At 39.2% G+C, this 288358-nt stretch overlaps 1 protein-coding gene, 3 long non-coding RNA genes and 1 pseudogene across 6 annotated transcripts; 4 read left to right on the top strand and 1 right to left on the bottom strand.

Annotated features, from left to right (window-relative positions):
* Positions 1 to 29462: 29462 nt before the first annotated feature.
* On the top strand, positions 29463 to 40950 carry LOC141583907 (uncharacterized). Its single transcript, XR_012516745.1, has 3 exons — positions 29463 to 29641; positions 31072 to 31129; positions 40841 to 40950. It is a non-coding gene; the product is annotated as an uncharacterized LOC141583907 (long non-coding RNA).
* A 72968-nt stretch (positions 40951 to 113918) lies between these two features.
* On the bottom strand, positions 113919 to 225421 carry PARM1 (prostate androgen-regulated mucin-like protein 1). The gene is made up of 4 exons (XM_003931975.4): positions 225093 to 225421; positions 146948 to 147673; positions 126615 to 126693; positions 113919 to 114086 (listed from the first exon to the last, which is right to left on the bottom strand). Exons 1-4 carry the CDS (start codon positions 225133 to 225135, stop codon positions 114002 to 114004), a joined length of 933 nt encoding a protein of 310 aa, XP_003932024.1. The 5' UTR covers positions 225136 to 225421; the 3' UTR covers positions 113919 to 114001.
* Positions 170701 to 171153, top strand: LOC120363640 (large ribosomal subunit protein eL37 pseudogene; annotated as a pseudogene).
* Positions 223511 to 237421, top strand: LOC141584006 (uncharacterized). 3 transcript variants are annotated; one of them, XR_012516850.1, is made up of 5 exons: positions 223511 to 224353; positions 224440 to 224601; positions 224697 to 224900; positions 225955 to 226005; positions 236967 to 237421. It is a non-coding gene; the product is annotated as an uncharacterized LOC141584006 (long non-coding RNA). The 3 variants fall into 3 exon arrangements; XR_012516848.1 differs by having other exon boundaries at positions 223511 to 224601; XR_012516849.1 differs by lacking the exon at positions 236967 to 237421 and adding an exon at positions 232137 to 232659 and having other exon boundaries at positions 223511 to 224601.
* Positions 237422 to 278751: 41330 nt separating this feature from the next.
* LOC141584005 (uncharacterized) lies at positions 278752 to 282694 on the top strand. The gene is made up of 2 exons (XR_012516847.1): positions 278752 to 278993; positions 279163 to 282694. It is a non-coding gene; the product is annotated as an uncharacterized LOC141584005 (long non-coding RNA).
* The last annotated feature ends 5664 nt before the right edge of the window (positions 282695 to 288358 follow it).

Raw genomic sequence — 288358 nt, 5'->3', positions numbered from 1 at the left:
CTGATGGACATGCGAGCCAAAGCACTTTGTAGTATGATAGCATTGAGATTTGTTCTTGTTCTTCCTTCTTCACACATGCAGCAGCAGCGGCAGTGGCAGTGTGGCAGGGTTCATGCTTGTTGTTTGTGGCAGGGTGGTAGCAGATGCCAGGCTACCAGCCTCTGTGCAGATGTTCACAGAAGCAGTGATGACAGTATGGCTCAGGGTGGCAAGGAGCCCCTGCAACTGTGCAGGGATTCATACTAGTGGTGCTCTTAGCAGGGGAGTGGGCCGCTGGTGGGTGCAGAACTGTGTGCACCCTTTGTGTGCATTCATGCTGGAGGCAGGGTCTGCTCAGGACTAGGGATGAATTTGCTGTTTTCTCTGCCTAGTTTCATTCTGGTAGCCATGGCACAGGGGCAGGGCACTGTGGGGGTGGGTCTGGTGGGCTCTGTGCCCACCAATGTACCAATGACCATGGTGGTTCAGCAGGGGAAGTTGGGGGTGGGGACATACAACCAGAAGAAGTGGCATGACAGGGTTCACTCACAAATGTGTACTGGCAGGGAAGAGAAGGCTAGGTCTACCCATACATACATACACTGGCAAAGTGATGGGGCGGGTGGCCATGGGGAAGTGTCTGAAGGCAAGGTGGCACAGGGAAGGCTGCAGCAGAGCATGGGAAGACTGGAGGATGTCCACAGGGGCTTCTCTGCTCGAGCACTCTATCAGTCAGGGTCAGTTTGCCAGTGCATGAGCTATGATGCAGTCCCCCAGGATGTACCTGGAGGCTGCTCTGCAAGCAGGTGCAGTGAGGCTAGGGCCCTGGGAAAGGCCAGCAGACCAGGGAATGCTCAGGTCAGACTGGCTGCATCTCATGGGCAAAATTACCCTTCAGAGTTCAGGTCCAACAGTTCCCCTCGGGTTAAAGTCTAAAGTCTCTTATGGAAGCAAGTGAAGCATAAGGGGATGAGCATTCCCGGCTATGGTCAACCACAGACACTTCCACACCAAACCCTCTGGCCTCTGCCCTGGCTGGAGTTCTGCCTCTACCAGTTCTCTTTCCCTGCCAATTCAAGCATCTGTGGTGGTAGAGGGCTCTCCTTCTGCCAGGTTTCTAGAGGTTCATGGCGAAAGTGGGTTACTCTTTGCCTGTTCAACACAGCCCCCTCTATAAAAGTCGTTGTGGATCAGGAATGAGTCCCAGTGCCTGGTAGCCCCATGCAGGGTTCCCAGGTTACTCCCCTTTTAGCTCATCCTCTGTGTCTTCCTTCTGTCTGCTCTCAATGCCTTCTCTCTGAAGATTTGGTAGGAATGTATCAGTCTTTGTGACGTCTCAGTCGCTTGGTGCCAGATGCTCCTCCTGGCTACATCTAGATGGCCATCTTGGAGCAGGAATCACATCTCATCTTTTCAATAGATCATGAGAATATTTTCCAGGTTTGATTGATATCTAGTCTTTACTTGGTATGTGTCCCAAAGAGGAAAGAAGATGAAATAAACACAGTAATTTGATTTCAGTTCTCTCTAGTGGTCCTAAGCTTCGGAGTCTCCTTGCTCCGTCTCCTTGGTGATTAGTCTCTAGGTGATGAGCCTCCTGCTTTGAATCCAGGTCTTTGCTTCCTACCTCTGTTATAGCATAATTCTTATATATTTTTATATCAGCAAAATGTTTCTCATTATTTTATCTTACTGAGGTCTTGCTCCACCAGAGGAATGCAAAAGAGAAGAAAAAAAGCCAGTACTTAGGGAATAAAAATCCTGTCTTGCTTCTCTAGGATATCTGGAATTTGTGTGTTTTCTCCTCAGCTATGGCCAGACAACCTAATGGAAAACAAAGTACTGGCAGGTAAGGGAGGCTGTGGAGGGAGTAGAAGAAGGAAGAAGAAGATTTTGTTTTAAGAGGTCTGTATGAGTTTGCTGGGGCAGTCATAACAAAATACCCCAGACTAGGCTGGGTGTGGTGGCTTATGCCTGTAATTCCAGCACTTTGGGAGGCCAAGGCGGGAGGATCATCTGAGGTCAGGAGTTTGAGATTAGCCTGGCCGACATGATGAAATCCCATCTCTACTAAAAGCACAAAAATTAGCCAGCCATGGTGGTGTGCACCTGTAGTCCCACCTACTCAGGAGGCTGAGGCATGAGAATCACTTGAAACAAGGAGGAGGAGGTTGCAGTGAACCAGGATCATGCAACTGCAGTCCAGCATGGGCAACACAGTGAGACTCAGTCTCAGAAAGAAAAAAAAAGAAGCAGCACCCCAGACTAGATGGTTTAAACAACAGAAATTTATTTCCTCACACTTGTGGAGGCTAGAGATCTAAGATTAAGGTGTTGGCAGGGTTAGTTTCATTCTAAGTCTCCTCCTTAGCTTGTGGATGGATTAGAACCCATCCATAGGAACTTAATTTATTTTAATTTCTTTAAAGTCTCTATCTGAAATACGTGCAGCCACATTCTCAGGTACTGGGGGTTAGGGCTTTAATCCTATATATAATTTTGGAAGGAAAAAGTTCAGCCCATACCAGGTACTGGGTTGGGGTTTGGGAGAAAGTAGGAAACTAGTAAAGCCATGCAGTTTCCTTTGCTTGCTGGGAAGAGAAGAGAAATCCACCTGTCCTAGGTCTGGGGAAATTTTATAACCTTAGGTCTAATAGCTTTACTCACCCCTCTACCAGTACAATTTAAGAGCCCAAGGCTACACATACATTGCATATACCTTTAAATATATATTTATAGGAGAGGGATGGGGAGAAGTAAATATACATTCATCAGAATGCCACCTCTTTAGAAGAAAAAGGGCTGAGCTGATAGGTCAGGTATGATTTATGGTGATGTGAATGCTATGATTTGTGGTGAGTGTTATTTTCCTACAGTGTTACAGAAAGAAATACATTTTTTTTCTAGTGTCTTTTAAAATAGAGATGCTATTGGAGAGCACAGTGACTTTTATATTTGAGATATGAGAAGAATTGACCATTTCAGTTATTTTAAATCAGTAGTTCTTCCTGGCTCTAGAGTCTGATTTAATTTTCTGGGGCCCCCCAGTACTGGCGTTTAAAAAAAATCTCCTCTGGAGAGTTTAATGTGTACCTAGAGTAGAGGGCCAGCAAGTATAGACCCTTGGAATCTCTGCTTCCAGATTAGTAGAGAGCAGCATGAAGCCGTGAAGTATTTGGAATGGGAGAAAATTCCTCCACTAGAATTCCTGCAAAGAGGGAGACCATCTATCCCTGGAGAAATTCCAGGTTCACTTTCCTTTATGATCCATCCATGACTCACTTAAGACTCGAGGGACACAAATTTTTGTCTTCTTCAGCCTAGTTGAGCAAAAATTAATGGTAAGTTTAATTGAAGTTTACAAGAATAAAACATGTTTTCTGTTGCTCTTATTAAAAAAGCAGAATGGCCACTTTCTCACGTAATACAAGTTTATAGAAAGTGTCTGATGCAAGTTTGCCCATTCCTTTGAGGTGGTCATTTTCTCCTGTTCCATATTTTCAGGCTGACGCCACTCTGGAGGAGAGAGGGCCTGGGGGCGAGTACTCCAGACGTGTGTTGAAGGAAGAAAAGAGGAAGCTCTTGCTCCCTAGACTTCATCCCCATTTCTATCTGGAAAGCACATTGTACATCTTCCTTCCAAGTTTCTATACAGAAGCTAGAGAGGTCGTAGGCTCTCTGGATCCACTGAGACACTGGATAAAACAGACAGCAGAGTTTGTGACAAGTGTGGAAAGGGGATGTGGTGGATTTTCTTTGGGGCAGGAATAGACTTGATGGGATTAGAAAACTATGTCACTTCTCTTCTTTTAGCAGTGCATGGACCTTTAATTTTAAGGGTTAGGAGAGTTGGGACCCTTCCTTGAGGAAGTAAGCAATTAAGCCCAACTAAAAATCTAAGACAAAAGACATGTTGCAATCTGATATTGATTTTGGAGGATTATGGCATTATCTGTTCTTATTATGAATAAGTAAAACAAAATCCTCACTGATATTTGTAGGGGTTGAGATGGGACAAAAACCTTCACCCAGGGTCTTCCTTCATTCTTTATCTAGCACAGGAACTTTCTTAAATGCAGAGAGGCAAATAAGCTTCACTTTAAGTCTTTTCTCCTAAAAATAATTTAGTTTCACATCCATTTTCCTTTATCACTAGTATTTTTCAAGATTGATATGTCCTAAATAGACTTTAAGTTTCAAAAGGCAGTTGTTTATAATGCTGGGAATAAATTTGCACTTTGAAATTAGAAGCCATGGTGTGCTGATTGTGACAAATCCTTGATGATCTCCAGCAGAGGCTCTGCAGAGCCCATTACTGCACAGCCTGGAGCGGGAGGAGCCTCTGTATGGCAAGGGAAGGAGCTTTGCACCAGCAGCTTCTGTCCATGAAATATTTCTGTCTAAAGGCCAGAGAGTTAGGATCCTTGAGAGAGTCTGAGTGTAAAATAGAGATTATACTTAATGTAACTTTGAAATTCTTAAACACTCTATAAGAATCCAACTCCCATTCAAAATATTTGAAATGATCCCTTTCTCCCTGAATCTGGATGTTGGAATGCTTCCCAGATAAATTTGTTGCTTATTTGGGGTTTGATGTTCTCTCTTGCTATCACTGCCAGAAATGTTTTCTGGGCTCAGGATCTGAGGTTTCACTCCAGTGATGCCTAGATTGTAAGACAGTAGGATTTTCTGCTCACAGGGCTTGGTAATGTCAGGGAGATTTTTTTTTCTCTCCAGGTTTTTGGTAGCAAAAATGCAGTGAAATTGTATTGCTGCTGCCTGCCCTTAATCCATAAAAGCAATCAACTCATTTTTTTGTATGGCCATTTTGACAAAGCTACCATAACCCATGGGAAATTCTGGTTTGGCCTAAAATGAAACCATGAAATGTTTAGAATTTTTTTTTCTCCGTCCCTCAATCCTATTCAAATCCTAGGTCTTTCACCTATTCACTTCATCCTATCACCTCTATAGTTTATCATGGAAAAAAATTGCATACAGTACTGGTTAATTTTTTTGAAAAAGAAATGTTTTAACTTTTTGACTTTAGTTGTATAGGAGCAAAATATCTGTCTTAAATGTTCTGTTTCCATTTTTGCTCCAAATAGCAGTCTCCCTCAGGTTTGTGCAGGGAAAGCTACCTGCCTTTAAAAAAAAAACTGTCATCGAAGCCAGAGTCTATCAGATGCTCAGCAAGAGCTGGAGCTTCCTAGCTTCCCACATGAGACCAGAACCCTCAGAGAAGGTGGGGTAATGTCAGGAGCAAGAAGTAGACAAATTTTGACTTTGGAGAGATAAGAAAGCTGTTCATCAGTGTTGGTAATGGGAATATGGGGGGAGGTGACAAGAGGAGTTTAGACTATTTCTTTTCTTCATCCTCATCATTCCTATGGATTTTGTTAAAAATGGTGCATAATATGACAAATAAAGCATTCTTTGTCTCCTCATTTGACAAGCCACCTCTGATTCCTGGACAGAAAAGGGGCCACAAAAAGTGGACCATTCATAGACCACATTTATGTTCTGGATTTGCTTTTGAAAGATGATCACAGTATTGTGAATCTTCAGAGAGGAAAGAGTTGAGAGACCTCTCCTTTCTTCAGTTGTGGGTAGCTCCCAAAAGGGTGGAGGCTGAGCTATACAGTGTGACATTTATATATATAATTCCATGGTGTGTGTGTGTGAGTATATATATACATATCACATTTCATATATATATATATATTTAAAATGTGATATATATGTACATATATGTATTTTATTTTATACATTTTAAATATATGTGTGTGTGTGTGTATATATATATATATATATATATATATATATATATATATACATACAGATACACCATGTGATATATGTCCACTTGTTGATTTATGGGCATTTGGGCTGGTTCAATATTTTTTGCAATTGTGAATTGTGCTGCTATAAACATGCATGTGCAAGTATCTTTTTGTTTGACTTCTTTACCGCTAGGTAAATAGCTAGTAGTGGACTGCTGGATCAAATGGTAGTTCTACTTTTCGTTCTTTAAGGAAGCGCCATACCGTTTTTCATAGTGGTTGTAGTAGTTTATATTCCCACCAGCAGTGTAAAAATGTTCCCTTTTTATGAGGTCCTCACCAGCAACTATTATCTTTTGAATTTTTTCTTTTTTTTGATTATGGCCATTCTTGCAGGAGTAAGGTGGTATCACATTGTGGTTTTGATTTGCATTTCTCTGATAATTACTGATGAGCATTTCTTTTGATATGTTTGGTGACCATTTGTTTATCTTCTTTTGATAATTGTCTATTCATGTCCTTAGCCCACTTTTTGATGGGATTGTTTGTTTTTTTCTTGCTGATTTGTTTGAGTTCCTTGTAGATTGTTGTTGTTAGTCCTTTGTTAGATGTATAGATTGCAAAATTTTTCTTCTACTCTGTCAGTTGTCTGTTCATTCTGTCAATTGTATCCTTTGCTGTACTGAAGGTTTTTAGCTTAATGTTGAATAATGTGATGCCTCCAGATTTGTTCTTTTTGTTTAGTCTTGCTTTGGCTCTGCAGGCTCTTTTTTGGTTCCATATGAATTTTAGGATTGATTTTTCTGGTTCTGTGAAGAATAATGGTAGTATTTTGATGGAAATTGCATTAAATTTGTAGATGGCTTTTGGCAGTATGGTCATTTTCACTTTATTGATACTACCCATCCATGAGCGTGGGATGTGTTTTCATTTGTTTGTGTCATCTATGATTTCTTCCAGCAGTTTTTGTAGTTTTCTTTGTAGAGTTGTTTTACCTCCTTGGTTAGGTATTTTATTTTATTTTTTGCAGCTATTGTAAAAGGAGTTGAGATCTTGATTTGAGTCTCAGTTTGGCCACTGTTGCTGTATAGCATAGCCACTGATTTGTGTACATTAATTTTGTATCCTAAAATTTTGCTGACTTTTAAAAAATCAGATCTAGGTGCTTTTTGAAGGAGTCTTTAGCGTTTTCTACATATATGATCATATCACCAGCAAACAGTGACAGTTTAAGTTCCTCTTTATCAATTTGGATGTCCTTTATTTCTTTCTCTTTTTTGATTGCTCCAAGTAGGACTTCCAGTACTATGTTGAATAGAGGTCGTGAGAGTGGGCATCCTTGTTTTGTTCCAGTTCTCAGGGGGAATGCTTTTAATTTTTTCCAATTTAGTACTGCGTTGGCTGTGGGTTTGTCATAGATGGCTTTTATTACATTAAGGTAGATCTTTTCTAAGTCAATTTTGCTGAGGGTTTTAATCAGAAACTGATGCTGGATTTTGTCAAATGATTTTTCTGTGTCTATTGAGATAATCATGTGATTTTTGTTTTAAATTCTGTTTATGTAGTATATCACATTTATTGACTTGCAGATGTTATAACATCCCTGCATCTCTGGTATGAAACCTACTTGATCATGGTGAATTATCTTATTGATATGCTGCTGGATTCTCTTACCTAGTATTTAAAAAAAATTTGTATCTATATTCATCAAGGATATGGCCTGTAGTTTTCTTTTATAATTATATCCTTTCCTGGTTTCGGTATTAGGGTGATACTGGCTTCATAGAATGATTTAGGGAGGATTCCCTCTTTCTTTATCTTGTGGAATAGTGTCAATAGGATTGGTACCAATTATTTTTTGAATGTTTGATAGAAATTTATCTGTAAATCTGTCTAGTCCTGGACTTTTTTTTTATTGGCAATTTTTAAATTACCATTTCAATCTCACTTCTTGTTATTGGTCTGTTCAGAGCATCTATTTCTTCCTGATTTAATCTAGGAGAGTCGTATATTTCCAGGAATTTATCCATCCTTTCTAGGTTTTCTAACTTATGCACATAAAGGTATTCATAGGAGCCTTGAATAATCTTTTGTGTTTCTGTGGAATCAATTGTAAAATCTCCCATTTTGTTTCTAATTAAGCTTATTTGGATCTTCTCTCTTTTTATTTTGGTGAATCTTGCTAATGGTCTATCAATTTTATTCAACTTTTCAAATAACCAGATTTTTGTTTCATTTACCTTTTGTATTTTTTGTTTGTTCAATTTTATTTAGTCCTGCTCTGACCTTTGTTATTTATTTTCTTCTGCTGGGCTTGGGTATGGTTTGTTCTTGTTTCTCTAGTTCCTTGTGGTGTGAACTTAGGTTGTCTGTCTGTGCTCTTTCAGACAGTTTTGATGGAGGCGTCTAATGCTATGAACTTTCCTCTTAGCACCAACTTTGCTATATCCCAGAGGTTTTGATAGGTTGTGTCACTATTATCATTCAATTCAAAGAATTTTAAAATTTCGACCTTGATATCATTGTTGACCCAACAATCATTTAGGAGCAGGTTGTTTAATTTCCACATATTGGCATGGTTCTGAGGGTTCCTTTTGGAGTTGATTTCCAATTTTATTCCACTGTGGTCTGAGTGAGTACTTGATATAATTTCAATTTTCTTAAATTTGTTGAGACTTGTTTTGTGGCCTATCATGTGGTTTATCTTGGAGAATGTTCCATGTGCTGATAAATAGAATGTATATTCTGTAGTTGCTGGGTAGAATGTTCTGTAAATACCTGTTAAGTACATTTTTTTGTAGGGTATATTTTAAATCCATTGTTTCTTTGTTTACTTTCTGTCTTGATGACCTGTCTAGTGCTGTCAGAGGAATATTGAAGTCCCACTATTATTGTACTGCTGTCTTATCTCATTTCCTAGGTCTACTAGCATTTGTTTTATTAATTTGGGAGCTCCAGTGTTAGATACATATATATTTAGGATTATGATATTTTCCTGTTGGACACATCTTTTTATTATTATATAACATCTGCCTTTGTCTTTTTAAACTACTGTTGTCTTAAAGTTTGTTTTTTTTTTTTTTTTCTGTAGAATAGCTACTCCTGCTTGCTTTTGGTGTCCATTTGCATGGAATATCTTTTTCCATCCCTTTACCTTAAGTTTATGTGAGTCCTTATGTGTTAGGTGAATCTCTTGAAGACAGCAGATATTTAGTTGGTGTATTCTTATCCATTCTGCCATTCTATATCTTTTAAGTGAAACATTTAGGACATTTATATTCAACATTAGTATTGAGATGGGAGGTACTATTCTATTCATCATGCTATTTGTTGCCTGAATACCTTTTTTTTTTTTTTTAAATTGGGTTTTTTATAGGTTCTGTGAGATTTATGCTTTAAGGAGGTTCTATCTTTGTGTATTTTGAGAACTTGTTTCAATATTTGAAACTCCTTTTAGCAGTTCTTATAGTTTTGGCTTGGTAGTGGTGAATTCTCTCAGCATTTGTTTATCTGAAAAATGCTATATTTTCTTCATTAATGAAGCTTAGTTTTGCTGCATACAAAATTCTTGTATGCAGCTGATAACTGTTTTGTTTAGGAAGCTGAAGAAGGGCCCCAATCCCTTCTAGCTTGTAGGATTTCTGCTGAGGAATCTGTTGTTAATCTGGTAGGTTTTCCTTTACAGGTTATCTAGTTAGTGCTTTTAACTCATGGCTGTTAAGATTCTTTCCTTTGTCTAGACTTTAGATAACCTGATCACTATCCCTAGGTGATGATCTTTTTGTGATAAATTTCCCAGGTGTTCTTTGAGCTTCTTGTACTTGTTAAAGATGTCTAGATCTTTAACAAGACCAGAGAAGTTTTCCTTGATTATTCCCTCAAATACGTTTTCCAAACTTTTAGATTTCTCTTTTTCCTCAGGAACACCCAGTATTCTTAGGTTTGGTCATTTAACATAATCCCAAACTTCTTGGAGGCCTTGTTCATTTTCTAAATTCTTTTTTTTTTTTTTTTTGTCTTTGTTGGATTGGGTTAATTGAAAACCTTGTCTTTGAGTCTTTGAGCTCTGATGGTCTTTCTTCTGCTTGTTTGATTCTATTAGGGAGACTTCCCAGTGCATTTTGCATTTCTCTAAGTATGTCCTTCACCTCCAGAATTTGTGACTGTTTTTTATTTATGCTATCTATTACAGTGAAGATTTTTCCCATCTTATCCTGTATTACTGTTTTAATTTCATTAAGTTAGACTTCACCTTTCTCTGATGCCTCCTTGATTAGCTTAATAATTGACCTTCTGAATTCTTTTTCTGGCAATTTAGGGATTTCACCTTCTTTTGGATCCATTGCTGGCAAGCTAGTGTGATCTTTTGGGGGTACCAAAGGACCTTGTTTTGTCATATGGCTAGAATTGTTTCTCTGGTTCTTTCTTTCTTTCTTTCTTTTTTTTTTTTTTGAGACGGAGTTTCGCTCTTGTTACCCAGGCTGGAGTGCAATGGCGCGATCTTGGCTCACGGTAACCTTCACCTCCTGGGTTCAGGCAATTCTCCTGCCTCAGCCTCCTGAGTAGCTGGGATTACAGGCACGTGCCACCATGCCCAGCTAATTTTTTGTATTTTTAGTAGAGACGGGGTTTCACCATGTTGACCAGGATGGTCTCGATCTTTTGACCTCATGATCCACCCGCCTTGGCCTCCCAAAGTGCTGGGATTACAGGCTTAAGCCACCGCGCCCAGCCTTCTCTGGTTCTTTCTCATTTGGGTAGACTATGTCAGAGGAAAGATTTGGAGCTCAAGGGATGCTGTTCAGATTCTTCTGTCCCATGGGGTGCTTCTTTGATGTAGTGCTCTCCACCTTTCCCTGGTGATGTGGCTTCCTGAGAGCCAAACTGGAATGATTGTTATTTCTGGATCTAGCCACTAGCAGAGTTACCAGGCTCTGGGCTGGTACTGGGATTGTCTACACAGAGTCATATGATGTGAACCATCTTTAGGTCTCTCAGCTGTAGATATCAGCACCTGCTCTGGTGGAAGTGGCAGAGGAGTGAAACAGACTCTGTGAGGGTCCTTAGTTGTACTTTTGTTTATTGCACTAGTTTTGTGTTGGATGGCCTCCAGTCAGGAGGTGGCATTTTCAAGACAGCATCAGCTGAGGTAGTATAGTGAGTATCCGGTGGTAGGTGGGGCCCTAGAGCTCCCAAGAGGTTCTGTTCTTTTTCTTGGGCTATCAGGGCAGGTAGAGAAAGACCATGAAGTGGGGGTAGGGTTAGGCATATCTAAGTTCAGACTCTCCTTGATGGTGGCAGGGGTCGGGGGTGTAGTTCTCAGACCAGTGGAGTTATGCTCCCAGGGGGATTCTGGCTGCCTCTGCTGTGTCATGCAAGTCACCAGGGAAGTGGGTAAAAGCTGGCAATTATAGGCCTCATGCAGCCCAAAAGGCTGGTTTCACTTTCACTTTGCTCCCTCAACGGCACCAAGTTTAGTTCCAGGCAGTGGGTGAGCAGGGCTAAGAAACTGCCCCAGAATACCAGCCTCCCAGCTGAGAAAGCAAGAAGGGCTTTTAGGTTTCACCTCTTCCCACCTGCCATGGCTACTGTGCTGTGTCTGCAGTCCTGATTCATCCCCTCCCCTAATTTCTGTTAGGGAAACTTTGCTTTTGGTCAAAATTATTGCAAAGTTTAGCTGGAATTTTCCTTCTCTGTGTGGTCTTTCCCCCGTTCCCCTGGCAGCCCTCCCCAAGGACTTCTGTGAGACAAAGTCAGAAATGACTTCCCTGGGGACTGATAGCCCACAGGGCTCTTCCCACTGCTTCTTCCACCCCTATATTTCACTCAGCTCTCTAAATTTGTCTCAGCTCCAGGTAAGGTTAAATCCTTCTCCCATGATCAGTCACTTCAGGTTTCCCAGTGAGAGTGTGTGTTTGGGGGCAGACAATCCCTCTTTCATATATTGGGAACTCACAGTTTTTCAGCTGCCTCCAGAGGGCCTGTAGGAGCAATGTGCTTCCTTCCAAGAGTCTGTGGGTTATCTTGGCTTTCCCGTTCTTCTTGATTCTTGAATATGTAGGGGTAACTCTAGAATTTTTCGCATCTTTGAATAGAGGATATGAAATTTGTCTCCATGGTCTAGGAAGAGTTATGGCTCTGGGGAAGAAGAGAAATGTATTCTATTTGCCACTTCTCTTCTATCTTGGCAGGAAGGCAGGAATTTCAGCCTGGGCAACAAGTCTGCAGTACATCAGATTTCTGAAGGTGAGTCACATAGAACATTGACTGGGTTGAACTCAGGTCTGGACAACCAATAAGTACTGTAAATCTCTTGGAGGACATAGGCTTATTTCTTAAGTTGTTATTACATATAAATGATGTATAAAAATAAAATATATCTTTTAACCTAAAATTGCAATATATACAGTTGACTCTTAAGCAACACAGGTTTGAACTTTACAGGTCCACCTATATGTGGATTTTTTTTGAAGATTTGACAATTAAAAAACACAAACTGCATGGCATAGAGATATAGAAGAAAAATCAAGAGAAAGTATGTCATAAATGTATAAAATGTATGTAGATAGTAGTAGTCTATTTTATTATTTACTACCACAAAATATACACAAATCTATTATAAAAGTTAACATTTATCAAAACTTACATACACACAGACTCTATATGGTGCCATTTGTAGTTGAAATGCAAACAAATAAGATGTAGAATTAAATCATAACTTCATAAAACTAACTGTAGTACATATTATACTACTGTAATGATTTTATAGCCACCTCTTGTTGCTATTCTGGTGAGCTCAAGTGTTACAAATATCCACTTAAAATGCTACCTGATGCTAATCATCTCTTGTAAACAGTTTGTCTCTCCAGTAAAGTGTGCATCACAGTAAAAAGTGATCTCTTGAGTTTCTTGTTTAATTTTCATCATGTTTAGTACAATACAGTACACCTTGAATAACACCATGGGACTCACATGAAGTATGACTAGTGATGCTGGAAGTGCTCCCAAGAAGCAGAGAAAAGTTACGACATTACAAGCAAAAGCTGAGTTGCTTGATAGGTGTCATAGATTGAGGACATCAGATGTAGTTGCCTACCATTTCAGATAGGCAATTCATCTTGTAAACAGATGACATACACTTACAGTATTGATAAATACAGTTCAGCACTGCAAATGTATTTTCTCTTCCTTAGGATTTTCTTAATAATGTTTAGTTTTCCCTATTTTATTTTATTGTAAAAACATACAAAATACGTGTTAATCAACTGTTTATGTTATCAGTAAGTCTTCCAGTCAACAGTAATCTATTAGTAGTTAAGTTTTGAGTGAGTCAAAAATTATATACACATTTTTGACTGCACAGGGGGTCAGTGACCCTAATCTCTCTGTCATTCAAGAGCCAACTGCATGTTTCTTTCTTTCTATTATCTCTGTATAGTGAAATGGCTTTTGGGGAGAAAATAAATATGTATATACACTGGGAAATGTATCTACACACATAGAGCTAAGTGTTTGACTGAGATATTCAGTAGTACCCAAGTTAAATCTCCATATACTGTTTCTTATAATTTTCCCTTGCTTTTTCTACTTCCAGATGTGTGGGATACATGATAGTTAAATAGAAATCCTTTCACTATAGTTCCTGCTTCCCCATCTTCAAAATGATTCCCTGAAGACTTCTACCTTGAAGGTCTAAAGCCTAAATTTATCCCTGGACAATGTAAAACGTATTAGTAGGACAACTGGTAAAATTTGCATATATAATTTGTCTACAACTTGGATAATAGTTTTGATGTTGGTAATGGTAATGATATATTAGTATTAATTTTCTGATTTTGGTAATTGTACTGTGATTATTGAAGAGAATATCATGGTTTTTAGAAACTACAAACTACATTATGTAAAGCTAAAGAAATATCCTGTCTGAAAGTTGCTATCTGGGACTATATTTTCTAATTTGGTGAAACAAATAGGAGAGGTAGGTAGGGAGGAATTTGTTTCAGGAAACAAATTGTATATCTTTATGAGAATGACAAAGCAAGTGTGATAAAATGATAATATGAGAGGAATATTTGAGATGTTGTACATGGACACTCTTTATATTATTATTACAACTTTCCTGGAAGTATGAAATTATTCCAAAATTAAAAGTTACCCCGTGTCTTATTCTGTTTTTGGTTGCTGTGGCAGAGTACCACAGACTGGGTAATTTACAAATAATAGAAGTTTATTTGGCTCATAGTTCTGGAGGGTGGAAAGTCCAAGATCAAGGGACAGCATCTGGTGAGGGCTTTCTTGCTGTGTCATAACATGGTGGAAAGCATCACATGGAGAGGAAGGGCAGGGGAGGGCTAAAATAGGCATAAGACAGAGAGAAAAGGGAGACAGAAATTCTGCAATAACTACCTCACTCCCACAATAGTAGCATAAATCCATTGAGGCCTTTACCCTCATGCCCTAATGACCTCCTAAAGATCCCACTTCCTAATGCCATTGCAATGGCAATTAAAGTTCAATAGGAGTTTTAAAGGGGACATTCAAATCATAGCACCCTATAAAGACTTTACAGAGGCAGGTTTAAAAGTATGTGTCAGCTTTGAGGTAAGATAGTTTTGCATGAGTTTGGTCAGGAGAACATTGGCACAGATCATGCTTTGGAGCTGTGCCTCCTGGAGAAAATTATATTATATTTATTTTATAATCAAAAGCCAAATGATTTTTTAAAAGAATAAAATTTAGTCTTCAAGTTTAACAACAATAATATCAGGTTTAACAGTGTGAATATAGGATAAAAATGATTTTGAAATGTAAAAACAGTTAGAAGGCATATCTATGTTCAAAGTGAGTTCTAGCTAACTAATACTAGAGACCAAATGTATGCATCCCCTTCCTGTCATTACTGTGGTGTTGTCTGAGGCCTGGAGAGTCAGACAGAGGAATACACAGAATTAAATCAAACATCATTTAAATATCTATAAGATTTGTCGTGGAAATCTAAGCAAGACTATGAAAGGTGTTTGAGTTGAACCAGGCAGTAACTGAATTGGTTAAATTTAGTAAAGCACTCAAATTGTCTCAGTGAGGATGTTGCAGGCTTAAATCAGTTTGAAGAAATAGAAAATGTGTAACTTGAATTCTGGGGGCCATAAAACTGACCTATTTGGAGGGCATGGGCTTGTATTCCCTAGTGGCAGAGTGACTCTATAGAAAGTTTTACCTATTAGTGGCTTATGGAGAGTCAGCCTGGCCAAAGCCTCTGGCTAATAAGAAATCGAAGTATGCCAAGATAGCTGCCACAATTCATTTGAGATGATAAACTTTAACTTGCTTTCTTTAGTAAGCAAAATTTGTTTTTTAAAAAAAGGGAAACATCGATTAATCTTAGAGATAATGACTTGAACCTGTAATAGTAATATTTTTTATTCATTTAACTATAATAGGTGCACATTTGGATTTAAAGAGAATTGGATGTATTATAAGCAAACATCCTTGTGGTTCCAAGTTAAAATATGTAGCTTAATAACTTATTTGATTTATGATTCTTTATTTATTTATTTATTATTATTTTTTTAATAAGAAAAAGAATGAAGAAGAGGAAGAAAGAGAAAGAGGGAGAGAGGATGGGGGTATTGCTTTATTGCCTGGGCTAGAATGCAGTCTAAATATGGGTATGCCTGTAATTGTCCTTAATAATGGAGACATGAAAGAAAATGAGGGAAGAGAATAACAAACAAGGAGCCAACCAACATTTCGTTTAAACTTCTAAGTTCATATGATGTGGTACTGATAAGAGTGTATATTTTGTGTATTTAAAGTGGAGAGTTCTATAAATGTTAATTACATTTACTTGTTCCAGATCTGAGTTCAAGTCCTGGATATCGTTGTTAATTTTCTGTCTCATTGATCTGTCTAATATTAATGTTGAAGTCTCCCACTATTATTATGTGGGAGTCTAAGTCTCTTTATAAGTCTTGTATGTCTGGGTATTCCTGTATTGGGTGTGTATATATTTAGGATCTTTAGCTCTTCTTGTTGTTGCATTGATCCTTTTATCATTATATAATGTCCTTCTTTGCTTCTTTTGATATTTGTTGCTTAATTGTAACTTCTGCTTTTTGTTTATTTATTTTAGCTCTCTGGTTGGTTGGTAAATCCTTCTCCATCCCTTGTTTTGAGTCTTTGTGTATCCTTGAATGTGAGATGGGTCTGGATGTAGCATACTGATGGGTTTTAGTTTTTTATTCAAATTGCCTGTCTTTGGATTAGGGGATTTAAATTTAAATTTAGAATTAATAATAATATAATTATAATAATAATATATGTGAGTTTAATACTGCCATTTAATATTAGCTGGCTATTTTGCCCATTAGTTTATGTAAATTCTTCATTATATTGATGCTCTTTTTGGTATTTTTTTAGAAAGGCTGATACTGTTTGTTCCTTTCTATGTGTAGCGGTTCTTTCAGAAGCTCTTGTAAAGCAGGCCTGGTGGTGATGAAATCTCTGAGTGCTTGCTTATTCACAAAAAAACTTTATTTTTCCTTCACTTGTGAAGCTTAGTTTGGCTGGATGTGAAATTCTTGGTTGAAAGTTCTTTTCTTTAAGGATGTTGAATATTGGTCCGCACTCTCTTCTGGCTTGTAGGGTTTCTGCTGAGAGATCTGCTGTAAGTCTAATAGGCTTCCCTTTGTGGGTAACCTGACCTTTCTCCCTGGCTGCCCTTAGTATTTTCTCCTTCATTTCAACCCTGGTGAATCTGACGATTATGTGCCTTGGAGTTGCTCTTCTTGAGGAATATCTCTGTGGTGTTCTCTGAATTACCTGGAGTTGAATATTATCCTGCCTTACTAGATTGAGAAAGTTTTCCTGAATAATGTCCTGAAGCATATTTTCATCTTGGATTCATTCTCTTCGTCACATTCAGGTATACCTATCAAGTGTAGATTAGGTCTTTTCACATAGTCCCATATTTCTTGGAGACTTTGCTCGTTCCTTTTTATCCCTTTTTCTCTAATCCTGTCTTCTTGTTTTATTTCATTGAGTTGGTCTTTGACTGCTGATATCCTTTCTTCTGCTTGATCAATTCGGCTGTTAAAACTTGTGCATACTTCACGAAGTTCTTGTATTGTGTTTTTCAGCTCCATCAATTCACTTATATTCCTCTCTAAATTGTGTATTCTTGTTAACATTTCGTCAAATCTTTTTTCAAAGTTCTTGGTTTCTTTGGATTGGGTTAAAACAAGTTCTTTTAATTCACAGAAGTTTCTCATTATCCACATTTTGAAGCCTGCTTCTGTAATTGGAACACACTCGCTCTCCATCAAGCCTTGTTCCATTGCTGATGAGGAACTGTGATCCCCTGCTGAGGGAGAGGCGTTCTGATCTTGGGTATTCTCAGCCTTTTTTGGCCGTTTTCTTCCCTTTGTTGTAGATTTATCCATCTGTGGTCTTTGTATTTACCGTCTTTTTAATTGGGTTTCTGAGTGGACGTCCAACTTATTGATTCTCAGCGCCGAAATCTGAGAAACCCACTGCACCGACTAAATCAGCGGCCTTAAGATTTATGGTGCTTTTCTGATTCTGCACCAAGAACCGACGCTCCGAGGCACTGGCCAAACCGCCTCGCAGGTCACAAGAGTCGCTCTGGCGACCTGTGGGGCTCCTCCGCTGGGAATCTCCTGGTGCGTGAGCAACAAGAATTCATATGAAGGTGTGGCGTCCTCTCGTTCTTTGCGCTTTCACTGGGAGCTACAATCTCGAGCTGCTAGTGATCAGCCATCTTGGATCTCTCCTGATTTATGATTCTTAATTCGAAATGCATAAGATATTTTACTAAGTTTATAGTGTTGCTTTTTAAAGAGACCTTAGAATTAACTGTATTTTAAGGTCGGTATATTGAATTCAGTTAAATATTTAAGTGCTTCAAAATATTTTGCTTGTAGTAACATTCAAAAATTCATTTAAAAGGACAGTTTAATTAAATATATAAATGTAGTAAAAATATCTAAGAGATCTTAAGTTTATAAAAGAAACCAAACAAATTGACTTGATCAAAGATTAATGAAATATTTGACTTGAGTTCTTGAGGTAATTGTTAGACTTTGCTATTTTAATAAATAGAATAAAACTTGTAAATTAAAATTAAAAGCTTAAGAAAAACAATGTCTTTGAGTTGATAATGTTTAATAAATGGGATATTAATTAGAAAAAAACACTGAATTAAAGCAGCAACTCAAAAGCACAAACAAAACATGTTGATACTTACAGTAAATCTTGGATAAATATCTGAGAAAATTTAACTTTGAAATGGAAAGTGAAATTACAGACAAACCATTAACAATAGTGAACCAAAATACCCACTAGGTTAGTTAAAGCTATATGCTGTGTACCAAATGCTCAAATGAAATTTGCTATTGGTGAAACAAGCTATATAATACATGGACAATGTATGTAAATGCATCTTTGCCTTTTCAAACCTAGGTTTTATCCCTAAGTAGTTATATTATTGGACATAAGCAAGGAAGAAATAGTAGTACAAAACAGATATAATACAGCTGATCATGGTATCCATATGTTTCGCACCTGTGGATTCAACCAACCATGAATCAAAAATATTTTTAAAAAACTAATAAAAATACAAATTAAAAAATAATATAGTGTAACAACTATTTTGTAACATTTACACTGTAGTTAGTATTTTAAGTAATCCAGAGATGATGTAAAGTGTATGAGAGGGTATGTGTAGGTTATATGCAAATTTATATACGGCACTTTATATAAGAGACTTGAGCATTCATGAATTTGGGGTCCAAGAACCTTGGAACCAATCTTCCATGCAGATGCCAAGGGATGACTACCTATCATCATCTTTCAGAGTTGCAGAATTTTGGCAATAGATAAGCTCTATGGAAATCAAGAAAATTGACACCAGGTAAAGACTGATAAAGTCCTATATGAAATTAGTGTAGAACATCTGGAGAAGAATTATTTTTCAGCATGAAGTCACTGCTTTTACATGAAGTAAAAAACACAGCCTTAAGGTAGAATGCATACACTTCTGAACATGCACTTTAAAAAGGAAAACAAAAAGAGAATAGAATGAAGGGAACATAAAATCTCTTGCATAAGACTAATCCTAAATTCATGACAGAATAAATATCTTTAAAAAGAATACAAAATTGGCAAGTGTGTTAGAAGGTAGATTCAGCTGTGTGTAAAAGAGACTTCAAATTATAGTAGATCAAACGTTTTATGTTATGTTGGACTTACATACAGTCCAGAGATAGAGGGGCCAGGGCTTGTTCAGTAGCTTTGCCTTTTAGATTCTCTGGGGACCCAGGCTTATTTTATTTTGTTGCTTCCATAGCTCAAGGATATTTCTCTCATCCTTATAGTGCAAGTTATCTTGCCACCATATCCACTTTTGAAGCAGTAGTTCAGAAGAGGGGAGAAAAGGGATACCCCTCCTTTTAATGACTCAACCTAGAAGTGGTATGTGTGCTTACATCCATTGGCCAGAACTTACTGCTTCACCAAGCTGGAAGAAAGGCTAAGAAATATAGTCTTTATTTTGGTGGCTGTGTGCCCTACCAAAATTCTATTGCAAAGGAAGAATATAGGAATGGTCATTGAGGAACAATTAGTAGTGTTTGTGGCAGTAAGAAAACTGAGATTGAAAAAGGAAGAAAAAAGCACACTTGAAGAGAAAAAGTCTCTTTGGCACACCCATCAAGACTACTGGACTCTGAGGTCAATACTGATACGTTTTCCTGTATTAGGCCCTAGATTGAGGGTGGGGAAGAGAAGGGGGTTTCTGAAGATTTTATGTTATTACACTAGCTGAATAAGTAAAAGACTCTTAGAGACAGAATTAGCTTGTGATTCAGCTGAGAAGTGGTATCTATTGTGAAAGTCATTTCTAGAAATATACAACCATCTCTGTCTACAGGGAGCTTGGCCTGCTATACCCACACCCTGAATGTGGGCTGGGATAAGGTCTGACAACCATGGTGTTGGCTTTGGGTGTGATTCTGAGGAAGAGAAAGAAGAAGCAGTAGGTGACGTATTTTACATGACTAGAATCTTCTGAATGAGACTGACAGGAAATAAGAATGTTTCAGCATAAAAGAGTCATTCCTCTGAAATTGAGGAAGGAGTGTCATTTGGAATAATAAAAACAGCAAACATTGAATGTATTTTAGGAATTGTTTAGAGATTTTACATGAACTCATTTAATTTTCATAACAACTATGAATTAGGTAATATTTCTGCTTTGCAGATGGATAACATAAAGCACAGAGTTATTAACTAATTTGCTCATGATCACACACATAATACACTATTGAAGCTGGGAATTTGAACCTAGGCATTTTAGCTCCAGTATCTGTGCATGTAACTGCCTGACTGCTATCTCAGTAACCTTTTCTTAAGAATGGAAATTACTTCATGTGCATTGTTCATTGTTGGGAAATATGGTTGTCACACTTAAAGCATAAGCTAGAATAAGAGTTAGCTGGAGGAGAACAAGAGTAAAGGAGTTTAGGAGGAAACAATAAAATATTCAGGGTTATAAATTGTATGTCCTATAGTGAGGAGCATCAAACTAGAGTTGAGGGATTCCAGACTAACCAGCATAATCAGATGTTTCTGTCATTTTCTATTTCAATAACAACTATGTACTTAATCTGAACAGGGCACTTTGCCAATCTCTAGAAAATTTTAGTTTTGTAATTTCTCTATGTCTTGACTTTTGCTTCTGTTAAATGGAAACACCTCTTCTTTCCACAAGCATGTTTCAGTGAAAGATTTTGGAGAATTTAATCACAGCATTTAAAGTAGTTATTTCAAGTAGTCACATTTGCTTAGTGATAAGAAAAGGATTGCTCATACAAGCACACCTGTGTTTGATAAATTCCAGAGGACCAGGCAGAAATGTGGCACAATGAAGAAGAGATGAATGGAGAAATGTAGAAAGACATACTTCGATAGAGACTGCCAGTTGTTTAATGATTGGTTGATGAGCCCAGAAAGTGAGCACAACCTGATTTCACACTTTCTAAGACTTAATTAATGTTGCTGATAAAACTTGCCAATTTTCATACTTAGATAACAAACATGAAGCTACCATGATTCCTACCCCATAAAGCTCTGAGTATGTTAGGGTCAACCACTTTAGTTTTCTTGAGACTATAGACATGGAAACATCTGGGAGGTGACTGGCTTGGGGTTGAGGCAGTAGTCCGTGATTTACGGTAGTTTTCCTCTGTGCATAGATACTGTCATCCTCAGTAGCCATTGGGGATTGGTTCTGGATTCCCCTTGGATACCAAATCCTCAGATGATCAAGTTCTTTATAAAGTGGTGTATTTGTATATAACTTACGCACATCCTCCCATATACTTTAAAGCATCTCTAGATTACTTATGCCTAATCCAATGTAAATACTATATAAACAGTGGTTATACTGTATTGTTTAGGAATAACAAGAAAAAAAAGTCTGTACATGTTCAGTACAGATGCAGCCATCCTTTTTTCCTCCAATATTTTAAGTCTGATTGAAGCTAATGAATGCAGAACCCACAGATATTCAGGGTGGAGTGTGTACAGTTATGTGTGGGAGGTGGCATTGCCAGGAGCTCTGGGATAATTTAGCTTGACTTTGATTTCTGGTTCCTCCTATCAGCCATATGACCTTGAGTAAAGATTATATCCTCTCTAACCTTCAGTTTCCCTGTCCATAAAATACAGGTAAAGAGCCCTTACCTCTTAAGATTATTGGAAGGGTTACAGGAGCATCCAAAGTCCTTAGCACAGTGATGGACATGAGTGTCCTAAAAATGATAGCTATTATTTCTAATATTACTCATAGGAACTAAAAGTTGATTTCATTGGCACTAGATTCTAACCAGCTACATTATCCGTTTGGAAATAAGACTGTTCTACATGTGAAGAGCAGATTTTTGTCATCTATTACCCACTCAGCTATTGAGTACAGTCGGTTTGTGGTGATACCAGATAGCTATGTGTCTTCCATGAGCTTTTGCAAAAGTATGATAAATTATCCAAACTATGGCAAAGTCTCCATACCTAATGCAAGACCTAGGGATAGGAATGATTTTGTTAAAGCCATCCATAACAATTCTGAAGTTGCTGGCTCATATTGAGGTATAATGTATCTTGATCCTTCTGAGAAAATTTTGCAAATGTTCTGCTATAATTGTATGTAAATCTGAGATTTGGCACAAGCATATTTCTTTTCCATAAATGTGTCTAAATAAATTGATCTGCCTTGTCTAAAGCAGCATGGGTATCTCCAATCATTAGTATTCTGCTGCCGCAGGGTAGATTTTTTTTCCCAGCCTGGTGTAATTCTAGGCAGCAGGCCATTGTCCCAAATGCATTTATGATTGATTTTCTGCCTAACAACTGACAACTAAACTTTTCAGCAGGAGGTCTGAGCTCAGGCCCCCTTTTTTAATACTTCAGAGTGTAATGTGATCTTGGTGGCTGGTTTTGAAGAACAACTGGCTTTTGTGATGGAAAAGAAAGTGTAGGACTTGGTTCCCAAACACACACTGACTTCTTCCATGTGGATTATATTACTGTAAATTGGAGAAGGGTAGGGGCAGGGGAGAGGATGTATGCTTTTATGGGAAAGGTCAGGATTTAATTCTATGATTGTCTTTTGTGTATAATTTAGAGAATTCTGCTCCCACTTGGATTTATTGACTTAAAGTTCTTAGTGAAAGTGGTGGCATGATCAACTTGATTCTTTGTGTAACTTTAAAACGGGCATTTAAAATTCGATTTTAAAACCTGACTATAACCAGGTAATCACAATCAAAAATTGTTTAGCGGTCAGTTTCAGTGCTTAATGACCAACTTATGTTTTGTTTTATATAGATTAGATTCTGGAAATTTGATTGTAATCTGATTGGCTCCTAAGGATTTCTCCAACAAGCAGTTGGAGTTTAGAATTTGCATCTGAATCATTCCTAAAGGATGGAAATGTCTTAGACAAACCTTCAAGTCAATCCAAGGGATTACCAGGATATTGATCCAAAATATCAAATCCTCAGCTGTTAGTAAAAATGTATGAACTATGGTTCCAAATTACCACAGCTGAATGACACTTGACTTTGATATTCACAGAGGCTCTTTTTAAGTGGCAGATGGAATTCCAGTTGGTTCCGCTATTTATAAGTTCACTGCAGTCTGAGTTCCACTTAGTAACAAACCTAGGAGAATCTATACAATGGCAAACTCACATTAATTGGTACTAATGAATGTGCATATCAAAGTCTAACATTCCATTTCCATGTCTTTCTTCAAGCTGCTTCCTTAAATGGAAATCTGATGGTTTTTTCCATATGTAAATATTTTCTGAATCCACATCAAATTTTACTGTGAAGTGCTCCCCAATTACTTTGATCCCCAATGATCTCTTCAATTTCTCACTTCCTAGTGCATTTGTTGGTCTGCACCATACAACTCAGTTTAAATTATATTATGTTTCATACAGTTCTCTTATTAATTTGTGTACATTGGCTTTTCCTCCCCCAACCACAGTTTCTTGAGGGGACAGATGTTATTTTGTATTGTCCTTATAACCACTCTCTATCTTGATAGTGTCTAACTCAGTGCCAAACATCTAGAAATTTACTAAACATTTTTATACAATTTGAAACATAACTATTGGAAGCTTCTGAAAAATGTCAGTAACTTGAGAGTTTATTTTTAAGGCATTATCCACAGAAAACTTAATTAAAGATTAACACTTTTGCTGGTTAACTTGCATGTTTACATAGAAAAAAAGATGGTACAGATAGGGAAATAGAGAAGGATAAAGAATGAATTTCACTTACTTTCATATTATTGCCTCCATTTCCCGTCTTTTAAAGCCTACGTTTGGATCACCATAAGCAGTCACATTATCAGTTTGGAAATAAGACTGCTTGACAAGTGAGGACTGTTGCCAGGGGTGAACCAAGGGGTTGGGATTTTGAACCTCTAAGTTTAGAGGAGAGGTCCATGAAACTGTACTTAGACCTCTGAAGTGAGGCACTCATGGGGCTTCTGGGGCTGCTATCTCTGAAGGGTTAAGGTGAGACTTGTCCTGAGGGTACCAAAAAAAGGAATTGGGATCCTGGAACCAGCAGCCTCTGCCAGAGTGAAAAGCCATGGCTAAGGAATGCTGACCGGAACAGCAAGCAAACCTGGAAGAACAAGACCTGCTTCTCTCCTCTGACCTTTCTCTCTAGAGCCTCTGTTTGGTGAACCTCTTAGGGAACAGCTGGCAAAAGAGAAAATTGTTTTCAGAGTGCCGGCCACAGTATCATAGCACAGAGCAGAGCAAAGTGGGTCTGGAATAGAGAGCTTAATAACTGGCACATACAGTTACAGCCTTCTTATCTCATGAGAGAGTGAGGAGGATGGTAAAGGTAGCAGAAACAAATTTGAAGCACAAATAGAAAGCAGACAGCCTCTTCAGCATTTGCTGGAAGTGAAAGGCAAGGAGGTGGGGATGGCAGTTACATGGTCTTTTGCTGAGGGGCCATCCTGGCCACAGCAGTCATTAGAGGGAACTTTGAGCTCTGGGTGATGAAATCAGATGTTAGCATTATCTGAATTTAGCTATTAAGGAGTCCTATTAATAACTACTCAGAATTGACTCCAACAGAGAGACCTAGTCATAGAGAAGTATGATTATTCCTTCATGATGATTCATCTACTTTATCTAGACCTCAGGCACCGTAATAAGAAGAAAAAGCTCATTTTACATGAAAATGAATCGACAGTGAAGAAAGCATCTATTGTGAATATATAAATAAAATCCAACATGCTACTTGAGTGTTTTGGTGGGAATTTTGCAATTACTGAGTTGGGGTCTGTGATTTTTATCACAGGGCCTTGTGCATGGTGAGTACAAAAATTAAAAGGGGTTAGGTGTGGTAACCTGTAATCCCAGCACTTTGGAAGGCTGAGGCAGGAGGATTGGTTGAGCATAAGAGTTTGAGACCAGCCTGAGCAAAGTGGCAAAACCCTGTCTTTACAAAAATTAAAAAATTAACTGGGTGTAATGGCACATGCCTCTGATTCCAGCTGCATGGGAGGCTGAGGCAGAAGAATGGCTTGAACCCAGAAGGTTCAAGTGAACCTTGAGGCTACAGTGAACCATTCATGTGCCATTGCACTCTAGTCTAGGCAACAGATCAAGACCTTGTCTCTCAAAAATAACAATGATAATAATAATAATAATAATAATGAATGTTCACAGATGGCTTGTGTCTCTACTGAGCATACTGCTGCCACCAAAGCTGTCTTTCCAGTTAACAAGCTGTAAGTAGAGTCACTTTCTGAAGGCTTCCTGGTGAAAATCCCTTATTAATGAAAGTATACTGCTCTATTGTGAAAAATCACCCTGAATCTCTCTGTTTTTTAGGGTTGAAATTTTAATATATTGGCCTTTACTCAATTGAGTGGTTGCCATGTATAAAACACTGTTTTTAATTCCTTTCATAGATGACATTATTTAATTTTCACAACCCTAAAAGAATTTTTTAAAAAATTTTTCTCCATTTCACAGATAAAAACCGAAGCAGTAAAGAACCAAGAAGCAGCTTCCAGGGTTGTAACATTTTCAAGAACAAGGAAAGAGATAGAGCCGGGACTTGAACTCAGGCAGCTCAACCTAGAGTCCACAGTCTCGTGTATTAGATCACACTGCCCCATGCAGCTCTTTACGTCACATTTCAGTTCTTACCAAGGAAACTGCTACTAAAAGACAGCACTTACGTTGGTGAAGTTTACCAGCTACTCTCGGAGGATTGTTCAATTTGTTCACATTTCGGAATATACTGGCACTCTTCAAGGTTATCTTATGTCTAAGAAAAAAGGGGAGGAAGAAGAAATGGAGCAACTGAGCACTTGAACACCTACTATGTAAGCAAGGCCGTGTTGGGGATTTTTACACATTCTGTAAGTTAGATTGCATCAGATCTATTTTTCAGACAAAAGACTTGGAGGCTTACAGACATTAAGTAACTTGGCCAAATCATTGGTTAGTAAGTTACAGAGCTGACTAAGTCTATAGATCTTTAATGCTCATGCTCTAACCTCTATTAACATAATACTTCAGACAACAAAGATCTTAGAGAATAAGCAAGAGGGGAATATTTTATTTCTATTTGGCTTTTAAACTTTGTTTATTATTCTTGGCATGAGCCATAACTACCACCCTTAACTATAGCCATAGCCCTGTCCTCTTTGGTATCTTATTCTAATTGGAATCCACAGAGATCATCATTCTTTTTTGCTGTACCTATTAACTGGTTTCATTTACAACACTGCCCTGTTAGAATTGTGGAGATTATTAACTTGGATTTTCAAATCAGATTTCCTGCAACTCTGCTCAAAGCAACCTTATTTTACTAGTAGGACAATCATGTCTTTGCAGCAATGGGTCATAAATATTGAAGAGTTAGTTCCTAGCTAATTTAAAACAATAAAGGATAGAGCATCCTTCAGATTTCATTCTGATCTAATTTTGGTTAAGTAAGCTGTTTGCAAAGGTCACAAATGAAAACAGTCATAAAAAACACCAAGAGGCATATACACAGGTTTGGCTGTGTGTTTGTTTGCGTGCATTTTCACATCTGAAAAAAAAAATTAAGCACAAGGGCATGAAAACAGCCAGAAAGAATAAGAGGCTGAGATATTTTTTCATAGAACTTTACAATGATTATTGATATTCCCATCAATCACCTGAAGCTCTGCAAGGCTTTGAGGATTTCTGAATTACCAAAGAAGGAATACATCTCTCTCTGCTTAATTTTATGGTCAGTCATGCTTTCTTATGGTCACAGGCTCTGCAAGTTAGAGATTATACAAGTTTTATAGGTTCAGTAACATTATTAACAAGAATTATTTTAAAACCTCGATGACTCTGTCCTACTACATTTTAAAAAATTAAATGGAGTTTATTAAGCCATGAATGATAGAATGTCATCTAACTTTAATGTCTTTATCATCTTGCTATGGGACAGATATTATCAATGCCAATTTAAATGTTTCTTCCATCTGAATTTTCCCCCATTTCACTGCTACCTACCTTGTCCAAACACGTCTTCATGCCTGTATATTTCTGTGTGTGTGTGTGTGTGTGTGTGTGTGTGTGTGTATTTTAATTACAAATATGCTAGCACATGCTTTCCTTTGCTATAATTAGAAAAAGATGCTCCTTCTGGATGGATAAATTAGATAAAGTTGCTCTTTCCTCCACTTCCTTTCTCAACTGAGCCCTTTTCTGTAAAACCTGTTAAACTGTGTGCACTTGATTATTCATTGTGAAATATTTATAAGCTCTTAAAATTTATGGCTGAATTGGTAAATTACCTCATAATTGGTCTCTCTGCCTTCAGCTTTTTGCCATTCCAGTGTTTCATATATGCTTCATTATCCTACATCTTTAAAGAGCGTTTGCCATCTCACCTCTTCATACAATGCTATCAGTGTCTCCCTAACACTGGCAGAAGGAAGTGTCAGTGTTCCCTTGATATTCAGGAACTTCCAGAGTCTGGCTCTGTGACTTCCTTTTGCAGTCTTAACTCCCACTCCTCTTCACTGTGGACCCTTCCCTCCTCAGACTGGCTGATTCAGCATTTTCCAAGCAGGTCTTGTCATACCTGCCCCTAAAATGCCATCCCCTCTATCTGAAACGCATCTCTGCATTGAGCAGTGTGATGTGGCATTCTAGCACCAACTTTCCATCAATGTACAAAAGTCATTTTTGTTTCCACTAAGTATATATGTGATTTTGACGATAATAAAAGATTCTGCTAACGCACAGTACATCATCAAGTTAACATCAACAAAAGGGGACAGATTTGGCAGAATGTTCAAGAACCTTATCTCATGAGAAGCTGATCAGGACAGTAACAAGTCTCTTCTGGCAGCAGTATCACCCTGAGGTATGAGGGAGGAATGAGGTGATAACTGTACAAGGTTTATTTTCTTTCCTTTTATGAAACTTGCTTTAAATAAAAAATGCTGTTTATTTTTTAAGCCCTTCAAGTTTCTTGGTGAAAAACTCTAGTATTAGAAATGGCACCATGAACACAAAAGAGGTTCACTACTTCTAATATTCAAAACCTTTGTATTTGGGTCAGGCTCAATGGTTTGTATCTGTAATACCAGTGCTTTGGGAGGTTGAGGCAGGATATACACTGTGGCAACATAGACAGACACTGTCTCTACAAAAAATACAAAATTAGCCAGGTGTGGTGAATGCCTGTAGTTCAGCTCCTTGGAAGGCTGAAATGAGAGGATCGCTTGAGCCCAAAAATTCGAGGCTGCAGTGAGTTGTGATCATGCCACTGCTCTCCAGCCTGGGCAATAGAGCAAGAGTATTTCCAATAATAATAACAATTAAAAAACTTTTGTGTCCTTAGAGGACCAGATGAAAGCTTGCCTTGATTTCCTTTGCTTACGACAGTGTCTCCCTCCCCTAAGCACTGATACCACGAGTCCTCTGCATCACTCTGGAGAAGACAGTGTCACTGCTCTACCCACGTCTCTTGACCTAGCTCTGGATTCACCTCCCTTGCAAATGGATTTCTTCCTGCAAATTTTTGTCTGAGGATGTCTCTCATCTGGGTGCCTTTCTAGTCCATACATGGTGGGTGGGGGGAAGGGGAGTTGGAAGAATATGGGGATTAATGTCCCAGGAGCTACCTGCAACATATGGGGCATAGGAGCTGATAAATAGTGCACTTGTTTAACCTGCAGTGAGATAATCTTTAGTTGTGTTCCACTGTCCCTCAGAGACTCTCCAGTAGATTGAGCTCATTACTCATTTTGGAGACTTGCTTAATAACATACCCTATTGGCTTTCCTCCCTTTCCCATCTTGTTATTCCACTTCTTCTTAGCACTTTCTGGAATCATCTAAATAAGCTATTTGCGCCAAGATTCTGGTCTCTGATACCTTCATTAGTATTATGCTCAATTCCTTTTTACTTTTTTCTTATGTGTTTTGTTTCCTTGAGGAGTATTCCATTCCCACCTCCACAACATTCACTTTTTTTTTTTTTTTGAGACAGAGTTTCACTCTTGTTGCCCAAGCTAGAGTGCAATGGCGTGATCTCGGCTCACTACAACCTCTGCCTCCTGGGTTCAAGCAATTCTCCTGCCTCAGCCTCCTGAATAGCTAGGATTACAGGTATGTGCCACCACGACTGGCTAATTTTGTATTTTTAGTAGAGATGAGGGTTTCTTCATGTTGGTCAGACTGGTCTTGAACTTCCGACCTTAGGTGGTCCACCCGTCTCAGCCTCCCAAAGTGCTGGGATTACAGGCATGAGCCACAACACCCGGCTAACATTCACTCTTACTATATAGCACCAGGGACACCAGTATTTGATTAAGGCAGATTTGTTGATCAAATAAATGCTGGGAATAAAGAAAGTCCTGGCAGACTTTTCTGGAAATTGATTCCATTACGATTTTGTAAAAGTGGAGTTTTATTTCTAGAGTACAGCAAAAATATCAAATGATTTGATAGATGCTTTTTCGTCATACCTGACTGTAACCTCCGCAGCTTATTATCCATTATCACTTTGATTCAGTGATGTTATTAACTCTTTTCCTATCTGTGTATTTCATCCTGCCTCCTGCCCCAGGCAGAAATCGGATCAGAATTAACGGGGCCAGTGCATGGTGGGAGGACTCCAGGTGTCCTCAGCCCTGTGGGCTGTAGCCTGACAGTCTCGAGAGCCCTCGGACCGGAGCCAGCAGTTTTATCTTCCAGAACATCATTATGCGCATTACATCACTACTGGTTCCTGGCAGCATCTAGAAAATCGGATTAGAAACTTATCCAAGGTGGGTATTTTTCCACTGAATTTCAAGTCCATCTCTTCTGTCATAGCAGAGATTTGACTGGGAGAGGGCTTAGGAGGACAAGTTGCTCAATTGTCCTTTTGCAGTGCAGAGGAGTGCAGTTGAGGAAAAAAAAAATACCTTGGAGCTGTTCTTCATTTGTTCTCTTATGACTATTAGATCTTTGGGTGATTCCAAAATTCGCATTTACTTACTTTGTTGTTCCTTTTATCAAACCTAATAAGGGAGTGAAATAGATAAGATTTCGTTATGACTCTTTGGCTAAGGCAGTGCCAATCAGTCCCATCAGTCTTCCAGAGGCAAACTACATGATGAATATTTGCTTTCATTTTAGTTTCTCTTGTGTTCATTACAGTGTCCTGTAGCCACCCTACCATTTTTAATGTGCTTATTGGTCAGAGTTCTCAAATATGAAATTGTGCAAAGAATAGTTCTCACCTGAGGTAGACTTTTCTTTCCACACTCCCTCTCTCTTCCCTCTCACTCTCAATCCATTTATCTTCTTTAGGATCAGTTTCTCTTACAGGAGGGTGGGTATCTGACTCACAGGAGTGAAACTTGAAATTTTTTTTTAATATATTGTTGATGAGATTGTTTCAAGTATCTAGCACAATGGTGTCTAGAATATAGAAGGCTCTCAACAAATGCCTGCTGAATAAATTAATCACTTGGGGAATGGATCCTGGCAACTAAGTGTTCAGATATATTTACATAAGTGTGTCTCTCAAGTACACCTATCCTTTGGATGCTATAATGCTACAATTTCATTTACTAGCAAAGATTGAGATGGTTACATATGAATTTGGAAATCTGAGACTGCAGATCTGAGTTTATAATCAGATATGAAGGACTTAGAGAAACTGCTTGCTTTCAGATATGCCCTAAGAAAAAAATTATACATTAGATAGAAGTCAGGAAAGCTGTGTTTTAGTTCTGGTTCTGCCACTCAAAGTCGATGATTGCCTATGCTCCAGGGAGCTTATTTTCCTCATTTATTAAATGATGTTAGTGTCAACAACCTGTACTGTACTGTTTTCCCTCAAAGAATCAATGACTTAATGATCTTCTCTAAAGAACGAGAGACATGCTTTTGAAATCCTCTTCATGAAAAATGTTCAATATTGTTTAAACAAAAGGAAGTTATTAATATGTGGCTGTTACGGTAGTTCTGCATTGTTCTTCCACTTGGCAATGCAGGCCTTTCCAACCACCTGCATTGAATGTGGTTTCTACTCTTGCACTGTTTTCCTATGATATTGAGAGGCTGAGAAAGAGAGAAGAGTAAAAATTCTGTTTCCTGAAGTATTTCTTGAGGGGAAACAGGAAATTAACTTGTTTTGATGTTTTGTTGTCAAGGAAACATTACTTAATGTCTTTGTCACACACCTGATTATTCGTATTTTTTTTTTCAGCTCCATAGTTCTGTTTCAGATACTCAAGTGGAATTTCCAGATAGTTGCCTTCTCTAAGGTATGATGCTTCTTTCCATAAGTAATCTTTATCTCCTTTCCTCCTACATTTAATATGTTTATTACATACTTGGCCTGCAAATTGTTTTCTTTTACATTTTAAATATAATAGCTGGTGATTTTGATTTGTGCTTTCACTAATAATTGACATTTGTGAAGGGTGCTTTATTTCTTTAACTCAAGTGCTGCCACTTTCTTGGTAGAAATCTGCTTCAGAAGATCAATGGGTTAATTTCATTAGCCGATGTTAGGTCAGTGCCAGTGATAAATCCACTATAATTTTTCTCAGTTTTTATTTAATTTTAATGCCACTGCATCCCTTGATCCATCCTTGTTTTGTGTAAATTGGGTTGAGGGGGAGACAACTATTGCTACTGAGCCATGCCAGAAAATAGGCATATTTTTTTTCCATTGACTGATGCTACTCTGAGCTGTAAAGCCAGGATATTTAATGTTTTCTTGAAGAATTAAAGGAAGGGATTTGCTCAACATGGTAGATGATGTTTATTGTAGTCCTCCAAAGAGCACCTGCCACTGAAATGAAGGTAGGAATTGGAATTAAATGTAATTGACCTCACATTATGAGGCAGTTTCCCAGCAAACTTATGCTCTCAAACCCTGATTTTTTCATAGAAAAATTTCATAGACCCATAGTCTACCATCACAGTAACAGCCATCTCTACCAATATCACAACTTCTATCATTTCAATTTGTCTCCCATCACCTTTGACATAATATAATAACCACCCACTCACCACTTTGCAATCCTGACATCACTTTAAGTATTTTTTTGGAGCATTATCACTAAAATTTTATAATGAAACTATTTTAAATGATAATATATATTAAATGATTGTGAGGTATCACACAGTTTTGTATATATATTAACACATTTAATCATTAAAACAATTTTATGAACTAAGTAATATTATTAACTCTATTTTACACATACAAAAATTGAAGGGAAGTGATATCACTAAGATGGCAGAATAGAAGGTAACCTGCTCATATTCCCTAAAAACGACAAGAATTCTGCACCCATCCACAGTGAAAAGTCTGCCTGTGGGAGCCTTAGGATTCAGGCAAGCCTGGAAATGGCAAAGTCTTCCAAGGGGCTTGGCTACTGCCCCCACTGGCTTCGAGTCTGCAATCAAAACCACCTGCCAAGGGGTCCAGAGAGAACTGTGCGCACTGGTGTATTGGTGGAAAGGCTTGTCTGCCCACTAACATTGGTTTTAAAGTGAACTTGAAAGTTGCCTTACTGCGCTGCTCCAGCCTTCCTCAGCTAAGGTCCCAGCTCATAACTTTTTGCACAAAGACCCAGAGAGAGATGTGCACACATCTCAGCCTGGCAGTCTGAGCCTCCCTGATGAGCTTGCTAACCTCCATCCCACAACAATCCTGAGGAAGCCCAGTCTCAGCTATGGTCCCTCTCACTGTGGTTGGGGAACTATCCCATCTGTACTGAGAACTGCTGGGAGATACATACCTGTCTGGGCCAATGAGATGGGCTCTTCAGCCTCTGTCCCACAGCAGATTCTGAAAGGGAGCAGTCTCAGCTCCAGCCCCTTCTGCTGCACTTATCCTATGTGTGCAGCATCTTCCTGGGTGACAGACACACCTTTGAGCCAACAGAGCCAATATATCAAGACTTCATCACACAGGAGATCCTGAGAGCACCCATTCTCAGCTGCAGCTCCTCTTGCTGCAGTCAGGGAACTATCTCAGCTGTGCAAGGTTCTCCTGAGAAATGCGTGTCCTCTGAGTCAGTAAGACTGGGCTCTCCAACTTCTGTCTCAGAGTAAATCCTGAGAGGACCCGGTCTCAGGTCCAGCCCCTCCTCTTGCAGTTGAAGAACTACCCTACTTGTGCAAGAATCTGATGGGTCATGCACGCCCATCTGATCTAATGAGAAAGGCCCACCAGCTTTCTTCTCACAGAAAATTCCAAAGGGGCCCAGTCTCAACTCAATCTACTGTCAGCGTAGTTGGGGACCCATATTACCTGTACAAAGATCTGCTAAGGGACATATCCATCTGGGCCACTGGGACATTTTTCTGGACTCAGTTCCTTTGTCAGCATTCCAACAAAACCCCAGTATACATAGTGGGCCTCCTCCAGGTCCGTCTAAACTAGAAAGCCATGTCAGCCTCAGAGCCCTTGCAGAAAGCCTGGACTTAGAACGTCCCCCAGTGCTGAGATGATTGCAGTGGTCACAGGCTCTGGGAACTTAATAGCCAGTTGACTTAGAATCCTTGGAAGGCCTTCTGAAGGACAGCTCAAAAAAGCCAGACTATGAAGACTAATCCTTCAATGTGCAGGCAATATCACACTTCTACAAGCATCAAGAATTGGATAAGATAAGGTACCAGAGACTGACTATAAAAGGGTGGAGATGTGTGATCTCTCAAAGAATTTAAAAAAGTGGCTTTCAAGAAGTTCAGTGAACTTCAGCCAGACATGGTGGCTCATGCCTGTAATCCCAGCACTTTGGGAGGCTGAGGTAGGCAGATCATGAGGTTAGGAGATTGAGACCATCCTGGCTAACACAGTGAAATACTATCTCTACTAAAAATACAGAAATAAATTAGCTGGATATGGTGGTGTGCACCTGTAGTCCCAGCTATTCAGGAGGCTGAGGCAGGAGAATCACTTGAACCCGGGAGGCAGAGGTTGCAGTGAGCCAGGATTGTACCATTGCACTCCAGCCTGGGAGACAGAGCGAGACTCCATCTCAAAAAAAAAAAAAAAAAAAAAAAAAAAGCAGCTTAATGAACTTCATTAAAACACAGAAATCAATTCATCAGTTCATAAATCTTTCAGAGAAATTTAACAGAGAGATTGAAATGATTCTAAAGAAAATCAAACAGAAATCCTGGACCTAAAAAATACAGTGAATAAAATGAAAAATGCCACAGAGGGTACCAACAGTAGACTCGATCAAACAGAAGCAAGAATCAGTGAATTCAAAGACAGAATATTTGAAATTACACAGACAGCAGGGGGAAAAAAGGATAAAAAGAAATGACAAAGTTTATGGGTTCTATGGGGCAACATACAAAGAGGAAGTATTTGGATTTTTGGAGTCAAATAGAGAATTGAGAACACAAAGGAGTAGAAAGATTACTCAGAGAAATAAAAACAGAAAATGTTCCAAACCTGGAAAAAAAAATATTTAGGTATAGGAAAGTAAATGTCTCCCATTAGATTCAACCTAAATAAGAATACTCCAATATATATTATAATTAAACTTGTGAAGTTCAAAGACAAAAAGAGGAACCTGAAAGCAGTGAGAGAAAAGAAGCAGGTAACTTATAAAGGAGATCTGATAGACCTTATAGATAGCAGATTTCTCAACAGAAACTTTAAAGGCCAAGAGTGAGCGGGACAATATATTCAGAATGCTGATGCAAAAACATTACCAAACCAGACTGCTGTACCCAGCAAATTTATCTTTCAAAGTAAAAATAAAATAGACTTTCCCAGACAAGCAAAAGCAGAAGAAATTTATTGCTACCGATATGTTCTATAAGAAATGCTAAAGGAAATTCTTCAAACTGAAAGAAAAGAGGGCTAACATAATTGTTATACTAATTTTATAATTGTAGTGTTGAAACAGCTTATGTATTTAGTAAGAAGATGAAAAGACAAAACTATTAAAATATTAACTACTCTGTCAAGAGATTGACAGTATAAAAATATAAATTGTGACATCAAAAATTCAAAATGTGTGGAGAAGGGGTGTTAATCTCTACAGGTTTTTATTTTGGCTTTTTTCTTTTTTTGTGTGAAAAAAGTTAAGTTGGTATCAGTTTTGAGTGTTTATTATAACTAAAGAATATTCTTGTAAGCCTCATGTAGCCACAAAGCAAAAACCTATAACAGATACACTAAAAATAAAAAGCAATGAATTAAAACATATTATCAGATAAAATCACTTAACTCAAAGGAAAACATTAAGAAAGAAAGGAGTTGTAAAACAACAAGTAAACAGGTAACAAAATGGCAGTAGTAAGACCTTATCTATTGATAATAACATTGAATGTAAACGTACTCAGTTCACCAGCTAAAGGATACAGAGTGGCTAAATGGATAAAGAACAGGACCCAACTATATACTAACTACATGAAACTCATTTCACCTATAAAGACACACGTTGCCTGAAAGTTAAAAAATGGAAAAAGATATTCTATGCAAATGGAAGCAAAAAAAAAAAAAAAAAAAGGAGCAGGAATAGCTATATTATATCACATAAAATAGACTTTAAGTAAAAACATTAAAAATAGATGAAGAAATTCATTATATTATGAGAAAGATGTTAATTCAGTAAAAGGATATAATAATAGTAAATATATAAATATCCAATGACAGAGCACCCAAATATGTAAAATCCGTATAAAGAGATCTAAAGGGAAAGAGCGGCAATACAATCATAGCAGGAGACATGAACATACCACTTTTGTAAAGCGCAAATCATACAGGCAGAAAACCAAGAAAGAAATATTGGAATTAAACTATAGACTAAATAGACCTGACAGACATTTATAGAACATTTTATGCAAGTACTACAAATATATTTTTTTATGAGCACATGGAATACTCTCCAGGATAGAACATATTTTGAGACACAAGTTTCAACAAACTAAAGAGTCAAAATTATATCAAGTGTCTTTCTGACCACAATGGAATAAAACTACAAATCTATGATAGAAACTGTACAAACGTGTGGAAATTAAACAACAAGCTCCTGAATGATTGATGAGTCAATGAAGAAATTAAAAAGATTAAAATATTTCTTGAAACAAATGAAAATGAAAACGCAAATGGAACACAGCAACAGTGCCACTAATAGGAATTTTATCATCGTAAAGGCCTACATAAAAAAATAGACTTCCAATAAATGTTCTAATCATGCGCTGAAGAAACTAGAAAGGCAGGAACAAACCAAACCATAAAGTATAAAACTAAATAAATAGTAAGGATCAGAATAGAAATCAATGAAATTGAGCCTCAAATAATACAGAAGGGCAATAAATTTAAAAGTTAGTTTTTTAAAGAGAGAAAATAAGAAAAAACAGAAGACAGATAGAAATAAAATCAGAGATGAAAAAGCAAACATACTGGATAGGGAAAATGTGGTACATATACACCATGGAATATTATGCAGCCATCAAAAACGATGAGTTCACGTCCTTTATAGGGACATGGATGAACCTGCAAACCATCATTCTCAGCAAACTGACACAAGAGCAGAAAATCAAACACTGTATATTCTCGCTCATAGGCGGGTGTTGAACAATGAGAACACATGGACACAGGGAGGGGAGCACTACACACTGGGGTCCGTTGGGGGGAAATGGGGGAGGGGCAGGGGGGGTGGGGAGGTGGGAAGAGAGAGCATGGGGAGAAATGACAGATACAGGTGAGGGGACGGAAGGCAGCAAAGCACACTGCCATGTGTGTACCTATGCAACAATCTTGCATGTTCATCACATGTACCCCAAAACCTAAAATGCAATAAAAAAAAAGAAGAAAAAAGAAATGAGTATTCAATTAGGAAAAGAAAAAAAAAAAAAAAGAAAAAGAAAAAGCAAACATTAGAACCGATACCACAGAAATGCAAAGGACTGCAACAGACTATTATGAATAACTATATGTCAACAAATTGGAAAACCTAGAAGAAATGAATAAATTATTGAACGCATACAACCTACCAAGACTGAACCATGAATAAAGAGAAAACTTAAACAGACCAATCATGAGTAATGAGATTAAAACAGTAAGAAAAAGTCTCTCATCAAAGAAAAGCCTAGGACCTGATGGTTTCACTGTTGAATTCTACATAACATAAGCTAATACTGATTCTACTCAAACGATTTCAGAAAATTGATGGGTACAGAATAGTTCCAAATTCATTATACAAGGCTAGCATTATTGCCCTGATACCAAAACTAGATAAAGACACAATAAAAAAAGAAGACTATTGGGCTATATTCTTGAAGAATATAGATGCAAAAATCCTCAAAAAGTACTAGCAAACCAAATTCAATAATACATTAAAAAGAGTATTCACCATGATCAAGCAGGATTTATTGTAGTGATATAAGGATGGTTTAGAATATAAAAATCAAGACTGGGGGTGGTGGCTCACACCTGTAATCCCAGCACTTTGAGAGGCTGAGGCAGGAGGATCATGAGGTCAAGAGATCGAAACCATCCTGGCCAGCATGGTGAAACCCCATCTCTACTAAAAAGAAAAAAAAAAATTAGCTGGGCATGGTGGCATGCATCTGTGGTCCCAGCTACTCAGGAAGCTGAGGCAGGAGATATGCTTGAACCAGGAGGTGGAGGTTGCAGTGAGCCGAGATCACACCACTGCACACCAGGCACCGCCACTGGACTCCAGCCTGGTGCCTGGTGACAGAGCAAATCTCTGTCTCAAAAAAAAAAAAAAGAAGAAGAAGGAGAATATAAATATCTATAAGCATATTGCATCACATAAGAATAATCAAGGACAAAAACAATATAATCATTTTAATAGATGGCAAAAAGCCATTTGATAAAATTTGTTATTTCTTTATGATTAGAAACCTTTAAAAAGTTGATTATAGAGGGAGCATAGCTCAACATGATAAAGGTCATAAATGACAAGCCCATAGCTAATATCATACTGAACAAGCAAAAATTGAAAGCTTTTCCTCTAAAACCTAGAACAAGGCAAGGATGCCCACATTCACCACTTTTATTTAATATGGCACTGGAAGTCCTAGCAGAACAATTATGCAAGAGAAAGAAGTAAAAGGCATCCAAATTGGGAAAGAAAAAGTCAAAATATCCTTGTTTGCAGATGACAAGATGTTACATTTAGAAAATAACTAAACACCAAAAACAAAAAGATGTCAGAACTGATAAACAAATTTAGTGAAGTTGAAGAACACAAAATCAACATACAAAAATAATTAGTGTTTCTACATACTCACAGCAATCAATCTAAAAAATGATCAAAATAATCAAGAAAACAATCCCATTTATAATAGCTACAAAAATGAAACACCTAGGAATAAATCTCTCTAAGTAAGTGAAAGATCTATAGAAGGAAAACTAAAAACACTGATGAAATAAATTGCAAGGGACACACAAAAAATGGAAGGATGGCCAATGCTCATGGATTGAAAGAATTAATATTTTCAAAATGTCTCTGCTTTTCAAAGTTATCTACAGATTCAATTCAAAATATCCATGACATTCTTGTCTGAAATAGAAAAAAAATACTAAAATTTATATGGATCCACAAAAGATCTTGAGTAGCTAAAGCACTACTAAACAAAAAGAATAAAGCTGGAGACTTTATACTATCTGATTTCAGATGAATGTACCAAAAACAGCATGGTACTGGCATAAAAACAGACACATAGAACAGTAGAACACAACGGACAACCCAGAAATAAATTTACTCCTGGCCAACTGAAGTTCCACGAGTTACCAAAAACATAAGGACAGTCTCTTGAATAAATGGTGCTGGGAAAACTGAATATACATGTGCAAAAAAAATGAAACTAAATCCCTATCTTTCACCGTATACAAAAATCAACTCAAAATGAATTACACATTTAAATATAAGACCTGAAACTATAAAAACACTAGAAGAAAACACTGGGCAAGCACTATAGGACATTTATGGTGGCAAAGATTTTTTTTGGGTAAGACTTCAAAAGCACAGACAACAAAAACAAAAATAGACAAATAGGATTATATCAAGCTAAAAAACTTCTAGATAGCAAATAAAACAGTTAAACTAAAGAGATAACCTACAGAATGGGGAAAAGCATTTGCAAACCATCTGTCTGACAAGAAATTAATAATCAGAATACATAAGAAACTCAGACAATTCAATAGCAAATAAATAGCATCTGATTTGAAAATGGGCCAAAGACTCAGACATTTATTGAAAGAAGACATACACATAACCAACAAATATATGAAAAAATGCTCAACATTACTAATCATCAGGGAAACGCAAATAAAAATCACAGTGAGATATAATCTCACCTCGTTAGAAAAGCTATTATTGAAAAGACCAAACAAAACAAAATAAAAATGCTGGTGAGGATGTAGAGAAAGGAGAGCACTCTTACACCATTGGTGGGAATGTAAAGTAGTATAGTCATTATGGAAAACAGAATAGAGATTCCTCAAAAAACTAAAAATAGAACTACCATATGATCCAGAAATCTTTTACTTATCTGAAAGTGTGGAAATCACTATATCAAAGAGGTATCTGCACTCCCATGTTTATTGCATAATTATTCACAATAGCCAAGATAAGGAATCAACCTAAGTTGAATGGAAAAGAAAATGTGGTGTATATACATAAGGAAACATTATTGAGCCATAAAAAAATAATGAAATCCTGTCATTTGCAGCAACATAGGTGGAGCTCAAGGTCATTATGTTAAATAAAACAGGCAAAGACTTATACAGAAAGACAGAAAGCCGAATATTGCATGTTCTCACTCATATATGGGAGCTAAAAAAGTAAATCTCATGGAGGTAGAGAGTAGAATGGTAGTTACCAGAGTCTGGGAAGGGAAGAAGGAGAGACACATGAAGAGTTGTTGGTTAATGGGTGCAAAAATATGGTTAGATAGAATGAATAAGCTCCAGTATTTGGTAGTAAAGTAGGGATATTATACTTAAAAATAATTCATTATGTATTTCAAAATAGCTAGAAGAATTGTGATGTTTCTAACACAAAGAAAAGATAAATGCTTGAGTGATAGATATCTCAATTACCCTGAGTTGATCAATACATATTGTATATATCTATCAAAATATTGCACGTATACCCAAAATATGTACAACTATGATATAGCAATAAAATAAAAAAATAAAAAATTGAGGCCCATGAAATTAAGTAACTTACCCAAAGTCAGACAGCTAGTAAGTGGCAGAACCTAAATTCTAACATAGACTAAGAATCTGAACTTTTAGCCACCATGCTAGAAAAAATTTTTCACTGGGAACACTTCAATTTGAAATGTAAATTAGTTTGTCATACACAAACACACAAAAATACTGCTTTAGACCATAACTACCAAACTTGTAAAATCTGTTTCCCTCTGAATTTGCCAGGAGTTTAGTGCAAATTGCCTGGCCCTTCAGGGTACCACTCCATCCTATAGTGACTCAAGAACCCAAACTCTCTCCAGGGTCACTGGTGCAAGAGAAACAGGGCATGAAAAACTCATTTTAAGAACCTCAAATGGAAACTGATACACTTCACATCTGTCCACATCTGTTTATGGCCACTAGCCAGAATCAGGTACAAGATCCTAAGCTAACAACAAGGAACCTGAGAAGTATAGGGATGGCAAGCACATGCAATAGTTGAGAGCCCTGCTGACATGATTTGGCTCTGTGTCCCCACTCAAATCTCATTTTGAATTCTACTCCCATAACTCCCATGTGTTGTGAGAGGGATCCAGTGGGAGATAATTTGAATCATGGGGGCAGTTTCCCCCATAATGTTCTCATGGTAGTAACTAAGTCTCATGAGATCTGATGGTTTTATCAGAGGTTATTTTCTTTTGCATCCTTCTCGTTTTCTCTTGCTGCTGCCATGTAAGAAGTGCCTTTAGCCTCTCACCATTATTTTGAGGCTTCCCCAGACATGTGGAATTGTAAGTCCAATTAAACCTCTTTTTCTTCCCAGTCTCAGGTATGTCTTCATCAGCAGCAGGAAAACAGACTAATACAATAAATTGCTACCGGTAGAATGGAGCACTGCTGAAAAGATACCTGAAAATGTGAAAGCAACTTTGGAACTGGGTAAGAAGCAGAGGTTGGACCAGTCTGGAGAGCTCTGAAGAAGACAGGAAAATATGGGAAAGTTTGGAACTTCCTAGAGACTTGTTGAATGGCTTTGACCAAAAGCCTGACAGTGATATAGACAATAGGGTCCAGACTGAGGTGATCTCAGATGGAGATAAGGAACTTGTTGGGAACTAGCACAAAGGTGACTCTTGTTATGTTTTAGCTCAGACTGTTGCTTCAGAGGGTGGAAGCCCCAAGCCTTGGCAGCTTCCATGTGGTGTTGAGACTGAAGGTACACAAAAGTCGAGAATTGAGGTTTGGGAATTTCCACTTAGATTTCAGAGTATGTATGGAAACATCTGGATTTCCAGACAAAAGTTTGCTTTGGAGTGGGGGTCCTCATGGAGAATCTTTGATAGGGCAGCACAGAAGGGAAATGTGGTGTTGGAGCCTCCATAGGGAGTTCCTACTGGGGCATTGTTTAATAGGGCTATGAGAAGAAGGCCACCATCCTTCAGACCCCAGAATGGTAGATCCATCAACAGCTTGCGCCATGTGGCTGGAAAAGCCACAGACACTCAACACCAGTCCATGAAAGCAGCCAGGTGTGGGGCTATACCCTGTAAGGCCACAGGGGCGAAGCTGCCCAAGACCGTGGGAACCCACCTCTTGCATGAGATCTGGAGTCAAAGGAGATCATTTTGGAGCTTTAAAATTTGACTGCTCTACTGGATTTTGAACTTGCATGGGCCCTGTAACCCCTTTGTTTTGGCCAATTTCTCCCCTTTAGAATGGTGATATTTACCAAATACCTGTACCCACATTGTATCTAGGAAGTAACTATGTTGCTTTTGATTTTTCAGGCTTATAGGCAGAAGGGATTTGCCTTGTCTCAGATGAGATTTTGGACTATGAACTTTGGGGCTAATGTTGAAATAAGACTTTGAGGGACTATTGGGAAGGCATGAGTGGTTTTGAAATGTGAGGATATAAAATTTGGAGGGACCAGGGGCAGAATGGTATGGTTTGGCTCTGTGTCCCCACCCAAATCTCATCTTGAATTGTATTCCCATAATTCCCACATGTTGTGGGAGGGACTCAGTGGGAGATAATTTGACTCATGGGGATAGTTTCCCCCATACTGTTCTTGTGGTAGTGAATAAGTCACATGAGATCTGATGGTTTTATCAGGGGGTTTGTTTTTGCATTCTTCTTATTTTTGCTTGCCACCACCATGTAAGAAGTGTCTTTCACCTCCCACCATGATTCTGAGGCATCCCCAGACATATGGAAATGGAAGTCCAATTAAAACTCTTTTTCTTGCCAGTCTCAGATATGTCTTTATCAGCAGAATGAAAATGAACTAATACACCCGCCATCTCTGTTGTATTGCAGGAAAAGCATAAAGCATAAAGCATTAAAATAATTTAATTCAGTCATAAATTAATGTATTTATAACTACAATACCAGGGGACCCTGGACAATTCTGTCCTGGAAATTCAAGTCTCTTGTTGAATTGTGAGAATCCCTCTTTCATCTGAAAAAATATCTGAACTTGGTAAACTCTCATGGGATAGCATAGTCCCCCAAGGGTTGGGCTGCTGAATTTCTAAGTTATTTAACAATAAAAATGAGGAAAGAAGGCATTAAGTCTTCTTCAGAGTCTTTTTATCTTATTCCATGTCATGTCACTTACTGGCCTTTAATATTTTTAGATATTCGAGAATAGAGGAAGTCCCACGTCTTGGGCTCTACATGAGAAAAGGTATGTTATAACTGGGCATGATCATTGCAAGTTGTGTTTGGTAAAAAAAAAAAAAAAAAAAAAGGCATGTCATCACCTAACTTAAAGGGAAGAAGAAACCAGCTATGTCCATAGGATTTGCAAAAGGACAAGCCTTTTTTGGTCCAACATTCCTGATATGATAGCATTGTTTTCACTATTCAACCTTTGGAAATAATTTAAGAAAGGAAATTTTTTCACCAGCAGAGGGCTGAAAAACTAGGACTGGTGATATTTGATTATTACTTGATATTATTTTGAATAAATAATAAAAAAGATTTTATTGTAAACTTTTATAGCTAATATTTGTCTCTTAGAGTTCTAAGTCTTTTATTCAGTGTCTTACAGTAGGGTCTGGCAAAGATAAAGGAAGTGATTATAATTTTGGGGTACATAAAAGGCACTGAACATTTTCCAATGTATAGTCCCAGTCTTTGTAGACAATACCATGGAAAACAGAGTTATTGTACTCACACACTAGCCAGCTCAGGGTCATGCTGCATGGATTTTGACCTACCGTTTGCAGCTTCTCCTACATTCATATATCCTACACCTGCTCACAGGTGCTGGCTAAATGAAGAAGGCAGGTGCCTCCTTGCTTTGCCTAGGACTGGAGCCACTTACTTTTGTTCAAATGCAGCAATTTTAAACAATGGCATTCTTTCAAGAAAAGATATGGCATGATTTTATACTAAAAGTGTACTGCCATCTCTCAAACAGAAAGGTCCCTAGTCCCAACATGTGTAGATTTTCTGCCATAGTTGCCACCTGTCATAGTTTCTTGTCTGGAGGTGGAGGTTTTGAGTGCACAGTTTCTCATTTTCTCTGTTTCTTGTGATCTTCTTCGTTTGGTACACTGGATAGACCAGAAAACTACTTTCTGCACTGCAAACACATCTCAGGGTACAAACCATTTTTAGAAAGCTAAGTCACGCGTGCATGGTCCTGTGCTTAAAGTAGCTTGCTATCTTTATCTTAAGGCTGTTCTCTGTAGCCACCACACTTTACATAGTCTTCTTTAGTTATTCCATAATAGCTTTATTTTGTATTTTACAATAAATCCCTTCTTGTAGAATTGTACAAAGGAGTCTTCAGTCCTCTGTCTTGTTTATTCCTGTCCCATCAAGTCAAATTTACTCTCAGAGAAGTGTTCTGACCACATCAAGCATTTCTCTTTGCAGAATCTGATCTCTCTCTCTCTCTCTCCCCCCCCCACCCCATGCGATTTGGTTGTTTAAAAATGTACACACACACACACACACACACACACACACACACACACACACACTGTAAGGAGTTCAGGAGACTTGAAACAGCTTGGGTACCTGAGAAAGAGAAGGCACCTGTAAGTGGGAAACTACGTAGATATTAAGTATTATTATCTAGAAATGAGTGGTTTAAGCTTGAAAGTAAGACCCCATGAACTGAAATAGGTATCCTTCCTTAGGTTCAGTGAAGCTTAAAGAGTAGTATAGTTTTAATTCGCTTTCAGAATAGGAGCATGGGAAGAACTGGTGATAAAAATTTGGAATATCCAAAGACCTGAGCTAAAAAAAAAAGCCGAATTAATATTGACAAAATAACAAACTAGTAAAGGCCTGATTTAAAAGGCCTGTCAAGCAAGTTTAACAAGACTGTTGATATGAGTTGGATGTTGATATTTGTCCCATCCAAATCTGATATTGGGATATACTCTCCAGTGTTGGAAATGGGGCCTCATGGGAGGTGAATCAAGGGGGAAGATTATTCATGAATGGCTCAGTGCCATCCCCTTGGTGATTAGCAAGTTTTCACTCTAAGTTCACATGAGATCTGGTTGATTAAAAGTGTGAGGGATCACCCCCTTTTTTGCTCCCACTCTCACCATGTGATGTACCTTCTCCCTGTTTGTCTTTCAGTGATTGTAAGCTTCCTGGGTCCTCATCAGAAACGGATGCTGGCACCATACTTCCTGTACAACCTGCAGAACTGTGAGTCAATTAAACTTCTTTTCTTTATAAGTTATTCAGTCTCAGATATTCCTTTATAGTAATGCAAATGACCTAATAAAAAAATTGGTACTGAGGAGTGGATGTTGCTATAAGGATACTTAAAAATGCAAAAGCAACTTTGGAACTGGGTAATAGAAGAGGTTGGAAGAGTTTAGAGGTCTCAGAAGAAGATAGGAAGATGACAGAAAGTTTGGAACTTCTCAGAGAATTTTTAAGTGATTATGACCAAAATGCTGATAGAAATATGGATAGTGAAAGCCATGCTGATGAGCTCTCAGATGGAAATAAAAATCTTATGGGGAACTGCAGTAAAGGTAACCCATGTTATACCCTAGCAAAGAACTTAGCTGCAATGTGTTCATGTCCCAGGAATCTGTGGAAGTTTGAACCTAAGAGTGATAACTTAGGATATCTGGTGAAAGAAATTTCTGAGCAGCAAAGCATTCAGAATGTGGTGTGGCTGCTTCTAAAAGCCCATGATCAGCTATAGGAGCAAAGAAATTACTTAAAGTTGGAACTTATATTTAAAAGGAAGCAGAGCATGAAAGTTTGGAAAATTTTCAATCTGGCCAGGTGGCAGAGAAAGAAAAAGCATTTTTAGAAGGGGAATACAAGCAGGCTTTAGAGAAACCACTTGCTAGAGAGATTAGCATGACTAAAAGGTAGCCAAATGCTAATATCCTAGACCTTAAGGAAGGTCTTACAGGCATTTCAGAGATCTTGGGGGCAGTCCTCCCATCAAAGTCCCAGAGGAAAAGAATGATTTTAGGGGCTAGGCCCAGGGTCCTGCTGCCTTGCACAACCTTGGAACACTACTCCCCACTTTCTGGCTGTTCTGGCTCCAGCCTCAACACAAAGTGGCCCAGGCACATAAAGCTCAAGCTGCTGCTCTTGAGGGTGCAATCTATAAGCCTTGGTGGCTTCCACTTGGTGTTAAGCCTGCAAGTGTGCAGCGTAAAACAGTGAAGGAAGTTTAGCAACTTCCACCTAGATTTCAGAAGATGTATAGAAAATTTGGGGTGCCTAGGCAGAATCTATGGCAATGGTGGGGATCCTCCACAGAAAAACTTTAATAAGGCAATACTAAGGGGAAATGTGGGATTGGAGCCCCCACACAGAGTTCCTACCAGGGCACTGCCTAGTGGAGCTGTGGGAAGGGGGCCACCACTCTCCAGAACCTAGCATGGTAGATCCACCAGTTGCTTGCATCCTCTGCTTGAAAAAGTTGGAAACACCCAACTGGAACTTGTGAGGCCATGGACTACATCCTGCAAAGCCACAGGGGCAGGGCTGCCCAATACCTTGGGAGCCTACTCCTCACACTAGGATGCAGAACACAAAAGCAGGGATTATCTTGGAGCTTGAAGATTTAATGCCTACTCTACTGGGTTTCAGACTTGCATGGGGCCTATTACTCCTTTCTTTTGGCTGATTTCTCCCTTTGGGAATGGGAACATTTATTTAATGCCTGTACCATCATTGTGTCTTATAAGTAAATAACTTGTTTTGATTTTAAAGGATCATAGGTAGAAGAATATGAGCCTCATATGAGATTTAAGACTTTAAACTTGATGCTAGAATGAGTTAGGGCTTTGGAGGACTGTTGGGAAGAGATGATTGTGTTTTGCAATGTGAGAAAGACATGAGATTTGGCAGCCAGAGGCAGAATATATGGTTTAGATATTTGTCCCCTCCAAATTTCATATCAAAATTTAATCCCTTGTGTTGGAAGTGGGGCCTGGTGTGAAGTGTCTGAATCATGGAGGTGAATCCTTCATAAATGGTTTGGCATCATCCCCTTGGTGAGTGGTTTCTGTGAATTCATGCTAGATCTGGTTTTTAAAAACTATTTGGCACCTCCTACCTGACCTCTCTTGTTCCATCTCTCACTGTGTGATGTTCCTGCTTCCCCTTCCCCTTCCATCATGATTATAAGCCTCCGTAGGTCTCACCAGAAGCAGATGCTGGCATCACACTTCCTGTACACCTTGCAGAAGCATGAGCCAATTAAACCTCTTTTCTTTATAAATTACCCAGTCTCAGGTATTCCTTTATTGTAATGAAGATGGCCTAATACAACTGCATACTCGATAGCGGGGTTTGGGTTTTTTTTGCATATAAGTTAAAGTTTTTATTCTGTCACTCTTTTTGCTATTTTTGCTATGCAGAACTTCCCTTGCCTGAAGGTTGAGGATCAAATTAAAACAAAGGCTCTCATAAACTTCAAAGTTGGCCTGAGAAAAAGTATTGAGCTTGTCTCTCACACATGACTCGGGCTGACCTGGTGCAGACAGAGCCACAACCACAACTACTTTATGGCCTCACTAGGGCCACTGGCATTCTTGGGTCTCAGCCAGTTACAAAGCCAAATAACTAAAGAGTAGATGATCCCAGTTCAGGAATTCTTTAATGACTGCCCTGCTACTGGGTATGTGTATGCAGCATAAGGAGAATAAAGCATGGTTATTTTATTATCATCACAAGTGCTTTTATGGTAGATCATTTCTCTAGATCTGGTTTTGTATTCTGATTGGTTTCAGGGATAGCCTTAAGTTTCTAAAATTATTCTGGTAAACTAGAAAGTTCTTCCTTTTTCTTTGTCATTTCATTTTTCTAAAACTGGAATCTCTTGGTTTACCAACTAGAGATTTTTTTTATGCAACAGGAAAATTAGTTAACTGACTCAGTCATATTTTCCCATAAATGGCAACATGAGCTGTCCTGTGATATATTTTTAGATACTGGATTAGTCTTAGAATGTGAGTTCTGCACTGTGGGAAGGAATGACATGACCCTACTAAGATTTGAACTCTGCTTTCTGTCACCATGGTTACCATTTGATCATCCTAACTAGCATACTTGGGAAAAAAAAGAGAATCAAAATAAAATCCTTTGTAGAAGACAGGGGTCAAAATATGACATACGTTGTCCTTTATATGAACAAACATGAATCATATATGGATTGTAGGACAAAAATGCCTGCAGAACAAAACAAAGCAGAGATACATTTTGCCAGAAAATTCAAAGTTTGAGTTGATCTTTACAATTAATTATTTAAGGAATGTAGGTTGCAGAACTGCTTAGCAAAAGTAAAAATGTGATAATGAATGCAGCAGTCCAAATGTTTCATGGAGTCGCCATATGGAGCATATTTTATCTGCACCTTGTTGCACTTTTAAAATTTTCTATAGCACCTAGGGTAACATTGTTTTCTCAGTGACTGCCTGCACTGGATCCTACTTCCTTAGCATGCTTTATTAAAACATAACCTTAAGCAGAATAAAAATAGGCTTTATTAAAAGCTACTAATCTGATCTAAAATATTCTTAATTCTAAAATATCTAAGGATGGCCACCATTTCATAAGCGTTCATCCAGCCCCAACCTTTTTGAGAACATGAGTCCATGGCACCAATAGTAAGATTTCTATTTTCTCAAAATGACTTTTCAGGGATTAAATTTCAGGAAAAGAAAAAAAAAACATTTTAATTAAAAAATCAACAAATAGCTATTGCAAAGAAGCAGTTATACTACATCCATGCAATTGTTAATGTTGAAGTATTCCTGGAAATTTTCATCTCACATTGTGAGATGAACTTACTACCCCTTATAACAACGTTACATATTTGAATATATTTTACAGTTTAGTGGGTTCTCCTTTTTGAACCTAGTGAATAGGGAAGAAGAAATGTTGAGAAAATGATTTCAGCTTTTTTGAAAGGATAAACTTTAAAATTCCTCCACATTTCAAGGATTACACAAGTTCTAGTTGATAAACAAGCTGAGTGGACCAGCCTCATTGTGTATCATTTTTTGACTGTGACATTAGTGGGTGTATTCATGTATGGGAGGTGGGTGAGGCTATGGCTCATTATGGAGTTTAGGTACGTAGAGAGTCTTGATTTCTTCTGAAGGACAGAGTTCAGCCCTAGAACACATGGTAGAGGTGGAGCCACGATTGTCTTTCCTTGGGCTTAAGGGCTTTTATTCAGAAAGCAGCAGTGCTGGATAGTTCTCTCCCAGATAAGCAAGAGGTGGCCAGAAGTGGGCTCAGGATTTTGGGGTCAGATTAAAAAATAAAAAATGCTGATGTTATTGTGATCTTGAATAACAGCTTTGTGCTCTGATCTGACCCTAACTTGTTTTTGTAATCTTGTTCAATAATAAAACATTTGAAATTTGGAAGTAGGGCTTTTGAATCAGTACCAGTAGTTTCAGGAGTGGTCAGAAAATAAGATTTCTCAATCCATGCTCAGGTTTCCCTAATGTACAAGACACTGAACACACTCAACAAATAAACATTGCTGACTTTTTCCAAGGCCTGTAATTCTACCACTCCTTTGGGTTAGGTATAGTTACTCCAGGACCAGTGTGTGTGCATGCACACATGCCTGCCCATGCAAGCATGTCTGTGTCGAGACAGCTAAATTTTAACAAGTATACCAGTGTTTTCAATACAGATAATAACTGAGAAACACCTACATCTAAAGAAAGAGTTTCTATTTTGCATTTGTCTGTTCTATCCAGGAGATTGTTCCAGTTACTATGGCTGTACAACAAACCATTCCAATATGTAGTGGCATAAAATAGCCATTTTGTTATGCTCAGGGATTCTGGGGTTTAGATATTTAAACAGAACACAGCAGGGAAAACATTTCCTTGTTCCACAAGGTCTGGGGCTTTGGCCAGTAAGATTTGAAGGCAACTGCTTTGGGATGAAACCATTTGGAGCTTTCTTCATTCACAAGCTTGGTAGTTGGTAAAATTGTTGGCTAAGCCCTCAGATTGACCTGTTGGCTGTAATTTCTGCACATAACCTCTCCATGTGTATTTTACTTATAGGATAGCTTGGGCTTCCTCACAATGTGGTGCCTGGATTCCAAGAGTGAGGTCTCAGGAGAGCAAGATGGGAATATATATTATTTTTGCAACCTAGTGTGGAAGTCACATAATGTCATTTCTATTGTACTCTGTTGGAGGAATTATAAAGATCTGTCTAGGTGTTTGGACTTCCAAGGTCACATTATATGAAAAGCATATAAGATGGAAGTATTGTGACTGTCTTTGGAAAATATGATCTGTATAGGAACCAATCGTGTAACTGAAAACTTCAAAAATTAGAAAGGACAACTGGAAGTTTATTATGGTTGAAAACATAATATAACACTATTTTTTGCTGTAAATGTTTTAAAACCTATTCACCCAGATGAATTACATTTTATGGTAGTAAGAAAACTCACAAATCCTATCACTGAGGTGCTTCAGCAATCATGAAGAAATATAAAAATGGGACACATTGGCATATGGGGAAATTGGTATGTATTGTTGTGTCTAAAGGAAAATTATGGACTCTCTCTTTTTTTTTAAAGATGAGATTTTACCATGTTGGTCAGGCTGGTCTTGAACTCCTGACCTCAGGTGATCCACCCACCTTGACCTCCAAAGTGCTTGGATTACAGGCGTGAGCCACCACGCCTGGCCTGAATTATGGACTCTCTAAATGGCAGGCTAGATAAGATTCTAGAGTCTAGCAAATTAAGGCCTAGATTTTAAAAATCCAGTTCAGGGATGACATATAAATATGTCACAAGTGCGCCACTATTTCCTATCTCATATATTTGTGGCAGGCATTGCTAAATAATCAGGTCATGGTGTTCTTGATGGCTATGTCTGAATAGGACCCAGAGTTATTGTCAAAACTGTGCTCCAGGTAGCCATGAGCAATTAATTGTTGTTGACATATGAGTTAAAATCTATTTCTCATCTATAAACAAAAAGTAGGGTACAGTGTATGCTATTTGAGTGGTAGTAATGTTAAAACTCAGATTTCATCATTATGCAATATATCCAAGTATCCAAACTGCATTTGTACCCCCTAAATTTATACAAACAAAAAAATAAAAAAGAAAGAAAATAAAACACAAGGAAAATAAATAACATAAGGTTGCTACAGGAGCAGTAACAAAAAGTACTTCCTGACAGCACAAGTACAATGGTGTATTTTAATTTAAAACAACAAATTAAAAATTATTTAATTTCAGTTTATATCTCCTATCTTAACTATGTCGGGTATTAAAGAACAAATAAAGATGAGATGATTTAAAAATAAGTAGTTTCCTATGTTCCAACATTATTTCAATAAAAACAAATTATGGCATACTAACTATGTTTTCTTTGTAAAAATTGGCAGACTGACAGAACAAGGTACTGCAATAGACGTGGTATAATTTGGCTTGTATCACGGAATCTGACACATTGTTGTTTACAAAATCTTTGTCAAAAAAACAAAAACAAAAACAAAAAACTGGAAAAGCACAGTTGAGTGTAAAAGCAATTGAAGAGACCAGCCACTGATATGGCAACCCCTAACAAAGGGTGATGACTTCAACTTGATTGGAAGTTCAACACTTTGTAAGATGAAAGGCTTGAAATGATTAAGGTATATTCATTATATTTAAGAATGGCGTGAAACTGGAGGAGAGTAGATAGGTTGCATGACATAATGAGAATCCCAAAATACCTTGATATGTCCTGTGTCCAACAAGATAAAATTCAACAGAATATATAGTCATACAACTTATTTTTAAAAGTATAAAACATATAAACCTGACTTTGCAACAGCATGTGTAAAGAATACTTCCGTATTTTAATTGAGTAAAATTAAATCAACCATGTGATGTAATTTCTAAAGCAAAACTGCTGTGATTTTAGCATTTGTAGAAGTTCTTACTAGAACAAGGAAGGTGGTAGTTCCAACCTACTCAGTAGGTAAGTACTCCAACCTACTACTTCCCTGCTCAGATCACAACTAGATAGTTCATTCAGTGATGACCATTCTAATTTAAAGGAATACATTTAAAAAAAAGGAGAGCATTATCCAGGATCTGTGTTCCCTAGCGAGTAGTCAGGGTATTTTACACAATTTTTTGTGATATGTGCTAAGCATTGTATTAAGAACTTTATTAATATAGCCTAAGTTAACTCTTACACTAATGCTGTAAGTTACACATTATTATGACAATTTTATATGTGGGAACACTGAATCACAGAGTTTAAATAATTTTTGTAGGTACATAGCTATAGAATGAAGAGCCAGGATTCTAACACAAGTCTGTTTTCCCCAAAGCCCCTGCTCTTAACATCTGTGATAGGGGTTCACAAAATTCTAGTGTGCATAGGTATCACATGAGAAACATGTTTAGAAATGCAGATTTTCAGGCCTAGATATTATGAATCAGCAGGTCTTGGGAAATTTACTTTAAAATACTTCAGCATAGATTATGTAATATGAACATGTGTGTGTGTGTGTGTTCGTTTTAATCTATACCATTACTGCGGTTAGTTGCTTTAATTAGAAATATACGCTCCCTGGAGGTTAGCTAGCATTTAATAAAAAGGCCACAACCCAGAAAAATTCCATTATATTTATCTCCAATTAACATAAAACGTTTTGGTAATTTCACTAATGAATGTTAGAACTGGGAATTTCTTGCCAAAATTAGTGGTTTTCATTTTTTGTGGATTCTCTGGAAATGCTAGAGAGAGTCTTGGTGTCTTTTCAGAGTACAGAGCAGCCAGCTTGGTGATCCCTATCCTTAGGAATGGCACCCAGAGCTTGAGCCTTCAATGGCCTGTGTTCAGCTGATGATTTGGAGACTTCTTGCTCTCCTGGCTCTGACTGGATAGAGGAATCCTGCAGCTAGAGTGTGGCTTTCTTTCCTTCCGATGAAATGTTTATGGAAGAGTCTATTAGAGCACCTAGAGGAATGGACAGCTGTAATTCCAAGGGGATTTGCCAAACTGGTGATAAGATTGTCAAATGTTTGCTAAGAAATGCTAGGGTGTGTACCAAGATTCAGTCTGAGATTTGCTTTGAGAGGGGTTGTGGAAAGGAAACCCATAACTTTCACCTACAACTGTGGGAGGCGCCTGATATTTATTTTTAAAACCCTGAAAATTGTGCATACCTAAGTTGGATTGGGTCAGGACTGAATTATAAGGAGCAGCTTAAGTGACTGTGATTTGAGACATACCATATTCACATATATTCTTCCCTGTTTAAATGGAGAATGAATGCACACTTGGCAGTGGGTTTTGGAGTGTTTCAAGCACTGGATAAATAGCCAGATCTTCCTTAAAAAATGAATTATTTCTAATCTTGAGTCAATCGATTTTAAAAAGAGATTTTATAAAAATCATTTGTTCTGGTTAATAAAAAGGAATAAAGTTTTGTGATCCTTAGGATATGTCTAAAGCCTCACAACCTATCAGATTTTCTGTGAGTCCTGCTCAGTGAACCACTGCAAATAGCCTCCATCTGTGATTCAAGATCTTTGCAAAGTAATTTTACAAGCAAACACAATTAAGTGAGTCATACACTTTAAAGAAGAGAAAACCTATATTAAAGGCATCAGGAAGCTACATGTATCTGTTGGAAAATAAAGGGTGTCATTAAAATGCTGGCTTAGAGTTCTATTATTATTGTTTATACCTAAAATTATGTTAAGAATGGCACTTTAAAGATTTTCTTTTTTTTTTTTTAATAAGCCAGGCACAGAATATTTTTTTCAACAGTTTAAGGATTTTATAGAAAAAAAAAAAAATCTTGCCTAACATTATTTTTGCAAAATTTCTAATGATGAAAAAGCATTGGAATGTTTTTGGGAATAAATCTTATAGCAATAAATAAACATCAGTTCTGAAAATATTTAAGTCTATTCCTTCATGCTTAGTAAGTGCAGTGAAAATAATGCATCTTGCACTTAATGGGAACAATATCAATGTTTGCTTCTTGACAAACTTTTTGATTGCTATGGAGCAAGTGAAGGAAGTATTAAATGTGATGAAAAGTTGAATAGGCACATAGGAAAGAGATTTAAAAACTGGTGTGTGAAACTTACAAATCTTGAGAAATTAATAAGGACAGTGAAGAAACTCTTAGCATAGAAGACAAAATCATTAAGGAAACATCTGTTCAGTCCTAGATGAAAAATGACAATTGCTGAATGCTGAGGAGGTCCTTGTTTTGCCTGGAAATTTGTATTGAAACAATAGGTGGATCTAATAAGTTGGTAGTGGGGATTCTTTAAAAATTTAAAGCAGCACCTTGTTTTTCACAAGATCTTGGTAGGTTCCTCTAATCTATAAAGCCTTTCAGCACTGTGCAGCATCAAATAGGTCATGCCTCTTCTTATCTGAGAGAGTGTAAATGCTATATGGCCATTCAGGTATCCAAAGAGAATTAATTATATTGCATGTAGTTTCAGTAGCTGTAATGATAATATATGTGAATTCTTTGGCTTTGACAATCAATACATGAGATCTAGTTCTGTCTTGATTGATTAACCTACCCCCACAACCCTGCCTCTGTTTCTTAAATACTGCTGATGATAGTGACTTTATACTGTTTTGTTACTGTTTGTTTGATGTGGCTTTCTTTAATAATACCCACTTCTTTTAGAATGAAGCACATTGAAAAATACCTACCTTTTACAGGAAAAAGTTTGCTAATTTGATGTAATAGACTACCCAGTTTGTTACTATTTTAACACTGATTATACTTCTGATGTTAAACTACTCAATTTAATCTATTGGTGACAAAAATAAACAGCAATTTGACTGTAATTTTCATTTCTTAATAAGGTGCTTGGGTTTTTCCCTTCTAAAATTGTAAGTTACATTAAAGGACTTCCTGTTTTGTACATTGCCACTCCCCAGAGGGTAAGGCATTAAGAACAAGAATAGTTTAACAATGAAAAGTGACTGGGGAATGAGGGGGTGATTTGGGTGTGTAATGTCAAGAAAATGGTATGTGGGAAACCTCTCATATAGGTACCGAGGATGGAGACCTAAGCAGAATCCTGATACAATTAAGGCCTGAAGATTTTCTCAGTTTATAGTGTTACTACTCAGTTATGTCTCTTTATATAATGCTCTCTCTATATAATCATATATTAGTTCATAGAATGAGTGCCTAAAGAATATCTTACCACTCAGTTATTCCCATGTATGTGTGTGTGTGTGTGTGTGTGTGTGTGTATCTTAGTTCATAATCGGATGAATGCCTAGACTAGACACGGTACAGAGCATGAATTAAGGAATAAGCAGCTTATAGTCAGAGGAATGTCTAGAGCAGACACAGTGCAGAGCATGATTTAAAAACAGTTATTCCAGGACAAGAATCCATGGCCCAGGTGGCAGCATTCAGTATTGTAAAGATACCCGCTGTATGGCAGGCTTGGGGCAAGAGCCACTCCTCCTGATAAAGGAGTTGTAGGACCTTGCTCCAGTTCTTGTGGAAGGCTGCCCTCAGACCGGCAATCCCTTGAGCATCTGAGGGCTCAAAACCCCTCCGGATAATCGCACCTTGGTGACTGTGAACTTTATCCGCTCTTGCTACTGTGCTAGTTCAAAAAGCATCCTCCTATAGAACTCACTGGAAGCTGCCGGCAGGTGGCAGTAGACCCTGACAGCTCTGTCACTGCTGTGTGACTTAAGCATCCTCCTATAGATCTTCTTAGGAGTAGTATGCCCATAGATAGATGTTTTGCACACTGCATCCTCTTCACTGTGCACGGCCCACCTCCATGCCTCGGTGACCTAATGGGGGTGGATCCCTTACTACACACAGCCCACTTCCTTGCCTTGATGACTCTAATGAGGGTGGACCCCTTGCTGTGCACTGTCCACCTCCTAGCCTAGGTGACCTAATGGGGGTGGACCCCTTGTTTTATTGCTCACGACCCTATCACTATCCTTAAAGATGACTTCACTCATTACCCTGCCCCCTAACTATACCCAATAAATATAGATGCTTCTGGACATTCAGGGCCTCGCCTGTCTCTGCTTATAGGTGGCTTGGCCCCCCCTGAGCCCAGTTACGTTTTCCTTGTACTTCTGTGTCCTGTCTCTTTATTTCTCAGATCCTGCACCTCAGCACAGCATAAAGGACATCCCACAACCCTGTGGGGCCCTTAGCCCTACATGGTAGAAATGCTGGTTTCCTGTCTTGGTATATAGTAAACAAAATACACTGTTTAATTATACTATTTTATAGAAGAGTTCTTGTTCATTAGTAGTCACAACCTTGATGATGAGGTAATATTTGTCTAAAGTTTTTCTTCTTTCAAATTGTTTCTTTGTTTATGCCATTGCATGTTATGTTTAAATAAACTATTTGTGTCTTTAAAAATGGTATTTATAGAGACTATTTAAGTACATTACCCACTCAGCCATGGTAGCTTGACTCTTCAGAGGGCCCCTCTGTTTCAAAGGCTGTTGTGAATCAAGAGCAGCTCTGATATTGCTCAGCTGTAGAACTACTCAGGATGCTGTGGATGAACTTGTCCAACTCCATTTCACAGATACTGAAATTGAGGATGAAAGAGGTTGAGTGTCTTGGCTCATGCTTGTTATGGGAAGGGCCTGAACTAGAACCTGGTCTTGTCAGTCTTAATCTAATGCTTTTTTTTAATTGAAGTTTTTATTTTGAGATTATTGTATATGCATTTGTAAGAAATAATACAGCAGTCCCTTGCATCTTTTACTCAGTTTCCCTGAGGGGCAACATCTTGAAAAACTATAGTGCAATATAGTACAACCAACATATTGACCTGCCTAATTCACTTTTTCACCACTGGCAACCACTCTAATTTGTTCTCCATGTTTTCATTTTATGTTGTACAAATGGAATCGTACAGTACGTAACCTATTAGATTGGCTTTTTAAACTCTGCATAATCTCTGGGGATTTGTTCTTCTTCTTCTTTTTTTTTTTTTTTTTTTTTTTTTTGAGAAAGGGCCTCACTCTGTTGCCCAGGCTGGAGTGCACTGGTATGATCATAGCTCACTGCATCTTCTAACCCCTGGGCTTAAGTGATCCTCCCACCCCAGCCTCCAGAGTAACTGGAACCACAGTTGCATGCCAAGATGACTGACTAGTCAGTATTACGTGTGTGTGTGTGTGTGTGTGTGTGTGTGTGTGTGTGTGTGTGTGTGTGTGTGTTTAGAGAAAGGGTCTTCGTATGTTGCCCAGGCTGGTCTCATACGCCTGGTTTCAAGCTGTCCTCCTGCCTTGGCCTCCCACAGTGCTGGGATTACAGGCATGAGCCACTGTTTCCAGCTTTAATTCTGGAGATGGGTCTCTGGATTATTGTGTATATCAATAGTTTATTCCTTTTTGTTGCTGGGTAGTATAGATATATCACATTAATGCTCTTTTCATGGTGATTTCTATTCTAATCTTGGGTGGCCATTTCTACTTTTAAGGTTAAGGAACATAATTATGAAGAAATAATTCGATTTTGACATTTCTCATTTTGTGTTAGAGAGACTTGGAAGAAGTAATTACAAAGATAGCAGAATTCCATGTATTATCAAGGGTGTTTTGGTGATGCCCCAGCCTCCTTTGTTTTGTGTTGAGGATGATATTGACTTTAGAGAGGACCTCCAGTATGTTTCCTGAGGGACATGATTAGAAGAGGGCTCTGCTAAATACCGGGTGTTTGTGTGAGGCACCCTTCCCGGGGAACCAATGTTGTAGTTATTACACAGGGCAAAATCATTTCAGATCTCATCTAGTGTCATAAAGGGGATTTGCAGGTGCCAGTTGTCATTACTGTAAGTGGAGTGCAGCCAGAAGACAGAAATTAGCACCTGTCCACCCTGTAACTGTGCCCTGGGTTTTTAATGACCTGAAATAGTTGAGGCTTGACATTAAACCTGCCTTAAACCCTAAAGATAGACTCATTAGAAAGAGAAAATGCTCCAAGGTGAAGAATGTATTTTAATTCTTAGATTAAATTTTAGTTTGCATCACAGTGGGCTGCATGGCACTTGCCCTGTGGCCATTTGTAGATCCACTCAGTGTCAAGAAAACTTCCATACTTTCAGGACAGTCAGTTAGGAGATGGGAAGTCACAAAGCCATACCTCCCACTGCATTTATGTGTTCTAACCATTTGAAGATGACTTGAAGAAACTATGATGAAAGGAGAAAGATGTGTCCTAGGGGTTGGAGTTGAAGTCTTGGGAGGATGGAGAGCAGTCATTTGAAGAACTATTAGATAACAAGATAAAGACTTTGGACACATAAAGCAAGTAGCAATATAACATAGTTTACGAAATCTGGTAAACAACCTTTAAGAAATGTCCCTTAATGTAAGTTGACATATGCACGTAGTATGAACCCTAGAATTCTTGGGAGGGAGAAAATGAAAATGTGGGGGTGTTGAAAAGGGGCTTATACAGGAGCATGAAGGACTCTTAAGGCTAAGTCAGATCAATCTCAGCCATTAGAAGGGACTAGAAGGAGCTAGAGGGAACGCAGTGATTCATCTAGGTTTTTATTTTCACACTAGCCTTTTTAATTTGAAGTTGCCTGTCTGAGACTCAGTAATGCTGGTAGATTTTCCTGCCAGTGCCGTGAAATCCATTGTGAAGCTGAGGGGTAATTAGATTAGTATTAAAAATGAACAGTCTAGAAAGTCATTTCTGTAACTTCTGAGGTCAGAAATGAACTGTCATTCTTTGGAAAGCCAGGCCAGTCTGCTTGTGTCTCTGATTTCAGCTTCCCTCCCTGCAGTGTGAGCTGGCTTTGGATTTTGCCCATAAATACTTAGACATAATTTTTAGATAACTTGTTCCCACATCTGGGGTCCCTCACTCCAAGTGGCCTGTTGTCAGAAAGACAATGCCAGCCTTTCTGAAGTACAAAGTCACAGCATAAAAAGTGATCAAAACATTTGGACTGCTGATAGTTTGGGTAAGCCAGGTATAATGTTGCTGGTCAGATCAGCACAAATTCTCTGGCACTTTCCACATTGCAAGCCTCGTGTCAAGGTGACTTGACTCCTCTCTTGGGGCCATATCCAAATCACTCTCTCCTTCTCCCATCTTAAGTCCAGAGGGCCACTCCAGAGCCTCCCAGCTGTCTGTTGTAGAATTGCTGCCAAGTATCCACACAAAAAATCAGGCTTCAGATTGTACAACAAAGTTTATTTCTTATTGCCATTTTGTTTTGCTTCTGTAGAGACAGGTCTGGGTATCTTGTCCAGGCTGGTTGTGAACTCCTAACCTCAAGTGATCCTCCTGCCTCAACCTCCCAATAAAATTCATGAATTTTTTAAAGCACCCTGGATAAATCAGTGTTCTCTCTAGGTATGTTCTGTGGTCATATGGGGTAGGAAAATCTAACCATGTGAAGGAGATGAGGCAGATGGCAACAGTGTGAAATGAATAGCTTCTCCAAGGCCACCTCCAGCACCAGCTCCTTGTATTGCAGATGTTGGAAAGAATTGGTGTGAGTTTCCCAGAGAGCTTGTTCTTGTCCAGTCTCCCATGTAGGGATGGGGTCTAATGACTAAAGCTGGTTTTGAATTGGTGGGTATGATCTGCTTGAAATAATGGTATTTCACTTGCTATGTACCCATATACATTAAAAATTTTTTATTAGACTTTAAGTTCTGGGGTACATATGCAGATCTTGCAGGATTGTTATGTAGGTATACACAGGCCATGGTGGTTTGCTGCCTCCATCTCCCTGTCACCTACATTAGGTATTTCTCCCAACGTTATCCTTCCCCAATATTCCCACCCTCTGCTATCTCTCCCCTAGTCCCCAGGACCCCAAAAGACCCCAGTGTGTGTTGTTCCCCTCCCTGTGTCCATGTTTTCTCATTGTTCAACACTCACCAATGAGTGAGAACATGCAGTGTTTGGTTTTCTGTTATTGTATCAGTTTGCTGAGAATGATGGTTTCCAGCTTCATTCATGTCCCTGCAAAGGACATGAACTCATCCCCTTTTATGGCTACATAGTATTCCATGGTGTATATGTGCAACGTTTTCTTTATCCACTCTATCATTGATGGGTATTTGGGTTGTTTCCAGGTCTTTGCTATTGTAAACACTGCTGCAGTGAACATACCTGTGCATGTGTCTTTATAATAGAACGATTTATAATCCTTTGGGTATATACCCAGTAATGGGATCACTGAAAAAGATGAGTATATTTCTTCTCCCTCCACCTCTTGGAACAATTTTTCACTTTTCCTTAATCTCAGTGTTTTTTCTTATAGGGAAGAGGCACATATAAGTAGCAGCCTAGAATAGAGGCTAAAGAGCATAAAGTGATAAACTAGCTGCTTGGTTATAATACCAAGCTTTGCCACTTTCCTTGGAAATATTACATATTCATTCAGTGCCCTAGTTTTTCATCTGTAAAGGTAATAATACCAATTTCACTGGATTTTTATAAAGATGAAATAAGTTTCAATTATCTATTACTACATAACAACTCCAGAGTTAGTGGTCTAGAACGACAGTCATTTTAATATTATCACTTCCGGTTCTATGAGCTGATTGTGTTCAGCAGGGTAGTTCCTGTTTAAGTTCTGTTATGCTCTTGCAGTCAGATTGTGGTGGCTGGGGCTGGGATCATCTTGATCTCAGCTGGGGCTGTTGCTTGGCACATCTCCATTTGGTCTTTTCATGTGGTCTAGACTTCCTCCCAGCACAGAGCCTGGGTTCCAAGTGCTAGTGTTGCAATGGAAGATATATCACTTTTTATGAACTAGCCTGAGAAATCTCATGGGGTCATCTCTGGCATATGCTATTAGTTAAAGTCATTATAAAGATCCATTCTGGTTTAAGGGAAAAGATTATAGATCCTACCACTCAACGGGAGGAGTATTAACAGCACTCTGTAAGAAGAGCATATGGGATAAGGTTAGTTGTGGTAGCCAATGTGCTGCAGAAGATAGAGCACTTAGAACAGTATCTGGTGCATAATGAAGGCTCAGTTACTCTTAGTTACCATGAGTTCCTAGATTCCAAGTTCACTGACCCCAATTTGGGACATCTAACCACATACTCCAGGAAAATTTGAGGAATGTCACTCGACAGCTCTGCCATTTTAATGATGCTACTATGTACCTGTGTCTAAGGCTCCATGAGGAAGAACACCTGAGTCTGAGGCTGTTGTTTCCTTTGGAAGTAAACTTTGAAATAAAAGGCAAGGAGGAAACGCTGGCCAAGCTAGGAAATGTGTCTGGATCATTTAGTCTCAGGATGGTTACAACAATATTGGAAACCAGGTGCATTTCACTCCATCACAGTTGACCCACAAACTGTCCTAGTCACTCAGCATAATTCGTCTCTGGAAGGAGCTGACTAAATTCTCACCCTCATGTTCATTGAGACTCATCAACTTTGGATAAAGCTGAGAAAAGTTTTCTTTGGCAATGGGCAGGGTCCATTTTGAGACTGAATACCCCTGAGGCCAGTCACTTCATGGACATTCTGGGAAGTGTTTCTTTGACTTTGGAGAGACCCTCATTTGAACGTGAATCTCAAAGGCAAATGGATTAGGTGGCTTAATCATGGGAACACCAGTCCAAAGCCAGAGATTTAGGGCTCTCGTTGCAAGCAAATGAAACATAGGGAAAGGCTTCTTATGTGCCATCTGCTTCTTTATAGACCACAGAGCAGCAATAGCAAGACTTGGGCCCTGGGCAATGTTGATAGATTGAAGTAGCTTTCTTCGGATGTGTCTGAGCCCTCCATGACCCCCTTTGCCTTTTCCTAATATATCTCCTACCTTTGAGAAAATTAAACAGCAGCCTCATTCATATTCTTTATAGAGTAAGGAATCTATTTGACTCTGAAACAGAAAAGCAGATTTATTGAAAACTGTAGATTAGTTCTAAAAGTATTCAAATGTGAAAATTACTCCACAGAGGCTTGTGCTGCTCCTGTTGATGTCATTCAGCCATACGCAGTATTGCCTAGGATGTTTCCCACTTATATGTAGGTTCTCAAGGTCCTAATGGAGATTTAAGGATTGGGGGAAACTGCCAGTTAAATTTTATGGTGATTCAGGGACTCATGGTTAAGTCCTTATGGATGGGTTGTACTGAGGTAATATTGATATGCAGAGAAAAAGAGAGAGAGTAAAAGCAAACAGCACAGACCTCCAGACAGATCAGTCAGAATCTCTCACTGGCTGGCTCCATCTGCAGAGAGCATCAAATGCCATTCTGGAAAGAGATGCCTTTCTACAGATGGGCTGAGGGAGAAATGAGAGAACGTCATGAGTAAGGGAAGGATTCTAATTAACACATGCTTATAGAGCAGAGGCCAACAAAGGATGAAGGGGAGATAAGGAACACAAATTTAAAAAATAATGAGTGTTTGCTATATGAGATGGCAATGCCATCTGAAGACTGATAACATCTTCCTATTGTCCTAGGCTGAAATTTTTTTAAAGTCCCAAATCACAGCAAAGATTAATTATACAATATTTTTATTTCATTTGTGTCTTGTTTGAATTCACCCAAAAGCAACACTGAGATAAGGACTTGGGTGCAGGTAATTTATTTGAGAAGCAGTAAGCACAAGTGAGATAATAAGGAAAAGTGAGTAAGAAGTGAATTAATAACTTGAGGGCCTCTAGATCTCAATCTTGCTGGGGACCCTATGAGGAACGATGTCTAGCACACCAGGACAGACATGCTGGGGTATTTAGTTTTCAATCCAGTCCCTATTGCTTGAGGGTTTCCCCCCATGTTGTTATGTTCCCTCCCCTCCCCTCCCCTCCCCTCCCCTCCCCTCCCCTCCTCTCCATTCTTCCCTTACCCTTCCTTCCTTCCTTTCTTCCCTCCTTCCTTCCCTCCTCCCTCCCTCCCTCCTTCCCTCCCTCCTTCCTTCCTTCCTTCCTTTTTCTTTCCCTTCCTCCCTCCCTTCCTTTTCTTTCTCTCTCTCTCTCTGTATTCTTCCTTTCTCTTTCTTTCCTGTTCTCTCTTTTTCTCTCTTCCTTACTCGCTGTCCTCTCCTTCCTTTCCTCCCTCTTTTTCTTTCTTGATTTCTTGCTTTTCTTTCTTTCTTCCTTTCCTTCTTTCCTTCTCTTTTTCTCTCTTTCTTTCACTCTGTCCCATCCTTCCTTACCTCCCTCTCTCTTTCTTTCTTGCTTTTCTTTTTCATTCTTTCTTTCTTCTTTCTTTTTTTCTTTCTCTCTCTTTCTCTTTTCTTTCTTCTTTCTCTTTTTCTCTCTGTCCCATCCTTCTTTTCCTCCCTCTTTCTCTTTTTCTTTCTTTTTTCTTTTCTTTCTCCCTTTTTCTCCCCTTCTCTTTCTTCCATCCTCCCCTCCCTCCCTCTCTCCCATCCTCCCGTCTCTCCCTCCCTCTCTCCCATCCTCCCATCCCTCCCTCCCTCCTTCCTTCCCTCCCTCCCTCCCTCCTTTCCTTCCTTCCTTCCTTCCCTCCTTCCTCTCTCCCTCCCTCCTTCCTCTGTTTCCTTATACCATCCATCTATCAATCCATCTCTCCACTCTATATTTGTATGTTGATTGACTAGACTCTGGTGATAATGTTAAAACTATACTCAGTTGAAATTTGATCCAATATAGGTAAGTGAGAGATAAATAAATGATAGATAGATATCAATGGAACAATATTTAGAAAAGCATAGATGGACTGTTCATGCTTTATTTTTGAAACAGTATTATCTCACTTGACTGAAAGAAGAGAGTAACAAAAGCTCCAGAGTTTATTCAAAAAAATAAGTGATGATTTATTTCTCTATTCTATGAATTCTACTTTTGAAAGAATTGGTATACTATGCCTGTCCAAAATCACCTTGCTCTTTCTGGATCTATTCAGAACCAGAAACTACTAGAAAATAAAAATGCAAGATGCAGGAGGTGACCAAGACACTGCATTGAATCTCAAAAGATGTGTGATGTGGTTTGGATTCGTGTCCCCATGTTGAACTCATGTTGAATTATATCCCCAGTGTTTGAGGAGGGGCCTGATGGGAGGTGATTGAATCATAGGCAGATTTCTCCCTTGCTGTTTTCATGATAGTGAGTGAGGTCTCACAAGATCTAGTTGTTTAGAAGTGCATGACACCTGCCTCTTCACTCTCTCTTTGTCCTTCTCTGGCCATGTAAGACGTGCCTCCTTCCTCTTCAACTTCTGCCATGATTGTAAGTTTCCTGAGGCTTTGCAGCCATGCTGTATAGCCTGTGGAACTTTGAGTCAATTACAGTTTTATTTTGTTTACTAATTACCTGGTCTCAGGTAGTTCTTTATAGCAATGTGAGAATGGAGTAATAATAATACAGTGTGGTTCCCTTGAATAAGAGTAGGAAGCAGGTAGCATTATGTCCTAGGCATTGTAATTTTCAACATAATGCAGTAATTCAGAGTATCAATTATATAGTTGACCTTATTCTTTCAATTTTCCATTTCTAAATTTTTAAAAATTTTAAAAATGTACATATTTATGGGGTACAGAGAAATATTTCGATACATAGAATGTCTAATGATCAAATCAGGGTAAATAGCATATCCACCACCTCAAACATTTATTGTTTATTTGTTTTGAGAATATTCAAAATTATCTCTTTTAGCTATTGGAAAATATGCAATAAATTATTGTTAACTATGTTTACCCTACAGTGCTATAGAACACTGGGACTTATTTCTCCTATCTAGCTGTATTTCTTTTTCTTTTATTTTTAGTTGACATAATATTTATACATATTTATGTGGTATGGAGCAATATCTCAATATATGTGTGTAATGATCAAATCAGTATAATTAGCATACCTGTCACCTCAAACATGTATTATTCCTTTGTGGTATAAACATTCAAAATCCTCTTTTCTAGCATGTGGAAAACATAATAAATGTTAACCATATTTATTTTACAGCTCACTAGAACTAATTTTTCCTATCTAACTGTGATTTTATATCCTTTAACCAACCTTTCCCTCTCTTCCCCTATCCCAATCCTCTCTGGCTTCTAATAATCACTATTGCACTCTCTACTTCTATGAGCCTAATTTATTTTTAGGTCCTACATATAAATGAGAGTATGTGGTATTTGTTTTTCTATGCCTGACTTATTTCACTTATGTACTGTCCTCCAGGCTTATCCATGTTTTCATGAATGGTAGAATTTCATTCTTTTTTGTGGCTGAATAGTATTTCATTGTTATACATGTCACATTTTCCTTATTTATTCATCTGTGGATGGACATGTAGGTTGATTCCATATCTCGGCTATTGTGAATAGTGCTGCAATAAACATGGGGGTGTAGATATCTCTTCAGTATACTCTCTTTTGGATAAATACTCAGTAGTAGGACTGCTAAGGAAAAAAATATATATTCTACAGCTGTTGGATGGAATATTCAGTAAATATTTGTTAAGTTCATAGTGCAGATTAAATCCATTGTTTCTTTGTTGATTTTCTTTCTGGAAGATAATGTCAAATGCTAAAAGTAGGGTGTTGTGTTGAAGCCTCCATCTATTATTGTATTGGAATCTATCTCCCTCTTTAGCTCTAGTAATATTTGCTTTATATACCTGGGTGCTCCAGGATTGGGTGCAGATATATTTCAAATTGTTATATCCTCTTGCTAAATTGACCCCTTTATTATTATATAGTGACCTTCTTTTTTTTTTTTCTAGATTTTGTCTTGAAATCCGTTTTGTCTAATATAAGTATAGTAACTCCTCCTTTTTTTTGTTTCCATTGGCATGGAATATCTTTTTCTATTCTGCTGGTTTCAGTCTATGTGAGTCTTTTTAGATGAGGTGTGTTTCTTTCAGGAAACAGGTCATTGAGTTTTTTTTTTTTTAATACATTTGGACACTTTATGTCTTTTGATTGGAGAGTTTAGTCTATTTACATTCAATGTTATTATTGATAAGTAAAGACTTATTCCCAACATTTTTTTTTTCTGATTGTTTTGTGGTCTTTTTTCCTTCCTTCCATTCTTCCTTTTAAGAAAATGCCCTTTGAAGGGCATTTTCTCTAGTGGTATGATTTAGTTTTTGACTTTTTAATTTTTGTGTATCTGTTGTATGTTTTTTGAGTTGAGGTTGCCCTGAGACTTGCAAATATTGTCTTATAACTCATTATTTTAAGCTGATAACAATTAGCACTATTTCCACAAACAAACAAGCAAAAAGAGGACTAATAAAAACTGTACACCTTAACTTTGTCCCCTCACTTTTTTAACTTGTTGCTATTTCTATTTCTATTTCATGGTACTTTCTATATTGTAGAAAGAGGATCATCATGTAGCCTTTTTATTAGAGATAAGAATAGTTTACACACCACAGTTGCAGTATTATAATATTCTGTGTTTTTCTGTGTACTTACTATTACAAGTGAGTTTTGTACTTTCAGATGATTTCTTGCAGCTCAAGAACATCCTTTTTTTTTCTTTTTTCTGATTGAAGTACTCCCTGTACATCCAATGCTGTAACCACTCCCTGGCTACTTTCACAGCCCTGGGGTTCTACAATCAGCAGGTGGCAAAGCCAGCCAGGCCTGTGTCATTCTTTTCAGGGTGGCAAGTGTCCCCAGGCCCCAGATGGGTCCAGAGGTGCTATCCAGGAGCCAGGGACTAGAGTCAAAAACGTTAGAATTCCACCTGGTGTTCTAATGTACTGTGGCTGAGCTGTAACTTGGGACAAAAGATGCAGTCCTCACCTCATGGTCGCTGCCACCATAGGCCCATGGGTAGTACTGCTAGGTTATTCATGATGTTCCCTAAGGCCCAAGGGCTGTTCAGTCAGTTTTTGGTGAATGCTGCCTAGCCTGGGACTCACCCTTCAGGCAGTGGGCTCTCCTCTGGTCCAGGGCAGGTTCAGAAATATCATCCAAGAGTCAAGGCTTAGAATCAGGGACCCCAAGAGTCCCCTTGGTGCTCTATGCTCTCTCTGTGGCTGTGCTGGTACCTAAAGTCTAAGATAAAGTCTCCTTTACTTTTCCCTCTACTTTTCTCAAGCAGAAGGAGTCTCTTCCTGGAGCCACCAAAGCTGGGAATGTCTTGAGTCTCACCTGAAGCCAACAAGTGTCAGAGTCTTATTCAAGGGCCATTGTATACTATCTGTGTATCACTGCTGATTATTCAGGGCCCAAGTGCTCTTCAGTTAGAAGAGGATGGATTCTGCCAAGACTGAGTCCCTTCTTTCAAGGCAATGGGTTCTCTTCTGGCCCAGAATGTGTCTAGAAATGTCATTTGGGAGTTAGGATGTGGAAGGAGGGCCTCATGGCTCTGACTGATGCCCTATCCTGTTGTAGCTGAGCTGATATCCAAGGAACAAGACAAAATCCTCCTCACCCTTCCCTCTCCTCTCCACGAGTGAAAGAAAGGGGCCTCTTCTGGAGTGCTGGCTGTGCAGCCTGGGTTTGGGTGATGGTTAGAGTTAGCACTCCCTTAGCCACCCCGGCTGCTGTCTCAGTAGGTTGTGTGCCTGCCTATGAGCACTGGCTCTGAGCCCAGTTCAGTATTAGGATTCATGCAGAAGCTGCAATTCTTGTGACTTAGACTGTCTTTCACATTTATTTAGGGCCCTAGAGCACTTTAGCCCGTGGGTGAGGCTTGCAGGAACTCAAGTTCCTACCACTGGTATATGTGATTCCCATTTGACTAGGGCTGATTTAAATGCGGTCTCCATGGGTGGGTGTCAGCTGAGTTTGTTCTGGTTTTGCTTTCTGCTATAACAAGGCAGCGCTGAATGCAATGCAGTGCCTCACAACTGCTGTGCCCTCCCTCTCTCCGGTGCTCTCATTGTCTCTGTACCAAACTACCACTGCCAGGGGATTGTGGAAGGGTGGCCTCAGTGATTGAGTGTACCAGGTACCATGGATGCTCACTGGATTTTACTTCTTATGAAGGTGCTTTTTCTTTTTCTTTTTTTTTTTTTGGTGGAGAAAGTTGTTAAATGTGTATCTTGCAGGGTGGGGGATGAGCAGTGGAGCCTTCTATCCTGCCATCTTTCTCCACCTTCTTATTCTGGCATTTCTGTTGAAGGACTCATTCGTTTTATTTCAGAACCATATTGTGGCTCTTATCCTCTTCCATTTTCAAATATATATATTTTTGTATTGCTCCTTCTTCATTATATTATCTGTAAGGCATAAGACAAATTATTCCATAAACTTTATTTTTCCGCAATGCCTAAGACCCAGGCAACACAGATGACAAGATAACCCAATAGGCTGAATGCTCCCCAGGTACAATTTTAAGATCTCTTCCCTGTGATGTGACAGGTAACATTTTACACAGGTGGGACAGATGAGGCTGAGAACCAAATATCACAACAAACTTTCGTAATATCCCATCAATCAGTGACTATTGATACATGAAGAGATCCTAGTTACCAGGGTGTTCAGCTCTTGCTTTAGAAATTAGGAGATATATACATCGTTCTATTATAAAGACACATACACACATACATTTATTGTAGCACTGTACATAATAGCAAAGACTCGGAACCAACCCAAATGCCCAACAATGATAGACTGGATAAAGAAAATGTGGCACATATACCCCATGGAATACTTATGCAGCCATAAGAAAGGATGAGTTCATGTCCTTTGCAGGGACATGGATGAAGCTGGAAACTATCATTCTCAGCAAACTGATGCAAGAACAGAAAACCCAACACCACATGTTCTCACTCATAAGTGGGTGTTGAACAATGAGAATGCATGGACACAGGGAGGGTAACATCACACACCAGGGCCTGTCAAGGGGTGGGGGACTAGGGGAGACATAGCATGGGGTGGGGTGATTGGGGAGGGATAACATTAGGAGAAATACCTAATGTAGATGATGGGGTGGGGGTGGATGCAGCAAATCACCATGGCATGTGTATACCCATGTAACAATCTTGCACGATCTGCACTTGTACCCCAGAACTAAAAGTATAATAAAAAAATTAAATTAGATTAAAAAAAGAAATGAAGAGATAAAAGTAAAGAGTTTTCAAAGGGGGATTTCTGGTTAATCACATTTCAAATACAAGAATATAAGCCTTCTAACTCTCAATTTACTGGTTAAAAATTGTGCCTTACTTTTTTCTTAAAAATGAGAATTTTAAATGATGAAGCATTGGGTAAAGATGAAGGAGAGAGTGGGTTCTGGAAATGCCTCCCCAGTGAGCCCTCTACATACTATTATCTAAGCCATGGTCAAATTACCTCATGTATACCACTCCTTGATCATCACCTCACAATTAAGCCTACTATTCCCTGGTCTAAAGTTTGCTATCAGAGCCATCCTCTGAATTGAGTGATTTTCTGGGTACATGATATCTTTACTTCCCTTATAAGGAGTCCCTTTGTTTTCCCTGACAAATTCTGTCTCTCAGTGCTCAGTCTGAACTGCCTTATGTTCCTCTTAATGGGTTTCTCTCCAGAGGGCATTAGCTAGATGCATCTTTGAATATATGCTATGTGGTTTATTTCCCTTTCTTCTTTTGCTTTTTCAGATTTGTTTCAATCCTGGATCATTGGAAGCTCTTCAGATTGAACATTTAATGCTTTCCAGTTTGTCTGTTTTTGTTTTTTTAAACAACCGTAACCAGTTTTAAATGTACAGTTGGGCAGTTTAAAGTGTGTTCACACTGTTGTACAACAGATCTCCAGTAGTTTTTTTTGTTTGTTTTTTGTTTTTTGTGTTTTTTTTTTTTTTTTTTTTTTTTTTTTTTTTTTTGCAATTAGGGAAGGAATCAGCTTCCAGTTCCTAGAATCTAGTTTTATGTAAAGATGTGGATGCTAGGATGGATGTCTTAAAATTAGGGGGCAAAAACTCATGCAGAAGCAGCAGTCTTCTCTTTGGATGCAATAGTAGCTCACACAAACACACATTCAGCTTGAATGATATTTGTTCTCTGAATCATCAATATTTAAAATATAAAACAAGCCATGAGTGATGTGCGGCACACAAAATCCAGGATTGTCTTGTGGCAATTCTTAAATGCATTTGTAATTAAATACCCTCTCCTCCTAGTCTTCTAACTTAGTGCAATTCTTTCTCAATTCTAGCCCTAAATCTTTCCATTCCCAGATGAAGCCTGCCATCTGCTCATCAAACTTGTAGTAGTTGGAGGGAGCAGCTGCAGTTTCTATCTGAATCTGAACGTGTGTGTGTTAGTCATTAAGAAAAAAATTTGTGCTACTTTATGTTTTCAGTCATAACTATGCCATCAGTTGGTCCCAACAAAACTGTCAATGCCAATCCCATGGGAGCAAGTCTGGGATCTGTTCCCAGCAATACACTCCTAGTGGATCTTGGGCAGCTTATATAAAATCTTTTCTATTTGTCTTCATCTAAAAATGGAAACTCTTTTAAAAAACTCACCTTTTTTCCTTTTTGAGAATGAAGCTGCAGCTATTTGATCTCCTTCCTTATTGTCTCTGGGAGAGCTACTTATGTTGAACCGTGGGAAGAAAGTTCTCCTTGAAGAGAGAGTCTAAGTTAAGGAACTATGGTGTCCTAGAACTGGGACAGGCCTTGGAGATCAATTGGTCCAGTTCTCCTCAATCTTCATATTTGCATATGATCTTCCTAAATTTTGCTGCATGTTTATATTGCTTATTATTTACTTAATATATTCTTAAATAAATTCTAGATTGACTCACTTTTAACACTTATCTTTGCCTACATGAAAATATCTGTAAATTATAGCTGTGTCACATATATTAATTTTATATATTAAAAATATAGTTTCTAAATATATATTTTTCATAAATTATATTAAAATAAACACAATCTTTAAAATAAAAAATAATAGATTGTTTACCATCTAAACTCAGTTGTTCGCATGTCATACTTAGGAGAATGCTGGTTTAAATTAGCTCCTTCAATTTGTACATGCATAAAATGAACTTTGGAAAGTACAAGTGACTTTTATTAAGTTCTTTGGCTAGGTGGAAGCCAGAACTCCTGAATTCCAGTTCAGTTTTCAAGTCATAGAAATGTAGATGGGAAAAGCTTTCTGGGTGATTAAATTTATCTGGAATTTAGTTTGGGGAATTTGGAGAGATGAGATTGTTAGGAAATAAATTTTGAGAAGATTGTGGAGGACCCTGGTTATTGGGTATAGGAGTAGAAACATCTCTCTGGGCTTCAAGGTCTTAACCCAGGGATCCAAGAAACATCTAAAGTTGTATATAATGTTTAGTGGATTTATGTCTTTGGATATTTGTGAGGGGAGTGGGGAGATTCCTCCAAAAGAGGTTAATGGCCACTGTTCTTCACACTGGGAGCTATTTGGTTCTCAAATAGTAAGAAAGGTTTATTTTAAGAAGATCACTGTGGTACAATATGAGGAATAAAATGGAATGAAGAAGCCATAAAAGACAGAGACCATGAGCTAGTCCCAGCAAAGTTTGTCTGAACAGGGCCATAGAGAGTCATTCTTTTAGGATGGACTTAGAAACATGGACTTAGATAACAATGAATCAGATAAAACTGACTTCGATTTTCTTATTTTCTGAGGACAATCCAATAGAGCCAAATTGTTGAGTGAGAGTTATATAATATAAATATTACTCAAACAAGTCCTGATTTCTGTGTGTGGTTGTGTGGGGAGAGGGGAAAAGGAAGGAGAACAAAAGGTAGAATAAAAGAAGGGGTTCCTGCACTATTGGAGAGCTGCTGATTATGCAATTAGATTGTGCATGTGGGAGGGAATGTTTTCTGTTACTTTTGCTTGAGGTTTAGTAATTTTAAAGTAACTGTTGGCACTTACCTCTCTGAGACTACTGTGGTGCCTCAAGAATGAGAAACATATTTAATGAACAAAGCAGCCCCCATGCAGGCACTGTGCTGGGTGATTTTACAGGTTACTTCCCATGGTCGTTATGACTGAAGAGAATTAAAACAAGAGATGTTTACCCAGAGAACTGAACGTTGAGCAATGCAGAATGAATTTTTATTCATTGTTTACCAAATGTTTATTGAGCATCTATTATGATCATGCTGCTGATGGGCCCTAAGACCACAGGAAAGGAAAAGTCATACTTCTTATCCTTAAGAAAGCCACGTTCAATTAGAAATAGCAAAACAAATACATGCATTGGTCTACACACATACATGAAAACATTGCATAGCAAGTTCAATTAAGAATAAAAATAATCATACAACTGAAGATTAATTATATGCCATTTTGTTATAACTCTTTGATGGAGGAGCCAGTGCCTCCCCCTGCCTCTGGAGATCATTATCCTAATGTTTATTGTGATTTTATTGAAAACCTGAAGAAATAGACTACATAAGGGATAATATAGAAGAGTGAACACACAAGGAGATAGCCACTTGGAAATTCATCGATGAATGAGGCAGCCTTCACATTGAATGTGAATGTGAATGCCTCTGCATGTGGCTCAGATTGCTACCAATGGAAGGTCACAACTATTATTTAATATTTTTGAGATGACATCTATGTTCAAGAGACTGCTTCATAAATAACAGCCTCCCATAAATAACAAAGACATGGTCTGCTTCAGAAATTGAAATGGAAAACTGCAATATGCCTGTAAGTGGCTAAAAGTAAGAAAAAATAAAAGATGGAACATTCAGGAAATCTATTTTTTGGACAGACTGTAATTTGGGAAACATTGATGAGGCATAATATAGAAAACAGTAGTCCAAACAGAAAGTTTAGATTGTGGCTGAGAAACTAAGGCAAGAAGTCAGACTGGGAAAATCAGAAATAGAAGAGAAACCTGTGTCTTTTGACTTTATACAAATAATAATATAAAACTCACTTTTTGAAAAATGAAACAAAATAATCCTCTAATTTATTAAATCTTGATGTTGCATTTGCATGAAATTAAAGCATGAGTTTAAGAAATTAGGGCTGGACATGGTGGCTCACACCTGTAATCCCAGCACTTTGGGAGGCCGAGGCGTGTGGATCACGAGGTCAAGAGATCGAGACCATCCTGGTCAACATGGTGAAACCCCATCTCTATTAAAAATACAAAAAATCAGCTGGGCATGGTGGCGCATGCCTGTAATCCCAGCTACTCAGGAGGCTGAGGCAGGAGAATTGCCTGAACCCAGGAGGCGGAGGTTGCGGTGAGCCAAGATCGCTCGTTGCACTCCAGCCCGGGTAATGAGCGAAACTCCATCTCAAAAAAAAAAAAAAAAAAAAAAAAAAAAAAAAGAAAGAAAGAAAGAAATTAGCAGAGTGGAATTTAACCCCTCAGATGCTACTGATTTGAAATAGGGAAAAAAGCCATTTCCTTTTACTTAACATCTCTTTCTTGAGTTGTTTAGTAGAGGCCATGTCAGTAGAAAAGAAATTAAGTAAATTAGCCAGGTGCAGTCGCTTGCACCTGTTGCACCTGTAATCCCAGCTAGTAAGGAGGCTGAGGTAAGAGGATTGCTTGAGCCCAGGACTTCAAATCTGCAGTAGAGCTATGATCATGCCATTGTACTCCAGCCTGGGTGATAGAGTGAGACCTTGTCTCTTATAAAAACAAACAAACAAACAAACAAACAACAAAAAACAAAAACAAAACAAAACAAAAGCATAGATTACATGGTGCAGCTCCTCTCTAGATATAAGACATCAAATAACCCAATGACCCTTTTTAACTTCTCAGTAATAGCTTTAATAACTTTCTCAAAGATGTCAATTAGAGCTGATCTTCTGGGTTAACTATCCTCATAATTGCAAAAACAAAAATTTTTAATGAGATTAACAATAATGTCTAGCTTAATCTGTTGATAGCATGTGCACTGGTTAGCTATTGCTACAAAGAAAACTACCCCCAAGTTCAGTGGTTAACAACAATAGTCGTTTACTATTATAGCTCTGTAGCTACAGATCAACTCCGGGTTGGGTGCTCTAGGTGGGATTTGGCTGGGATGGCTCCGTTCTACATGTCTCTCATCTTCCCCTTGGGACCAGTAAGCTAGCCTTGACATATATGTTTCGTGATCATGGAAGAGGGCCAACAAGGCAAGAGGAAGACATACATGCCCTCTGAGGGTCTTAGCACACCATAACCTCCCCCCTCTTTCTACTAATCACAGCAAGCCACATGGCTAACCCCAAAGAGAAAAAGTGGGAAAAGAGTTTTCCTCTATGTAGTGAAGAGACCTACAGTTATATGCAAAGGTACAAGGGAGGGTAAGGAATTGCAGGGGTGTATTAATGCCATCTCTCTCATTGTGCAAGGGTGACAGAGATGTGGATATAAATTTTAGCCCTATTGTTTTCTAATGAAATGTCTTGGAAAGGTTGCTTAATTTTTCTGAATCTTCACTTACTCATCTCTGAAACTGGAATAATAAAACGTTCAGTTGGTGTTTGTAAAACTGCTGGGACTTTAAATCATCCTTTTTCTTTGATCTATTCTGTAGGTATGGCCATATGTTTACTGTCATCACATTCTTGCGGTGATGTCCATGCATACCCTTTATGCTGCTCCAGATTGCCTTCATCACCTTTCAAGGATATGTTCCTGACAAAAAGAAGAGAGAATGAGGTGGAATTATTCTCCAGTGATGTAGTGTCCAGTGATGCAAAACAGGGTGGGGGGAAGCATTTCTCTCTTGGTCTTGAGAATGACTATCAACGCCATATTAATTTTCTTTCTGGCTTATGCTCTCATCCAGAAATAGGAAGGATTTACTTCACTGGAATAACTAGTGCTTTTCCTTTGTTCAATGTTGACAGTGAAATCTTTGTTAAGTCTACTGTGAAGTCCATGAGGGCATCTACAATGGCATGGAGGATGGCATTAGGAGGGTATCCTAGAAAGGCAGTAAGGAACATAAGCTAAGTAGCTAAGTGCATCACCTTACCTTGTTTAGTCTTCAGGCTCATATTGTTATTTTGCCCGTTTTATGGACACATACTTTAATGCGTAGACATGCTAGGTATCTTGCTCAAGGTCTTATAACATAATTTTAAGTTGTAGAATCTAGTTTTAAATGCAGATCTAATTCTTACCTCTATTATTAGCTACCATTTTTTAAAAAAAGAACAGTATTATAATTGGGAGCTGCATTCCTGATTTAAGATTTGGAATTAGATAACCATGGATATAATCTTTGCTGCCAAAATGTAAAAATACAGCAGCAAAGACATCTAAAATAATTGAAAATATTATTTTACTTTGTGTTCTCTGACATAGATGTTTACATTGTCCACATAAGTCTCCAACATATTAAAGGTACATATTTCACGTAATAATTTAACTCCACAATATGTTTGATTTGTCATCAACCTGCTAACTCCAGTGAATGTCAGTTGAACATTTGAGTCACAATAATTTTGCTCACTTTTGAAAAAATAAGGCCTTTTTTGGGAAATGATTTGAGTGGTCCAGTACTCTTTTAAAAGCAGTCTGGGGAATTCTGAGCTGATACTTCCACTTTAGCTTTATACATTTTTCTGTAGCAAGCAGAGGCCCTCTAAGTTATTTGCTTGACCCTAGATTGTGCTCCAAATTGAGATCATTCTTTTCCAAAATAGAAATTGAACATCTAAAGATTTGAAGGCCTGGCTGAAGATTTAAATGATGAGAATCTAACAGAAGAGACATCCTTCTAAACTTACTTTTAAAATCTTTTAGTCTTTGCTTTCCAATACATCTCTTTTATTTCCTCTCCCACACCAACTACTCATTTAAATAAGTCACAAAAGTTGAGTATGAGAGTCTGAATAGGGAAGTTATATGAAGGCAGATTTTATGAATATGAGCTTTCTCTTAGACCAACTGGCAGCCCCTCCGCTAATTTTCCTTTGCTTTCCTGAGTAATTGCCCAACTTAACTCATGTTGTCTGTAACGCAACCAAGAAATGGGCAGGCAAAGTTAATAAAACATGAAGATATTCAGGATAGTAGAGAGTGGAGAAAGATTAGTAGAATATACCACACGTGGGAGTGAGTTAGCTGCCACAGTTGAGAACCAGGTAAGTTTCCTAAAAGCAAATGGGAAAGAAATTTTCTTCTTGGATTTCATGACACCACTGTCTTGTTTTTCATTTGTCTCTCAGGTCATTACTTCTTGCTATCTTTGCTTCTTCTCCTTAATCTGGCCTCTACATGTAGGAGCTCTTAGGACTTTGGCCTGGGCTGCTTTTTTTTTTTTTTTTTTTTTTTTTCCCAATTTATTTTACACTTACTTTGTTAGAAAATCTTGCCCTCTAACAAGCTTTTACATATTATTTACATTTCAACAAGTTACACATTTTTTTTCTATCTTTAGCTTGAGTTTCTCTTCTGAGTTTCAGATCCATATATTCAACTGCTATCTTGATAGGCCAACCCAGATATCTCACGGGCATCTCAAACTCAACACATTTGAAACTTCAGTCAGCTCCCATTGGGTTTGTGCTATGTTAATAAATGCTAACTCTATCTACGTAGTTGCTTGTGCCAGAATCCCAGGAATCATTCTTTTTATTTATTTCCTCTTTTAGGTCAGTAATTTAAAGTTTATTCTAGCTATAATGCATGCTTCTCTGGCATGCTGCAGAGTCCATTGCTAAGATATTCTGTTGTACTCATCTGATTTATGGATCTATGCAATTTCTGGTACTAGGACATCATCGGAGTTTCAGCCATAGAGCAGTAATAAAATGAGTCGAATAACTTTAGAAAAGTAAAAGCAGGAGACCATTGTGATTCTAAGATGAAGGCTCCCATTACTATTTAATGTTTGAGTGATAAATTAGAATCATTCGCATTTAAATATTATTTAAAATTTAATATGCTAATATTTGGATGATGAATTATTGTTATATATGCAATATTTTGTCAAAAAGATATACTGCCTTGATAAGGGCTGTCATTAGGCCCTATAAATGTGGTTTGCCAATCTGTCACAGGCCAAATGTTTAAGTTCCTTATCAGTGGTTTTAGCGCTGTGATCCATGCTTTTTCTCTGATTTTTCACTTGCCCAGTGTGGATGTCTGACCAAACTCCAGGGTAATAGAAAGAGTGTCCTTTTGCCTCATATCATCATACTAAACGGATGGCAGGTTGAGGGCAGTAAAGGGGAAGCAGAGGATACTCTGGGAGTCATCTTAAACACTTTTTTCCCCTCAGCTCACTCTCAACATCCAACCAATCACTCTCCCTGACAAAAGAAAACTCAAACATACCAGATCTCTCTGCTCCAGTAGCCTCCATGACCTTTCCCTGGAACATCATTAATAGCTATCTAGGGGGTCTTCCCTCTTCCAGTCTTTCCCACCTTGAACCCATTCTCTACATCACAGCCAAAGTGAGTGTAAATCAGAGAAAGGTGGAGCAAGATGGTGGAATAGAGAGCTCCACTGATCATCTCCAATGCAAGGACACCAAGTTAACAACTATGTACACAGAAAAACACATCTTCATAAGAACCAAAAATCAGGTGGGCACTTACCTTATTTTAACTTCATAACACTGAAAGAGGCTCTGAAGAGATAGACAAAATAGTCCTGAATCACTGACATTGCCCCTTCCCTCCCCTTGGGCAGCAGTAGAGTGGAGCAGAGAGTGTTTCTGGGCACTTGAAGAAGAACACAGCAAATGTGAGGCGCTGAACTCAGTGCTGCTCTGTTAGAGCAGAAAGTAAAACCCAGACCAGACTCAGCTGATGCCCACCCACAGAAGAAGCATTAAACCAACTCTAGCCAGAGGAAAATCACTGATGTCAGCAGTCAGAACTTAAGTGCCTACAAACTTCACCACTTACAGCCAACAAGGCTCTGGTTCTCTAAGTAAACTGGAAAGGTGGTCTAGGCCATAAGGACTGCAACTCTTAGATGAATCCTAGGGCTGAACTAGGCCCAGAGACAGCGGACTAAGGGGCAAACAGCATACTGAGACACCAGTTGGGGTAGCCTGCCTGCCTGCCTGCCTGCCTGCCTGCCTTCCTTCCTTCCTTCCTTCCTCTTCATCTTTCTTTTGGCAGATTCTCCATTCAAGGTCTGTGCCAATTATTTTATTGGGGTGTTCATCTTATTTTTAAGGTCAAGTTATTCTTAACATAGAAATAATTTAAATACTTGTCAATATGTTGAAAATATATTTATCCAAGTAGTTGCTATTTTATATATATATATATATATATATATATATATATATATATATTTTTTTTTTTTTTTTTCAGTTGAGACAGGATCTCACTATGTTGCCTAGCCTGGACTTGAACTTCTGTGCTCAAGAAATCTTCTTGCCTCAGCCTCCCAAATAGCCAAGGCTGAGGTACATGCTACTACACCTAGCAACTTTCTTTTTAACCTTGTAATATTTTAACGTGTAAAGTTTATTTATTTAGTTTTTTTTTAAAATTGTACCTTAGATTCTGGGGTACATGTGCAGATCATGCAAGACTGTTGCATAGGTACATTCATGGCAAGGTGTTTACTGCCTCCATCTCCCCATCACCTATACCTGACATTTCTCCCCATGTTACCCTCCCAACCTTCTGTCCCTCCCACTGTCCCTCTCCTAGCCCCTCCTCAACAGACCCCAGTGTGTGATGCTTGCCTGTCTGTGTCCATGTGTTCTCCTAGTTCAACACCCGCCTATGAGTGAGAACATGCAGTATTTGATTTTCTGTTCTTGTGTCAGTTTGCCAAGAATGATGGTTTCCAGGTTCATCTATGTCCCTGCAAAGGACACGAACTCATTGGTTTTTATGGCTGAATAGTATTCCATAGTGTATATGTGCCACATTTTCTCTGTCCAGTCTATCATTGATGGGCATTTGGGTTGGTTCCAGGTCTTTGCTGTTGTAAGCAGTGCTGCAGTGAACATACGTGTGCATGTGTCTTTATAATAAAACGAGTCATAGTCCTTTGGGTATATAACCAGTAATGGGATTGCTGTGTCAAATGGAATTTCTCTTTCTAGGTTCTTGAGGAATCACCACACTGTCTTTCACAATGGTTGAACTAATTTATACTCCCAATAAGAGTGTAGAAGTGTTCCTATTTCTCCACATCCTCTCCAACATCTGTTGTCTCCAGATTTTTTAATGATCACCATTCTAACTGGCATAAGATGGCATTTCAATGTGGTTTCAATTTGCATTTCTCTAATGACCAGTGATAATGAGCATTTTTTCATAGGTTTGTTGACTTCATACATGTCTTCTTTTGAAAAGTGACTGTTCATATCCTTTGCCCACTTTTAGATGGTTTTTTTTTTTTTCTTATAAATCTGTTTTAGTTCTTTGTAGATTCTGGATATTAGCCCTTTGTCAGATGGGTACATTGCAAAAAATTTTTTCCATTCTGTTGGTTGCCAGTTCACTCTAATGATTATTTGTTTTGCTGCACAGAAGCTCTGGAGTTTAATTAGGTCCCATTTGTCTATTCTGGCTTTTGTTGCCATTGCTTTTGGTTTTTTAGTCATGAAGTCCTTGCCTATGCCTATGTCCTGAATGGTTTTGCCTAGGTTTTCTTCTAGTGTTAGGTCTTTTTTTTTTTTTTTTTTTTTGAGACAGATTTTCACTCTTGTTACCCAGGCTGGAGTGCAATGGCGTGATCTCGGCTCACCGCAACCTCCACCTCCTGGGTTCAGGCAATTCTCCTGCCTCAGCCTCCTGAGTAGCTGGGATTACAGGCACGTGCCACCATGCCCAGCTAATTTTATTTTTTTGTATTTTTAGTAGAGATGGGGTTTCACTATGTTGACCGGGATGGTCTCGATCTCTTGACCTCATGATCCACCCACCTCGGCCTCCCAAAGTGCTGGGATTACAGGCTTGAGCCATAGTGTTAGGTCTTATGTTTAAGTCCTTAATTCATCTGGAGTTAATTTTAGTGTAAGGTGTCAGGAAGGGGTCCAGTACATTGCCAGCCAATTTTCCCAACACCATTTATTAAACAGGGGATCCTTTCTCCATTGCTTGTTTTTGTCAGGTTTGTCAAAGATTAGATGGTTGAAGATATGTGGTGTTGCTCCTGAGGCCTCTGTTCTGTTCCATTAGTCTGTGTCTCTGTTTTGGTACCAGTACCATGCTGTTTTGATTACTGTTGCTGTTTAATATAGTTTGAAGTCTGGAAGCATGATGCCTCCAGCTTTGTTCTTTTTGCTTAGGATTGTCTTGGCTATGTGGGCTCTTTTTTGGTTCTATATGAAGTTTAAAGTGTTTTTTTCCAGTTCTATGAAGAAGGTCATTGGTAGTTTGATGGGGATAATGTTGAATCTATAAATTACTTTGGACAGTATAGCCATTTTCACGATATTGATTCTTCCTAACCATAAGCATGGAATGTTTTTCCATCTGTTTGTGTCTTCTTATTTCTTTGAGGAGTGGTTTGTAGTTCTCCTTGAAGAGGTCCATTACCTCCTTCATTAGTTGTATTCCTAAGTATTTTATTCTCCTTGTAACAATTGTGAATGGGAGTTCACTCTTGATTTTGCTCTCTATTTGTCTGTAATTGGCCTAAAAGAATGTTTGTGATTTCTGCACATGGATTTGTATCCTGAGACTTTGCTGAAGTTTATTTATTTTTAATGGTTATATTAATCAATTTCTTTATGTTTTTTTTCCTTTGTATTTATGCTTTAAGAACCTTTTCTGGACGGAGGTTGCAGTGAGCTGAGATTGCGCCACTGGACTCCAGCCTGGTGACAGAGCAAGACTCCGTCTCAAAACAAACAAACAAACAAACAAACAAACAAACAAACAAAAAAACAAACTTTCCTGGACTGAAATTACATATATATCCATCTATTTTTTTCTTAGAGTTTTAAAAATTAAAAAAAAAATGTCTATTTTATTCAACTCTTGTGTGGAAAGACCAATCCAGGTATTCATCATTATCATTGCCACCTTCTGAGCAATGAGTCCTGTTTAGCTTCTTGTGCAGATTTCCATATGCTCTATCATGTGACTCCACTTATCTACTCTGGCTGCCACTGAATGAGCTAGAGGTATGCACCTTTCCCAAGAGAACCAATCTGCAGGGAACCAATTTCACAGGTCATCAGCTAGGAGGCTATGAGGTGGCCTTGCACGATAGCTCTGTCTAAATGCAAATAACTGTACACAGAATTTTCTTTTATAATTTGCCTTTGAATTGTAAACAAAGATATGGCTGGTTAGTAGCAAAAGGATATTATGAGAAAATGCATACAAAATTCCCATGAGACAGAGAAAACCATGAGTAAGCAGAAGATATGGGAAAACAGAAGCTATAAAACAGAGAATATAAAGTAGTTAGCTTTGTGATAGTACTAGGAGTGTAGAAATTGAATGGAAAGGTGCAAGGTCATCTGCTATTGAGGGTGAACAATAGAGTAACATGAGATGTAGAATTACTTTAGATTGCAAAACCAAAGACTTGAGACATATCAAAAATTCAATCAGATGTCACTTTAATATTTGTAAGAGATTTTTGGTCTTACTAAACAGAAAATAAACAATAGAAATCCATCAAATTCAGAGTATTTTATAGTTACATGGAAACGCATTTGCATGTCTTAAAATCCAAAGATTGAAGTCAATTAGATGAAGCCACCTACAGATTCTAAGGTAACTTGAAAATTCACAATAATATGAGCAAATCTAGGGTATATAAGTTATGTGGCTTTCTCCTTTAAATTTTGGAGCCTTTGATACAGCTATAAATAGACCCCTCCCATCAGTGTAACAGACAAGGATCTAGTCCCATCCTGGGCTGATATCTTCTGATTATTGGGAAACTTCAGCAAACTAAGAAGACAATGTCCTCTTCCTAATTTTTTGGGCTGACATATTTACTTCCTTAGTGAGTATGCTGGATATTCTCTTATTTGCTGTTTGCTCCTTAAGGATCACTCTCTTTTCCTCTCTACTCTCCTTTGAGCCCCCAGGAAGCTGATATGTAACAACTGGGTATAACAGGCTCTCTTGTTTTCTGGCTTCCTGAAGTTCAGAGTGTGACAGAGAAGAGAGGGGTGAAGTATTTGTTTCCTGTCTTTCTATATGTCAGGCTTCAGATTGGCAGTAGCTGTGCTCCCCCACTCAAAGCCATGGCTCCTGTCAGGAGACCACCTGGCAGCTCCAGGTCTTACTGTATTCTGATAAATGCTACTTTAGACCTAGATATGGTATCTGATCTCTTTTTGCTACCCCTGGGGTTCTTTGCCATTACTATTGGTTTCCACCACATTTTTGTCAATGCTCTTTTTGCTAAACTTTTGTCCATTACCCTGTCTGAATGTGCCATCTGTGTCTTACGAACACCCTAATGGATCACATAATTGGTATCAAGAGGGGTCTCAGAAATAAGCTATTAAAATGAGATTTTGGAATTGAGTGTCTCACTTATTTGATGCAAAGATAAATAATCTTTTCTTTTTTCAGCTGAGACACTGGCAATCCATGGTATGTGGTGTTATCATGATTACTCACAGGATCATCTGTAGTGGCATAGAATGGAGTGCAGGTGGAGGGTGAGGAGTTAGGAGATCAAGCTGTCTAATTCTACTGGCATCCTTTATTGAATAACCCAATTCATTATTTTATATTTAATATTTTAAATGTTTCTTTACTGATTGAAAGTCTTCTTTATCATAAACTAAATTCTTTTATGTACTAAGGTCTGTTTCTGGGCTATTTATTTTGTTCTATTTATTTGGGTAAGTCTCATGGGATCACTTTATTTTATTGACACTTCCTGTAAGTCAAAGACATAACACTGGCTCATAATAATAAAAGCTTCTACTTACATAGCATTAATTTGTCCCAAGCACTTTTCTAAGTGTGTTATATATATTAACTCATTCCATCTTCACAACCACTTAGAATAGAAGGTGGTGTTATCTATGTTTTCCATGTGAAAAATGAAGCACAGAGAAGTTCAGTGATTGACCTCAGATACTACCGCCAGAAAGCAGAGGAGTTAGGATTTCCATTTAGGAAGTCTGGATCCAAAGTCTGCAATCTATGCTATACTACCTCTAACCATCAGGAAGCAGGGACATTTTTTTTTCTTTTTCTGGTGACTAAAATGATACAGTTCAGGTATCTGATAATCTAACTTATGCAGCCCAGAAAAATTGATAGTTACTATATTCAGACTGTGTCATTCAATTAACAGTTTCTCAAGTAATCTTGTAGTTACTGTCAGATTTTATCTGTATCAGCCTAGCAAACCTAATCCAAAACATTTTATACATGTCCATTTTTTCTACTGTTTATATTATTGAGTTGGCCAAATAAATTCAATTTTTTTTTCTACTGCTGGTTTCTCACAAATTATGACTGGCATCTGTGTATCTGTGAAGGTTCTACTGTATTTCTGGATTATCATTATATAATTATAAGAGATCACAGATTGCGTTGATGAAGGCTGTGATGACACATGATGAAACAGGGTCCATTCTGACTGGGCAAAACTCTCTTCAATTTCCTGGTCTATAAAGCAGAGGTGAGAACAACTGGAACTGACTCATAGCATGGGTGTGAATATTAGATTAAATTAGATTCTGTGGGAGTAATTAATGGTGTCTGGCATGGGGTACGTCTTCATGCAATATTAGTTGTATCTAAATAATTGTTTGCTATGGTTATTATTATGGCCACGACTAAAGTAGAGAGGAAATGAGGAGTTTCATATATTCATTGAATACTTTCCATAGGCTTGGTGGTTACATGCATATAATTTTATGTCATGGAATTAGTAAGTACTTTTATAAGATTACTTCCCTATGAGGGATAAGGCCTAAAATTAAGTTCCAACATTTTACACTTCCTTTACATCTGGTGAAATCAGGGGCCTGGAGGGTCTTGAATGTCCCAAGCACAAGTACTCCCCACTCTTGTGGATAAGGTCTCCAACCAGATAGCCCTCTTAATCAAAGGGACCAGGGGCAGTTCCTACTTATCGTTGAATAGGGATTTCAGTCCCTGACAACCTGTAGATTTATTCAAAAAAGTCATGTATCTTCCCACAGGAAATAGGGGGCAGCTCACCCTTTTGATACTAAAAAGTCTGCCGCCTATAGTCCTTAGTTATTGACCCTATTCCTGAGTGCAACCTCTCTGTGGCCCAGGGAATCAGGTAGTGTTTCTACGCCACTGTGTGCCATGAGTATACGTACTAATAAACAGCTGTGATTGCATTGGTTCAGTGTCAGGTGTTATGTGTTTGGCCATCCCCATAACTCTAGGGTGAGAATCCTTTAAACAGCAAGGTGAAATAGAAGGCTGTCAAACACCCTAGGAGAAGAAATTCATCTGAATGAGTCCCACTGAATTCCCTAGATCACTGCTTCTCAAACTTTAATGGGGATCTTGTTAAAATGCCCATCTGACTCAGTAGGTCTAGAGTGGGACCTGAGATTCTGTATTTCTAATAAGCTCCCTGGCGATGCAGCTGCTCCTCCAACTTCATATTGAATAACAAGCTCTAAGAGACAGATTCTAGCCAAGGGAGAATAGAACATTAACTGTGCCACTCATTCATGATCTTCCAGTCATCTAAGAATCTGCAGTTCACAGAATGGCTGGTAGCACCCACCAGGATCTGGGACATTCCCCCTGAGAATTAAGAAACTCACCAGGATCTGTGTAAGACGCTAAGACAGAAAAATCTACTGGAACTAGAAGAAAGGAAATGCTTAGAAGTCATATACAGGTGGGAGAAGAGGTACTTACTAATCTCTATCATTCTGTGATCAAAGAGTATTACCATTTTAAAGAAGGAGGTATCCGTGCTCATAAAGCTTATCATTGGACTTCTTAGCATTAAAGAACTCGGCTTATTTCTGTTAGTTTTCTAGTAAGGTTCATTGGGAAAAAATATCTATTTGATTCAGAAAGAGGAATTATTTAGGATGTATTGCATAATAGTCTAATAACAATCATGCCAGAATCTTCTCATTGAGGACAGGAGGAAAAGGAGAGAAGCAGGAGAGGGCTGAATGAAATAAAATCTTGTTACTTCCAGGAGGCCTGACTTCAGTGAAGATCCAAAGGCAGAGGCCCCATAGGAGTCCTTCTGCTCCTGGGAGACAGTACATGTTAGATTGGCCTTATGCTTAACAGACAGGCCTTGATGCTAATTTCTCTTGACCTTCCCGTGATTCTTGTCAGCTTGGCCCTCATTTGTTAAGCTTCCTTTAATTATGTAGATAATGCCTCATTTTTTTTTTTTTATAAAGGAAGCAGCAAAGGAAATAATTATGCAAATGAATGAGGTGTGTTGTTTGCCGAGGAGTTGTGGGCTAATTGGGTACAAAAATACCACTGCCAAATACAGTGCTGCCAAAAAGATTCCCACCAATCCTTATTTCAGATTAAATACACCAGTGCCTACAGAATAAATGTCCAAGAAGATAAAATGCCCTGAGAACTCAGATAAGGCCAGATTTTCTTGCTAAGGTTGAAGGTATATCTTAGTTGGCCAAGGTGAAGCTTCTCCTAGCAACATCTTTTAAGTTTGGTCTTGGTTGTTGCCACATGGGAATAATTTGTGTGTGGAACCTAGTATTATCTCCCTTTGTCTCTCCTTTGGAATATCTCACTCATTTATTCATTTTGCCTATTTTAATTCAATCTAGTTAAAATCTTTACCTAGGCCATTTATGTGTGATTTGGCTCTTTCATACCTTAACTCAGGTCGGCTCTCATTGTCAGCCTATTTCACCACACTGTCTGACCCCTAATTCTGTTTTATTAGATTAGGTCAGGAATAGACATCCTACGCTTCCATGTTATGCTGTTTCTCTCTTAGGGCATTTATACTTGAAATTCATTGCTGTTATAAAATGACCTAAGCTACCTTGGTTGTTTATGTAATTATCATGTTTTCTCCAGAACTTATAACCAGTAGGGATATTACACTGAAGGCAAGTTTCAAAACAGGTTCTGCACAAGAAATACCAAGCATGCACAAAAACTGTCACATAGCTTGTTCTGTTGGCAGAGTGAAATCTTAGCTTTTTAAGTACCCAGACTCGCCCTTAATTAAAGGGTTCTTTTGAGGCAGATGTGAAAATATTCTAGTAACGAGAATCAGCTACACTTCTAATCAGGATAAAATACTACATGGTAGGACCCAAAGAAATAATAAGGTCTAGGGCATTATTTCAAAAGATATAAGGCTATTAGGTTTGCTCAATTCCTATATGTGTTTATTGCAAGATTGGGAGTGCATATACAATATTTTTAGCCATTCCATACCACTGGAAGATCACGTATTTCACAAAAGAAAAATGACCTATAATATCCATTGTACTATGTAACAAACCTGCTGTTGATCAGATATTAAGGTAACTAGCCTTCTGATAGCTGCCTGCTGAGTGTGGATTTTGATTAGTCTTTCAAATGCTAACTAAGCATCCTGGGGTTTGTATTTTCGATTAGGATTGTTCAGATATTAATCAACCACCTTTAAGACATAAACTAAAATGCCCACCTATTGATAAACACAATCTATGAAGTATTTAAAGTAAATTGCAGACAATGTAGCAGTTGTTAAAACTTGCAAGTTAATGTCTGACGTACTTGCTGAAATGCAAGCCCCATGGAGGGGGTGGTGATTTATTCACATCACATACCCAGATTCTGCATGGTTCCAGACCTGCAGCAGGTGACCAAGAAATGTTTTTGGAATAAATGGGGATCATCTGACAGCCTCACTTCTTTGCTTCTCAAGTCTCCCTTTAGTTCTCATTTTCTTCTATTACTCTTCTTTCTTTCTTCATTTCTCTCTTTGTCTCTCTTGTGATTCCCTTCCACCCCCTTCTTTTTTCATTTGTATGGGAAATTCATGTGGCTTTTAAAAATTTGGGGGCATATAATCTGCTGTTGAAGAATTAGGATGTTTGAAGACTTGCTTTATCCTGAATTGGTCACTTGGAAGCTTTATACTTTTATTTTATTTTTTGTCTGTAAAAGGATAGCAGTAGTACCTACCTGGAGGCTGTGAGAATTTGTGGATTGTGTTTAGCATGCTTAATTCTTCTTTTCCCTGACTCTTCTGATTTGGCCCTAGATCTGCTTCACTAATAACCGGATTACTTGAATTTCCTTAGCCATAGTATCATTCATTTCTTTCTTCTATTGGTCTTGAGAGTGGGCCAATGCAGCATTTTCTTTGTTGAGTGTGTATATGTAATGTGAAGTAGGTGGCCAGGGGCTGGCAGGCCAAGGAGAATGCTTTGCTGCACTTACCATCCTATTCTAGCTGGGTTCTCATAGACAAGCCGGTTCATCTCTTTCAGCTTTTGTTTTCCTATCTGTAAGAGGAGGTTATGATGTCAACCTCACATAGAGATCATAAGGATAAAATGAGATTAGCGTATGTGGAAGACATTCGACCCAGATCAATGTTCAACAAATGTTGGTGAAATGAAATAATCCTTTCTAGCCAATTGTCACATCAGAGTTCAACCAGGAAGCTGATATTTCTGAGCTATGGATATGAGATTTATTATAGGAATTAGACCCTATACAATTGTGGGAGGCTGAGGAAGTGAAATGAAGGGTGACTTGGAGGATCAGAGAAGACATAAATCTGAAAGCCAGGCACATCCAGCCACCAAAGTGAGACCAAGGGAGGGCTGATGGAGAGGTCCGTGGGGCAGCTATTGCCTGTTTGGATCCACACTCCTGTCTGTTAATGGATCTGGAATCTCTTAAACAGCAGGGGGAGTGGGCAGGAAGAACAGCTTGACATTGAGTGGAGGAGGGTGACAATAATGTGGACCCCTGTGGCACCTGCATCTGTCTGACACCACATCCAAGGATGATATTCAGAGAATAATGGCTGCTGTTTTATTTCCATTTTCCAAATCTATGCAAATTCCATATTTGGCAAATATAATTCTGTTTAATATACAGGATAGGTATAAGGATTCTAGGAAATGTAGTTTCAGCTTTTCCAAGTCGACGCAGAACAGACCACCATACCAATACTTTCCCATTTACAGCCAACTTCTTTTCGCATTGATTTAAACTACTCCCCACCCCCACCAGGGAATTCTGAAGATTACACTTTAACTGTGACTTAAGTTTATATACAGTAGTAGTCTAAAGAGGTTCAGGATCCCTACTTCTCATTTACAGTGCAATCTCACACAAGAGAAGGATTTTAATGTAATTATATATTAGTTTCCTTACAAATAAGAAAGGAAGTTTTATTGATTATAATTTGGGTTTAAATTTCACATATACAGTATTACTTGTCAAGTTCTTTATGGTTTATTCATTTGATTTATTATTTGTCTTCTCCCATTAGATTTAAAGTTTTATGATACTAGAAACATTGTCACTCTTGCCGTCTTTTCTGGGAGCCCCTTGGGACTCTGGTTTGAGAGGCCTGGACTCTTTTGAACCTGTGTGTCTGTATCTCTGGTGGACCCAGAGCACCCACGGGTAAAAAAACTGAAGTAATGAGTACCATCTCCCACTTGTTGAGGAGAAATTAAGTGTTATGGTTCTTGGTTTTTAAAGGTTTGGTCCTTGCATTTTTCTTAATAAAATTTGCTTCCTTATTTGAGGCTAATAGCACAACTGTGACACTGCTTACTTGAGTATTTTAGTGTAGGTTAAAAGCATTCATCTTCTGCCTTGTTGAGCATGTGGGAAGGAAAGGTGAAGGATATGCTGGCATTGCTCTCAAAGAATTAAAAATCTAGTGGGTTTAGGGAACGGGGAGAGTACAATTATAAGATGACTTTGGCCTCTGGAGGAGAACATGGCCAATTCTTGAGGAGGTGAGGACAAAAATTATGAGAAGTAAATTAGAGGGGATGCCTTCAGTGGTCAGCCTTCTAAGATTTCATTAAGCAAAGAAAGTGGGCAGTGTGTTTATTCCCAATAGAGGAAATTTGAGGAGATATGAACATTGAATTAATCTTTTAACAGTTCTGGTTGAGTCAACTGAGAAGTTCAGTTCTTATTTTAACAAACTGAAATCTAACAAGAATAGATAGAGGAGAAGATAGAGAACAAGAAAATAGAATGTTTGTGACAACAAACAGGTAAATCATAAGGGGGTGAGGTCTACTTTAGTGTCTCCACTCATCCCCTGGGGGCCCTCTAACCCCTTTGCACCCAGGCTTATGTGACCTCATGCCACCTGCGGTTGCTCTCCTGGCTTTCATGCTACACCTTGACTCAGCAGGACTCTCTTTCTCCCACTGAACCTTACCTGCTGTCTTAGTAAGTTCAGGCTACTATACAAAATACCATAGACCAGATGGCTTATAATCAACAAAAATTTATTTCTCATAGTTCTGAAGGCTGGAAAGTTTCAGCTCAAGGCACTGGCAAGTTTGGTGTCTGGTGTGGGCTCGCCTCCTCATAAGTGTGTCTTGTCTGTGTCCTCACATGGAGGAAGGAATGAAAGATCTTTCTGAAGTCTCTTTTTAAAACTGCATGGATCCCATTCCTGAGGGCTCTACCCGCATAACCTAATAACCCCCCAAAGACCCCACCTCCTAACACTACCACCTTGCTGGTGATTTCAACAGAGGAATTTGGAAAAGACACAAACATGTAGATTGTACTTTCTATCTTTATCTTATTCTTTTGGGGCTCCTTTGCTTATTAAATCATATTTTTACCCAATCACTATTATCATTAAAGTGTCTTACGTTTGTAGAGTTCCTTTAAAGATTACTAAGTGCTTTTAAGTGTATCACGTCATTTGATCAACTTATTAAAATGAGTAATATCTTAATAAGTTAGTCCCTCTAGGTAACACATTGATACATTAACCACTGGGAATAGTACCGTACTCCCCCAAATATCTTAGATTTGCCGAGTTCTTTATACTTGGCTAAGTGTTGTGACATCCGTTACTGAAGAGGCTTTAGAGTATTGAAAATTGGGCACGGGGGTAGACTGGTGGGAAAGATTTATCTTAAGACAGAAGGGCCTTTTGGGCTAGGGCCACCGCACTGCACAACCCCGGAGAGTACCATTTGCACTGTGGACACTGGGAAGGGCACCTGGCAGCTGTGCAGGCCCTTCCTGTGAATGGCCAGATGCAGCAGCTTTGCTTGTGGCCTTTAATTCACACTCCTGGTTCTGCTGCCCATGCCCAAGAAGATAATTTAAACCTCCTAGCCAGTAATAGGTTAGGTTGGGGGTTGCGTGGAGGTGATCCTGACCTTTATACTTCTCAAGATGGAATAACTGAAGGCTCCACAATACATCTTTCTTCTCTCAGCTCAGGGATAGTCATAAAGCTATGGTCCACAGAAAATTTTTTTTCTGAACATTCAGAGTAAACCTCCTTGGAGTTGGGATTAAAGCAGAGGTCAGAGATGATAAAAGTACACAAAGCACAACAGGCTTTATTTTTAAAAATATGTACCCCTCTCTGATAGGCAGCTGTCATTTACAGCTCAGTTACTATGCTTTTGTTGCCTAGGACTTGCACACAGGCTGCTGTGATTTTCAGATGAATTTGCACATGATACTCTAGTTTTAGACATGGTTCGTTTGAGTGCCAAGCACTGGCTGCCAGGTGCCCTTCTTTTTCTTTTACTTTTTTTTTGTGTGTGTGTCTTGTAACAACAGACATTAATTTTCTTACAGATCCAAAGGCCAGAGTCTCAAACCAAGATGCTAGCAAAGTTGGTCGCTCTTGCGAGCTGGAGGGAAAATCTAGTCCATGCCACTTTCCTACCATCTTGGTAGTTTGCTGGAAATCCTTGGCTTTCCTGGGCTTCTTGATGCCCTGTCTCACATGGTCTTCTTCCCTGTGCATCTATGTCCAAACTTCCTTCTTGTAAGGACTCACACAAATCCAGTGTGACCTCACCTTAACGAATTACATCTTCAAAGATCCTATTTCCAAACAGATTAGATTTCCATTCTGAGGCTCTGGAGGATGTAAATTTGGGAGGTATAGAAGGAAAAAGGTGTGTAAGCAAGATCTAGGGACTGCAGAAGTCTTCCCTTCTTTCCTACCTGCTGGTGCTCACCTTGAACATGCATTTTATTTTATTTTATTTTTTTTATTTTTTGAGACGGAGTTTCGCTCTTGTTACCCAGGCTGGAGTGCAATGGCGCAATCTCGGCTCACTGCAACCTCCGCCTCCTGGGTTCAGGCAATTCTCCTGCCTCAGCCTCCTGAGTAGCTGGGATTACAGGCACGTGCCACCATGCCCAGCTAATTTTTTGTATTTTTAGTAGATACAGGGTTTCACCATGTGGACCTGGATGGTCTCGATCTCTTGACCTCGTGATCCACCCGCCTTGGCCTCCCAAAGTGCTGGGATTACCGGCGTGAGCCACCGCGCCCGGCCCTGAACATGCATTTTAAAAGCAATAGAGCAGAGTGGGTTAGGCTCCGGGCCCTCAGTCAGAGCATCTGCATGCGTATCTCCGCACTGCCACTCACCATGTGATGTTCTACTTCTTTGCTTCTGTCTCCTCACCTACTAAATGGGGATAATGATAGTCATCACTTCAAAGGATTATTGTGAATGCTACCTACATTAATCATTGTGCAGTGCTTAGAACAGTTCCTGGCACATGGTTTGTGCTCAATACATGTTACCAGCTGCTGCCTGTATTTTTTCTTTTAAATATTTTCAACTTTTATTTTAGATATAGGAGGTACATGTGCAGGTTTGTTACATGGGTATATTGAGTGATGCTGATGTTTGGGATATGAATTCAGCCATCCGGATAGTGAACATAGTAACAAATAGGCAGTTTCACCCATGTCCCCCTCACTCCATCCCTCCCCCTCCAGTAGTCCCTGATACCTATTGTTTCCATCTTTATGTCCCTGTGTACTCAATATTTTGCTCCCACCTATAAGCAAGAACATGCAGTATTTGGTTTTCTATTCTTGTGTTAATTTGCTTGGGATTATAGCCTCCAGCTACATTCATGTTACTGGAAAAGACATGATTTTGTCCTTTTAATGGCTGTACAGTATTCCATGGTGTATATGTACCACATTTTCTTCATCCAGTCTTCTGTTGATGAGTACCTAGGTTGTTTCCATGTCTTTGCTATTGTGAATAGCACTGGGATGAGCATTTGAGTGCTTGTGTCTTTTTAGTAGGATGATATATATTCCTTTGGGTATATATCCAATAATGAGATTGCTGGGTCACATAAAACAATAGTTCTGTTTTAAGCTCTTTGAGAAATCTCCACAAAGTGCTCTCCACAGTGGCTGGACTACCTTACATTCCCATCAGCAGAGCATAAGCATCCCCTTTTCTCCACAGCCTTGCCAGCATCTATTATGATTTGAATTTTTAACAATTGTCAAGGCCCCTTCTTATTAATCTTTCACATCAAAATGATATTTTCAGAACTTCCTGGTTCTTCTGCTAGACACTCACTGTGACATTTCTGCTTCAGAGGCCCAGGAGTTCCACAAGTACTCTCGAGAAATTTGGTTATCCCAGCAGTTTATCAAGATGTCCTCGGAAAGTGTGAGTTTTACAGGAAAGAGCAATGACGATTTTCTCCATATTTATTTTACATATTTGCAATGTAAGATTAATTATAGGCTTTGGAGAAATTCTGTTACATCCTAACAAACCAAAATGTTCAAAAAGTGTTGCTTCTGTCAAAATACCATGTGGGTCAGCTATTTCTGCTGACATCTGGCCCATTTTCATTACTGTGCTCATGCTAGGTTTGAATTACAAAAAGTGTTTGTAATCACTACTCCAGACACGCACAGATTTTGTCTCAGGCTACATAAGGAACATGAATAAATGGCAAAAGCAAGGTTTCTTTAAACCTTTAGGCATTCTGTCTTTCCCAAATCTCAATTTGCCTAGTAAGGAATGCAGGAGCAGGTGACGTTTTCTTCAGATGTTGATGGGAATCATGGAGAGTCACAGAGATAACACAATACATTTGAGCAGCCATGCAGGGCTAGGGCAAATGAATGTACAAGTAGCAGATGCTCCTCACAAATTCTTACATGAAAGCTGTCTGTAAAGACACCTCGTTTGAGGATGGTTTTGAAAGTCAGAAGGAAGTAGGGTCTGTGGGGTGTGGGAGTCTACCCCTCCAATCCTTGCTGTGATCTCCTTGGCCAGATGGCCATTGTAGCATCCTCTATCTGTCCACAAATGTTTTCTCTGAACTTTAACCCCATAGTCAATTCCTGCCAAAATTTAACAAATGGTTATTACCTGATATTACTGATGTAAAAATATATGGAAGTTATCTTAGTGCCAACTTATTCCAAGAATATTAGTCAATGTCATTCATACTACATGCATGACACATTTGAACCTTCCCGTCAGTAACTCTTTGCTTTACAGTTTGTGACATGCACAAGCTCTTTATCTAGAGAAACTAAAACATCTCTAGTTGCATCTAAACTGGAGATGAGGTCTTTACAATTTTGCAGATAAAATTTGGCAAGTTGAGTATTTTCTCCTAGGCTCTCTCTTCCGTTGTGTTATTATTTATATTTGTTATTATTTATATTTTTTATTTTGGTTGTTGCATGATATCCTGATGTTGTCAAAACAATTCAAAGCCTTAAAAGGATTTATTGATGTATAAACATAATTAAACAATAGGCAATGTGAAATTCCACAAACTGGGACAAGTACATTCATGGGAATAATGATTTTACACAAGAAAAAATATAGTATTAGAAAGCATAACAATACATACCTGAAATTTGAGTGTTACTGGACTGACAATTTAATTTTCCCTTATAGTGTATTGTCCTTTTGGAAAAATGACATGGAGCCATTGTAGTCTTTTTCAAACAAAGTTTAATAATATACCTACAAGGGACAATTTCTGCTGCATATAAGAAATAACCCCAAAGTAACAATGACTTGAGATTCATTTCTCTTTCTCAAAGAAGTCTGGGGTTAGGCAGTCTGGGGTTGGTATAGTGGTCCCATGGTGTCATCAGAGCCCAGGCTCTTTACTATTTATTCCACCTTTTTAGTGTGTGGCTTCTTTCTTACCTTTACTTCCTAGTCAAAGATGGCTGCTGGAGTTCCAGGCAACACAATCTTACTGTAGCCAGCAGTTTGAAGTAAGGATGGGTTCACCCATTGTCCTTCAAGGAGATTTCCTGTAGGTCCTAACACAAACACATTTATATCTCATACCAGGATGTAGTCACATGACAAGTCTAGCTGTAAGGAAGGTGGATCAGTAGTCTTTCATCTGAGCATCACAGCGTCCCTCCTAAATTTGAGGTTCCGATACTAAGGAGGAAGGGAATATGGGCATTTTATATCAACTAACAGTTTCTTCCACAAATGACTTCCATAACAAACTGATTTGTTTCCCAAGGATAAACAAAAAATGATGCTTTCTAGTATAATATCAATAAATTTTATTGCTAAAGGTGAAGAGACCAAAATGGAAGTATAAAGTAGTACTACTTATGACAAAAAATTAGTACTTACTACATAAATCACAAGAATCTTATAAAATTCGTCACAAAGTTAATGATAAATATGTTTAAAGAGTATTGACAAAATTCCTTTATGAATTGGCTCCATTGTGCATTGATCAATATCAATGAAATGTAATGTAGAAGCAGCTACTATCATGAGAGCATAATAATGATAAATATTTTAGTCGGCAGTCCTATAAAACCACAGATATTTGGAGTTTTAAATTAGTTCCTGACATTCGTCAAGTTACATGTGAAGGAAAACTGCTTGATAATTTTTTGTCTGATCTATTCCTGAAAACCCATGATATAGGAGATGTTTTTTCTTTTAGTTAGGAATAACTTTGTAAATCATGCTGTATATAGGAAACTACATGGAGATTAATACTGAAGAAGAATCAGCCATGTTTATCTCAGGTAAAAGAGATTCTGTTGAAATGTGAAATCACTCACTGTTTTATTTACATGGAATAGTTGGTGGTCAGGTAGGCCACAGGTTTTAATTTTACAGGGAATGGTGAAAATTGTAAATATAAATAGTGGTTACGTAGTATTTTATGTTCAATGCATTATTCAAAACGTTGGACAGTAAGTAAAATCTACTGATGGAAGGTAGAGCACAGATAGCCTGAGGCATGTGGTGGTGATGCAGTTGTTGAACATTTAAAAAAATTTATTTATAGCCGGGCTCGGTGGCTCAAACCTGTAATCCCAGCACTTTGGGAGGCCAAGGCGGGTGGATCACGAGGTCAAGAGATCGAGACCATCCTGGTCAACATGGTGAAACCCTATCTCTACTAAAAATACAAAAAATTAGCTGAGCATGGTGGCGCGTGCCTGTAATCCCAGCTACTCAGGAGGCTGAGGCAGGAGAATTGCCTGAACCCAGGAGGCGGAGGTTGCGGCGGTGAGCCGAGATCGCGCCATTGCACTCCAGCCTGGGTAACAAGAGCGAAACTCCATCTAAAAAATAAAAATAAAAAATAAATAAATAAATTATTTATTATACTTTAAGTTCTTGGGTACATGTGCAGATCCTGCAGGTTTGTTATATAAGTATACACGTGCCATGGTGGTAGTTTGCTGCATCCATCACCCTGTCATCTACATTAGGTATTTCTCTTAATGCTACCCTTCCCCAATCCCCCCACCCTCCTGTAATTTCTCCCCTAGTCCCCTAACCCCCAGGCTCCGGTATGTGAAGTTCCCCTCACCGCGTGTGTGTGTTCTCATTGTTCAACACTCACTTATGAGTGAGAACATGCGATGTTTGGTTTTCTGTTTTTGTGTCAGTTTGCTGAGAATGATGGTTTCCAGATTCATCCATGTCCCTGCAAAGAACATGAACTCATCCTATTTTATGGCTGTATAGTATTCCATGGTGTATATGTGCCACATTTTCTTTATCCAATCTATCATTGATGGGCATTCAGGTTGGTGTTAAACATTTTAACAGTGGTGAATTAGATAATATGCAGCCAACAACTTGACTTTGGCCTTGTGAGATCTTAAACAGAGAATCTAGTTGAGCCTGCCTGGACTTCTGACCTACAGCACTGTTAAGAAATATACGGGGGTTGTTTTAAGCTGCTATGTTTGTGGTAATTCTTTATGTAACAACAGAAAATTTAACACAAGGTGTTCTAGAAGGTGGGAGATAAACACTAAGAAAATTCAGGGGCTCACAAGTGAGATTTTTGGTCTAATAGTCTGAGGCACACTGAACATTCCCTCCAAAGTTAGGAGAATATTATTGCATCTTATACTTTCCATTACCAGGGAGGAACACAATGCTTCATAGGCATCTTTGATTTATAGAGGCAGCGTATTATGCACTTGAGAATATTGCTTCAACCCATTTACCCCTGACATATAAGACTTCCAACTTTGTGTGGGGCTCAGGACAGAAAAGAATCTGCAGTAAGTATAGGCTGTGAGACCCTTTCTGCACTGGATTGACACCTATTCCGAATATGGGTTTGCCTTTTCTGTCTGCAGGGCTTCATCCAGCACCATTAAGCCAAGGACTTAGAGAGGGTTTGAGCTATAGCATAGGACCCTGCATAAAACTGCAATGGACCAAGCACCCATTATATAGCAAAGGAGGTGCAGCAGGGGGCACATGGCCATGGTATCCACTGGTCCTATCAAATATCCCACCACCTAGAGCAGGCGTCCCCAAACTTTTTACACAGGGGGCCAGTTCACTGTCCCTCAGACCGTTGGAGGGCTGCCATATACTGTGCTCCTCTCACTGACCACCAATGAAAGAGGTGCCCCTTCCTGAAGTGCAGCGGGGGGGCCGGATAAATGGCCTCGGGGGCTGCATGCGGCCCACGGGCCGTGGTTTGGGGATGCCTGACTAGAGGCTATTGGACCGAAAGAGACTAAAGCAATCTCAGAGGTCCAGCTGACATGCTGTCTTGTGCAGATGGGACACCATCCTCTAGGATGTAGTACACACCCCAAATCCATATACATATCATTATATGTGTTTTCAAAATGTAAAACATATAGATCTGGAAAGCATGAGGTGAAAGTAGCAGTGACCCTACTTACAGTCAGCCCTAATGGCCCCCTTAGGGAAACTGTGTGCTTCCCTTCTCTGCAACTCTGGGTTCTGACATTTTAGTGGCCTTGGTTTTTAAAGGGTAAATCATTTCACCAAGGAACACAAAAAGATTTTTAAGGTAAGAACTGCTGCTCAGTTACTTCAAAGAGCTCGTCCCAGGAGACCAGTAGGCAAAGAAAGTAATTGCCATACTTGCAGCAACAATTGACCCTGACCATCAACTGCTGTTGAACAAAACAGGAGCAGGGAATGTTATATTTGGCACCCAGGTGATCCACTTGGTTTGCTCTTGGCAACCCTTTTCCCAGTTTTGATGGTAAATGAACAAATAGAGCAATCATGGCCTGAGAAGGTCATCGTGACCAGTGAGTTGCCAATGGCCACCATAGGAGTCTGTCACTTCAGCAGCCTAGCTACCTAGATTAGCATAGATGCTAGCTAAGGGCCAAGAGACTCTAGCATTGGTGGTGGGGGACAAGGAAGATGACTGTTATTGCCTTGGAATCAGCTGCAATGACAGGAATGATAGTTTCTCTCATTAACTTTCTCTTATAAGAGTCCCCAAGAATGCTGGAGTTTTCCCAGAATTTATTACATGAAATAAGTGGACCTAAATGGTGCCAAAATTTGTCTACAGTGGAGGTCATGATGTACCACCCAGGGCTCCCCTTCTAGGTCTGTTTGTTAATACCCCCAGCTGGCAGGAGTGTTGGTGGCAGATAGTCTCAGTTCAACTTCCTTTCTGGTACTTGCCATGGAGTGGAGAGAGCTGGCTTGCCTGAATTTATGTCCCTAGCGGGGTGAGGAGACAGGTGAACCTGTGATACTCACCAACCTGAGAAAAAGCTGAAGGGGCACCTCAGACACAGAGCTCCTCACAGGATTGGCTGAGATTTTTGCTGCAACTGTACTCTGCAGTTCCAACTTGCCCTCTGCCAGTCCTGCTTCTTTCTGTCGCTTTCAGGTGCTGATCCCAAATTCATTTACCAATAGGCCTCCTGCATACAAATCTCCATTTTGGCTAATGATCCTCAGGTTTCTGATTTGTGAGAGGTGTTTGCCAATTCCACTGGAAACAAATGAAGTAATCACTTTATGAAAGCGTGTCTGGCATTGGATACCTAGATTTTCAAAGTTGGAAATTTATTTTGTGTTGTCTAGCTTTACTATGCAGAAATGGTATATCGGTTTTATTTAGAATTTTTTTTTTTTTTTTTTTTTTTGAGACGGAGTTTTGCTCTCGTTACCTAGGCTGGAGTGCAATGGCGCGATCTCGGCTCACCGCAACCTCCGCCTCCTGGGTTCAGGCAATTCTCCTGCCTCAACCTCCTGAGTAGCTGGGATTACAGGCACGCGCCACCATGCCCAGCTAATTTTTTGTATTTTTAGTAGAAACAGGGTTTCACCACGTTGACCAGGATGGTCTTGATCTCTTGACCTTGTGATCCACCTGCCTCGGCCTCCCAAAGTGCTGGGATTACAGGCTTGAGCCACCGCGCCCGGCTTTATTTAGAATTTTAAAAATTACTACCAAGGTTGAAAATATTCTTACATATTCATTTATTAGTTACATTTTTTCTTCCACAAAATGTCTGTAGGCATGAATACTTCTGGACCTGGCCTTCTAACATCATTCAGACCAACGACTGTTTCTTTTTTACCTTTCCTACTTATTTACATGGCACACAGCAGAGGATTTTGAATCGTGCTGATCTTGTTTACTGTCAGGGTTTAAGACACTATTCCATTCTTCAATCTCCCAAATTCCTAGAAGGGCCTATTAATGAAATTGGGTAGAATACTGGGTTGAAAACATGCTAAATGTAAATAGGTTTTTTATTAAAGAGCAAAAAAAGTACTTCATTACTTTTCTTGCTTGTTTAAGCTTTTCAAGCTTGTGACTTCAACTTTTCCAAGGCTGGGATATTTACTCTGGATGTAGAACTACATATTTTAGGACTAAATGTGCAGATAAAACACTCAGTATTTATGATCCTGTATTGGGACCCTCTTCGGGCTGACAAAAAACTTCATCTTTCATCTGACTTCTTAGAAAAGATTACACAGGCTTAACGATGTTTGGAAGTCTTTTCAAAAGTCGGAAACACTTTTATATCACTCCAAACTACTACTGACATTTAAAAACTTGATTATGCAAAGAACTTCATCTCTAGGACGTGGAATTACCAACTGCCAAAAATAACTCAATTGAGACCTAGAATCTTTTCCTAGCTCTGAGAGAAGTGATGTTAGTAGGATTAGTTAACAGGCCAGAATACCCATTTTGAGCAAAGACATCGTATGTGATTAACGGTATATTTGGAAACAGGCATCACCTGACTTAGGATGGTTTAACTTGAGAACTTTAATCTTTATAGGCTTATCGTAAGTAGGGCTTTAATCAAAATGAACAAATTTTTTATTTATGATTACCTTACAGCTGAAACTGATGTGCTCTCAGAATATAGTCAATAAAAGTAAATAGTGATAAGACAATGTGATATGCTAATTTGAGAGGTGGAAAAATTGTGATGATATGGATTCATGATTGGCTAAAGAACATGCCCTTGAACTAAGCTATAAATTTTGGCAAGGGCAGTAATTATCTCTTTTTAAAACTCTTACAAACAGAGCTTGTGAAAGCATCACAAAAATGTGGTAATGGAGAAAAAGATGGTGTGAACATTCTAAAAGAGAACTGATTGTCAAATGACCAGATTTCAGGGCAAGCTGAAAGGGTTGATACAGAGACATCGAAGCCATGTCTGGAGAAGTGAGCTGAAGTCTTTGAAAATGAAAGCTACTGTTCAAGATGGGTATTTAATTTTTGAAAAGGAAGCAGGAGATCTCTGTAAGAGAAGTAACCTGGAAAACTCCTCCCTTAGAATTGACCATTCATCTTCACTAGCTTATCAGTGGAAAATTTTGCCCAGGCAATCCAAATATTGAACACTTCTAGGTCCCTGGAACAAACAGAATTGCTGATTCTGACTACTTAGAAACCTACCAGAAAAAGAAGGCCTCTTTAGTTCACTGGACCCACATTTTCAGGAATTAAACAATTAGCCTACATCCTTCCTCATCACAAACATTTTCAAATGTAGATTTATATCATGTGTTTGGTTTTACATACTAAATATGTGTATATTAAAGTGTGTGTATGAAGTATGGGGGTTTTTCTTTTCATGATTATTTGTCATTTTAATGAAGCAAAATGGATTTTTAGGAACAAAATTCAAATTTACAAAACTTCAACTCACTTAGCTGACATCTGGAAACTTTATTATAAATTATTTGTCAATGAGATCTATATTTCTAATTTCAGTTTATCATTCCTTCTGAGGCACAGACAAAGGAAAAGAAGAAATGAGGGTTAATGAATGTTGAACACTATGCACAAAGAATCTTATTTAGTCCTTATAAATAACACTGCCGGGTAAGACATATCATCTGTATTTTTTTTTTTTTTTTTTTTTGAGACGGAGTTTCGCTCTTGTTACCCAGGCTGGAGTCATCTGTATTTTTTTAGGTGAGGAATTAGAGGCTATGGGAGATTGAGTTATGTGCCTAAGGTCATTACAGCTAGTAATGAAACTTAATGAAACTTAATGGCAGGTTTATGTTCACACGCCCATTTGCTATTTATCTATCCAACAAGAAGATAAAGGTATGGCATGACATTATTAATTTGAAAGTAAACATTGTTAGTTTAGGCTAGGTGTGGTGGTTCATGCCTGTAATCCCAGCAGTTTGGGAGACCGAGGTGGGCGGATCACCTGAGGTCAGGAGTTTGCCACTGGCCTGACCAACATAGTGAAACCCTGTCTCTACTAAAAATACAAAAAAATTAGCCAGGTATGGTGGTAGTTGCCTGTAATCCCAGCTACTTGGGCAGCTGAGGCAGGAGAATCACTTTAACTTGTGAGGTGGAGGTTGCAGAGAGTTGAGATTGTGTCACTGCACTTTAGCCTGGGTGACAGAGCAAGACTCTGCCTCAAAACAAACAAACAAACAAACACGTTGTTTTACTTTGTTTTATCCTACAATATGCCTAGCTCAGGGCTGAGTACATAGTAGATGACTGATGGGAAGGTGAGGAGATAGATAAAGAATGGACTTGGGGACTGTAGTGCTCAGGCTCCAGAGTCAAATCTGTGGGCTGAAATCCTTGATTCACCACTAACCAAATAGGTTACCTTGGGTGAGTAACTTTTACTTCCTGGTTGTGCCTCAGTCTCCTCACCTGGTAATGTCGTGGAATCCTTGGGTGTTGTTTTGCCAGCTGGAAACCTCTGTGGCTGGTGACACCTTCTGCCTGAGTATTGCTCATGCCTGCTGGGCTTGTTCCACCCACACTGCCTAGCAGGCTGTGCTTGGCTCATGCTACTGGCCCAGATCCCACACCTGCCAAGGGCAAGCCAGGCATGGAGCTGCAAACAGTGTGTGGATGAGTGAGTGCAGGGTCTGGTCACTGTGCACAGCCAGGCATGCGACTGTTGCGGCAGGGCAGGCAGCTCCAGGCACCAGCACAGGTGCCAGCCTGGACTAGATGAACTGCATGCAACTTCTTCTGTGGACATCTGTCTCTGGACAAGGGGAATGTGGTGGTGCCCAGAAGCTAGGAGACGCCAGGAATTGCAGGGCCCCAAAGAAGTTGTCACAGTCCTGGCTCAGGGAGCCCCTAGGTCTGGGATCCCTGAAGGGCCCTAGCTCTTCTCTCCTTGCTGCCCACAGTGTGGGGAGGTGGCAGGGTATTTCAGCCCTGTTTGTGTTATGCTCCTTCAGCCTTGCCATTTGGCAGGTCCTGAGTTCTTGTCCTGTATCCAGGAAGAAAGAGGTATGTAGACCATTGGAGGATGAGCAAGACAGACAGGAACTTCACTGAGAGGCAGAACAGCTCTCAGGAGACCCACAGTGAGTAACTCCTTTCCACAGACTGGTGGTTCCACTGAGTGTCCCGCTCTCAGTGGAGAGGAGACCCGCAGTGGGTAGCTCCTTTCCATAGGTAGGTTGTCCCGATATCTATTGGACACTGGCTGAATCCAGGGTTTTTATGGGCTCAGAAGGGAGGAAGTGCATGCTGATTGGTTCATGAATGGCCATGGGTAGGCCTGGAGAAAGATAATAAATTCTTACTACTGGCCAGGGACTTCACTTGGAAGTGGCAGCTGGCCCCAGGCTTCAGGCCATCCCTGGCTTGAAGGTGGTATTTCCCCGGGACCCACCCCTTTCAGCCCAGGAACCTGTCTGCCTCCTGCCATCAACATTCCATCCATGGTGCCCAGGCTGTTCCTGCCGAAGGGTGTAGGCCTGCCCCAAGCAGCCCCTCAGGTTCCCTCCCATGCTGGTTGGTGCCCAAAGTCCAGAGAGGGCCAAGGTGGCAGGGGGCTGCTGTGTCAGTGCTGCTCTGAGCACGTGTACATCCAGCCAGCTTGCGACAGTGCCTGGGATTGGCCATAACTTTGCTCCAGCCCGGAATGGGCACCAGGAATGGGAGAAGGCACTTTCAAGACTGTGGGGAGGGGCAACTTCCTGGACCCTGGAAAGCACAGTGATACCTGAGTCTGGAACTGTGGCTGGGTGGCTGGGAAATGCAGGGTTCCTGTTCCACCAAGTAGACAAGGAGTGGGGCTCCCGCCTGTTCCCAGCCCTGCCAGCTCCGCAGAGCACAGCCCCAGTCATGTCTCCCCCACTGCAGCTAGCACCTACAGCGACTGCTCCAGACAGGCCACTGCCGCCCTCTGTAAAATGGGGATAAAATACCTATCTTTTAGGGTAGTTGTGAGGATTGAGTTGATCCTGGTAGAACAGGAAGGCACAGAATAAGTGCTCAGTGAATGTTAGCTTTTATCATTATGATTAATCAGATTCTATTACACTGTGGCTGTGTTCAACTTGAATAAGTCTCAGTTTCCTCATCTATAAAATGAGGAAAATAATTTACCTTACATGGCTATTTTATTTGGCAGTAATATGCTTTAATTATTGCTAAATAAAATATTTTATTATGCTGTGGATCTAATGAAGTAACATTTATAAATTTGCTCTGTGCCAGGTACTATTCTAAGCATGCTGTAGGCATTGATTCATTTAACTTTCAAAACAGTCTAATAAGACATGCCATTCTGATTCCCATTTTATAGATGAAGAAATTGAGGAAACAAGAGGTTAAACAATGTTATCAGGGTCATACAACTGGTAACTAGGTCAGCTGAGATTCAAACTCAGACACAGTAGCTCCACAATAGTCTAAGTTTATGATTATTGCTCTGTGCTATGAATCTAATGAAATAACATGTGTAAAGAACCTGCCCAGTTCCTGACATATAGGAGAAGCTTAATAGATGTCAGCTCTTTGCCTATCTTTTCAATAAATACCGTTTGAAATTCTCATGGAATGCAAAATGATATAAATTTTTCAGCTGGCCTACATGGTTTACTAAAATGTCCAACTTTATGTAATAGTGGCATCCTTGTACTCTTGGAGGGCACACAGAAATGTATGAACACACCGTTCTCTGATTAGGCCCAACTTGGATCATCTTTTCTGTTGACACTTAGAAGGTCCAGCTAGCAAGACATTAACATGCACTCATGTGTGTGCAGTGATATCCTACAGAGCAGCTGTCAATGATGACAGTTTGGAACAGAACAGCTGGAAGGCAAAACTGGGTTTCTAATGACTGAGAACAAGTCATGGAAATAAGGCAGCCAAAGAGCTTATGTTTGACAGTGGCACGCAGCTCCCTACACCACTGGTTGGTGCCCAAAGGTCCTTGATGGGGATGCTGTAAGAGTTGTAGGTGGTATAATTCTGTGCCATGCGGAACTGTCCTGAGCAAATCAACCTGGACTATTTCATTCACTGTAGCATTTGCAGCATCCTTGACTCCCAGATACTAAATGCCAGTAACGACATAAAAAACAGAATTAAGAGATGCTGCTACACTTTGTTGCCCTGGAGGAAGATGTGGTGTTATCACCCCTATTGAGAACTGCATCCTGTGGGGCCTTTTGGGTTACCTTTTGGGTTTACCTAGGCTTATGTGTAGAAGGTTGTGTCTTATGTATTATCTCCCTTCTCAAAATTGGGGGCAGTATCCTAGCGTTCGCACCACCTAGGAGGTTATTACAAATGCAAATCTCAGACTCCACCTCAGAACTATGAGTTAGAATCTGCATTTTAACAAGATCTCTAGTAATTTGCATGCACATTAAAGTTTGAGAAGCATTTCCATACTAGGTAGAACACGGATTTTGGAGTAAGAAGGCCCAGGGTTAAAATTGAGACTCTGACTCTTACTGGCTGTGTAACCATGGGAATGTCACTTAACCTTTCAAGCCTCAGTTTCCTGCTCTCTGAAAAGATCTTAATTTTTCATGTGTAGGCATATACAGGCATTCAACAAATGTCATTTCTCTTCTCTTCAGCCTTCCTTCAGAGAACATAGTCAAGAAAACCACTTTAGCTCATTGGATATCATTAGGGAATTATTACCGTAAGATAGCATACCAAGATGAAGGAAGATGACTACTCTCTCTCTTTTTCCACAGTTAAAGACATGCTATATATCAACTTCCAATTGTGGCATTTCTGGGCGTGAGAAACACTGGAATAGGGGCTGATCTGGGTGTGGCTGGAGTTGGAAAAGTCCAGTACCCCTGGTTCAAACAGGTCAGTTAGGAGGAACAAATCAAATTTCCCAGATGAAATCTGGGACTGATGGCAAAGGATCGATGTGCAAAGGGAGAGCTCGGAGAACCAGCTCATGCTGAGGAAGTCAGTTAGGCAGATGCTGGGGCATGAGCAGCAGAGACACATCTGGAAATAAGGAAGAGAGGAATACATTTATCAGGACACTCTCAGATCCTTTGACCGTATCCTCTTGCTCCTGGTATACTCTGCACATTGCTCTACCAAGGTGCCCATTATATGCTACAGAATCATAGACTGTAATTTTCATTACAGATTGAAAGCATTTTGAGGATGAGTTTTTGAGAAGTCATGTCTTGTTTTATTGTTTCACCTAGATATTGTATGCAGTGTCTAAGAAAGCATCTAGAATGTATAAAAGAATATTGTTTGTTAAATGAGTGAATGATGAGTGAATGAATGTTTTGCTTCCAATGCTGTAATTTCCATCACAGGCCATTCTTCAGGGAAATTCATGGGACTTTTTGGAGAGCAAACATTGAGACTTTCTGTGAGCAAATGCATCCTTGTTTTTGCCTGTAATCAGGTAGCAGCCTGGATTTCCCAACACCCTATGTCTTCTTGCATCTAGTATCTCAAGCCTATGCTTCTCTATAGTGGAATCAAGGGAAAAATGATATAGAGTTGTCAGAATTTTCAGTCTACCAGTTTTTCTTTGCTCATGGTTTTGGCTGTGGTTACATTGTGAGTCTGTTACTTTTCAAGGACCAGCTGCTTAAGTTTCCAGGAGATCAAGGAGGCTAGGAAAGAATGATTGTGCCTATCTTTACTGCAAAGCCACCTGCCAGCCCCTTGGGATTGCTCAGATGGTCAGTGCCCCAAATTCTTGCTCAGGGATTTATCTGAACTCTGATAGATGAAGCATTGAAACTGGCCTATAGGAGACAGACATGAAATCCAACCTCTTCACCCTTTGGATGAGAAGCCAGCAGCCAGGTTACACTGGAAATCCTTAGAAGGGGAGAGGTAAAGGCCTCAGGTTGTGTTCCCTTGAGTAGGACTGCTTGATGAACTTGGTTTCTTTCCAGAAATGGATGTTCAGAAGGGGGATGGGACAACCCCTCAGATAGTCTCTGGGCCTCAGGACATGAGATTAATTGTCATTGAGGATTACTCATCCTATAAAAGTTAATTGTATTTCATTTCATTGCTTATCAGCTCCAGAGCTTGTTATCAGTGGCTCAGTAAAAGCATCTGCAGCCTCAAATTTCCTCATGGGAAGGCATTGATAGGGGGATTGGTGAGATGGGGAAAAGGAGAGTGTGTATGAAATGGCTCATGGCACTTCTAAGTTGAAAGCGAATATATTTAAGAAAATCTTGCTCTTCTCCCCATACTTCCTGGCATGACTTTTATCAACTTCTAGCTGTCTGAAGGATGCATAGGTCTTTTCAGAAGAGCTCAAGCAGAGATAGGAGAGCTGGGGGGAGTTGGTGGGCAGATGGCGGTGTGGAATGGTCCATGGCTCTGCAGGAGCAAGCCAAGTGATGGCAGTGGTTCTGAATGTCTTCCCTATTTTCACCTTCACATTTTCTTTACTTTTTTGGTAAAGGTGGGTGAGGTGGGCTGGAAGGATGTGGGAGGAGAGAAAAAAAAAAACAATGAAAATAGGAAGGGGAGTGTATTTGGAACATTATATGAAATGTGAGCTGGTCTTTCTTTTCAATGGTAGAAACATTATTCAGTTTAGTAGCTCCCTTTTTATTTTCTAGTGCCCAAGTGCTAGCCATATTTTAATGGCAGGTTTGAGTCACCCTGCCATGTAAAAACCAGGACCAAATGAAATGTCAACTGAGGACAAGAGGAACATGCAATGTTTAGTGGAAGAATAAAGTTATAAATACCAATATGGTCTTAGGACTAGGGGTAAAAGGGAGTTTTTAGTAACCATATTCTCTTGCTTGCTTTGATATGCATATGTATGCATATATATAAATTAGCTCTTCTTCTGTCCTTTCTTATCCCACTCTGTCCAATATAAAGTGAATTAAAGTGGCTAACCCTATAATCTGGTATCAAAGGAAGACTGCATCTGAACTAGGAAAGGCATGAATACTCCCAGAGATAAAGCAACATATGGAATGATGTGTCTTTTTTTAGGGAGAAGGTGTGTGCATCCTCAGTGTGTAAGGAACAGTTGCATAATGCTATGGATAACATGTTGTTGTTACTGACTTTTTGCCAAGTTCTCATTTGGGTAAGAGAGGTGGCCAGTGATCATTCACATAGTTTTAGCTCAGCATGATCACCTTTTAAAAGATCTTTGTAATACAGAGGAGAAGCCAGAAATTATGTTTCTCGTAATGTTCTTTCCCTTATGGCTCTGCCTAGAGTTTGTCTATGAGCGGTTCTCAGACAAGATATGGAAGATGGAAAAAGGCAAAGCCATTCTTCTTAAGAAACAGTTGCCGTCAGATGTGTGGGCAGGTGTGACTTTCCAGTGAGCTCTTGAGAACTATTCACTTTACTGTTGTAGCCTGAGATGGTGGCGGTTTTCCAGAAACCCTAGCATTTTAGCTGTTACCTGTTCATGGTTTCCCTAACCTTTTCTCCTGCTCACTCCGAGTCTGTTTAAGAAACTAAGTTATATGTGAAATCTGCAACTTTGCATGAAAACTTTATCATCTATCCAGAAATACATGGAGCAGTGTTTTTGTTTCTCAAATCAAACCTCTGAATGTCCCGGCACAGGGGTGGGCAGTGAGCATTTGTCTCTCACACCACCTGACAGCACTTGGCTGTGACTGACACAAACTTTTCAACACTCTTCTCAGTGGTGTTTGTTGCAGCAAATTCTATCCAAATGCCGAAGGAGAAATGGCTAGTGGGAAAACAAGACAGTAGTCTGGACTGCCTCATTACAGCTGCTGCATGGATCTGGTGACAAGGAGAGGGTCAGCCTGGAGTGCCCTGCTGTTGAATTGGTGGTTACTGGGTGAGTGACCTTGACTGAAAACGCCAGAGTGCAGACAGAGACAAGTCAGAGTCTGCCAGGTCATCAGTTCTGAGGGCCCCACTGTTTCCAGAAGATCCCAAGCCACTGTCCTGACAAACATGAATAGATAAGGGCTCACAGAGCTGCCCAATTGTGGGTACCCTTAAAATATGCCCTTTGGGCCACACTAGAAACCCTTCTTCAGGGAGAATGCTGCTTCTGCATTGGGTGCCCAACATGGGCCTCAGGATTTCCTCATATGACTGGGCATTTTAGATGGGCAGCAGCATGTACATGTCAACAATCTCTGGCATGGAGTGAGGATTTGCCTTGGGAGTGGTCCAGAGCATGAACCCTGGAGACTCACGGTCCCATTTCAATTCTGACCCACCACTGTGTGATCTTGGGCAAGTTTCTTCACCTCTTTGGCCCTTAGTTTTCTCTTCTATATGATGGAGATGTGACTAATATCTACCTCATAAGGTTGTTAACCCATGTAAAGTTCTTTTTTTTTTTTTTTTTGAGATGGAGTCTCACTCTGTCACCCAGGCTGGAGTGCAGTGACACAATCTTGGCTCACTGTAACCTCAGCCTCATGGGTTCAAGCGATTCTCCTACTTTGGCCTCCGGAGTAGCTGAAATTATAGGCATGTGCCACCATATCTGGCTAATTTTTGTATTTTTAGTAGAGACAGGGTTTCACCAGGTTGGTCAGGCTGGTCTCGAATGCCTAACCTTGTGATCCTCCCGCCTCAGCCTCCCAGAGTGCTGGGATTACAGGTGTGAGCCACTGCACCCAGTCAAGTTCTTAAAACAGTATCTAGTTCATAGTAAGTGCTATGTGAGAATAAGCTGTCGTTATTATTACTACCATGAGGAAAGACAAGTTGGCCCAAAGATGGAATCTCAGGGTAAGATCAGGGAGTGACTCCAAGGGCAGCATCTCTAGTCTAGGCTGCCATAAATTCACATCTGATTCCTGGGAAGAGCAGAGAGGCTGCAAGTTGAAATTCAGAGAGGTTTTCACCAAAATTCTGTGAGACAATGGGGCTTGGTGCTGGTGTCCTGACAGGACAGGAATGAAGGCAGGTCTCCCTCTTGGCAGAGAGCACAGCCATTGATGTGGGATTCAGCAGAAAGCCACGGTGTCTAGCAGGGAATGTGTGCTTTAAGAGCTGACTGGGCTTGCTCTGGACTGGGCATGCTAGACACCCTTGAGACTTCCTGAAATAGCTGAGAGGGACATTGCAAGGGGGAAGGTCTCATATGAGCAGGAGGTATGAGGGTCTTAAGACCCAGGTTAGATTTATGTTGGACACCAGTCCCTTGGATGATAAAAGACCAAGGGCCCTGGTGCCAAATGGACATGGTTTGAACCCCACCTCTGCCACTTACGAAACTGCAAATACTTGGAGGTCAGGGACCATCCTGTTCATTATGGAGCATATAGGATTCAATATATGGATGAATGAATTTAATATTATGGAACTTCAGTTTCCTGTCTGTAAAATGGAGGTAATGTAATGACCTCTGAAGAAGATGCAAGGATTATACCAGACAATATACACACACATCCAAGTTCCCTAAAGAATATTAGACTCTTTTTTTTGTAGTAAACATTGAATATCTTGCTTAGGAGAAAAAGTCAATGCATTTGTTGACTCAAATTGATTAATGCTGTTTTGGTGCAGTAAATGTAGTTTACATCTGCCAAAGACTAGATCCTTTAAAGGAAGTGATCATGCCTCTTATAGGTTTTTCCCAACATGATCAGTGCTTTTAAGAGTCATTTATAATTCAGCGCTTTCTGACAAAAGTCAAAATATACTAAGTTATTGGAGAGTGCTATTGAATTTTGGGGGAGTAAAAGGTCACAGTTATATGACTAAATAATCTAAATAGATTATGGTCTGACCTAGAAAAGGTGTATATAGGAAAAATTTGACTTGTACACAAAAAATTATAATAGGTAAACACTATACATCCTTATTAAGCCTTTTCTTTCTATGCCCACTTAAGGTAACTTTCTGACCAATCTCATTCAGGCAATCTTGGAATAGGGTTTTTAGTTGCTTCTGTGCCCACGAAATTGTCCTCAAGAAATGACCAAATAATAGAAAGGGCCTGTTTCATGCTTGGTCCTCACTTCCTATCTTGACTCTTTCCAGTTAATCCTCCATGCTATGCCACTGGAAGCCGAGTACTAACGTATTAAATCTGACCAAGTATCTAAACCTATTAAGCCTGACATCAAGTTTATACCCATAATCTAATCAACAAGTTGTGGTTTGCAGGTGATCCATTCCTCTCCTACGGAACAAAATGAATGGGTGTTGCTGTTGCTGTTCTCTGTGGAATCAGAATAATCTCTAGTTAGCTTGTGGGGGTTGAAATTATATTTTGAATGACTGAAATTGCCTGCTATTTAATTGTCAGATAAAGATGAGGATGCTGAATTTAATTTTTTGAAGGGGAGTGAAGCACGTGCCAAATGTATTGCTGATCTCAATATGCCTTAATGTGACCTGATTATGTATTGCTGTCAACTCATTGAATCAAAGTGTTTGTTTTTACATCAATTTTATAAGGCCCAGAGTATGTTTGACAGTAAAATCATTGCTTGAAAAGTTTCCTCAATTCTGACATTCGAGTATGTTTGACAGTAAAATCATTGCTTGAAAAGTTTCCTCAATCCTGACATTCTCCAATACTGTTTCAAGGTCAGAGAGACCTTTCTGCTAAGCAGAAAATATTTACTGGTGTAGGATACATTTACTTAAACAACAAGCCAGAACTGCTTACTAGAAGCTGTGTTGAGCATATCAATCAAGTGGTTTGAATAACAAAATATAACAAAATGTGAATCACACACAGCCAGATGGAAGCTTTTATCAACTTTAATTGATATAATTATAATTGGTATGCAATATGTCTTACAATGAATGTGAATACAATGACATCAAATATCAAAGTTTTCCATCTTTCCATCTTTAAATGATACCAGCTAACTCGCCCCAAGAGAGAAATGACATTGATCTCTTGGTTAGCATTATTACAATATCAACTAGCACTTTTAAAATCAAAGTTGAATGGTACATTCATTTGCCCAAAAAAAAAAAAAAAAAAAAAAAGTTAAAGGCCAAGAAGGTGAATCAACGTGCAAATTAGCATCTGGCCTGACTGTAAAATTCATTTCCTGGATGCAAGAGATTGAACCATGCATACTTGCAAGCAAGATGAAGGGCAAACAGATGACATCAAATCAAAATCAACCCCACGAAGAATCCAGAAGACCTCATGTGGGAAAGGCTAGAGGTCTACTACTATTCATGCTCAGATATCTATCCTGTTTTTCCTAATCTCCTGATTCTGATTCAAGAGTCTTTGAGACCTGTGTCCTAGGCCAACCTTTCATCTAGAAATGGAAACCATCGCTGTGACCCCAGGCATGGTCAACTCTGCAGTGATTCAGCTGCATGAAGGAGTAGTCCAGAGCTTAGACAGCTGTCAGATGTGGATAGAACACAACTGTCATTTGACAGAATAAGTAAAAACAACATAGAAGTATTATAGCAAACAAGAAACTGAGATCACTTATATATCTATGTAATAGTTAAACTGTCTATAAGTATTTTTCTCCAGAAACTGAAAATACCATAGACATGATTTTATTAATCCTCACATCTGTGAGGTAGTATGGGGTGAGGTCGATATGAAAGCATCACCCCCGTTTTAGAAATGAAGACACAGACGTTCAGGGAGGGCAGGAGGTTTCACTGGGGCCACAGGAAAAGAAAATAAAGTTGAATCCCGCTTTTCCATCATCTGCCGTTGATGGTCAGGAAGAGGCGGCTTGCCTTGCTCTGACTTTCTCTCTGAAGTGTTATGACTAGACCTATCCATGAGTGGGACATGATTGTTTACCAGGCGTCCCCAAACTACGGCCCGCGGGCCGCATGCGGCCCCCTGAGGCCATTTATCGGGCCCCCTGCCGCACTTCAGGAAGGGGCACCTCTTTCATTGGTGGTCAGTGAGAGGAGCACAGTATGTGGCGGCCCTCCAACGGTCTGAGGGACAATGAACTGGCCCCCTGTGTAAAAAGTTTGGGGATGCCTGGTTTAGACCTACTGGATCCATTTCTCTTAGGTAGACCTGAACAGGTGCTCTCCCTGAGGTCAAGGATGTCAATTATCATCATATGTTTCAGGTGTGTCTGTATGTGTGCGTGTGTTTTCAGTAACATTTGTAGAATGTAGTTGCTAAAATCCTTTGTCCAATTCAAAAGCAGAAAAGATACATTTGGCAAAATAAGGTTCAAACCTTAAATATTTTATACTCACATAACATAAGGAGTGTTAGAGTCGTTATGGGAAGCTGTTGCCTTGCTGAATACATCTGATCTAGGTCCACATCCCTCTCTTTGCCACGCACATTTGGAAGCTAATAACAGCAACAGACCCATTATGTGCCCTTGCACAACAGCAGCCTTCAGTTAAAAAAAAAAATGACTGCCTCAGTCCGTGGTTTATAGAAGGCCATGGTTCCTGGGAAGAGGCTGGTCCCTTACCCCCGTGTTTATGGCAGACGCAGCATTCAGAAGTGCACTTCTCCAAAGGTGTTTCACAAACATTGTGTCAAAACGTTTTTGGCCATTGGAGAAAAAAACATATGGAATATCCTGTTTTTATCTGCTTGTCCTTTGCCAAACTGAAAGCCCTATGAAGGGGGTGGGGAAAGAGAGATAGTTACTCAAGCCAAGCATGGCCAGAAGGGGCATCCTTGGTCATTTGCTGCCCTTTTTTTTTTTTTTTTTTTTATCTGAGAAGGTCCACTTTTTTGGTTGGTGGTGTTTTATTCACTATTCAGAGATATCACAATTTCAGTAAGCCCCTTCCTCATTACCCACTCTGGTTGTAAAATATCTCTGGGGCTTGCTCATTCTCCGTCTGCACTTAAAGAGTTTAGGAATAATATTTTCAGAATTACTCCAGGTTGTAAAAAGTGGCACTACCCCTACTGTCTCTGAGACCAGAGGGGTATCGAAAAGCAAGGGTGGTTTGCATGTCGGTGTTTGCCAGGCCACAGCCAGAGACAGGACGCCCCAGAGTCAAGTTCCTGTAAGCCAAACAGTCATGGTAGCAAGGTCCAACTTTACAAACAAAAGTCCATTTTCAAGTTCTTTATGACATTGTAGGACAAGATAACACATTTGGAAGTCAGACCCCATGTTTGTTTTCTACTACATGACATCAGGACATAAGATGCTGCTTGCTAATATCAGCTGTTACAGGAAGACAAGAGTTGTAGACATGAAATAAAGCTCTCTAGGAAGCACACAGAAATAAAAAGGTCACCATGCATACCAAGAACCCTTCAGCCAATAAACTAAACACTTTGGAGATAAAAACTTAATACATCATTTCATTTTGTTAAAAATAAAACTTATCCCTAATCTGTGAGTGTCTTGTTCTGTCACAGTGGACACTGTGATAAATCAGGGCTTCTCAATCTCAGCACTATTGATATTTTCGGGTGGGTAATTCTTTGCTGTTTCAGGTTGTGCTGTGCATGGTAGAACATTTGGCAGCATTCCTGGCCTCTGGTAGCACCCTCAAGTCATGACAACAAAAAATGTCACCAGACATTTTTGAATGTCCTAGGGTGGAGGCAGGGGGCAAAATCACCTCCTGGTTGAGAATGATTGTAATAAGTGGATGCCTATGAAGAGGAACAATTCTTTCTCAAAATTTGTTGTGCAGGATTTTAAGCCTATATACCCAGGGGTGCTCATTTATTAAAGGGAAGAATTAGTAAGGTAAGTGTATGGGAAGAATAAACAAATTAATTATAGTCTGTTTCCTATGAAAATGTCTCACTGAGTAATTGAAGATAGACTAGTGTCTCTTTTTTGTTTTGTTTTTAAACAGGTTTACAGCCATTATCCAACCGACAGTAAAGCAGTGGACCAGTTGCGGCGTGGGTATAAAGCCAAGAGTCTCTGGCCTCCTCCAAGCTGTGGATGCCTCTGGCCATTATTGACAGCTGATTCCCACTTTCCCTAATGAGGTACTCAGTGCAGGCTAGCCTCCTCTCCCCCTACCACTTCTTTTCCACTTCCCCACACTGTACATGCCTCTCCCTTTCTTTATATAACTCAGCTCATCTCATAGCCCTTTTCTTTGGGAATGCAACTCTGCTGATCGCTTGTGGGCTGGGATCCCAGCTGCCTTTTGAACAGAGCAGACATCCTTTACAGAGACAGGTGGCCTGGAGGGGAGAACAGGTAGGGGCACACTGAGATCCCATGGCAACCTGCTATTCTGCCCTTCAACCTGCTGGCCTCCTCCAGGGCACTTCCTATTTTCATCTTTCATTAATTAGGCAGCTAAGAAGCGGCTTTCCAGCTTGTAGAGCCAATCAGGCAGCATCCTGTCAGAAACAACCAGATAAACAGATTAAAAAGGAATCTGAGAAAACCCCGCTTTCTCCCACGCAGGGTGAAATCCTCATAAAGCTCATTTCCTTTCCCCTCATTGATATTTAATGTAATTTCCTAAATAGAAGTTTAAGAAATAACACAAATGAAATGTTCCCCTGAAAGTAATCCCTGACAAAACAATCCAAATCCTCTTCCTCGGTCCTTCTCAAAGTGGGTCCTGAAGTGGGAGAAGAAGCCTCCACCAAGGTGGTCTGGCCTGGCTGGTGCAAGGCCGGCCCATTTCAGCTGCAAATCAGCCTCCACTCACCTTTAAGCAGTAGTTCTTTTTGTACCAGAAAGGGGAAGTTGTAGCAGCCAGAGGAGAGGGAGGAAAACAAAAACAACCATACCAACAAAACAGGGCTGAAGATTGTCGTTCAATGCGCATCAGGTACTTATTAATTCTACTGGATAAGCGCTTATAAATAAAGAACAGTCAATCCTCATCCAGGGCCATCTTCCGTTGTTAGGAGTCATCGTACAGGGGGTTGTTGTAGTTTCCCCAGGACCCGTAGTCGTGGTCATCCAAAAGCCTTCCATAGGAGGAATGCCTGGTGGAGAAACAGAAGAGGGCTGTGATTACCTGGAAAAGTTGCCCATCTGAGGACAGCCTAATGCCCTGCATGGAACTGGGGATGCTTATAGGGCCAAGGAGAGGGAAAAGTGTGATGCTCTCACTAGGACAACAGACCCAGCCACTGTGGAGGTCCTGGTCTACCAAACAGCCTGTCAGTGACAACTCTTCCTGCTGGGATCCCAACTGGCACCTCCGGTTGGGGTCACCTGAGTCCTTGTCATTTCCTGCATCTCCAGTGCTGGGGAAGGAATGGAGGCCCCATTTCCATGGTAATTTAACAAGAAGGGATGGGAAAGGGAAGCTTGCCTTCCTAACATCCTGACTTAGGTTCTGGGCTTAATTCTCCCTGAAATAATGATGACACAACCACAACCACTGTTGCTATCACCACCTCTCCTGACATTTATATTGTCTTATAATTTACCAAATGCTTCTCTATTGAGTTTTTATTTGATCCTCAAAATGAAGCCATGGGCAGGTATAGTTTATACTTATTTCTCTGAAAAGGAAAATGGGGCTCAGAGATGTTAATTGGAGTCCCCAAAGTCATCCAACTGAGCTGTCAGCCAATCCCCATCTCCTGTATCTAAGTCCAGTGCTCAGAGCTCAAGTTCCCAAAGTCTTATTAGCACTCTAGTTGAATGGCACTATGGGTTAAGCAGAATTTGGTGGATAATTAATTGTAAGACCCTCTCTCATGATTAATAATATATCTATAAGAAACTGAAATCAGATTGTCATCATTCCTCTGTTCAAAAGCTTTGAATGGCTTCTCACCTGAGTAAAAGACAAGTTATTAAGATGCCTTACAAAGCCCTATGGGTCTGGCCCCAGCTACTTTTCTGAGCATACCAGCCCCTATTATATGACCCTTGCTCCCTCTGCTACAGCCATACTGGTCTCCTTCCCTTCACTCTCATGCCTGACACAGCTTTGCCTCAGGGCTTTTGCAGTGACTGTTTCCTTGGCTTGGAACAATTGTCCTCCAGGTCTCCACACAGCTCATTCTCTCATTTTCTTCAAGTCTTTGCTTAAATGTCACCTTCTCAGTGAGGCCTTCCTTAACAACTTGACATGGTTTGGCTGTCTCCCCACCCAAATCTCATCTTGAATCATAACTCCCACAATTCCTAAATGTTGTAGAAGGAATCTTGTGGGAGGTGGTTGAATTATGGGGGCGGGTCTTTCCTGTGCTGTTCTCGTGATAGTGAATGAATCTCCTGAGATCTGAGGGTTCTATAAGGGGAGGTTTCCCTGAACAAGCTTTCATTTTTTTTTTTTTTTTTTTTTTTTTTGCCAGCCACCATCCACGTAAGACGTGACTTGCTCCTCATTGCCTGCCACCATGATTGTGATGCTTCCCCAGCCACGTGGCACTGTAAGTCCAATTAAACTTCTTTCTTTTATAAATTGCTCAGTCTTGGGTATGTTTATCAGAAGCATGAAAACGGACTAATACACAATTCAAATTTTTAACCCCCACCCCCAGACTCCTAGCTTAATATTTCTCACAGAACTCATCACCTTCTGACACGTTATATAATTTACTTTCCTCTCTTCCGTAACTAGACTAAAACCTCCATGTAGGTATGGATTATTTGCCCATTGTGTTTATTCTTGGCTCTAACTCCAGGACCTAGAAGAATATATGACAGATAGTAAGTCCTCAATACGTGTTTATGAAAGAAACAGTGATTGAAAAAAATAAACCCAGAGTTACCCCCAAAACTGATCTGTTCATAAGAAGGGAGATTCCTGGAAAGGAATGTGATCATTTTAAGACTAAAGCTAATGGCAGGATTAAAAGAACATCACAAAATGAGATTTGATACCTCTAAGGTTGGTGCTAGCATATGAATTATTACACCTTGCCACTGGAAGTCATGTATGCTAGATACAGTTCAAAAAATGCCCACTTCCACTAATTTTTATCTCAACTACATGTGAAAATTAAACAAAATGAAAACAATCTGAGAGGTGTAAAAAGCACTTGTTATACTTCTATCTGTTGCTAAAATAATTGCTATTGCTCCTTTGACGCTTATTTACATCTGCCAGGTATTTCCAAAAAGATGATTTGTGTGTGTGTGTGTGTGTGTGTGCAAAGAACTAGGCCTTTGCTGTGCTCATTTCAAACTTTTTTTTTTTTTTTTTTTTTTTGAGACGGAGTTTCGCTCTTGTCACCCAGGCTGGAGTGCAATGGCGCGATCTTGGCTCATCGCAACCTCCGCCTCCTGGGTTCAGGCAATTCTCCTGCCTCAGCCTCCTGAGTAGCTAGGATTACAGGCACGCACCACCATGCCCAGCTAATTTTTTTTGTATTTTTAGTAGAGACGGGGTTTCACCATGTTGACCAGGATGGTCTCGATCTCTTGACCTCGTGATCCACCCGCCTCGGCCTCCCAAAGTGCTGGGATTACAGGCTTGAGCCACCGCGCCCGGCCCCATTTCAAACTCTTAGACTTCAAAATTATGATTTATGTCCTGAAGGCTGACTCAGCTGACCTAATCTATATACCTGGAAACCTGAAGATGTTCCACAATTTACTTTGCTTTCCCTAAAGGCTCACATTCATTTCTGTGGGTATGGGAAGGAAAAAGACTACCAATAGCAACCCAGAAACACCACTGCCTTTTTGATCTATAGAAATAAGGGAGGTAGTTTTGGTAAACAACGGTCATGGGCTGTCTATGGCCAATACTCTCCCCAAATTTAAAACCTCCAGTTCCAATAAAATTCTTTAACAGGATGGTTGAGAAATGGAAGCTGTAGAATCAAGAAGCTAAAACCTGGTAACTACAGCACTGGAGCCCTGCCTAAATTTTAGCATGACTTACTGCTGCAAGCCTGGCAAACATCTACTTATAAACATGCTCCTTTATTGATGGGGTATTCCTGCTTCACATTTGTATGGTAATTGAACTTCTTATGGAATTTTTATCCCTATCATATAATTTTATTCCCAAAAATGTGAGTTTGGTCAATAAACATATTTCCTTAAGTACATTTTTAACCCACTGTTTCTTCATCTATAAAATGGAGAAACTTAAAAAAAAATTGCTTTAGGGTTGTTAGGAGAATTAAATAAGGTAATACATATAAAAGACCTGCCACGTAGTAAATGTGCAATGAATGCTGGCCAATATGTTTTTAAATTTTTAATATAATAAATCTTATGTAAGCACATGGTAAATCTGCCAAATAGTAAAAAATGTCATTGAATGAAAAGTGAACCTCCCTCCACTAGAAACTCTTGAAACTATATACCAGGTATAGTTATAAAGCCAGTTTTTTACATGATTGTTATTGTATTTGAATTTTTAAAATTTATTATTATGTTGGAATGGGGGTTAGAAGATTAAAAATCTCTGGTTGTCAGGTTTTATTGGCTATGGTTATTTTAGGCAAGACTATTTGGTTAATGTTATATCTGAATTTCCTATATTATAAGACACATCTCTTATACAAACATTAGTAAAATAAAGGAAAATGACTGGTCTTTATTTTATTATTATTATTTTTTTGCCTTCCCATTGAAGAAACAGTGAGTTGAATAAAATGCTGATAAGTGAGGAGAGAGATGCAAGAGATATGGATGAACCAAAATTGGGAATGCACTGAACCCATGGGGCTTATTTACCACATTAAGGAGCTTAAACAGGAAAAACTGAGTGTACTGGGATTCCAGCCAGGTTTGGATAAATGGGATACTATTGTTGTAAGAGTAAGGCAAACACATTTTTTTTTTTTTTGTATGTGGGATAAGAGGACAATGATTAGTGAGCGTGTTACAGTTTCTCTCTAGGTCAGAACTTCTTAAATCCTGGCACATTTTGGATGGAAATGGGGAGGTTTTCAGATTGGCATTTATAGAGAGTATGAGGTAAAAAAAACAAAAACAAAAACAAAAACAAAACAAAAAACAAAAAAACCAAAGACTAAAAAACAAAGCAACTCCCATTCCCAAGATTAGGAAAGTGAGATCCAAGGAATTTAGATGACTTTGTCAATGCTGTTCACTGGCAGAGCTGCTGTGGAAACCAAGGTCTCTTTGTTTGCTTTATAAGGCAACATTGCTTTATCTAATTTCAATCTGAACAGCAATCCGTATGAATGATGTCATTGTCAGGTCAAAGCAATTTGATTTACTAAATGTCTTAATAAAGACTGGCACCCATCCAACAGAGCCATGGTTTCTCTTTGCTGTGTCTTGGCTCCTCTTAGATGGTAAACTTCTTAAGGGCAGACTATGTCCTACTTTTTTTCTAACTACCTGAACACATAATAGGTGGCTCTTGATATAATGGTTATTTTATAAATATTTGGTGATAACTGTTTATATCCAGCAGCATAGTGTATACAGAGTGTCTGTGGGGTTTGGCTATAACCAGCTGGGATTCATAAGGCCCATGGAAATTCATTGTACAGTATAACTGGAAAAATGAAAATATCCCATAAGGAAGACCGATGGTTAAAGCTACTCTTGACTTTAAACATAGGAAGGGAGGAGAATTACGGCTGGACTAGCAGGCGATGATGTGGCTTTAAAGCCCTTACCACAGTGCTCACAGCTCCTGTTAATCAATGGCACTGTGCTTATTGTCAATGTGATTCTAATGTATTGTATGCTGTAGTAAGCAAACTAAAATCCCAGGGGGTAAAAAGAGGAATGATTTCTTTTAAACTCTTCCCTCATTGCTCTCTTTCTTTAATGGCTTTGCTCTAATAGAAAGCAGCACTCCCCACTCCCTATCCTTACTTGGTGACCCTTTGTTGGTGACAAATGGTAAATGATGTGGTAACATTTGTGGTTTGAGGCCTTCTCCAATACCGCAAAATGGTACCTATTTAAAGACAACTGTAGCAACAATACTTAATGGAAAATAAGTGAAGTGTCCCTTTTCTTGTGTTGAAACAAAACATATTTTAGAAAACACACTGTCTTTTGTAAGGGTCAGCTCCAGTTCTCCACAAGTTTCCACCTTTATTTATGACTCTGCCCCACAAAGCCCTCTTCTCTTTAGTCAAGCTCATCTTGCCATTCAATCATTAGTGCTTACCATGTGCTAAGGATATGAAGAAATACAGAAGGATACAAAGATGATTAGGACATGGCTTAGTGCTGGAAAAAATGCGGCTGAACTTGCAGTTCGTTAGCCATTAGTAGTTAAGCCTTAGACTCTTATCGTCCATTAGCAAAACTGTTTGATGCAGCTGTCACTGTCTCCTTTTTATTATTTTCATCGTTTGCTCTTTCTCTGTGATTATCATTTCCTGCCTGGCTTCTTTAAGTATTCAATGAAAACTTACCATCTATCAGGCCCTATTCCAGCACCTTAACAAACTGAAAAGATCAAAATCCCTGTCCTTAGGGAGCTTACATTCTAGGTGGGGAGACACAATAAATAATATACAAATAATAATATGGTGGATGTTACCAAGCCCATGGAGAAAATAAATGGAAGTGGGGTGGTGAGGAGTTCCCAGTGGGAAGTGGGACTGTAATTTTGAAAATGATGATCAGGGAAGGTCTCACTAAGATGTCATTTGAGCAGACACACAGAGGAGATGAGGGATGAGCCATGTGGATGACTGAGGGATACCATGTAGACAGAGAGAGCAGCAAGTACAGAGGCCCTGAGGCAAGAGCAAACAATATATCCTTCTGGTAGCTACCGAGCCATAAAAAAAAAAAATAAATAAAAATAAAAAAATAAAACAAAACAAAACAAAAAAACTTCGTATGTTGGAATGATTTTAGATTTAGAGAAAAGTTGTAAAGATAGTACAAAGATTTCCCGTATACCCTTCACCCAGCTTCCACTAATGATATATAATTATTGTACATTTGTCAAAACTAAGAAACTAATATTGTGAGCCACAATTTTGAGGCTGAGAAAACTGCAATCATTACAGTTTATTTTATTCACTCAAAGTTACAATAGCAAGTTAGTGGCAGAGTGAGTGTTACAACTCAGGAATCCTACCAGTTCCATCTTTCCAACAAAAATCTCACTGATGGGAACATTTCCAAACATTTATTTTTAAAATCACCCCCCACCCCACCTTTTATTTCTAGACTCTGGGTTTCTTTTAAAAAGCTATTACTTTCAAACATCTTGAAATGATTACCTCTGCTTTGAAGGGACAGGTCAAATTTGTTTATTTAAAAAAGTATCTGCCAGATGCCATACTACTGGCAGACAATCATCACACAGAAGATCTACACATTGGCATCTCTGCTTATTTGTAAACTAGTTCAGTGTCACGAGGTAGCTAGTAAAATTCTGTGTGGTTTAACAGATTCCCACGGCTTCCCCTTCCCCAAACCCTTATTCTTTCTAATTAGGAGTAAACAAATGTTATTGCTGCATCCCCAAACTTTCCTACACAGACTCATTAACACTCATCCAGTAAATGTTCATTAAGCAACTACTATACGTCAGGTACTGCCAGGGACTTTTATATTGTTCTGGTGGAGGAAACTGGCAGAGAATGCACTGATTCCAGCACAGGGAAGCACATAGTACAAGGGAAGCATGCACAGCAAGGAACTCAGGATGGAGAGGTGAGAGAAGGCTTCCCAGAGGAGGATCTCTCTTGGGCTGGACAACTTGAAATTAGCCAGATAAGAAAGGGGTGAACCAAACACCTCTAACAGAGGGATCAGCATGTTTGAAATTACAAAGGCAATATATTTGAAACAGGGCAACATGTCTGAAATATGTATGAAACAACAGGGAAATCTATTTGGGAAACTCTACAGCAAAAAGTGTGTTTGAAGTGTTAGAAGGGTAAAGCAGGGTTGTTCAAAGGGTGGTCCTTGGACCAACAGCACTGGCATCACCTGTGAGCTAGTTAGAAATGTAAATGCAAGTGCCCCACCTGGACCTACTGAATCCAAATCTGTGGGGATGAGACCCAGGAAATTGTGTTTTTAATAAGCTCTTCCATTGATTCTTACACACATTAAAGTTTAAGAACCACTGAGGGAGAAAACTGAGTAAATAAGACCTACAGAACTCCAAAAGGTGATCTGAAAAAGTCAACTGTGTATAACAAATTCTAGGAGATCTTGGCCTTTATGGCTGGCTGGGCCTACTCTAACAGCCAGAAGGAATCCAATTGTACAAAATACAATCACTAGCAGACATAAAAATAGGGACTTCTAACAAGATGCCTTACAAGACAGACCCTGTTGTGTCTATATGTCTATAAATTAAGATTGTGTTTATTTTTGTGAGGAAAATAGCCCATGTAGTCTGTCTGGGTCACTAGCACACCTAATTATAGCAATATCCACATCACTGGTCTTAGCAGATACAGTCTCCTGTGCAGAGAGATTATCTCTTGGCTGAACAGTTTTGAGCCAACTTAAATAAATCAAAACCAGCTTACCTCATTCTTCAATCATCACTAATTAAAGACACTGTTCTGGAAAAGGCAGGCAGGGCCTTCGCTTTCTTTTAAAGTTACAAACAAGCCCTGGCATAAAGACTGTTCAGAGATAGTTTCTATTTGTAAATGTGTAACATGGATGCGACTTTGCAGGCATTTCAGAACAGCACCAATGAAACTGTCAAACTGGAACACGGAAGCCTGCCCCATCAATATACAATTAGGAAATGAGCTGCTGTGCCATCTTCCTCGTCCTCCTCTCCCCTCTCCTTTGAATCCCTCGTGCCTACTGAATGAAAATGGTAGGATGGAGACTATGCTCCCAACCTCACAGCCTATGTGTTGGTGGTTACCACTTTACTGAGTCCCTACTTGCTAAGCATTGTTCTAACAACTACAGCAGTAACAGTAGCTGCCCTTTCATCATCCTCACCTCATACCAGGCACTGAATGTTTATATGTATAATTTAATCTTTGTAACAGTCTTGAGTTAGGTATTATTATTATTATAATAATATTCTCATTTTACATGAAGAAGCTGAGCATAGAGGGATTAAGAAACTTGCCCAGGCCTGGCGCAGTGGCTCCTGCCTGTAATCCCAGCACTTTGGGAGGCCGAGGCAGATGGATAATGAGGTCAGAAGATTGAGACCAGCCTGGTTAAGACGGCAAAACCCCATCTCTACAAAAAATTCAAAAATTAGTCAGGCATGGTGGTGCGTGCCTGTAGTCCCAGCTACTCAGGAGGCTGAAGCAGGAGAACCGCTTGAACCCAGTAGATAGAGGTTGCAGTGAGCCGAGATCACGCCACTACACTCCAGCCTGGGTGACAGAGCAAGACTCTGTCTCAAAAAAAAAAAAAAAAAAAAACCCAGAAACTTGTCCCAGAGTGCATGTTCTTAGTCACCATGCTACAGTGTCTCCAGGTACTCTGCATTCATTACTTCATTTCATCTTTAAAACAACCTTGAAAGATATATATTATTAGCTCCATATTTTGCAGATTGGAAAAACTGAGGATCAAGGAGTTCATAATTTGCCCAAGGCTGCCTAAATAGTAAGTAGAAGAGTCAGCATTAAACTTGACTGCAAAGCTCACATTCTTTCCTCCACACCACACTGCTGCTGGTTAAAAGCTGGGGTCATAATCCAAGAAGAGCCCTGGGTTCAGGGCAGTTCATTTTATAATCCAAAAGTGACTCAGGTTACAAAAAGATGTGGTTCTCCAGGCAGTGGAGCGACACTGACAAAACTAGGGGTGATGGGTCCCTGGAGAAAGGGAGTGTGAAAAACAGATGGCTCTTAAGTCTACAATGCCTTTAGAGGAAATAAGGATTGATTAGGAAGAAAGGTGAAAATTCCCAAGCCACTGTTAGCAGAGCCTTGCTAAGGATTCTATTTTTCTGGTCCTGAGGCTGCCTTTTTAAGCAGATTCTCCCCTTGCATTTGTAGAGACCTTGGCTGGGCCAGGGTCATATCCCATGGTTGCAGGTCAGAAGCTAATGGCTCCCTATGGGTTGTGATTTTAGTCACTTGCTGCTCCGGCCAAACAAGCTAAAAGACCACAGAAGACAGATCGTTTGTTATGCTATTGTTTTTAGAAATCTGGGATGATGAAAGCAGAATAAGTTTCTGACCAAAGGAAAGCCTATCCTTAGGAACATACATGCACAGACACATGTCAGTTGAACCAACTGTATTTTTGATGAATGATTAGTGGGACTTTCCGAGAACCTGGCAAAATAGCACTCGAAGGGGTTTAGCATAGCCTTAAGATTCATAACAGAGATTAATCTCCTTTTCATTTTACCAAAATAATTAACAGAGGAGCAGAAAGGGGTTTTCCTTAGGGGGTTTCTGAAACCCCTTAAGGGTCTAATAACTATCCATCCTTAAGTTTATAGTGCTTAAACTTAAGTAGCATAATAGAAAAATAGCACCATTATATTTATGCCACTGTGGATCTTACTACATTTAGGAGGCAGAACCTGTATGGGGAAGAAGAATAATGATTTATTCAATTTAATCATTTACTTAATTTATCTGGTGCTCTGAAGGCCTGGGGAAAATATAGCTTAAAATAACATTTTAATCAGCACTCATCAGAGCAAATTGTAATGGCCTGCTAACAAAATTTCCCAAGCCTGGTAAGTTCTGTGGTGGCAGAACTGCGTCACATCATGGATGTGGCCTGGCACATGGCTGATGTGCTACAGCTGTCTATCGACGACTGTCTTCCCACAGCTCCTTCCAGTCTACCACTTCGATGACGACGATGTTGGCAGTACTGTGCTCTTCCAAACAATGTTACGAGGTAGAAACTACCGCCTTTATTTTACAAGTCAGGGAAACGAGGGTTGGTGATGCTCTGTGACATGCCCAGGTCACAGTGCTGGAAGTAGTAGAGCTAGGATTTGAACTGAGGTCTCCTTGCTTCTGGAGTCTGAATTGTTAATTACTGTCTAGACTGTCTGCCTATAGCCACTGTGGGTTTAGAGGTGGTAAACTTGAATTCTTGTCTAAAGCAAAGAGGAAGAGTCCTTCCAGTTATTTCAACACTGGTTTGGGGAAGTGTATAGCAAGCAGGAAGTGTCTCTATTTCACTCCACACTTTAGAGAAGGCAGTATTTTTGGTAAGGTAGGACTTCAGGAACTCACCATTGGTGATTCTAAAATGACTCTAAAATTTATGTATAAGTTCCTTTTTGGGGCAGGGAGGGGTAGAATACTTTGTTACAAAATGGAAACGAGGTTCCCAGAGTAGTTCATAAAAGCCAATTTAACTCATAATTAAAATATGGTGTATCTGCAGCAATAAACTAGTAATTAAACCAGATGGAAAAAGGTACATTCAGTAAGATATAATTTATAAAATTAAGTTCAGTGCTCAAGGAAATGCAGACTTAATGAAGAAAAATATTTTTTTAAATCTGAAGGAAACTTCTGGATGCTTTTATAAAATCTTTTATTAGAAACAGGTCATGCGGGACCTTTAATTCCAATTTCTCTTCAAAACCCGGCTTTCTTGTTTTTTGTGTCTTAGATTCAGGTGATATTACAAGGCACTCTCATACTTGACATTATCAAGATTGATTTGGTGCACATTTAGAACACAAGATGGAGGGAGATAAAAGGGAAGGAGGAGGGAAGCGCTCCCAGTGGGCACTGGGTGGGGCTGGGCGGTGAGCGGGGATGAGAGGAGGCAGCAGATGGTGGTGCGCTGAGATGAGGAATCCTATCCACGTGCTCCACATGGGAACAAGGGCAGGAGGGAAGGACAGGATGGCACAGCCTCTTGAGAAAGGAGCATGGCTGCTGGGGGGACAAGTCAGGGGTGTGTGTGAACCACAGTGCCCGTAAGATTGCATGTCCTTATATTTCACTGTCCATTTGTTCAGTATGTCAAGCACCATCTTGGTGCCCAGCACCGTCTTCATGGACAAATCCAGGTCCTTAAGGAGCTTACACTTTTTTGTGGGGAAATAGACAATAAACAAGCAACACGCACGCAAAAACAAAATGACAGTAATAAAATAATAGACAGTGATCACAGCCAGGATGGACTTAACAAGGCACTAAGAGTAAATAACAGGGGCACTAAACTGGAGAGGACATCTCTCGAAGTGAGATGAAAGTCGAGGTATGCCGTATGGGAAGGAGCTAGAAGAAAAGCATCTCAGGGAAGGACTAGCCAGAGCCCAGGGCCTGGGGAAGGAAAGACAGAACCTGGTGTGTCCTAAGAATCAGAGGGAGCTGGAGTGACTGGAGCTCAGGGCTTCAGAGGGAGAGAGGGATAAGATGATGGGAAAGAGGGATGCAGGCACAGTGCAGGATGACTGAGGGCTATGCTGAGGAGTTACAATTTAATTCTCAGTGCAAGGGGAGCCACTGGGGTTTTTCAGGAAGGGAGTATCAGGACAGAGGAGCTTACACAGAAATGGTTCTGGCTGCTGGGAGGAGAACAAATTGGAGGTCAAGTGTGGGTGTGCTCACCATGCAGCCTGTGTCTTTCTGTCCTTTGTTATGGGCACCACACAGACTGGCAAATAAGACTGTCACTTGCCATCTGGCATTTTACAGCTGGAAGGACACTCAGAGACTGTGAGTAATGTGGTGTTGAGACTTGATTTCACAGAGCAATAGAATATAAAAATGGAGGACTCGCAGAGTATTGCAACTTTCTATTAGGCTAAAGAAAGAAAAATCGCAGCTACTATCACTTCATTTCATAGGAGAAAAAAATATTTTAAAACCAAAAGCATAAGGACATAATCTTGAAAACTGTTTTATAGGAAATGCCACACCTTCCTTATATTTTCTACATTTTACCTTAGAAGCAGTGAAAACAAATCCACAGTTCAGTATTCAGAACATCAGAATTTTGGGACCATCCTTCTACCCCTTCACAGATGAGAATACGTGAACTTTAGGAGGCATGTGGCTTTCCCAGGGTAATGAGGTACATTAATGGCAGGGAGCCTAGGCTTCAGTCTCCTGACTCCACGTTAATTCTTGTTCCATTGCATCATCATGCTGTATATCTTCAGCTTACTTCTACCTTGCCAATGTTCAGCTACTGTACATCTGTAACTGTAATGCTGAGTACACCCACCATTTTCACTTCTCGGCCAATATTTCTTAGGGCTAAGATACCTATTAAGGAACAAGTATCCAGCAAAACAGCTCTCAGCCCAGAGCCCAACAAAATGGAATCCTTTTCTTTATAAAGAAGAGTAAGCATGGATGAACCTGGAAACCATCATTCTTAGCAAACTGACACAAGAACAGAAAATCAAACACTGCATGTTCTCACTCATAGGCGGGTGTTGAACAATGAGACCACATGGACACAGGGAGGGGAGCATCACACACTGAGGTCTGTGGTGGAGGGAACCAGGGGAGGGACAGCGGGGGGTGGGGAATTGGGGAGGGATAACATGGGGAGAAAGGCCAGATACAAGTGATGGGGATGAAGGCAGCAAACCACATTGCCACGTATGTACCTATGCAACGATCCTGCATGTTCTTCACATGTACCCCAGAACCTAAAACGCAATAAAAAAATATATATTAAAAAAAAAAGAAGAGTAAATTGTGTCTCACCTGATCTTTAGGTAGGCTGCAACTCCAAACACCAGCAGCACCACAGCAATGACTGTCACGGTAATGGCGGCGATGCTGCCTGTGAAGGAGGAAGGGCACAGAAAAGAAGATACATGAGGATGTGGGACATCACATGACTTTGGCATGTATAGTATCCACCTTCTGCCTGATCCCATCTTTTCTCTGCAAGAGGAAAAAGCTGCTTCAGATCATTCTGCATGACATTCACAGCTAGAATCAAACCTAGGGTCTTAACTCTGTTACCAAAACACTGTTTATGCAGGGGAGGCTGGGTAAATGATCAATATTTATCAAGACTTTTTCGTGGCCTGGAATTCAGAGAGCAGTATTTAGTCATATTTTGATTATCTTTTTAAGAATGACATCAATCTGTTGTTGTTGCTGCTGCTGTTCTCAAGGGTAGTGGGTTTTACATTTCTTGATGTCCTACTTTCTTCTTTTATGGGCTCTGTCTCATCTTTTTCCTAGTTGTGAAATATTGGGAGACTTAAAATATTTTATTCAAGGGTCACTACAAAGTAATTTGGTTGTGTTTTTCATAAAAATATCGGTAGTACACACTTCAAAAGAGTCACCTTGGTAGTAGATGCGCTAATTTTAATGAGGCAATCAAGTCAAAGCATTTAAAAAAAACTCCTCTGTGGGAAATATGTTCAATTTTCATTCCTGAATAGTAAACTTGGTTTTATAGAGAATAAAGTCATTTGATATATATATAATAAGGTTAAGTCTGATAGGTAACACTATTTTTTGTTTGTAGAAATATCCTGGTGCAATATAAGGTAAGATGAATGTTTTATTCTGTAGTTTAAAATCTGGTTCCAAAAACAACTATTAATATGCAGTTTAAAAAAACTCTTTGAGCATGTACACTTGTAAGAATAACCATACCTCCTCCAAATACTACTTTGAAGCACAACATACTTTTTATGTGAGTTTTGCACTAATAATGAATATACTTGAGTTTTATTTCACCTTAAAAATGGCAAGAATCAATTGGACTCTTGTCCCCTAATACTTCAAGTGATTTTTGGGCGCTAAAGCTGGTGTCACAGACCCCATTTACTCTTTTAGGCCACTGGGAAATTATTTACTAGTATTTCAACAAATGAATGGGCCTCTTTTAAACACACTGCAAAGAGCACAAGAGATTTGGAGTCTGAATATGTGGATTCAACTGTGGTTCAACCATTAGTAGCTGTGCAACCACGTACTATTTATTTAACCCTGATGACTCTTACACTACTTACCTGCTTAGACAGAGGAATAAGAGTGTTCCACCCATCCTGCATGATTTTAAGAGGATTAAATGAGATGTCAGGTGCACCAATCTAAAGCACTATGCAAATACATGATCCTGGACCAATTCTCATCTCTTGTGTACTAGGTCTCAAAAATAATGAATCTTCCTCACATTTTTGGAGATTTATCACTGTAGATTATTTTAATATCTCTTCTTTTATTTTTATTTTATTTTATTTTGTCTGCTGGTATGAATGGCTTTTGTTGCTGTTCGTTTTATTAGCCTTTCCACGAAAAGAATTAGAGCACAGTTAAGAAGTAAATCCGTTTACTTGTTAATTCTTTAGTAACATCTAAAAAGTTTTAGATGAAAGAACACTACATCAGACATCCATGCTCCTGCTGCTTATAATTTCTAAAAGAGAGTAAAAAAAAATCATGAATCATTGATAACATTAAGACTAAGACCAGAGCTTGTCGTGTCTACAAAGACTGATCATATTCAACCATTTCAGAGCTTACATGCTTCTGAACACTCACACATCCATTTCTTTGCTCCTGGAATCATTTTGAGCCAGATTAATATAACTATCAGAATAATTCTCTCTTTTTACTACTGTAAAGACAGAATTATGTCATTGAATGTTCAAATGTGCAGACTGGGTCAAGCAGAGAAAGTCCAAGGTCAGTTTTCCTTATGGAAAACCTCCACTCCTACTTTGAAAGGCTCCTCTTGGCTTCTTGACCTCTAAACCGTGTTGACATTAGAACAATTCAAAGTTCACTGAAGCCTCATAATAGCCCTTTTAAAAGCTTATGAAAGGAGGGTTATAACTGCAAGGGAAGGTGATGGGAGTATTTTAAGATTCCAAAAGATATAGTCATTGCAATTAGGAGCAGTTTAAAAAACTGTCCTTTTAATTTAATTTCTCTTATTAAGAAATGGAAGAAAAGAAGGAATATTGCTGATTTTTCTGCAAGACTCTTCTTTCTTGCCCCAGGAATAGTTTTATATAGGAAATCACAGTTTTGATCTTTTCCAGATTATTCTCAAGCTTTAAGCAGTTGGGTCCCCAACTTTATGATTTATTGATTTTATTGATATACCACCTGTTTCTAAAGATAAATCAGGAACGTCCCCGACTAAAGTGCATTCTTTTTTTTTTTTTTTAGATTGTAAGTGATAGAGTGACTACTTCTCCATGTGATGGGTGGCTATCTTCAAGTGTACCCCCAGTCTACAAATGGGGCTCTTCCATGCCACCCTTTCATGTCCAAAGAAGATAGTCTGTATGACCAAAGCTGGAATTAGCAATTTATTTTCCACCTGATGGGACCTTGAGGGCAGCTGGGCAAAGGGGCACTTCTGAGAGTTCCTACAGCCCAATATATGGCCAAATGGTATAAGATAAAATAGTACTTAAATATTTGAACCACATAATTAACTATGCTGCTACCCACTGGCTCTTCTCAGTAGATGCCAGCCGTGGGAAGAAGAGTCCTCCAAAAGCAGAAAACCTTTATCCGGGCCTGAGGCTAGGAGATCTTGTTTCCTGAGCTTGCTGTTACCTGCACAGCAGTGGCTGCTTTCAGCTGGTAGCCTCAGCCCTGGGAAGTTCCACACCTGAGGGCATCATCGTTTGAGAAGATGAAGGGGTTGCTGAGCCCACTTTAGCACCGCTTTACAAGGTGACTGAAAAGGCTTTATTTCCTCCTTGTGAAAACAAATGCTATTTCCTCCTGAGTTCTGTTTAAACTAAACTGGAATTCCTCTCCTCCTCCTCTGACATTTTTCAATACAGGGTAGGGAGAGGAAAAATGAGGAAGGTGTGGCTGAGGGCAGGGAAGGCTCTGCCCTGTGAGGAAGGTGCAGGACACTGACTGGCAGTGCACTGCGAGCACAGAGATGGGGAAGGTGGCTGGCATTTCATTTCTTCCTCATTGGGATTTGTGAGTTACAGACTGGGTGTGACTCATTATAAAGCCCTGGAATGGGCAGAAATTAAGAACTGAAGGAAACTTACCTATATATTTTATAATCCAAGTTACAAGAATTTTCCACTGTGCTAGCACATTCCACTCTATCAACGTGTTCTGGGCTACTGAAGGCCTGTGAGCCAAAGCCTCTGAATTCTGGGCTTCCCTGAAGGCTGGAATTTCTCAGGGTTGCATTTTCCACTTTTTTAATGGCTCAGAATCAGAATAACTGGGCTAACGAATAACCATAGCTACCATTTGCAGGTGATTACTTTGGGCCAAGACTGCCCAAAACTGTACAGCTATCATCTTATTTAATTCTCTTTACAAGGTGGACAGGATTATTCCATTTTATAGATGAGGAAGTGAAGGCTCAGAGAGATTAAGGTTTTACATGTGGTAAATGATTGAACTAGCATTTGAACCCAGTACTATTTCATCCAGGTTTTATATTTTTAATCGTTAACTTTTCTCAGCTTAGCTAGCGCCTACTCTTCTTCATTACCTAACTAAATGTCAACCCTTCGGAGCCATTTTCCCTGACACCTCTGAGTAAATTACAGTGTTGTGTGTTGTCAGATCTCAGCATCAACTTCTTGGAAGCATTCTGTGTTATGTTTATGTGCTTCCCTAGGTCAACTGTATTTATGGCCATCCTGCATCCCTTCCCATTTATTTGTGCACTCTTAGCTTAAGACACCATCTTTGACCCACAGTGGGTACTTAACTCATGTATTTAATGTTGAATAAACACATTTAATACTAGCTTAAAAAGATTATCCTAAGTTTTTTTTACCCTAATCGCTGTGCTAAGAAAGTTTCCACACAGCAGACTTAGCACCTATTCACCTTGTAATCACCTGCTCCAGTTTTTACCTGAGTACCTACTCCTATGACTACATCTATAGTCCCACTTATCCAGCCCCCGGCCTTCTCACTGTGCACTTGCAAGTCCCCATCAGTAACCAAGGTTAGTTGGAGGAGAGTTCATTTAGGAATGTATTAGTCTGTCACACTACTAATAAAGACATACCCAAGACTGGGTAATTTATAAAGAAAAAGAGGTTTTTTTTCTTTTCTTTATAAAGAAAAAAAACCCACTCCCACATGGCTGGGGAGGCCTCACAATAATGGTGGAAAGTGAAAGGCACATTTTACGTGGCAGCAGTCAAGAGAGCATGGGCAGGGTAACTCCCTGTTATAAAACCATCAGATCTTCACTATCACAAGAACAGCACAGGAAAAACTCATCCCTGTGATTCAATTACTTCCCACTGGTTTCCTCCCATGAAGCATGGGGATTATTTTAATTCAAATTGGGTGGGGACACACAACCAAATCATATTAAGGAATATCTAGAGTCAGATAACATCCTTGAAGCAGCTCAGAGTAAACTTTTGGTTAGCCCAGTTGGCCACTACTCCATTCCCCTACAACCCTGAGGAAGGAGGCTGCCTGTAGGATTATTCCTTTCCCTGCTTTGGCTCTGTTCTGTACCCTGAGGCAGACCTGGAATCAACTGTGGCATCATTTAAGTCTCTCTCTCCCTACACTCACACATCTCCATGGGCCCTCGCACCACACACATGGGCCTCTTTTCTTTATCACACACTCATTAGGGGTTCTGTTCATGTCTAAACCTCCTGCCTCTCACTTGACCAAAAGGTTCCTTCTATCTTCCTGGGCTTAGCAATATTCTCAAACATCAAATGTTCCTCTAGGGACTCTTCTCATTGAGGATTTTTTTTTTTAACTTCACTTTAAACATGAAATAAACACTTTATTTGAATCTTTGGAAGAAATATTAATACTTGCTAGTTGTATCCAAAATGTAAATATTAGGACATGACGGGGTGAACCAAACAACCTCTGAAGAAAGAACTTTGCTGGGCTCTTTAAAGAAGTCATTGTTGCACTGAGAGAGCTGGGGGTGGAGGAGGTGATGGTGGAAAGTTTCCAGGGGTGAAAAAGAGGTGAGTGTCTCACTGCTCTCCACAGATGACTCCTGAGCTACATTCTCCTTGAAAATTCACCAGTCAGCTTATTTAGAAGGTGCATGTAAATACTTGACCAAGTTCCTGAGTATGTGAGCAGGCCTCTGATCTATTTTGAGAAGAGTCTTTAAAAAACCTCTTGACTGTTTTTCAATATTCTTGCTCTTTTCTTTCCACTTCCTGGTCCAGAGATTAGGTAAGAATCAGAGAAGAGGAGCAGGTGGCCACTTCAGAGTGTGCAGTGGCTCCTTCAGTCAAGGTCACCAAGAAGAAAGGAACATTTTGTCTCAGAGGAATTCTTTCTCTTTAAAAGCATGCGTCTGCGGATGTGCTGGAGGAGGGAAGTGGGCGACTGGCGAGGGCTTGACAGTTAGAGCTCTGTGTGTGCTGGATCTCTATTTATTATGCTAGGCTCTTCATCTTCACAGCAAGAGTATCAGATCATGTCTCCTTCCTCCAAAGAACAACAGTGATAGCAAGAGGAATAAACAACAACAAAAATAATAGCAACTAACGTTTTCCTGTTATTTACTCTGTGCCAGGGACTGTTCTATGAACTTCACTTATTTCAGTTCATTTAATCCTCATGAGAACTCCATAAAGTATTCTTGTCTCCATTTTACAGACAGGAAAACAGAGTCACAGAGAAGCTAAGGACCCAAAGCCGCAGCACTGATAAGCAGAAGAACTGGGATACAAGCACATGTCCTAGAGTCCATGTGTTACCCACTATGCTCTCCTGCCACCCTGGGCTCTAGTACTAAATCCTTGACTGTGTTTAAATAAAACCTATGGCTCTGGTACATCCTCTGTCTGCTTTCTTTTAGCTGTCCAGGAATCAGGGCCTAACTCAGGCTGTGTGACAGCTTGGGTCCTCTTGTACATACTGGTGAAGGAAGATCGAAGCTCAATAATTCAAATTAATTGGGAAGAGGGCTAGTTAGAATCGGACAACAGTGGTAGAACAGCAACCTTAGATAGGTCAGGTCATTGGTTTCTAGTGTGTGTTGTGGTGCAAGGTAACTGCTCAGAACACTGCCAAATGCTATTCATTTCAGTGTGTTCAATAACCCAGGGTACATGGTAACTGCAGTTTGCTTCTGGGGGATGGTAGTGGGAGTGAATAAAGGCTGTGAGATGAAGGAGAGAAAGTGAAAAAAGAAAACTTAGTTCTTAGATACTACAACCTAGGCAGATCCTAATTTTACCCTTATTGAGACTCTCTCTGTCTTCTGGCCTTTTCTGCTTGGATTTCACACCCATTCTTTCCATTCTTCCCCATGCCAGGGGAAGTACATCTTGTCTCCTCTCTCTTACCCCAAATCTACCCCACAAGCCTCTCCTGAATGAACTCCTTGGGCTTACCTTAAGCCAGGACAGTGTAGGGTGTAGAGATTCAACAGGCCAAGGCCCTGAGGTTTCACATGGCAGAGACAAGTGTCAGACCCTGGGAACCACACTGGGGTGTGCAGGATTGGATGGATAGACAGGCAGGGAGGTAAGAGAGGTGAGGAGTACCAGCCTCTGTATTTCTGCGTGTAACTGAGGTGGGTGGGCCTCTAGAATCTGGAGCAGTCTTGGGAAGAAGCGGGAATGAAGCTGTTCTCTGATGGATGAGCAGGACTTGGACAGACAGCAATAGAGGATCAAGGTGGGAACCACCTTGGAGGACAGCAGACACCCAACATTTATGGGCTTGAAGGGTTGGCACCGGGCTTGAACATAGAGCACCTTGACTGATGTTCTGATCTATAAAATGGGCTAATCCCTGTCTTTTCCACTTCATAGGGCTACTGGGAGGATCAAATGAGATGAAATGCTTTGTAAATCAGCATGAACAAAGGTGACTGTTGAGATCTTTGTAGCAGCCAGTACCTTCACTTTGTGGACTAGAAGACTCAAATTGTATCCAAAATGTAAATATTAGGACATGATGGGATGAACCCAAACATCCTGCAGGACTGACCAAGTGATAAAACGAGGACCACAGGCTATATGAGAGGGTGTAATGGAAACTAATAGAGATCATATAGATGGTTGAGTACTCAGGACCAAATCATAAGAACTCTGAAAGCCGGAGATCATGGTGTTTGGGCTTGATAGTTTGGGGCACAGGGACCATGGAAGTGCTTTGGGAAGAAGAATGCACCTTTTATGCAAAAACCTTCTCAAGCCCAACCTTCTCTTGGAACTCATCCCCGATGACAGTCACTATCTTGAGTCCTCTTTTTCTAGACATTTGCTCTTTTATTTTGTATGGCACAATTTAGTAAATTTATTTTAGCACATAATTGATACTGCCATATGCAGCTGTGGGTGGTTATGCATATTATACATACAAGATTTAGATGTATGAAATACACTATAATACCAATAGTTTTATGAGAACACGTTCTGTCTACTCTCTAGACTGAAAGTCTCTTAAAGCCAGGTATGTATACCACATTCTACTTCATGATTTGTCTAGGCCCAAAGTAAGTGATTCACAGAATAACTCTGATTTCTTCTAAAGTATAGCTATTAAAAAAAGCACTGAACTTTATTAGTAGTTATGATGCAAAAAGAAAGCATCTTTATAAGGAAAATAGCTTGCATGAAAGTATATTACAGAAGTGTTCTTATTAACACAACCTAAGCTTGTCTTTGTAAAATAAATGTTAGTCCTTTCCCCCATTACTCCTCTCTCAAAATCTCTAAATCATTAAGTTACTAGCCATTTGTTTACACAGAGTAGCAGAGGTAAATCTTATCAAAATTAGCCAAGCATTATCATAGCTGGAATGTTTAACCTCATGTTTATATTCTTATCTAAAAAGTACTTAGTGGGCGGAATTGGGATTCCATCTATGGGGCAGGATCCCCACATCTCTATGATTCCACTTCATGGAATCAGAACACTTGGCTTAGAGACTGGCTTCACTTTTATCTAAAAGGATGCTGCCTACCTAAAGCCTGTAGTTAAAAATGTATGCTAGAAATATTAATCTTGGGTGAGATAATGAAATACTTGCACAAGCCCAGTGCTTGTTTCCTCTCCCTTCATTTTTCTCGCATGGGGGCACTCAGCTGTACTTTAAAGACCTGGGGAGCACAAGTTTGCAATTAATGCAAACCAGCCACACACGTCGGCACAGTTCTTAGTTACCATGGTTTTAAAGTTTCTCCATTTCACTTAGAATTAAAATCTTTTCCCACATGAATGCAGCCTCTTTTCCACTTGGAATTTATTTTAACTACGTGTTTAGGTTGTTCAATCTCAGCTTCCTTTTGACACCTGTGATGTGAACTATACTGGTTTTCTAAGAATAATGAAAGCTATTCTTCATTGACTTTTCTCATAGCAAAGCGGCATCTTCCATCTTAGAACAACTGATTAACACACAGCAACTCCAGCTCAGTGTTTGGGATCAATCCCCTCATTCAGTTGGCCTAATGGTGCTCCCCAGATCAAAAGGACTCCTGGGAATGAGGAACATCAGAGGCCAGGCTGGGGAATCTCATCTCCTAAGTCATCTCTGTGAATGATGCCTAGAGGGGTGAATATGGACTGCAAAAGCAGGCCACTGTCTTGCTCAGGAGGTGCCAGCATCTCCATGAAGTGAGAGAGAAGGGCTTTTGTGTTGTTGCTGTTGTTGTTACCCTCTCATCTATCTCTTTAGTATTTCAATGATGAAAATGAGGCATGATCATGGATAAAATAATACTAAAGCGGCTGGGAGCAGTGGCTCATGCCTGTAATCCCAGAACTTTGGGAGGCTGAGGCAGGTGGATCACCTGAGGTCAGGAGTTTGAGACCAGCCCGGCCAACATGGTGAAACCCTGTCTGTACTAAAATTACAGTAATTAGCTGGGCATGATGGCAGGTGCCTGTGAGTCCAGCTATTCAGGAGGCTGAGGCAGGAGAATCACTTGAACTCAGGAGGTGGAGTTTGCAGTCAGCTAAGATCGTGCCATTGCACTCCAGCCTGGGTGACGAGAGCGAAACTCAGCCTCAAAAACAAACAAACAAACAAACAAACAAAAAACCCCAACAACAACAAAAACAACAACAACAAAAAACAACTAAAGGGAAAAATAAGCAAGAAAAGTTGGCATGTGTCCTTCGCCAAGCAGTGTGCAAATTTATCTTTTTTTAATCACAGAATGTGGGCAGGGAACAGAGAGTCATAGTTTCAGGTTACCTATCCTGACACCTTGGCCAAGGGCAGTGACATCAGTGTAATCACTATAGTCCCAGGGACTCAGGGATCTCCTAGGAACCACTAGCTAAATTTAGCTTTGCCCCATGTTGTTAATCAGCAAGGCCATGCAGGAACCTGCTTTTGAATACTGTATTTACCAAGTGTTAATTTCTCCCACAAAGTGTTGGAGTTAAAAACATTGGAAAGAAAAGTAATTTCCAAACTTGGATGCAAGTCAAGGGAAGAGTACAACCTCTAGGTCTCAATTGTCCATCCCTGGGGGCAGATGCGACCCAGGCTAAATCCTGCAGTTCAGCTTTTGTTTCCCCCAACACCCCCAGACTGCTTTTCTCCCAGCTAGAAATCTTCAGTTGTTTTGGACTCTTTAACACTTCGAATTTTCCAAGTTTTCTGAAACTGTTATTGTTTCAAATGTGAACATAGATATTTTTCTCCTTCACACTTTTTGGATTATGCTTTTCTGTATTATGCTGTAGGCAGGCACTTAAGTGAACTTTTATTACCTAATATTCACAGTAAAAATCCCTTTTGGAATCTTAAAGTGTTTTTACAAACATTCTAATTCTTCAAGTTAAGAAAATCAAAGTCTAGAAGAGTCAAAACTCTTGCTGGTTGATATCCACGCTGAGAATTAAGTACCCAACTGTAATAATAATAGCTAACATTTATGTAGTGCTTAACTATGTAAGAGACTTTATATGCCTGTCTCATTTAACCCTAATAAGAATCCTGTAAAACAGGTACAGTACTATAATTACCCTCATCCTATAGATGAGGAAAATGGAACACCTGTGATAAATAAACTCGCTCAATTCCTCCATTTAGCAAATAGCACTGGTGAGATTTGAACCAGGCAGTCTGATCCAAAGCTTGTGCTGTTACTAACATTCTTGCCTTCCTAGAGCCTGTCTTCGAAATGGCTCCATGATTTCTTCACATGGAAATATGGCAAAGTGTTTTTGATGGCCCAGTTCCATCGGCCTACTGAGATTTTATAATTTTAACATAAATTTGCTTTCATCTTTGAGCCGCTGGTCTACCCCTTGAAGGCCATGAGTCTAACAATAAAAGCATTAAACTGTTAAATAAAATATCATCTCTTTTTGGCCAATATTTTTCTCTCCTAGGACCTGAGGGGGAAAATAGCATGCTGAGGGCGATATTAATTTAACATCCATTATATGCTCTCCTAATGCTATATTCCTGACTTGACTCTCTGAAATGGGACTTTTAGAACCTTTTCTGATAAAAATGATGGGAGGGTGTTGATCCATTCTCATTTCCCTGCCAAATTATTTTGTAACTAAAAAGACATGCTTTTCTGAGTTGGAATATTAGAGTAAAGGTTCAGTTGGGATATGGAATCAAGCATATCCATACCCTGGCATATTAATGATATCAGCTCTGTTTATAAGTTAAATCCCACTTTCTCAGTGAAGCATTTCCACAGCACTTTCATCATATGCGATTGGTGACAGCATTTTAAACAGAAAAAGAAGATTGCTCCATAAAGACAAAAAACTCTCCAAATGTAGTAAAAGGTGACAACGGGACAATTAAAATATGTGACATAGTTATATTGCTACACATGGCAACCTAAATAGATAGTAAATAGCTGATTTTATTACCTTGACATATATATCTCAAAAGATATTTTGGAAATATTTCAAAACTATATTAAGATTTAGGTAGTAAAAGTGAACTCAAGGAGAAATATAAGTAGAAACTAATTCATAATAATTTTTACTTAAAATAAAATCTGACAGTTGGAGCCTGCTGGGGGAGTTTACCTGGCTTTAGCAAACTTTGAGATTTAAACTAAGTTTAAAGAATAGGCTAACAACCAGCATATGGAAAAGTGCTCAACACCACTAATCATTAGAGGAATGCAAATCAAAACCACAATGATACCATCTCACACCAGTCAGAATGGCTATCATTAAAGAGTTAAAGATAGATGCTGGCAAGGTTGCAGAGAAAAGGGAACATTTATACACTGCTGGTGGGAATTCAAATTAGTTTAGCCACCATGGAAAGCAGTTTGGAGATTCCTCAAAGAGCTTGAAACAGAATTACCATTTGACCCAGTAATCTCATTATTGAGTATATACCCAAAGGAATATAAATAGTTCTACCATGAAAACACCTGCACATGTATATTAATCACAGCACTATTCACAATAGCAAAGACATGGAATCAACTTAAATGCCCATCAATGGTGGATTAGACAAAGAAAATGTGGTATACATACACCATGGCATACTATTCTGCCATGAAAAGAATGAAATGCTGTCCTTTTTGGCAGCATGGATGGAGCTGGAGGCCATTAGCCTGAGCAAATAAATGCAGGAAAAGAAAACAAAACACTGCATGTTCTGACTTAGGAATGGAAAGTAAAACCTGAGTATACATAGACACAAAGAAGGAAACAACAGACACAGGGACCTACTTGAGGTTGAAGGGTGAGGATAAAAAAACTAACTATAGGGTACTATGCTTATTACCTCAGTAACAAAATAATCTGTATGACAAACCCGCATGACACACAATTTACCCACGTAACAGACCTGCACATGTACCCTCCAAACCTGAAATAAAAGTTGGAAAGAAGAAAAAAAAAGAATTTGGCTCAAAAGAAAAAAATGTGAGTTAGAGTTTATAAGAACCCATAGCGATGGCAGCCCTGGAGTCCATGAAAAGCCAAAGAAGGGAGTCAGAATGGTGAGAAGAGATGTGGGGTGGGCAGCAGAAAGTCTTTTAGACGTCTACCCTGCTTAACGGCATCCGAGGGGATGTCTCTGCAGGCACAGTGAGGATGTTCAATTTTTCTTCATTCTCATTTCAAAGCTCAGGATTAATGAGGCCAATACAATATGCGAATTTACTGTCTAAAGATTGACATTGTCACCAAAAATCATTGATTGATTCATTCATTGCACATTTATTGAACACCTACACTGAGCCAGACACTGTTAGGTGCTGGGAATATATTTGAGAGACAAAATAGACAAGGACCCACCCTCAGGTACTTTAAAAGCAGCAAAGGCAATGAACAAAGAGCCACACAGAAAAATTTATAATCACATGCTCTGAAGAAGAGATGCAATTGACTAGTGACACTTTGTGACTGGGACGCCAACACCGGACAGGGGACCCCAGGAGAGACTTTGTGACCAGGCGATGCTTGAGCTGAGACCTGAGGAATGAGCTGGAATTAACCAGGTGAAGTGATGGGTTGTGAGAAAGTCCCAGGTAGCGTCTGAGTGAGTTAAAGCCTTAAGTCAAGAGGGAGACACAGGAGCTCATGGAACTCAGAGGCAGCCAGTGTGGTGGTACAAAGAGTGAGGGGAGGGGTGTGGGATGACACTGGGGTGACAAGTGGGGCCCACATAAGGTGCAGGTGTGTGGGCTTTACCTTAAAAGCAGTGGAGTGCCCCTAGGGCCTGATATGGTGGTGGTTACTAAGGTTATGTGAGACTTGATCAGATTTGTGTTTAATTGTTGCTACGGCTGCTGTGTGGACAGCAGGGAGTAGGGAGGAGGGGTGCAGGGGAGGAAATGAGGGGCAGCTGGGAGGCTATTGCAGAGGGATAATGGGAACTCTTGAGTTAAGAATGAAGAGAAGTGAATGCATTTGAGAGCTACCAAGAGTTCAAATCAATAGTACTTAGTGACAGAATGGAGCTAGGGAGTGGGAGAGAGAGAACTGAAAAGACGGTGGTGGCACTCAGCAGGCCTGGGCATGTACAATGATCTAATATTTGTAAAGCTGAGCCTAAGGTGCCATGCTTGTTAGGATTATTGCTTTCTGATACATTCTGGGCATTCCAAAAGAATCTGACCAGGAAATGTTTACCATTCTTTAACAAGGTCTTCTCACACCTGTGGTTTCTTTATAATTGTTTTCCCCTTTATTTTTAATATGCCATTTAAAGATGATGGTCATTAACTTACTACAATATACATTTTTTTCATTTCTGAAATTTTCTAGGTGTACTTTTAAAATTATTGTTTCATCTTTTCTACAAGTTAATTTTTTTTTTTCAAATATAAGGTTTATGGGTGTCTCACAGAGCTGAAAGTCTCTTGCAGGTATGGACATAGAGATGCCTAGATTTCTGTGCCTCCTTAGTGCCCTTTATTTAAAGGTATTTATTGGCATAGTTCATATTGAATAAATACTGGGGTTCGGATCAGCAATTTAAAGTTAAATGGACTTTACCAATTTTCATGGTTGTGTGAGCTTCTCTTTATAATGAAAATAATAGGATAGGGTAAGACCAGTGGACATGTGGATTTTACAGACAAAAGAGAATATCCACTTTGCAACAAGCATACTGACTATAATGTTAAAGTTTGCATGTGCAAGAACGGATGATGGTTTGAATATCACTTGTTTTTCAATGTTAATCCCTCAAGCATGTACTGAGCACCAAATTGTTCACAGTACTATTCAATTTTGTTCAGGGAGTCAAAAAAACACTGTAGTCATCGTTTTCATCCTTGAAGAGGTCTGATTTAATAAAACAAAATAACCCAAATTTAACACATCACATCTTTCTCTCTTCCTTTAAAAGCCAAACAAAAGCTAAAAAATAAAAATCGATCAAAACTCTTCTTCTGCAGAGCCAATTTCAGATGGCTGCTACGACCATCTGCTTCTCCTCCCACTGGGCAGCTCCACCCCTGGGACCCAGTTGGCAACATCTGGCAACTAGCCCATCTAGCTCATTTCTATGGTAATGCTGAAGCGTATCAGTTCTCCCCTGATGCTGTGTTTCTATTAATTCAGGTAGGATGGGGATGGTGAAAGGAACGTTTGGCTTAGGGTCAGTCAGGAGAACTGAATTTGAATCCTGGTCTGGTCACTCAAGTGACAACTTGAGTCAGTCACTCAGTCTCTCTGGACTTGTTTTGTCACCTGTAAAACAGATACTGCTGAGCTCACATCACTGGAACATTCTGAGGATCAGATAAGGGCCACCTGTATCAGTCGCTAGCCCAATTCTTGGAACATACATATTCTCAGTATGCCTCATACGAACATGAACCTCATGTCTTCTTAGGATAATTGTAATAAACAATTATCATAGTATGAAAAGCCAAGGGAACCTGAGCAACTGCTTCTCTTATATTCAGTTTACAAAAAAGAGCCTTTTAAGTTGGAGTAGTTAAGTGACATGCCTACTATCAGTGCATGACAATGACAAACCAGAAAACAGTTATAAACTGGAGTACATAGTTCCAATTCTGAACTCCCTGCAACTTGCCATACATATTCCCACCAGTCAAATACTTTTAAAATATAATTTTCAATATGTTCTGCCCCTGATCAAAAGCCTTTGGTGCCTATAAATGGTCTGGAAAGTATAACCAATTGTTTTAGGCTGCTCACTAGGGTTCTCTAATGTTTGTCCTGAAGTCTTCCTTCCTACCTCTGCAATGTCTCCCTCCATGTAGACTGGGACCCACACCACGTTACTAACTATGCCATGCGCCATGGGCACACTACATTGTACTGTCCATTACTGAAGTGACTGTATTACTTATGGCTATATCCCTACTATTTAGCCAGATTCCTGGCTCCTAGTAGAAGCTCAATAAATATTGGTTGAAGATGGTAGGCATCCTTCATTATGATAAATATAATAACAATGATAACACCAGCAGAATAGTAATAACAGTAAATAATAGTAAAGTAGTAACTATAGTCATTGATTGAGCTATTGGTCAGTAGCCATATGCTGTAAATTTATTATCTTATGTGAAACTTCCAATAACTCCATCACGTGAATACTACCCCTATCCCATTTTACTGACAAGATCAAGGTTCAGGGAGATCTCATAACTTCTCTGATATTGGTTGATTGGCCCTTTTATCCATGTATTCAACAAATGTTATTGAAGGTCTGCCATGTGTTGAGCTCTGTTCTAGGGGTTGGGGGCATAGCCCACATCTTCCTCTTGGCAAACAAGGTCCTTGCTTTCATGGTGGAATGAAAACAGATACTGACTCTGTCTAGTAGCAGAAAACAGACACGAACTTATCACATAAATCAGATGATGTCAGAAAACGGTTAAGTGATAAAAAGAAAAATACAGGTATTGATCGACTTACGACCTATGCGACTTAGGACCATTCGACTTTATGACCATGATTGCTAGCCACGACTGCTCCGCATCTGGCAGCGCAAACGTTGCCCAGCTGGGCGTACGACAGTGCGGACCAGCTTCTGGCAGCACTACCATCTCCGGGTGTACCATTTCAACTGTACATATAGTCTATACAACTTACGACCAAATCGTGTTACGACCGTTCCGCGGTCCCGACCGCGGTCGTAAGTCGAGCACTAGCTGTAAAGTAGGGAAAGGGATCAGTAGTGATGGGGGTTACTGTTTCAGATGGAGGAGTGGGTAAAGGCTTTGCTGAGGAGGTGACAGGTAAACAGAATCCTGTCTGATGAAAAGGAGGGAGGCATTAAAGATGTGGAGGGAGAATGTTTTAGGCAGGGGGGACGGTAAGTGTAAAAGCCCTGAGACAGGAGTGTTTTTTGGTATGTTCAAGAAGCAGTAAGAGTGCCAGTGTGTCTGAGGGTGACAGTGGAAAAGGTGAGGGTAAAGGCCCTGTGGTTCAGATCCTGCTGAGCTTTGTAGGCGTGGTAGAGACTTTGGCTTTTACTCTAATTCAAAGCGGGGAGTAATTGGAATGTGAGCACGAATAAACAGCAGAGTCTGTTCCAAGTTTTGAAAATATCTGCCTGACAAGGATGCGGTGAGTAGTGAGGTCAGTTGCAGAAATATTAAAGTGACACATGTGAAAGATGACAGAGGGGCGAGAGGTGATCAGCCCAGATCTCATGAACTACAGAGTAAGTGAGAAAGAAAGGAGTCTAGGATTGCTTCACGGGTTTTGGCCTGAAGAATTGAAAGAAGACAGGAAATGATCAAGGAGCACAGGCTGAGAGTTGAGGAAATCAGTAATTCACCTTAGACCTATTAAGTGTGAGATGCCTATGAGCCACCCATTGGCGATGATGAGTTGGCTGACAGCTGGCTATACGTATCTACAGTTCAATGAAGCAAAACAGGAGGAGAATGTTATACCTCCATGTTATCAGCATACGGATGATGCTGAAAGTCATGAGACATCCACTCAGGAGTGAGAGTGGAGAGATCAGGGAGAGAGGAGGGCAGACAATGCCTGGGGTGCTTGACCCGGATAGTGAAGGAAAATGAGGAAGTGAAGCGAGGCAGCAGAGACAGAAGGTAGTGAAGAAGCACATCCTGAATGTCGAGCAGAGACAGTGCTTTAACAGTGAGGGCAGTGATCTTCTGAGTCAGAGGCTGCTGGCAGGTCAGGTCAAACCAGGTCTAAGCACCGGAGCATGCAAAAGCAGGGAGGCAGAATGGAGGAAGGGCTGAAAAACTACCAATCGGGTACTGTGCTCACTACCTGGGTGATGGGATCAATTGCACCCCAAACCTCAGCATTACACAATATACCCACGTAACAAACCTGCACATGTACCCACTGATCTAAAATAAAAGTTGAAATGATAAAGAGAAAAGAAGGTCTAAGAATTTACCATTAGACATGGTACTGTGGATGGCACTGGATTATTCAAGAGCAGTTTAAGTGCTTACAACTTCAGGGTAGATTCTGAAAGCACATGTGTCCAGCATTAATTATTGCGCTCTTGGTTTCTTGCCTTTGTAAATGAGCATTTGAAACTTTCTTTACCCAAATCCCCTTCTTCTCTCTTTTGGCCCAAAGTTCCTTTATTTCCTGCAACTCAGCTCCCTCCTCTCTCTATCATGGAGCCCTTCCTTAACATCTCTAGTCAAATTTAACTCCCATAATGTTCACCTTGTTTCAGAATTATTCATTGGTGACTATGTTTAGATATTTGTTGAGTGGATGAATCCTTGGATTAACAGAAACATGTTATGTGAAACCACATAGAGTAAGACAAAATGCTATGCAAAATGTGCTGTTATTACTGCCAATACTAAAGGCAGCATAAAGAATCTCTAAACAAGAGCATCTCAAAATAGTAACCTGAAGCACAAACCCACAGAATGCTGCTAGGTCTGCTAGCTAATAAAGGGGCAGTATAGCAATTCAGAGTAGTGAGAGAGGACTTGACTGTGGCTTAGGGATCTGGGCCCTGGGCGCAGGGCCCAATGCTGTCACTGAGCCGTGTGACCTTGGGTGAGGCACTTTAAACTTCTGGAACACACTTTCTTCACCTTTGAAGTAAGCAATTTCTATCACATTGTCCCAAAGATCCTTGTGCTTATCAGAGTCCATTCTCATATTAGAAACTAAGTACTGATGTTAAGAGTTACTTGTCCTGTGTCCTTTGTCTCTACTTGAAATATAAAATCTCAAAGGATAGGTCTCATACTTGTCTGCAGGAAGAAGAGAGTCTTCTAAATATTTTTTGATTTAGTAGATCATAAGGATAAATACTCTGCTCTGTAAAGTGTGCACTGCTCAGTGATGTCCCTCTAACCTGCCACAGCTCTCTTCTCTAGTCGTTTAAGCATTCTGTTACTTTATCCCAGTCTGAGTGTCTCTCTTTTTCTTGTTGAGCTCCTCAATGATATACCAGACCTTTGAAGTAAAAATGTACAATTCTTTGGGACCTCTTCCCTTACTTCACTTATTTATTCTGAGTTTCTGCTGTGTGCAACATTCCCATGAACTTCAAGGTTTATGAGCCAACTGCCATCAATCTGGGGCCCCTTGACCCTGCTTGGCTAGAGTTGAGGAAATCAAGACATAGAGACTAAAAAACAAGCCAAGATATTAGAACAGAACTGTCTTGCATAATCCCACCCATAAAACTAGGGTATCTGTAGGAAGGAGATATGTCACTTTAGAGATTCATGCATGGTAAGCTCAGATTTTGTCCTCAGGAAAATCAAGCTGCTATGTCTAAGGTTATCCTGAAGGGGAGAAAAAGTGAAGACAGGGAAGCCAGTTAAAAACTGAAAAAGTTGTACACACAGGTGGTGGTGAGGGCCTGAACTAGGAAAGAAAAAAGGTAGGGTCACGGTATTTTGATGGTCGCTTTGTTAAAGATGGTTCTTAAGATATCACATGTCTTAAGTCAACTCCTACTCTGCTCCAGGTACCAATGCCAGACATGTTATCTTCATGCTGGGAACCTAGGGTGTAGGGGTTGGGATAGAGAAAGACTGAAGACACACATCCAAGCTCAGTGTTGAAGTGCTGGCCTGGAGGTATAAACAGGATGCTAATGGGATGACGGACTGCACAGAGGAGTCAACAGACTTCCTCCCTTCACCTTGCAGATCCTTCTCCACCCTTCTCCCTGGGGCTTTCTGACCAGCCCTCCAAGAGGCCAACCTGCATGGAACACACCAGCGGGTCCCCTTGTTCTTGGTTTCTGGCTGTATATCAGAAGAGCAGTGAGAGGGAGGGGAGAATACTCATTCCTTTCACTCTAGGGAGGTTAACCTTGAGATCATTTTGTCCCTCAGCCAAGAGTCACTGCTCCTGTTGATGTGGTGAACTCTGCTGGACCTCTCCTTTGGGGTTCTGGTTACTACTCCCTCCTTCCCTCCTAGGCCCGACCTGTAACAGCCCTGTTATCATGATACCCTGTGGTTCTCCCATTCCCCAGCCAGATCTTTGTCATTAGTTCCTTTATTCCAGTCTAAGTGTCTCTCTCTTTTTCTTGTTGAGCTCCTAAATGATATACTGGACCTTTGAAATAAAAATGTGCAATTCTTTGGGACTTCTTCCCTTACTAAATTGTGAACTCTTCCATGAGGAATCACATCTTCATTAATCTTAGTTCTATCTCTTCCCACCTCTGCTGTCAAACACAGTTTCCATTCATGGTGGATGTATATCAATTGTTTGCTAAAAGACGTGATTCTCTCCTTGGTGATGGCCATTCCATTGACCCCAAGTGGCCATGCAGGGTTCTGTCTGGAAATGACCTTCTTAGTCCAAATCTCTCACAGGACCACTCAGGGGAGGGGCTGCAGCTCCATTTTCCCCTCTGACTTCTGGCTGTTTTCATCTCACTCTTTCTCAGCTAAGTGGCCAAATGCTCCCATGAAAGTCTCTTCCTGCCCAATACCCTAAAACTGTACTGTCTTCACATCAATGTCAGATGCAGGTGACCTCAGAAAGAACCCTCAATTTCTCTCCACCATAATTTCCAAGATTACAAAACCAAGATAAAAATTATAGTAACTTCATAGAATTACTGGGAAAATAAAAACAAATGTGACATCTTATAACATTTATTGTTTTTCCCTTGAAATACATCAGTGACTATAAAAAATTATCAAGTTTTCTCTACTCCTACTCTACTTTGACTGGTTTCCAAAAAGGAAACACTACTTTAAAACACGAGCAGAATAATAATAACAACTGACATTTTCTGAGCAGTTACTCCCTGCCAGGAACTGTTCTAAGTGCTTTATGTCATTTCAGTTAATCTCCACAAGAACTGTATGCAGTAGAACCTGTTTTATCCTGTTTTACAGATGCAGAAAAATAAAGGCAGATAGGTGAAGTAACTTGTCCAAGGTCAGGAGCCAGAACTGAAACCTAGGAGGCTTGACCAAAGCCATGCTGTTAACCGCTTTGTTATCTGGTCTCATGTGATTACATTCCCTGTAGCATCATTATGACTTGTGAAAACAAATCATAAAAGTACAATGGGCCATGGTGACTTGTGGAAATAAGTGACTAAAAATAGTTTCCACTCTCGTGGAAATTCTTGTGAATTATAATTAAACTTAGGTGTTACTCTCTAAAATTTGAACTTATTTCATTGTGTTTGGTTCACTGAACTGCATTCTTAACATGTGCATAAAGTAAAGAAAACTAGTGACTGGATAGAGTCTCACCTGAACTTAATGCATGTTCTACTTCCTGCATGATCACCCTGGGAAAGGTGGTGGTGGTCTCCGCGTCTATGAGCTCACACATCACGTGGCCCGACACAGTTGTTGGGGGTGTTTTCTCCTGGGGCACTGGCTCAGGCGTGGCATGTGAAGTGGGTGCATGGTCAGAGTTGGACTCCTCTGTCGTGGACTCTGGTGTAGTTGGAGCTCCAGTGGGTTGGGTGCTGGTCACAGTGGAGCTGTGGTTGGTAGTGACGGAGGCAGAAAAAACCTCAGGTGGTGACGTTGATGGGGATGAGGGTGGTGATGAGGCTGGAACTTGAGGGGAGATGAGTGTGGGAGGCTCAGCAGAGGACTGAGACACTGTAGCCGCCACACCTGCTTCAGGAGTGCCTGAGCTGTGTTCCTCCAGTGTGGATGTTAAGTGGACTTCACCGCTTGTTGATGAGAACCCAGGAGATGAAGGGTCTGTGTTTGTGCCTTCCCAATTCGAACCTGGGCTGGTGATCTCTTCTCTGGACTCTATGGAAATGTTCTTAGGAAGCAGAGATGTCGGGGCTGATGCTGTAACTGGGAACTCCGAGCTGCTGTGAGTGCCGATGGTTGGGGAGGCAGTGTCTGCATCAGCGTTTTCTGGAGAGCTAGTCCAGATGGTGGTCGGTGGCGTAATTTTTGCCGGAAGAGAAATGGGCAAGAGAGCTGACGTAGGCAGACTCTGTACCCTCCATCCTGTGGAAGAGCCAGTACAAAAGTGGTTAATATGTGAAAACACAGTAATATATGAAATAAAGGCAAGGCTCTTACTCCACAGCTATTTTACAGCATCTTCACAGGTATTTCTCATTTTGCATTGTGCCCTCCCCAGTTCTGAAGGCAACTTTTAAGAGATTTTCTTCCTACCAATTGCTCTGCAAGTCTCTGTAGAAACCTGCCTGAAACTCAGTAAGAGCAATAAGTAGTTCAGTTCAAGACTAGCCAATGTATGGTATGAACTAATCTTGTCCCCAGCTTGGTTAAAATCATGTCCTCAGAGAGTGAGACCCTCTGGGGGAACTGATTTATGGGAATTTGTCTGGACTGCCAAGCAGCTCCTGTAGGAATACTGGGCTTGTGGACATTGGGAGTGGGGAAGGAGTGGTTGCAGGTGAGTGTGGTCACTGGCAGGAGGGGCTTCAGTCTCGTTCCATCCCACAGCTGAGGAGCTCACTGACTGGATGTTCCCTGTCTTGAGGGCTATCTGTTTGCACTTATGCACAAGGATATAAGGGTTATGGGCCTGCTGGCAGGGACAAATAAATATGTGAACACATTTCCTGTGGAGGAAGAAAAAGGGAGAGGTCCCAGAATACAAACTAGAAAGAGAAATCTGAGGTTTGGAAATATTTTCTGAGACTCGAACCCAAGTGTCTGAAATGCTAGCCTTGGGTCCTTCCCATCATATCATTTGCCAAATGCACTGCTTCAGATGTAAAATTTAGAGCTAGTTTCCATTCTTCCTTTCTTCCTCCCTGTATTTACACACTACCATGGGGACATTTGGTTTTGTTCACTGACTCATTCAATGATTATTTAACAAAGGGTTTTTACGTGCCAGTACTCTCCTGGACATGGGGTTTGTGGTTTCACTTTTTAGGTAAGACATCTCTTGATTGCCTCCTCATATCCCCTTGTCATTCCCTGACTAGCATTTCCCCTAGTCATTTGCATCGTAGTAGATGGAAGCCCCATTCACTAAGTTGCTCGGTTAAAAAACAATATGTCACCCTTCACGCATTTCTTTCCTTCACATCCCACATCAAATCCATCAGTGAGTCAGGGTGAGTCTACCTTGCAAATATAATCCTTATTCAACCACTTTTCACTCTCTCTCTATTATCTCAGCATCCCCTGAGCCATCATAGTCACTAGCCTAGATGACAGCTGATTAGTCTGGATGTGCCCTCCAAATCTCAGGTTGAGATGTAAACTGCAGCGTTGGAGGTGGGGCCTGGTGGGCGCTGTTTTGGTCATGGGGCTGATCCCTCATGGTTTGGTGCTATCATCATGGTAGTGAGTGAGTTCTCTCAGGATCTGGCTGTTTGAAAGCATGTGACACCTCCCGCCTACACTTTATCTTGCTCCCACTCTCACCATGAGATGTGCCTGCTCCCTTTTCCCCTTCCACTATGAGTAAAGCTCCCTGAGGGCATCATCAGAAGCTGTGTAGATGTTGGTGCTATGCTTGTACAGCCTGCAGAACCATAAGCCAATTAAACCTGTTTTCATTATAAATTACCCTGCCTCAGGTATTCCTCTATAGCAACGTGAAGGATTGCCTGACACAACTGTAGTAGTCTTTTAATTGGTCTTCTGGCCCCTAGGTTTCCTCCCTTTTAGACTGCTTTCCACTTAGCAGCCAGCATGATCTTTTATAAAAGCAAATCAGCTCTGTCCTTTCCCTGATCAAAACCGTTCAAAGATGTTCTGTTGTACTTAGAACAAATACCAGAATTGCTTCTCTATGTCGTCTCATGTTCTCATCATCACTTTGGTCTCTAATCAAATGTCACCTCTTATCAAAGGAGTCTTCTCAGACAAGTCTAACTAAATCTTTGCTACTCTAGCCCCTTGTCCATTTTTTAAAAAAAGTATGTTCAGAATTTTTTATTATGGTAAAGTATGCATAACGCTTTACTATTACAACCACTTTTAAGTGTACAGTTCAGTGGCAGTAAGTATATGCACATTGTTGTGCAACCATCATTACTTATCTCCAGAACTTTTTCATTTTCCCAAACTCAAACTCTGTGCCTATTAAACAACTCCCATTTCCCCATGGGGATAGTGAAAAAACAACCAACCATTCTATACTTTACTGTCTCTATGAATTGGACTGCGCTAAGTACCTCACATAAGTTGAATCAATCATATAATATTTGTCCTTTTATAACTGGCTTATTTCACTTAGAATAATGACTTCGAGTTTCATCCATGTGATAGCATCTGGCAGAATTTACTTCCTTTTTAGGGCTGGATAATATTCCACTGTATGTATGTATCACGTTTTGTTTATCTATTCACCCATTGATAGATACTTGGGCTGTTTCCATCTTCGGGTTACCATGAAAACTGCTGCCATGAACGTGGGTGCACAAATACCTGTTTGAGTCCTTGCTGTCAGTTCTTTTGGGCATATTACCAGAAGTGGAATTACTGAACCATATGGGTAATTTTTTGCTTAATTTTTTGAGGAAATGCCATACTCTTTGTTCATTTTTGTTTTTCACAATACCAGAGTGTTTTCCTGAAATTACGTATGTAGTTATTCACTTGCTTACTGTCTCTCTCTTCTACCAGAAGCTCAATGAGGGCACAGTGACCTGGTCTTACTCATTGCTGTTTCCCCTGAGCCTAGGACAGCATTAGGTCATAGTAAGTGCTTAATATGGACTTGTGGGAGAAGTGAAGGTAGAGTGGAAAAGTGAATTAACTCGAGAACCTTATTCAAGAACACTCCAACATCTCTCCACTCTTTTCCACATGTCACTTTAGTTATGGCCACATCTATCATGGCTTCCTCAGGGAGGGCTGCCTACCTGGTATTATTTGAGGGCAAGATTCTTGCTTAAAGATCAGATTCACTCATTTTCATTCCAGCATGACATATGCCTATGACTGATGTCTAGGTAAGTCTTCAACTATTTAACTCTATGTTACACTAAGGATATTTCCTTGACGGCATCAAATAGGTAAAAGCCAACCATAATCAATATTCAAAAGGAATAGAACATGGCCTAGATGCCAGTCAGAGGAAGGGAGAAAAGATCAAAAGGGAAACATTCAAGCACTAAGATAAAATCTGCTTACAACATCATTTGCCACCCAGCAGATTCAAGAGCTAATGGAAGGCTGTGCTAAAGAGTTTATTCTGAATTTAACATTTGGATTACCATCAAAATAACTGGCTTTATTTGTTTAAAAGAAGTTCATCAAGCCCATAAACTTCAGGAGACTTAATTTCCTGATAAAGAAGAGGACAGACTTCCCAACTTAGGCCACATGCTATTCCATGCTGTTATGGTGGTGTTTTGGCAGCTGTGAACTGTCAACAGTTTTCAGATGAATACAGATCAAGAAATCTTTGAAAGATGGACAAAACAACAGTTGAGACAAATATTATTAAAACATGGGATCTTATCTATGACCTTTGGAGCTTACTGGCTTTTCATCCTGGCAGCTGTCATGGCTGATTGAAGATTCTAAGGACAAAAAAAATGAGACCATTTACCATTCATAGCACATAATAGATGATATAATAGATGGGCAGATGGAGGTAGAGAGAACCTCAGTCTATTATTCAAGTCAAAGAGTCTTTGGAAGCCTGAGATAAATGAGGAATCAGTCATCTACAACGAGAACCAACTCATTCATTCATTCATTCCTTCACTCAAGCATTTATTGAGGTTTTCCCTCAGAGAACTCATACTCAACTTCCAGTAATAATGATAGATAAGTACTATATAAAAGTAAAACCAAGTTGTAATGAGAACGCTGAGGAAAGATTAATAAATTCTGTACTGATACCATGGAATGTAAAAATATACAAATGTCATTTTCGAATGACATTTAGAAAAGTCATAGAAGAGATGACATTTGAGTTGCTCCTGAAAGGATAAGAATGCACAAGATGCCACTTAAGATATTTGATGTTCAGAGTGACACCTGCATTGTCATTTCCAGTGGAGCTAGAAGCTATACCGTGGAAATCATTATAGTGCTGAAAATGACAAGCTCTGGGAATTGGATTTGTTGCTGGAAATATCTATTTTCTTGTTTAAGCTTACTAATACACTTTTATAATTCCTACCCTGCCTCATTCTAAAGAGGATTGGAAGTGGTCATTCATTTCCCATAGCTATCTACTGAGTACTTATTTAAAGAACTTTTATAGTCAAGTTCAGGCAATTTCTGCTCCTATCAAACTAACAATGCATGAAATTGTGTGACAGACCTGGTTATCTTCATTTGAACGAGGCTTTAGAAGCCTTCGCTTTGCCTTATTTGATGGTACATTCCATAATACCCTGACTCCTGAGGGTGGGTCTTTTTCCAACACAAAGATAGCCAAGGCTAAGGCACCATGAGTACCCTAGAGAATACGTTCTTAGTCTGCTCAGGCTGCCATAACAACAGAAATTTATTTTTGACAGTTGTAAAGGCTGGGAAGCTCCAGATCAAAGTGCTGTCTGATTCAGTTTCTGGTGAGGGCCTGCCCGTTGGCTTGCAGATGATCACCTTCTATTTGTGTCCTCACATGACCTTTCCTCACATAGCACCTAAGTGAAGACAGAGAGCAAGTTCCTTCATGTCTCTTCTTATAAAGGCACTAATCCCATCATAAGGGCCCCAACCACATGATCTCATCTAACTCTAATTACCACCTAGAGACTCCATCCTCAAATACCATCACATTGGGGGCTAAAGCTTCAACATTCAGAATCACTGTAGAACTTGCGTCTCTGCAGGAATACCAAACTGCTTAAGTCAAAACAGTATGAATGTACACTTTCTCAGGATTTCAAGGAAATTTTGGAGCTAGAAGGGCCTAAATAATAGGTGAGTATAACCCTTCATTTGATAAATGAGGGAGCAGATACAGAGAGGGGAAGTGGTGTAACTGACTTGACACTAAGAGGACGAACCAGACAGTGTCTACCTGGAAAGAACTGTGCAGGGACAGAGTCAGAACCAGAACTCCTGCACTGTGACCCCCACTAAGACCCTGTGTCCCAGCCTCAAAAAGGCAGCTGGGACTTACTTTAGCAACTACTATTATAGAGAATGCGATGAGCAGCCCATGTGAGACTGGGCAGCTAAAGAAGTTAAAAAAAAAAAGTCACGCCTCCATATACCTTCCCACCCAAAGCACAGCCACTTTCCTTTGAAGAAAATAATTAGTTTTAGTATTTCCTTGAGAAAATAGAATGAAGAAACCGAATCTATTAATTTCTCAGTTAGAGGTCAATAGGCATTGTTTCAAAACAGAGTGACATTGCCAGAGATGGTGTGCCCTGCCTGGGCAGTAATAGGCCCACAGACCTGAGAGGGACAGATTCAGGGAAGGCCATCTCTTAGACTTAGCCTACATGTGCAGCCTAAAAGCCTGATGGCCAATTCTTTCTATTCCTACTTGTAGGTTTACAAATAGCAGTGGTACCTGAAGTTTGGTCAGGTTCAAGCTATTTTGTTGCAAGAATAGCTGACAGATTGTTGCTCTGAAGAAAAACAGATTCTTGGTTGGATAGAAAATTATTTGTTTCCATGTGTACTGTCCTCTATGGGGAGGCCAATATTATAGTTTCCATTGCTTTGATATTTAAAAGAGCTAGTCTTTGGCTTGGTCCTCAGTTTCCAGACCTGCTAGGAGGGATATGGGGGCTGATTGCTGGGACATGCTGGTGAGTTCTTATAGTTCTGCGAGGAGTCAAAGGCACTGTAGGGTAGAGAATCTGCCCTTTGTGCCTCCTGACCTGACTGGGTGTCGGGAGTATGGGAAGTGAGCGCTGTGAACTCTGTCAGCTTTCCCTGGATTCCATGAGCAGCAACCTGGGCCAGTGGCAGAGTCTCAGACAGCCTGATTTTCTGTGTTGCTCACCTATTCTTTTTTTCTGCCCCTGGCCATGTCTTTCCCTACTCTCAGCTTGTCAAGCATGTGAGAAAACATGTGACAAAGCTTTGGCAAATTTGGTGAAACTCCATCAAAATGCAGTCAAGCCCTTTCCTGTTGCTGCCAAGTCAGCTGGGAGCTATGCCTGTGGTCGCCTGGCAGGGGCCCCACAGCTGCTGCAGGTCTTTGGGCTGAGTAATTGCTACCAGTTTCTCCACCTGTTACAGCTACCATAGTGAGCTGCTGAAAAGGCCAGAGGGGCTGTTTAACATATATATTAACAAGTGTACTGAGCACTTCACATGCAACATCTCATTTAATTGAAATAAAACCTCCGCGACATAGGCATCAGTGTTATCTTGGTTTCACAGATGGTAAAACAGAGGCTCAGAAAAGTTCAGTGATTTCCCTAAGGTCACACTGCTAGTACATGGTACAGCTGAAACTTGAATGCAAAACCATTTAACCGTTAACCAACAGCTTTTTAATGATTCTATGGTATTGAATTGGGAAATGTAAGGGTGTGTTTGAAGTCTGAGCTCCATGTTTGCAAGGCAATCAATAACCAGTTTGCTTATATTACCCCTAGTAAATTCCCTGGTGTTGGCAAGTAGAATAACTTTTTTAAAGTTATCAGACTGTATGAACCTTTCCCCTTCCCTTTAATCTGATCACAGATTTTCTCCTGTCCTTGGAATAAAACCTGAACTCCTTAGAACAAGACATGCCACCTTTCATAGTCACTCCAGTGTACCTCTCATGAGCACTGCGGTCTTGTCAGTCTGAATCACATTGAGCTCCCGAAGTATCACATGGCCATCTGACTCCCTGCCTTTGCACCGCAGCTCTTTCTCCTCTGACTCCGCTCTCCATGTCTCACCTCTTGCCATCCCAGTTCTGAGAAATCCAGAGCCTTACCTTCTCTATGAAATATTCTCCAACTTGATAGATCCTTCCACCTTTGTGCAGCCACCTCACTTCACTAACAGCAGCACATATTATATTGAGCTACAGTCTTTCTCCACGCTTGTACCCATCTAGGCTGGGAGCCCTAATAATAAAAACTAAACTTGTTCTTTGTGTCTTAGTGCCTGGCACAGAGAAACTGCTCAATAAATGTTCATAGAGTAAAAACATGGATTTTTCTACCCTTTGAAAACAGAAATGTTCCCTGGCTTATATGCTGAGTCATGCTAGCAGAAATGCACCCTCCCTTTGATTTGTCTGTAAGCTCCATGAAAATGACCAATTAACATGAAATTGTGGATGGGCCTCCAGACAGACTTTTGTGGTTTTTGTTTGCTTGTTCCTACTTTGGAGACTGCAGGGATTTCCTTTCTTCATGCATCATCTAGAAGTATGTCATCAGCTCTTGGTGACCACCTATCAGTTGGGCCAAACAGAGGCTCATTTTAACATCTTCACATTGAATGGATTGAATTTCAGCAGGTATTTAGGAGAGAGAGAGAACGTTAAAACGATAACTATTTATTTACAGTTCAAAGCAAGGCTTTAGTGTGTTTTAGGTTTAGCCACACTCTCTGGGACTTACAAAAGTTTCACACCTACCAAGTTTCCCATGTTTCTTCAGTGGGGTCTGCTGAGGGCACCCAGTGCTCCAGAAGGCTCATCTAACATCTGCAAAAGCATTTCTAATTAGAGTGTGGTCCAACCATATGGAATTTGAAAGCTATCATATGTCAAGACAGAATGTGTATGCCCCAAAGCCATCAAACTGTGTCTAAGAAGATACTTGTTTGAAGTAGAAAAGCCATATTCTCCTGAGTATTTTGCTTATGGAAATGAGACATAATTCAATCCAAAAAGAGGAAAGAGCTTCTGTTTTCCAGCCACCAAATCACAACCTGCAGACCTGGTGAATGACTCAATTTCTCCATCCATAAAATCAGTACTAATGATATCAGCAGGCTCCCAGCGGGTGCTGTGAATCCTAATGAAAGAATAACATTTGTGAAGAATGCTGTACTTCCTGGGAGAAAAATACCATTTTTCTTTTTTTTTTCCTTAGAAGCAACATCTGTCTTTGTCAGTCCAATGATCCCCTTAAACTTACTGCTTCTAGGTTGAGAGGGACTATGGTGGGCACACCAGGAGGAGGCCAAGCTGAGCAAGGATGCCAACGAATGTCTGAAATCCCAAATGCCCTGTATTGGAGTTTCTCAGGGTAGGGCCATGGAAAGAAAGAGAAACAATGTAGGAGAGCAATTAGCTTCTCTTGCATCACTTTGTGGTTGAAGACGGATATGGGTATGGGTGGTGGGGAGTGGGAAGGGGGTTTTCTGAAGGACAACATCAGCTTCTCTGGTACTTTCCTTTCATAGGTCCGGTCCCAACATTTGTGGGACCCAGGGCAAGAGTATACACAGAGGCCCACATAGAGCATACCTAAATATGTAACTTACAAATTAAGATGTGCCCATGGCTCAGCTTACTCTCGATCCTGGGCCCTGCAGCCCACTCGCAGGATAGCCCTCTGCAGACTCACGGCTAATGGCACAAGGGATCGGCTGGGGCAGGGTAGGCCAAAACTGGGGCTGTGTCCACTGGAAGCCAGGATGGAGACTGACCTGGACATGCTTCCCAGGCAGCTGTGGTGGTCAGTCTCTCTTCTCTATGCCTCACTATTCTGGCAGGATTTTTAGGCATTTCCAAGCAGAAAGGAGGGAAAGAACTCAGATAGCACTTTGAATGCTTTGCCAGTGACCAGCTTTAAACAAAGACAGACTGATTCTCCAGAGCCAACGTGGTGATCTCTTCTCCATAACTTCACTCCTGTGCCTGTAGGCCACAAATGCTGGCCTGGGGACCAGTTTACCCCCTGTATCCTTCTCCTGTTTGCTCAGTCATTCACTGAAACTAAAAAAAAGATTTCTCATGGGATTAAAAAGAAAAAAACATCTTTGAGTTTGGGTGTTTGTAAAATTCAGGCATCTCTTGCCTAGTTGAGGGGTGGCATACCCTTCTACACACCTCCTATAGGCACAAACTGCTATCAAGTCATTTCTCATCCTCTGAGGTCCCTGGCAATAATCAAAATTTAACAAAGCCCAAATATTGCCTTGTTTTGATTCTGAATCTCTTCCTCAGAGGATCTTTTCTAGGTTTAGAGTTGCCCAAATGACTGAGGCTGCTCTTGTCGCCTAATGCACGTGTCTACTTCTTTTCCTGATGTTTCCACATCAGCTAATAGCACTATTTATGACTCCTTGTTCCCCAGAGAGCTGGAGCCCTTTAAGTGGTCAGTTCCATTGTACTCTGCCTTTGAAGGGACAGTTCTAGGGGCATCCCAGGCTAATGTATCCTGGCCTTATTTTTGGTGAATCAGTAGGCAATTTGACTGATTACCGGATAATGTTCATGAAATGCATCAGGCTTTGTATTCATGTTGGCTTCACTGCCAAAGTTCATTGCTGACATCCAGGGAACAGGGAAGGGAGTAAAGATGGCTCCAGTGCAAACATATATCCATAACTGGGAAAATGGCTCAAACTTAGAGGGTGTTTCCTCTGATGGAGGAGAGGGCACCAGAGGCTTTCTGAGAGAAGGCGAATAATCTATAATATTGATGTGCCCCTTTCTTTTCTCCTTGCCACCATTTTCTTCTAAGAGTTTTCACCAAAGATGCCAGTTAGCATGAATGGGTATACTTCATCGTTTCTTGTCTTTATTTTTATTTACTATTAAAAATGAGATATAACTTGCATGCAGTAAAATGCACACATCTTAATTATATAAAACAATGAATTTTTACATGCATATACCTGTGCTACCACTATTACGATCAACATACAGAACTTTTTCAGCACCGAAGAACACCCCATAATGTCCTCTCAGCACTTAATTCTCCAAAGGTAACTCTTATTCTGATGGAACATTACGACTTTTAACACAATAGATTAGTTTTGTCTGTACCTGAACTTCACATAAATGGAATTGTACAATGTATTCTCTTCTGTCTCAATTCTTTCACTCACTGTGAGACTCACCTGTGTTGCTATGTGCATTACTGACTAATCTTTTATCATCGATAAATTGTACTTGATCATATGAATATACCTCAGTTTTTTCCCATTCTATTAATGATGAGCATTTAGGCTGTTTTCAGCTCAGGATTATCGCAAACAAAGCTGCTTGTGTCATGGCTTCTTAGTAACCCTTTTCTAATCCTTATTACGTGCAATATTCTGGGTATTTTACAAGTAATAAGTCACTGAATCTTTACAATAAACCTATTGGAAGTATTATATCTCCATCTTATAAGAGCAGGCTGAGGCACAAAAAAGTTAAATAACATCCCAAGCTACACAACTAGAAAGGAGTATACTTTGGACTGAGCAGTCGTACACCTTGAATTATCTCTTGCCCTCTTAACCACCAAGCAATACAGATACTGGCAATGGTTAAAACTACTTATTAGCTTTGTGATCTTGGACAAGTTTATTAATTATTCTGCTTCCTCATCTACCAACATGAAATAACAACAATATCTCCACTCAAAGGGATATTTTAAAAATTAAATAAATAATCCATCTAAGGCAGATACTATTGCTTGGCTAATCCAAGGATATTTAAAGAATTAAATAAATAATCCATCTAAGGCAGATACTATTGCTTGGCTAATCCAGTAGCCACTCCCAATCCATTTCCAAGCTAAATGCTCTCTTTGTTGCCTTCTTTGTAACTAAGGGAATCTATGTGCCCCAGTTCTGTGAAATGAGATTGATGGAACATATGCTATGAGATATCTGGAAAAGTGTTTTCCTCTTTATAAAAACAATCTATAAGAACGGTGACTGTTCTTTCCTTCTCCTTCCTGTCTTTAATGCAACTGTGTCTAGCACAGTGGCAGCCGTCTTGTGAAGCCAAGGATGCCCTTGTAAACCCACTAAGAATGATGAGAGTGAAAGGCAGAAAGAGCCTTTCTCCTTGATGATATTGTTGATCCACCAAGCCAGGCCTAGAATGCCTATCTCCTGACGTCCTGTTAAATAAACACTATATACCTTGTGAGCTAAGGCATCAGGTTACTTGCAATATAAATAAATGATCGGCCATGTGAAGAACTAATCACAATGCCTGACACAAACAGCTCAATAAATATGAGGCTATTATGTTAACCTCTGTCTAATTGGAACCTGGGCCCAAAGGCTCTCACCTCTTGTAATCTGGTAATGATTTTCTAAAAGTGCTTTCCAGCCACTACCAGAGGGAGATGATTACTCCTCATGGCATCAGCTGTGAGCCTCAGGAATGGAGTGCTTCCCACATCCTTCAACAGAGCAAGAGGCAGCTGGAACCATCAGTGTCCCAGAGGTACTCTCCAAGCTGATGCCCAGGAAAGCCAAGCTGCCACACACACCCACAGATGCACCCAGGAAAAAAAGACAAAATTCCAGATAAGTGTTGTTTGTATTTTTCTACCTTATTGAAAAAAAAAAAAGTTCAGAAACTTCTGGGGCAGTTTTAAAAATGAGTCATGATATGACATGCATCAGGCTGCATGGCTCCAGGAGGCCGAAGAAGCAGAAGAAACAGCATTCAACAACAATTGGGGACCCACACCTTGTTTTAAGAAAAGTTGGCCTGCCTTTATCAGTGTGGTGAGGCATAAGTGAGCACACACTTATAAGAATGGTATCCTATTATACTATTTATTTTATGCATTGCTTTGTTTACTTTTTAAATATTCTATTAGACTTCTATTTGTTGATGTTCAATTCAACAACTATATGTAGAGTGCCTGCTTTATGCAGGGAACCCAGGTATTTAAATTACATGGAGGAAAGAATACTGGAAAACATATACATTTGTTTTGTTAATATATTTCACATAACCTTTCCACTGAATGTTGCAATCTGGCCCTATTTACCCCTCATGTATTTTGATGCTTAATGTCTTTTGCACCTGACCTCTCTGAATAAAGGCCTCTGATAGTGGAATAGTCATGTTTTCTCTTCTACCACCTATTCTCCCCACAGATGGTCTGTTTTGTCAAGCATGCTAAAAGGAAGGGATTGGGAAGTAATTACGTAATGCACCAATGTAAGGTTTTCATTAATTATGATGTCTGCCTTTCAGCTCTTTTTCTGCCTCCTAAACTGTCTTCTAAACAGCAGCTTTTAAAACTTACACAGTGTTGGGATGTAGTTCTTAGAATCTGAGGGTCATTGTCCTCTACAGACATCTAAATGAGAATGATGTTGGTTGCTCCCTTGAGTGTACCAGGCTGGATGTATTGAGGCATAGTTTGGAGCTCTGAAGTCTCCATCTGGTTTTGTGGATCTTTAGGTAAGCTGCTTCTCATCTATGAGATCCAGCACCCCCGATTATTAATGCTTTTTCCCATCAGGGACACTCTTTGCTGTGTGGTCATTTTTAAAACTAGGATTAGGTGGAGGAGGGAGGCAGTTCATGGAGCCACAATATAGAGCAGGACCTAACTCATCACCAGAGATTCCAGGAGAGCCTTTGGGTTTTATTTTCTTTTGGAATGTTTTCTAAGTCCTGATATATTGTCAAAGATAGGCAGGCAATTCTAGGGGAATAGGAACCGTGTATTCATTCTTTCCCTGAATAAAGAAAGGGGGCTAGAGAATGGAACTCAATTATCGGGAGATTACTATAACACATGCATGCTTGTAGCTCACACCAAAATATGAACAGCATAAAGCTAAGCTGGGACAAATCTTATTTCCAGCTCAGGTGTTATGAAGGTAGCCTATTAATTTTGTAGGAATGCATACCCTTTGCAAAAATGTTCCTCATAATGAACGAAATCAGTTGAAATCAATGTGGGGAGCCATGCTTTATGTAAGAGATGTTGTGGGTAATGAATTTTAATCAACTACTTTAAGTGACAAGGGCAACTGGATGCTTGAAGAAATTCCATGGCGAATTCTCATTTCACTTAATTAATTACCTTCCAATTTGTCTCTTGTGCAAGAAGGTTTTAGACTTTTAATTTGCCTAAAAGTCCAGCCTCTCTTATGCTTTTGTTACCTAACACATTTACTATTCCAGAAAGAGGCAGCTTGTTCTTATGCACAGAGTTTGCATCTGTGCTGAAAATAACATAAATCACTACTTGGGTACACACAGCCACATAAACACCATCTTTGGTGTTTCATTTGTTAACCAATCTCTGACTGCTGCAACCGTCAGTATCTCTCAAACACCTGCAGCATGGCCACCTCTGCTAAAGAAAGTGTTTGCAACGCCAACTGGGGAGTTGTCACTGGCACTGTGATTGGAGTACAGCATATTCTGATGAAAATCTGTGGGAATTATTAAAATGCTACTCTGCAACCATTGCTGACAGATGCTATTAAACACATCAATCTGGAAGAACAGAATCTGGCGACATGAGCTAACTAGGGTGAATTGCGGAAGCTGTATAAAGATTGGCTCTGTTGAGCTCAACTCAAAGAATAATTTTACGTTTGGTACACTTATTTAGAATAAATCTATAAGTGTCACTGCTTAGAAAAAATATTCAAAAATAACTCTGCCCATTTTAAACCTTATAAAGCACTTTTAAATATATTCCTATGTTCCCTCTGGCAATGTGGGGATTCTACAGTGACACCCTAAATATACACATGCTTCATCTGAGGCAGAGTCACCTCTGCTGCATAGCTTTATTTTAAAGATGAGTCTCAAATCTGAATATCCAGCTTTGTGTTCTCTCCTGCATTCCAGTCCTCTGTCCTTTGGGCTCTACACTCTGACATATCTGGCTTATCTTTCCGTCAATATACCAGCTCCTTTATTTCTGTCATTACCCTGTACCTTATCCAAGTTTTAATTCAGAGTCAAACGGCTCACAAGAGGCAGGGCTGGGGTTTGGGCTCGGATATGTCTGACAATTCCAGTAATCCCTAAGGTCTTTTTGAAGGAGGATCCTACTCCTATAAACATGATGCCTATTAAGGAAAACCCTTCATTTTTAGTGGGGTGAAATATTGTCACACATATACCCTTCTAAATGATTCATCAGAGAGAGAACTTTTTCTGTCCAGCCAAATGTACACATTCTTCATATAGTTACCCAGAAGGAAATGGGTGTGGTGTTCTTCAGGCCATAAGCTAGATGCCAACATGTCCTTTCATAGAGACTATCTGCCAGCCAGATTATGGATATACCTTCCCTGTAGCTCAGAGGCTGCTTTTCACATGACAGGTTCCCATGTCGCCCGAAAGGCACTTATCGGTTGTGAGTCAGGTCTCTGCAGGCTGAAGCACAAGCATGTCGGCCCGGTGTAGCTAGGAAGCTATAATTGTATTCACAAGTTGTCATCCAGAAAATCTACCTTTTAAAAGTCCTTATCAAATAGTCATATATAGAAAAGCCAAAATTATTTTTGGAAAAATCAGAAATAGCATTTACATTTGCTATATAATTGAATTAAAAGCATTTCAGCTTTGGCTCTTCTCTCTGAAACCTACTCTTTTGTTCACTAGCTAAGCAAGTACAAGCACCGTAGAAAAACTACAAGCTGGGCTGGGTACGGTGGCTCACGCCTTTAATCCCAGCACTTTGGGAGGCCGAGGGAGGCAGATCACCTGAGGTCTGGAGTTTGAGACCAGCTTGACCAACATGGAGAAACCCCACCTCTAGCAAAAATACAAAATTAGCCGGGCCTGGTGGCGCATGCCTGTAATACCAGCTACTCAGGAAGCTGAAGCAGGAGAATCGCTTGAACCCGGGAGGCAGGTTGCAGTGAGCTGAGATTGTGCCATTGCACTCCAGCCTGGACAACAAGAGTGAAACTCCATCTCAGAAAACAACAACAACAACAGCAAGCCAAAAAACTACAAGCAAACTTTCTGAAAGATGCAGGGAAAATTAATTCTGCTTTCTATGTATGACTATACACACAATCTGGAAAGGAGTGGGTTTGGTAATAATTTTGATTTCTATTTCACTGTAATAAAACAATCAATCAGTCTACATAAAAACTACAGAGCAAAGGGAGAAGAGCAAAATTCCCTATGAGAAAAGTAGTAAAATCTCCAGGAATCAGCAAGTCTGAATTTCCAGGCTCATTCTCAAATGAGTCCCAGATTCCATCATTCCAGCTGCACACAGGGCATGCATTTCTTCTTGGACGGCATTTTATCACCAACTCCAATAGGTTAGTGTACACAAACAACTCCCCACTGCCCACCTCCAAAATAATTTTCCTAAATGTTTCCTGATTCTGCCAATAGCACCAGTCAGATTTAATGTATTTGAAAAAAGTTCGATTTCTTTCTCACTTTTCTTTTCTATGTCCTGTCAAACTCAATCCTCACTTATTCTTCAATTTAAAAAATTACTTAGAGCCCACTAGGGACCAGGTATCATACTAAGTGTTGGAAATAAAATAATGAACAGTCACTGCCCTCATAGCACCAATACTCAGCAGAGTGAGCCACTACAGAGCATGAAGTTAGAATGTGGTATATAGTGACAACACAGGGGCCTGTCCAAGCACATCGGTGGTGGAGCGGGGGCAGGCCTAGAGCAGATGTGGGTCAGGGTGTCAGAGTAGACTTTCTGAGGTAAGTGACCTTTCAGATTGGATGGGAAGGATGAGTAAGAGTCAGTCTAGGAAGAACAGTGGTGTGGATGGAAGGGGGAATAACATTTCCAACTTTAAAAGCATTATGTCAAAAATCCCAGACATGAGAACATATGAAGGCTTATGTCTGGGACTTGAGGATGCAAAACGGAGAGGGATGAGAGACAAGGCTAAAAAAATCATCCAGGACCAAATCATGTAGGGCCCTGTAAGACACATATGAGCTTTGAACTTTAAATCCCAATGATTTTGAACCGCGGGTGATGTGATCAGCATGATGCTTTTGGAAGATCACTCTGGTGAAGGCAGAAAACTGATCAACGGAGGAAAATACATCTGGAGACAGGACAAGCTGTTAGGGGCTGTTGCTAAGAGAAGAGACTGTCCTGGCCTAAGGTAGTAGCCATGGAGAAAAGTGAATGCACTCAGGGTCTCTCTTGGCCTGGGCTCCTTCTTTAATGGCACTCTGAGTACTTCTCACAGGACTCATACAGAATGAATGAATGTTTGAGACGGTGCAGAGCATGTGTGAAACTCTGGAGCCAGCCAGAATGCCCCATTCAAACGCTGATGGGGATCCTCACTAGCTCTCTCTTGTGTCTCAGTTTTCTCAAATGTAAAGTAGGGATAATAATGCTATACATTCCACAGTAAATAATTAGTAAATGGACATTTACTAAGTTATTAACTAATAGTTAGTTAATACATGTAAACACTTAAAACAGTGCCAGGCACATAAAAATACTCAATAAACGCTAATTAGTAGTAACTGTGTTCGGGATTTTACCATAATTTCCTTTATCCTCAGTTTCATTACATCTCACCCAATCTACCCCATGATGATGATGGGCTCTTAAATCACCTTTCAGCCTATTAGTACTCTGCCTAATTCTCTCTGCACATGACTTCTAGACTAATCTTTAAGACATCTTTCACAATGTCACTCTCTTTTTTCAGATCTTATAAGGCTCCCAATTAAGCCCCAAATCCTTAATCCAACATTACAAACACTTCCCCAGCCTGGTCATATTTAATCTCCTCTAAGCGTATTTCACTTTACAGTTATACCCCAGGGTATGCCCTTAGTTTCCAAAAATTTAAATTTGAGAGGAGATTTATGTAATACCTGCTTTGGCCTATATACCTGCACTCACATTTATGAGAGCTGTTTTGGATTGTGTGTGCCTCCCAAGTAGCTGAGCACCAGGAAACAACATCCCTTATGAGGTCATCTGCCCAGTTTTGAAGCTTTCCCAGTATTTTTGTTTTTCAAGTTTATTGTAGTGACAATCTTATGCATGGCTTGTATTGCTATCCATCTATCATCCAGGCTGGAGTGCAGTGGTGCGATCTCGGCTCACTGAAACCTCTGCTTCCTGGATTCAAGTGACTCTCCTGCCTCAGGACTACAGGCATGTGCCACCATGCCCGGGTAATTTTTGTATTTTTAGTAGAGATGGGCTTTCACCATGTTGCTCAGGCTGGTCTTGAAATCTTGACCACAGGTAATTCACCTACGTTGGCCTTCCAAAGTGCTGGAATTACAGGTGTGAGTCACCATGCCTGGCCAGCATTGTTTTTTAATAGATTTATTTAGCCTTTTGTGGCCTAAAAAAGAACAATAAAGGTTTAAGTTTATGGTATGCAGTAGCCGTAAATGAGCTGAGCAAAGACATGCAGCCTTATTACAGAATAATAAATAAAGGGAAATTGCCTGGGAAGGCCATGCCATAAAGATGAATGTCATCTGCTGAAGCAACAGTGTCCATTTTAAGGCAATTTGGTATTGTTCTAGTATGAGTGGCTTAATTTGTGGGCTAAGGATGTATCAACATCTCTTGAAAATAATAGTGATTATGTTTTTGATTTACAGGAATTTCCACTTTAATTCCTTCCCTACATTTCTTCTGCCATTTTATCAAAGCCTGACTCTATTGCTGGGTCCTCTGTGAAGTCTTTTGTAATAATTACACCTACATCAACCTTTCTCTTTTATAAATTTCTATTGTCTGTATCTTTGATTTTTATTTATATTTTTGGAATTATAATTGATCTATAATAAAGCACATATTTAAAGTGTACAAAATGAACGAGATTTCACATATGTACCTACCTATGAAAACATCACCACAATCAATAATGAACAGACCCATCATCTACAAACGTTTTCTCATACCCCTTTGCAATTCCACTCTTTGTACCTAGCCCTGTCTCATAGAACCAATTATCTTCTTTTTGTTATCAAAAATAAAAAAGTTGTCATACATTTCACTTCTTCATTTGGGAATCATAATCCATTGTTATTATTTTTACCTTAAACACCTAATTATTTTTTGAAGACATGTAAAAAATAAGGGAAAAATATTTTTATCTTCATATATACTTTCATTTCACCTCTCCTGGTGTATCAGTTATATATGGTTGTATAACAAGTTATCCCAAATTTTAGTAGCTTAAAACAACATTTATTATTTCACAGTTTTTGTGGGTCAGGAATTTGGGAGCAGTTCAGCAGGATCCTCTCTCGAGGTTGCTCACAAAGCTGCAAACGAGGTGTAACCAGGCTTCAGTCATCTTTAGACTCAACTGGGGAAGAAACTGCTACTAATCTCATTCATATGGTGGTTGGCAGAATTCAGATCTGGTGACCTTTGGATGGAAGACCTCTGTTTCTTCATGGCTATTGGTCAGAGGCTACCCTTAAAGTTCTTTGCCACATGGGCTTCCATATAGGGCAGTACACAAAGTTACAGATTGCTTCATCCAAGTGAGCAAGCAGGAAGAAACAGGGAAAAAGTTTGAGCAAAATGAAAGTCACAGTCTTGTACAACCTAATCTCAGAACTGACATCTTACCATTCTGGGTATATTCTATTCATTAGAAATAAGTCTCTAGTCTATCTTACACACCAGGAAAGGGGATTACATCAGAAGGTGGGAATATTTAGCAGCTATTTAGAAGCTTTCTGCTACTATGTTTTATTTGTATATATGTTAAAAAGCTCAAACACACTATTGTTATTTTTATTAAAAAAAAAAAGTTTCTGGAGCACATTATTCCTTTGTTTAGATCCAGATTTTCATCTGGCTTTACTTTCCTTCTACCTGAAGAATTTTTTGCATTGCTTATCTGCTGACAGTGCATTCTTTCAGATTGTGATGTTGGAAAGAGACTTTACCTTTGTTTTTAAAAATATATTCCTGTGGCCAGGTGTGGTTGCCCATGCCTGTAATCCCAGCACTTTGGGAGGCTGAGGCAAGTGGATCAGGAGGTCAGGAGTTTGAGACTAGCCTGACCAACATAGTGAAACCCTGTCTTTAGTAAAAATACAAAAAATTAGCTGGTGTGATGGTGCACACCTGTAGTTCCAGCTACTTGGGAGGCTGAGGCAGGGGAATTGCTTGAACCCGGGAGGCGGAGGTTGCAATGAGTCGAGATGGTGCCATTGTACTCCAACCTGGGTGACAGAGCAAGACCCTGTCTCAAAAAAAAAAAAAAAATATATATATATATATATATACACACACACACATATATATACATATATGTGTGTATATATATATATTCTATGCCCAGAATAGAATAGAATTCTTTTATATAGAATCCTAAACTGAGTATCTGTTTTCTTCCAGTACTTTAAAGCTGTTGCTTCACTTTTCTTCCCGCTTTCATCGTCTCCATTGAGAACTCTGCTGTTATTTTTATCTTTGTTGCTCTATACTAATTTCGGTTTTATTTCCTCTCTGGCTGATGTAAAGACTTCCTCCACCCAATTGGCCTTAAACAATTTCATTAAGATGTGTCTTGATGCAGTTTTCTTCATATTTCTTTTATTTGAATTTGTTGTTTCTTAGACTTCTAAATTTAATAGTTTTCATCGGATTTGGAAAAATATAAGCCATTATGTCTTCAAATATTTTTTCTGAATTACTGCCTATTGACCAATATTAGAAAACCATTGATTCATATATTTTGCCTGTGATCTATTTTTTGTTTAGGTCAGGCGTACCCAGACTTTTTACACAGGGGGCCAGTTCACTGTCCCTCAGACCATTGGAGGGCCGCCACATACTGTGTTCCCCTCACTGACCACCAATGAAAGACGTGCCCCTTTCTGAAGTGCAGCAGGGGGCCAGATAAATAGGCTCAGGGGGCCGCATGTGGCCTGTGGGCCGTAGTTTGGGGACGCCTGGTTTAGGTGTTTAAAGTAGACAGTTGAATCTAGTCTCCAGTATTCCATCATGTTCAGAAGTGGAAACCTTTCCCATTTACTTTAATAACCTGTAACACAATTTACTCTCCAACCTTTTCATATATTCTTTATGCTCAAGAAAAAGTGCTTTGGCAGAGCAGAACCCATGTTATCTGACTTTTTTTATACCTAGCACAGTGCTATGAACATGTTGAAGATATATATTACTCTTTACTTCATCTCTTAGAAGAGTTGGCTGTTAATTCTGTTTCCTTTGTTTCAAAAATACTGCATCCTTTTGATCCTTCTTTTATCTCTGTCTTCTTCACATCTAACTCCTCTGACCACTCCATAAATACGAGAGAACACCTTTGCAATGTCATCCCATCCGATGGCTTCAGCTATTATCTTTGTCAAATACTGACTGGCAACTTTACAACACCAGAGGGCCTCCAGCTGGCATGTATGTGCCAGATACAGTGTTTTAAAGGTGAACTCAAGTGAAAAATTTTGCCATCTGGCAAAATTAGTCTGATTATCCTATTTACTATGCTTGGTTGACACCCATTATTTTGGCCAACTCCCTATTTTCTGATCCTCACATCTCACTCTCTGCTGGGATTTTTTGGTGTCTTCCTAACTCAGCCAGTAGCAACTGTGACTTTCCAAGACTTTCCCTGGATGGTCCTAAGTTCTTGTCTCTTGGATCACAGACAGAGCCTGAAGTCCATTTGCTGTTTCTGGTACTGTGCCTGCATATCTAAGTTTCATCTCTGGCCAGCTCTGTGTTGTGCTGAAGCCAACAGTATTTTGGAGGAGCTCACTAATCCCTATTTACATTGCAGCTGCAAAACTCTTCCTCCTTCCAGCTGGAAACACTGATTTTGTAGATGAAGATATCAATGAAATTACAGTCTAAGAGGTGAAAGTCATTCCTTCAAGGACCTACTACAGTTGCTCCCAGGCTTTGCTTGCTTGAATTAATAGCCCTGTGCAATGGATGTACTACACAATTCCGTGTGCATACTCTCCTCTCATTTCAAGCCTAGTATATCCAAAATTCATCTTCCCTGCCAATCTGATCCTTCCCCTGTGATCCTTATTTTCATTAGTGGTGCCTTCAATCTCCTAAACAGGTAAGCTTGAAGCTCAGGAATCATCTATGACACCTTGGTCTCTTACTGTCACTTGATATGTCCTGTAGTTCCATAAGTTTTACGTGGAAATGTCTCTTGAATGTTACAGATTCTAACCCTCCCATGTTTCTCATATTCGTATTTTTCTCTACATTACCATGATTACTCCCTCACTGCAAGGCCTCATTCTTGATGATGCCACCAATGCAATCCACACAGCATTGCTAGGTGAACTCCTCTGTGATATTGTGATAGATATAGATATAGATATAGATAGATATAGATATAGATATATGATTTAATCAATTATGCCTACCAAATGAAGTCGCCATAAAAACCCATAAGGAAGAGGTCTGAGAATAGCTGAACACATGGAGATTCCTGGAGGATGGCTGCCAGAAGAGGTATAGAAGCTCCACACTCCTTCCTACATACCTTGCCCTATTCATCTCTTTTTTTGGCTATTCATCTGTGTCCTTTGTAACATCCTTGAACATAAGCTGGTAAATGTAAGCGTTTTCCTGGATTCTCTGGGCAGCTTTAGCAAATTAATTGAACACAATGAAGGGGTCATGGTAATCCTGATTTATAGCCAGTGGGTCAGAAGTATAGATAACAACCTACTCCCTGGGATTGCTGTCTGAAGTAGGGGCAGTCTTGTGGGATGGAGCCCTTAATCTGTGGGATCTGACACTATCTTCAGGTAGATAGTACAAGAATTATATTGAATTAGAGGAAACCCAGCTGATATCTGCTGGAGAATCTGCTGGAAACTTGATTGCTAATGGGGAGAAATTCCCACGCATTTTGGTGACCGGAAGTGCTGTGTTGTATTGAGAAGTAAGAGAGAATAGGAAAAAATACTTTGGTTTATTCCTCCCTATCCTTGGGTGTCCTCAAAGACAACCTGCTTATAGGACTTCTAAAGTTTCAACAACTATTCACTGTGCATCAAACTAACTCCAAACTAACCCTCCAGCACCAAAGCCCTTTCCTCAGTGGTTTTGGCTTATACTACCTTTGTAATCTTAACCATTGTGCCTCGCCTTATATCTGCCATCTCCAGCCAAACTTAACTTTGATCTTAGAATTCTCTCAGGCCCATTTTTGCCTGTTTAAATCTATGAACTGAAACTTTAAGGTCTAGTATACCAACTCTAGCATGCCAACTCCTTTGTGTCATTTTCTAAAAGTTTCTAACCAGAAGTAACAGCCATATACGTATGCTTAAAACAGTGCCTGATACATAGTTGGCATACGAGAAGTGCTTATTTAATAAGTGAATGACTCTCTTTTACACTTTTATAACATTTTGTGCTCGTCCAATAACACTTGTCATCCTGCCTGATGCACCAGTTAGTTTATTCATTCAAGAAGAACTGAGCACCAATGATGTGGAAGGTTCCACGCTACAGAGTTCACTGAATTATGGTCATCTTTCCCGCATCTCTCTTATCTCTCCCACTAATTGTCATCTCTCCCATATTTACACAGTAGCATAAATATGTACAGTGCATATGTGCCATCTCTCCCACCATTATGTAAATATGTCTACTCTATACATGGCCATCTCTCCTACAGTTGTGTAAATGTGTCCATTGTATAAACAACCATCTTTCCTATAGTTGTGACAAGGTCTACTATATTCACAACCATATCTTCCACCACTGGGTAAATATGAACACCATGCCCATGGCCATCTTCCACAGTTGTGTAAATTGTCCACTGTGTACATGGCCATCTCTTCTACAGTTGTGTAAATGTGTCCACTGTATACATGGCCATCTCTTCTACCCCTCAGTAAATATGAACACTGTGCACATGGCCATCTCCCATAGTTGTCTAAATTGTCCACTGTGTACGTGGCCATCTCTTCTACACTTGTGTAAATGTGTCCACTGTATACACAGCCATCTCTCCAACAGTTACATAAAGGTGCTCATTGTATATATAGCCATCCCTACCATAGCTGTGTAAATGTATCCCCTGCACACACAGCCATCTATCCCATAATGAAGTCCCTAAGGGAAATGAGCTCATTTCATTCCTCCTGACCTCACTCACAAGCCTACTAGCCCAGGGCCTCACATGACACACAGTAAATGTGAAATGGAACAGAAACGAATTTTTCTGAATTAATGAAATAACACAATCAAGAATCAGAAGTTTTGCTTTCTGGTCTCGGTCGCAGAAGCAAGATGATGAAGGGGGCATCATCGTTTGGGAAGCGTCGCAATAAGACGCACACGCTGTGCCGCCACTGTGGCTCTAAGGCCGACCACCTTCAGAAGTCGACCTGTGGCAAATGTGGCTACCCTGCCAAGCATAAGAGGGAAAGTATAACTGGAATGCCAAGGCTAAAAGGCGAAATGCCACCGGGACTGGTTGAATGAGACATCTAAAAATTGTATATCACAGATTCAGGCATGGATTCCGTGAAGGAACGACACCTAAACGCAAGAGGGCAGCTGCTGCAGCATCCAGTTCATCTTAAGAATTTCACCGATTAGTCACACAATAAATGTTCTGGTTTAAAAAAAAATCAGAAGTTTCAAGAAGTATCAGAACAATCAAGAAGTATCAGATAGATACTGATGATCTATCTGCTTGTGTCTTGAATAACTGAAAGGAAAACAAAGATCATGTAGTATCCCCAGAAGAAGTAGATGCTGACTTGCTTCTTTATATTTGCTTTTAATCTCTTTCAAAAAAGAACAGGATTTTGTCCCTCTTGATCAACCATAAGAAACTATAATGAACAAAATAGAATCTGTCAACTTTAGTTTCTTTAAAAGGTGATCAAGCAAATTGCATGGCAAACTTTAAAACTTCACCATTTCATCTCTTGATGTTGACAATCTGTCTTAATAAACATCTTGAATATTTTAATTAAGACAGAGTTTCACTCTTGTTACCCAGGCTGGAGTGCAATGGCGCAATCTTGGCTCACCGCGACCTCCGCCTCCTGGGTTCAGGCAATTCTCCTGCCTCAGCCTCCTGAGTAGCTGGGATTACAGGCACACACCACCATGCCCAGCTAATTTTTTTGTATTTTTAGTAGAGACGGGGTTTCACCATGTTGACCAGGATGGTCTCGATCTCTTGACCTCGTGATCCACCCGCCTCGGCCTCCCAAAGTGCTGGGATTACAGGCTTGAGCCACCGCGCCCGGCCTGAATATTTTAATTTTTAATATACAAAATAAATATTCAGTATACGTTATTTCAAATTTAAAAGAAGTATTTACAAATAATTTTACTTCATAATCTTCTTAGATACCATTTAGAATAGGTTTTGATGTACACACATCTTTCCTCATATATTGATATTCTACCATTTATAAATAGTAGAACATTCAATATTACTCATTTATAACTATTAATACCTATACTGAATTCAAAAGTACTATGAAAGTTCTGTGTCTCTTCTCTTCTCATTCCCCTAGCTAACAAAAGAATAGGCCCCTGTGGTCACACCTGAACACTGTGATCCTGTTCTCCAATCACAGCTTACTGGACCAGGAATAGAACCTTACCAGTGCTGGATCAATCAGATTCTTTCCTCTAGGAAATTGTATTTATGACTGAGGCACTAGGTAGTCTGTGAGAATTAATGATTAAATTGGGAAGACATCTTATCACACGCATAAAAAGAAGGGGAAGCCAATCTGATGATGGAAAAGAATAAAAAGAGAAGCACTGATAGTATGAAACATTTAGTATGTGTTAGGGCCTACCTCAGTTAATTCTCATAGAACTCAATTAAACTCAAGTGCTTGCAGTCAAAGAAACTGACACAAAGAAAGATTAATGGAAGTGTACAGCAGGGATGTGCTTCTAGCAGTCTGACTCCAGAGCCCAGCTTTTGACTGACGTTCTACTACCCTAGAGCAGTAGGGCAGGTGTGAGGGGCCACGTCTTCACAGAGAGCTGGCAGGTTTCCTTAGCAAGAGACTTCCTGATCTTGTCTAAGACTTGTCTGAATTTTCTTCCCATGGATATTATGAGGAAGACCATTTTTTCCATTGATTTTTTTCTCCTTTGCTTAAACAATTTCAGAGGTTTCAGTTACTGACAACCCCAAAGTCCCCTGTAACAGCCCTGACCCCTTCATTTCCACCCCCTTGTGTTGGACCTAGCATTGCCATGCTTCAATGTTTTCAGCAAACTCTTTTGCTCTTTATGTTAGTTTCCCACACATAGACGCATGCACAGTGCCTCTATGCACCTGTTTCTATATTATCCACACAAAGCAGTTACTGGTTTGTGGAAATGTAGAGAGAGTAACACAAAAGATTTGGAGGAAGATGTCTGGGACTTCATTTAATTGATGGGCCAGGTTAAGTCATGAAGAAATAGTTTATTGTGAGTTGCAATTTGTAATATCTGTTATTAGCACTTTGAGCATAATTAGGCAGTTCAAATATTGGCTAGAGAGAGATAATTAAGTCTGTGTTTTGCCTTTCATACTGCAAAGGAAAGTTTTCCAAACAACTGGCAAAGGTAAAATCTAGCCAAATTCATTTTTTTAAAACCAGGAATGATTTTAGCAAGCTTTTGCTACCATCTGAACATACATAAATTTTAAAATTATTATGCACCACAGGCTCTGTGCATTGTCAAAATGCCATCGCTCAGCATTATCATCATTAAAAGAGGAAAACAAAACAATGAATTATTCTCTCAGATACATAATTTAAGTCTATTCCTTGTGGTTCTCAATATCCTGCCTAATGGAATGAGGCAGTTGTATGCTGTTTGGGCCCTGCATTCAGACAGAGTAGGGTTAAATCACTGCTTATGTCTAGGAAAGTTACTTTTGACCTTGGGCAAGTTGTTTATGACCTTAAGCAAGTTGCTTTGTTACTTCCCTTTCACCGAACCCCAGTCTCTTCCATTGTGAAATGGGATAACAGTAATATCTTCTCAGGATTGTGGTAAGGATGAAATGGACACCCCATTTTTGAAAAAGGCAGTCTGCCATGGGCCCCAGCATCTGCACCTATCCTTGATGAGTTTGTCACAATGCAAGGTCTAGCTGTCCTATGATGCTGAGCCATTTCTGTAGTCATGTAGCCAATTAAGTAGGTCATGGTGACACAGAGGAATAACCACATGACTACTAACTCCTCAAGGGAAGAATTCTGGCTTGTTGTGAAAGGTATTGAGAGTTTGGTTCTATATTCTTCAGCTGCAGCACAACTGTCTGCATAGGTGCCACCTGGGCCCTTTGTGTTATGTGGGATGTAATGGCAGAGGAACTGGCAGTATCATGTGATGCTCCTGCTGTTTTCTGTGCTGTAAATAAAAGTGATCTTGCTCAGATCCACTGAATTTCATTATCTACTTTTGGAATCAATGGGGCTGTGGAAAGCCACCCTTCCTGATTGCTTACTCATGTCCTTTGGATCTTTTTTGGAGTTTTGTCACTCCCTGCCATCCTCTGTGACACAGGTTGGCAAACTTTTTCTCTAGCCAGTTGGTAAATATTTTAAGCTTTGGGACCACACATAGTCTCTACTGCATTTTATTCTTAGTGTATGTTTTCTTTAACAACCTTCTTTTAAAAAAAACATTTAATTCACAGGTTGAACAAAAATAGGCTGAGGGCTGGATTTGACCTCAACTCTTATCTTCCCCGAAATCCATGTAAAACACTTAAAACAGTCTATGCTATGATAATGACATTTCAGAAAAACCATTAGCTATTCTTATACTTAATGCTTTTTTATTATTAATTTCTAAGCCTAAGGAAACCCTGCTGGTATTCCAAATAACGGTCCCAAATAATAAATAACTTTTTGGAAAACATGTAGTGCACAGTGACTAGCTATTCCCACTCCTTTAAGTCAATTCTGTGTCTTTGGAAACAGGACAACTCCTTATGTCAGGCTTCCAAGGTGCCAGGAATAGGTTACAGGTATGTGTGTACATATTGAACTCCTCTGCCTGCAGGGCAGATGGTCACCTTCATCTGTTTACACCAGAGCACTGTGCAAATATTATCATTTTCTATGTGGGTCAAGGCATGAAAAAGGTTGTTAAATGCTGCTTCGGGTCATTAAGTTACTGTTCAGCAAAGTACAGGTTTGGTGTATAATAGAACAGTTTTCCATTTTTAGACCACTATTTTCAACTAGAGTGTGGTTGGTGTGGAGCTCAGAGGAGCATGGAGTTCTCTTTACTGATCTCAGGTGACTGCAGAATGATTTCTCCTCACAGGACAGGAGATAATAAGTCACTCCAGTTGGTTAACTCTTAATGGTCCAGACACTCTCTGAGGAAAAAGACAATAAAAAATAGCCAAGAAAGCCAAGCATGATGGCACACACCTGTAGTTCCCGCTACTTGGGAGGCTGAGGCAATTTTTAGAGATGGGGTCTCGCTATGTTGCCAGGCTAGACTTGAACTCCTGAAATATTTCAAGCAATCGATTGCTTGAATCCAGGCTGGCAACATAGCGAGACCCCCATCTCTAGACATGGATGAAGCTGGAAACCATTATTCTCAGCAAACTAACACAAGAACAGAAAACCAAACACTGTATGTTGTCACTTCTAAGTGTGAGTTAAACAGTGAGAACGCATGGACACAGGGAGGGGAACATCACACACCAGGGCCTGTCAGGGGTGAGGGCCTAGGGGAGGGATAACATTAGGAGAAATACCTAATGTAGATGACGGGTTGATGGGTACAGCGTATGACCATGGCACATGTATGCCTATGTAACAAACCTGCATGTTCTGCACATGTACCCCAGAACTTAAATAATAATATTTAAAAAAAGAAAATAAATGTTATTCTTGAAATTAAAAAAATTCGACTTAAAAATAGCCAAGAAGACATCAATGACACAAAGAATAAAGACAACAAGAAGTGTTGAAGAATTGCTGAACTGGAAGGTGAAGGGGTGGGGTGGAAAGGAAAGTCAGAGGGAATTGCAGTAACAATTGAGTGTCCAAAACTGTCCAAGCTCTGGTTTTGGTTAAAAAGGTAAACTCTCCAGGGCCAAGTCTAAGAAGAAAGGAAAAGCAATGGAATAAACTATCAGGGGGCAAGAGGGGAAGTTGAAGGAATAGAGCCATGGGCTGCAGAAGCTACAGAAGAAAGAAGCATTGACAGGGATGATATAAATCAGGTCTAGTCATGGTGACCAGCAGAACCAGCTTTCCAAATGGGAGGAGAAACTCCTACTGCAGTCTGATGGCTGGTAGTGCTATTTATTATACCAGCATCCTATGATATCACTGCATCACTGAAGTTCTGAGACAATGACCTTGAATCACCCACAGATGCAAGAATGATGCATAGTCTGTTTTTTCTCCTGAGTCAGAAAAGCATACATTTAAAAGCTCTCCCCCACAAAATAGTTATAAGATTTCAGAAATTATCTCCATAAAAGGATAGATATTTCAGTTTTCTGAAAAGCCTATTCCCAGATCATATTCAGTGACCAAAGCCACAACAATCTACTATATACTGAGATATACAATGACTCATAGTACACGAAGGGTGGGTCAGATGAATGCTCTTACAGATCTCCTTGTAAGACTTGTCCTGGACTTGAGTGGTAATCAGTTCCTCTAATTTTCCCTGTAACCTAGTATAAGATTTTGAGTTGTCACTATAGCTACATGGTAATGTCTGTTCCCTGGAACAATTTTTTAAAATGATGTCAGTGGTCAGGTAAGGCAGTAGAGATTCAATTTTTTTTTTCCTGTTCCAGTTTAACAGAAAAGTAGGAAAAGACGCCTGAAACTAGCAAGTGTACTTCATGGGGTCAGAGAACTGTCCTCTGAATAGTGTGCTGATTGACTCAGGGGTGATAATGATGTTGTGTATAAAAAGAATTAGAACTAAACTGTACATGTCATGGAATAGTAATGACTTAATTCAAGCATATCACCCAGGAGATTGCTTTAGAATGTTTTCTTTTAAAGAACTTATCTGAATATGTTTTCAGAGGGAACTGTTTCTGAAAGATACCCTGAGCCCTGCCTCTGGAGTACATTAATATTCACCAATGGTGGCACAGTTTCAAACCTTAATCCTAGGAGTCACTGACTTCATTTTAAAGACATATTCAAGAACTAAAGTTATACAGTAGTGACCTTTGAGTGGCGAGAAGAGGAAGTTGCTACTAAAAAAAAGTTTGTTGCTTGAATTTTCTTTTTCAAAAAAGATATGTGAATGTGTTTGTTGTTTTATTTAAGTTCTGGGGTACATGTGCAGGATGTGCAGGTTTGTTACATAGGTAAACATGTGCTATGGTGATTTCCTGCACCCATCAACCCATCACTTAGGTATTAAGTGCAGCATATATTAGCTATTTTTCTTGATGATCTCCCTCCCCCTGCACCCTCGACCCCAAGAGGCCCCAATGTGTATTGTTCCTCTCCCTGTGTCTATGTGTTCACATTGTTCAGCTCCCACTTATAAGTGAGACTGTGTGGTGTTTGCTTTTCTGTTCCTGCATTAGTTTGCAGAAAATAATGGCTTCCAGCTCCATTCATGTCCTGGCAAAGGACATGATCTCATTCCTTTTTATGGCTGTATAGTATTCCATTGTGTATATATACCACATTTTCATTATCCAGTCTATCATTGACGAGCATTTGGGTTGATTCCATGCCTTTGCTATTGTGAATAGTGCTGCAATGAATATACGAGTGCATGTATCTTATAATAGAATGCTTTATATTCCTTTGAATGTATACCCAGTAATGGGATTGCTGGGTCAAATGATATTTCTGGTTCTAGGTATTTGAGGAATAGCTACATTGTCTTCCACAATGGTTGAACTAGTTTACATTCCTACCAACAGTGTAAAAGCATTCCTATTTCTTCACAGTCTCACCAGTATCTGTTGTTTCTTGAACTTTTAATAATTGCCATTCTGAATGGCGTGAGATGGTATCTCAATGTGGTTTTGATTTGCATTTCTCTAATGATCAGTGATGCGGGTAGTGCTATCTATGTGCTTTTTTTCATATGTTTCTTGGCCACATAAATGTCCTAAACAAGTGTCTGCTCATGTCCTTTGCCCACTTTTTAATAATTTTTGTTTGTTTTCTTCTTGTAAATTTGTTTAAGTTTCTTGTAGACTCTGGATATTAGCCCTTTGTCAGATGGATAGATTGCAAAAATTTTCTTCCATTCTGTAGGTTGTCTGTTCATTCTGATGATAGTTTCTTTTGCTGTGCAGAAGCTCTTTAGTTTAATTAGATCCCATTTTTCAATTTTTGCTTTTGTTGCAATTGCTTTTGACATTTTCGTCATGAAATCTTTGCCTGTGTCTATGCCCTGAATGGTATTGCCTAGATTTTCTTCTAGTGTATTTATAGTTTGGGGTTTATATTTAACAAATCTTGAATTAATTTTTATATAAGGTGTAAGGAAGTATCAATTTTCTGCATATGGCTAGCTAGTTCTCCCAGCACCATTTATTAAACAGGGAATCCTTTCTTCATTGCTTGTTTTTGTCAGTTTTGTTGAAGATCAGATGTTTGTACATGTGTGGTCTTATTTCTGAGTTCTCTATTTTGTTCCATTGGTTTATGTGTCTGTTTTTGTAACAGCACTGTTTTGGTACCAGCCATTTTGGTTATGCCACCTTGTACCATAGTTTGAAGTCAGATAGTGTGATACCTCCAGCTTTGCTCTTTTTGCTTAGGATTGTCTTAGCTATATGGGCTCTTTTTTTATTCCACATGAATTTTAAAATAGTTTTTTATAATTCTGTGAAAAAAAATGTCAATGGTAGTTTAATGGGAATAGCACTGATCCTATAAATTACTTTAGGCAGTATGGCCATTTTCACAACACTGATTTTTCCTATCCATGAGTATAGGATGTTTTTCCATTTGTTTGTGTCTTCTCTAATTTCCTTAGCAGTGGTTTGTAGTGCTCCTTGAAGAGGTCCTTCACTTCCCTTATTAACTATATTCCTAGGTATTTCATTCTCTTTGTAGAAATTGTGAATAGAAGTTGGTTCATGATTTGGCTCTCTTCTTGTCTGCTGTTGGTGCACAGGAATGCTTGTGATGTTTGCAAATCAATTTTGTATCCTGAGACTTTGCTGAAGTTGCTTACCAGCTTAAGAAGCTTTGGGGCTGAGATGATGTGGTTTTCTAGATATAGGATCATGTTATCTGCAAACAGAGACAGTTCGACTTTTTCTCTTCCAATTTGAAACACTTTCTTTCTTTCTCTTGCCTGATTGCCCTGGCTGGAAAATCCAATACTGTGTTGAATAGAAGTGGTGAGAGAAGGCATACTTGTCTTGTGCCAATTTTCAAGGGGAATGCTTCCAGCTTTTGCCCATTCAGTATGATATTTGTTGTGGGTTTGTCATAAATGGTTCTTATTATTTTGAGGTATGTTCTTTAAAAACCTATTTAATTGAGAGTTTTTAACATGAAGTGATGTTGAATTTTTTCAATGGCTTTTTCTACATCTATTGGGAAATCATGTTGTTTTTGTCTTTAGTTCTGTTTGTGTGCTGATTTACATTTATCGATTTGCATATGTTGGACCATTCATCCGGAATATTGGCCTGAAGTTTTCTTTTTTGTTGTTGTTGTGTCTCTCCCAGGTTGTGGTATCAAGATGATGCTGGCCTCATAAAATGAATTAGGGAGAAGTGAAGTCCCTCCTTTTCAATTTTTTGGTATAGTTTTAGTAGAAATGGTACCAGCTCTTCTTTGTACCTTTGATAGAATTTAGCCATGAATCTATCTAATCCTGGTTGTTTTTTGGTTGGTAGGCATTTATTTCTGCCTCAATTTCAGAGCTAGTTATTGGTCTATTCAGGGCTTCAACTTCTTCCTGTTTCAGTCTTGGGAGGGTGTATATGTCCTAGAATTTATCCTTTTCTTCTAGATTTTCTAGTTTGGTTGAATAGAGGTGTTTATAGTATTCTCTGACGGTTGTTTGTATTTCTGTGGGGTCAGTGGTGATATCCCCTTTATCATTTTTTATTGTGCTTATTAGATTCTTCTCTCTTTTATTCTTTATTAGTTTAGCTAGTAGTTTATCTATTTATTTATTTTAAAAAACAGCTCCTGGATTCATTGATTTTTCAAAGGGAGTGTGCGTGTGTGTGTGTGTGTGTTTCTATCTCCTCTGTTCCTCTCTGATCTTGGTTGTTTCTTGCTTCTCTTAGTTTTCGGGTTTGTTTGCTCTTAGTTCTCTATTTGAGATCTTTCTCACTTTTTGATGTGAGTATTCAGTGCTATAAATTTCTCTCCTAACACTGCTTTAGTTGTGTCCCAAAGATTTTGGTACATTGCCTCTTCATTCTCACTAGTTTCAAATAATTTCTTGATTTCTGCCTCAATTTCATTTTTTACCCAGGAGTCCTTCAGGAGCAGTTGTTCAATTTCCATCAAATTGTGTGGTTTTGAGTGGAAATTCTTAATCTTGAGTTATAATTTTATTGTGTTGTGTTCTGAGAGACTGTTATGATGTTAGTTCTTTTGAATCTGCTAAGGAGTGTCTTACTACCACTTATGTGATCAATTTTAGAGTGTCATGCAATTCTGAGATAGATGTATGTTCCATTGTTTTGGGATGGAAAGTTGTGTAGATATCTATTAGGTCCACCTGATGCAGAGCTGAGTTCAAGTCCTGAATATCTGTTAATTTTCTCTCTTGATGATTTGTTTCATATTTACAGTAGGGTGTTAAACTCCCCCACTATTATTGTGTGGGAGTATAATTCTCTTTTATTAGTTCCTAAACATTTTTTTAAAAATAAATCTGGGTTCTCCTGTATTGGGTGCATATATATTTAGGATAGTTAGCTCTTCATGTTGAATTGAACCCTTTAGCATTATTTAATGCCCTTCTTTGCATTTTTTATCTTTGTTGGTTTAAAGTCCATTTTGTCTGAAACTAAGCTTGTAGCCCCTGATTTTTTTCTGTTTTCCATATGCTTGGTAAATTTTCCTCCATCCCCTTATTTTGAGCCTATGTGGCCTTTGCACATGAGATGGGTCTCTTGAATACAGCACACTGATAGGTCTTGACTCTTTATCCAGCTTGCCATTCTGAGTCTTTTAATTGGTGGCATTTAGCCCATTTACATTTAAGGTTAATAATGTTATGTGCAAATTTGATCCTGTCATCATGATTCTAGCTGGTTATTTTGCAGACTTGTTAATGTAAATGCGGGTCAAGATGGCCAGAGGCAGATGAGTGGAATTTCTGCCTCAATTTCAGAGCTAGTTATTGGTCTATTCAGGGCTTCAATAATTATTTCTAGTTAAATAATTATAAGCTTGCTTTGCTTATTGTACACTGAAGTTTATACCCCAAACTAAACAATATCAAATATTGGTGCAGTAAAATAGAAATCAAGTGGCAACAGGAGGCCTAAGGTAAAGACCATCTGAGAGCACTTGTAAAACCGTGGAATGCTGCAGGGTGGTTGCAAAGCAGGAAATACTGCTTTGGTCCCATGAATGCCTTCTCGACATAGAGGCTGCATGAAGTTCTCATAAGGAGGACTAGTGCAAGATCTCTGAGAAGGAAGGCGGCCTCTGCTCACAAGATTTGGAAGGGCCTTTGCAGATGGGAGCCTGCAAGGCAGGAAAGCCTTGCAGGGCAGAGATAACTGGAACACCAGAGGTTCTGCCTAGGTTCTCAGAATATGGAGTAATTCTGATTGCTCTGTGTACAATGCTTGGTAGATAAAAGCCCCTTGATGCATTCTGTGTGGTCAGAACTGGTGGTGCCTTATGCTGTGCTTCTATGCAAATATACCTTGATAACAACTGGTGGTAAAGTTCAGTGTCCTAGGTTTGTATCTCTTAGAAGAAGCACATGTGCTATTGAATGCTGCAGACACATGCTCTTTCCCCTGGCTATCTTACTCCATAATAGTTTCTAGTCCTCCCCAGAAAATCCCCTGCGTCCATCCACAAGGTTAATGAGATTGCGCACCTAATAAAAGGTTGTGGAGCCCAGAACTCAGGGTCAAGGCTGTCCCTGGGAGCTTGCACTGGTCCCCTGGACCCATGACATGAAACTATACTCTTGTCTTTGTCTTTATGTCTTTTCTCACTCCCTCGTCACCACTGGGACTAAGGGCACTCACAAACAGGGTTGGGGCTGGAACCCAACATCTGGCACCCATTGCTTCACAGTGTCATTGATCTGTATATTTCACTGTGTTTTTGTAGGGGCTGATAAGGTTTTCCTTTCCATATTAAGTGCTTCCTTCATGAGCTTTTGTAAGGCAGGCCCGGTAGTGTCTAATTCTCTCAACATTTGTTTGTCTGGAGAGGATTTTATTTCTCCTTCCCTTATGAAGCTTAGTTTGGCCTGATATGAAATTCTGGGTTGGAAATTCTCTCCTTTAAGAATGTTGAATATTGGCCCCAATCTCTTTTTGCCTATAGGGAGTCTGCTGAGAGGTCTGCTGTTAGTCTGATGGGCTTCCCTTTGTAGGTGACCTGGCCTTTGTCTCTGGCTGCCCCTAACATTTTTTCTTCATTTTAACTTTGGAGAATCTGATGATTTTGTGTCTTGGAGTTGATTTTCTTATAAAGTATTTTACTGGGGTTTTCTGGATTTTCTGAATTTGAATCTTAGCCTGTCTTGCTAGGTTAGGGAAGTTCTCCTGCATGATATCCTGATGAATGTTTTCCAACTTGGGTCCATTCTCCTTGTCTCTTTCATATACCCCCAATCAGTCATAGGTTAAGTTTATTTCCATAACCCCATAGTTCTCAGAGGTTTTGTTCATTCCTTTTCATTCTCTTTTTCTCTAATCTTGTCTGTCTTATTTCAGAAGATAGTCTTCAAGCTCTGAGATTCTTTCCTATGCCTGGTCTAGTCAGCTATCAATACTTGTGATTGCATTGTGAAGTTCTCATGTGGTGTTTTTTTAGCTCCATCAGGTCATTTATGCTCCTCTCTTAACTGGTTATTCTGGTTAACAGCTCCTGCAATGTTTTCTCATGGTTCTTAGCTTCTTTGCACTGGGTTATAACATGCTCTGGTAGCTCAGTAAAGTTTGTTATCACCCACCTTCTGAAGCCTACTTCTGTCAATTCATCAATTTCAGCCTCAGCTCAGTTCTGTTCCCTTACTGGAGAGGTACTGCAATAATCTGGAGGAGACGAGGCACTCTGAGTTTTTGAATTTTCAGCATTCTTGCACTGATTTATTCTCATTTTTGTGGGTTTATCTTCCTTTGATCTTTGAGGCTGATGACCTTTCGATAGGGTTTTTGTGCGGTCTTTTTGTTGATGTTGTTGTTCTCGCTTTATATTTGTTTGTTTTCCTTTTAACAGTCAGGGCCCTCTTCCATAGGGCTGCTACGGTTTGCTGGGGGTCCACTCCAGACCCTAGTCACCTGGGTCCCTCTTGGACCTGGAGGTGTCACCAGTGGAAGCTGCAGAGCAATGTTCCTGCTGGCATCAGGTTGGCGCCCCATCCCAGAAGGGCACCAACACTGCCAGCAGGAACACTCCTGTATAAGGTGTCTGGCAACCCTGTTTGTGTGTCTCACCCAGTCAGGAGGCACCAGATCAGGGAACCACTTAATAATGTACTCTGGCTCCCCCTTGGCAGAGCCTCCTTGTCTGGACTGCCCAACCTCTTCAGAGCCAGCAGGCAGGAAAGTCAAAGTCCACTAAACTGTGGAGACTGTGGCTCCCCTCCCCACAAGGTCTCCATCCCAGAGAGTTCAGAGTTCTGTCTGTAAATCCCTGGCTGGAATTGCTGAAATTGCCAGGGAGGCTTCACCTTGTGAGGCGGAATGGATCTGGGTCCCATCTAAAGAAGCAGTCTTGCCACAATCTGCCACAGCCATTGGCCTGCACTGTGGGAATTCCTCCCAGTCCAAACCACCCAGCCTCCCTGGCACTAGCAGGGGAAAATGGCAGGCTGGAGCCATAGTGATGGCCATCACCCCTCTCCCTGGAACTCAGTCATCTTAGGCGGTCTCCAGCCTGCTGCTGCTGGCTACAACTCAAGCTGCTGCCAATTTACACAATTCTGTGCTTGGGACCCAAGGCCCTGGTGGTGTGGGCTCAGAAGGGAATCTCCTGATCCATAGAAAAAGCTTGGTTTCTCTGGTGGGGTAGCACAATCACTCACCACCTCCCTTGGCTGGGGGTGGGAATTTCCCTTACCCTATGCCTCCGGGGTGGGCAGTGGCTCTGCCTTGCTTTTTCTCACTCTCTGGATGTTATACGAACTGTTTAGTCAGTCTCAATGAGAAAACATGAATACCTCAGCTAAAGGTGCATGATTTACTTGCCATTTTCATTCTTCTCCATGAGAGCCACTGACAGCAACTGCTTCTAGTCGGCCATCTTGACCCCTCCTCCCTGTTGCTTTAATTTTCTACAATATCCCTATATTGTAACTATAATAATGCAAAGCTCAATTTAAAATTATACCCAAGCCCATTGTGAGGTTGATTATATAATTATTCAGAAGTTGTTGAACTACCAATTTACTTGTCTCTCCTAGCCCTGTGAATATAATTAATACAACAAAGGCAACTACATATTTATAAAATATACCTTTGACTTCATGTGCATGAAATACATGCATTTTATAAACTTCTCTGGTATGCACATTTTGGTAAAATTTTGGGGAAATGCCAAAACCTAGTAAGGAATATGCCTTTCCTTGTATTCACGGCCATAGTTACGTCTTTCAAGTACTCAAAAATTCACACCAAGTCAGTTAAAGAAATTTTAATCACTGAACTACTTCTAGGTGGAGCTTCACATCCTATGTTTTTGTTTTGTTTTACAGAAAAATAATGCCACAATCTAACATGACTGGAAAAAGCAAAACTCATTAACTGCAGTGTCTGGTTATGACTAACTAGAGTTCATTTAACTCTGAAGCCAGGCTAATGTTGCTTCTTTTTTTTTTTTTTTTAGAGTGATGCATCAGAATGTACGATACATCTAAACAGGGGATGTAATCTTTCAAAAACTGGATGCCAAAGTCCACTTGTTTTAGCTTTGCAGAGACTGCACTGACATTCAAAGGTTAGGTGAAAGGTGGAATGTGCAAATATCTGATGCAGTGTCTGATGCTGCCTGTATTACTTGCTTTGTCTGTCATAACAAAACGCCACAGACTATGTGGCTTAAACAACAAAAATTTATTTTCCCACACTTCTGGAGGCTGGAAGTCTGAGATCAGGGTCTCAAATGGTCAGGTTCTGGGGGAGTGTCCTCTTCCCGGGTTGCGAGCAGGCTCTCTGGTGTTTCTTCTTAGAAGCGCACTACTCCCATCATGAGGGCCCCATCCTCATGACCTAGTCTAAACCTAATTACTTCTGAAAGCCCTATCTCCAAATACCATCACATTGAAGGTTAAGGGCTTCAATATCTGAATTCTGGAGGAACACAATTCAGTCCACAGCACTGCCCCTGAAAGTCACCCCCTCAGGCCAAATTCTGGGAGGTCACAATAACATTTCCATTCACATTTACCTTTCGCTACTACAATTGCAATCACTTCACATTCTATGGTAACAAACCATAATAGAGAATAAAAAACTTCTGACAGGTTAGCACTAGGAATAAAAGCCTTATATGTCTCCATGCCTCCTGAGCTTGAATGAGCTGAGTTATATTGACATAGACACAGGAGCCTGAAAAGCTGGACAAGTCTTCTCTTGAAAGCTATTTAACAACTTCCAGTGGCCCATCCTCCCCAGGTGTCATTGCTATGAGAGTGGAAACCTGGGGACCCATGATGGTTAATTCTATGTGTCAACTTGACTGGGCCAAAGGTTGCCCAGATTAAACATTATTTCTGGGTAAGTTCTGTCAGGGTGTTTCCGGATGAGATCAGCATTTGAATCCATGGACTCAGTAAAGTAGATTGCCCTCCCCAAAGTGGGTGGGCATCATCCAATCAGTGGTGAGCCTAAACAGAGCACACACAGAGGAAGGAGGGATTTGCCTCTTCTTTTTCTACCTCATGGCTTAATGTGGGACATCTCACCTCATCTTATCTTGTCCTTAAACTAAATCACACCATCAACAACCCTTCAGATTTGAACTGGATTACACCACTGGCTTTCTTGAGTTTCTAGCTTGCAGACGACAGATGGTGGAACTTCCCAGCCTCACACATACATGTAACATATTTGATTCTTTATTCCTGACCAATACAGGATCCCAGTGTCCTAAAATCTAAGGGTGGTGGACTGAGTTCCTCTGCACGAACTTGTATTGAGAGAGGAGACAGCCAGAATCTGCAGAGTGTGAATAGTATGAGTTTTATATACCTAAAAAACTTGTCTATTTAACTTTATGGCCATCTTGAGGCTTGTGCCACTGCAAGAGGGTCCCAGGGAGGATTCCTCAGGACAGGACTTTGTATTCAGTTTGTATTGCCTTCCAGGACTCAGATGTATTTGAGGAGACCTGACCCTCCAGTGGCCTCCAGAAGACAAATGTCCCCAGCTCTACCCCTGGACTGTGATATATAACCAGGGGAGGGAGGTGTTGGAAGGGAGAATTCCTGTTTTCAAGATGCTGAGATATTTATAGGGGAAATGAAAGTACTTTTAGGAAATAAAAGCATTTTATATGCTGAGATCATTTATTCTTTTAAGCACTTTAAAAGTCTGTTCATATTTATTGGAAATTTTAAAAATATATGCATATGTACTGTCCAGTATCTTTAGATGACAGGTTTCACTAATTTTTCTATTTTATGTTACATATAATATGTACCATTATGAAAATATTCAGATTTTATATTTCATTGACTGAAAAACAAAAACAAAAATTGAAATTCAAACCAACAAAAATGTTAAGGCTCCTAAAGGCAGTGTGGACATAAGAAAGAAAAGTAAATTTAAATACCTCCCATGTGATGGGGTTGAGGAAGATGCATTCTTATATTATTTTGGTTAATTAGAATAACACTGGGAGGTGTGACTGACTCATTATGTGCAAGTGAGGACAATGAGTCTCAGAGAACCAAATGTCACATGGTAGATAAGGGGCAGAGCCAGTGCTTTCAACTGTCATCTACTCAAGAGCAAAGCCTTGCCTTCTCCGCTACACTGCAACAGCTTGCAGACGTCCTCAAGCCTCCCGTCCCCACACTGTACATCTTCATTTCCCTTTACTGCCTGGACACATTGGGACATCAGCAAGATGATACCATCAAGGACTTAACATTTAAAATAAAATAACCCAAATAATTTAGAGGCTCACCTGTTACTAGGCTCAGATTGAGCTTATGTTAGTTTCTGCTAATGAGGAAAAAAAAATGAAGTACTACTTTGTGTGTTTACCAGAGGAATTTTCATAAGCGTGCAGTCTCCCAAATATAACTCTTGATTCCAAGAAGCTATTTACAGCAGAATGTCAAAACTCACATACTACTGAAGAGCTGCACTAAAAGACACAATTTTGAGAACACTCAGATGCATCTGCAGATGTTCAAAAAGGTAAAGATTTCAGAAACATGTTGACTTAGATATGTACTTCTTTCTGAAGTTACTTTATTTTTTACAAAACATACAAATATGTAACTCAGTGCCAAATAAAGGGATTCTGAAAGAAATAGAGAGAGGTTTCAAAACTAAATAAATGAATGTGAATGAAAGGGAAGTATTGTCACAGGCATTTTCTTTTCGTATTGTAAAAACCAAAATAAATCCAATGTTTAGGGCAAAAATCAGGGCTCCCCAACAGTAGACCATAATCTTGCAGATGCTCAGGCCATTCCAGAGCTATGTGACCCTGTTTTCAGCTCATGCTCTCTCTATCCCTGCAGTTTCAAGGGAAGGTGATATGGACAGCACTGCTCCACTGAGCATTCTCAGAATTTCCGTGTTTTTACCCCTTCCCTGCTCAGAGACAGGGCCTGTATGTTGTCAGTACCCTTGCTCATCCTTGTAGATTTCCAGCCACATCCTCACTACCAGTAACCTCAAGGAGCTACAAATGATTAATAAAATATATGTGACAGGAAATTATTATGCCTGTGGCTGTGAAAGATGTCCTCTGGTCCTAGTAGGAGCAGACACCATCCAGCTAATCGGTGGTGTGGGAAGAATGTGTTCCAATGCCTTGAACTTCTCAGAAACCTTGAAAACTTTCTTCTAGAAAGAAGAGTCTAGACTAGGCTGGGAGAAGATTAGGATCAGAGATAAAGTATTAAAAGGTTAAACCAGCTCCTCATTAAACCCACTAGTGTAAGTAGGTGATGGGGTGTACAATTCAGCAAAGCAGGACTCAGAATCTCAGAGAGGAAGGAGATCTGAGGACTTGCCTCACCCACATGCTTTATTTTCAGATAAGCAAACTCCGCCCAGAAACATAAACATGACTGTATTTCATCAGATTTTAAAAGTGCAAATTATCAAACACATTGTTATTTTATGTAGTGTTAAGAGTGACAGAAAATGCTGTTAATAAAATAAGGCAGGCCATTGGTTGTGAAACATCTCATTTTTAAAATGGTAAAAGTAAAAACAAAAGAAAAAATAAAAATAAAAATAGCCGGGCGCGGTGGCTCAAGCCTGTAATCCCAGCACTTTGGGAGGCCGAGGCGGGTGGATCACAAGGTCAAGAGCTCGAGACCATCCTGGTCAACATGGTGAAACCCCGTCTCTACTAAAAATACTAAAAATTAGCTGGGCATGGTGGCACGTGCCTGTAATCCCAGCTACTCAGGAGGCTCAGGCAGGAGAATTGCCTGAACCCAGGAGGCGGAGGTTGTGGTGAGCCGAGATCGCGCCATTGCACTCCAGCCTGGGTAACAAGAGCGAAACTCTGTCTCAAAAAAATAAAATAAAATAAAATAAAATAAAATAAAAATAAAAAAGACATCTGATATGGTTTGGCTGTATCCCCACTCAAAACTCATCTTGGATTGTAACTCCCATAATCCCCAGGTGTCCTGAGAGGGATCAGGTGAGAAGTAATTGAATCATGGGGTCGGGTTTATTCTGTGACGTTCTCATGATAGTGAACAAATCTCAAGATCTGATGGATTAATAAAGGACAGCTCGCCAGCACACACCGTCTTGCTTGCCATCATGTGAGGCAAGCCTTTGCTCTTTCCACTCACATGGAACTGGGAGTCCACTAAACCTCTTCTTCATTATAAATTATCCAGTCTTGGGTATGTCTTGATTAGCTATGTGAGAACAGACAAATACAATGTCTTAGAAGGAGTATGTTGATGAGACATGGTAAGCAAAGTGCCTCCAAATGCTCACTTCTCAGTCCTTAGGTCTCCTGTTGGTTCCCACTATGCTCATTCAGCTTCATTTCCCATGAGAAACCTAAAATCCAGGAGTTGGGAAACTATCTCAAAGTCACTGAGTGAAGAAGGCACAGGGCCAGGACTCATAGTAGGCCCCTGATTCTTTTGTGCTGGCTCCCACATCTCTATATTGCCTCTTACACTAAGGTATTTATCTCTTGCTCTGGAAAACAGAGCTAAATTAGTCAGCAGAACATTTGCCTCCTGATTAGGTTTAGCTTATGATAACATAAAAATTAAATTGCTGCCCTGAACACAGGCCGGCAGGCTGGAAGCAGCCTGAGTAGACATTTGCCAGGGTAAGACAGTGTCTCAGGATTTGAAACGTGCTCAGTAAAATCTATAAAGCAAGTAAATCCATGTGTCAACTGAATAGCTATTTATCACAGTTAGATGAGGTGTTTTACTAGATCTAGACTTACTGGAGTATGGAAGAGACGCTGAGAATAATTTTACTTTCTCATATACCTGGCCCTTTCCTCTGCCACACAGCTGGAGCACTTCGCAACACCTGTGCCACTGCTTAAGCCTTACATGATTGAAGTTTGCCATGTCTGTAACTAAGAGCCGGTGGCTGACATGTAAACCATCCAGCCTCATGTGGCCCACAACCCCCTCAAACTTGAAAAAAAGGACAGAGCCACACAAGAGGACAGCTGTTTCTACAGTGCCTCCTCTGACCTGCCTGGCAAGGCACAAGTTAGGCTTGGGAGAGAATTATCTGGAATGTCTTATCTGGCTGGTTGCTCCAGGAAACCTGAGATACTGTATACCTCCTGTTCATATACTAACACTTCTAAATTTAGTTTAGGGAGGTGTGGCCTCTAATTCTTCATATGAAGATAAGCTTCTTTTAACTCAGTGTTTCAACCTCTGCATCATGACTAAATGACATGTGAGTGGAGATATTGACCGCCCCCTGCCCCGCCTCCATCCCTACGCTGGTCATCTGGCTGTGAACCGCTGTGATTTTTAAGTCTGCCAGTGACTTAGATAATAACAAAAGGTTGCATCCAGACTGACTTGGCCCCTGTTAAGAACCCTGGGAGCTCAGCCCACGGATCTCAAGATGAGAGTGCAGTGCACTATCAATTTCTACAATCTCAAAGACAGTGGAAAACAAAACTTCTGCTGCTCCCTGGCAGCTGGTCTGCTGAGTGACAGCTGATAGTAACATATTGAGGGCACCCAGAAGAGAACAAACAGCCCAGCTGCCCATGCTGGGAGGGGAACAAAGACATCTGCCTTCTCACAAGGTATTTACTTTCATCGCAACACTACTCAGTCTTTTAACTTTTGTTTTCTTTGCCTTCCCTGCCTGATGAAAAAGGGAGACAAGCTTCAGAGCTATGCTCCAGACCAGGTGCTTGAGAAATGCATATTCCTCTTGCAACACTGACTGTTTCCACAGCAAGACGGGCACCTTAGTTCTCCTCATGAAACATGAGGCCGTGTGCCCTATCTTCCTCTGACTATAGAGGACAACTGATACATCTGGAAGGCATGACACGTCCTAGCACTGGATGCGATGGAGTGGCAACTACATTCAGATTTGGTTGTCTGCAACTTAAGTGGTACAACATTCTGAATGCTGTACTATATTTAAGTCCCTTCTTACATGTTACATAGAAATTTGGTTTCAGGCTTTCCCTCTAAGTACAAACCCTCTCTAAACTGCTTAACACAGCCATGAAGGGGCCTTGGACACCCATCCCCCAACACAATGACAAGGGGCCCATGAGCTTGGCTCCCTCTGGGTACTTCTTTAAGTGAGAAGGAGCAGCAGGGGATGTCAGCTGCCCTTCCACACCCTCTCTCTCATCATCAGGAGAAGACCTATGTACACACCATTACCTCCCTACACCTGCAAGGAGAGAGAAGTAGCCAAAACTTGGTTTACCACGTACTTGTATTTAGTCCACTCTGGTTCTCTGTCAGAAGGTTATTTCCATTTTTTAACATTAACTGCTTTGGCAAACCAGCTTATAACCTACTATTGTCTTTCAAAACATTTCTTAAGTATGGGAAATCACCACTCTTCTCAGAATGACTGGAATCCAAAAATCCTACAGATTTACCTGTATTTCTAGGATTTAATTTTGACACCTTCCAAAACTCAGACTTGTTTTAATTCTGTTCAAAGAAGTTTCATGTATTTTGCTACCTCTGAGCAAAGCGGAACAGAAGTAAATGACCAAAAGGAAAAGTTCTTTCATTTGTTCTGAATGAATAAATAAAAAATGGAATGAATGAGTAAATGAACAGAATGATCACTGGCAAAAGAAAGTACAATAGACAGCTGACCCCAAACTGCCTTATCTCTGCAGTCAACAAGACCATGTCCAGGGCCTGAGGCTGGTTTCACAATTAATTAATTAAGTTCCAGAATTATTTTCCCTTCCTCTTTCTTATTCTATGCACACTGACAAATAATCAGGGTGTGACATACAAAAATTTTAAATCCCATTTGAAGTTGAAATGGTATAGAATCCAGGAAGTGCTGAAGTCTTTCTTATTAGAGGTTACAGCATGCATATAAACAATAATGCTTAAAAACAGAATAATCAACTTGTGTATTTCCTGACCTGTCCAGATTTAATTATCTAGACCTAATGTTTTATTAATCTTATTGTCAAATTATATAATGTCCTTTTATCTTAATTTTATCTTGAAACAAATTTTCAAGTTTATTTGTAGCAGTTGGGGGAAAGTAAGGTTCAATGTCTAATTTCTCTGATAAATTTAGAGCTCTTTTCCTCTGCTTTCCAGGAGACAAAGTAGAGAAACAGAAATAGGATCAAGTTCTATAAATAAATTATGGTTGGCTTGTCCTTAAATATCATAAACTGTTGAAAAGAAATGAAGTCATAAACATAAATTAATTTTATTTTAAAAGCTGGCTAAGAGATGGTGTTAAAATTTAAAAGTTTTGCAAGTAGGAAAATGAAAAGGGGAGGAACTGCAAACACTTCAGAAATAATGAAACACTTATTTTTTTTGTCAGCTTCTTCTAAGACAACAAGATTCTGTGTCTGCCACTTTACCACTGTGGTGGTGGGATACTTAAGTAATCCACCAAAGCACTGAGGTATTGGCTGACAAACTGTCTAGATGCTGCTTGTTAATAATGGTTACATTTTGCCCGATATTTTAACCGTGGTTTCGCCTTCTTCCTATTTAAAAGATCCCCCAAGGAAAAACCACAAGTTAAATCATAGCAGAATAAGACTTTTTAGGTAGACTTGTATTTGGTTGGATTTTGTGACCTTCTTTCATGTCTCTTCAGAATTTATTTATGGAGTTGGGAGAGTCAGAATGTGTTCACCTATGAAACATTTTTTTGGAGTTGGAACCAAAAAAAAAAAAAAAAAAAAACCCAGCCAACTTTGAACTTGTTTTCACTAGCCCAGCCCATGTGCCACTATGAGCCTCCATTGGCCTTACCCCAGCAAGCCTGTGCTTTGGTGCTCCCATAATGCAATCAGTCTCTGCAGACAGAACTCCAAGGTGTCTCCAGAGCCAAAGTCAGGTGAAAATGGGGTTATTGTGGGGATTATTTTAGGTCAGAATACAGGCCAAAGGAAAAAAAAAACTGTTTCTGTTTGAAACTGCCTCACTGCCCTCATTTTGTCACTTGGCTTTACATGGAGAGGCACTGCTCAGGAATTACCCAAATGACAAAAACAAAACAAAACAAAACAAAACAACCCATACATTCTAACATTTTACACCAAGAATAAACAATGCAAAGTGGAGATTGAGCTTATCAATTTTTCAAAGCCTTACATACCTAAATATGTCAATTAAAGTAATGTGCTGGACAGGCCCAGAGGAAAATAAAGTCCTTCTGTAGTTTAGTTTCCATACCTAAATTGGCAGATTTATGGAATTCATGTTTGCATTACATGTAAAGTTCTTACAGTTCTTACACCTGCATAAGTATCTTTTGACTGGAAAGGTCAACATATTTCAAGGGCTTTGGCTCTGAGAAAGAACGCCTTGGTGGATTCCAGGTACCAAATCATCTGTAAAATCACATGCCAAATCCCAAAAGTCTGTCTCCAGAACCACAAACTAGTCAATCTGGGAGGAAATTGGCTCAAATAATATCAACATTGGTAATGTCAATGGTGAATGTGAAATCATAAGTGGAATCTGCTCCCAGGCCAAGACAATCAATGCAACCAAATCGTCTGGATACAAGTCAAGTTATGAGGTGAATGTGGGTAGTACAGTCACCATTCAGATTTGAACCAGATAGTATCAGTGTGACTGATGATGACATACACCCTCTCCTTGACCAAACTTCAGTTGGGCTCTCTTCCTGACTGGGCCTCTGTACTGTTTGTGGCCTGCCTGGCCCAGTCTCAGCAAGAATTCTGCCAAGTCAATTAAGTGAGAATTCCCCTGTCCTTGATATCTGATCAAGTTCCTCACCCCACACTTGTGATGTGTAAGTCCTTGGCCTGACTTCAAAAATCCTCTTCAGTTGGTTTAGCAAGAATCCCCTTACCCTGGATGTCTCCTCTCAGTGATTTGCCATTCACTCACTCCCTCACTCCACTCATTGGTTATAAATCCCCATTTGTCCTTATTGTATTTAGAGTTGAGTCTGATCTCTCTCCCCTCTTATGATAGTCCTGACACCTATTGCAATAGTCCTGAATAAAGTATTCCTTGCCATTTTAAGACATGTCAAAACAGTTTTTTCTTTAACAAAGATAGCTATGTTTCATAGGAGCCAAAGGTCAAGGCACTTTGTATAAAGGAAAAAAGTTATTTGAGGTTGAAAAACTATTTCTTAGTAATTAATACTGTCTTCAGGTTATTTCTGTGCAGACACTATTCAGAAGGGCTTTTGCTGAACTAGATGATGATATGCAGATGCATAGCAAGAAGAAGTGGAGATCTGGGGCACAAATGGATTAGAGCAGGTGGATTCATTAATAAATGTCACTGTCCTTCAATAAATGTCACTGTCCACTTAGCAAGGAGCTTAAATTGACTATTTTAGTTTTGAGGCTTTACCTTTAAATAAACTGTTTATTTTGGAATGATTTTAGATTTATAGAGAAGTTGCTATGTACCTCTCACCCACTTACTCCCATTGTTAACATCTTACTCTTGTCAAAACTAAGAAACCAACATTGGTACATTGCTATTAACTAAAATCTAGAGTTTATTTGAATTTCATCAGTTTTTAAAATTAATGCCCTCATTCTGTTCCAGGATTCCATCCAGGTACTCCATTGCATTCAGTTGGGATGTTTTCCCAGTCTACTCTGGTCTATAATGATGTCTTAGCCTTTCCTTGTTTTTATTACCTTGATACTCTTGAGAATCACTGGTCAGGTATTGGGGAGAAAGTCCCTTAGTCTGGGTTGGTCTGAGGCTTTTCCCATGATTAGATGGGCCATATATTTTTGGAAAGAATACCATAGAAGTGAAGTATTCTTTTCATCACACGATCATGTTTTTGTGATGACTTTTTTTTTTTTTTTTTTTTTTTTTTTTTTTTTTTTTTTTTTGAGACGGAGTTTTGCTCTTGTTACCCAGGCTGGAGTGCAATGGCGCGATCTCGGCTCACCGCAACCTCCGCCTCCTGGGTTCAGACAATTTTCCTGCCTCAGCCTCCTGAGTAGGTGGGATTACAGGCACGCGCCACCATGCCCAGCTAATTTTTTGTATTTTTAGTAGAGACGGGGTTTCACTATGTTGACCAGGTTGGTCTCAATCTCTCGACCTCGTGATCCACCCGCCTCGGCCTCCCAAAGTGCTGGGATTACAGGCTTGAGCCACCGTGCCTGACCTGTGATGACTTTATGATGTAGCAAATTTTGCTCATTAACCTTACAGTAGGATTCTTTATACCTCATTGCTATCCAAAGTGAAACCCACTTCTCAAGGCATTAGTGAAGAATTTTACTAAAGATTTCATGGTGGAAGATGGGGAAGGGAAAAGAGGAGAAAGTAAATCACATGTGACAGCACAAGTTAACAAAGATCCCCTGTACTATCAGTTTTTGCCCTTTTACAAAGGAAAGTAAGCACCTGTATCCTCCACTTGCTCAGGAAGTTTCTGGAATCCACCTGCTCTAATCCATTTGTACCCCAAATCTTCACTTCCTCTTGCTGTGCATCTGCATGCCATTATCTAGTTCAGCAAAAGACCTTCTGAAGACTGTCTGCACAGAAGTCACCTGAAGATAGTATTAATTACTAAGAAACGGTTTTTCAATCTCAAATAACTTTTTTCCTTTATACAAAATAAAGTTTATTAAAAACAGCTTTACTCCATGATTTATCAGTGAGAACTGACTTCAGAACAATGTTCGTCATCCATGATGAATTGGAAGGTTGAAGCAAATTGTCATGCTCCTGGAATTTGGACTGGTGGGTGGGGCAGGTGGAATGGGTGAACAGGAGCTTACTTTGCTCAAGTATTAAACATTGGACTTTCTTAACAGTCATGTTCACAGGGTATCACAAATTCACTAATTATTTTGCTTTAGTTGTTTGAATCTCAGTCCCTGTCTAGTTCTTGTTCTTTAGGCAAGTGAGACATAGAAACTAACCTAGGTTTCTCACAAGGACAGGTAATTTATCCATTTACTCACTCAACAAAAAATTATTCATTGTGTTTAGTTGCTAGTCACTACCCATTAATAGAGTTTTTCTTTTATTTACTTATGTTTTAATTCAACAGATATTTATTCAGCTCCTACTAAATGTCTGAGAACAGAGTAGACCCTGGGATAGGGTCTCTACCCTCGTAGAATCTATAGTCAAAGGAGGAGATAGATATTAAACAAATAATAATAAAAATGAAGTGCCATTAAAAGCTGTGAAGAGAATCATAAACAAAAGATCAAGGAAGGATGCAATGAGTGTGTGAGAGAGAGTGTGTGTGTGCGCGCGTGCATGTGTGTGTGCATGTGTGTGTTTTGCCAGGTGTGGAAGGAGTTGATTTACTTTTTAAGAGTAGAGGTTAGGGAAAGCTTATCGGAGGGAGCAATATTTGCAAATGATCTGAAGACTTGAGTAAGCATTAGCTAAACTGGCTAAGAGGAAAAGCGCAGACCAATGCTGAAAGCAGGGCCTGTGGGAATGTTCTAGGAACTGAAGATGACAGTCTGTCTGAAGTCGGGAGACTAATGTGGCCTCATCGATCACATGGGCCAGGCTAAAACCAAGTTCAAGATTGTGAATGCTGTTCCCCAGGCAGAGCTCACTGGGAAGTGCTCAGGAGGGCAAGAGTTAAGTATTTGATCCTTCACATCAAGGAATAATATTATTTGAACTGTGAATAAAATGCTAATTGACTTGTCTCTCTCTCCCTTAGCTATCCATCCCTGCTCCTACACAACCGTGGCCATGTTTTAAGAAGAATGAGGCAGCAAATTTTCAGTGTCCACTCAAACTCCCTGACACCATTCGTCATTCCCTAATGAGGGTCTTTTGCAGCTGAAGACTGATATTTCTCTCTGCAGAAGGGAAGAGATACATTTATGTAGATCAGTTACAATAGTCCCATTAGCACATTTGCCTCTTAATTCAACGATAACTCCCTATAATGATTGCCGCAAAGATCTTGTCTTTGCAGCTGATTCTCCCATTTTTATTTTTATTTTTTGACACATAGGAAGATTTGGGGGGTAAAATACATATTACAAAATTTGCCATTTTAACCATTTTTAAGTGCTTAATTTGGTGGCATTAATTATATTGACAATGGTGTTCAACCATTGCCACTATTTCCAAAACTTTTAATCATCCCAAACAGAAACTCTGTACCATTAACCAATCACTCCCATTTCTTTCCTCTCGCTAGCCCTTGGCAACCTCTAATCTACTTTCTGTTTCTTTGACCTGCCTATTCTCAATAGGTCACATAAATGAAATCCTATAATATGCAACCTTTTATGTCTGACTTCATTTGCTCAGCAAAATGTTTTCTAAGTTCAGCTGTATTGTAGCATGGATTGAAACTTTATTCTCTTCCGTGATTAAATAATATTTAACTGCATGTACATACCATATTTGGTTATCTATTTATCTGCTGATGAACATGAGTTATTTCCATCTTTTGGCTATTGTGAATAATGCTGCTAAAAAGTGTAAGTATCTGTTTGAGTCATATGTTCAATTCTTTTCGGTTTAATATACATTTTTAAGAAATAACACATTTTTAAAAATTGAAGTAAAATGCAACATAAGATAAAATTTACCATCTGTATTAGTCAGTTCTCATGCTGCTATGAAGAAGTATCTGAGACTGGGTAATTTATGAAGGAAAGAGGTTTGATTGACTCACAGATCCACATTGCTGGGGAAGCCTCAGAAAACTTATAATCATGGCAGAAGGCAAAGGAAAAACAGGCACCTTCTTTACAGGGTGGCAGGATGGCGTGAGTGCAAGCAGGGGAAATGCCAGACACTTATAAAATCATTAGATCTTGTGAGACTCACCTATTTTTATGAGAACAGTGTCAAAGAAACTGCCCTCATGATCTAATTACCTCCACCTGACCCCACCTTTGACATGTGTGGATTACAATTTAAGGTATCTTAACCATTCTTAGGTGTACAGTTCTATGGCATAAAGTATATCCACATTTCTGAGCAAGCATCACCACCATCCATTTCCAGAACTCTTTTCATTTTGTAAAACTGAAACTCTACACTCATTAAACTACAACTCCTCATTCTTTCTCTTCCCAACCCTAGCAACCACCATTCTACTTTCTGTTTCTATGAATTTGACTACTTCAGGTACCTCAGATAAATGGAATAAAACAGTATTTGTCTTTTTGTGACTGGCCTATCTATAATCACTCCTGCTCTCTTATTTGCATGGAATACCTTGGCTATATTTTCACTTTTAACCTATTTGTGTCTTTAGATTTGAAGTGTCTCTGGTAGATAGTATATAGTTGGATCATATTTTTATAAAATACATTCTCTCATTCTGTTTTTTGATTGGGCAGTTTAATCCACTTTGATTTAAAATAATTACAGATAAGAAGAGACTTCTGCCATTTTATTTCTTTTCTATATTCCTTACAGCTTTTTTGTTCCCTATTTCCTGCATTGCTGTATTCCTTTCTGTTTAGTTGATTTTTTTTTTTGCAGTTAAACATATTAATTCATTTCTCCATTTTCTGTGTATCTCTATATTCTTTAGCTATTTTCTTTGTGGGTTTTATGGTATTACATTTAATACCTTAATGTTGCCATATTCTTATTTGAATTTATACAGATTAAATCCGATAACATATAAAATCTCTGCTCTAATACAGCTCCACCCCTACCTCTTTTTTGTCATTGATATTACAAAACTGTATCTTTACACATTGTGTGTCCAAAGGCATAAACTAAAAAATTTTATGCATTAATCTCTTAAATAATGTAGAAAACAAAATGTAGAATTAAAAACCAAAGTTAAAATAAGACTAGATTTTAAAACTGATAATAGTTTTAAAAATACGCATTAGTCGCCGGGCGTGGTGGCTCAAGCCTGTAATACCAGCACTTTGGGAGGCCGAGGCGAGTGGATCACGAGGTCGAGAGATCGAGACCATCCTGGTCAATGTGGTGAAACCCCGTCTCTACTAAAAATACAAAAAATTAGCTGGGCATGGTGGCGCGTGCCTGTAGTCTCAGCTACTCAGGAGGCTGAGGCAGGAGAATTGCTTGATTGCTTGAACCCAGGAGGCGGAGGTTGCGGTGAGCCGAGATCATGCCATTGCACTCCAGCCTGGGTAACAAGAGCGACACTCTGTCTCAAAACAAAAACAAACCAAAAGAAAAACAAAAAAAAAACGCATTAGTCTCTTAAATCATATAAAATACCTAAGGTGGAGTTACAAACCAAAGTATAAAAGTTACTGGATTTTAGAATTATTCATGTATTTACCTTTATTGAGAACTTTATTATTTATTCAAATGTCTTCAAATCACTGCCTAATATTTTTCATTTTAACCTGAAGTACTTCTTTTAGCATTTCTTGTAGGGCAGGTCTGGTGGTAATTATACTTTCTCAGATTTTTTTTTTCAGAAAATGTCTTAATTTCTCCTTTTCTTTTGAAAGACAGTTTTGACAGATATAGGATTCTTGGTTGATAGGTTTGTTTATTTGTTTTCTTTCAGCACTTTGTATATATCAGCCCTCTGCTTTCTGGCCTCTAAAGTTTGGAATCAAAAATATGCTGATAATCTTACTGAGGATCCCTTACATGTGACAAGTGGCTTCTCCCTTGCTGCTTTCAAGATTCTGTCTTTGGCTTTCAACAGTCTGATTATAATGTGCTTTGCTGTGTATATCTGAGTCCATTCCAGTTAAATTTTGTTGAGCTTCTTGAACGTTTATATCAAATTTGGAAAGTTTTCAGTTATTGCTTCTTTAAATAATCTAGATTCCCTTTTCTCTTTCCCTCTTCTCCTTCTGAGACTTTCATTATGTTTTTGTCTGCTTAATGATGTCCCACAAATTCTTTACATTCTGCTCACTTTTTGTTGATTTTTTTTTTTGTTTCCTCCAGAATTGACAATTTCCATTGTGCTATCTTCAAGTTCACAGATTCTTTCTTCAGTCTGCTCAAATCTGTCTCTGAATCTAACTAGTGAATTTTTTACTTCGGTTATTGTACTTTTCAGCTTCAGAATTGCCTTTTGGTTTTCTTTTAGGTTTTTTATCTGTTTATTAATCTTTCCATATTGTTCATACATTGTTTCCTTGACTTTCTCCACATTATTTTTTAGTTCTTTTAGCATCTTTAAGGCAGTTGTTTTAAAGTCTTTGTACAGTAGATCTTCCACTGGGTATTTTTTAGTTATGTTCTTATTAGGTTATTTTTCATTTTGAATAGGCCACACATACTTCCCTATTTTTTTGGGTCTTGTGATTTTGTTGTCATTGTTGTTGAATACTGGATTTTTAAATATAATAATATAGTGATCTTGGAAATCAGATTATTTCCCTTCCCCAGTGTTTGCTAGTGTTTGTTTTTGTTTTTTGATTGCTATAGGCTGTGTCAGTGCCAGTGATCAGTCCAAAATGTAAAGGTAATGTCTTTTTGGTTAGTGTTTAAGCCTGTACCTTTCCCTGGGCATATGTTGTGACTTTCTAAATGCCCCCAAATATGTGGTTGTGTTTAGAAGTATTAGACTTTAGATGTTTGTCTCCCAAAAAGGGAAGAAGAGAAAAATAAAGTGGAAGGAGGTGGAGAAGAAAAAAATAAAATAAAAATGCACTGGTCTTTTACATCTTATCAAACTTGCTATAGCCAAAGGGAAAAGGGCTTGCAACAGTTAAGAAAGGGGCGTGACAATGGCTTCCCCCTAAATGTGTGCATCTCAAAGATTAGGCACAGCAATCAGTAATCAGAATCTATATCTCCAGTTTGCGTAGGATCCTTTTTGCTCATCTTGGCTCCTACAAACTGTCTGCAAGTTACATATGAAACATGTGCAAAGCTACCTGCCATGAGGCTGGGGATTGGGTAGCTGCTGTCATGTTGCCAGTTGAAGCTGACCAAAATTTACTATTACCAATCCTTCACCTGGAAGTTACAATCATTTGAATAGATTCCAGAATTTCAAAATAGATCAGATAGATTCTGCAACTGCAATTGTTGTTTAGATGGGCAAACTGGTGCTACCTATTCTGCCATATTCCCACAGTCCTCTGATCAATCCTTCTTAACTAATGACTGTGCTAAATGGTTTGATCGCCTTAATTTTTTAATGATGAAAAATATGAACTTATGGTTTGGGAATGCTATAAGAAGATCAATATTTTTGCTGACACAAGTTTAATACTTAGGCAAAGTAACAAAAAAAATAGTGTAATGCTAGTTATGAAAATAATGGTGCTGAGAGTTTTGTACTAAATGAGCTGCTGTTGATACAACATGTTCCTATGAGCAGGAACTAAAATATTTATTAGTGAGTTATGGATTACTTGGGATTTACTGGGTGTAGCATGCATACTTTATTATTAAAAAAAGAAGTAGAAATGAGCATGGTGAGGGAAGGAGAAGTGGCTGAGAGAAAAATCAGAACCCGTGATGCATTTGCAACGGACAATATCTAAGGCAGAAAGAATAATCCAATCAGACTTCAGGATAATGAGAATTTTGCCTAGAATGCCAGAAGAACTGCTGGGTTCTAGCATCATGTCTGTCATTAATTATGTGACCCTGTGCAAATCAATTTCCCTCTGAGAAATATTTGTAAAATAGTGATGGGGAGGATGAGAGCTTTATGTTAATTTCTAAGGTCTTTTATAAATAAAATATTTATGATTTTATAAGTCTAGATCTCTAGTGTCTAATACAATAGCGGCTAAGATGTGTGGCTATTTAAATTAAATAAAATGAAAATTTCAGTTCCTCAATTACACTAGCTATATTCCAAATGCTCAGTAGTCAGATACAGTAGTCAGATAATGACTAATTAGTTGGACAACACTGATATAGCACAATTTCATCATTACAGAGAATTTTGTGTTGGATAGCCCCATTCTGGATCTTTTTCTTTAAAAAGACTCTTGAGAAGCCTAATGTGAACATTATTCATGGTCTTATATAGTGCTATTGATTTTATTATAAAATTGACTATTGCTACTACAAATACTACAAAGAGTTGATATTTATTGAACAAGACCATGTGCTAGAATTGTGCAATGAGCTATTTTGACTTAATCCTCATAACTCTCTGAGATAGGAACTACTACCTCCATTTTAAAAATGAGAAAAACAAGATTCAGAGTGACTTAGTAAGTTCGTCAAAGTCACAATCTAGAGTGGCAGAGCTAGGTCTTAAGCCCATTAACTGTCATTTCTCAGAGTATCAGATATTTCACTTTGGCCCCAAGCTTAGTCTCTGGTCTTACTGTCTTATGGCCAAGCCTCATGAACTCCTCACAGTCTTTGTTGTGGACACTGGACCTTTGTATATGCTTTGTCAGAAAACTCTCCTATCCCCTGCCTTTCATTTTCTTGGCAAATTCTTATTTACCCTTTGAAAAGTAACTCAAATATTACTTCTTCAGCAGGTAAAAGTGTTACTCTATCTGCTTTGGGTTTCTGCTGTACTCCATCCATACCTGCAGCACAGAGCCCACCAGTCTGCCTTATAGTCTCCATATACATGTCTAGTCTCCCACCAGACTGTTAGTATATTAAGGATGAAGGCTATGCCTTAATTGTTTTTGTATATCCCTAGTTCAAGGAAAGTGCTAAGTCAAGGTTTGCTGAATAAAAATATCAAAACATCTTCCTAAGATTAAGAGTCGCCACCCTTTCCAACCACTCTAGTTTATACAGATGCTTTCCATTATTCTTGGAACATGCAGTTTTAGATGCTACTTATTATCTGTAAGCAGAGGGCTCCAGCACCTTCAGGCAGGGAGCAAGGTACAAATAAATAAATAAATAATCATTATTTCTGAGATAAGTAGTTCTTCCCAATCCTCTGTATGAGCAGTCTGTCATTTACAGACAAAAAATTATTACCATTCCCCACCAATTCTCGTGAAGTTCTGTCCACATTCTCTATTATGCATCAGGCCTGGGCAGCATTCTGGGCTACCTGCCCACAATGAAAGGCTATTTGGAATGCTGCAGGCCTATTAGAGTGCAGCTTGGCTATTTTCTAGCTTCAACTCCTCCCTGAAGTGACAGACTGCAGCTGCTTAAGGAAGGAATATTAAAGTTATTCACAAAGGCCTTGGTGCACAGTTAAGAAGACACCTGACAATCCCACATATTCTCCCAGGGTGCAGAATAGCACCAGCCCATTCTCTGCCTATAGCTCTTTACCCTAGACAAATGACAGAGAACAAAATGTTATTTTGGTTCTCCTTGTCTTCTAATGTCACATAGTCACCTCTATATTGAATCATCTTTTTGCTTCCGCATTTTAGAAAAAGCTGAGGTAGGCCCAAATCTTAAAAAAGAACAGAAACTCCTAATCAATCAACCTAGCAAACAAACAAATCAAACAACAAAATCAGAGTTATTACCAGAACAAAGTGTAGGGAGAGAAATACTATTCATCTAAGACCTTCTATATATTAGCATTGTTCTGGATACATTAATCTCTTATAATCCAGCAATCCTAAAATGTATGCTTACTGATCTCATTTCACAGATGCAGACCTTAAGGCCCAGATAAGAAGTGCTGAATAATAGAAAGAACATGAATTTATTGGCAGAAAGATCTGAGTTCAAATGTGGGTGCCAATAACTCTGTGGCTTTGGCCAACTTATTAAACTTCATTAAATCTCTGTTTTCTCATCTGGAGATAGAGACCAGTAGAACCAACCTTCCAGGGCTGGTATAGAGTTGAAAATGAAACCATCTATAAAGTGCCTAACATAATCGCTGGCACCTTACTAGATTTAATAACATCAGTTCCCTCTCCCCTTGCCCACTAACTATATGGCAGAGATGTAATTCAAAAGCAAGGAGGTGGGCCCCCAAACCCAAGTTCTTGGCACATCTGTAATAAGAACTTGTATGAGCTGCTCCTCCACCACTGTGGTGATACAATCAGCTTGGCTGAACTTGACTGATTTTTTTTTTTTCCTTTATACCGGCAAACCACTATAATTTATGTATCTAGCTCAGATGTAAATCTTGTAGAAGTCAAAATCAAAATATATAAATCATGCATCTCCCAGTGCATTCTAACGTACCTGCAGTACAGCCTGATCATAAAAATATCTCTGTCAGCCACTTAACGTCACAAAGCTACTCAGAAAAAAGGTTTAACATTGGCAAAAGATTCTAATTACCGGGCTTCAGGTTCTAGGGAATTTGCAAAAGGCCAATAAGACATAGGGAACACCAATAGGCTTTCTTGTCCTAAATCTCTCTCATAGTCCCCCTGTTTTGAATCAGGCCATGTGTTCTCCTGGAAAGAAAAGAAATAAAAGCTAACACCAACAAAAATGTTACTGTAAAAAGTTGCAAGCTGCATTTACAACTGGGGAAGGTTTCAGTCTGAGTAGTTTTGTTGGTCATAGATATATTTGTGCTTTGCTTGGTATGGAAAAAGATCCTGAACTTTTAGAAAAAAACTTTCAAATCTTGACTCCAGAGAATGCAGTTTATCTTACTATGGCATTTATTTTGCAGGCAATTCCATCTCCAACACATGAGTCTACACAAATGGTCTCACCCGGCAACATATTTCCCAGCCCATGCACCCCTCCCCTATCACTTATGCCCTAAGGATACTGCAGAGACAGCTATGGGTGCAATGAAAAATTGCAAACCTGGAGTAATGAGATCAGCACTGACTTCTAGCTCTGCACTTTTCTCTCTGAGTTTGTACATGTTACCTCAATTCTATGAATCTTGACTTCTGTCATCTCTGTTATGGGGGCGTTAGCTGACTGCCAAGAGCTCAAGTGTTCTACCTGACTCAGTAAAATAAATCACATCCTGTTATACACATTTTTAGAATTAGAATTTAGAGAGCCAAAACTGAATAACTGTATGCTCAGGGTAGTATTTTCCATTTTAAAATTAAAATTCATACTTGCTACTAGTCTGATTTCTTTTGGATTAGTTCTTTTTTGGAGGTCTAAACTTTGGAGACCTTTGCATACATAAGTAGCTTCCAAAATACTGAGCTTTGTGAATTAAAATTTAAGTTTTATGATACTCTACATGTCGACTGCAATGGAAAAACCACCAGGCCAGGAAGCAAAAATATCTATAAGTGACTCGTATGTTCAGTGACATATCTGAGCATTCTGCTCCTCCATTTATTCCTCTGTAACTTGAGAGGACAACGTTTACCTTTGAGGGTGATCTGAGGGTGAGATGAATTCATGCAAGAGTGATCTACATCATGGAAGCCACAGCTACAAAAACACTCAAGCCAGTATTAGAATATCCGAGGAGCCCTACGAATTTTCAAAGAAAGACTACATCATTTAGCAGTTAAATTAATCACAGCATGAATGTTAGATATTCTTAACCTTGCTAGGAGCACACGTTCAGGTCTTGGATGAAATCCATGGATCATCTATAAAAAATGCAAATAAGTTCATATACATAATGTTTGATACAATTTTGGGTGTTTTGTGGGCTTCCCGATGCTCATTTGTGGATCATTTATGTTTAGATAGACCCCAGGTTAAGAATTCATTTCAGATCATAAAGAAGAGTAGACACTAATGATCATCTCATTTCATCCTCTTATTTAACAGATGACAACTGTAGGTATGGAGCTTATCAGTGACCTTAGCACAACTGCTAAATATGGCTTTAATAATTTTTTTTTTACTTTTCAAAATCTACAGCCTACATTATATAGAGTAAGCTTGGTTATTTGAAATATGTTCATTAGCAGACCATTTCATTTATCATCCCTGTTAAATCAAAATAAGCTTATGCATATCTTATACATTGTCAATAATATAAATGGAATTTATATCTTGAAATGATGTCTTATGGCAAGAAAGCACAGACTGAATTAATCTAGTGCTCCTTTTAAAGCTAAATTGCCAAACACTTTTAGAAGGAAACTTTATCCACTATGGCTTAAGCCTAAATTCTTAGGTGAATTATGATCTGTTAATCAGGTTTCCTGAATTTACTCAGCTCCCAGCTAATTGACTAGGTTCTGCCAAATTCCTGATCAAAAAGAAAATCAAGTGTTGCTGAAGTCTGATGCTAAGAAAAAATGCATTTTTATAAGAGTAAGATCAAGAAAATGCATAAACAATATATTTTTCACATTTAGGAGTTTTGGTGAAGAGGGCCAACATTCCCACTACAGATGGGATGTGAGACCTATTGCTTTTCCACTGTCATTGAAATGAGCAAGTATTACTCTCCCACAGGTGCAGGATTGATTGGTGTTTCCTGAGCATGATGCAGCACAATGTTAGAATGGGCCATCAGCATCATAAGTGAAAAGAAGACAAGCGGGTAGAATCACTGAGTGTACAGCAAGATTCAGTGTACATACTGCTATCTGTATAATTTCAAAACAGCAGTTTTTGTTGCTTTTGTTGTTGTTGTTGGGCATTGTGAGTCAAACACAGGTCAAGTGTATATTGTTAGAAATATTGCAGTAAGTGCTCAGCAAAGAACACAGGCACTCTTTCAAATCCTGGCTACCATTCTTGTTAAAGTTGGAACAGAATAGACATGGCTTAAGAAAGAAGATAAATGACATCATTTTTACTAGTAAAGACTTAGTGAAGTATCAACTGGCACATGCCAATGAACCTTGCCTCTCTAGTTCAAGTTTTCTGTGCACTCCTAGAAACCCCAAAACCCAACTCTGATTAAGTCAAAGAAAAATTGAGTCTATTCCTTAAACTTCCATGCCTTCACAGACCATCTCAGAAAGCTTTTGGTTCTTCCTGGGTAGTTCTTGCTTAAATAGTGAATGTTCTCTTCTCACTAACTAAAGGAAAATTTCCTGTAGCTATCGAGCCTTAGAGCTTCAGAAGATTTATTCCATACCTACTCTTAGTTTTTGCTTCAGGTGTCATGCAATGTCTTAAGCTGTAGTCCATGTAACCTTTGGAGAGGAGGTTGTGAGGTGGCCAGGCCAGCCAAGGCAGAGTCTTGACTTGCCAAGAAAGACAAGCCACTTCACCAGGCATGACCCACTTCTCTTCTCTTCCTGGGGTTAGAGCCCAAGCTGGCTCACCTGCTTCCCTCAGTCAGATGTCTCTGGAGAGGCTGGAATGTTCTCAGATGTCAGTGGCAGTGGGGATCGCTTTTCAAACTTTAATGTTTCTTGTCAGTTCTTTCACTCTGGAAGAATTATCATAAAGTACAATCTTCCATGGAAAAGTTTGGTCATCCCAAGCATGTGCCCCAAACCAGATATATGAGCTGGTTGACCTGTTCACCCCTTATATAACCTCAGATTTCCTGATTAACTCCTTTAATCTTAATTGTTTTAGAAAAAGATTCAAAGCTTCTAAAGCTCTTTACTCCTAGTCTCCTGGGCACCGATGTTGGGTCCCAGGCTGTCTTGCCACATTGCTTTGGCAAAACAATGACTTTCCCTGGGATTTTAAAAATATAATGAGGCCGTTCTCTTGTTCTGTAACTTTTATCTCAGCATGAACTCAGTTCTCATCAAGGAGCTTTGTTTGCAGCATCAGAGCTTTAATTTTTTTATTCCCTAAAGAATAACTCAAATAAAGGCTTTAGACAGCGGATCTCACATTTTTCTTAGAATATTTCTGCTTATCTGTATAAGCAGAACTATTCAAGTAATTAAATCTCCTATAAAGGAAATTATATTTTTTCCCAGAGGAAGAAGTCTCAAATATTGATTTTCACTCTAATAAGGAAAGCTATGATTCCAGAAGAACATGGAATAGGTAGTTGCAGAGCCAAATAAATGTCCATGTTTACCTAATGAACATTGTAGCTTCTAATCAGAAGAAATGGATGTATATGATTATGGCTCTTCGATATGTAGAATATCTTATTTTTTGTGGGGAGAAAAAGTGAATTTTAGATGCTTCAGAAAATGTATTAATCTATTAATTGTTAATTTTTTTAAGAAATTATTTCAAATGCTATTTGTTCTCCTTCTGCTAAAAATTCTAATTATTTTAGTAAGGAAGGAAGCAGGTAATGAAAGAGGAAAACATATATCTCGCTCACAAATATATGTATATACACATTTTACATATGCACACACATACATACATACTTTTCATACTGGTGAATGGAAAACCACTGTCCTAGAAGATCACATTGTCTACATTTTTCAGTGAAAGATTCTTATAACTTCTTATGTTCCCACGTGCAGTAATACACAGAACTGAGAAGAAGATACTTCTTAGAAAGTGGATCATGTCCTCCCTTGCAAGCAAATAAAGGAAAAGTATCATTTCTACATTGCAATGAACAATGCTAAAAAAGAGCAGGAGGCTACTTCATCTCCTGCAACTTTTTGCTGTCTTTCTATACTCCTGACTTCACTGTAGGCATAATGTTGTAAATAACAGTGTTGTAAATGATAGGGTGTTGTAAAGGATAGCGTATTCAACATGGCAGAGGAGAAGTGAAATGGTGCCTTCGAAATTTGTCTCTAACATAGTTTACCTGTTACTAGCCTTGTCCAAGTCAGAATGCTCTGGAATCACCAGAGGACTCTGACAGCTGGCAGGCTGGCCGAGTTACCAGAATGGCTGCTGTTGTTCAGCTCAGCCCATTCTCTGTGGGGCTCTGAGGAGGGACATTAAAAATCTCATCAATTTAGACTGTTGGTTTCAAAGAGTCTGATGGTTTGGAAATGTGTGATGGCATTTCTTGCCTCAATCCTTTCCTCTATTCCTTTTCCTATTTCCTGATTTTCTTTGTTCCTGCTTGTCACAATGCCTGCAGGGTGCTATTGGTATTTAGTGGTCAGGAACCAGAAATGCCATCTCCATGTACTGAAAAAATATCCACCTCCAAATGCCTACAATACAGATTGGGAAACACCTGATTTAAACAGTGTCATCAAGAGCAATAAATACACAGATAAATAAGAAAAAAAATAAAAAATAAACTTGACGTGATAGTAAATAAAAGTGATTTATAATCAATTAAGTTCATAACTTAGTTTATCTGTGGGGAGGGGTCTTTCCTGAACATGGTTGAGATGTGAAATTAATATAACTGCTATGGATTGAACCATATTCTCCAAAAAGACAAGCTGAAGCCATAACCCCTAGGATCTGTGAATATGACCTTGTTTAGAAATAAGCTATTTGCAGGTAAAATGAGAGTTAAGATGAGAGTGGGCCCTAATCCAACATGACTGGATGTCTGGTGTCCTTGTAAGAGGGAAGTTTGGACACAGAGTGACTCAGAGGAAAGGGGGCCATGTGAGACAGAGGCAGAGATAGAAGTGATGCGGCCACAAGCCAAGGAATGCCACGGGCCATGGAAGCTAGAACAAGCAAGGAAGAATCCTCCCCTGGAACTTCAGAGGAGGAACGGCTTTGCCAAAACTTTGATTTCAGGCTTCCAGTTTCCAGAACTGTCAGAGAATACATTTCTGTTGTTTTAAGCTATCCAAGTTTATGGTAATTTGTTATGGCCACCTTAGGAAACCCACACAATAGCTAGTCTATATTTATCCAAAGCTTGGCAAGTTGGCATGGTTCAATGGGGTAGACAGCTCACAGCAGTTTGGGGATAGGACAGTTACTTACTGATAACCTCTGCTTCTGGGTAACTGAGAAGACACATTTCCCTTTCTACCCAGGAGGGCACATTTCCTTCTAAATTCCTCTACTTTTGGTCGATTACACCAGGAAAGATTTCTAGAATTCCAAGATCAAAAGAAGAAAAGTATCTTTTTGGTAACATAAAAACCAAAAGAGCAAAACAAAACTCCTTTCTTTGTCACTCTTTTTCTGTTGCAGATGCAGATTATGTTGAAAAAAAAGAAAGAGGCCAGCCAAGGGGAAGTGCCTCTATTTGATGCCACCCTTCATTTCCATAGGACATGCTTGCCATCTCATGTTTATTGCCTTGCTAGGTTGTGTTCTGAGAACATACTTCAAACATGCCAACTCATGTTTATTGCCTTGCCTCGGTTCTGTTCTGACAATAAACAGTGAACTGCAATATTAAAATAAGAAAACTGACCTATACAAAAATATAACTCATGTCCATTTCTTACTAAGTACAAAACCAAATAGATGCTTTTTTTTTTTTAAGAAAACGTGGGTGTTCTCCTTCCTATGAAAGGCTCTCCTGTGGTTAGTACTGGATAATCATGGATCTTTTAAGAGACAATCCCTACTGCATTCACTTGTCTAGAGTAAAATTTTATTTCATAAGGATGTTCAGGTAAAGGTGATTGTCCAAATATAACAAATCTGTCTGTAAAGTGATTATAATGGCTTTTGTTTGTTTGTTTGTTTTGTTTCTTTCTGAGATGGAGTCTTGCTCTGTTACCCAGGCTGGAGTGCAGTGGCACAACCTTGGGTCACTGTAACCTCTGCTTCTTGGGTTCAAGTGATCCTCCTGCCTCAGCCTCATGAATAGCTGGGATTATACGTGCCCGCCACCATGCCTGGCTAATTTTTTTGTAGTTTTAGAAGAGACAAGGTTTCCCTGTGTTGGCTGGTTTGGTCTCGAACTCCTGACCTCGTGATCTGCCCACCTCGGCCTCCCAAAGTTCTGGGATTACAGGCATGAGCCACAACACTTGGCCTACAATGCCCTTTTAAATTTCATTTGCTGATATGTAATCACAGGAAGCTGGCTAACTGGATGTCCTGGATCCTGTCATCTCGCCTGTGCCTCCTCTGTGGCCTTTCAGTGTCCAGTGCATTCACCATGTCTCTCACTGTGCAACTCCTGATCCAAGTGGTACTGCTGGTCCCAAGCCACTTCCCTCTGCCCTGTAAGACATATTTGTCTTAAAGGCCACTCACCCAGGGCCTGTGCTTTTCTACACGCCAGTGCATGTTAGATAATAACTTTCAGCTACTCTAAGTTAATGTGTTACTTCTCTTAGAGATCACAAAGCTTTTAAATCTTAACTCACAAGGAGAGGAATGCTGGTGAATGAGCTTGAAAAGGCTTTGGAATTCCTGAAGTCAGGACACTAAAGTTTACATGAGATTTTTAGTTAAGTTCATTTACTAACTAGCTGTGAGACCTTGGAGTCCACATTTTGAGCCTCAGTTTCTGCAGTTCAATTTGACAGGCATGGAGCACCTGCCATGTATGTGCTCATACCTGAGAGGAAGGGATATTAAGCTAAGACATGATCTCTGTTCTCTATAGGCTGAAAGACTGGTAGGGCTGACATGTGCAGAACATAGGGAGACATTTGAGCCTGCAAAATGAAGAGACTTTTGGTTGGCAGAGAATGGAGGAGTGTAGCATTCTAGAATGAGGAAATGGCATGAGCAAAGGCAGAGAGGCCTGAGAGTATACAGCAGGTGTTACCTTCTTGGGGAAGCCTTTCCAAACAAGAATGACCTATCTGCTTCTCTGGCCTTTCGCATCATGATTAGAGGAACCTCCTTTTTTTTTGTTCCACCTCTAATTCAGATCCTAAGCCATTTGCTAAACACTTTGGACTTGTTTTTGTCAGCAATTAAGAGATCTAGAGAACTTGTTTTAAAACTTCTTATAATGAAAACATTTAATCATCTGCAAAGTAGGAGAGAAGAATATAATAAATCGCCATGTTCCTTTCCCTCAGTTTCAGCAATTATTAACTCACATTCATTTTTCCTATCATTTTCCCACTCCCATATTATTTTGAAGTAACTCCTAAGCATCATAGCATTTCTCCTGTAAATAAAACAGTATATATCTCTAAAAGATAAGGGTTGTTGAAACATAAAGGTTATATTATCATATCGAAAACATTAACAATACCTTAATATCATCATATATCTAGTCAGTATTCAAATTCACGATTGTCTAATAAATGTCATCATTTATTTTTACAGTTTTGGTTTGATTCAGGATCCAAATAAGTTTCATAATTGTGATAGGCTGCCATGTCTCTGAAGTCTCTTTTTTTGTCTACAAATTCCCCCTAGCCTTGTCAATCTTTCTCTAGATCTCTTTTTTTTCCTTGCAAGTTATTTATTGAAGAAACCTAGTTAGTATTCCCATAGAGTCTTCTATAGTCTGGAGTTTGCTGATTTCATCCCCACAGTGTTATTTAACATCTTCCCCAGTTTTCTGTATTTCCTGTGACTTGATTGTTGGAAGCAGATGCTTGGTCAGATGCAGGTTTCTTTCAGTTTGTCAAGACTGCTTCATAGGTGATGGTGCGTTCCTCCATTAGGAGATGCAGCACCTGAATGCATCACACTCCATGCTGTTAGCAGCCACTGATGATTAGTGCCCAAGCCCACTTGTAGGTCATGCAATACGGTGATATGCTATTTCTTCCACGCCTTCTTCATTTGTAATCCGGAATAATCCTATAGAGACAATGATCCCATCATCTAATATTTGGTCACTCGGTGGTACACTTCACAACATAAAGGCAGACTTTGATAAATCAATAAAAAACTTAATGTTTTACTAACCATCTATTATTTTTTCAAAATAATGTGTTACTTGTTAGCATTCTCCAATGAAGGTCAATGAAGCTTATTATTGTTTTGCTTTTGGTATTACTGTGAACTTATGAGTTTAAATGTATTTAATGTGTTTCAATCAATTATAATTATAATCATCATCAATGCTCAGATTGTCCCACCTTTGGCCAGTGGGTGCCTCATTAAGTGGTTTTGAGTCCTTCTGACAGGATCCTAGTATTCTTTGAGAATATGTTCACTACCTGGTCTAACAAGATATACCAGATTCATCTTATCTATTTCCTAACCAAGACCTGGAATTAGCCATTTCTCCAAGAAGCCTTCATTCTTTTTAGCAGAAGTAAAATTTACAAATCATAATGTGAGCACCTATAAGACTATCCTTTTCTTTTGGAAGAAAGCAGGCAACCTGGTGTGGCCTAAATGAGTCCCAAAACTGGCAAGAGACTGTGGAAGGAAAATGGGTGACCATTTAGGAGTTACTGATAAAAGATGATAAGACTCTCAACCAAGGCTGTGGGGATGGAGAAGAGAATCAGAGTTGGGAAAAATTCTAGAGACTACATTTATGCGAGAGGATTTAGCAACCAATTTGGTAGTTCAAGGCAATGGGGGCAGAGGTAAGCAAAAAATTAGAGACCTGGGTTCAAAGTCCTGCCCAGTTCTGTTACTTATCTACTGTGTGATATGTGGCTCATTACTTGACTTCTGAACCTCAGTGACCTGAACTACAAAATGGGAATAGTACCACCTACTTTATAGGGTGCTGAGAGGATTAGATGAAGTAGCAGATGAAATGAATGTAGCACAATGTGTGATATCTAGTAAAACCAAAAATTTAAAAATGTGACACTTCTAAATATCTAGTATTATCCGTAATGTGAGGGGTTGGCCTAGATGACCCCTAAAACTTCCAGTCAGCTCTGCTCCAGCCCTCTCCCCAGTCACACCTGTGCTGCTCTCTAATAATGTCATTAGAGTATTAATAATGTATTCTCCAGCATTTACCTACACCACATTTTATTAATTATTTTATTGAAAAGATTTTATAACATATGTTGCCAAAAGAAAAATAAATTATATATTCTTCTGAGGACTGTTTTTGTTTTTTGATAACTATGTTGGCAACTTTCATGTTAGAAGAGCTTAGAGTAATGTTTTAAGAAACTGCTCCCATACATGACAAAGAGAGGAGATCTAAAAAACTAACAAAGTATATTAAATACTTATCAGTTAGCACAGAGTCCCTTAAAATACTATGCAAGAGAGTTATCCTGATCAATGATTTATGCAGCATCTGGTTTTAGTAAATGTAGTATTTCTTTAAGTCAATTCTTTCCCAGAACCTTCTCTGACCATTATATCACTGATGCCCTGTAAATGCTTTTGAGGTTATTTGCTTCTCTAAAATCTTATTTTTGAGATCTCCAGCAGAATGATTTTTTGAATCAAGATTTTAAAGATCAAAATAGCCATCTAGCAGTCACTATAGCCTCATTAACAGTTGCTAAAGAGGGATTAACAATATTCCTAATATTTCAACTTTTAAAATTGTAGGCGGGGGGTGGGGAGGTGGGAAGAGATAGCATGGGGAGAAATGACAGATACAGGTGAGGGGACGGAAGGCAGCAAAGCACACTGCCATGTGTGTACCTATGCAACAATCTTGCATGTTCATCACATGTACCCCAAAACCTAAAATGCAATAAAAAAAAAAAAGAAAAAAAAAAAAGTTCAGGCAACAAAAGAGAGAGAGAGAGAGAGAGAGACAGAGAGAGAGAGAGAAACAGACCCAAAGTTCCCTCATCAGATAGCATTGTATTCTTTTAAACTCTTTCTCCCCAGGCACACACAATGTACATTTGATTTTGTAGCTTGCTTTTTCAATGTACTGTGAAATATAAAGTTACAATATATTGTGTTAATATATCATATTCATTTTTGCGTGTCAGTACCTCATGGACCACTTCATTCTTTTAAGCAGTTGCCTAATACTGCCCAGTATGAATGTTGAATTTATGCTGGTTTATCTGACCAGCACATTATTGTTACACATTTACATTATTTCAAACTTATTTATATTAAAAACAGTTCCTAACCCAAACAAGCAAACAAACAGGACTTTGAATCAGGTCTGGATAGGTGATAGACACATTCTTATCTATTTCTGTGTAATGTAGCTTTGAAAAACCATTATAAAACAAGAGACAGCTGTTTTTTTGACACTAAAATAGTTTTCTTTTTTTTTTAAACCAAAATCTTGGCTGTAAATTTCTGAATCTCAAAACCACACTTCCCTCTTTTCTGTTACCCCTCCAATCTGAAACTCTATTCTCAGTAATGGAGCCATTTTTCACTTCCTGAGCAGCCACACTTGTCTTTTAGATTGGAGGCATTGAAAGCCTGCCTGCTCTTGCTGATGTGCAATTCTTTTCCTTCCAGTGAGAAATTAGGCCCTGCTTTTCATTTCACTTGGAGAACATGGTGACTCCCATGGGAAGAGAGGTGGGGCAATGGTCACCGGTCCTCCAGTGCCACAAGCACAAGACCAGACACAGCTCCCTGTTAGGCCTCTAGGACTACAGTCAAAGCTGCTGAAGTCAAAATGGCTGAGAGTCTGCCCTGCTCAAGAATGGACAAATGGACATCATGGAACAAGCAAGGCAAATATTTTAAATAAACACAAAGTGTCATCCTCTGGTTTGTTGACAGGTTGCTCTTCAAGTTGATATAATCTTAAATTTTACCATTATTCCTAAGGCTGTAAGGCATGTGTCTTATTTTTGAAGCTCATATTCTATTTGCCAGCCAAGAAATAATTAAACTTACTTATTTTGAGTAAGCCAGTATGTACCATGAGGATCTGTTTCATGATGAAGCTGGAGGATATGCCAACCTTAGGGACTTTAACACCAGCCACATCAAGGAGTGTCAGCAGTGCCGGGTAGCTGACAAGTGCTTCCTTCTCCCACCTCACCTAAGGCACAGGTTTTATTTGATTTCTGTATCCCTTCTATCCATTGCTTAGTCTAAAATACAACTTATATTTCAGAATAACCAAAGAAGATAGCACAGGGTCTCTTAGGTCAAGAAAACTCCCATTCTATTCTTGAGTTTAATAGTGACTAGCTTATACCTTTAGCACTCATCATCTTAATTTACTTAAATTTCTCAGACTTAACTGGGTAGCTGCCAATCATGCTTCCCTTAGACTCAAGTAACTTTTCATAACCTGGCTATTTTTAGTTATTTGGAATTCTCAACAATGCTTAAATAGTGGAGGTATCTTTATCTTTCCTAACTGAGCTTAAAGGTAACATTTTCTTAATTGTCCAGGGAGTTTATAAAAGTTTCAGCTATTTTAATGATGCCTATGGCACCAAATAAAGCTTACATTTTAAGAAGAAGAATTTGTGTGTGTGTATAGCTCAAAAAATAGCTGATTTTCAAAGTTTAGCTTCTGTAATCTTCAATGAAGACTAAAAGCCTGACTCATTTTTTTAAGCTTTTTGGAAGCACTAGACATAAGCACCTGATAGTAAGCAAGTTTGCCAATGTCTCATTTTTGAGTTATTTAAGGCAAAATTTGAATTAGGTCTTCATTTTGCCAGTCCTCAGAAATGTATTTTAATCATCCAATTCAACAAATAGATTTTTAGTACCCTCATGTGCCACACAGTATTCTAACACAGTGGGATACCAGAGCAAACAGGAGGGACAACATCTCTCTCCTCCTAGAGCTATGTTTTAGTGAGGGGTAAGGACAGATAGAGGGAGATAGACTTTAAAGAAAAAGTAGGGGCAAGAGTCAGATAAGGGGCACTGGGAATACGGTGTTGGCAAGTGGAACAGACTACAATTTTAAGAGGTCGGTCAGGGTAAGTCTCTTTAAGAAGGTTAACAGTTGACAAAAGTTTTAAGAAGTGGGGGAATTAGTCATGTGGATATCTGGAGAAACTACATGCCAGACAGAGGACTTAGCTACTATGTGCTATGAGGTAGCCCTGTAGCTGGTGCAGAGTGAGCAAAGGAGAGTGTAGAAGATCAGAATCAAGAACCAATGAGACCTCCGTTCATGGAGGTCTTGATGGTCACCCCAAGGATTTTGGATTTTACTCTAAGAACAATGGGGAGCCATTACAGGGCTCTGAACAAAGCACTGACTGATACAGTTCCAATGAATTCACTGTTGCTATGCTATGCAGAAAACAGACCTGAGGAGGGGAGGGGCAAAAGCAAGTAGATCTGAGAGGAGGCCACTGCAGTGCTCTCAGAGAAAGACAGTGGTGGCTTGGACCAGAGTGGAAGCAACCGAGGTGACAAAAAGTGGTTGGATTCTGTACATATTTTAAAAGCAGAGCCAACAGATGTTCTTGAAGGTTGGAATGAGGAGCATTGGGAGAAAAAGAAGACTCGAGGATGACTCATGATTTGCAGTCTGAGCAACTAGAAAGTTGCATTCATTGATCTGGGGAAGGCTTCAGGTGAAGCCCCTTAGGGGAAGACAGTCTAGGAGCTCAGTTTGGACATGTTGAGCTTGAGATGATTATTAGATATTCAACGACTGATTTTCTTTCGACTAAGTCAAAATTTATTATCCTCAAAGAATGTAAATTCCCTGATGGTAGAGTTTTGTCTTTGTTCATTATCGTATATCCAGAGCCTTGGACAGTGTTTAGCACATGTAGATTCTCAATTAAAAAACTGAATGAAAATTTATAAAGCACACACTATGTTTCTTGTTCTGTTCTACATGCTGGGGATACATCAGTGGCAAAAAAAAAAAAAAAAAATACACCAACATTTCTGTTCTCATGTACCTTACAATCTAGTAGTGGGAGACAGGGAAAGCAAATGAAATACAATAAAATAAATCCTTTGCCTGTTGGTATACATACTTGACAGAGACTGTTTGCATGTCTGCTCACATGGCACTCTATGTATATGGTCATAACCCTACAAGAAAGAAGACTGAGAGCTCACAGTTGGCGTTCGTTGCTGGCCTGTCTTACTCCAAAGCCTCTGTTACCACACCATGTTGCTTCTCATGTAAAATAACACAAATCCCTTCATTATCTGATAAATATCAGGGCTATGTTTCTCTTCCTATGAGCATCTAAAAAGAGTCTTCTCATAATCAGATTGTTTTTGAAGACCAGTTCTAGGAAGGCTGCCTGAAAGTAAGCAACCCCAGACAACTTTGCCCTCCTTAACTGAGCCAAACCATGTAGCTGCTTTCATCTTTATATCACAGGGCATTTTCTTATTCTTCACCCACTTTCACAATGTCGAAGTTACCTTAATTACCCACCATAAAGTCTATCACATCATTTCATCTGAAAGGCTCACTTTGTAACTTTTCACAGTAAAGAGACATACTAAAACAAATATTGTATTCATATACATTTGAGGAGGTATACCTTATCTCTCTAAAAATAAAATCTAATGAATTTTTCATTTCTAGCAGCCAGCATCTAATGTTGATTTGAGCCTTAGTACTCCAAAATAATTTTCATCATTTTCCTCCTCTGTTTTGGCCATTTGACGTTTGAGAAAACATTATGTTCTCAGCTTCTTCTAAGTAATCTGTGTAGAAATTCTGAAACAGCCACTGCCCCTTCCTACTGTCCATTTCTTACCACATTTCTGCATGTAATTTGATATTATACTTCCTGCCCCCTAACATGTAAGTGATGAGTATTTTTTCTTCTGTTCTGATATATCTGAACAGTTCTCCTTTGACTATCTGGGCTCTCCTCCTGAATGTCATTGCCATCAACATTGTAATTTTTAAAAGAAAACATCCAGAGTTCCCCACTACTTGAATGTGATATAAGTATACGTTTTGATGTTCCCTATCAGGCAGCAATGTTCATTAATAGCAAGAGTTCCCATAATCAGTAGAGAGTGTGATCTACCAATAACTTGGGTCTTTTCAAGGCCAAGAAAGACATCTCCAATTCACCGTATTTTCTTTAGGCTCCTCTGATGAACCAGTGGCAGCAAGGTCACCTCATGTTGTAATTCTGAGACATACTGAAATCCTCTCCTAATATGACACATTACATTAACTCAGTAGAATTTCTGGGATCTTAAACATCTCCCTAAAAGCATAAAGACAGTGCACTGTAACGAACACACAAATAGAGAACCCTTTATGTCACTGTTCTTCCTGAAGAATCCAATCACAGTACAAAGCAAGAGTCCTCTAGTATGGAGTGTTTAACAATCAAATAATGCTCCACACCAGTTGGTTATGGCATCTATTTGCTGTCTATCTATGGGATCATGCTATGGTTTCAATATTTGCATTCTGAAAAACTTCATGTTGAATTCCTAATCTCTAAGGTAAAGATGGTATTAGGAGGTGAGGCCTTGAGGAAGTGGTTAGATCATGGGATAGTACCTTATAAAAGAGGTCCCAGAGGGCTGCCTTGCCCTTCTACTGCATGAGGACACAACTAGAAGGCCGTCTGTGAACCAGAAAGACAGCCCTCTCCAGACACAGAATCTGTAGATGCCCTGATCTGGGACTTCCCAGTCTCTAGAACTGTGAGAAACAAATGTTGTTTATAAGCCACCCTGATTATGGTGTTGTTACAGCAGCCTGGAGGAACTAAGACAGATCACAAAAGCTTTTCCAACAAAACTAAAACCATGTCATAAAGGATAGACAGTACCAATAACTATCCATTATGGATACAATAGTGGTTGACTAAACTCTGTTTATAATGAAGTTATGCTTGTGCACTTCCAAAACTGGTAAATACATCACAATGTAAAAAGGTAACATGTATTTCGTTAACTCCATATCAGGAAATATAATATGTTCTAACCTTTGGGAAGTCTGAATGGTAGCTCCAAGTTTATAACCATGTCCAAAACGACAACAAAACAAATAAACAAAACCCTCTCTCATCTATCTCCTTTCATGTTCAACACCTGCAGTAAAGGTCCCGGGTCCTTATTTCCTTGTTCATTGAAAAGATAATCAAATGGTGGAATTTGGAATGTAAGTGGAAGATATTATCATCAAAGGTGTGTTGCATCACCCACTTTATTTTGTATTGAATAGACACGCTTTCTAAATATCACACCTGGTTATTTCTCATTTTTTTTTCACTTAAGAGTCAAGTATTCATAGATTTTTACTTTAGGTATAAAAGGTACAAATATCTACCAGAGTTCAATTGATCAGAGGAATTTTTAAAAAACATCTGTCTTAAGATTCTATCTAATATGTTGCTTCAGGCTCTATATAGCCACAGCTTCCAAGTGATACCAATAGACTTATCCAACAGGGATTATGTAAACCTTATATAATTAATATTTGTGAGACTTCTTAAGATCTTGGCACAAAAGACAGCACTGAAATTCAAAGCTTTCAGTTTTAATCATAACTTTCTTTTTAAATTAGATGCCAGCTAGAGTCTGAAGGGCTTTGAGTCCTAGCCCCTATAGCAAGATCATTGCTACCACTGAAAAGATACTTTTTAAAATATGTGAAAGGAAGAGTCAAAAGGGGTTAAAATTATTTAGGGAGACTATAGAAATCCCATCAATTGTTCAGAAATACACAGTTAATAGATATATAATTAGAATCAAAATATCCCATCGGTGTGAGTGCTACCTCTAAATCCTAATCCATACAGTTGCTAACCCAGAGAGCTGCTTTTAAATCGCCATGTCTTCCCATGAACAGATTATTTCTAATGAAATGGTGCAGGATAACTAAAGCCCCATGAAGAAGGCTTCAAAATAAAGCTAATCCTGTATCAAAGTTATTGCATAAGTGAACTGCAGATGAAAGGCCAAAAGTATGGTTGGCAGTTCAAAAACAAGACAATCAGTTGAATTTGAATTTAAGATAAACAACAAAGAAAGACTTGGTCTAAGTATGTCCCAAATATTACATGGAATATAGTTAGAATGTACTATTTTACATTCAAATTTGACTAGACAAGCTGTGCTTTTATTTGCTAAATTCGGCAATACTAGCCAAAGGAAAATTAAGACTATTTTCAATTGACATTGTACCATCCTGTAACAAAGAAAAACACAGATGAGAAGAATTACATAATTGTCTATAACATTTTAATGATTTCTATTACTTAAAAAATGGCAAAGTTTCCAACATTTATAAACCATGTTAAAACAGGTGAAAAAAAAATGCTTATGCTGGAGTAAAGGGTTATGAGGAACATTCAAAGATCCACACATCAGAAAATACATTACATCAACCCTGTCATTTAAATAATTTTAAGCTGTAACTAAAAAAAGAAATGTCATGAACTACATACACAAACCAGTCTTACTGAATAGTTGCCCGGCTTCCACATTAACTACATGATAACATATTAGCTCTGTATTTCTAAGTAAAAAGAAAACATCAGATAAAGCAGACACTCACTATCTGCCCACCTCTTCTTAGAATTAACACTGTCTTCTACATAAAACATTTTTTCCAAGAAACTGCTTCATTTGATATATTATGAACAAGACAAGTTTAATTTCTAAACTAATATGTCCAATTTTAGTGATAGATACTTCCAAGGGGAAGCAAACTGTTGTAACTGCTATTGCAGGATTCTTTCATTTAGGTTTAAGACAATCAAATCCCTTTTGAAACACTTTTAAAATGTTACTGTCCTTTGTTTCCAGTGGGGTGCTGTAATCCCCTCAGGAAAGTTATCGCTTACGAAAGTCTACTTAAACAGTATAATATTTGGCCAATATTTTTCTCATAAAAATACAAGCACAATTAGACTGGGGTCAAGTGCTGAAGTTAAATTAGAGAGTGGCAATTATTTTATGATTGCCATTGTTTTGAAGCATTCAGACAAAATGACCTGTTTTTTCTTAAGTTGTTAATCTGAATTATCTCAAGTTTGTAGCTCTGGGGACCTAACCTTTAAGATTTAGCTGAGTTGGGTTTTTGAAACACACCAGTTTGCAAAAGTTTCTATGGAAGAAATAAAGTCCTTGGTGAGACTTCACATCTATTTGTGACTGAGCATTTTTTGGACTCTTGTGTTAAATCAGAGTTGGCACATTATTAACCTTTTCAAATTAGGCATTTAGTAGGCTCAGCTGAATATTTTCTTAATTTGCACATTGGTTTGCTGGAATAGCTGGCACTGCACTGGAATATTAGTTGAGATCTTTGATTTACATAGTCTAAGTGCAAACATATGAACTCTGCTTTTGGAGAGGATGACCTAATTAGTGCAGAATACAGTACACTTCATTAATAAGAATAATAGCAGTAACAACAGCTAACACTTATTGAGCATTTGCTATGTTTCCAGCACTGCATATCTATAGATATATTCAGTTATTGAACACTTTCAATCACTCCAATTTTTTATTCTCTAAATTTTGTAGATAAGAAAATGCAGAGGGTTAAAGTACTTGCCCTCAATCACACAATTAGTTAAGTAGTAAAGCTTAGATTTGTACCTAGGCAATCTAGCTGCAAAATCTACACAGGCACTGTTTGAAACACTGCCTCTGTGAATGCCTCTGATAACAACAAAGAGGGTCCATCTACCTTCTCAGGTCACTTTTCATGTGAAGGAAATGTCACATCTTTGTGACCACAGATTTCAGGGGAATAAGAGTTTCTCAGGCTAAGAAATGTCAGTGACTCTTCACAACCACCCCAACATATCATAATCAGCCTTTCCTGTTCCTTTAAATGTGTGTATGATTTTGTTTATTTTAATATATGTGTGATAAGGCTACTGAGCTGACATATATCAAGTACAGAGCCATAAATGTGCAGGTTGAAGTAAGTCTTCCTTCAAGGATAAGGGCATTCTAGATGTTAGTTACCTGGAGAAGAGGCATCTACCAGATTAAGAACACAAAGAGGATCCCCAGCCGGCTGGCAGACTAGGAATCTAGCTGTCTGGTGATCTAGGTCTTGATCACCAAGGGATCAATACGTCTGCACGGAGTGCGTGGTAAAGGGTGGAAGGTACTTTTCCTGAGAGAAGACCGGGGCAGACACAGCAGGCCTAAGGCAGGAGAAATAGGACCATGAAGTTAGTGCCTCTCTTACCTAGTCTTTCCTTTTTGTTCTTTTTGAGTATTCAAAAAATGCCTTTGAAAGTTCTAATATATCTCATACTTCACTGAAGGAGTTTTTTAAATAAATGGGGCTGTAAAAAAACCCGAATGCAACAACCATGGTGGCAAGAACAAGGAAGAGAATCCAGAGTAAAGCAGGAGAGGGCTCAAGGAGGAAGCTACCATTCTCTTTTCCTTTTGGTTTTGGGGACAAACATTGGAGGTTCTGGTTTGTATTTTAATGTGGAATCAGTACTCCAATATGCCTTATACTGACATAAGAAGTGTTTGAAAATGAGTTGTAGAATTGACATGCTAGTTTTCTAGCATAATGAACCTTGAGAGAACTAAAGACCATCTAAGGTTTATCTCTCCTTTTAGAAATACAACTGAGGCTGGGCATACCAGTCCACATCTGTAATTCTAGCACTTCCAGAGGCCATGGTGGAAGCATCACTTAAGTCCAGGAGTTCAAGACCAATCTGGGCAACACAGGGAGACCCTCCCCCATATCTACAAAAAAAAAAAAAAAAAAAAAAATTAGCTGTTTGGTGGTGTAAGCCTGTAGTCCCAGCTACTCAGAAGCTTGAGTTAAGAGGATGGGGAGGCCAAAGTTGCAGTAGAGACAGAATAGCTCCATTGTACTCCAGTCTGGGCAACAGAGCTAGACCCTTTCTCTAAAAATACATAAATATGTTTATATATACCCGAGTGAATAAATGTAGAGATCTACCTTTGCTGGCTTGTTGACAATGCATGCATATTTGCAAGTGTTCATTATATGTGCTGGAGGAAATTCTATGTATATTTTGAGAGGATTTGTTGAGCCAAAAAATAGGCCCCTACCTAACGCTGTTCCTGGCTGAAGAAATTATCACCTTAAGAATTTTACAGAAATAATTTTGAAGCCTCTAAGACTAAAAGGGGAAAAAGAGAAGGAAACAGAAAAGGAAGGAGGCCTGGTGAAACTAACTAGAGATTTGCTAGGGGAGTTCTGGGATAAGCCCCCAAAACAGGTGTGCCGCTTTCACTTTAAGGGCCCACATCCCTTCTTTGCCAACACGTCTATTTTTTCTTTAAAAACGATATTTTACGTTCTGAAAACACCTTAAAATTAAGGTACAAAGAATCTCATGAGCTATTTATGCCAATTTTCATTTTTTTTCGAACAATATATTGCAAAGTAGCTCTAACAACAAACTGACGCCTTAAAGGGATTCCTTCAGAGGCACAAAGTTCAGCGGGATTGCAGCATCCATTAGCTTCATCACTGTCAGCTTGGGATATGCACATGGAAATGTAACTAGGGAAATGAGGCAGTATGTCTTCCTGAGTCTCCAGCCTCCGAGCTGGAAGGCTGTGACAATCTGGGCTCTGATCCCAATTAGTGCGTGGGGGTAGGGGTGGTGCTCAGCCTGTCCCTGGCCCACCAGTCTCCTCACTCTGGCGGTGGGTCAAGGGTGATATTACCACTGGGGGGAAAAAAAAAAAAAAAAAAAAAAGCAGCTTCTTGGGTTGGTGGTGGGGTGGGGGCGGAATGGAAAGCTGCAATACACTGCTTGTTAGGGTTAATCCCGGTTTTGAACTGCCAGAGCTGTTCAAAAAAGGAAATTATTAAATAAATAAGCCACTATATCAAATTAGCAAACGAACCCTCTACTGATTCACTCAAGGGTTTCGGGACCTCAAGAACATATTTTTGAGTGAGGAGAAAGTAAAGGTACCTTCCATGTCATTACGTAAGCATCTCCTGCTTTGAGGATTACGGGAATTACTACGCGCGGCCAGCTGGGAACTCCGCTGCCTATTACACCTGCCGGACCCAGGCTCTCTCAGCCCGGCCCGGCGCTCGGCCGCCAAAGCTGCCTGCGAGTCTTCGGGAACCGTCCGCGGGCGCGTCTCCAAATCGTGCCGAGATACCACCGCGAAAGAGGTTTTCTCAGACGGACGTTCAGCAAGTAGAGAAAATACTACGCTATAGTTTCAAGTTGGGAAACTTTTCTTTATAACTGCATTACCCATTGTGAGCTGCCAGGAAACAGCTAGCTTCTTTTCAAGGGATCGCGACGACTCGTGGCCACAATTGCAGGACCGCGACGAGCTCAGAGGGAGGAAATACAGACTATGGCATGAGTAGAATCTTGCGCTATGTTGACTTTGGGTCACACTTAACTGAAAATGCCAGTGGCCGCGCAGTCGGGCTACTTTTTTCCACCAGCGCCTTATCCACAGCCAGTTGTCTCTTTTCGGGCGACATTTTCTGGAAAAAATGGGTACCCGAACTCCAGATTCAAAGCGTCTTTCTGAATCTCTCCCCGGTCCCCTCCAAGCCGAGCTCAGCCGTCCGGCTCCCCTCTTCCCCATCCCCGCTGCCAGAGGTCGCCGCCGTCTGTGGTCCCGAAACCCGAGAATGGCTGCTAGGAGGCCTCTCCTCTCAGAGGTGATGAGGGGCGGGGGGTGGGGAGGAAGGATGCTAGTTTAGCCAAGTTAACAGTTTTTTTTTTTTTTTTTTTTTTTTTTTTTCAGGGGATACGTTTTTGGGGAGATCTGGGGCAGAAGGTATCTTCGCAACCCCCCAGTGATGACCGCGAGCCTGACAGAGGCTGGGCCACTGCTGTTAGTGCCACATCATTCTAAGCGTTACTAGGAAGGGACGCCGGAGATCAGAGACAGCCAAGACTCGAGAAGGTAAACCAGCCCCGCCAGGCGCGCAGCCGCTGCTGAAGCCTTCCCAGACGCTAACCTCCCACCCCCCACTTCCCCGGCTTTTTCATCCCTTCCAGGGTCGAACCGCCACAAGAAGTCTGGTCCCAGACTGTGGCAGAGTGCTCTCCGAAAACCTGGTGACGAAAGAGAAGCCTTGAGGCTCAGTCCGTGTAGCCTACTCTGGATTCGAACGCGCAGCTCGGCCAGACACCTGTTCCACAAAGCCGGAGTTTGAGCTGGCGCGGGCTGCGGCAGGAAGGACCCCATCGTCCCCTCCCTCGGTAGGGTTCGGAACCGTCAAAGGCGCACATCACCCCAAATCTAAGTGCGCACACACCTGCGCACGCACCGGGAGGCTCGCTGCACTCGAGGCGCCGCGCGCGACGACTCACTGCCGGGTCTCCCAGCTTCAGCCCCGACCCCGCGCTCGCCACTGGGGCCCACCCGCAACCTGCCCTTCCGGCGCCAAGTACCTGCCGTTAAGATGCAAAGAGCGAAGAGGGTCTCGCAGACCATGGTAGCCTGGTGTTTGGTGCTTAGCCCGCAGCAGGCGGCAAGGAGTTTGCGGACAGAGCGCACGGGCGCCGGTAGCGACTCCTCCGCCGGGTGGGCTGGGGTGGGAGCCGGGAGGCGCGGACAGCTCTGGCTGCAGGCGCGAGGCAGCCGAGGCGAACGCGGCGCAGCTCCGTCAGCTGCGTGCCCTCCGGGACTCGGCGCGCTTCTGCTCCATCCCAGCGGCGCGAGCCCTGGGCCGCCTCCGCCGCCGCCGCGCCCGCCGCTGCCAAACCCCTCCCACCCGAGCCCCGCGGCGAAGACAGGGCCACCCCCTGGCCTTCCTTCTCCCAGCCCTCAGGTCCCGAGAGCCCCGGCCCAGAGCGGCCTCTGCTGGACAGTAAGGACGCCAGACCCAGGCTTCCACTGCGTTCAGCGAACGTTTGCAGCGCCTCGCGCTGTGCTGGGAACTGGGATGCCAGGAAGTGTGAGCACATCTCTGCCCTGAGGAATTTAGCTCAGCTTTTCTAACATGAGCTTACAGCCTTTAAAGAGGTCGCCTTATACCATTTGAGGTGTTCCCTCGGAGAACCAGCGCATTTTCTAAGAATGAGGACCTTCTTCATTAGTTCAAACACTTCCGCATGTTCATTAAACCCTCATCCCTGTTCACCCCTACTGTGCTTCCTGGGGCCTGAACCAGCATGTTTGCCGCTGTTTTCAGTTTCTTATTAGAAGAAAATAGTCATGTCAGGAAACTGATGGTGGGATAACTGAGCCAGACACCCTACTAGGCGTTGTTTCGTGAATCCTTGTAAGAGTTATTATTGTTCTATTTTACAGGTGAGTAAACGAAGGCACAGAGAAGACAATGTTCTCAAGGTCGCCTAACTGGTAAGAATAGTTTGTGCACTGGGCCCTTAATAACAAAGGCTGACATTTCCTGAGTGATTGCTATGTGCTAGGCACTGGACAATGTGCTGTTCAGGAATCAACCAAGTCGTTTAGGCTTCACAACAGTCCTTGGAGATTGTATCTTCGTTTTCAGGGAGGAAGTGGAAGCACAGAGAAGTTTAACTTGCTCAAGTTCACACAACTCCCAAGGGATAAGACGCCTGCTTAGGCACCCCGCTCGGCCACTGTACTCCTTCTCCGGAGTCCAAAGCTTCTTAAGTGACCTTTCACTCAATTCCCTCCTTGCTCCTGCTATGCTTTAGACTTGCTTAGTTCTCACACTTCAATCAAAGCAGATGTCAGGTTCTCTCCCAATTCTGATATTAATGAGGCGGTGGTCCCCTAGTCACTAGAGCTAGGGCACTGCAGGAGTTAACAAGCCTTTGTAAAGAAATGATTTGCTTGGAGGACAGCTTTATTCTGTGATGTCTTTTTCATATACTATGAAAAGCTCTTCTCTCACTTCTTTCTCACATACCAGAAGCTGACTCTTAGGAGTCCTGAGCACCTTATCTGCAGTCAGTTCCTCTGCCTGACTCTACCACTACCACTTGGAGATTTTGCTCACACTTCCACAACCAGATTAAATTGGGATGATATTTTTTCTCTTTGTGTTGATAAATCTATTAATTTCTGTTGGAATGAGAAACAAAAATACTAAAACCAGGTGCCCATCCCCTCTCCATCCTCCCTGGCCAGATCACTGCAAATTCAATTTGTTCGACATGTTATCTGAATGCTTTTGACTTCGAGGTCCTTCTGGTTTCTAGGGTAAGCTATGTGATTATGAAGAATTTCTGCATCTGGATTTTGGTTGTCATGGAGGCAGGGACCACACACAGATGGAGTTATATAGTGACATTCTATCAGGCACTGACCCCTTTAAGTAGGGCAACTTAAGTAAGTGTCTATATGGCAGAAATAAAGGTTTTTGAAGGCCACTTCACAGAAAAATTTATTCAATTAAAATTCAACAAAACCTTAAGGAGTCTTTCTGGAGTGCAAAGCATGTGCAGCTCTAACCTTGATACCTAAGATAATGACTTGTTATTCAAAGAATCATGACCCCTACACACTAATCAGTGAAAATTTCCAAAACTTTTCTCCTGTATGCAGAATAGAGTTGAAATGATTTCTTTGATTAAAATAGTTCATTTTAATTGCTGATTTAAAATTTTAATTTATTAATTTAGTCAGAGCATATTTAATCACTTATACCAGCCCTTATGCTAGGCAATGGGACTATTATGGTTGTAATAGCCAGGGTAGTGTAGATTATGCTGCTGTAATAACCCAGCCCAAAGTCTCCCAAGCCTAACCAATAATGGTTTATTTTTTGCTCATCAAAGTGTGCTGTGGATTCAGGTTACTCTTCAGAGTAGCTGTCCTCAGGATTCAGTGTTGTACTACCATATTGAGACCTACTTTTGTTATAGTAGGTAACTAGCCAGGCATGAGTCGGGCAGGAGAGGGCTCCACTCACACCCCCACTAAGAAAGGCAGGTAACCATCACGTGATGGCCAGGGGGTCCTCTAAAATATGGCCAGATGGCCTCTCTAAAATAATAATTGATTACAGCCGGCACGAGGAAACAGCGGCTCCCTATAGATAGGGAACACCTGAAACTGGTCATCAGCAGCTTCCAATAAGATTTCAGGAGTCTGGGGACTGAGCTCAGGCATGTGTATTATGATGCAAAATGGTGGAGTTTAACTGGTATGTGATCTTCTTGGGGCATTCCACTGGAAAAGGAATGAAAGATGCTGGAAGTAAGCCAGCATGTAAAACCCTAAGCCCAAGGTCAAATGGGGCACTTGACCTCCAAGATGCCCGCTTGGGCTTCTTCCAACTGTACTTTCTTTTCTTCCTGATCTAGAGCTTTGTAATTAACTCCCACCCCTGCTTTGAAACTTGCCTTAGTCTTTTTTTTCTGCGTTATGACCCTCAGTTGTATTCTTCCTTCTGAGGCAAGAATTGAGGTATTTGCACACCTGTACTGATTCCCTGCCGATGAGTCGGATAACTTCCACCATTAACAGTTTCACATCCACTGAGTTAGGGGAAGAGAGAACTGGAGAATTTAAATCCTCCACTTAAAAGTGACACTTCTGTTTATAATTTATGGGCTAAGGCAAGTCAATGGCTATGCCCAACTTCAAGAAAGCAAAGAAGCATGTTCTTTTCATGTGCTCGGATATAGATAAAAACTGTATAGCAGGGAGCATTGTGATGTGTGCCACAGTGGTTCATTGTCTCTGCCCCAGGAAACTTATTTTCTGGTAGTAAGGAGTCAAACATTGAATGGATAAATCACAAAGACATATGTAATAACATTAAATGCTACAAATAATAATAATGATGAACATTTACTAATTGTTCCAAGCATTTTATGTACAGTCATGTGTTTAAATTTCTACAATCTCACTTTGTGAGATAGATACTGTAGAAGACCAGAATATGCCACTTCAAAGTATTCTTTTTCAGTATAAGTATTCCTTTGAGGAAACAGCAGCTATAGGAACAGCTCTGAGAACAGAGTGGAAGTACCTTTTGGTGAGGTAAATTTAAATCTATAGAGGAAATTTCCATTTGTAAGAATGTCTCCCTCTGTACTAGGAAGAAAAGAATGGCACTAAATTACTAGAAATTCTTATCAATGGAGAGGGCGATGACTTAAATATGCAAAACAAACTTTACCCTTGTTTACCAGGCTTTACCTGGTCACTTCCTCTTAAGTGCACCCCTACTGCCATAGTCTTCTTTCTTTGCTTCAGCTGAAGATGGTATTTAAGTATGAATTCAAAAGCACCTCTTTGAAAATTACTAATTCCCCGACTAGCTCATATATATGTATATGAAATATAGATGTTGATAAACTTGTGGGGTTTTTGTTGTTGTTGTTCATCTGTGTTTTGTTATAGGGTACCCCAGTTTAGAATTCATAAAGAGTAAAAAGAAAGTTGTCTTTCCTCCCCCCAAATACTATTATTATCCAAATTTTACAAAGTAAGAAACCGAGAAAAACTTAGACAAAATAAAACTTGAAGGAAACTATGAGAGGAAGTTTTCAAGGAAACTTTGAAGGATGCTATGAGATCTAATAGCAGGGGAACTAGTACTCCTCAGTGGGGTCAGGGGTGAAATTTGCATGTAACCCTCAGTTATGACTTATAGCAAAAGCCTATTTTTTTTTTTTAAGTAGAATTCTTAGTTCTTTTATAATGCTCCACTGGGATAAAATCTCAGATAAATCTACCTTTTACTGACTACGACTCTGTTTTGATCATTGTTAAAATGAATTTCTAGTGTTGCGGACTTTTAATATTTACCAAAAAAATTGCCCTTGGCTGACTTAAACTTTTACCTTCTGAATATATTATACTTTATGATTTTAGATAATATATTTTAGATAATATAGAAGTATTATTTCTGGATTCTTGGTATCATGAGATGGTTTCATCTGGTCTCTTGGCTTAAGAGAAAGAATAACTTGGCTGAGAGAGCTGCAGTGGTTAGAGGTTGGGTCCTAATCCCCTCTGTCATCTACTAACTGAGTGACTCTAGTTAATTGCTTGACAGCTCTATGCCTTTGTTTCTGTATCAGCTGCTAGGGCTGCCATAACAGAACATCACCAAGTAGGTGACTTAAACAACATCAATGTATGTTTTAAGCTGGATATCTAAGGCCAAGGTGATACCAATGTGTAGGATCTTGATATCATCATGAGAAGGAATTCAAGGATGAGTTAGAAAATAGTGACAGTAGGAGATTTATTACAAAGTGAAAAGCATATACTCAAGAAAGGGGATCGTGTGTGTACTTAAGACAGTGTTGTTCAATGGAGTTTGGAATTTCTACCTTTATGCGTTTCTTTAACCAAGGGGGGGAATATTCATTAAAATTCCTGGAAAAAGGTAAAGATTTCTCAGAACTGTGGTGCCACCTATTTTTTTACACCAAGTATGGGTGTTCTCTGGATTGTCATGGCACTGGTGGGCATGTGATTGAGAACATTAACAATAAAGAAATCTAGATCAAATCCAGTCTATGTTGGGTCCAGTTGGTCTTAGCCAGCTAGGTCCATACCCTGGGTTTTTAGGATCTTATCAGTTCCTAGCTTCTGCAGCTATTTCAACAGTAACCTTTTGCTAGTCATACGAAACTGCTGCCTGGAATTTTCTATTCTCCTGTGCCACCCTGTATTATTCCTGCCTCAAAGGTGCTGGTAGTATTGGTTTCTGGTAAGGCCTTGCTCCTTGTCTTGCAGATGGCTGTCTTCTCACTATATTTTCATATGACCTTTTCTCTGTATGTGCACACTCCTGGTATCTCTTCCTCTTCTTATAAGGATGCCAGTCCTGTTGGATTAGAGTCTCATCTATATAACCTCATTTAACCTTACTTACTTAATGGTCTGTGTTCAAATACGGTCTATTGGGGGTTAGGGCTTCAACATATAAATTTTCAGGGATACCTTCAGTTCATAACATTTCACCCTTTGCTCCCCTCAAACTTCATGTCCTCTCACATGCAAAATACATGAATTTCATCCATCCTAACAGCCCCCAAAGCTTTTACCTATTCTGGCATCTAAAACCAAAGTCTCATTGAAATATCATAAAATCAGATATGGGTACAACTTCAGGTATAATTCATTGTGTGACAAAATTCCTCTCCAGCTGTGAACCTATGAAATCAGATAAGTTATGTGCTTCCAAAATATAATAATGGTGCAGGCATAGGATAGTTTCCTCCTGGCGTTATTGGCAAGATTGAATGGATTATATATGTGAGAGGCTTGGTGTGTTCTAAGTACTGATAAATGTCGGCCATTATTAGAGGAGAAGCTTTGGAGTCATTAAAAAAACTTAGGGAGTCTAAAATACAAGGAGAAAGTGGCCGGGCACAGTAGCTTATGCCTATAATCCCAGCATTTTGGAAGGCTGAGGAGGGCAGATCACCTGAAGTCAGGAGTTCAAGACCAGCCTGGCCATCATGGTCTATTAAAAATACAAAAATTAGCTGGGTGTTGTGGCGCATGCCTGTAATCTCAGGTACTCAGTAGACTGAGGTGGGAGAATCGCTTGAATCCTGGAGGTGGAGGTTGCAGTGAGCTGAGATCGTGCCATTGCACTCCAGCCTGGGTGACAAGTGCGAAACTCTTATAAATAAATAAAATACTCTTAAAATAAATAAAATACAAGAAGAAATCATTAATACCTGCTGTGGCTATTTCTTAACACACAGAACTATGTGTCTTGGGCGCTACCTTTAGTAATCACTCTCTTGCTACAACTGAGCTGCAGTGGAAAGTGATATACTATCTGTCAGCCCCTTCCCCCACCTCACCCTCTTCCCCAAAGGCAAAAATGCAGCAGCCCCAAGACCCAGATATATTTTGTCTTGGCTTTATTTCACTCTCTCCAAGCTGCATTGCAAAATATTTTCTTTGGGTCTGCCACACTTCTCCCCCTGACTTTGCTTTTCTCTTCTTCACTCCAATTTTTAATTTTAGTGGCAAAAAACATTAAAGGAAGTAGTGCAACATGTGCAAAAGGGTAAATTTGGAACTCAGGTAAGAAATATCTGTTTGAATGAGACAGTATTAAAAGAGCATGATGACAATTGATCATTTTCCTGATTTAAATAACATTGAGGCTGAATGAGGTACTTGAGGACAATAAACCATGTGTCAGTAATTTTTATTTTAATTAAGTATAAAGTCTTCTAAATAAGAAATAAAATTCTAAGCCCCCCAACCAACCTAATGGACCCTTCCTCTTGGCCAAGGGCCAAAGTTAACCAGAAAATCTAGTACAGGCCATGATGGGAAGTGGAGGTTACATATGCCTCATTAATCCTTTGTTTGGAATTCAGGCACAGCTGATCATCATTAACATTAAAACAGAGACCTCGAGACTGACAGAACAGATTCTTTAAGTCGGATAAGAGGCATTTATAATCTATTCTCTCTGAAGCCTGCTACCCGGAGGTTTCATCTGCATAATAAGAATCTTGTTCTCCACAACCCCTTATCTTAACTCAGACACTCCCTTCTGTTGATTTCAGGTCTTTGATCAATTCTTTCAACCAATTGCCAGTTGGAAAATCTTTGAATTCACTTATAACCTGGAAGCTCCCAGTTCGAGTTGTCCTGCTTTTCTGAAACAAACCAATGTACATCTTACATGTATTGATTGATGTCTCATGTCTCCCTAAAACTTACAAAACAAAGTCGTGGCCTGAACCACTTTGGTCACCTGTTCTCAGGATCTCCTGAGGATATATCATGGACATGTCCTTAACCTTGGCAAGATAAACTTCTAAACTGATGAAAACTTGTCTCAAATGCCTTTTCCGTTTACAGACCTTACAATACTTCAGGAAAGAAGAAACTGCTTCTTGGATGTGATGCACATAATGAAACCTTCGTTTAAACTAGTGTAAAACTTGAATTGATACAGTACTATCCAACAGAAATAGATTACAAGCCACATAGAAATTTTAAAATTTCTATTAGACACACTTTTAAAAAGTAAAAATAATTTATATTAATTTGAATAATATGCTTTAATTCAATATATCTAAAATATTTTTTGACAGGTAATAAATTAAAAATATTGAGCTATTTTACATTTTAAAAAATTTCAAACCTTCAAATTCTAGTGTATATTTTACACTTATAGGAAATTGCAGCTCAGACATGCATTCATCTCAGTTTTGAGTGTTCAAAAGCCAAACGTGGCTACTTACTATCATAATGAACAGTGCGGTTATGGAACATGGACCCAGTCTTTTGCCGTGGCTCTGAATGTGTTCTATAAATGTAAGAAACAGTGCTACTGAGGCTTTCTTGACTGACAGTACTGTATAGTAGTTGAAAACTTGAAACTTACTGATTGCATGGCCTGAGGCGTTTCTTACCCTCACTAACCCTGTTTCCCCATTTATGAAATGGAGATGATAATAATACATTACAAAACATTGTTATAAGTGTTAACTGCACGGAAATTATTTGGAATTGAGCCTAGACAGAGTAGACTCTTAACAAATGTTAAGAATTATTTTTGTTAGAAATAATTATAATGATATTGAAAAATTGTTATTAATAGTAAAATCAGGCTGGGCATGGTGGCTCATGTCTGTAATCTCAGCCCTTTGGAAGGCCAAGGTGAGAGGATCACTTGAGCCTTGGAGTTCAAGATCAGCCTGGGCAACATAGGGAGACTGCGTCTCTACAAAACATAAAAAAAATTAGTGAGGTGTGGTGATACATGCTGTGGTCCTAGTTACTGGGAAAGCTAAGATGAGCGAATCACTTAAGCCCAGGAGGCTGAGGCTGCAGTGACCTGTGTTAGTACTACTGTAATCCAGCCTTGACAACAGAGCGAGAACCTGTCTCAAAACAAATAAAGTTAAAAAAAATAGTAAAATTATGCCAAATATTACTGTAATATTTTGAAGAATGATATTCGTTACTACTCAAAGACACTGACAATATTCCTTATCCCTGGAAATTTAAATATGCATAGTTAGAGTAGCATTTCTCAACCTTTTTGGTCTTAGGACCCCTTTATATGCTTAACACTTATTAAGAACCTGCCCCTCACCTGACTCCTGACCAAACTGTTTATTTAGGTTGAAGGAAATTTTAAGATCCCCTTCAGATAATTGTGATCTGTCCTCTTTTGTACTACAACAATACTCAACAAGCAGTAGTTTCTTAAAAGTTTGTTGCAATACAGAATCCAAAACCATTTGAATGTAATTTTCATATTCCGTTAAAGTCCATTGATCTATCTTATATCTTGAATATATCTTTTATCCCTGCATGATTTTATATCAAAATGCATTGGTTACATAGAAATTATTGGTTCACCAAGTTAAATCATTCAGATTTTAACACATTTCATTATACAATATCAAAGAGTCACATTTGTTAACATCTTCACCTATAACATCAGAAAAGTCTTTAATTATTGGAAACCGTCAAACTAATAGTAAAAAATACAAGTTTCCCAGAATTCTAATAATCCCTTGAAAGCTTGAATCTTTTTTTTTTTTTTTGAGACGGAGTTTCGCTCTTGTTACCCAGGCTGGAGTGCTATGGAGCGATCTCGGCTCACCGCAACCTCCGCCTCCTGGGTTCAGGCAATTCTCCTGCCTCAGCCTCCTGAGTAGCTGGGATTACAGGCACGCGCCACCATGCCCAGCTAATTTTTTGTATTTTTAGCAGAGACGGGGTTTCACCATGTTGACCAGGATGGTCTCGATCTCTTGACCTCATGATCCACCCACCTCGGCCTCCCAAAGTGCTGGGATTACAGGCTTGAGCCACCGTGCCCGGCGAAAGCTTGAATCTTATTGGTTCCAAATAATGCCAAATATTTCTCTCCCTCCCTCCCTCCCTCCCTTCCTTCCTTTCTTCCTTCTTTCCTTCCTGCCTCCCCTCCTTCCCCCTCCCCACTTCCCCTTCTTTCCTTCCTCCCTCTCTCCCCCCTCCCTCCTTCCCTTCTTTTTCTTCCTTCCTTCTAACCTTTTGTCCTTCCTTCCTTCCCTCTCTTTCTCCCTCCCTCCCTTCCTTCCTTCTTTCTTTCTTTTTCTTTCCTTCTTTCCTTCTTTTTCCTTCCTTCCTTCCTTCTTTCCTTCCTCCCTCCCTCCCTCCGTCTCTCTCTTTTTTCTTTTCTTCCTTCCTTCCTTCCTTTTTCCCCTTTCCCTTCCTTCCTTCCTCCCTCCCTTCCTCGCTCCCTCCCTCCCTCTCTCTCTTTCTTTCTTTCTTCTTTCCTTCCTTCCTTCCTTCTTTCTTTCTTTTGCTTGCTTTCTTTCTTTATCCTTTCTTTCTTTCTTTTCCTTTCTTTCTTTTGACAAGGTCTTGCTCTGTCTCTCAGGATCCAGGATGGAGTACAGTGGCATGATCACATCTCATGAGTAGCTGGAACTACAGGTGTGCATCATCATGCTCAGCTAATATTTATATATATATGTTTTGTAGGGATGGTGTCTTCCTGTGCTACCCAGGCTGGTCTTGAATTCTTGGCTCAGGCAATCCTTTAGACTCAGCCTCCCAAAGTGCTAGGGTTACTGGTGCGAGTCACTGTACCTATTCACACTTGTTTTGTTTGACATGACTTGCTAACTTCATAGAGAAAATGTCTCACAAATACTGAAGTAGAAATAACCATAGTTTGTCTGTTAGTAATGTTTTCAAGTGAAAGTAGTGTTTCATAAAAAAGCGGCTAGTTTAGCTTTCAACTCAAGTCACCACACATATACATTTCCTAGGAACAACCACTTTGGTATTCAGCAAAAATGCTTTATGCATACTTTTCATTCATTTATATGAAAAAGATGTATGTTCAACATCAAGACTTCATAAAAATTAAGAATTTTTGCTGCCTCATCAAGGACATTCATAAGGACATGCATGGTGGTGAATAATACAATGATTACTAATATAGTTTGGTACCACTGCCTACATTTGTACTAAAGCACTAGAAGTTTTTTTGTTTGTTTGTTTTTTGTTGTTGTTTTTTTGTTTTTTTTAAGATGGGGTTTCACCATGATGGCCAGGCTGGTCTTGAACTCCTGACCTCAGGTGATCCACCCACCTCGGCCTCCCAAAGTGCTAGGATTACAGGCTTGAGCCACCGAGCCTGGCCAAGCACTAGAAGTTTTATCCACAATTGCCTTTGTAGCATCAATGCAAAAATCAAAATGCAAAAAAAAAGAGATAAATAACATCTTAGTAATATTATGAAAATAATTTTGACCTCAGAGATCTGAAAGGATCATGGAGACTCCTAGGAGTTTATGAACCACAGTTGAGAACTGCTGGTTTAGAGAAATATCTTAGAAAATTGTGGAGGACATTAACTGTTTTATCTGCCTAGAGCATCCCTTCCTTCAGATAAGTGTTCTTTCCCCTGCTTTAAGCAACTAGTTTCTATGGTGGTAGCTATTTTCCTATGGAAGCTGCCTCCTACCTTATGGTGATTGGTATAGGGTAGACACCAGACTATATTCCTTATACTTTCTTAGAATTTTTAAACTTGGAACCAGAAAATGTCACTAATAGTCGCTCACTGGGAACAAAGTTATGAGGTTCTGGCATTTTGGTGAATCACTCAAGCATGTAGAAAAAGCTAGTCTAAAATAGGATAGAGAAACCCAACTCTCAGAGAGAACCAGAAATGAGAGAAGTCTTGGTAGCATTCCAGTTGCTGGTTCCAGTTGTCCCTGAGGCCCAACCACACTGTTGCCCTTCTTGCTACTCTGTGAGCGTTTTGATAAATTTCCCTTGCCTCTGAACACTTTATAGTTTCACAATGTTTATGAATTTATCCGTCTTTTTTTTTCTGAACGTTTTTACTACCATCAGTTTTACACATTTCTGTAGATTCTACTTCAGATTACACTCAATTTGAGTTTTCTTGACTTTGAAAATATTCTTGCCTGCAGTTTTACTCAGACCATTCATAGAGGCTATGAATTCAAGTTGTTTACTTCAAAGTCAGTATTAAATTATCAAATAAACATCAACAGCTGAATAGTATTAGGTAACAACTGTCAACTCATCAAGCACCAAAGAAAAACATTCACAATTATTTTCCTTGTTTCTTAATTTTTCCTAAATTTACTTCCAATACCCTCGACTCATTAAGCAACTGTTCTCACAGAAAGATTAATAATCTAAACAAATTTATTTTCTTTGGACATTTTTTTTGTTGTTGCTGCGATTGAATAAAATTTAATGAATTCGCACCTGGTGAGTGACTTTTCTTGATTGACTACAAACCAAACTACTTAGAAACTTTGGTTGAAGATTAATTTCAAACTTTTGTGAGAAAAATCTATTGAGATAATTTCTTTTAAACTTTCAAATTTTTCTGACTTTTACAGAATTTGCAAAATTTTCTTCAGACCATGGTCTTTGGAGGACACACTGAGCACATACCACTGCATTTTATCTTATTTTTTTATTGTCATTGCATGCCCATCCTGTCAAATAAAACAAACAAGAAAATAAAGAGAAAAGTAGATTTTGCATATCAATTTTTAAAATAGAATGGAAAGTAGATTATTTTATCTAAATAAATAGTAAGCATTATGTTTTATACATTTTACGATGTCATTGGTATGTTAAAAGATCAACCCCTTTCCCTCTCTCATGCCCTCCTTTGCCCTTAGCCATGAGATGGCACAAGTAGAAAGCCTTCACATGATGCCAGCCCCTTGATCTTGGCCTGTCTCCAGAAACATGTGCCAATAAATTCATGTTCATTATAAGTTATGCAGTGTCTGGTATTTTGTTATAATAGCACAAAACAAAGACATGCAATACGTGTGACACTCAAAATGCTTCCAACCTATGCATTCTTCACTGTGATTTGTAGTGTACCAATAATCAGTGTGAAGCCATGAAAATGTCACAGTCTCTATCATAACAATTCAATACTAACACTGCTGTTGTGGTATGAAATTAGCCACAAGCAACAAAGAAATGACTGTAGCTCTGTTTCAATAAAATTTTTGTTATAGAATCTGAAATTTGAATTTCATATTATTCTCAGGTGCCATTAAATATTCTCTTGAGTTTTTCCAACCATTCTGAGGTCACAGATTGTACAAAAACAGATTTGGCCTGCTGGCCATAGTTTATCAACCCATGCTTTAAAGATTTGCATTTGATTTTGCTACATATTCTGGATTAGTTGAATCCTGTAACAATTTCAAATTATTAGCTTGGGGTTTCTTGAGCTAGTGTATATTCAAACTCCAAATCCATGTGAGATTAGAGCTATGATTCTGATTTATGAGGCAGACTGTTTTCCTGATTTGTTTTGTTTCCTTTTCACTCAAGCTGAGCTGAGGTTTTTACAAATTACCTTTTATGACTCCTTTACCATCAGGCACATTTTTTTCCTAACATAGCTTTTCATTTAAGCTCTAGCTACTTTTCAAAGGCCCTGACTTCATGCAAGGAGTTCCATTCCATTATTCCAACTTATGGAAACCAAGAAAGTCCTTAACTTTTGTATCTCATGTGGCCATTAAACCTAGGGCATCTACTGCTTCAACAACTGCTGGGCACTCTAATTACAGTTTTATTCCCCACTTTTTGGTAGCCCTAAACATTTCCCTTGTTTTCAAGTGTTGCTATATATTTATAAAAACTAATAATTTAGCCTACAGTTTAAAGATATTTTTTAGCAGTAGGTACGGTTTTTCAGAATAACTAAGCCTCTATATTTATCGAAGTGAAAGTCTCTTGTATTTTTTTATTCTTGTTTTTTCCTTTTCCTTCTTTTATTTTTTTCATTTACTTTCTTTTTTTTTTTGACACGGAGTTTCGCCCTTGTTACCCAGGCTGGAGTGCAATGGCGTGATCTCGGCTCACCGCAACCTCCGCCTCCTGGGCTCAGGCAATTCTCCTGCCTCAGCCTCCTGAGTAGCTGGGATTACAGGCACGTGCCACCATGCCCAGCTAATTTTTTGCGCTTTTAGTAGAGACGGGGTTTCACCATGTTGACCAGGATGGTCTTGATCTCTCGACCTCGTGATCCACCCGCCTCGGCCTCCCAAAGTGCTGGGATTACAGGCTTGAGCCACCGTGCCCGGCTCATTTACTTTCTTAACTCAATTTCTAATTTAAGCTTCCTATCTCATTACACTGGTGGAAAACTTTAATCTTTGTCATTATAAGTTACTCCTATCTTTCTGGATTTTTTTTTTCTTTTTTTCTTTTTTTTCATTGCCATAGCTGCAGAATCTGATGCAATGCTAAAATTTGGACTGTGAGAGCATTTGGTTATCAAGTCATCTGTTCATTCTGAAGCCCAGGTTACTTCTGAGAATCAGTTATTCTCTGTAACATGGCTTTTCAGATCCAGGGGCTCTCTGCTAGCATTCAAGTATGGAATTCTTTGCAAAGTTGCCTAGATTCCCACCAAATAGTCATTTTATTACTGAAGTATTCCAACTCCCGTAGGGGCTATGCTTAGAAAGTAGGTCCTTTGTATTTAGACCCGCTGAACTCTGTTCTCACTATTCAACCTATCCTTCTAACATCAGAGATTTCTTGTTTTGGGGAAATCATATTCCTTACATGATTCTGGCCTAAATATGCTGTTTATACCCTAATCTTCTCCCAGCTTTAGGAATTAGCTCTTTAAAAACAAAGGCCTGGAAGATTTCCAGCAATTTCTGATATTTTGTTCTTCCACAACTCCTCCTTCCCTTCCCGTCTCCTCCAAGCTAGCAGTGAGAACTGAATCAATTTGTTTGAATGGAGATAGGAGAAGAAAGAAGTGCAGCAATATCTTAAAAAATATTCGAGCATAGGATATTTTTCTGCCATACATGTGAAAGGTAATGATAATCATTCCAACAAAAGCTGAAGGTTATTGGAATAGGACAGTGGCAGTCAAGATGGAGAGAATAAAACAGATCTGAGATACATTTTAAGGATAAAAGCAATAGGACTACTAATGAATGACATCATGTGCAGTTGAGGGAAAGGCAAGAATCAAGTATGACTTCCAGATTCATGCTGGATCAATTCTGGAGCCTTATTTATTGAGCTATGGAATTCTGTAGAAACAAAGTATTTCAAGAGCCCTTTTACATCCATTTTCCTGCTTAAATGAGAATCATATTCTAAATGATTCAATAAGTAGAATGAACAATAGTCAAAGATGTAAATAACTAACCCTTATTCCTACCTTCTACCATTGTTGATTCTCTACAAAGTTCTCCTGAGCACTCAGTTTATATTTCAACTCTGGAAGATTTTGAAATGATTGAAAGAAATCATTAAATATTCTTTAATTGAAGGCATGCCAGTTTACACTTTTCCTTTTGACTATTTTACAACTTTGTGGAGTTGTAAACCTGTAGAATATTCAGAATCATATAAATTACTTTAGTCTACAGTAATGCAAATTTTGTGCAGTGGAGTACAATTAATTATCACCCTGTGGATATTGACCAGTTTTGCCAATTTTGCATCCATTTGTAAGTTTATTTCAGCATTTCTTCTCTGCCTATAAATATATGATATTTTGTGTTCTTTGAAGCACTTGTAATACTCACTCGTTGCCTCATTTAACCAAGGAGTTAAATAAAACCCTTGACATGTATTATTATTATTATTTTGAGACAGGGTCTCCTCTGTTATCCAGGCTGGAATGCAGTGGTACGATTATGGCTCACTGCAACTGTGACCTTCCAGGCTCAAGAGATCTCCTTTCTCAGCCTCTCAAGTAGCAGGGACAACAGATGTGGGCCACCACACTGTCTAATTTAATTTTTTTTTTTTTTTTTTTTTGGTAAAGATGAGGTCTTACCATGTTTCCCAGGCTGAGTTTAAACTCAAGCTCAAGTGAGCCTCCTGGACTATATTCACTTTTCTTTTAGTTTAGCTATTATTAGTTTACTATAAAAGAGAGACATATAAAATATTTACCTAATGAAAGATTTCAGAACTTTAGTGGAATGGGCAGCTTCATGATGATGCCATTTCAATAGTGATTTATTTCATTTTGCATACTTTCCAAGAATGTTACCATCTCTAAACCATCTCTAAATAAGAAATAATCCTTGTCTAAAGCTACTTTGGTGCTTCCATATTCTGGGAAAAGAACTTTATCTTTAACTTGGCTGCTAACTGGTTGAATCTCTCCATCCTTTCTTGTAGAGACCAATCTAAACTACTACTGCTGCATGTAATACTTTTCCTTGACATTTTTTTTCTGGAAGCATCATGCTTCCCTTGGCTGCAGTTTCAGCTGCAGTTCTTTCAACCAATACTCAGTTAAGGAGAGAAAGAAACTTTCTAAATGTTTGTTCTGCCAAGACTCTTGTACCAAAGCTCTCACTCTGCATTACTGTTGTGGCTGCAAGAAAGATCCAAAATCTCTTTGTGGCAATTGTGAATGGGAGTTCACTAATAATTTAGCTCTCTGTTTGTGTTATTAGTTTATAGGAATGCTGGTGATTTTTGCACATTGATTTTGTATCCTGAGACTTTGCTGAGGTTGCTTATCAGATTAAAGAGATTTTGGGCTGAGACAGTGGGGTCTTCTAAATATACAATCATGTCATCTGCAAATAGAGACAATGTGACTTCCTCTTTTCCTAATTAAACAACTTTTATTTCTTTTTCTTGCCTGACTGCCCTAGCCAGAACTTCCAATATCATGTCGAATAGGAGTGGTGAGAGAAGGCATCCTTGTCCTGTGCCGATTTTCAAGGGGAGTGCTTCCAGCTTTTGCCCATTCAGTACGATATTGGTTGTGGGTTTTTCATAAATGGATATTATTTTGAGGTATGTTCTTTCAGTATCTAGTTTATTGAGAGTTTTTAACATGAAGGGATGTTGAATTTTATCAATGGCTTTTTCTTCATCTATTGAGATAATCATGTAGTTTTTGTCTTTAGTTCTGTTTATGTGATGACTTACTTTTATTGATTTGTGTATGTTTAATCAGCCTTGCATCCTGTGGATGAAGCTGACTTGACCATAGTAGATAAGCGTTTTGATGTGCTGTTGGATTTGGATTGCCAGTATTTTATTGAAGATTTTCGCCTTCATGTTCATCAGGGATATTGGCCTGAAGTTTTCTTTTCCGTTGCTTTTTTATCTATGCCAGGTTTTGGAATCAGGATGATGTTGGTCTCATAAAACGAGTTAGGGAAGATTCCGTCTTTTTGTATTGTTTGAAATAGTTTCAGAAGGAATGTTACCAGCTCCTCTTTTTACCTCTGGTAGAATTCAGCTGTAAACCTGTCTGGTCCTGGACTTTTTTTTGGTTGGTAGGCTATTAATTGCTGCCTCCATTTCAGACCTTGTTATTGGTCTATTCAGGGATTTGACTTCTTCCTGGTTTAGTCTTGGGAGGGTGTAAGTGTCCAGGAATTTATTCATTTCTTCTAGATTTTCTGGTTTATTTGCGTAGAAGTGTTTATAATATTCTCTGATGGTAGTTTGTATTTCTGTGGGATTAGTGGTGATATCCCCTTTATAATTTTTTATTGCATCTATTTGATTTTTCTCTCTTTTCTTCTTTATTAGTCTGGCTAGCAGTCTATCTGTTTTGTTGATCTTTTCAGAAAACCAGCTCCTGGATTCACTGATTTTTTTGAAGGTTTTTTTTTTGTGTGTGTCTCTATCTCTTTCAGTTCCTCTCTGATCTTAGTTATTTCTTGTCTTCTGCTAGCTTTTGAATTTGTTTCATCTTGCTCCTCTAGTTCTTTAAATTGTAATGTCAGGATTTTGATTTTAGTTCTTTCCTCATTTCTCTTGTGGGCATTTAGTGCTATAAATTTCCCTCTACATACTGCTTTAAATGTGTCCCAGAGATTCTGGTATGTTGTGTCTGTCTTTATTCTCATTGGTTTCAAAGAACATCTTTGTTTCTGTCTTCATTTCATTATTTGTCTAGTAGTCATTGAGGAGCAGATTGTTCAGTTTCCATGTAGTTGTTCGGTTCTGAGTGAGTTTCTTAATCTTGAGTTCTGATTTGATTGCACTGTGGTCTGAGAGACTATTTGTTATGATTTCTGTTCTTTTGCATTTGCTGAAGAGTGTTTTACTTCCAATACAAAGATAATAAATACCTAGGAATACAACTAACAAGGGATGTAAAGGACTGCTTCAAGGAGAACTACGAATCACTGCTCAAGGAAATAAGAGAGGACACAAACAGATGCAAAAGCATTCCATGCTCATAGTTAGGAAGAATCAATATCGTGAAAATGGCCATACTGCCCAAAGTAGTTTATAGATTCAATTGCTGTTCCCTTCAAGCTACCACTGACTTTATTCACAGAATTGGAAAACAACATCTTCCAAAACTTCATATGGAACCAAAAAGAGTCCACATAGCCAAGACAATCCTAAACAAAACGAAACAAAACAAAAGCTAGAGGCATGCTACCTGACTTCAAACTGTTCTACAAGGCTACATCAAAGCAGCATGGTACTGGTACCAAAACAGAGATATAGATTGATAGAACAGAACAGAAGCCTCAGGAATAATGCCACACATCAATAACCATCTGATCTTTGACAAACCTGACAAAGAAAAAAGCAATGGGGAAAGAATTCCCTAGTTAATAAATGGTGTTGGGAAAACTGGCTTGCCATATGCAGAAGGCTGAAACTGGATCCCTTTCTTACACCTTATACAAAAATTAAGGTGTAGGAAAGATAGATTAAAGATTTAAGCATAAGGCCTAACACCATGAAAACCTTAGAAGAAAACATAGGCAATAGCATTTCAGGACATAGGCATCAGCAAGGACTTTATGACTAAAACCCTACAAGCAATGGCAGCAAAAGCCAAAATAGACAAATGGGATCTAATTAAACTAAAGAGCCTCTGCACAGCAAAAGCAACTATCATTAGAGGAAACCAGCAATCAATAGAATGGGAAAAAAATTTTGTAATCTACCCATCTGACAAAGGGCTAATATCCAGAATCTACAAATAACTTAAACAAATTTACCAGAAAAGGACAACCCCATCAAAAAGTGGGTGAAGGATATGAACAGACACATCTCAAAAGAAGACATTTATGCAGCCAACAAACATATTTTTAAAAGCTCATCATCACTGGTCATTAGAGAAATGCATACTAAAACCACATTGAGATGCCATCTCACACCAGTTAGAATGGTGGTCATTAAAAAGTCTGGAGACAACAGATGCTAGAGAGAATGTGGAGAAATAGGAATGCTTTTACACTATGCAGCCATAAAAAAGGATGAGTTCATGTCCTTTACAGGGTCCTGGATAAAGCTGGAAACCATCATTCTCAGCAAACTTACACAAGAACAGAAAGCCAAACACCACATGTTCTCACTCATAAGTGGGTGTTGAACAATGAGAACACATGGACACAGGGAGAGGAACAACACATATCGGGGCCTGTTGGGGGATGGGGGAATAGGTGAGGTGTAGCAGGGGGTGGGGAGATAGGGGAGGGATAGCATTAAGAGAAATACCTAATGTAGGAGATGGGGGGATGGATGCAGCAAACCCCTATGGCAGGTGTGTACCTATGTAACAAACCTGCACATTCTGCACATGTACCCCAGGACTTAAAGTATAGTAATAGTAGAAAAAGAAAAAAATCTAAAGTCAAGTCCTTGAGACAGGTAAAAAGACCAGCTAGCCCTGCCTTCTGAAGTGAATTCAATTTCTGAATAATGATTTTTTTCTTTTAAAAACTATTTTTTTTTTTGCAGATTGACCACAATTTAAGATATTAATATTTTCAGTCTAAATTCCTTTTAGAGTAATAGAATATTATACTGGGGTGGCATCAATTGTAGAGATTTTATTGTTTAATTTCTTATTTCACAGAGGGGTTAAGTGATATGTTCAAAATTGTAGTTAACCATGTTCAGATTAAAACTCATACCTCACTTGAACAATGTCTAGTTCAGTATTTTTTACATTACACTCTTTAATTTAATGTAATTTCTTCTCCTTGCCTTTGTGAGTTTAAATAATCCATAAAGACAAGTTGCTTCAGAAAAATAAATTTAAGCCCTAATAACTTTATGTGTGTGTCTTCAGGACAAATTATGTATTTGAAAAGCATAGGGAAAGTTTAGCTTTGAGGCTGAGAAAAACAAAACCAAACCAGTAGATCAAATAATATATTTTCATTGTAGGAAAATACCTACTGTTAACATGGCTAACACCATAGTCTTAGAAACTCTGAATTCTGTCAATGTGACCTTTTTCTTGGTTGTTTTTGAGCAAAAAAGACATCTATTTATTAGAGTTATAAATGCTGAAATGTTTACAGTTTATTTACAAATTTTATTCTATTTATTAGTCAAATTTGAGTGATTTTAAAAGTTTTTAGACAACATTTAGCCCCAAAGACAGAGCAAGTTAGAATTTTAAGACATTTAAAACTATAATATTATAAGCTTAATATTTTTCTTTTTCTTTTAGATATTTCTGTTGTCAAAACATCTCTGAATTCTTGAATAATTCCTTTAAATATAATAAATTAAATTTGAATTATTCAAGAATTCAGAGGTTTTTGTTTTTAAGAATATATAATATATAACCTAAAATCTTTCTATTTAAAATCATCAGTGTAAATTTTAAATTTCTGTATTTTGAAATAGAATTATAAGTAACTTTATTAATAGGTCAAATTTTCTGAAGTGGTAGAATTACATAATTACAAAATATGAAGAGATTACTGAATCACAAAAAATATTTTTATTATGCATTTCTATAGATTTGGTTCTCTGAAATATTTATACTTAATTCTAAATCTTCCTGATTTGAAAACATGTTTACCCACCACAAACACATTTACCAAATCTGAAGACATTTTGGAGATACTTCTTCAAATATGTAATGACTTAAAGATATTAACTGAGGTGATGACTGGATTCTCATCTGCAAAACTGATGGAACTCCAGTTATCTGAAGGACTTTGTAATGTAAAGACTTAGTTTCCTAATCCATGCAGTTCACTTCCCTGCTTTGCTTATGGATGTCTTTATTCTCACTGAGGAGGGCTCCTGAATTTGGCTCTTCTTTGGCACTTAAAATGGCTGTAAATCCTTTACACTTGACAGGCCTTCTGTCATATTTGTCCATGTGGTAAAATTGTTCAACTGTAAAAAATGACATCCAGCTTAATCCTGAAAATGTTGTCTTTGAATATTGCCAGGTTCCTGAGTTTCAAGCCACAGAAACTGATTCCAGTTAATTTAAGGAAAAAAAAAAAAAAAAGAGTTCATTTGACAGCTCAGAATAGAAAGAAAAGTGAAACATCAAGCCATCAAGCCTCAGGAACCAGCAACCCTTCAGAAAAAGGACAACAGGAATGAAAGGACTTTAATGAGTCCTGTCAGAATATTCAATAATTATCTTCATCCATTTCAGTTATCCATATAAGATTAAAAGTCTTGAGCAAATGAGTCTGATTGGCCTAATTTGTGTTAAGTGCCACCCCTTGGCCAAAAACTCCCCAAAAGAAGACATATGCAACCAATTTTAATGTTATTATCATCCTAGACAGGGCTTATGATAGAAATCCAACTTACAGCAGTGTAGCTTTTCTACTAAAATTGACTCTCACATTACTTAATCCTTAAATTAGTAACAGGTCACTTGTCTGGAAGGAAAATAAGGCCACGTAAATTATTAGGTCAACCCATCTGTGCTAAGGAGCACAATAAATCTACCCCTTGAAGCAATCAGGGTGCAAGAGGTCACCGGTGGTGAAACAAATAAATGTTTCTTCATTGCATCAACAGCCATTAGATGGGAGCAGAGCATATTGATTATTCTCGAGAGCAGAAAGTCAACATAGTAGTCACCATCACAGAATCAGCATCCCCGATACAAGTTCAGCTTCTTAAACTAGTGTGCCCTCGCAAGAGTATTATCTTGTCAAAATATGATTCTACTGGCATTCACATTAGAATAGGAATCCATTTCTCTATAGTACTTCCAAGTAAAGATCATGATCTTCAATACATTTGTTTAAACTATTACTTGCAAATTTTTTCTTATCATTTCATCTGTCATTTGGGTATATTCTTGCAATTATTTAGGTAATATTCTGTGCTTATAAAACATCCAAAGAGATTAACTAGTAATCCTTGTCTTTAGATGTGGCAAGAATTCCTTAAAATCAATTAGAGATCCTGTATTATTTCTTCCCTTTGATGCTAATTTTAAAAAACCACAAAGCTATGATTTAAATCCCAGCACTGTTCTATTTTAAATTATTTATATTTTAAAATACTGTTTCAAAGCTGTTTCTGAGTATGCAGTCATGCTACCTTAGATTATAATGTTTATAATTAAATGAGGATGGGCTTGGTGATTAGAAGAGAGTTGTGGCAGTTAAGGCCACATTAAAAATACTTAGATCATTTTGTTATATGTAAAGTTTTGACATACTATTTAATAAAGCTATATAATAAAGTAAGAAAGCTGTAAAAGCTTCAAGAAATTTAAGAAGAACTTTGTAGACTTCTAGTAATTCAAATCAGTACAAGAAAGGTCTTATTAGGGCCATAATTTCACAGGCAAAATGAAGTAAATGTTTGCATAATTAACAAGTGATTTACAGATCAGGGGACTGGGGGTTCTGGATTGGCTCATTATATATCTTTGTGGCCAGTTTTATGTTAGCTGTTCAGTAAAAATTTGAACTCTCATTTTCACATATGGTATTGCCACTGGAAGGAGGGTGTCCAGGAAAGGCCTCCATTTTTCAGCACCTCCTCTTTGCCTCCAGATATAACAAATGATTAGTGCTTTTAAAGGGAATGTGAACAGAGGTTGTCTATCTGTGTCCTTTCCAGGCTGAGACTTGTAAGAAGTAGAAGAAATCATCTCTCCCCAGTTAAGAAAACCCGCAGTAAATTAGCATATGACCAAGCAACCAACATCTGTTGTGTTAAGCCACTGAAATTTTGGGGTTTGTTTTCAAAGCTAGTGTTACTCTGATTAATACAGCATGTTTAGCAAGATAGGTGTGTGATCCTTCAGTCTGTCTCTATATCTGTCTATTTGTCTATCCATCTATTCATTCAACAAATATTTGAGTGTTTGTTATGTGCCAGGCACTATCAGCAATGAAAAATGATCAGGATCCTCTTTTGTTTATAGAGTAGGGGATGGATTAATTGGAATGAACTGGGGGGAAGGGGCATGAGAAGATAGATACTCCAAAATATCCTTTATAAATATGAGTAAAAAGAGAAGTACAGGAACCTCATTTAACCCAGAGATTCAGAAAGGCCTTTCTGTGAATTAGGCGTTTGAGTAGGAATGAGCCAGACAGGAGCTGAGAATTGAGTGGGTAGGAGTAGATACCGGGAGCCAGATAGTTCTAAGCAGAAAGAGCAGCATGTGTAAAAGCCCTCCGACTAGGGAAAATGTATGAGTCAGCAACCGAAAGACGATAGTGGCTAAAAATCATTTACAGCATTCTTTAGTAAACAAGCAAAATAAAGCACCAACAGTTTCTAAGTTGTTTGGCATAATGGCTCTTGCCAGTCAGATGCTGGTTTCAGTACTGTCTGAAATGGGAAGCTAATAAGAGAAGCTGATACGGTCTGATTAGCTGCATCTTTCTTCTGTAAGCCATGCTATTGCTGTGTAAGGCTAGGAACAAGCCAGCTAATTATGAACAGACTTTTAGCAGCTGTCTTTTATTGGTGTGGCAATGTTGTATCTCTGATTCCCTAGCAGTATCTGTTTTAAGTATTTTTTCCTATTATTTTTCATCTAAAAGCACCCCCAAATCAGAAGCCAAATTGGTTATGTTGATCTTACTTTTTTCTTCCCCTTTCCCATCGTTTTCCCTTCCCCCTTCTCTCCTTTCTGTTCCTCCTTCTTCTGGAAAGATTTCTTTGAGAAAAAAAATTACTATGGGCCAAAAATATGTTGTAATACCATATTGTACATTAATAGGAACTCATGAAGAACCACACACACACACACACACACACACACACACACACACACAAAACAGTAAACAATAAACCACAGAAGTCCTTATTTCACCTAGTATCTAGAAGCCTTATATGACTGTATATTAGATATAGTAATCATAAATACTCCTTCTTGAGGCTTCTCTTTCTCTCTCTTCATTGACTTGTTATCTTTTTGGGCACTGGTTTCCTCATGCACAAAACAGGCATAGAAGCCAAAGGGGAAGCAAGTCCATTTGGTAAATATCTGTGCTGAATACTGTACTATAGTTTTGCAACCTAGAGAAGCAAAAATAGCTGAAAGATTTGTCTCTAGGAAGATAGTCAAGATGAATGTTATCAGATACGGATTAGGTTTAGGTAATGAGGAGGAAACAGTTGAATGCCTCCTACCAGCCAAAGTAAGAACTACTTACCAGAGGGGTCTCCTCTGTTTCCTTCTGCCCCTTCTGTTACAACAGAAACAATAGTTGTAACAGCTACCAGCAATTATATTCCTATTATGTTCCAGGTCTCATTGCATTGAATTTTTTTGACAAAGCTGGTTGTTTAGATAGCACTGTTTTGATGCAGCTTGGGTCAAGAATAGGCTGAAGTTCAGTAACAGGATGACATCTTCTGCTCTAGCTACTTTCGGCCAATATTACTATTTTTGATTGCATTAAAAATGCTTTGTTTGGTTTTATTATTTCCATTTTATAGATGAAGAAACTAAGGCTCTGTAAAGTTAAATGGCTTTTTCCAAAGCCACTCACCTAGTGAGTAACAAAGCCTAGAAAGTTCTTCATATGGTTTGGCTCTGTGTCCCCACCCAAATATGTTGAATTGCAATCCCCAGTATTGGATGAGGGGCCTGGTGAGAGGTGATTGGATCATGGGGGCAGACTTCCCCCTTGCTGTTTTTGTGATAGTGAGTTCTCATGAGACCTGGTTGTTTAAATGTGTGTAGCACCTCCCCCTTCTTTGTCTTCCTCTTGATCCAGCCATATAGGATGTACCTACTTTGCCTTCTCCCATGATTATAAGTTTCCCGAGGCCTCCCCAGCCATGCTTCCTGTATAGCCTGCAGAACTGTGAGCCAACCAAACCTCTTTTCTTTATATATTACCCAGTATCAGGTAGTTCTTTATAGTAACATGAGAACAAATAATATAGTTCCTAAGCCCTTGCTCTTTCTTTCAGCAGTTCTGCTTCCTGACCCTGACATTTTCAAGGGCCATTATTTATCAAGTTCTACTGCTACTCTTGTCCCTCTGTTATGTGATCCATACATATGCAGTCTGATTTAATTCCTCCTTATCTGGAACTGAAAAAGGTGATATGTACCAGGGCAGCTGCTCACTCTCCAGCTCTGGAGTTACTTTCGTCTTCTCTGGGTCCCTCTGCTGCACTCCATGACCTTACAATCTGGGCTTTTAAGTCAAATAACGTTTTTAGCTTGGCTACCTTAAGTTTCTTTTGCTGAGATTTGGCAATGTAGCTTCCGCCTGAGCTTCTTGGCTCTCTAACCCATGGTGTCATTGCTTTGGATTTGATTTTGGATTCCCCACTTGTGGCTTGGGAAGTTTGTCTCATCCCAGAACATGGAGACAAGACTCCCAGCCCCAGGTCACTGCGTTCTGCCCACCATCCAAAACCCTATGGTCCCCTTCCTTCCTTTCCTGGACTTGCCAGAGGAAGGAACAAGAACAGACTGGTAAAATCTAAAATCGAAAGAGAATGAACTTATCGTCAAAGTATTTAATATTTCTAGAATTCCACTTCTTATTTATAAAAATAAAATAATAATGCCCAATTTACTAGATTATTTTGAGGATTAAATAGGCAATAAGTTTATGTGAATTCAGCATATAGTAGGCTTTCAATAAATAACTACTATTGTTAGAATCACATTAAAGGAGTTCACATTTTAAAAGTGATTAACACTGATCTTGGCACATAAATTTTACCTAAATGTGAGTGATCAATCAAACCCCAGGGGCTAAAAGAGATATTTGAGGTAACTGAGTCCAACTCTTATTTTATTATATTGGGAACTAATCTTTATGCAAATCTAACTACAACCCTTAAGTTCCCTGTTTTTAGTTAGTAATTATAGTAAGAAATGTCTGTATTGTTGAATAGTGTAGAGTTTTACAGGGAAAATGTCATACCAAATTGTGAGACTTAAATTTACACTAAATGCAGTAAGATCCAGGTGCCTCAATAGAAGCTACTTCTTTACTTACACCATTATTAAAATCACATGGATTTTCACATTGACAGATTATTTTACTTAAAGCACAATACGTCATATGTATAAGTCCTCTTTATTCAGACTAGTGAGGTTGGGAGCTGATCAGCATTAGTGAAAATTCTGGTTAATGGCTCATTTGAAAAGAAATGATGATTTTATTTTGAACTTACTTTGACTTACTGGTATAAATTATGAATTACTTAGCAACACATTTATTTGTGGATTAAAAAACTTCAGTATTTTTCTTATTGAAATTATCACATATTCCAAATTTAATAAGTCAGTTAATAAAGTTTTATTATATATACTTAAATTTCTTTGTGCTGTGGCTACTCTGAATTTTGGCAAGCATAATAAGAAATTTAACAATCAAGAGCTTGATTTAATAAATATCATGTTACATGAACATGATATCTTATAGTCTGAAAGGGCAACCAACCTAGTTTTAATTGGAACAACTAGAAATGAACCTCTCAAAGATGAAGGGTTTTTTTTTTATTATTAAAAAAATCCTATCTTATTCCCTCTTAAACTATTTTAACAAGACATCTTTATTGCTAGAATTTTTTAAATCTGTGGTACAATAGTTTTAATGAAAGGACAGGGCATGATACAAGAAAATAGATACTTTAGCTTTGAGACACTGAATGTATAAAGGAACAAAGACCAAATCATATATGACAACGGAGCACTGTCCCACAACCTCTGCAGCAACCAGACCATAACAGTCAGGACTTGATCAGTCACTGCCAGCTTCTCTATTTTTCATCCCTGCTTCCAAGTCAGGACCAACCAAGGAAAGCCAGTATATCCCCAAAACCAATCACATAAAATGCCTCATGTCTAGTTATCCTTCCTACAGTTTCCCCATCCAAACAACCTCCAGACAAATCAGACCTGAAGCCATTTCTTTATTTTTAAAACTCCCATATTTTCCCCTCTGTCTCCGAGTGTGTCCCAAACACGTGATCATGCTGAACCCTTTGCTATTGCAAGCTTTGAAAAATACTCTCTGCTTGTTCTCATGTGGCCAGTCTCTGTTTATTTGTGTTTTCCTTGAAATCCTGCTAAGATTCAGTATGCACTGCTTAATGCTGTGGACCCAAGGCTCTGACCAGATGCAGCACCCACAGAGACCCCTGTGCTTTGCTGCTCATGGCTTATCAAATCCATTCTGATACTATAAGTCTGCACAGACCTGAACTCTGATTCCTGTACATTGTGTTCCTTGCATATTTATTCAGTTTTATGCCAAGTTGTCTTATTGTTTTCTCCTTGACATCTTTGGTAGAATCAAGCCATTCCTTTTTATATCTCTTTTTGCTCTTTTTGTGCTTCCTGTTTGTATTGTGCTATCTAATAGTGTTGTCTGTCATAAGAAGGAGAATCAAACAGTAGAATACAGGTGTAAGTGCTCCAGGCTGATTGTTTCAGTTAGCCTCACAGATTGGTGAGCTTGAAATTCTCATTGGACTGTCATCTGTTTGGATATACTATGCTGCAAGTCTCCAATAAAACTGGATAAAGTCCTTCTTTTGTCTTGATTTCTATCTGGAGAACTTGGCTTTGATGCAGAGAAAGCATTCTCTCTAGCCTTCCACCTACCAGTGAGAAGAAGAGGGAAAGTAAGCTGTTGGATCATCATTGAAAGGTAGTATGATGGTTTATTTATGTGTCAATTGGACTAAGGGATGTTCAGATAGCTGATAAAATATTTTGGAGCACGTCTGTGAAGGTGTTGCTAGAATAAATTAGCATTTGAATGGTAAACTGAGTAAAGATTTCTCTCACCAATGTGGCTGGAACTGTCCCATCCATTGGGGAACTGAATAGAACAAAAAGATAGAGGAAGGACGAATTCATTTTCCTTTCTTGAGTTGGGCCATCCATCTTCTCCTGCTGCTAGACATTGGAGGTTGTGGTTCTCAGGGCTTTGTACTCCACAGCTTATACCAGCAGCTCCTTTCCCCCACCCATCTAGTCTCAGGCCTTTGGCCTCAGTCTGAATTATACCACTGCTTTTCCCGTTCTCTAGCAAAAACATAGCAGATCACAGGACTTCTCAGCCTCCATAATTGTGTGAGCCCATTTCTACACTAATCCCCACATACATATTTATATATATTATATCCTGTTGATTCTGTTTCTCTGAAGAACCTTAAAAAAACATGTGGGCCAACATCAGGTTGGAGACCTGAGACACAAAGTGCATAAGCATCATTTTTGCCTGACTGTTGTCATTGAGTTGTCTAAGGTTAAATCCTTTGCTCTTTTAGGAAAACTTCTGTGTCTTACATGTACTCTTATTATTTATGCTACCATATATCTAAATTGTATAACTTCACTAAGGATCCTTTGAACCTTCAGTGACCACTCAGGGGAATATTTAATTTGAACAAAATTGTTTATTTAACGTGTAACTTAGAAAAGAAAGGAAATGAGACTATTCAGGCACAATGTGCAGTATATTTTATTATGTAACAACACATAGGACATGCTCTCTCTGAGGATGGAAAAACATCCTCTCCTGATGAGATTATCCAAATTTATCTTAGATTGCTCACAAAATGACAATTGAAGGATTACTAGGTTCAGCTGGATATTGCAGACAATGGGTGCCAAGGTTTTCTCAAATTTTGACACTTCTTTGTGAAGTGACTGAGTCCTTAGTAAGAGATGCTCTTTCTGGGAATCCAAACAGGAACAGGTCTTCTGTAACCTGAGAACTCTCTTCAACAGCCTCCTTTCCTAGGCATTTTTATTAGTTTCCTAAAACTTCCATAACAAAAGTACCATAAAATACTTCAGATGGCTTAAAACAACAGAAACTTATTGGTTTAGCCTATTGTCTGCAGGCTAGAAGTGCGAAATCCAGGCGTCAAGACTATGTGCTCTCTGAAACCTGTAGAAGAGACTACTTTGCTTGTTCCTGATTTCTGATATTTTCTAGCAACCACCAGTATTCGGAGGCTTGTAGATGCATCACTCAAATCTTTGTGTCTCTTGTTATATGCTTTAGTCAGGTTGTATTAAAGACCCACTGTATCCCAGTATGATCTCGTTTTAGTTTAATTAATTACATCTGCAACCACTGTATTTCAAAGTAAGGTCATGTTCTGAGGTACGGAGGTTAAGGTTTCAACCTGTCTTTTAGTGATGGTGGGAGCAAATTAACCCATATTAGCATTCCTAACTACAGAAATCTCCTTTGTCTGCTGGGCATTGTGGCTCAGACCTGTAATGCTGGCACTTTGTGAGGCTGAGGCAGGCAGATTGCTTGAGTCTGAAAGTTTGAGACCAACCCAGGCAACATGACAAAACCCTGTCTCTACTAAAAATACGAGAAATTAGCGAGATGTGATGGTGGCACATCTGTAGTCTCGGGTACTTGGGAGGCTGAGGTGGGAGGATCACTTGAGCCTGGGAGGTTGAGGCTGCAGTGAGCTTTGATTGTGCCACTCTATTCCAGCCTGGAAGACAGAATGAGATCCTGTTTTTAAAAACAACAACAACAATAAACTCCTTTGTCTATTTGTGCATAGACAAAATAGATGAGCCCTTGTGGCTTTAATTAAATTTCATGTAAACTATGAAAACTATTACTTAACAGCCTCAATTCTGACCTTGCTGCAAAGGCCCTCTTTTCTCAGGATGATAGCTGTAAACTGCCAAATTTGTGGATGCTTCTGGTGAACTAGTTCTCTGTTTTCTACTTGGTTCCTCAGACAATATAGACATTCTTACTGACTGAGATTTTGTTACTGTCACTCTATTACAATTCACTATTATATTACCCTGAAGCCTGCTACTCTACTATCTCTACCAGAAGAAGTGCAATCTCGTAGTTCTTTTACCTCAGTTAGGAAACTTTCTGTGCTTCACTAAGATTTATTGGAGACTTTCATTGAGAACCACGATCTAATATTATTTGTTGATGGATTCTACCTCGAAATTAAAATTAAAACTGGAGGTTATAGAACAGGGTATGTTATTATTAATTTGAGTTATCCTTTAGAATATAGTCTCCTGAAGTAAAATCTGATTGGATGTCAGACATTATTGTACTTTCTAGAACCTGTCAATTAGTCAAAAACTAGAAAGTAAACATATATATAAATATGTATACAGAGAACAGGTATATCTTTGAAGTGGTATATGACTTTGGGATGCTTTGGAAACAAAAGATTTCTCACCACTGCTAGAACCCCCAATCAAAATGAACACCAAATTAAGGAACTGTAGATACACTCCTATTTCCTAGAGAGGTAGCTATCATAAAGGTTGAGATTTGTGAAAAAAGTGATAACAAAGAAGCTAAAGGAAATGCTCAAGAAGATTATTATGCCAAACAGGCAATCTTAACCAAGGTTATGATATTAAATAAACCCTCAAAGGAAAATTCTGGAGGAAACCAGAGATCATTATAAAATATCGATGTTTAGTTCCTGATTTAGAAAAGAAAGACTGGAAAATACATGGTTATACCTTTCACTAGATCTCTGACGCTCTTGAGTTAGCTGTTTGGTAGCATTAGATGAATTCAAATAGATCAGGCGCCCCAAAACTACGGCCCGCGGGCCACATGCGGCCCCCTGAGGCCATTTATCTGGCCCCCCGCCGCACTTCAGGAAGGCGCACCTCTTTCATTGGTGGTCAGTGAGAGGAGCACAGTATGTGGCAGCCCTCCAATGGTCTGAGGGACAGTGAACTGGTCCCCTGTGTAAAAAGTTTGGGGACACCTGAAATAGATAGTTAAATTTGTCCATGAAACTACTCATCCTGACATAAGCAAGTTGGTTACTATCATCTGAAATCAACATTAATTGGGAAACATTAAGAAGATAGCTGAAGGTCATGTGTCATCTGTCAATAACATAACCCTGGGAAAGCTCTAAAGGTGAGACATGGTCAGGAATAGAATGTTAATGGCCCTTTGAACTCCATCAGATAGATTTTATCCAGCTCTCCTGCTTTTTAGGATTCAAATACGTTATTGTCATTGTAAGTTTATTTTCAATATAAAGGGAAACAGCATTTAACTGCCAAAAAGTTACAGCACTTACAGTTTTTAAAAAGCTGCTAGTGCTTTCAATTTGGAGATACCAAGTTTATGTCAAATGACCAACCTACACGTTTTATGAGAACTGTCATAAAATAACTCAATAAGGCTTTACCTCTTACTCAGAAACTACACTGCTTTTACTACCCACGATCTTCTAGAAAGGCTCAAAAATCAATGCCATATGTAAATTAAAATTACCAAACCTTTCAGAAAAATCCTGGAGTTCCCATGGCCAAAATACTTTCAGTGACCCTTATGGGCATATGACTGACTCCCCTAGGGACATGTTGGTTATCCCCTTGTGAATTGGTAAGTAGAAGGCCCATACATTTAGGAATTTCACCTCCAGTACTAGACTCCACCCTGCTTCACATAGACGTGGCAAAATATTGAAAGGAATTCATATGCTCTATTTAATCCCATCATTAATAGTTTAAGGTCACCTTCCTACAACTTTACCTAAAGTCTCTTTGTGACCTTCAATCAATAGGTGTGTTTCTATTGGAAGATTAGAGAAATACTGCTCTCAGAACTTACTGAACTTTATCAGGTATTGTTAGCAACAACTACAACATTAAAAGTACAGGGAGCCAATCTTCAGGTATATATTTCATAACTAAATCAGCAACCAGAATTCCATACAATTAGAAGTCTACTCCAACAGAGGATCTCAATAATGAGGATTTTCAGAGATCCTCTAGAAGCTGCTGATCTTCAGAAGTAGACTGCTGACATAAGAATTTCAACAGAAGCTGATGACCTCAACAGTGGACAGGTTCCAAATAAGACCTTGAACTAGAACCCCCGAATAACTTGTTCTGTCATCACTTGCTTACAATCATTCCAATCATTCTTCTCATTTTCTATAGATCTCTGATTATCATCTACTCATAATAGCCTCTTTTCACTTTTTCTTCTTTTTTATGATAATTGTCAGATCAGAATATAATCATTTTAATTTCTTTATTAGGTTTATCCCAAAGAGTTGTCACTCCCCCCAATCTTAGTGATTGCTGGGCATTCTATTAATCACTGAACTCCCACAATAAAACCTCTGGAACAGTTTCTGGCTTCATCAGATAAAATCAGAGAGAATTTTAGCTGGTGGTATTTCCACCTACACCTCCATGGTCAGATAACTAAACATATCACCCTATGACTTTTCTGCATCCCTTTCTCCAAGAAAAATGACTAATTATAACCTACTGATAAAATCTAGGTTATTTTAAATTAAATTAATAACCTTCATAGGTTGTGGGCCATAGGGTAGAGGTCCAAATACTTGCCACTTCATGAGACTAAAAGGGACCCAAATGAGTAATACAATTAACATAAGGCATCATGCCAAAATGACTCATTTTTCCTGTTTTTTTCTTGTGCCCCTAACTGAATACCACTTGCTTTGTGCTTAGGGTGCTTAATGCTGTTTGCCTCAGACTGTCATCTCATAAACTTTAGGAACAGTATTTGGAGACTTGTTTCTACAGAGACTCTGATTCTATAGATCACCAAGACTAAATTCTGATTCAGACACAAGCTCCAAAACAATGCCACCTTTGATTATTCAGGTTTTCTAACTAGGGAAATTATTGACTCATTGTTTATGCAAACAATCAGAGTAGTGTTCCCACCCATGGGAATCATGCAGACATAAAAGACTGTAAGAAACGGATATCAACACTGGCAGAAGTTATTAAGGATATCACCTTTGCTTTAGATGAAATACAGACCAGTCTTAACTCATTGGCATGGGTAGTAATGGACAATCACATTGCTCTAGATTTCTTATTGGCTCCTAGTGGTAGCATCTGTGCCATTGTTAATTCTTACTCTACTTATATCAGTGAAACACACAAGGTAGTACAAGCCATACATACATTACCATAATGAAAAAGCTACTTGTTTCTCTTAGGTTGGTTCTCGGGTCTGTGAAATTTGTTCTTGGCCTTGGTTGGGTAATTGGATGGAGTTTCTGGTTTTGTGCATCTTATAGGGACTATTAATTATTCTTGATTCTGCTGCAGTGTAACCACTGGGATAATTTATATTAGTCCATTTCATTCTGCCCATAAAAACTGTTCTCTCCTTATATGATTGCCTTGGTGGTAGAAGAAAAAGGGCAACACAGTCTTGCTATGCAGTTGATTGTGGAGGTGGGTGAACAATCCCTGAAAATGAAGGTTGAATATCTAGCCTTTTATGAAGTAGTCAATTTTTTACAAGTGAGATACTGACCAAAAATGAAGACTGAGAAACTTACAATACAATTAGATGGTGGCCAGACCATATATCACAATACAATTCTGACCCACAATCTCTGCAGCAAACAGCCTGGGAAGATAAGCCACAGCTCTGCAGCAACTGTCCTGCAATGATCAGGATGTGGCTAATCATTTCTAACTTCCCTATGTTTGCTTTTGCTTCCAACTCAGGAGCAACCAGAGAAAGCCAAACACTATATATTCTCTAAGCCATATGATGCATATCATACATATAATGTCCTTATTTTAGTTATCCCTCTGCCAGTTTCCCAGTGTAAGTTTCCAATAAGATCATACCTGAAGCCTTCTTTTTTATTCACCATTAAAAAGCCTTCTTATTTATTCAGTTTTCCACTTCCTTGTCCGGTTTTGAATTTCTGCTAAATGCAATTGATGGCTGACTTCCTTGCTAGAGCAAACTCTAAATAAATTGCCTCTGTTTGTTCTCATTTCAGTAGTTGTGGTTTATTTCTACAGTTTCTAATCGTTGTTACTTAGCTTTGTTTTAGAACATAACAATGTTTATAAATGTAGTAAAATATAAAGTCAGCTTCAGACATGAAATGTAACTATGAGGGGATACTGAGGAAAGGTTCTTTTGTTTAAAATAAAGGAAAAACAGTTTGGGGAAATTGCCTAGAAATCTTCTGAAAAATATAAAGAAGAAGAAAATAAGCGATTTGTTTGGCTTTGTAAAATGACTTGACAGTCTAGATGGAGTCTTTATTTTTAGGTTCAGTGCTTTGTATGTGAGAACAGTCTTCTTACCTAGTTTCTAAAAGCACTTTGCAAAAATTATTTGGTGTCAAATATTATAAATTATTTTCAAAAATGAAAAGTGGGAGTACTGTTGATTTTTCTAGGAGAATAGAATAAAGATTTATATTTTCTCATTAAATATTATGATAATTATTCTGGCCTAATCATAAGCTAGTCTGTATGACAGGCTTTTATGTATTGTATATGCTATGTCAACTCCTAGCAATAAAAACAAAATCCCAATAAATAGTTGCTGAATTTTAAACGTAGCCTGTTTCTTCCTATAATGGAAAGAATGATAGCACCAAAGTTACATATTTATGTGGAGTAATTTTATGGCTTGAAGTAATCTTCATGCCACTCCCCCCATCCTGTGGCAACACTTTCTGTCATATTGAATTTAGTCCCCTTGCCTTGATTTTATGAAAAGAAAAGCCTTACCATAATCTTCATTTTTCTGCTTCAGTATGGAAGAGTGCATTAATATTATAAATGTGGACTGTAAATCTAATTATTTGAAGCCAAGTTTATTGCTGTAGATCTATCAGAATGATACTTTTTCCACTCGTTTTGGAAAAATGACTTAGGTGGATGAAATTGAAGTTGCTATACATTATTTTAAAATCACAATTTACCACAAATATAGTGATTCTTAACTTTCTAAAGTGCCTCCAGTGCAATCTAAAAATTCCAAAAGGTTATTATTCAGAATAATAGCAAGGGTAGGGCAGGTGTGGTTCTTTCAGCAGAGAGATGGGTAACAAAATAAAATTTTGACAGGGCTTTATAATTCCAAGGAGGTTGGCAGAGAATCTCCTTATTCTGGGGAGTAGTCTTTCCTTTGAGGTCTTTGTTTTCTCACTGCCAGTGTGGAATAGGAAACTGGGCTTTGAGAATGTCATAGACTAATTCACTGGTTTCTTTTTTGTATAAGTGTTGCTGCTGTCTACTCACAGAGATTATACAGGAAATTATCACCTAAGTAACACTGAAATGTCGAGGCTATGCTTGTCAGCCTGATCATTATTTTTTTCAATAGTCTTTGCACACCTATATAATCTTTCATGAGGACTTCATGTTCCCCTATATTTTACCTTCTCTCTTTAATAACTGCAGTGCTACATTTCCAGTTTTATTATTCGTACTCTCCAAGAGCACAACATCACATGTAAATATATGAGCCCTTTTCCTATTATAGGTCTTTGAATATGAAATTTACTGCTCTCCTGCTTCCACATTTCTTTTTCATTTTGATACTTTTCTCATACCAAGACAGTATCTCATCTTGCCCTAATAAAAAATATATTTCTAAATATTTGTATCATTTATTTAACAAGTTCTTATTGACCATTTACTATATGTCATATACTCTCCTAGGCACCGAGGGTGCAATGATGTTTAAGATACATTTCCTTACCCTGAAGGACTCACTCTAGTAATGGAGAACACAAGGTAAGCTGGTGGACACCAGATGGCACCTGATATCTCCTTTCCTTGGACATTTAAGAAACATTGTTTGAATACTTACTGCTTATCCCAGAGGAAGCCCATGGGCCTTGGCAAGGTTTTGTTGTTGTTTCAGGTTCTATGGGCTTATAGTCTCATGGTCACCTCATTCTACAATTGATTTTACTTGTTTTTCACCTTCCATGTCTATCCTATTTTCTATGCCATGCACAGACCATATGTGGAATTCAGCACCCTTTTCTTGATTTCCTGTAAAACATAAGGCATTAGTACATGTAGTATGCATTATTTTTACTTTTTTGAGACAGAATCTTGCTCTGTCTCCAGGCTGGAATGTAGTGGCTGATCTCAGCTCACTGCAACCTCTGCCTCCTGGGTTCAAGCGATTCCCCTGCCTCAGCCTCCTGAGTAGCTGGAACTACAGGTTCACATCACAATGCCCAGATAATTTTTTGTATTTTAGTAGAGACGGGGTTTTACCACATTGGTTAGGATGGTCTCAATCTCCTGACCTCATGATCCACCCACCTTGGCCTTCCAAAGTGCTAGGATTACAGGCGTGAGCCACTGTGCCCAGTCTGTGGTATGTATTTACTAAAGGTTTCAGGTGATATGATGACAAAGTACGCATGAAAGGAAGATAGTTAAACGTGAGTGTTATTCTTTTTAGAATTTCTGAGGTCAATTCTACTATCAGGAGCTGGCCAGTTTTGCTCCAATGAGCTCCCGTATGTGGGGGTTGTCTGATCCTTTGCTCCCACTGTAAGTGTCCTAACATTTGCCCTTTGATCTGCTTCCAATCCTCTAAATTCTTGCTCATTTTGAATGCAAGACAATTTTATTCTTTGTTTCACTAGACCATTCCAAATCATACTCTGGAGCTCTCTCCTTTTACAGCCACAGTGGACTGGGAACCAATTTTGTTAAGTAGATGGCTTTCTATTCTATGGAGAAAATTTTACACTTCCTTAGGGGCTGAAATGGCTGCAGTCAGTGTTGGTTTTAAATAGTGATGTAGTTTTCCCCTTCCTAACATGTGTGAACTATACACAGTGCTGGGAATCACTGTGGAGATCTTAGAGCATGCTATGTGCTGTGGGAGTCCAAGAAGGTACTTCAGAAAGTCAGGAAAGCTTCCCAAGATGAGATCTGAACTGGTTTTAAAGTATGAGGATGAATTTATCTGTCAAAAATTTGGGAGAAAGGATGAATGTTTTATTTTAGCTTACTGTATAAATATTGTTATAATTAAGGGAAACTATTATTTGTACTTAGCAAAAAGTTTAATAAATCATTTTTCACTTTATATATTAAGATGTTGTTATCCTTTCTCAGCCTCATCTTTGATTATTTAATATTTTCAATTTTTTTTCTTTCACTGAAGCTACAACCTGTTATCATCCTGCTTTCCTGCCCTGTGATCCACTATTTCAACTATGTCCTCTGGATCTGGCTTGACTGTTCCCATTTTCACCATTATCTTATACAGCTTGTCAATTATTTATGCTGGATAATCCCCCCATTTCCCTTTTCCTCTGGCTTCTTTCTTACTATCCCCAGAGAAAATTAAAAAATGAGAACTGAAACCAAAACAATCTCCTATTCCTATGCTAAACAATAACTGTATGCTTTCCTGTCTCATGTTAAATAGTGCTGAGAACAAGCACAGAATAACTTAGCTTCTTGTCACAGGAAATACTCCTCAAAATAAGACTCTGAATCAACTACACTAACAGCTTAATTATCAAGATTTGCTTTGAGATCCCTGCCTTACTGTGCACATTATTCTAAAGCTGCTGGCTGATAATACTCCCTAGTCCCAACCAATGACCTGCCTTGCAAGACCTGCCTAAAAACCACCCAGTCAGATCTTAAAGCCTACACATATCCTTTTCTGACTTCTTTCTTCCAGGATGCTACTAAGACTCAGTCAAGGGGCTCTTCTTTGTCACTGAAGAAAGTCTAATAAACTTAATTTATGCCCAATACATTTTCCTGGTATCTTTTAGGGGAGTCCACAAGAATCATTCTTATTTGATATCCTATAGCTCCAGCTATAATTTCAGCTTCATCCTCCCCACTGATCTGCAATTCTTTCATTCTTATCCATTAAATAATAGTATTTGTAAAACTTTTATCTTCCAAATGTCAATAGCAACACTATATCCTTCAATTTCAGCAAATGCTCTAACTTTATTCTCTCTTCCCTATCCTAAAAAGATAGGAAATGAGCTATAAAAGGTTTCAGTGTAGAGCTATCTTTATGCTCTCTGTTGGTGTCTATAGCTCCTGGGGTGGTTACCTCACTGACTAATCTCATTCTTATTAATCTTCAGCCATTTGCCCTTGAAATGAAAGTATTCCACAAGATTGTCTTTTTACCTCTTCTTTGAGGCCAATCTCATTCAGTTCTATAGTTTCAACAATGGTCTTTATGCAGATAATTTTACTAATTAGTGTTTCCAGTTCTAACATCATATGAATTGCAGGCACAAAATTGTGACAAGAGTGAACCCTGGACTCAATACTTTGATCCTTCTCATGATCTTTCTTTCTCGTCCCAGATCTGATCTTTCTCTTATACTTTTCATCTCAGTTAACATAAATCCTAATGACCATTCCTTGACAGGGAAAATGAATAGCAAATTAATAATAATAATAATAATAATAATAACCAATCTAGTTGGGTAGGATTTTTGGTTAAGCAGAACTCATTTTGTTTTTCTCCACAGATGTAAAATGGAATCATAAAGGTTTTTTTCTGTTCTACCATTCAGGTGTGCAAAATAAAAATAGAGCTTTTATATTTACTATTTTGCATCAAAAGGAATGAGAGATAAGACTTAAATATATGTTCCTCAACACATAATGATCTTTAAAAACTGACTTGCTTCTTTTCCCCTAAACCCCCAAATTGCAGATGTCTATAAGTCTTATTCCTGCACATTCCCTTCCTCACTCTTCTCATTGACGGGGAGCAGAAAGAGTCACAAAGACTAATATTGTGATAACCCTGCCCAGGAAGACTAACTACCCTATCTCTTGTCAGAACAATTAAGAAATTAGTCTTGTGTGATTTATTAGTCTTCCATTGTAAATGGCAGCTTTGGTGGATGAAATAAATTAGCCAGTGCAGGGAACTCAGGTTAGAAAGATACGGTGACTGGTTTCTTGGATGGAGAGGTTGTGGCCAGGGGAGTTGCACCTCTATTGAGCCATGGCCCTCAGGTTGTTTTGCGCAGCAGGGCTGCTGAGTTTCGTCTTGGTCCTCTCTTCTCCATAAGAGTCAAACGCTTTGGCATGCTGGGTTAGTCGGTTTATCTCTTTAATGATGAGATGCTATGCTATCATTTTCACTGTGCTTTGTTGGTGTCATGTTACCATTACCATGGGGCTAAATTGCACTTTGGTCTCCTTCAGAATTTCAAACAGTACATGGCACGAAAATTCTTTAACCTTCACCCTTATTAATTTATATTCTCTAGCAGTTAGGTTTTCTGGCTGGGGCAGTACAGGGTCTCCACAAGACATGCTGCGCTGACTCCTGCTTCCCATCCCCTCTGTACATTCTCCTTCAAGAAATTCCTGGGGTAGGACTGAAGAGGATTTCTCTTACACCCCTTTTTATCCTTATTCCTATTCTTAGAGGGATTTCCTTCATATCATATTGGATTCATTTTCATAGTGGCATGCACTCCCCCTACCCTTCCCCCAAAATATAATGGTAGAATGGTTACCAGAAACATACTTTCTGGGTAAAGCAAAGTCCAAATGAATTTAACTCATTTAAAGTATTTTCTCTGCTGTCGCCAAATTCACTGATACATGGAAATTTTATTGGCAAATTTGCAAAGAATTCTGATGAGATTTCAGCAGAGAAAGGACTGAGACCCAATCCTTTCAGCCTGAATTCAAAGTTACAGATATCATAATTTGTCAAGGTGGAAGGATGTCTCTGACTGAGGCCTAGTGTCAGGGAAAGGCACATAGGCCGGGCGGAGCAGATGGAGAGAATGAAGCCTTGGCCTCTGGTGCATCAATTTCTCAGAGAGGCTCAATCTAAGAGGAAAGAGATACTTGGTTGAACTGGAGAGAGGCACACACACCCAGGGGAAAGGGGCATAAAACAGCATGCTTTGCCATCACTGTTTACCTCACCCAGAAAAAGAATTTCTTTAGGAGTTTAAATAGCTGTGAATAATTTTTAATCATTTGTTGCTCTCAAAATTTAACAAAGCTGATCTGTTCCATTAGCTTTCTGGCCATCTGTCATGACAATCTATTCCTCTGGTTTGAAGAAGCCTCCATGGCCCAGACATTCTCTGCTACTCCGTCCTGCTCTGTTCCCTGAGCCTGGGGACATAAGGCTGGTGCTGACATTTGGGTTCCCTGACAGCGATGCTGCCAAAATCAGTGATGCAGATTAGGGAATCTGCCAGGCTCTCAAGCCTGTTCTGCTGGACAGTTTGGCCAGTCACAAGTTTGTCACTTCATCTCATGACTGTGTACCGGCTAACGCAGCTGTTAGGATTTTAGAAAAGTGGTGGTAGCCACATAGGGGCTGAAAGGCCACTGCTGCCTGATCAGGCTGTCATGTTTTGTTATACAAATGTGGCCCATGGCATTTCTGACTTGGTGGGGATGGAGTGCTAATGGACAGTAGTGTCTTCTCTGTATTGCCGTATTTCTTTTATTCCAAGGCTCACTATCAACTTAATAACTCATTTTTAGAAAGAAAAAAGTCATACTGCTTCCATAACGGTAAATGTATGTATTGATTGTGAGGTGTGTGTCCTGATTTCAGAAACATTTAACTCACAGGAAACACCTTCATTAAATGATCAAGGAAATATAAGATTTCATGAATATGTAATGATTATGTTGGCCAGGCAGGACTCATGGAGTATGATGAGAAAACAACTTTACCTCCTGTGCACCTCATCAAGCCTGCTTTGACATTTGTAGGGGTCGCTTTTCTCCATCCACTTAAGCCAAGGCCCATAAATTTTCTGGTTACCCTGCATGGTTCCAAAATGCAGTTTCAATTCAACACTTAATATGTCCAAACCAAGTGAAGAGATTGAATAATTAAATGATTCTTGTACTAGGATCTTTTGCCTAGTACATTTGGCACAAGGGATGGCGATGATTCCGTCTGATTGTTACGACTGTTTCTTTAATCCCCAAGTACCCGGTGGAACGTTTCTAGGTTCTTTGTGCTGAGGTCCCCTTGGACCTTCAGGTTTTTCTTAGAATCTTAGAAACTTCATACCAGCTTTCTCATGCATAATCCACAGGAAATATTCATGCCTTTTCACCCTAAAATTCTGGGAACACAGGACAATCCCATTGGAGCTACCATACCCTCATTTCCTTATCAGAAATATTTCATAAAACTACTGTGCTCAGGTTAGATACTGTCAGATTCTGGTGGCCATTTACTGGATATTGCCTTGTCTTACTTGGTACAACTGTTGCTCTTTGGGCATCCCAACTTCTCCGGATGTAATTGTGGGCCTCCATCAGCTACCAATGCAAAAACACAGGAGGGCTTTTGATGCCAGGATTCTGCTATGACCAGGCAAAGTGAAGAAATGCCCACCCTCTTTTTGTGTCATAGTTTGTTAGAAGGATCACAAAACAGTGTTTAAAAAATAATTCTAGATTTATGGGTACAAACTAAATTGTGTTACATGCATAGGTTGTATAATGGTTAAGCCAGGGCTTTTTGGGTATCTATCACCTGAATAATGTACATTGTACCCATCAGATAGTTTCTCATCATCCATCCTTTTGGCATCCCCTCATCTTTTCAAGTCTCTGTTGCCTATCTTTCTACTCTTTATGTCTATGTATATACATTTTTTATCTCCCACTTACGAGAACATGTGATATTTGACTTTCTCTGTACAATTTGTTTTACTTAAAATAATGACTTTCAGTTCCATTTATGTTGCTACAAAAGACATAATTTAACTCTTTATATGGCCAAATAGTATTCCATTGTGTATACATACCATATTTTCTTTATCCAGTCATCTGTTGATGAATGCTTAGGTTGATTCCATGACTTTGCTATTGTTAATAGTGCTTTGATAAATGTGAGTACAAGAATCTTTATATTATATTGATTTCTTTCCCTTTGGGTAGACAACCAGTAGTGAGATTGCTAGATCAAATGGTAGTTCTATTTTTAGCTCTTTGAGAAGTCTCCATACTGTTTCCCATAGAGGTTGTACTAATTTACATCCCTAACAACAGTATATAGGCATTCCCTTTTCTCTGCATTCTCATCAGTGATTCTTGTTTCTTGACTTTTTATTAATAGCCATTGTGACTTAATTTGCATTTATGTGATGATTAGTGATGTTGAGCATTTTTTTTTCATATATCTGTTGGCGATTTATATGTCTCCTTTTTAAAAAATTTCTATTCACATTCTTTGCCCACTTTTTTTTTTTTTTTTTTTTTTTTTTTAGACAGTCTCATTCTGTTGCCCAGACTGAAGTATAGGAGTACAGTGACACAATCATGGCTCACTGCAGCCTCAACTTCCCAGGCTCAAATAATCCTTCCACCGCAGCCTCCTGGAAAGCTAGGACTATAGTGTACACCACCATGCCCAGCTAGTTTTTTAATTTTTTACAGAGACAGTGGGGAGGAGGGTGGTCTCACTATGTTGCCCAGGCTAGTCTCACACTCCTGGGCTCAAGCAATCCTCCCACCTCAGCCTTTTGAAGTGCTGGGATTACAGGCATGGGCCACTATGCTCAGCCTCTTTGCCCAGTTTTTAATAAGATTATTTCTGGGTTCCTTTTTGGGGGGAGTTGTTTGAGTTCCTTGTATATTCTGGATATTAGTCCTTCATCAGATGAATAGCTTGTAAATATTTTCTCTCATTCTGAAGGTTATAGGTTCACTCTGTTAATTATTATTATTATTATTATTATTATTATTATTATTTTGCTGTGCAGAAGCTTTTTGTTTTGTCTCATTTGTCTAGTTTTGCTGTTGCTGTATGTGCTTTTGAAGTCTTAGTTACAAGTTATTTGACTGGATCAATGTCCAGGAGAGTTTTCATTAGGTTTTCTTGTAGTATTTTTATGGTTTTGGGTTTTATGTTTAAGTTGTTAATTAATCTTGAGTTGATTTTTGTATATTGTGTGAGAGATAGGAGTCCAGTTTAAATCTTTTGCATGTGGCTATCCATCCCAGCACCAATTATTGAAAAGAGTGTCCTTTCTGTAATGTATCTTCTTGTTGACTTTATCAAAGATCAGTTGACTCTAAATATGTGGCTTTATTTCTGTGTTCTCTATCCTGTTCTATTTATTTGTTTTTATTTATTTATTTATTTTTATACCAGTACCGTGCTGTTTTGGTTACTACAGTCTTGTAATACAATTTTAAGTCAGGTAATGTGATGCTTCCAGCTTTGTTCTTTTTGCATAGAATTGCTTTGGCTATTTGGGCTCTTCTTTGATTCCACATAAATTTTAGGATTGTTTTTTCTAATTCTGTGAAAAACAACATTGGCATTTTGATAATAATAATGCACTGAATTTTTAGATTGCTTTAGGCACAATGGTCATTTTTACAATATTAGTTCTGATTCATAAGCCTGAAATGTTTTTCTGTTTGTGTCATCTATAACTTATTTCATTAGTGTACAAAACATTTTTGACCCTATATTTTAAAAAATTGTTTAGCTAATCCAGTCTTTCAGTTTTTGTTAATAAATTTTATCTTTCTTGAACTTAGACATGGAGGAGTTAGGAGACAAATAAGAATAATAAACACTGTGATGCATTCAAAATAACTATCTTTCTGTCAACTAAGGCTTTGTTGCTGTCAGGCTCCCGGAGTCTGTTTTCCTTTTCCTTAAGCATGAGTTCTCTCAGGAAGCATCTGGGTCATTCTAAGGTGGCCAGCAGGCTGGCTGCCACGGTAGTTAGCCAGACACGTTTAGACATGTTGCATCTTCAAGCTGGGAGCTCAGCTTCTGGCAATGAAGTAGTCAAGTGTCATAACAGAAAAGAAGCTTACGTATTCAGATCTCTATCGGTGGATGGAGCAACTAAGGTTGAGAGAGGTAAAATTATTTGGTCAAGATCATACCCTGATTAGTGACAGAACTGAGATAAAGCCCTCATCTCCTGCTATCTTGACAAGTGCTCTTTCCACTTGAGAGTTCTGTCTGTCTTTAACGGATGAGGATATACTGAAATTATATAGAGAGAGTATCATATTCAGAAAACTACTTTCTGGTTTCAGAATCAAGTAACATTATATATCCCATGTGTTAAAAAGAGGCAGCAAAGTTTAATTCAGGACAATTCTGTATGTGTGCAATGTCTGCCAGTTCTAGATGGCAATGTTGTCAATTGAAAAAAAAAATACAGAAGAGAAGATTCACTGTTTTTTCCCTCTTTCTTGTGTGTGTGTTTTTTTTTTTTTTTTTTTTTTTTTCTACTTCAATTACAGTATGGGTTTTCCCAGTAGTTTCTTCAAATCTGAGGTAAAGCTTGGCAGACTGGGATTGATTGTTTTCTTTGTTGTTAGTCTAGATGAGTGGAAGCTCCTGGTAAATTATGGGAATTTTTGAATAAAATGGACAACTTTTAGCTTTCCAAAATTACTCAGAAAGAATGCTAGTCTTGAAAATAAACCCAAAGACTTTCCCGTGGTAGAGTCACAGAAGCTGTGAGAGTTGCCAAGGTGGGTTATGTTGAAGGCATCCCAATACTATGTGGAAATGCCGACTAGAGTTCCTGAGTCCCTAAGGGAAGTACACAAGTGGCTGGTCAGGAAAGACCTCAACAATGGAGTTAGAAAGACAGAGAATGAGAATGAGTGGACTGAGAAGGGGAGGGCAAGGTGGGCTGAAGGCCTCATTGGCATGTGCTAAGAGGAAAATGACTGAGGCCCCAGGCCAGTCTGGATGAACTGTGACTCAGTGAAGACTGGCAAAAACAGAGAAAGACTCCCTCCTTGACCAAATGTAGTCAAGCTCCTCCGAACCCTCTTTTTGACTAGGTCTTGACTGTAGCACCATCCTGTTTTTGGTCTGCCTAGCTCAGTGTAAGCAAGGAATCCTGCTAAGTCATCTCCCCACCCTTGATAGCTGATCAAATTCTTTATCCCCCACCATGTTCTATAAGTCCTTGGACTGACTTCAGTAAGAATCCTGTTACGTTAGCTTAGCAAGAATCCCCCTACCCTTGATGTCTCCTCTTATTAATTTTCCATCTAATGACTCCTTCACTCTGCCCCTTGGCTATCAGTACTTGTCTTTGCTATATTCAGAGTTGAGCCCAATCTTTCTCCTTTATTGCAAACCTCTATTGCAATAGTCTTGAATAAAGTCTTCCTTACTATTTGAACAAGTGTGAGAATAATTTTCTTTTTAGCAGGACAGAGGAGGGCACCCAGACCCCATACACCCTCTTTACCCACCAACTGGGGCTGCGATGTTATATAGCTTCCCCCAAATCCAGATGCTGCCTGAAAGTAAGGGAGAAACAAAACCCTAAGCTGATGAGAAATGAACCAAAAGAGCCGGAGAAGGAACCACAAGAACTAAGTTATCTTGAAATGGTACAATTAAGCTTTTCCATTTACAGTAAAAGTTGGGGCTGGTTAAGTCCAGGTTTAGAAAAGTAAAGTTGTATGCCTTTGTATGTCTCAGCTACTTTACTTCATTTAAGAACCATGTATTTCTAGAAAAAAAGTCACCTCTAGGGTAATTTAATTTTTTTAACTCCAGAAAAATAAAATGTACCTTTTGTAGAAAATGATTAATGTGTATTAACAGATGTATTTGCCTTATCACATTAACCCTCTGTGCTTCAAGGAGAGTGAAGAGGGCTACTCAAATTTTGTTGTTTCTGGAAATTTTTTTACTGGGAACCTTTCTCACTTAATAATTTAAAAAAAGCGTTTATAGCTTCAGGTATGCCTCTCCACCACATAATTTGCATGTACTTAATCAGGTTCTTATTTTTATTATTAAAAAAATCCAATCCCTATGATTATCAGTGTTTATGAGCTCTCCATCTAATAGCCAGAGGTCTGTCTCACTCAGTCTAGCTCTGCAAAATTTAGCGAGCCGCTGTTCATCAGGCAGTAAATGTCAGGGTGAGAAATTGCCAAATCCAGGGCAGCTTCTCCTCCCAGCAGTGAGCACTTTTCAGATCATTTTGCTTTTAAGATTTTTTTCTCGTTGTTTCTAATGGAAGAGAGAGAGGGGGGGAAGGGGGAGCGATAGTAATGCACTTTGTTCAGTCACTTAGTTCTAAGTCAATAGTTTTCCCCAATGCAAAGAGGTATTATTCCCTTTATAGCTCCAGGTCTGGTTAGATTTCTGAAAGGTCAGGGAGCACATCCAGCACATCAAGGAATCATGCCTCATTTTAAAGGTGCAATTTTTTTCTTTATCTCCTGAAGGCCGATGATAATATTTCTAAAGTTTAAGGAGTAAAATGATGTGTAGTAAACAGACATTTATTACTATCTTTTGAAAATTGTGGAGTACTAGCTCTGGTATTCTGACCTATTTGTTGAAGCATTCGGTATGCAATTTGTCAGTTGATATTTATAGTTACAAGAGTTCTTTCTTTAGAAAGAGGTCCCTTTGTACTGGAGTCTGAAGGAAAAAAATGGGAGTGTAAATTGGGTGTATTTAAAAATAATCTGCTGAACTAACATACTTGGAACAATGTGTCATCAACCATTCTTTCTCTCATTCTATTCTCTAACATACAGTTACGTAATCAAGATAAACTCTGGGGCCAGGGATATACCTACAACTTGAGATGAAAACTTGAGGACAAGTACCCTTGCAGTGGTATGAGACTGAACTGCATACCCACAAAATCCCTTTCAAATTAGAAACTCACTTATATAATTTATGCTCTAAATTTTCTTTGGCATCAATTATTTGAATAATTCAAGTGATAAGATGTATACATTATCCAAGTTCAAGGCCACTGTTTTACTGGTAGCCTTCTTGAGATGAATGACCTTTATTTTCCATGTTTCATCTACCATGGAGTCTGGCAGTGGCATTGCCAGACATTATGATTCCTTCTAAACTATTCTTTTCATCCTTCAAGCAAAATTCTCCTCTCTCATAATGCTTCTACCTTCAGATTATATCCCCTTCTTTGGTATCATTCAAATTAGCTCACTCCTGGATTTTCCTTATAGTCTCAGTCTTTCCATATAATCTCTTCACATTATCATCATCTTGTGTGATGTCAGGGCCCATGGCTTTTAATAATCTACCAACCTGGCTTTAGAGTTTCCTGATATCCTTAACTTCAGTAATTATCATCTGATGACAGCAATCTACATCCATGAGCACACCTATTACCTTATTGTTACATGCGACTGTTCCACCTTGGAATTCTAAATTCCATTTTACTCTAACCTCTAAACATAATCTATATTTGCCTTTTACCTCACTGAAATTCCCTATTTAGATCTCTTATGCCTATTTAGATCCAGCTGAGATTGCATTCCACTGTAAGAAAGAAAATTCAACCAGTAGTTTAGTTTAAATAAATAGTTGCTTATTTTTCTCATGTAATAGAACACTTAAAGGTAGCAATCTACCTTAGGGGTTTTAGATGCTCTGGAGTGTTTTACTAGAGCTGCTGTAACAAAGTACCACAGATCGAGTGATATAATCAACAGAAGTCTATTGTCCTAGAGTTCTAGAGACTAGATGTACAAAATCATGATGTCAATCTGCATTTCATTGCTTTAGGGAAAATAAAGAGAAATAAATAAATAAATAATAAATAAATAAATAAATTGCTGTGGTGGTAATTTCCAGTGACTTCCAAAGCATCAAGTTCAGCCAGCTTCTTTAGTTCCCATGTACCACCTTTTTTGACTTCACTGGGGCACTGGAAATGTCTAATACTGTGGCTCCTGAGAGGTATCTCTTCTGGCTCTCCTTCTCTCTGATTTTTCCTTCTTTCTCTCCTTTACTGGCTTCTATTCTTTTACATGTAACTTGAATGTTGTGTTCTCCTTGGATGGTTGTTCTTCCTTCTCTGTTCTCCATTCTCTCTCTGGACATTCACTTCCCTGTTTTCACCGTGACTCAAATCTCTACGCAACTCTCTCCCGAGTTCTGATGCTATGTCAAAACTACCCACTGGATGCTGGTTCCTCGTATTCCACAGGGATCTTAAACTCAACTTACTCAAAACAAAATTTATGATCTGCTTTCCTTTATGTCTCTGCCCTCCCTCCCTCCCCTTATCTCTTTTTCTTTTCTTTCCCTCTCTCCCTCCCTCCCTTCCTTTTTTCCTTCCTCCCTCCCTCCCTCTTTTCTTTCTCTCTCTCTTTTTCTTTCTTTTCTTCCTTCCTTTCTTCTCCTTCCTTCCTTCCCTCCTCCCTCCCTCCCTTCCTTCTTTCCTTCATTCCTTCATTCCTCCTTCCGTCTTTTCTTTCTTTCTTTTTTCTTCCTTCCTTCCTTCTCATTCCTTCCTTCATTCCTTCCTTCATTCCTTTCTCCCTCCCTCCCCCCCTTCCTCCCTCCTTTCCTTCTTTCCTTCCTTTCTTCTTTTTTTCCTTCTCCCCTACACTAGTAAAAATGAATTCTACATCATCTCAGATGCTGTTCATTTTATTACCACACTGAATGATCACCATGTTTTGAAGAATTCTTATAGCTGAATTTTCTGCATTTTCTTTGCTCCTTGTGGTTCATATGATTCTTTTTTTTTTTTTTTTTTTTGGTCTGGTCTAGAGGAATAGGCCAAACTGATGTCCCTACCTCCTTTCTGACACCTATACAATCCATCTTCCAATTTTTCACATTACTGTCACAAGGCCCATCAATTCATATATATATCCATGCTTTAAAAAATTCCTATTAATAGGGTACAGCTTCCAACTTTTGGTTTGCCACAAGGCTCCACATAGTCACCCCCCTGTATCTTAAGCCTTATCTCTTGTTGTCTCTCCCATCTCCAATAACCCCATGCTTTTGCTATATCAAAATATTTGCAGTGTTTCCTATATATACAGTCTTTTTCACTTACCTATGCCTTTGGTAATATAGCCCCCTTGGGCAGAAATACCCTCTGCCATCATTTGATGGTTATCTGAGGCGCTTCTTTTATAGAGACATTCCTCACCCCTTTACCATTCTTTGGAGAGAAATGTCTACCCTCTTTTATGTTTCTTCCATATGCTTATGTCAAAGCTTCTTCACACTTTTTTATAGTTTCTTATTTATATGTCTGTCTCTTCCTTTAGACTCTAATGTGATTGAGGGATTTAGAGTAGGGACTGAACCTCATACATCTGTGAATCCACAGCATCTGAAAGCTTAGAATACAGTCATAGGGGTGTTTATGTGAATTCCTGTTTAATGGAATGCAAAAGCACTGATTAAAATTTGAAAGATGAGGCTCCAGTGTTGACTCCACCATTTATTTGCTGTGTGACTTTGGGAAAGTCATTTGATCTTTCTGAATCTTAATATTATATGAGTATTTTGAATGTGCTAACCTGTGCATTTAACCAGAGGATCTACCTGTCCTACCCATCTGTGGTAAGCCTCACTTTGGAGGTTCAATACTCCATATGCTGTTAAAATATATTCACATATTGGCTGGTATTATCACTATGGTCAATGCTTAGATATTAGCAAACATTGATGAAAATAGGAGCACTGATAAGTCACTTTCAGGCAACAATGTACATTTGCTATTACTGGGAATAATGACATGCATTTATCCATTAGCTGAGTAGTGCTTGTAACTCAAGATTAATAACTAAAAAGATCTCGTTTTGTGTTAACACCTGAGTGGCTTGGCATATTTGGTTAGTTTTCTGTCTGGAATAACAATAGTTTAAAAGCATGGAGAATATCCTTGACATGCTAAATTACATTCAGATTCTCTTTTTGAACATATGCAAAAATTGTTTCTTGTGTCTCTTGACTCATTTGAACAGACATACTTTATCAAAGCAGCTTGGGGTTACGTTGATACTGGCTAAGAGTGTATATATTTTTGTATTTTTTAATGGTGTTTTGCTCGTGTCTCAGGCTTAGGGCTACCCTGTTAACATTCTGGCCTGTGTGCAAGAAGCTGCTTTCCTGCCTGTTTCATGTTCTGCAGTTTCATTTGCGCATGATATCGTGATATTCTCTCTTCATATTCTTTTTGACAATTGAAAGCAGAAAGTATTCTTGAGTATTCTTTTTAGCAAGGTTGTGGAGTAGGCAATGTTTACTAAGGAAGGCCTGGTAATTTTCATTCCTTTTTGTGTTGATGTTCCTCTCCTACTCTTACCCACCACACTGTCTTCCCCAGACCAAGCCCTCTGTATCCTTATTCTCTGCCCTCTTTGGCAAAGCCTTTGTCCACTAGAGAGATAGAAAGTGTGCAGTTTGTTGTTAAGAGCTGAATTGTGTTGTCCCAAAATTCATTTGTAGTAGCTCTAACTCCTAGTACCTTGGAATGTGACTATATTTGGAGAAAACATATTTAAAGAGGTGGCTAAGTTAAAATAAGGCTGTTAGGGTAGACCCAAATTCACTCTGACAAGTGTCCTTATAAGAAGAGGAAATTTGCACACAAAAACAGACACTAAGGATGTGAGCACACAGAGAAAAGACCATGTGAGGACACAGTGGATGAAATTCAGATGAAATAAAACTGAAAAATTTAGAGAAACTAGAATTCATGAAACTTGGTCCTTGGATATTGGATATGAGAAAGATGAAGGAAAATGAGGGTATTTAGATTTTTGGCTTGAGTGGTTAGTTACATTCTGATGTCCTTAATGGAAATGGTCACTACAGAAAGACGAGCAGGTGTGATAGTGAAAGGCAAGGAAAGATATTCTGCCTTTGTTTAGGGACATGTTGACTTTTGCAGGGCCCATGGGGCACCATGTGGAGCTGTCCAACAGGTGCTTGTTTATATCAGTCTGGCCTGGAGATTTCAAGTTGGGAAATTGCCACCATTCAAAGGCTAGTAACACCTAAGAGCAGTTTTTGTTTTTTGGTTTTTTGTTTGTTTGTTTTTCACCCACGGTTGCTTGTGAGAAGAAAGAACCACATTCAGAAGATGGAACTTAGTGGGATACCAGCATTTAGGGAATGACCAGCAAAATAGGAGCCTAGGAAAGAGACAGAGCACAATTGAAAGAGATCTAGGAAAGTGGAAAATTATGAAAAGCAAGTGGACAAAGGAAGTTTCAAAACAGAGAGAATACAGCTCTTTTTAAAAGCTTCAATTATTGACATTCAGTTATCAACAGTTATGTAAAGAAGTTTTTAAAATGTATATGGCGGCCGGGCGCGGTGGCTCAAGCCTGTAATCCCAGCACTTTGGGAGGCCGAAGCGGGTGGATCACGAGGTCGAGAGATCGAGACCATCCTGGTCAACATGGTGAAACCCCGTCTCTACTAAAAATACAAAAAATTAGCTGGGCATGGTGGCGCGTGCCTGTAATCCCAGCTACTCAGGAGGCTGAGGCAGGAGAATTGCCTGAACCCAGGAGGCGGAGGTTGCGGTGAGCCGAGATCGCGCCATTGCACTCCAGCCTGGGTAACAAGAGCGGAACTCCGTCTCAAAAAAAAAAATAAAAAAAAAAAAAAAAATAAAAATAAAATGTATATGGCAAATTTCCTAGTGTTCCCAAGTCATGTTGTTGAGGTGGCTTGATATCCTTCTTCATTCTTGACTCTTAAAACCTGATTCTGGCCAGGCATGGTGGCTCACACGTGTAATCCCAGCACTTTGGGAGGCCAAGGCGGGTGGATCACCTGAGGTCAGGAGCACGAGACCAGGCTGGCCAATGTGGTGAAACTCTGTTTCTACTAAAAATACAAAAATTAGCCAGGTGTGCTGATGCCTATCTGTAGTCCCAGCTATTCGGGAGGCTGAGGCAGGAGAATCGCTTGAACCTGAGAGATGGAGGTTGAAGTTAGCCGAGATCATGCCATTGCACTCCAGCCTGGGTGACAAGAGCAAAACTCTGTCTCAATACAAACAACCCCCAAAACCTGATTCTACTTGACTTCAGCATGGCCATTCCTGCCTCTGAAAAAGTCAATTGATACTCTTTTCTTCAAGCTGCACAGTTCTCTATATTCATCTTTACTCCTGAAACTCTATTGGCTTAAGATTTGGTCTTACATTAGGAATTAAAGAATCTGGCATCTTAACCTAAGCCAATGTAATAATAATGTTCTTACTGACTCCCAAGTGACATTTTAAAACTTTATTTAAAAAAATCTTCCCTGGAGACATACAAGTGGCCAAGAAACATATGAAGAAATGTTTCACATTACTAATCATCAGAGAAATGCAAATAAAACCACATGAGATATCATCTCACATCGGTCAGAATGGCTATTATTACAAAGTCAAAAAGCAATAGACACTGGTAGGGCTGTGGAGAAAAGGAAATGCATATACGCTGTTGATGGGAATCTAAATTAGTTCAGCTGCTGTGGAAAGTAGTTTGGAAATTTCTCAGAGACACTTAAAACAGAACTACCATTTGACCCAGTAATCTCAACACTGGATATGTATCCAAAAGAAAACAAATTTTCCTACCAAAAAGGTACATTTACTTTCATGTTCATTGCAGCACTATTAACAATAGCAAAGGCATAGAATCAATGTAGGTGCCTGTCAATAGTGGATTGGGTAAAGAAAATGTGGCATGTATAAACCATAAAATGCTATGCAGCCATGAAAAAAATGAAACCATGTTCTTTGTAGCAACATGGATGCAGCTGGAGGCCATTATCCTAAGAGAATTAATGCAGGAACAGAATATCAAATATCACATGTTCTCACTTATAGGTGGGAACTACTCCATTGGGTACTCATAGACATAAAGATGGCAACAATAGAAACTAAGGACTGCTAGAGGAGGAAGGTAAGAAGGGGGACAAGGATTAAAATCTAACTACTGGATACTATGCTCAGTGTCTGAGTGGTGAGATCATTTGTAATCCAAACCTCAGCATCATGCGATATACCGAGGTGACAAGCCTGTACATATATCCCCTGATTCTAAAATAAAAGTTTTTGAAAAACCTTCCTTTGAATGTGTTAGCTTATTTTTGCAATCCCTGATTTAGTTCTGGTTTTTAGGGAATTACAGACTCTTAGAGGTGGGAGAACTTTTGTGGATCATCTTTCTCCATGAAAGTCTTAAACCCCAAAGTTTAAGAGTGCTTTTTAGAATATTCTTGCCAAAATGATTATTCAGGCTGCTCAAAAACTTTCACGAGCTCATTGTATTCCAGGCAACCCTTCCATTGTTGACTGGATCTCATGGTAATTTTTGAACATGGCCTTGACTTGCCCACAGTATGCCTTTGTGGGAATTGGAAACAGGTGCTCCCTGGGGGTATATGCAAATCCTGATAAGTTATGACTTTTACTCATTAATTCTAGTTCTGTGAACTACAGAGGGAGGGACAAATTCCATTTTAGTTATTCAGTGTTCAAAGAGAGCTCTCATATTGCTACCTAGGTCTTCTCTTCAGGGAAACCTTCATTCCTTGTGGAAAGGACATGATTTGGATACTCTGTGATCTGTTCTCTCCCCTTTTAGATGGAGTCCAGTTTGTCATTGCTCCTCTGAACTGAGCAAAATATTCCAAATGTGTTCTGATTCTGAGGAGTTTCCTGTAAATACACTCAACTGTATTTCTACAAGTGTAGGCCAAAAGAACATTCACTTTTTCTATTCTGCCAGCTGCATTGCCCAATTGTTTAAACGGAAACTTGCAGTCATGTAAAACGGCTTAATGAACCTCATATATTGTACAATTTAATTTTTGATTGTAGGTTCAGGACTTTTTCCTGATCTCTGTTTTGTTTTTTAATACTTCCTTATAAGGTGTTTTAAGAAGGGGTTATTATTCAACAGATCTTAGTATCCTTACCTTCGAACAGTAGACTACTCATTCTTTGTTTATATTTTTTATATACATATAGATGTTTTTATGATAAGAGCACTAATATTTTTAACAGTCCTTTTAATTGACCGCTGCATATTCTAGACTGAAGTCTCAGTTCACTTTCATGGTGGTGACGGAAGTGTAAGCACCCTTGTGTGGTTACTTCGTTTTTATCTATCCTTTGCTCACGTAGTTGTACTAGTAAACCGAATAGAGATTCCAACAGCATTTGGCTGGTGCAGCTGTGGCACCACTGTGCTAGTTATTGTGACACTTTCTGCATATATCAAGCATTTTGAGAACAGCTCTACCACATCTTTGGAAACTCCAAATGCATTAGAGTCTGGAGTATCCTTTCCTTGGAGACAAGAAAAGGAGGCAAGGAAGTATTCTTTCCACTAAAGTGAGAATAAATAATAATGACTGTCTAAGGTCAATGTGGAGGGCTATCTCAAAGTAACCAATTTTCTTTGCTTGGTGATTTCCTGTTTAGCTGCTAAACAGGAAAATCCAAAGACATTAATACAAGTATTTCGTTTTACCTCAGACTTTGCCTCATTGTGAGCTAGTGAGCCGGTACAGGGGCTCACATAAAGTGTTTGGCTGCTTCCAGAGAACCCAAAACCTACTTCAGAAAAAGATCAGCAGTGAGACCAATGTGTAAAGAGAATTTCAGGAAAACATAAAGCAAAACAGGTTAGTGGCTCTAAACCCCGGGTCCAATAAATGGCATCTGTTCCTCCATTGTCTTTGTGCTTGATGTGATTGATAACATTTTTTTTTTGTTTATATGATAGGCCCAATCTTCCTAGTTGCCTAAGGGAAAACAAATGGCTAAGAGTGGATTACTCTTCTTCCCCTCTAGGTCCTGTTCAGTTTGCTGTGTTCTAGACTGCCATCTGCTGGTCAAGAAGGATCAATCACACTGGCCTTGCAATGAAGAACTCTATAAAAAGTGAACGCTTGGCCATTTTGTGTTCAGCTCTTTCCAGTAAATACTCTACAGCATGATTATTTATTTTTCCTTTTCTCATATTCATAAATCAGAGTGGCTGTCCGAACTTAACCACCCTTATCAAAAATCTTTAAAAATATTTAAAATGCTTTGACCCAGTGCTTCCACTTTTATAATCTCTAAGAAACATATACAGACAGATTTATGTATCAGCATGTTTCTCAAAGTGTTATTTATAACAGCAAATTTGGAACTACCACAAATGTTCAAAAATAGGAATTGTTAAAATTGGAGTGTTCTATACCACTATTCACTTACGCTTTAGAAGAACATTTAATGACATGGGAAAATATTTATAATATATTATGAAGTGAACAAAAACAGTTAAAAAGCAAGTAAAACTTCACAATCTCCATTTTGCCTTTCTCTATATTTCCTCCTTTCAAAGGCACAAACTATAATATTTTTGGAAGCAGAAAGAAACGCCACCATAAATATTTTATATTTGTGGTTACCTGCATAGTAGAATATTAGTACCAACTTTTTTTCAAAGTAACACATCTTTTAAGACATCTATCCTAGAATTTTATTTAAAAAATACTCCTATAGAATATTGGTGCAAAAGATCATGAACAATTGCTTCGGTGTTCTTAGGATCAGCAATAATCCAGGAAGCTGGATCATGCAGCTACCACTTCAGGTTTGCTAATGAGTGTTGTGGCTGAGACAAAAAGCATGTTATTTGTTGCATGACCCTAGAGTCATTAATTTGTTCTAAGCCTCATATTTTGCTTCCAAGAGTTGTTGGTGGGGATGTGAAAGAGGATGCAATTCAAATCACTGTGCAGGATGCACAGTAACCAGAGCTCTATTTTATAATTGGACACAGTCCATTTCTTAAAGTATTTTCAAGACATAGCTTTGAGATTTTTCTTTCTACAATGAAAAGGTACACAAAGATTGCTTTGCTTGCTTCACTGGGTAATTAGCCCACGAAGAGAAGACTGAAGGCTATCTCAAAGGTTTATTTAAATGGAGCTAGGAGCAGCTGCCCTTGGGTCCCAAGAGCAGCTGTGTGGCAAGCCAAACCTAGCTAGAAGGTGTTCCTCCTACAGAGCTTTCTGTTTCACATTTGTTAACTTAATACATTTGGACACGATTTCCATATACATGGTTAACATGTCACTTCTGTCTACCCTAAGGGTACCAGGTGGTAGCTCCAAGAAGAGGAAATCATTTTCGGAGCTCCCTGCTGGCTCAGTCAATACTTTTTAGTTCTCCTAATTAGATGGTTAACCTTTATTTTTATTTTTATTTTTTTTCCATTTAGCCATTTGGTCAACAAAACTGTAATGTCTGTTATAGAGTAGTTTATGATTTTCACACTTAAAGGCATTAACAGCATTACTATTAGATTGACAAACAGAGGGTCAACTAATTCTCCAGCTTTAGCTGGAAATATATCTCCATAGAGATCTTCCACTGAATTAATTCTGCTAAATTCTTAGGTCAAACATTGTTAATGTTTCTGCTTAGTCATTTTCAAAGAAATAGAAATGAAATCTGACTGGTATACATAACCTGTGTGTGCTTCTTAAATAAATGTGTAAATATAAATGGACTCAAACATTAATCAGACTATTAGCCTATTTAAAAAATAAATTTACATAGCACACTATATTAAAGTGAGTATTACAAACTTTATAGAGAAGTTCTTTCTCTTTGGCATGCTTCATTGGGCATGTTTCAGGAATTCAGTAAGTCCTCAAAGGCTGTTTTTCTGTATTGTTGCTACTTTATTTTATCTAAGTAAAACATACTCTCCAACTAACATGCACTGGAGATATGATTCAATGCACAAATACTGCTTTACACACAGCTTTGGGGGACTATATGACCAGTTCTGCGGTCGTCATAAAGGTCTTTAAGATGTGGTAGGTGAAGTATATCAATGTCAGAGTTACAGAAAATCAGGGACAGGAGAATTTGCTTTTTGAATTTAGACCCTTGTTAAGCCTTACCTGTTTTGACTTTAAATACAGTTTCAACCTTTAAGAAATTGCTTCCGCTATCCTTTCTGGCTAATGCACTACTTGGCTACTTTCTGAGATTTACCATTCATCAAAATTTTAAGAAAATAATTTCCTTTTATTTTGGATCAAGAAGCCTATGCAGAAAAAAAAAAAAAACTTTCCGTGTTTTGAGCCTAAATTATTAATCTAGAACTTTAGATATTAGTAGTCCATAAATTGGAAATAACAAATAAGCTAGATGAAATGGATTTATTCTCAGGTTTTATAAATTGAGGAACAAAGTGGGCAAAAGTACATAGACTCATAAGATATGTTAACATAATAATAGTTCCAGTATATTGGATCCCACTGCAGATTATTTTCTGCATTGAACAGCTATTTATATACATAAATATCATTTAAAATATTCCCTTGCCCCAACCTCTCCTTAACTAGCTAACAGTGCTATCCAATAGAACTTTCTGTGATGATAGAAAAATTTTATATCTAGGTACATATGGCCATTGAGGACTTAAAATTTGACTACTGCAACTGAGAGACTGAATGTTTAGTTTTATTTAATTGTAATCAATTGCCACTTAAATAGCCACATATAGCTCATGGTTACTATATCTGATAGCACAGCTTTAATGCATTAACTGGCTTTATTATCTTCAGAGTACTAGGCACGAACTGGGATTACCTTTTTAGTTTCCTTTTTAATTTTCTGTCTTCTCCTAGCTAGGCTGTAAACTCCCAGAAGGGCCTGGTCTTTTTCGCATCTATATTATTATAATCTATGACAGAGCTTGATGTGTAATGGATGCGTTATTTATTTAAAATGTGCATGTGTCTTATTATTATGTATATGTTATAGATGGAGAGGAACGAAGAGGGAACACATTTTAAAAGATGACAGGGATTTGAACCCAAGATTATTTGACTCAAGCTCCAAATCCTTCCATTCTACTAGTTGGCCATAACTACATGCATGACTACACTTCAGACTCTTGATAACCAAGCCCCAATAATGGAAACTGTTTTGGTGGGGTTAACACCTAAAGCTGACTAGGAGGTCCCTGATCCACCTTGGTTGCTAGGATTCTGGGCAGGAATCTTTCAAAAAATTGAGTTAAGGCATTCTCCCAGAAGTTTGAATTACTTATATTACTGTCAAGGACTGATACTTTAACCTAGAATTTTCCAGATTGTTCATAATACTTAAGAATTCTAGTGCTGTTTCAGGCATGGTGGCACATGCCTCGAGTCCCAGCTACCTGGGAGGCTGAGGTGGGAGGATTGCTTGAGCCCAGGAGTTCAAGGTTACAGTGAGCTATGATCATGCCACTGCACTCTAGCCTGGGAGACAGAGACTCTGTATCTACTTTTTTTTTTTTTTTTTTTTTAAAGAATTTTAATGCTTCTTAAAATGTAATGAATTGCTCTGCTAGGAAGAGAGAAGTTCTGAAAATGTTTCTCCTAAAATGTATTTACACCGTGTTTGTAAAATCAAATTACATACATTTTCTTGGCTGTTCTTGTTATATTGAGATAATCTGCTTAAAAAAAAAAAAGCGAGCCAAAAGTTTTAGAATGCTACATGTATAAACCCCCTAGGTTTGATTTATGCACTGATGCAGAGTGAAGACTTACAAATGCCTCTTTAGGTTAGTGTAGGCAGTCCCATTAAGATTGCTTGTGTGCTTTGTCTGGAGTGGTAAACTTGTAACAAACTTGTGATATTATCGCAATGTAATGAGTTAAAAACTCATCCTATACAAATGCGTTCCTGATGAGATGTAAACTCTTTCAGAAGCTTTAAATAAAGAGCATTCAAGTTGATTTCAACAAATTAAATCTTTAGAAAGTGAACAATTGTAGCCTGTGCTTTCTTAAAAGATGTGTCCTTTTCAATATAAAATAGGCCTTATCAATGGCAAGATGTAGTACCATCTAAATATTGGGAAACCTTTATGTTATCTTTGCTGTAATATACCTGTGCAAAATAAGTTTTTCATTGAATGTTGTATTGGAAACAAAATACGAGATAGGCATAAGGCTAGATCTAGATCTGACAGATGCCCTGACGTGGCAACAGCATCTCTAATACTAAGCAGTCTATATTCATCCGACATAAAATGGTATTTTCTTTTAAAAAATAACACAAATGTACAATTATTGATGCTTTGACTTGACATATATTGTCTTTGACATTTCCTGGTGGGGGTCTGGGATGCTAAGGGCACCGAGGAAGGTTTGGCCTGGCTCAAGTCCTAATCCTTCTCATGAGGGGGCAAGAACCAGATCCGGAGTTGGAGTCACTGGTTGCTAAAGTGGAATATCTTGCACATGGTCATCAGGAGAGCCTTTCAGTTTGGAGGCTGAGTGTCAGCCAAAATGCTTAGAGTGCACAAAGAGTCAAGCAAGAGAACCAAATCTGATAACATCAAAGGTCAGAGTAGTCTCAAAAATTGGAGAGAGCTGAAAGCAGCAATTTGACATAATGAGAGCAAGTCTAGAACCAAAGTACATTGAAGCTAGTAGGTCAATGCATGAGCTGGGGTGTCTTTTATTTTAATTGAAATAAAGATGTAGCAGTTGGCAGTATTGAGATTTGAACCAATCTCATAATTCAAACTCTTCCTCCTCTTCTCACTATAAGATTCAAATCCTTCCATTTCTCACTATGGGAACCTTGTTGAGACTCACTTTTCCTTTTGCTGATAATAGTAGTCCCCATCTTATAGGCAGACTGTGAAGATTAAATGATTAAAATGGCATAAATCATTTAGCCCAGCATCTGTTACAGGTTAGTGCTCTATAAATAATGGCTGCTATTATTAAGGCAAGGAAGATTCTGGGCTATTATCATAAACAGAGCCAGATGAATCTAGGATGATATAATAATTACACTTGCGCTTGGAATTAGACATATATTGGAAAAGTTACTCAACTTTTCTTTTCATTAGCAAAACAGAGATAATAGTTACCTCTCTGGTCTGCTATGAAGGTGAATCTAAATAACGTATATAAAATGCTTAGCACTTCACTGCCTGTTACAAGGGTAAAGCTCCATGAATGGAGGGCCGATGGCCTGATTTCACTGGCTGTCAACCATAGGGTGGATGGGCTTAAATGTAAAAAATTAGATTGACATTTTACAACTCGGCAAAAGCCAACATGTGTTGATCCATGGCTTAGAAAACCTCATTTACAAAGTTCTTGGGGCTGGTATGTCAGTGTTATACAATGTACAAGAGACTTATGATTGCTAGGGCTACAATAACATTTCATCATTGGAGCTATGTTTCCTGCTGCCCCATCATATTGCAGTCTCAACGTTTATTTGAGTTGCATAAAAACAACAGCAACATCATATTATCAAGGTCAAAAATAAGTAAGGTTTTTACATATGCCAATGTTTTATTTCAAGTTCCACAAAAAGTGGATTTTTTAATAGAAAATGGCTGGGGGAAATATTGGGTCTCTCCGTTTTGGACAATTGCTATTTTTTCACTTTTATTTACTTGAAGAAGTTTATGACTTAAAAGAATAGAATTAGTAGAAAAGGAATCCTGCAAAGATGTGATGAGCAGTTTGCTGAATGTTGAGAATTCTCTGTGTTGACTTAAGGGGAAAAAGATGTTATGTTTGATGTTATATTTCAGAACTTTTGCATCGGTGCAAGACGCACAGAGCCTCGTCCTTGACTGTGTAAGAATATTGGACACCTTAAAGGGCATGCCACTGTTACACCATCCTTCAGCTGAGAAGACTCACTCGATTCTGAAGATATTCTCAAAGCGTCCAGCTTGTATATATTTTGTTTTTGATTGTTTATATAAATCATTAGCATAAATGTTATCAGTGTCATTATAGCCTTAAAAATACATTATTGATTTTTTGTTTAGATGACATAGTTTAATGGTTTAGATTTGATTTATTTTTTAAAGCTCTAAAAAAAGTCATTTTGAGTTTTTAAAATACCTTTTCCCTCCAAAGATTTATTTACTAACGTAAATTAAAGCCCCTGTGGTGCTTGGCTTTGTACCGTATTGTATTCGTAATATGATTAAGCTAAATTACATTTCCCAGAATTTGCTTTCCTTTATGTTTCTCCTTCTGGTTGTGTCTGTAGACTCCAGCATGTTTTTGCTGTTTCCCCATCTTACACCATTTTTATTCCCAATTGCCAGGTAACATTCTTGGAAAAAAAGTCATATATGTGTTTGTTTATTTATATACATGTGGAAATTTTCTGTATATACTTTAATCCTTCTCTAGTAGTCTACATGTCTGACTAAATCTTGAGATAGTCCTCCTTGACCAGTTCTAGGCTTTTCTCCAGAGAGACCTGCAGCTACTAGTGTGGTGCAACCATATAGATTTTCCTTTCTGCACACACACCTAAATATTGCCCAGTATGTTTCTCACTATGCTAAGTGCTTTCCAGTGATTTAGAAAAGAGGATAAAGGCTAGTATTGCTTATATTATCCTTTTGAAGTATCATTTCCTTGCTATCAATCTGTACTTCTATTTCTGAGTTTTGTGTGCTGAGCTGATAGTGACTGTTCTCTTTTTGCTAGCAGTTAGTCTAATTAAGATGTTCTCTTAGTTACTTAAAGTTTCTTCTCCATTTCTTAGGGATTATTTATTCAATTACTTTTGAAATCACTGAATAGTTAGGTTGTCTGGATTCAGAATGAGCATTCAAAAATGCATCTATCTATTAATTAGCTTTCTCTTTTTGCTAAGTGATTTATCCTACTTCTGTTCATGTTTGGGTTATATTTCCCACTCCATTGCTTAGGTCAAGGGTGAGCATTCATAATTTGAGATGTGGAAAAATAACCATTCATGTATTTCTTACTTTTTTTGATTTATCTTGTTTCCAGTCTTGTCAGCCTCAGTGGAGGTCCATGGTTTGGGTATAAAATAAAATCATATTACTGAAAATCTAAATTATGTAAGATATAGTATTAAGTACTATGGAGAAATACAGGGAATTATTTTTAAAACTACTTTCTAGCTTATAATCTAGTTAGGAATAATAAGGCATAAATATGCAACAATCTAATTTATAGCAAAATACCTAAATTACAGCTATAAAAATTAATGAGATCTTACACAATGGCATATGATGGGTTGCCACATTATTCTAGAAGGTATAGAAATGTCGTTTTCAATTGGTGTTGGGAATAGGGGTATGAAAATGGAGGGTGATGCAGGAGAATAAGCCAAGAAATTTCTTCAAGCTCTTCATCGCCATCTTCTATCTCCCAACTGACTGAAAAGCACTGCTTAAAAGAACAGCACATTATTATTTTTTTTAAGCAAAACCAAATATCTCTTTTTTTTAAATTATGTCTCACCTTTGTTCCATATCTCTCAATAGCCTTCTCCTCTATCTTGAGTTTCTTTTCCAACTGTCGAAACTCCAAAGAGTGTAAGTTTCAAAACCACATTGACTTATATTCAGCAATAGAGCATCAGTCTACTTGCTTTCTTCTAATGGTTTTTTTTTTCATGATTATTTTACAATTTACCACTCATGCTTAAATGTGCCTATGCTCCCAAATTTGACTTAATTATCTCTGAGGTGTGGCTGTGGCATTAATATTTTTGCAAGTTCCTGGGTGATTTTTACATGCAGCAAGGATGGAGAACCATTATATTAAGCAAGCATGCTTTAAGAAAAATTGCCCTGATTATAATTGACTGTTTACATACCAGTTGCCAAATCCCCCCAGTTAGATTGTAAGCTTGGCAAGGAACAGATGTCAGTCCTTTTAATCTTTGTGGCAAACAAATATATTTTGGATAAGGGAGCTACTTTGTTAGTCCACGTCTACAATTTATTACCTACAATTCCAAAATCCCAAAGCTCTGAAATGGAAAAATGTTTCTTAACTCATTTGGAAATAAAAACTGACCTCAACTAAAATAAGGCTATTTATAGTCTTAATTGATTCCATTTAGCATGGATGTTTGTTTTACTGCAGAATGTTAATGTTTGATTATAGCCTGGTGCCCTAGACTCTTCTGAAGGTATTACATATTTTAACACACACACACACACACACACACAGACTCACCAAAAATAAAAAATGAAACACATCTGATCCCATAACTTCTGAGGAGATACTGTACAGCCGTATTTATTAATGGAGGTTTAAGAGAGCTGAGGTCTTAGGGGATAAGGTAAAATTTAGAATTTAGGTCAGTGGTTCTCAAACCTGATTGAATCACTGGCAAAGCTCTTAAAATCTAGCAATGCCCTTGTATCACCTTTAAGATTCCGATTCAATAGATCTGGGTTTGGGACTGGGTACTAATTTTTTTCACTTCTCCAGATTATCCTCTTCTGCAGGCAGAGTTGAGAATCAATGATGTGGACTGATGATTCTGAGATGATTCTTCCCCTTTTCCAAGTCTGGGGAACTTTTTCTAATGACATAATAATCCTTTGGAGACATGCTGCCATCACTCACACTACTAATGTGAGCCAGCATCATCTGAGAGGAGTGTGTTAAAGCCCTTGAGGGAAGAGACAAAGACTAGAAAACATAAAGACATAAGGAGAGGAGAAAGTAGCTTGGATTTTTATTTTTATTTATTTTTTATTTTACTTTAAGTTCTAGGATACATGTGTTGAACATGCAGGTTTGTCACATAGGTGACATGTGCCTTGGTGGTTTGCTGCACCTATCAACTCATCATCTAGGTTTTAAGCCCTGTATGTATTAGGTATTTGTCCTTATGCTCTCCCCCTGCTTACCCCCCACCCCCCAACAGGTCCTGGTGTGTGATGTTCCCCTCCCCCTGTCCATGTATTCTCATTGTTCAACTTCTGCTTATGAGTGAGAACATGCGGTGTTTGGTTTTCTGTTCCTGTGTTTGCTGAAGATGATGGTCTCCATCTTCATCCATGCCCCTGCAAAGGACATTAATTCATACATTTTTATGACTGTGTAGTATTCCATGATGTATATGTGCCACATTTTCATTATCCACTCTATCATTGACGGGTATTTGTATTGGATCCAAGTCTTTGCTATTGTAAATAGTGCTGCAATAACCATATGTGTGCATG

This window comes from Saimiri boliviensis, chromosome 3 (genome assembly GCF_048565385.1).
Source record: "Saimiri boliviensis isolate mSaiBol1 chromosome 3, mSaiBol1.pri, whole genome shotgun sequence".
NCBI lineage: Eukaryota > Metazoa > Chordata > Mammalia > Primates > Cebidae > Saimiri > Saimiri boliviensis.
Note: the sequence above shows the minus strand (reverse complement) of the source record. Positions and strands in the feature narration are given on the sequence as shown.

What these genes read in the sequence shown, in the direction of transcription:
- PARM1 (XM_003931975.4), bottom strand. Translation starts at nt 225,135, where the DNA reads ATGGTCTGCGAGACCCTCTTCGCTCTTTGCATCTTAACGGCAG. An exon ending in TCTTTGCATCTTAACGGCAG is followed by an intron (nt 147,674 to 225,092) that starts GTACTTGGCGCC and finishes GCTCTTCCACAG; the next exon opens with GATGGAGGGTACAGAGTCTG. An exon ending in GCAGCCTACCTAAAGATCAG is followed by an intron (nt 114,087 to 126,614) that starts GTGAGACACAAT and finishes TTTCTCCACCAG; the next exon opens with GCATTCCTCCTATGGAAGGC.